Source organism: Elgaria multicarinata, chromosome 3 (assembly GCF_023053635.1).
Source record: "Elgaria multicarinata webbii isolate HBS135686 ecotype San Diego chromosome 3, rElgMul1.1.pri, whole genome shotgun sequence".
In the NCBI taxonomy this organism is placed as follows: domain Eukaryota; kingdom Metazoa; phylum Chordata; class Lepidosauria; order Squamata; family Anguidae; genus Elgaria; species Elgaria multicarinata.
In genome coordinates this window covers 65,061,394-65,349,751 of record NC_086173.1, presented here as the reverse complement: position 1 = coordinate 65,349,751, position 288,358 = coordinate 65,061,394, and the positions used below count along the sequence as shown (strand labels likewise).

The 288,358-nt window shown below is 41.1% G+C and overlaps 1 protein-coding gene across 8 annotated transcripts; it reads left to right on the top strand.

Moving 5' to 3' along the window:
• Positions 1 to 69,272: 69,272 nt before the first annotated feature.
• GABRB2 (gamma-aminobutyric acid type A receptor subunit beta2) lies at positions 69,273 to 203,042 on the top strand. Of its 8 annotated transcripts, none has more exons than XM_063120542.1 (12): positions 69,273 to 69,616; positions 70,580 to 70,793; positions 70,968 to 71,059; positions 72,023 to 72,090; positions 119,485 to 119,705; positions 141,273 to 141,355; positions 176,242 to 176,379; positions 178,023 to 178,175; positions 182,392 to 182,636; positions 190,701 to 190,811; positions 198,286 to 198,336; positions 202,362 to 203,042. In XM_063120542.1, exons 2-12 carry the CDS (start codon positions 70,717 to 70,719, stop codon positions 202,707 to 202,709), a joined length of 1,587 nt encoding a protein of 528 aa, XP_062976612.1. In that variant the 5' UTR covers positions 69,273 to 69,616; positions 70,580 to 70,716; the 3' UTR covers positions 202,710 to 203,042. The 8 variants fall into 8 exon arrangements, with proteins under 8 accessions (XP_062976612.1, XP_062976608.1, XP_062976614.1 ...); XM_063120538.1 differs by having other exon boundaries at positions 70,560 to 70,793; XM_063120540.1 differs by lacking the exon at positions 69,273 to 69,616 and adding an exon at positions 69,686 to 69,709 and having other exon boundaries at positions 70,560 to 70,793.
• The last annotated feature ends 85,316 nt before the right edge of the window (positions 203,043 to 288,358 follow it).

Here is a 288,358-nt window from a genome sequence, read left to right as displayed (position 1 = left end):
TCTAGCAAAAACAAACTAGATCCCGCAAGCCTGGAATATGCCCACTTTTGCTGCAATACACCTGAACTTCAGTGCAATGTTTTGGTAGAAAGGCTGAGTACAGATCAGATCAAAACAAAACAACCAAATCAAACTTTTGCCTTATATTTACAATTTTAAATGCAATTTAAATGCATCATTTTAAAAACTGCATTCATACTTTACACTATTAATATCACTATTTGAGATGTTGTTCTTTTTGTAAACATATTTCCAGTAATATATATATATATATATATATATATATATATATATTTCGTTCCAAGTCTCATCTCATCTATATGTGTATGTGTGTGTATGTGTGTGTGCGCGCGCGTTGTGATATGCAATCACATCCTGTCTTGCTGATGCCATTTCACCATCTGTGTATTTAAGAAGAATAAAATGGCCTTTTCCAAGCAAAAATGAAACCCCAGCATGGTTATAGAACACTGTCCATATCACCTACATTAAAGTCCTTCCAGTGTCACGTGAAGACTTATAATATCTCCCAGGTCTTTAAATCATATCCTAATATGTTTTAATATCATTTAACTTCAATTGAATATTGATATTACTATTTCAGCCTAGGCTTTGTATGATGGTTGGGATATATTTTAGCCCTTATAAGTTTGTTTTACTTCTCTTTGTGCTTAGGTCACAGGATTGTGGATGGTATGATGTTTACTCTCTGTTCTGGTCTGTGCTTTATTTGATGTTAGTGTTGTATTTGGTATTATAAGGATTTTATGGCTTCCATTATTTAATATCGTTTTGAATTGCTTGATTGTTCATTGTCCAGAAAACCTAGGTTCAGGGTTGGCTAACGCAATAAATAAATAAATATGGAATCATGATTTGTAAGGATCCTAAGATGGCCAAAGAAGTGGACATTAATTAATATACCAAGCAGCAGGTGCCCTATTTGTAATCATCCAGCAATTGCACTTTCACATCAGATATTTTTTCCCCCTGAGGAATAAGTAGCACATGCCTTCGTGCACAGCTTCCCAAACACTCATTAGTTCCCAGAATTGCCTGCACTTTGATCAGCATCACTGAAGGAAAATAAAAGTTTTCTTTTAATTACTTCAAACTTCATAATTTGGGTATTACTCAGCCCACTTCAAAATGAGGCTTACAAATCTTTGCCTCATACATTATAGGAAAAAATGGGTTGGCTTTAAGCAAATGAGAACAAGGAGCTACTGAGGGTGATAAAAAGGGTTACACCACTTAGAGTGTCATCACATAGAGAAAATCGCATTTACTTACCGTCGCTTCTCCACTCACACATTTGTCCCTCATTACTTCCTGTTTCGTGGATCATTCAGTGGGCTGTTTTGATCATGCTGCTTCTCCTGCACACAGCAGGAGATAGCAGCAACTTCTGTCTTTAAAAATAAGACAGACTTACTGGGGGGGGGGGTTTGTCTCGCAAAGAAGGATAGAAGGGGCAGGAGGCAGACAATGTCATGAGAGGGACCCGCAGAAATCCATGAGTGCCCACTAATAAGCGTGCAATAAAACACTCGTCTGATAGAGCTCTTTAGCGTGCCTCACAGTCCAGGCACTAGCAGATCAGAATGTCTTGGGCTTTCAATTCAGCATAGCCACAGCCACTATCATTGATCGTGCTGGGTTGAGACAGACAGTTTTCGGTGGTGAGTCTTACCAAGCTGTCTAACTTCATGTGTGTTATTATATATTTGAGCATCTTTGACATATGCCTGGAAAAAACCCCAATGGTGCTGTGTAGCAAAAAAAAAAAGGCGGGGGAGCTGCAGTTGGAATCCAAAGAACGGTGGAACTATTTCCTCTTCACCATGGGGATTACGGCTTGACTTCCTTGAACAGCATTTCCTCAGGGCACATAGCAAAGTACTTGACCACCACCCCCAAATAGCTTGTTTTATGGCATGGATTCTGCTGATCCAGGAAAATAAAGAGCAAAAAATCCCAGTGGGCATGGTGAAGCTCTTGGGCAAACCTAAAGTAACTCTTTGGATCCTAGCCTGCATACATTATTACAAATAAGATTCAAAAGTAAACCTGTCTCAAGGGACAAGATTTTATAGTTCATTCAAGGCAACTGGAAACTGCTTACCTCTACAGGTCACAAACAATGAATAAAAGTGACTGATGGACATTTGTTGCAGCTGTTTGATCTTTCTTGTTAGCCAACACTAGAACCAATGCATACTCTTTCTTTTAGCCCAAAGCCTAATCTTATTAAGTTAGCCAAGGTACATAAATCCAGCGTTATAACTGGGGAATAGAGCATGTTGTAATATTGCTCTTCCTGCAATTGCTAATTGTGGGTTGGTTCCAGATTTAGTCATATTTAGGATAATCCCATTAAAGCCAATGGGACTTAAGTTAGTCATGATTAAGAGACTGTGTCTGGGGGTCATAAGATAGTTTGGATTCCTGGATCCAAGGTTAGACGCAGTGCTCCAACATCAGATCCAGGAGTCTGAGCTTCCCACCCTCTCCATCTTGCAGCTGGTACAGAGAAAACCATGTCTGCAACCTCAGACAGGAAGGAAAGGGGGCATTTCTGTGGGTGAGGAGGGGACTGGTTACAAAGAATCCTCCAGCTTCCCCCCCCCCGCTTTGCAAAATCCCAGCTAGATGGGCAGAAAAGCCCATCTAGCAAAAATGCAGAGTGGGAGAAGTGTGAAAGCAAAGTTCACCTCTGAGCTCCTCCCACTCTGCATAGGATACCCATCAACCTCAAAAGCTGAAGGGCATCCCAATAGGATTGCACTCTAACTTAAGTTCCATTGATCTCAATGGCTAAATAAGTATGATTAAATCTGAAACCAACCCAACATTGTACATACCTCTTTGACTTCTTGCTCACATTCTTTGCTCCAGGGCTAACAAACCTTTTCTAGTAAAGTAGTTTATAGTACAATCCTATGCATGTTTACCTGGAAGTAATTCCCACTATTTTCAGTAGTGATTATTCTCTTTTAAGTGTATTTAGGATACTAACCATAGTAATCGTTTCCTGAATTGTAAAGGTAGAATTTGATCATTGAATTTGTGACAAATAGAAAACATAATTTTGTAAGTTCCAAATATACACTTCTTGCATTTCATTTTTGTGTGGCATTTTAGAATCCTATTGCTAAATCACAGCAATTGTTTAGATATTTTTTTAAAAAAATTATAGAACATTTCTAATGTGGATTTGACTATGCTGCAAAAGTTCATTTCAAGAGGAACCAATTTAGAATTAACAGTCTATTTAAATAAGTAAGCTTTTTTTCTGAAAGAGGATGTGTTAATTGCATGTTTTTACTTTATATTCCTTTTCTGAATAAATCAATAAAATGGGAGCCCGGCAGTGTTTGATTTCAGAAATGAAAAGTAATGGTTTCATGAATTATTAATATATTAACACATAACAGTAAGTTATGTTCAAATACACTGTGCATTTGAATTTTATGAAGTGAGCAACTTAGATAATTAGCATGATCATTTGGTTTAATAAAACAGAGTTATTTGAGTATTTATGTATTTATGTATTGAAGTAAAATGCATTGGAAATATGGGGCAGTGATTCTGTTCCAACACCTGGAGAGCTGCATTGATCAGGGTTGGCCCAAGACATCATGCTGCCTGAGGCAGACAAAATGGTGCCCGTCTCATTCCATGTGGAGATGCTGATCAGACTGGAAGTGGAACCTTACTTTGACACTGGTGAGCGTTTTCCACTGCTCCTGTGCAGGCTTTCTTAGAGGATGTAGGCCGGCCATGTGGCCCACATAGTTCTGTGCTTCAGTGTTCACCACCCCTCCTCGCCCTTAGAATCTGCTGCCTTATTAAAAGACAGGGCGAATTCCCACACATTTGCACAACATATTATACACAATCACTCAATGGGGAAAGCAGGTCAAAGGGACATTTGTAGGGAAAAGGCCTCCAGAAAGTAGAGCTGAACTGAAAGGTACCTTTCCAGACTGCTCAGAAGTGCCCCGTGTGGTGTGATGTCTGACCCTGAAGGGTTACTTGTCCCTCCTTGCTGAGCAAATTTCTCAAGGAAATGAGGTCAGAACCCCCATCATGTCAGCATGCAAGTGAGTGACCAGCCACCGTATGTCAGTATCTACCTCCTGCCTGCCTGCCCCCATCCTGTCTCCCAAATGGGGTGAGTGGGTTGCAGAGGGGAGGAAATAGTGGTGGGTACTAATAAAGGATGGGAGAGAAAGGAGGTGAAAATCTTTTCCAAAATGGTACCCAATTCATTGAAAGCAATGTTTAAATTGTTTGGAAGGTCTTCACTCAGTTAATTAGCCCAATAAGCAATTAAATGTTACAGCTCTAATTATTTATTTAAACCATTTCTATAGCGCTGCCTCACCATTTCTGGCATCGAGGCACTTTACAATAACATATAAAACAATTCCATTAAAACCCTCAACCCACATTAAGACAATTCCATTAAAACCCTCACCCTCAAACCATTAAAAGCCCTCAACCCAATTTAAACCACCCCCTCCCCAAACTCTTGTGAAAATAAAAACGCCTTACAAAGGCGTTTGAAGCAATTGAGAGGCAAAGCCTGTCTAATCTCCAGTGGCATATTATTCCATAACCGGGGGCCAGCCACTGAAAAAGCCCTGGCTCCCGCACATTCCAATTTGTAGCGGGGGACCAACAGGGCACCCTGCTCCTGAGAGCGAGTCTGCCAATGGTGAGACACAGGAGAAAGGCGGGTGCTCAGGTATCCAGGACCCAGGCAATGCAAGGCTTTGTACATGGCCAACAATAGCTTGTAGTGCACCCTAGCAGCCACCGGCAGAGTCAGTCCAATAAACCAGTGAGCTTTTCCGGGATGTATAATGTCAGTAAAATAGTCCAATAGGAAGTGGCACATGAGAAAAAGACACACGCAAATAATCCATAACACACTATGTAGAAATAATACCCTACAAACATTTTGATAAGTGTTTTAACAATTTAATCCCACACAGGACTATATCCTTTCCTAATTTAGAAGACGTATTTATATACTCATTTTGTCATTTGTTTTTTCAGCTGAATGAAATGGAACCTGGGAGAGTAAATCAAAAGTTAACATAAACATCTTAAAACATGTAGTGCAAGAATTGCATTAAAGAAAATCGATTGCACTTTGGTTTACAAAGTATAATTTTACAATGATTTGCCATCAGGATCATATTCCATGTTATTGCTTATCCTTTATGTCAAATTGCCACTTTCAATAGAAAAGGTCTGTGCCATTGCAATCTATATGTCTAGCTGGCCATTTAGTGGGGAAAGCATATTTCTCCGATGAGAAAATTTTGTTCAGTGTAATTTATTATAAAACACAGAAATTGTTAAAGTAATTGCTTTCCTGATATTTATAGATTTCAGTGGGAAGAACAAGCTGGCAAAAACTGCAAGAAGGGAGGAGAGGCAGAAGCAAACAATTATTTTCTTCAGAAAAAATTGCCAGATGCTATTTGGCAAATCCTGGGATGGTCATGTGGCCTACTTTACAGAGGACAGTCTGCTGTTCAAAAGCGTCCTCTGTTTGAGGGGTCGTCTAGTCCAAGTCCAGTGAATTGAAGATTAAAGGGCCCTTGATGTTCCTCATCAGCAGTTTGCACACGAACTGGTCATAGATTTCCCCACTATGGTGGGATGTGTTCTATTTCTACTTAAATTACGGTCATTATATCTACATTTGCATCTATACATATGAATAAGCTCATGCATATTTTATGCAATTGTGTGTCCCCCTTTTAGGTGCCCCTTCGTAATCTTTATTGCATGTAACCAAAGGCCTTTACAATGACCTAGCATTGTACAAAATATAATTCTATATAATCAATCAATTGTATACAATATAAATTTGGGGTGATGCATTTCTTCTTTTCTGGCATAAGCAACCACCCCAGCAAACCCTTATGTAAAACATAGCATGGAAAAACATTGGTGGGCACAATCCACCGGGAAGTGCTCCAACCCTAACAGAAATGAGTGGCAGTGTACAAAGGAGAACCATGCTCTTTTGGCCTCTGTCTCCAATATAAAATGTAATAACTTTCCAAAGTTACTGCAATATGCTTTATGTATAGTCACTTTGAGGTGACTACAACTCTACTTGATATTATTTATATACTACCATCAATGTGCACACTGGTTTACAAGTGCATAGTCCCTGCCCTGAGGCACTTACAACCTAATAATCCAATATATGAAAGACAGCAGAGGAAAGGAAAGGAAATGAGAGAAGGGGTGAAGAGGGAAATAATATGCATTTATTTCAATTACATGTATTAAGGCTTGGTTACAACTGGATATGGGAACTAGGGGAGAAAGCCAAAGACCTCTTGGAAAAGGTGGGTTTGGAAAAGGAATTTGAAGGCAGTGAGAGAGGTGGCATCATGCAGACATTCTGGAAAACAGGTCCAGGAATACAGGGAACCAAAGGAGAAAGCGTGTGTTTCAATTGGATTTTCACAGGACAAGGTAAGATTCACACTGATAGGAGAGGCTAGGGAACTTCTGCTTAAAGTTGTAAGATCCTGCATGAATATTTCAGGCACAGAAAAAAAAAAGTCCCTCACACCACTTGTTTGCATTTTTTAAATGTATGTTATTATATATGCACATCCTGAGGCACAGAGCAAATTTAGTCATCGTTATCATCATCAGGAAGTAAAGCAGTTTCAGGGACATGTGAAAAGAAGATCAGGCCAAAGCAATTCCCCTGCAAAATATAGCAGAGGAAGCTCAGAAAGAAAACTCTTATGGAAATGTGCTAAATGAGGTGAGCAGAAGGATTTCTCCTCTCTCACAGCCCACACACAATGGATCCAAGACAAATTGAAGATTTGATCTATACTCCAATGATCTTTTTATTGCTAGTTAGGGGGCGTTTATTCACGCTGGCTATCACTTTGGCTACAAACAGATCAAGCACCCCTTTGTTGGAATCCTGCCACAAGACATTTAGGATGACGGAAAGAGCTGGATGCTCATGGATGACATGCTACAGAGTCATAAGCTCAGCAGCCATTTTCCATAGGACTCTTGGCTTCTGTATTCACAATGAACTCAATGGAATCAATGAAGAGTCTAGCGGCACCTCAAAGATGAATAGATTTATTCAATCAATCAACCTCTATTTAGTCAACAGACCATTAGTACAATATATTAAATGTATACATAGTAGTACATATTAATAAAATAGAGATACAAAATCAATAAAGAACTTAACAGTAACTTTGAGCTCCATCAGATGAGCATTTTATTAGGGGTGTGATCTGCTTCGCTTAGGATCGGAGAAGCAACAGCGAATTGGGGTGATCCGCCTTCGCCTGAGGCGGAGGAGAAGCGAGTCGGGGGGCTGGAGAAGCATGGCGAAGAGAAGCGACCATAGGCGGAGCGCTCCTCTTTTCGCGGAGTGATCCGCCCGCCATTTTGGATTTTTTCGCCCATAGGATTGCATTGCAGAAAAGATTAGTGGATAACTTTTTTGTTTTTAAAGCTATCTATTTGAAACTTGGTGTGCTCGGAGAGTCGTGGGTGGGGTCATTTTGAGCCTATTTTCAGCACTGTGTGTAGTGCGGTTTGCTTGCTATAATTTTTTTAAAAATAGGGTAACCAACCCGGGAGAGGTACCTTTTTGAAGTACTGAGAGGCAGATTCAACTCCCAGTCATGATCACCTGATGAAGCATCCTCCAATCCCAAAGTTGGAGGGGGGATAGGCAAAATGGGATTCTTAGTAACTTGGGATACTGGGAAACTTTATTTATTTATTTATTTATTTATTTATTTATTTATTTATTACATTTATATACCGCCCCACAGCCGAAGCTCTCTGGGCGGTTTACAACAATTCAAAATAGTAAACATTAAAGTATACAAAAGTTTAAAAAACATAAAAACAGTATAAAAACAACAGTATCCATTTAAAAACAACAATTCTGGGGTCCATTAAAAACAAACTTAATGTTGTTAAATGCTGTTAAAATGCCTGGGAGAAGAGAAAAGTCTTGACCTGGCGCTGAAAAGATAACAACGTTGGCGCCAGCGAGCCTCATCGGGAAGATCATTCCACAGTCGGGGGGCAACCACTGAGAAGGCCCTCTCCCTTGTTGCCATCCTCTGAGCTTCGATCGGAGTAGGCACTCAGAGGAGGACCTTAGATGTTGAGCGCAGTGTACGGGTAGGTTCATGTCGGGAGAGGCGTTCCATCAGGTATTGCGGTCCCAAGCCATGTAGGGCTTTATAGGTTAAGACCAGCACCTTGAATTGGGCTCGGAAACATATAGGCAGCCAATGCAAGCGGGCCAGAATCGGTGTTATATGCTCAAACCTCCCTGTTCCAGCTATCAATCTGGCCGCCGCATTTTGCACAAGCTGCAGCTTCCGGACCGTCTTCAGAGGTTGTCCCATGTAGAGGGCATTGCAGTAATCTAATTTGGAAGTTACCAGAGTATGGACAACTGAAGCTAGGTTATCCCTGTCCAGATAGGGGCGTAGCTGGGCCACCAGCCGGAGTTGGTAGAAAGCACTCCGTGCCACCAAGGCCACCTTAGCCTCAAGTGACAAAGATGGTTCTAGGAGAACCCCCAAGCTACGAACCTGCTCCTTCAGGGGAAGTGCAACCCCATCCAGAACCGGTTGAACGCCCCCCATCCGATCAGAGGAACCACCCACCAGCAGCATATCAGTCTTGTCTGGATTGAGTTTCAGTTTATTAGCCCTCATCCAGTCCATTGTCGCAGCCAAGCACCGGTTCAGCACATCCACGGCCACACCTGATGAGGATGAAAAGGAGCAGTAGAGCTGCGTGTCGTCAGCGTACTGATGACAGCGCACTCCAAAACTCCGGATGACCGCACCCAACGGTTTCATGTACATGTTAAACAGCATGGGGGACAAGACCGACCCCTGCAGAACCCCATACTGGAGAGTCCACGGGGCCGAGCAATGTCGCCCAAGCACCACCTTCTGGAGCTGTCCTGCTAAGTAGGAGCGGAACCACTGCAATGCAGTGCCCCCCACTCCCAACTCAGCCAGACGTTCCAGAAGGATACCATGGTCGATGGTATCGAAAGCCGATGAGAGATCAAGGAGAATCAACAGAGTCACACTCCTCCTGTCTTTCTCCCGACATAGGTCATCATACAGGGCGACCAAGGCTGTTTCCGTGCCAAAGCCAGGCCTGAAACCCGACTGAAATGGATCCAGATAATCAGTCTCATCCAAGAGTGTCTGGAGCTGGCCCGCCACCACCCGCTCAAGGACCTTGCCCAGGAATGGAACATTTGCTACCGGCCTGTAGTTAAGATTTTCCGGGTCCAAGGAAGTTTTCTTCAGGAGTGGTCTCACTACCACCTCTTTCAGACGGTCTGGGAGAAGAAATTTCTCTTTCTTAGTCTCTGAACGGACTTTTCCCAGTGTTTTTTTAAACAGTAGCCCCACCAAATGCACAAACACCACCTGAAATCATATACTAAACAAATAAATAACAGATAGGAAACACAGCACTGCTACCCACCCTAACCTTGGTGAACAACTGAATAGAAGTGGTGCAAGGGGATTAGGTCCCCTAGGGCATGTGGACGTGCCCAGTGCACACACTCCTGCTCTTGGAGGGTCATCCGAACACTCCAAAGCTTAAACAATCTAGAACTTCAAGAAGCTAATGCCTGTCATGAGTTGAAGTGTCAGGTATATCCCCCTCCCGCTGGGCACGTCCACTTTCCTCTTACTGGTAAAAGACAGACACAGCCTTTTTAAAAAAATTCTTCTTGTTGTTTATTCAGCAACACTGCTGCCTTTAATTCCGCCCCTCCTTTGTTTATTTATTTATTTATTTATTACATTTTATATTTATACACCCCATAGCCCAAGCTCTCCTGGCTTTTCCTCTTCAGTGAAGTCAGGCAGGCTTTCATTGTTGTTCAACTCCTTATTGTTGTTGTTATTATTATTATTGCTATTAGTATTAATTAGTACTGCTATTATTAACGTTACTATTGTTGTTGTTGTTTTATAATGGCTGTGATTACAGTGCAGTCAATCAACTCTGAAGCAAGGATCGCAAAGCCTTACTCTTACCCTCCTAGCCTTCTCGTTATGGGATGCAAAAGAAAAGGCATCTCTCTGTGCTGCTCCCGCCTCACAGGGATGGTTTGCATTACTGACTTTGAAACAATCCTTGGCTCACTTCCTTGTGCCCTCAGAAATGTCTGCTCCATGCCTGCCTTCCCGCCTCCGCCTGGGTGCTGTTGTTTTGGGGTATCTGCTGGGACTGACTCCCCCATAGATCTACGGCATCTCTGCCTGCCTCTCTGTCCACCTGGTGCCTGGGAGCTGCACTACATGATGGGCTTTGTGGTTCGTGCCCACCAGCCTCCGGCATGCTTGCTCCCAGTCCTCCTCTTCTGTGCCCGCCTCGCAGGGATGGTTTGTGTGTGTCTTGCTTTGACTCAGGGGATAAGTCCTTCCTGCGCTCACTTAGACTTTTTGAAGTTCCAAATCAATTTTTCAAGTGTGGAAGAAGATCTACTCCCCAATTCATGGCATGTTGGGATTTCCTTTGAAATGACCCCATTGAGCTGTCTGCAGCTTTAAATCCCTGAGATACTGGGGTGTCCAATTTTCAAAAATTCCCCAAAAATCAGGGGAGGCTTGGATTGGCTTGAGTCTTGGCATGCTTGTGTATACATCCATGAGGTGTCATGGTGCCGAACTTGAGGTTTCTAACGTGAAAATTGACGTAGTTCTAGCATGGGACTTGATTTGGGGTGAGTTAAAAGGTTTAAGCCCCGCCAAAAATCAGGGGATGATGGGATTTGCTTGAAACTTGCCATGAATGTGGATTTAGATGGCATCTGTGAGGGTGCCTGCTTCCAAGTTTTTATGTGTCAAAATGTTGGAGAACAGTCCATGTCTGAAAATGGGGTGTCCGATTTTCAAAAATTCCCCCAAAATCAGGGGAGGCTTGGATTGGCTTGAGTCTTGGCATGCATGTGTATACATGAATAAGCTATCATGGTGCTGAGTTTGAGGTTTCTAACATGAAAACTGACGAAGATATTGAAAGGGGTGTGAATTGGGGTTACGGGTGATGCGTTAGAGGTTAAAGCCCCGCCAAAAATCAGGGGATGATGGGATGTGCTTGAAACTTGCCATGAATGTGGATCTAGGTGGCATCTGTGAGGGTGCCTGCTTCCAAGTTTTTATCTGTCAAAATGTCGGAGAACAGTCCATGTCTGAAAATGGGGTGTCCAATTTTCAAAAAATCCCCCCAAATCAGGGGAGGCTTGGATTGGATTGAGTCTTGGCATGCGTGTGTATACATGCATGAGGTGTCATGGTGCTGAATTTGGGGTTTCTAACTTTAACAGAAAAAAAGTTGTAGACTTTTTTGGATTTCAATGCAAGCCTATGGGGGGGAAAGCGGAGCTCCGATCCGGATCCGGAGCTTTGCATCGAAGCCGAGCGGACTATAGGTGAGGCGGAGCGGAGCGGACCCAATCCGGAAGTTGCGGATCTGGAAGAGAAGCGGATCGGGGGGTCCGTGCACACCCCTATCTCAAACACAATAACCCACACCAAACTTTCCTATTCAGAGCTTCATCCCACGTACCTGTTTCCCTTGAATTATCCCCTACAGCACTAAGCTGTCGCCATTGTTGTTGTTGCTACAACATACCAGGAAATGGGTTTAAGGGGGGAAATGTAAAAAAATCATTAAAAATCAACAGGTTACCCAATCCGATTCAAATTTGGTATGCTTAAAGCTCTCCTTAATATCTATTGCTGTGCCAATTTTGATGTCTTTATCTTTAATGCTTACGCAAATGTAAGCATTTGTTTAATTTTTCTTCAAATCCTGCTCCTGTGCCCCAGTGGCCGCTCGGAAAACAACAAATGATACGCTCGAAAACTAGTAGCAAAATATTACACTTCTTTTGGTTAAGAAGCTCAATTAAAGCAGGATGCATGGGAGTGCTTCACAATAAAAGCAGATTATAAGCTGGAAAACTTCGGAGTCCTTTGCACGCAATTCGCAGTGATTGCACAGTATAACGCTGGTGTGATAAAGATATCAGTATCTGCCTCTCACAGAATCTTATACTTCACTCTCTCACTTCTCTTCACAGAATCCAATAACATACTCATAGATCATACACTTCTCCCATATACTCATACCCCTTACTTAACTCCCTCTGTTCTCCTCACAGAATCATATATACATTCCTTAATCTCTCCTTCACTCTCTCTACCCTTTACTTCACAGAATCATAATCCACATCCACACACTGTTTTCCTGTCAGTTCAGACTACATATAGAGAGAACTACATTTCTCCCCCTTCCACACAGCCAAGCCAAGCACTCCCCCACCACCATCCAGTCTGCACTCTCAGGTATTCACACACACCCTTATGTACCCAAACTGTGAATACAAATCGTAAGTACATTGAGGCCTACTTACTTCCTGGAACTTTATGCATTAAATAAACCATAATTTGACAAATATTTATATTTAATGTAAAATAAGCAACACAGGTCCCTTACCCCAAACTTCTGTACACTTTCCCAGAATGCTTCATCGACAACCTCCACCAGGCTCCATCTTCAGCAGCTCCAGGTCAACTCATGCCGGCTGCCTTCCCAGCAATCCACAAGCCCCTAAAATACGTTAACTGCGGTAATGAAGTTTTCACCAATTAATTATTGGCCAAGATAACTACAAAAAAATGGACATATTTTTCCTCAGATGTTTTACTTGTTTTGTAATGCACCAAAAGGAGGGTCTGGCAAGAAAAAAAAGGTGGGGGAGGAGATATAACCAGACCTAATACAGTAATATTACTTACTTTTTGAGACCATTCATTTGTCTTGTCTCTTTAGATTTATAGTAGTGATAGAAAATGAAGTCTCTAGGCATTCCTGAGGAAAAAGAATTCCATCTAATTTAGCCTTCCTATTATAGACACCATTAACATGTCTGTGGAGGCTTTGTCCCTTAGCTTGTAGAACTGGAGGCTTTCTATTAAAGCCTTTTCTTACTCTATTAGTAAACAAGAAAGCTGGCTAAGCAAGTTTTCGTTCTTTCTTAAAGCACGGGGAAGCAATCCAAGGGTTCTTGTTCCCATTTCATTCACTGGAGAAAGCCTTTCTGAAAACCATATCCATTCTCAGGTTTATTAGTTGCCTTTTTCCACCTACTGAGAGATGTTGAAGCATTTCATTATATACTAAAGGTAATCTGTTCTAGCTGTAATGTAGTCAGCACTTAAGCTTATGTAAGTCTCACTGAAGTCAGTTGTGCTAGAACTCTAGCCTTTTAAAGGTTGAAAGAATAACCAGGGGTGAGCAACATGCCAGCCGCATGTGCTTCTCCCCTGCCCCCGGCTGGTGTTTTGTTTTTTTGCAACCCCTCCCTATGTTGCCGCCACTGAATTTGCCACTGTGGTGGCAGAAAAAGACACATTTTATTTTATTTTTTGCTTTAAAACAAGCAGACACAGATTCTGTTGGGAAGCAGAACTGTGCTCCCAGAAGCCTCCTGGGAGTGCCATTTTGGTACCGAAGAAGTCAGTGCTCCCCTGTTCTAAAGGAAAAAATTACAGAGTTTGATCGCAAAATTAGCAGCCCAGCAACAATTTTGACAGTAGGGAACTGTGCGGCCTTGCTTGGGTCTGAAGGGTGAGGGGATTGGCACCCAGACCTGCAGATGTTGTCCACCTCTGGTTGCTTACATTTGTACAATACTACTTATCACCTTTATCTCCATGCAAATAATATGCAGCACTAATCCAGTTTTTTCCACTAATATGAAGTCATCCTCCAAGTAAAGCATAACATATTGACACAGTTTGCCACACCAACTGCAAATATTCATTTCTTACAATAATAGTCTATGAGGGACAGACAGGATAAACACTGTTCAGTTGTTTTGCTGAAAAACAGAACCAATCATCCCATGAAAACAGACCCTGGGCTCAGCTTCACATGCAAAATTAAAAACCCTAGTTGTGTGAATATTGGGGTCTTAAAGTATTGTTACTATTTGTTTCTCACTTTCTTCAAATACTATTCATTCATTCATTCATTCAGAATTGCAGTTGTACATAGTTCTTTAAGCAAAAAAAGAGAAAGATCTCTCTCTCTCTCTCTCTCTCCATCACCAAATGCTTACAACATAATGTTTGACAATGGAAAGAAAAGCAGTTAATGGGACAGGCAAGTGTATCAAGGCTTTAATATGTGCAAATTTCATTACAAATAATTGGACCCTGCTGAGAACATTGCCTACTGGGACCTAAGCAAGGAAAAATTGGAATTTCAGGCAGGATTTAAAGGAAAAGGGAGGAGAAGCACCACATAGATGTTCCAGAGGGAGCTCAATTAAACAGTCCAGAACAGGTGATTTGAGATGTTTCTTGGTGTACAGTGATTGAATGTTTTGAAGTTTGTTTATTTATTTATTTATTTATTTATTTATTTATTACATTTCTATTCCTCCCAATAGCCGGAGCTCTCTGGGCGGTTCACAGAATGAAGTGGGGTTTTTCAAAATCCTCTTTTATGAAATGGCAAGCTGCGCAAATCCCCTCTTCTACCCAACATGAGCCTGTCCTCATTTGGATTTTGGCTACCATAATCTGTGCCACTCTAGAAGCACAAAATGTAGTCATTCTACTGCAGATAAGGCTCATTTTCTGAGAAGTTCCCTTGCGCATGCCTCACTGGAATTAACAGGAGCTGAACAAGAGCTCTTCTGCACCTCTCATTCATTTCAATGGAGTTTGTCCAGGGCATCTTTTGGGTGGATCCTTTGTGCCCATACTCAACAACGTCTTCCTCCCGCTCCTGAAGATCTCTTGAAAGAGACTCTTATTGGCACAAACCTGGACCTTATTCTTGCCATGAAGTGTATGTAACAAGATGACTTTGGTAGGTAGGGCTATGTATAGGCTCCACTGTGAGAGGCTCCATTACACACACGCCTGAACTGGTGAGATGTAAAAATGTATTGAAGGAGAACTAAGTAATGATGGAATTGAAATTGGGTCTGAAGTCAAAGAGCTGGAAAAAAATTCCCTGGCATGCTCTTGCCCAGTTCATATAGCTGGCAGGGTTCTGGCACAAAGAATCAGTGGGCGTTGGGGGAAGTTATGTACATAAACTCAACCAACAGATGGAAATTGCTCATGCATGCTGTGAGACAGGATTTGCAACACTCTATGTTATAAGACTAAGCAGCCAGGCACGCAGGCAAGCAAATCACGTATACATGCAGAAAGAAGGAGAGAAACTACCAAACACAAGATTCTACTGTATGTAAAATGTGTCTAAACAACTGAATATACTTAGATCCATCCATACTTTGAAAAGACACAAACCTACATTTCTTGAAAGCCTCTGTGTGTATGCGTGTGTGTGTGTGTGTGTGTGTGTGTGTGTGCGCACATGTAAATGTGTGTATGTGGGCGGGGGGAGAGTAACAACATTTGCTAAAATCTGGGCATACTAAATATCTTGGATTTTAAAGGAGAGCCCACTTTTCCCCAGTATCTGGTGTACAAATATTATTTCAAAGGGCTGACCATGTTAGTCTGTTTGTTCAAAGATGAGAGTCTTCTGTCATATTAAAGCAAGCCAGCGCAACTCGAGTCATTACCCATGAAACCAAACACAGCCCATGTGGCTCTCTACATTGCACTTTACCAAATGCTTGACAATCTCTCCTCTGCCCGCCCCCTTCCTACTGCCATCATTTTGTAGGAGATCCACAATCCAACACAGTACTATATGCAATAGAGGACCACTCAGCGATGGCTGGTATTTCTGGGCAGGCAGGGCACCATATACCAAACTGGCTGATTGTCCCCTCCCCTCTGCTTTGAACTCATGCTCTATTTGGCTCCACTTACTGCAACTCCTTGGCTCTGGCTGCATAAAGGTGCTCTGCCCAATGGGCACCAGCCACCACTGAGACCACTGAATGGGTTTATAGCAGGGATAAGGAACCTTCATCCAGCCTGCAGGACTTCAGCTGAAGCCCCTCCACCTGAAGGCTAGAACACAGGGAAGTCTTGCTGTTATTCCCATCTCTCATCAGAGATTGCAGAAGGAATTCCCCTTACTTGGTGCACTAAGCCTGTCCCGTGTTCTCCCCAAAAGGGGAAGGCATGGGGCAAGAGAAGCAGCCCCAAACAAAGTGCAGGGTGGAAGGACTCCACCCAACATCTTGTTGGTCAGGGAGGCTTCACTACACTTGGGCTTTTCCACACAATGGAACATCTGAGCAGACTGAAGCCAGGTCCTGGGCTCTGTATTGCACTTTGAAGCTGACACTTCACCTGGGGACTGAATGACATTATGGGTGTAGCCATGCCCTCAGTGTCATCTGGCTGGGTTGGTAGGGGTGTGCAAAGTGGGTCTTCTCTACTGTGAATTCAAGCCAGAGCTCTAAAGAGGTGATTCTTTGCCCCGATTTCTGGAGAGGGTCCTTCTCTCCACTCTGCCAGATCGTTCAATGAAATCCGCTCCATTTCGGGATAACCCATTCTCGTCAATTGGAATTAACAGAAATCCTCACAGATTCCTCTGTTTTAAAGATAAACACATGAAAATAGGTAACATGACAACTTTTAAAGAGGGCTTTAGGCAAGCCAACTGTGGATCAGATCCCTGCATACAGTGATTTATAGGGGATTTTTAAAGTCAAAACTCAAATGTCCTCTCAGACACCTCTCGGGATCTGCATGGCGAGGGAGAGGAGACAAAGCAGCAGGATAAGCACTTAGCACAATAATAATTAAGTAAATGTGTATTAATAAAATGTAACAACAGCAGCACACAGCTTGCCCATCCTCAGAGAGGACAGGAGGCTTGTCAGAGGAGGAGGAGGCATCCCTCCCCCACTGTCAGTCGGGCATTGGGGCAAGTTGAGTAAAGGCAAAACAGCTTCCTTGTAGGAAGCTACATACAGTTTGGAAGAGGGGAAGTAGGATAACTGGAAGCCCAGCCCGCCAATAGGAGTAATAGTTTAAATGAAAAACAGCCTGCCTGACTCAGGTGTAGAAGCTTACTCACTTAGCCCAGCAGCATTTTCACATTGTGGCCGACTTCTATGAGTCTGCGCAGAAACACACAACCAGATATCTCTCTCTTTCTCTAAGGCCATAGCTAGACCTAAGGTTTATCCCTGGATCGTCCAGGGGTCAAACCTGTTCATCTAGGTGACACACAAGGGATCCAGTGCTCAGGCAGGGGTGAACCCTGGATGATCCCAGGATAAACCTTAGGTCTAGCTGTGGCCTAAATCTCACTTTGCAAACAAACACCCCCTAATATCACTAACTGGCATTCCCTCCCCCAAACAGTGTGATTGGAGGAGAACAGAACAGGGAGGGAGAGCACTGTTGCAATTCCTAATTGGTTAGCCACAGATGTCAATATCAATTATAAAAACTACCTCACCCCATCACCCCATGTTCCTTACTGGGAGGTTTTCAATTAGACACACCACACACACACAAAATGGTAGGATAATTTTGGAGACATTAGGTGCTCCAGTAGGGCACATCTCCGCTCTGATATTATTTGATGGGTTTATTTATTTATTTAGAATATTTATATACCGCTCCCCATTGAAAAAGAAGCAGCCCATCTCCGCTCTGGAAGATCAAATGCTCTGCGGATGTTCATAGTTACCAGATAATTCTGGAGCAGAGAGCACACCCCTGTGGGTTTGGGTGATTCTGTCCCTCACCCCAATCCAAAAAGAAATCCAGCAGAAGCAACAAGGGCATACTCTCCAGGTCCAACAACGATTGCCTGTAAGCTGCCTTGGCAGATGCCATCATTTGTCATCGAAGAACAGCATTTAAACAAGCAATGAGGCCGTTTTCAACCACAGGGCTTCTCGGCTGCTATAATAATAAATATTTACAAACTAGGCCCTTTAAGCAAGGAAAAGCCCTTATAGTTAGAACATGCCAAAAGAAAACATACAGACACTGCTGTAATTTTATTACAATGGATAAATCAACTCTGTCGCCAGCATTGAAATGGCTGAGATGATGCATTTACTTCATGCCACCATGCTTCATCTGTGCAGTCCAATTCCCTTGCTTGCTAATGCCATTTCCAACTTGTTGAACACCAGGGTGACCATATGAAAAAGGAGGACAGGGCTCCTGTAGCTTTAACAGTTGTATTAAAAAGGCAATTTCAGCAGGTGTCACTTGTATATATGGGGAACCTGGTGAAACTTCCTCTTCATCACAACAGTTAAAGCTGTAGGTGCCCTGCCCTCTTTTAAATCTGGTGACTCTAGTATAGCTCCTGCAGCTTTAACTGTTGTGATGAAGAGGGGATTTCACCAGGTTTTCCATATATACAAATAACAACTGCTGAAATTGCCTTTTCTATCCAACTGTTAAAGGCACAGGAGCCCTGTCCTCTTTTTCATATGGTCACCCTATTGAACACTGATGTTCAAATTGTGTCCATCAATTGTGGCAGGATGCATAGATCCCATCATTGCTCATCACAGAATAGATAAATATGCCCAATGAGCTTTTTGGTTGAAAATGCTAGTCATTAAATTATTATATATGCATACATGCACACAAAAATGGTCACAATTGTTTGGATACTAGTAAGTTCTTATAATTGAGAGGAATGAGACATTTATACAAGGAGGGTGCTCTGTTCAGAGAGAGAGACTTTGCTCCCATCTATAGAATTCCTTGTTGTGTCCACAGACCCGGAACCCTTGGAAATAGGAATCTAGTTCCACATAGGACTTAGGTGGTAGTCATTTATTTTAGTGTTCCTTCTTTGCAGGCAGCCACAGGCAGACTGGCCTTTGCCTTGCTAATCTGGTACAAAACTTGGGATGGATTATCTGTACTACATGCAGGTCATTCAAAAATCCTGGCCTGGCTCAAGGAATGGACCTATCGCAAACACTACATCCCCGTCAGGAAACGGTGGGCCACCCATTTTTTAAAGTAGATGACAGCTTTTACTCCCACCCCAATGATGCCCCCAAGTCTATTCCCATAGAAGTGAATGGCAGCCATTCATTTATAAGAGAGACAGTAAAAGGGTGCACTCAGGAGTGGGTATTCTACTTGCTGCTGAGCTACTTTCTCCCAAATTCTGATTCAGGATCGCTAGAGTGTGACAAACTGTGAGGAACTGGCATTTACATTTCTTTATGGTAGGAAGAAAGTTACAAGACATGTAAAAAAACCAAACCTCCAAAAATTGAAATCTGTATGGAATACAAGCAAAAAGTTCAGGTTGATATATTACCTCAAAGCAGATATTAGTATGACTTTAAAATTAACGTTACTCTTGATTTTATATCATACCTTATTGATGCTGAAACCTGCATTCAAGGCAGCTAACAGTAAATATCAAAAACAAAAACACATTAAAACAATTAAACATAGCAGATAAAAAATGGAAACCATTTTGTCTACGCCCACTTTCTCTCATATGAGGTGGCTGTGAGTGTCGGGGCTGAGTCATAGGCAGCAATCTGAGATGAGTCAGGAACCAGGAGTTGTACCAAGGGATCAGAGTCAATGGAGAAAGCTAGAAGTCAGGACCGGACCACAAGTCAGGATCAAAGGACAAATCAGATGACAGTACTGAGGAACAACCAAAGGTTACAGGAACACACCACAAGTCAGGAAGACCATGTAAGGCAAGGCTTAACAGTAACAAGAACCCTCATATAGTCCTTCCTGTCCAAGAGGACCAATGGCCACCCTGAGTGAGCCAAGAATACATCACTGCCTAGGTCTTAGGTCTTTTCCAACCAGGTAACCTCCAGATGTTTTGGACTAAAACTACTAGCATTCCTGGGATTACAACTTCTGTAGTTTTGGACTACAGCCCCTAGCATTGGCCAGGCTGGCTGGGATTGATGGGAGTTGAAGTCCAAACACCTGGAAGGCACTAGGCTGGGGAATGTTGGTCTAAGAAGATGCTGCAACCTGTAATTCAGTGGCTCACTACACAGCCCATGCAACAGCACACAGTTCCAAAGACTTTAAGTTCAAGCCTCTGTAGCTTCTGTTAGTAAGGAACACTAAACTATCATTTCCATTGCTCATCATTGCCTGTTCCTTTTTGCATCCAAGATAGGAAATAGCTAAGGATCACTTTTGATGTACACTTCTCTTTGGGGTAAGGGGGAGGAGGGCCAAGTATTGGGAATGATCTTTATCTGCTAGAGCAACCTGTATTGAGTGACAGAAGAAGGGAGCACTCAACCAGTGGCAGTATTATTATTGCACACCTTCCCTCAGTAAGGGTGTAACAAGTAAACCATATCTCACATTACAATATTTGACTAGAAGCCCATGTTGGAGCAAAACAGGACAACAGTGGCAGCACCATGGGCAGCACCAAATGTCAAACTAGCTTCAGCAGTGTCTGGGATTGATGATGAAAGCCTTCTATGCCTCCAGGTCTAGAGCACTCCTCCTAGGCTCGGGTAGACGCTGGCTTGAGGTCCAACATTAGACAACAAAGAAGTTAGGGAAGAAGATTAAAAATAACGATTTTATAGATTGAATAGCAATGTTTGAAAATAATATATGCAAAGCATTCTATCACATGTGCAAAAATACAATCAATCCATCAGACAATTCAACAAAGAATGCTCAGTAAAGTTGTTTCCATTGGCCAGACGCGTTTCGATGCAAGGTCTTCCTCAATGGCCTGTGAGCAAAGCTGGTTGGAGCCAAGGGCTGTTTTTGTTGTGGTTATTGGGACTGACTTTACAGGCTTCAAATAGTAAAGGAAATAAACAAAACCAAGTGTCACTTCCCACTGTGTAGTTCCAATCATTTGCAGGAAGCCCATACAAAGTGTCACCAACAACCTCTGCTCAAACATGGTCCCAATAGCCACAACAAAAACAGCCCTTGGCTCCAACCAGCTTTGCTCACAGGCCATTGAGGAAGACCTTGCATCGAAACGCGTCTGGCCAATGGAAACAACTTTACTGAGCATTCTTTGTTGAATTGTCTGATGGATTGATTGTATTTTTGCACATGTGATAGAATGCTTTGCATATATTATTTTCAAACATTGCTATTCAATCTATAAAATCGTTATTTTTAATCTTCTTCCCTAACTTCTTTGTTGTCTATTGTATTCTGTTAGGTTAAGGGTAACACTTTTTTGTTACAATTGAGGCCCAACATTAACAGGCCTACATGGGGGCCCTGGGTTTTTTTTGCTGTTTTTTTCTCTCTCTCTACCTGCCACAGTCATAACAAAAATTGCCCCTCCAAAGTTGCCCATTTGCAATCCTGGGAAATGTCCATTGGTGACATCTGGTTGGCTCTTGCAGGACTCTTGTAATGATTATAGCTAGATAATGCATGTGAAGTTTTCAGCACTTGAAAACACTATGAAAATATTAAGTTGGTTCCAGGATCTGCCTTCCATGGACAGAAGGACACCACTCATAGAAGGTCTCTCTGCCCAGTTTTCAGGGATCCCCTTTTCCCAAACCACCATTCAACCCCATTCAGCAGGGTCCCCTGACCCTCTGTGTAGCTTTTTCAGTGGGCTGGAGGGATGCTGCGGGAAAGAGGGATGGGGAAGTCTGCTTCTGCCAGCCCAGTCAAGCCACCTTAAATCTGGATCCAGATTAAGATTCTCCTTAAAGGCAGCCTAAAACTAAGAAATAAAAAACAAAAGCCTGTTAAGTTTTATTATAATTATTACTACTAGCTCTTCTTACAAGCCAGTGCTGGGAATCAATAGAGCCATAGCGTGTAGGTGTTTTCTAAAGCCTATTTTCCATTTCCAAGAGCACTTCAAAGCTGTCTGTTTATGTGATCCTACTCCTTCCCATTTCTCTTAGCCACTTGCCTACTGGCCATATGTGCTTGTCATTGTTTTGGTTGAGCTACATTTTGGAAGGTAGACACTGTTTCATGCCCCCCTTTTCCACTGCAGCTCCTTGTACTCCTTGAAAAGCCCGTCTTGAATGGAGTACAAAGGGGTGGAGCGGCTATAGTCAGTGTGTGTGGAGTGAGCAGGACCAACCTTAGGGTGGGCACGCTGGGCAGTCACACAGGGTGCCAAGCTGGGGCACCAAGCTGAGCTCAATGCCTGTGTGTTTTTAATATACTGGCTGCAGTGAGGTAGGATGGCAAAAAGCAATGGTCTGTAACCTTTCTTTCAAGGTTCTACGGGTCGTTTGGGGACTAACTACAAAAATGATCTTTCTTCCATTAACTTGAGAGTATGTTTCTTTTTCAATGTCCACCTTGATGTCAAAATTAGTGGAACACAGCTTTAATTTGAGGTAATGGGACCAAGCACTTAACACTTCAAATACTGAAAACACCATAAGCATTATGAATAATAATAATAATAATAATAATAATAATAATAATAATAATAACCACAACAACAATAATAATAATTTCTAGGAGGCCAGCTGGATACATTTCTTATTTATAACTTTTCTTTATTATTTTTAAAGATAAAAAGAATGGATATTCTAAACTAAAGAATGCTTACCAAAAGATAGGAACTGTTACAAAACAAAAACTATTATAAATAAAACCTGTATTAGTTCTGCTGTGCTGCATAGTGCACTGCTGCTGCTTGGAATGTAGCTTTTCAAACTTTGGCTTGTGCAAACTGCAACACAGTGGCTGAAAGATCCAGGTTTTGAGCAATGTCATTCTCCATGGCCATCACATCTCCACCAGGCCCCATAAATCCTCTGGGTGGCCCTCAAAGCTAATTACTGGGGGAGGCACACCAAAGTCACTCCTCTCCCAGGGCACTATTTATCTTAGGAGTGAGGGTTGGGTCATCTCTTCCCTTGCACCTTCCCACTTGTGCATGGGACACTTGGAACCCAAAGCTGAATATAGAAGTTTCTTGTGTACTGGAATGAATTCAGATTCCAGGTAGGAATAACATTTTTTAATAGGCACCTTTGTTTCTGTACATCAGAACCTTCTGTCTGACAAATGAGAAGTGCAGAGATATAGCAGTGTGGGAGAAATGATAAAGTTACTTCCCTATATTCACCTTTCCTGACCATTTGCCAGTCATAAACAAAGAATCATTTTTTGGCAAATAAGATATACCATTCTTCATGAAACCTGGCTGCAAAGGTGAGCTTCAGCTTCAGTTACTTTTAAGTGCTTGACAGAATGCTCTTCAGCAACCTTCCCCAACCTGGTGCCCTCCAGATCTTTTGGACTACAACCTTTAGCATTCCTGATCATTGGCCATGTTGGCTGGGGTTGATGGGAGTTGAAGTCCAAAACATTCAGAGGTTGTCAGGTTGAGTAAAGCTGTTCTTTACAGTACATTTTTCTAGCAGCCATGTACTGGACAAATGGAACTAGTTCCTTTTTTGCAGTTCTAATAATGGTATTTCAATCATTACTTTATCCATTACTGCTCTTTTAAGTATTGTGATCTTGTTTAACTTGTTGTTTTATTGCTGTGTTATTACTTTGATTTTTTAGCATATTTTGTTGTGTTAATAGGTTGTTACCCACAAGCAGATAATCGATACCTTGAAAGATGGGCTAAAAATCTATTAAATAAGTAAATATTATTTATTTTATTTTCTCCTATTTAGAGAAGCTTATTATGATAAAACATGAGAATCTCTGTTTGCGTTGAATGATGGTTTCCAAAGATCTGTCAGAACCTTGTTGTGCCCTGATGCATGCTGTCATCATATCAGTCAGTAGTTTTCTCTCTTGCCTAAAATAATTCTGTTCTGGGCATCAACCCAAGATTAAGATTTTTGGATCAAACACAACTATTTCTTCAATGACCTTCACACTTGATTCCAACATTATTTTAGCCCACAGCATTTCCACAACATACTAATGGACATGCAGTGCCCTTTTTAAAATCCCAGCATGCAAGGGTGTATACAACACACCAATTTTTAGGATTGGTATGTTGGGTACCAATCCACACCAATAGAACCATTCATGTGTGCATAAGATCTGCTTTGGTGGATGAGATCATCTGCCATTCTAGATCAGCACTCTTGTCTTCTACAATGGCCACCCCTGAGAAGGAAATAAACATATGCAATATTTAGAAGTCCACTTCATGTTTTCCTATAATAGAATCTAGATGAGTTTCAATCGGAGTTTTATTTAAGGTTCAGTTTTCTCTTCTTTGTCCTCTACACAAGTCAGATGTGTTCAGAGAGCTATGATGATTATGGTAGGCCTCAAAATAATTACTTGCTTGATATGAAAGATGTTGTAATAAAATCATACTCTGCTTAGACCACCTCTCTGCATATTCTTGGGTCCCTGAAGAATCTTACATATGAAATAATGGAGAAAGCAATCTGGGTTGTATTTGTTCCTATCATCAAAGGTATTCCCACTCTGCACATTCCACTTAGCTAACAACACGAAGGGCCATTAATTGCACTGTACACCTTTTCTTTGTCTAATTCTGATTTAATGGCTATCATAACAAAGTATGAATAACTATGTGATGATGAAGCATTTGCTCTGTGTATATATCTCTTGAACCACATTCTTGTATTTTTAGAAAAATAATGTAATTTCTAGGGCTGGACCAAGCTTTCTAACTGTAGAAAGCTCAGCCTTAATTCAGGAGTGTAGTGGGGGGAACTTCCTCCCCTCTCTTAAATTTTCCTATGATGCCATGACTTTCATGGCGGTGGAACTCACCAGAGTTCCCTTACAGCTCTGATGAGCAGGTGGCTGCCATAGTCTTTTCCCCAGAATGTCCTGGTCTGTGGAACATGCTGGGGAAAAGAAAATGGTGGCCACTATTTCATCACAGCTGCAAGGGAGCTCCGTTCAGCCTGCTCCCTCAGCCACCATGAATCAGGCGGGAGAGAAATTGAATTTTTAAGCAGAGCCCTGGGCTTTTGACAACCTTCTCAGCTACTATTTTGCTTTCTCTTCTCCCACACCCAATTGCAACTTGGTACATTTAGGAAACTGTGGAGAAGAGGAGAAACTGACCAGTGACAATGAGCACCTCTACATTAAGGGTAAAAACACACTGCTTTATTGGGACTGCTCCTTTGCATGACTGTAATGGGCTCTATAACACACACAGACAGGGGTGACCACATGGCTTGAATTGCTGACGATGTGGTTTGTAACTGAAAACTTCCCTCTTTTTGGTGCTCATAGCCTTGAATGAGAGAGCACCCTCTAGTGGGTGATTTGTAGCACAACGTCAACTGTGCACAGTAGGAAATCCTGTGATATTTCAGAAGAATCAGGAGATCCAGGGTTGTTGTTTTTAGAATGGGATAACCAGGGGAAGGCTCAGGAGATGTGCAGGAGGTTCACAATGTCATCTAAAGGACCCGCAAACATCCATGAGTGGCCAATCACTGGTATAAAGACTCTGAATGATTTTGCCCAGACAGTCTGCTTAACTGACTTGTAGAGTCAGAGAGATAGGAGGCAAAAAGGAAACATAATTAAAGAAGGGGTAACAGAATGCAAATATTGCCTATTCTAGAGTGAAAGGGGTAGAAAAGGACTCTTCCTTGGTTGCCTGATGTAAATTGGACACAAGGGCCAGATTACATCAGGACACAAGGGCCAGATCTACACCAAGCAGGATATAACACTATGAAAGTGATTTTACAACAGTATATGGCATGTGCCAATGGGCCCCAACACTTGTCAGTGCACTTCAATAACACATTAAAGCAGTAGTGTAGACCCTGTCAGGGATTTCTTGGGTTGTTCCTTATGAATTTTTAAACATATAGATACGTTGGCTCTTGGATAACAAGGTGCTACTCATTGTTGAGAAAAATCCAGTGAAAATAGATTCATATGGGTGGATGAAGATGGGTTGAGCCCTTGTAGATCCCCTGGAGCAGCCTTCAACTTCCATGAGCCCCAGTCAGCATGGTCAATGATAAGAAATGCTAATAGTTGTAGTCCAAAACATCTGGACAGCACCAGGTGGGGAAGGTTGCACTAGAGCCCTCCGTATCATGGTTTAGATTTAGAACTTTAGAACCTTTCCTGGGTGAAGGCTATGAAGGGAGAACACAAGCACTGATTAACTTTGAGTACTCCTGGTGTCTTGGCCAAATTGAGCCAGTGTGGTGTGGGAGCTAAAGTGTTGAACTGGGAGTCAGGAGATCTGGGTTCTAGTCCCCACATGGCCATGGAAGCTCACTGGGTGACTTTGGGCCAGTCACAGCCTCTCAGCCCAACTACCTCACAGGGTTGTTATTGTGAGGATAAAAATTGAGAGAAAGAGTGTTGTGTACTCTGCCTTGGGTTGCATGGAGAAAAAAAGAAGGAATATAAATGCAATAAATAAATAAATAAAAATAATAAAAATGGAGGAGGGAAAGGGAATTAGGGAAGGAAAGGGGTCCAGGGAAGAAGCTAAGATCACAGGTAAAGACCAAACACATTTACTAGTTTGAGAAAACCTCTTAAAGACTCAGTTCTCCAAGGAGAGGTTTCACTGAAACAAAGGAAAGGCAAAGGGGAAAATCCTTTACACACTTACCAGGGAGTAAATCCCACAGAACTAAAAGGAGCTTACTTCTGAGTAGGCATGCATAAGATTGTCCAGTGAAAGTTCTTAGTTTTAGCTTGATTATTCCCACTATGCATATCCTATAGCTGGAGCATCCCCTCCTATATTAATAGCTATGTTTTTGAAGTAGAAAAATATTCATGTGAAAACAAAAGCAAGCCCAAAAAAATCTTCTTTGGTGTCATAAGGATTGAAGAATGCACTAAACCATACAAGTTAGCAGCCCCAAGCAATCTCAGCAGCCAATAAACACAGACATTTGCCTATATAACAGCTTCTATTAAGAGCAAGTCCCCAAATGCAGCACTGGAAAACCCTGTCTAGTAGCATTCTTCACTTTACTCACTAGTACTTCATCAGAGACTTTAATAAGCTACAGCAGTCCTCAAGGCACATTTTTGGCCCAAGTGCTATTTGTTACAAGGGACAGCCGGCATATTTTAGAGTAAATGATTGTCCTTAAATGTGCCAAAAAGATTTATGCAAGAAGATCAGGTGGCCAGAAAATCACACAAACACACACAGTTGCACTGAGACCGTAAGAACATAAGAAGAGCACTGATGCTGGATTAGAACAAGGGTCCATCTAGTCCAGCATTCTGTGGCCAAGTAGCTGTGGACAGGAAACCCACAAGCAGGAGATGAGTGCAACAGCACCCTCCTACCCATTTCCCCCTGAAACTGGTGTATATAGACTTACCACCTCTGCTGCTGGAGGTAGCACACAGCAATCAGGACTAGTAGCCCTTGATCACTGAGAGAAAGCACACCAAAGCCTCTTTCACAGCCCCGGCAACCCTGACCAGGACTACTGTCCTGGCACTGCTAATAGCAGCCTTTTCCTTCTCTGGGTTTGTGGGCTGCACAGAGAGTAGTGGCAGGCATGCAGCTCCAGCATACAACATCTCTGGTAGTTAGTCAGGAGTCTTGGATGCCATTACTAGCTGCGTCTTCCACACTGGGACAAGCTTGATTAGGGAAATTGTGGAAACTCCTTACTTGGTGGTTTTCAAATGGCTAGGAAGGTCTAGCTCCTTCCTATCTCTCCTCTCTCATCTCACACTATTGCCCCGCTCGTGCTCTTCGCTCCTCTGATGCCATGTTTCTCGCCTGCCCAAGGGCCTCTACTTCCCTTGCTCGGCTCCGTCCATTTTCTTCTGCTGCCCCTTACGCCTGGAATGCTCTTCCAGAACATTTGAGAACTACAAGTTCAATCGCAGCTTTTAAAGCTCAACTAAAAACTTTTCTTTTTCCTAAAGCTTTTAAAACTTGATGTTGTGCAGACTTTATACTGTTAGTTTTACCCTACCCTGTGCCTGCTTACCCTACCCTGTGCCTGTTTGCATTCTCTTCCCCTCCTTATTGTTTTACTATGATTTTATTAGATTGTAAGCCTATGCGGCAGAGTCTTGCTATTTACTGTTTTACTCTGTACAGCACCATGTACATTGATGGTGCTATATAAATAAATAATAAATAATAATAAATAATAATCCAGCATGAATATAGGATGTCACTTCCAATCTCGGAATTCTTCCTGCTTTTTAAATTCATTTTTTAAAATATGTTTTTTAAAAAGAGTCACTCAAAGCACCTTACAAAATATTTTTTTAAAAAACGATAAATTAAAACATATTAACAAGCTAAAGGCAGCGCCAAACAATGATCTATTATTTAAGCCTTACTAATCTTGTGTGGCGGATAACATTTACATGACGAACCATGGCATGGTGGGCTGGTATCACAACACAGTTAGAGAGTGGGCTGGTTCCCATGATCACCACAGCCCACCATGGCTTATTTAATATTTTCCTCCCTGGGATGGAAGGGGAAATCATGCATGCACTGACAAACAGCTTATCACAGGAGAATGGACACCTCCTTGAGTGATTTAAAGCCACTCCCGTGTACCAGGTGTATAATTCATAGGGCAGTTTTAGGGAGGCAGACAGGAACGAAGAGGCAGAGATCAAGGTTTCAGGTCCACCTGAATGCACCCACTTTCCTGATGAAGAAATCCTTCTTCCTGAAGCCAATTGAGATTACTTAGGTGAAGGAAAGGCACTCTGTGTGTTCTCAAAGGCACATTTTTCTTTAATACTTTTGTCTTCATCTTTCTGTATATTCTCAAAGGCATTTATGTCTCTATCTTTCAGGGGTGAAGTCCAGTCACTAAAACAGGTCCCATAGGATAACAATAATTTTATTTAATGATCTAAAGTAGTTATCAATCACTGGCATTTTGGAGGCTTACTGTGCCCTGTCCCATGGCCTCTAACCTGTCCCCATGCATAGACCACATTCCCCTCTCCCTTAGTTATGCACCTTGCTAATGCTTGATTATTCCCAACATGAGCAAAGATGCAGGAAAAAGATGTTATATCTTCTTTTCAAGTGTGAGCAGCAGCTGATGTTTTGGCAGGGGTCTCCCTTTGGGGCCAAGCAAGACATCTATGATCAGAGTGCCCAATGACTTTTCTTTGGTCAAAAGCAGCCGCAGTGGGGGAGAGGGCTGGGTTGGAGCTGCAATCATTCATTTGACTTATCCCAATCCCAAAGATGGTACTTGCCACAGGCTTTGTTCAGAAGACACCTTAAACCATGGCTTTAACCATGGTGAATAAGGCTTTTTCCCTTATTCACCATGGTTAAGCCATGGTTGAAGGTGTCTTTTGAACTAGGCCACTGAGTTTAGAAAAGATAGGTACCCAAATTGTACCTGTCTTTACCCATATTGTACCTGTCTTCCCTTCCCCCCACCCACCACGGCTCTGTGGCTAACATCAGCTTTTGAGGAGGACCTATATAGTCAGGGGAATTGGGGTTTTCCCCTCTATAGGCAGTATCAGCTCCAAGTTGTGGATTGCCTTGAGCAAGGCATTCCTCACTCCATCAGTCTACTCCCTCACTGCCGCTGTTGCCACTACTGTTGCTCTTCCTCACCTTTTCTGCTTGCTTGTCAAGCAGAAATTGAGGGAACAAGCAGGCAGTTTGGCAGCCACCACAATTCCTTTGCAGCATGGCTGTTGGCTTGTTGGTTTGTTCAGTCCCTCTAAGCCAGAGCAAAGGGTGGGTGAACAAGCAGGTTCCAAGGCTGAAAAGGAGGAGCAGGTTGACGGCGTTCTTGTCAGTGGGACCTTTTATCAAGTGTGGGTCCAACTGTGCTGACCATTCATGCCAGCCCTGTCTGCATCTAAGATCAGCCTGAAAAGTGTTGCAATTTAAACTGGGGAAATGGCACTGGGGGGGGGGAGTGTTATCTCCTTGCCCACCCCCAACACTGCAGCCCTAATCCAAATGCCCCCTTCTCCAGCTGACCACAGATATCCCATGTCACATTTTGTTTGGCACCATGACGATGCCAACCTTCCCCAACATGATGGGCTCTCTCACCCTAGAGGCATTCAAGATGTAGCTGGACAGCCATCTGTCACATATGCTTTAAGGAGTCCTGCATGGAACAGGGGATTAGGCTCAATGGCCTTATAGTCCCCTTCCAACTCTACTATTCTATGATTCTATGATGTCTCCCAGATGTTTTGGACATCAACTCCCATCAGCCCCAGCCAGCATGGCCAATGGTTAGGAATTCTAAGAGTTGTTATCCAAAACATCTGGAGGACACCAAGCTGTGGTAGGCTGACCTATACTTTATTTGCCTGTGACTTTCTTTGTACTGGGGTTGCCCAGATGCAACCTGGACAGCAGGCATTTAACTTTAAACATGCCACTAAAGTAGAGGTCAGGGCTGCTCCCATCCAGCCATCCTCTTTCTCCATCTCTCATACGGCATCCATGGAGTCTTTTTCAGTACTGACGGTGAGAAAGGAAGAGATGGGGAAAGGAACCTGTTCATTCCAAGGAGGAGCCATTCGAAAGCCTTTTGCCTGTATGACAATTCACACTGAGTGACTCACAGTAGGCAGAGCTCATTTTGCTGACTCTTCACCTCAGTTCAAACTACGGCCCTAGTTAAAAATTAGTTGCTGACCAAGGACGTTAAAGGCAATAACAGCCAGTCTTTGAAAAACACCTGAAGAGTACAGGTGGCTTTTGTGTCTATGTGTTTTGTTTTGCTTTTGTAAAATGTGGTGGTATGAACAAAGATCAAGAAATGGAGCCAGCAAACAATATACAAAGGATGGTTCAGCCACAACCGCAGCCTAATTGCCAGCCAACTTCAAATGCAATGATGGGCTCCCTGGACAGCTGCTGATATTTGAGAGTGATCGGATCCCAAATATTGGCAGAGCCTGTTCTGCTCAGGGCCTTATATACCAGGCGCAGTATATTAAATCCAGTCTCCTGTTCTGCAGGCATCCAGTGAAAAGAAATCATGGTAGGGCAGCTTTAAGATTTTATTTTATGATAGGTGTCATTCTAAGAAAACAAAAGAAAAATTAAACATAATCCCCCCTGTAACAATATCTTTCTTTAGTATGACTTGCTGCTGCACCCACACCGCATGGGTTGTGTTAAGTGGAAGAGGAGGGAAATGAATTTACAGCTGTGTAGCCTTAAGTGACTAGAGCAAATGTTTTGTACTACAATGCCCAACATTTCTGACCATTGACTATTCTGGCTGGGGTTGATAGGAGTTGAAGTCCAAACCATCTGGAAGACAGCAGAGAACTACACTTGACAAACCTTGTGGTGTAATGGTTAGAGTGCTGGACTGGGACTCAGGAGATCCAAGTTCTAATCCCCATCTGGCCATAAAGCTCACTCGGGGACCTTGGGCCAATGACTGACCTTCAGCCTAACCTACCTCACAAGGTTGTTGTTAGCATAAAATGGAAAGGAGGAAGACTATGTAAATTACCTTGGGTTCTTTGCAAGAGGGGAAAAGGTTGGTTATAAATGATATCATCATCATCATCACCATCCATTTTCCCAACCTTCCCCCAGCCTGGTGTCCTGTGTTGAACAGCTCCATCATCTCCCACCAGCATGGCCACAGACCATGCTGTCTGAGAATGATGGGAGCTGTAGTGCAATGCATCTGAAGGACACTGGGTGGAGGAAGGCTGCATTATGCAATCTCCAAAAGTCATCTTCTTGTAGCATTTGGGTGCTTCCAGATAGAAGATTTTTCAGGTAAAAGAATGCTCAATCAGTGCACCTGACACATGACATCATGGAACATGTGCTGGTTGTCCAAATGGATTAACAAGGGTAGCCCAACCCATATAGCACATTTCAGAGCTAAGTGAACACCCAGGGCAGATGGAAGGAGACCCCTTATTCCAGATTACCTCTTTTGATGATGAACAAGTCGCTAGTGGCTGCTGGCTGTTATTTTAATAACATATTATTTTTATATGTTTTAATCAGTTTTATGTATGTTATAATATTTTGTTTTCTATGTTGTTCCCTGCCTGCAGAGGGAGAAGTGGATGATGATGATGATGATGATGATGATTACTACTACTACTACTACTACTACTACTACTACTACTATCTGGATGACACCTTTTGCACTGTAGGGATTGGGGTTACTCATGAAAACCACTACTGCAGGGGTGAGAAACAGTTTCCCTTCAGATGTTGCTGGACTGCCAGCATAGCCAACGGTATGGATAATGGGAGTTGCAGTCTAACAATATTAGGGTAACCATATGGAAAGGAGGACAGGGCTCCTGTATCTTTAATAGTTTTATAGAAAAGGGAATTTCAGCAAGTGTCTTTTGTGTACATTTTATCCTGGTTGCGCTTTTTATACTGTATTTCGTAATTGTGTTTTAACCTGTTGGGTGTTTTACTGTGGTTTTAATTTTTGTGAACCACCCAGAGAGCTTCGGCTATTGGGCGGTATAAAAATGTAATAAATAAATAAATAAATAATAATAAATACATGCAGCACCTGATAAAATTCCCTCTTCATCACAACAGTTAAAGCTGCAGGAGCCCTGTCCTCATGACCAGAAGAAGGCAGGGCTCCTGCAGCTTTAACTGTTGTGATGAAGAGGGAATTTCACCAGGTGCTGCATGCATACAAATGACACCTGCTGAAATTCCCTTTTCTATATAACTGTTAAAGATACAGGAGCCCTGTCCTCCTTTCCATATGGTCACCCTATAAATATTTTTCCCATACTGTGGCACCATCTAAATTGAGGGCTGTGCAGCCATGTTTAGAAAAACAAATTTCCATTGGGAGTTCCAGTTTTGGTTCTCACACATAACCTCTAGCCAAGACATTGAGGACATGACCAAATAGAGAGGTCAAGAATGAAGATTTCACCTTTAGTCTCTAACAGTGAACAGCTGGTAACACAGCAGGTTTATTTAGCATGGTTCATACGGCTTCCAGGCAGGGCTCCTAATACAGGCCTGTAACATCTTTCCCCAAGGGAAGAGAGGACAGCGGAAATCTGGGCTGTACTTGAGAGGACACAGTTAATTTACTGTGCCTGAATTCAACATGGTTGATTGGGAAGGGATTGTTCCCATCATTAACAGTGTGGCTAGCTAAAAATCCAGATGAAGTACAACTGTTGGCCTCCTGTTGTTCTCTAAAAGAGATATCACATCTGAAAGCAGGGGTCCAGATGAATGAGAGTTTCAGCTTTTGAGAAAGTGGCTCAGAGGGAATATAGAAATTAAGTGTGACATTTAGTCAGTTGGTGACCTGTTACAACTGTCTGTGTGTGTTACAGTCTCCTGACACAACACATTTAGCTGGAGCAGTAACCAAAGCAGTGGTAGTGCTATAAAATGATAGGACATGCAAGCCCTATTTTTAAATGAAAAGCAAAGGTAGCCATATTACACATAAGAAAAATTGCAAAAACCATATTAGGGCAATGCCTTTTATTAGGCCAACTCATATATAAGCTTTTGAGATCAATAATAATAATTATTATTATTATTATTATTATTATTATTATTATTATTATTATTTATTACCTGCCTCTCCCTCTGGAGTGAGGCAAGGAACAACACTAAATAAAATATAATACATAAAATTAGTTAAAAGAGCATATAAAATAATACAATATTAAAAGAACAATCACAGCATCTTAACATTCTTAGGTTTTAAATTCATCTGGGTAGGCCTGCTGGAAGAGACTAGTCTTTATGGCTGTCTTAAACTCAGAAAGAGCATTAAGCTCTAGACCTCTGAGTTGGCCAAACCATGCCTTTACCCTAATATAAACTTTAGAGTAAGCACTGCAGACCCTAATCCAAGTTTAATAGTAATGTTTTGCTGTTATAATCACCAGTAATCCTAGATATATATGGGTTAGTTCCGCCATCCTGTGACACCATCATGTTTTCTGACATGTGTATTACATGATGGTGCATATCTCTTGATTAGAGGTGCATGAGAAATTTGTTTCAGTTCATTTTTAATTAGGATTTACCTAGTTCACACCTTCCAGACTGAACATGGACTCGGACGCAGTCTGTGGTCAAAGTCCAAAGTTGCAAAGCGATTCGTGAAGCAAAAAGAAAGAAAGAAAGAAAGTGTGTTTGACAGCATTTGTCCATTTGAAAGATATGCACAAATATTCAAAATGGCCACTGCTGAGACAACAGGGCCCATAAGGAAATTCACCTATGGTGGCTTCTAGTTATGTGTGAATCAGGCCAGGGTACCCTGTTGCCGTGGGGGGGGACAATCCAGGAGAGAGATGCCCTGTGTCTAAAAGATAGCTTGGAATGTCACCTCTTCCTGCCTGTGGGAAGGTAGGAAATTTTCAGATGGGCTTCGGTGTGGGGGAAAATAATGTATTCTTGGAAATCCAAAGAAGCCATATGAATTGGGCCAAAGGAAGAGAAAGCAGTTCTAGATTTTGGAATCTGGTTGGAAGAAAAAAGTCTTGGAAGTTAAGGGGTGCTACTCTTGCATTGGAATTGTTGGTCTTCTTTGTAACCAGCACTGGCTGCTTGTTCACTACCTATGCAACTTGTACGATTATAGCTATGCAATTGCAAATATTACAGCACAAAATGCCTTAAGCCTCTCTTCCAAAAGCTGCCATAGAACGTTCTCAGCTAAGCAAGGAATAGGAAACAATACATAATTTCTTATCATGAATCATACCTTCTATTCTTCTTCTCTATGTATCTTGAACATAACCTTTCTGTCAGTCCTCCTACAACTCTCTGCTTGAAACCCACTTTTGTGAAACCTTTTCATAGATCAACCCACCAACTTTCTAAATGCTTCCTGCTACCTCTTCCTTTCCCATGTACCATGCCTGGAATTTCTGTCTTTTCCTTTCACTTTGTCCCACCAATCTATTTTATCGCATTTGCATCTGCTCTTCATTCTGAGCTATCCTGAAGTCATTTTGCCCATATATGCTTCAAACATTTCTGTCTTGTGATTGACAGATCAGATACTCCTACATTCTTTATGCCGTGGGTGTTGAACCTCAGTCCAAATACAGCCTGCCTGGGATCCTAATCCAGACCCAAACCCATTCCCCCACCCCCTGATTGTTTGGTGGCTTGCCAAATTGTATGTGTATGTTTTCTCCATTCTAGTTACAGGCAGGAAGAATTTAAGCTGAGACATGCTGCTATTTTTCACCTTGCCCCTTTTAGCCACTGGAAAGCAGCCCCCAAAAGCTTCTCTCAGGCAGAAAGATATACCTGCTTGACGCTGTTGGCATATACCATTGCTATTAGTTGTATTTAATATACCATTGCTATTAGTTATATTTAATATCTGCATATTATTGTGTGCAACCCAGAGTTTCCATGGCTTATATTTAAATGGTGCTTATTGCACTCATGGCATTGTACTGGCTGGCAAATCCATGATTAATGTGGTATGATTTTGGAATATTCATTAGCTAATCAAAGTCCAAAATCTTGTCAGACATTCACCCTGGTCCTCCAATTGGTAGTGGTGCTCCCTTAGTACTGTTTGCACATGACACCATGATCATTAGGGTTGGTTCTGTCCTGTCCAACTTGGTTCAAGGCATCCAGAGATGCTAAAACCAGCAAGGCACATGCAGGCATGGACTTGACAATCCAGGTAAGGCAAGTCTAATCCAGTTTGGGTGCTGAATAGCAAGTTAGACCCAGCAGGGTCTTCCAGGACCCTGGCCAGCTCCAAGTTAGCTGAGACCCAAAGCTTCATCCCACGTACCTGCTTCCCTCGGATTATCCCCATAGTGCTAAGCTTTCGCGGTGGTTGTTGTTGTTGCTACTGGGCGACAGCGATCCTTTGCATACCAGGAAGTGAGTTTAAGGGGGGAATGTAAAAAATCATAAAAAATCAACGGATGTCCCAATTCAATTCAAATTTGGTAAGCTTAAAGCTCTCCCTAATATCTACTACTGTGCTAATTTTGGTGTCTTTATCTTTAAAGTTTACGCAGATGTAAGCATTTCTTCAAAATCCTGCTCCTGTGTCCCAGCGGCAGCTCGGAAGATACGCTCAAAAAGTAGGGGCTAAATAGGTGAATCTTTTTGCTTTATTGCACAATTAAGGCAGGATGCATGGGAGTACTTCACAATCAAAGCAGATTATAAGGTGGAAAACTTCAGAGTCCTTTGCATGCAATTCACAGTGGTTTATCACAGTATAACGCTGGTGTGATAAAGTTCTCAAACAAGGAAAGCTGTTGACTCAGCAACAAAGGCTTTCTGAAGCCTTACATAGCCACTGGCCCCTACAGGGTGGTGTGGTGAAGGCTGTAATGAGGTAGCATCCTCTGCAGCGGAGGAGTCAGGTAGAGGCACATCCTCTGGTATGGATGGCCCTGGCCTAGTGGAGGTTGGATTAATGTTGGGAGTCTCCTGTGCCTCTGAGTCCTCTTCAGAGGATTGGTCAAGGCTGGGGAACATGACAGGTTCAGTGCTATAGATGGAACCATTCACTCAATATTGGCAGTTCCACAACATTCATAAGTCACACGGCACATTATGTGATCATTCACCTGATGTGTTAACCTCAAGAATCCAGTCATTTCAAAGCATCAGTGCAGAAAGATATAACTGAAAATGAAAATGCTATTTTGGTCCCATAACAAGGCAAATCTCTTCTTCTTGCTGGACATCATAGCCCTTTTCTCCAATTGCCCCTTGGTCTGCTTGCCTGCATCATGTTTGATGTCTGATGTGAACGGAAAGCTGAACAGAAAAGGCCACCTGTCAGATCCTGAGCATAATGGCTAGATACCATTTGGAGGTAGGGAGACCACAGCAAAATTTCTCATTAAAAAGCAGCAGCTCTGGAACAAGACCTGGAAGAGTATGCTAACTGGCTCTTATCATGTCCAGTCAGAGGAAGCAGTGACTTTAATCAAGGAACTGAGCAACTCATGGCACATGCCTAGACTTGGATTAATGCTTGAGTCTGCTAGGTGTGGAAAATGAGGGGGAGATCAGAAAGCAGGCTTTGACTTATAATAGGCAACTAGGCAGCTTTGCCAAGGGCAGCAAGGCTCTATTTGGTACCTATTTGTTCCTTGGTACTTCTAACACTACTAGATATGAACTGGATACAGCAAGACAGATGGTTTGGGACAAGTGTCACACAGGTCTGAATTGTATATATGCAGTATGTTAAAAACGATGGTCTAGTCAGCAGTGGTGATGCAACCAAGAGCTGTTCCTGGGCTGAACATGAGAACTAGCATTGGTACAAGGACTATGAAGATGATTTAACAGTGGCAGGAAGGGAAACTGCAGCCAGTCGGCCCAGAAGGAATCGGATGAAACAGTACCATTTGGGGCCCTGTTGGCATACGGAAAACTCAGTTTGAGCATCTTATCTGCGAGAAAAGGTGCTAAGCAGAATGCCTCTGGCAGCTTGACAACCAGACCTCCATCCTGTCCTAGACCACATCATCTGCCTCTGGTGCTTTGGATCCTTGTTTGCCTGCTCTGGAACCTGTCCTGAGGTCTATTCGGACCACACTATTTGGATTTGCTCCTACTGGGCTCTGACAGTGGAGGGATGCTTTTTGATAAGGCAAAATATTCAATAATGTGACCCCACACACAGCCTTGCAGTCTAAAGTTGTGCAAATTAAGAAAACCCACTGCTGAAAGCTAGTTGGGAGCATTCTCCATATTAGTCAACTTCAAGTAATTGAACCAGAGCAGGTGTGCCAGCTTAGCTGTGGCCCCAGTCAGTGGAATATTTAGCATACCTTTTAATCTGGATTGCAACAAATGCAAACCTTAGAGACAAAACGGCAGGGATATGCTGCTGTGCATAGAGAGGGAGGCTCTATTATGCAGTGGAGTGCATGGGTTGCAGATGTATGTGGGGCTCATGTCTGTGTGGGAGGGGGGCAATGTGCAACTCCCTGCTTTGTACATTACACAAGAAGTATGAATCACTTGTGGTACTTCTGTCATCACCTACTGTCGTGTCTAAACAAACACAGACCCTGTGCTGTTGTTGACACTTGGCTTTGCGGTTATCTCACCCCCCACCTCAAGGAAATAAGGCAGGGCCCCTCCAGTTACAACAAGATGCTCAGACCTACAGGCCTAAAAGAGAGAATTGACTGTGTTAGTTATCACTCTGTTAACCACAATGATTAATTACTTGGAAGGCTGATCTAAAAATAGACTGTTTCTTTGGCCTGCTTGATGCAGGTAGAAATGAAACAGAGAAGGTTTAGAATACTAGTACTCACAGGCATTCGTGATTTTTGTGAGACCATTGTTCTGGGTCACGTGTAAAAGCACCAGAATTTGTAAGTGATCTTTATTTATTTCCTTGAGGAAAAGGTTTACCTTGAATTAACCTAGGCATATGTTCCAGAATATATATACAGGATCTGACATCTTCACAAAGCTCATGCTGATTGCATGCATGCAATGTGCTTCATTCTGGCTAATATAGTCTATTTTAGTAACTTACATTTGGGTCAATCTGTTCTCATACAAATTCTTTATAAATATGTCTCTTCTCCTCCACTACTCCCCCCTGCAGTCGGAATGGCTGACCTAAGTATTACAAAAAGAAGAGATACTAGAACTACCTTTTGAAAAGAGCTTTCTGTCCAAAATAATGTTTTATAGGTTTTCCATTTTTTTTAAAAAAAAAATCTATTAAAACCTTGTTTTAAAACTAGACAATCTCTAAGCAACAGTTTCATAGCAACACTGAATCCGATCCATGAACTGAAGCCAGGTACTTGAATGTAACCAATGTGCTCTCTCTTCAATATTACTGAATTATATTGATTTTTCAAATCCAAATATTCAGGCCCTGTTGCTTACTTGCTTTGTTTCTGTGAAAGGCTAAAATTACTGTCTCCTTCTGCAATGATATAAACTGGTAACCCGTCCTTCATTCACATAATCTGACTGTTCCTGGTGAGATTACTGGGATTCAAAACCTGAATTCTCAAACTTCCATAGGAACCCAGCTCCCCATTTTATTTAGAGATCTACTTGTTATATCACCAGCTATGGCCCCATCTGTAAGACAGAGCTGGCAACATTGTCAAATCTATTTTCTGATCATCTTGCCTGCTCTTCTGCCTGCCCCTAATGGGTGATGCCGTTGGCTCCTCTGCTCTGATGTGACAGTGTGGATCTGCACGCAAGCAACTCCATTTCCTTCTCCTTAGGCCCGCAACGCCTTTCCAAAACATCAGAAGGTAGCCAATGAAGGCTGTAAGAGTCACAGTCTCTGTGGCTGTCACTTGACCAGCTGTCACACAGAAGGGCTTGCAGTCTTGGGACAGAACGCTGGGTGCTATGGGGAAATGGCAAACCAATGTCTGTAGATATGGCATTCAGCAAAGGTGGCCCACCATCATCAGAAAGAGCAAGGGGCTGTCTATACATGTTCAAAGCCCCGCGGTGGCTACAAATCTGTGCTGCTTCAGTTATATGACGCAGCTGCAGATGTGCAGCCACCGCAGGGCTTTTCCGTGAAACTGCTCACTAAAAAGGTTGGGGACTTACCCCAACTTTTTCAGTGGGAATGAGGTCATTCCAGCTCTTCCACTCTCTGATCTTGCTCCGTGGCCAATCCAGGGGGGTGACCAGTGATTAGTCACCAGAAGACAGGAAGAGGACAGTGACTGTAATCCAGTACCTGGATGACTGCCGGAAACCCTGCGCTCCCTCCTCGGCATGGCAATTACCCAATGCCACCCTGGGTAAGCAAAACCATGGTGTGAGGGGGAGGGACACCGCACCAACTTGGTGCTGTGAAGACAGCCCCCAAGTCTCCTAGCTTCTCAAACCACTGTGCAAGGCTGACCAAGAGGTTTTAATAAGGGTCAGTGTGGAACTTTGTACATATTGGTATATGGAAACGTCATTGGCTACTGTCCCTATGGTTCTCTCCTTTGGCAAGAGATGTTTAGGCTGAAACATAGAAACAGAAATCCATCACAGTTACTGACAGAAAGTGACCAGGTGCAGGGTGGTGAGGTCCCACTTCTACTGCAGTATTTTAGAGTAGCATTTAATTGCTCGATAGCCAACCAGGGTTTTGCAGATACAAAACACAAAACAAGATAAATACAGAGTGTCAACATATAAAAAAATCAAACTAAATATAATAATTAGAAAATTAGTAACCTTTTCCATCAGGGCAACCTGATGTTTGCCCTATCCTGGACGAGGTTGCACTCTCCCTAAAGGATCGGGTCCGTAGTTTGGGGGTGCTCTTCGATCCAGAACTGTCACTTGAGGCACAGGTGAACTCAGTGGCAAAGAGCACCTTTTATCAGCTTAGGCTGATATACCAGCTGCGCCCTTATCTGGACAGAGATAGCCTAGCTACAGTTATCCATGTTCTGATAACCTCTCGTTTGGATTACTGCAATGCGTTATACGTGGGGCTGCCTTTGAAAACGGTCCGGAAGCTTCAGCTGGTACAAAACAGGGCAGCCCGTTTACTAACAGGGACTGGCCAGCGAGATCACATTATGCCAGTCCTTTTCCAGCTTCATTGGCTGCCAGTCCGGGCCCAATTCAAAGTGCTGGTATTGAAAGCCCTAAACGGTTTGGGGCCAGGTTATTTGAAGGAACGCCTTCTCCCATATGTACCTACCCAGACCTTAAGATCATCTACAGGGGCCCTTCTCCGTGAGCCCCTGCCAAAGGAAGTGAGGCAGGTGGCTACTAGGAGGAGGGCTTTCTCCGCTGTGGCACCCCGGTTGTGGAACGAGCTCCCCAGAGAGGTCCGCCTGGCGCCTACACTGTACTGCTTTCGTCGCCAGCTGAAGACCTTTTTATTCACTCAGTATTTTAACACTTAATTTTAACTTAAATTTTACTGTTTTAACTCTGTATTTTAACCTTATATCAATTTTGCTGCGTGGTTTTATCCTGGTTGTGCTTTTTATATTGTATTTTTTATTTGTGTTTTTTAACTTGTTGGTTGTTTTATGATGGTTTTAATTTTTGTGAACCGCCCAGAGAGCTTCGGCTATTGGGTGGTATAAAAATGTAATAAATAAATAAATAAATAAATTTTCACAAATTGTCAGCAACTGATTTGTATACTGAATTATTAAGGGAGCAATCCTGTGGTTTCCTGGAAGAGCATCCCAGGGGGCCCATGGGATATTTTGGAATTCCCCCTCCAAGCTGCTGCTGTGTCTCACCCGGGGCTTCATGTTCCCCCCACCCCACTTGGGGTTTGTTCCCCTGCCCCACCCGCCACCCATTGCAGCACTACAGAAAGCACCATTGCAGCTTCCTCACCCAAAGTCAGAGCCCCAATCTTGGGTGAGGATGCAAATGAGGGTGAAGGAGACCCGGCGGGGAGGCACCAAGGGTCTGCAACATCCCAAAGCCTCCCAGCTCCTGCCCCTGCGACTCCACTAGATGCACTCGAGAGTGTGTCTAGTTAGAAAAGCAACAGACAGGAGGACAGACATTGCCTTTGTCACTCCTTCTGCTCTGCTGGCAGAGCACTGGATATTTGGAAAACATTTTAATTAAAATAGCTCAATAACCTGTAATTGTCATCTATCACATTAAAAGTACTTCCTCTTCCCTAGAGTAAGCTTAACAATTTTAGCAGTGTGGTATGTCTCAAAATAATCTGTCCCAGCCAATAAACAGAAACTGTCATTAAAGAGGAGTTATTTCAAATACCAGTAGCAAGGGGATCAAGGTACCAAGTCCTCAAACCTAAATATCATGGGCATTCCAAAAGAAAGTGAACCAGAACCCAATTTCTTTTATAAAAGTACAACGTACTGAGCTAATTTGCAGGGCTGTTGTAAGCCAGTATTTCTCAGGCAAAGCCCCCCAACTCCCAGCAACCTGTGATATGGGGATAATAATTATGGACCATATTGGCATCACCTTTTTTCATTTTTTTTTAGAAGTAAAAATAAAAATAAATAAATCAGTTTGAGCCTGAATTCCGGTTTTTTACTTCTATGGCCTAATCTACATGAAGCAGGATATAGCTTTATGAAAGTGGTATGAAAGCAGTACATAAAAGGCAGGAGCCACACTACTGCTTTATAGTGGTATTGAAGTGCACTGACAACTGTTGGGGCCCATTGACACATGCCATATACCGCTTCCATACCACATTCATAGTGTTATATCCTGCTTCGTGTAGATTAGGCCTATGTTGGAGGAGTGATGGCAGAGACACACACTGCTGTCCAGTCACACTTAGGCCTTAGCTAGACCTAAGGTTTATCCTGGGATCGTCCTGGGATCATTCCTGCTTGCTCCCAGGATATCCTGTGTGTCATTTACATGAACAGGGATGACCCCGGGATGATCCCAGGATAAACCTAAGGCTTATGTGAAAGTTCTCAGCTTTCCATTGTTTCAGTGAGCAGTTTTCACTGTTGCCCTGCAGGGGAGGGGAGGGGAGGGGAGGGGAAGAGAAGGGAGGGGGCTGGGATGGTGTCAAACAGTAACGAGGAAGTCCCATCTCCCCACATTGGAACTACCAGTCAATTCTAGAATTTTTAAAAGTCTATCAGCTACATTTCCATTTGACATCCTTCAGATCATCAGTTCAAGACTCACTGTGGCCTCAAGTCTGGATGATGGGCAACTCTGACCTAAATTAAACCACATCGGCATGTATTGAAGCTACAAGTCATCAAGTGACATGTTCAAAGTGCACATCATTTGAATGGCCTTCAAGCATTTCACAAGAAACAAACAAGCTAAAATGAAAGCCATTGATTCCATTTGTGCCCAACATTTGTAGAATTTAAATGAAACAGTGGTGTATTTCCAAAAATACATTGCTGAAAGATTAGACTCAAATGGCATTTCATTAAACTTACAGTTAAATTGCCCACTTTTTTAACATTGCTGTATTGCTTTGGGTTACACACAAAGAGGACTAGCATTAAATATTCAGTAATTAAAGAATGTTAATACATTTTAAATATTGAACAGGCATCACGGCATGTGCATCTGAAGAGTGATTCAAGTTCACACATCCTGATTCCCAATGCACTGCCTTTTCTTGTTGATCTACATCAGGGGTGGGCAACTTGTGGCTCCCCAAATGATCTGCCCTAAAACTCCCATCAGCCCTAGCCTTCATAGCCAATGGTGAGGGTTGTTGGGAGTTATAAGCCGAAACGTCCGAAAGGCCACAAGCTGCCTCCCTGATTAAGAGTGAGCAGCCCCCAATGTCACTTCCTGTGAGCTTGCTGCTGTAACTTCTGTGCTCCCTAGTTCATGTGGTCCAAACCCTCTGCCCTGCAAAATGCTGGTTTGTGACGATTTCTGTATATTAGAATTTATCCCAGTCAGCCCCAGTGAAAGATCTCCCACCACCTGAGGCAAGAGAGCACATGTGCTGCCGTATCATGCCACTGCCAACTCCCTTCTCCTTCCTGCATTGCTACCCCCACTTTTTCATTACTGCCAATGTGTTGGACCCCTCCCCACTCCCTTCCCTTTACCATATCATGGCCTGTCCTTCTTCGCGCTGCCACATTGTGCCCTCCACACCTTCACCTTCCTGCATCATGTCTCCCACCCCTTCCCTTTACTGTGTCATGCACACACACACCAGTTCCCTTATATTTACCATATCTTTAAGGAAGATCTCCTTGGACACCCTTCCCACAATGCCTGGCTCTGAGGAAGGATCCCATCAGAGCCAGGGATGTGGGCCTTGCTGGCTTTCTGAAGAACATTGCCAGCTGCTTCCACAGCTGACACAGCTCTCCAAAGGACGGGTGCCCTGGAGAGACCTCCTGCCTGTTCTCTCACTGTAGCAAATGCCATGGAGGTAGAGCAGCTTGCAGGGCTTTCCACAGCACCCACTGGAGGTAGTGCAGATGTTGAACAGAACAGGGGACAAGATCCAACCTTGAAGGACATTAGAGGCCAAAGGCTGAGCAGAAGTCCCCCCACCCCACCAGCACCTTCTGGAAGGACTGGTGCCACCATAATATGCTACACTCAAGCCCATATCAGCAAGATTATCCTGAAAGACACTATGGGAAATCATACTGAAAGTCACTGAGAGATCTACAGGAACCAACAGGGTTTCACTTCCTCTGTCCAGCATAGGTCGTCCTCTAGGCCAGGGCGGATGTCTGTATTTCATGTAATGTTTTTATGTTATCTATGTTTGCGAAACAATAAAAAAAAATCATTAAAAAAAAAAGAACGTCTGAATTGATCTTCATTTGGGTATTCGGAAACATTGCATCAATGTGCTTTCAGAATAACAATTGGATGAAGATGCATGTCTATGGTGCAAAGGAAGAAACAGAATTAAATAGGCTATCCCTTTTGTTCTTTATGAGCAGCTCATGGACCTTCCTTCAGAATACCAGTGACATTTTAGACTTTGGTGCTAATAGAAGTGTACAATGCAATTCTCTAAAAACTGCATTGTAACATTAATAACCCACTCCAGATTTATTAGTTAACCACTAAGAGAACAAATGCTAATTTAACAGGAGACTTTTCAGGAACAGGGATGTGCAGCTTCTTTCACTGACATAATTTATGTGAGAAATATGCTCCTTCCATTTTTGAAAAAAAACAATAAATAGCTCATAAGTGAAAGGAGGAACTATAAAATAGTAACTAGGGGCAATAAATATTTATAGATGCATATGGCAGTTTACAGAGTAAAATAAACAACAGGAACCCAAAGAGCCTGCAACCCAAATTTTGACAAAAGGGAAGACAAGAGAGAGGGGGAAGATTAACAGGGAGAAACACTACATGCAGGTACACTTTTCTGTACTTTAGGTTATTTCTTTACAGATAAGAAATAAAAGATTAAGCCATAGACTTTGTCAAAAATGTATGTTTTGAGGAAGGATTTGAAGGAAGAGATGAAGGGGCACCATTCAAGTTTGTTTCATAGCCCTCTTTTCTTTCGTGTTTTCATCCATTTCTGTTTGTCAATACTACTTTAACCTTTTCAAACATACTATCAAAACAAATTGGGAGAAAAAATGGAAGCACTGCAAAGTTGGAGATATATATATATATATATATATATATATATATATATATATATTTCATTTCTTTTCACTCTGTGCAATCTATGTCAGTATCTTTACTGGTTACCTAGGAAACTACTGGCAGGTGGAATTTGATTGGTTGTATTCTCAGACTGATGACTAAAGTCGTGGGCATTTTTGAGTGGCAGGCATTTCATAGGTTGCACAAAGTAAGTTGTTTAAAATGATTCACATTATGAAATTCGGTTATTCTGAAATAAATGGCGTGGCATAATAAATCAATTTAGCCTTTTAAAAGTTGCTTTTTAAATCAGATAATAAAATGTGAATTCCCCCCCCCCTCATGTTTTTCTCTCTGTTTCCTGTACACATTTTTTAAAAAACTCTTTAGGCCACGCAGTTTTAATCTTATACCCTGTCGGGTTCACAGCAATGCAAGATATATATATATATATATATATATATATATATATATATATATATATATCATATCTCTGAGTCCTAATAGGAGAAAATTGTAGAATGAGAAGCATGAGGTTAAAGAATTGATGCTTCTAGAATTCTCTGCATTTAGATTTTTCCACAGATTTTGAATTCCTAAGTACTTGTCCCTTTTTTTCTGAACTGGAGCTGATGCATTAAGAATCCACCATTGTTCCATGTGTGTATTTTCTTTTCAGATTTTCTACAGAGTGCTGAACTGTGCGGTTCATTGCAGCCATCAGTTTCTTCACTTTAGATGTGTCTTCTCCTTCCCCTCTACGTGAACAGGTGCACACATGCAGATAAATGAAATGAAGACACTGGAAGCCATGGCCAACTGTGCAAACTCCAATTCCAGGATTAATTTTTGGAATTTTCCCAGGTAAACCAGAATTGAGGAAGAGTGAACACAAGGCAGAGCAAATAATCTACTAATCCCTTCTATTGGGGGCAGTGCTCACTAAGGACATTCTGCATGACTGCCATTGAATTACATCAAATTCTGGAGACAAACTAGACATTAAATGGCTAACAGAATACTGAGTAGAGAACAAGACATGTCATCAAGTAATGACATCAGAATATGGGGTGAGTACTACTACTATATATTAAAGAGGAGGAGGTAGGGGGAGCAGACTCAATAGGTGGTCACCCTTTTCAGGACCAGTATTATGCTTCTTGTAATGCTTAATCCCTCCTTAACTCTGGTGATAAATGAGAGTGGCCCTGTTCAAAATACACCTTAAACCACACCTTAAACCACAGCTATAACCATGGTGAATAAGGCAAAAAGCCTTATTCACTGTGGTTACAGCTATGGTTTAAGGTGTCTTCTGAACAGGGCTGATATCTTCAAATGAAGAATTGCTCAGCTGGCTGGCCTACTGCAAGCCACACATTGACAGTGCTGCCTCTAATGCTCATTCCCACCAGTCCTAACAGTAGCCTGAAACCAGCAGAATCCCAAATGATAGATTGTGGAAGAACGCTGTCAAACTGTGTTTCTTCTCTCTTTGTTGTAACATCACTTCCCACTCAATTGTACAATCAAGCAGCATGGGAAGGTGCTACCTAGAAGCAAGCTAACTTTACTTCTAGTTCATTCAAAAATTAGTTCCTCCCTTAATGCAATTACTCTAATGCAGAGTGAACAACTTCTGGCCCTCCAGGTGTTTTGGTCTATGACTTCCATTATCCCTCACCTATGCTGGCTAGGGATGATGGCAGTTTTAGACCAAAACAACGAGAGGACCACAAGTTATCCACCCCTGTTCTACATGAAGGATGTATCTTTCACTATGTACAAATATTATTATTCCATAACCCAGAACAGTTCACAGGAATAACCTGCTTCAGCACCTTCGAGGGCCCATAATTAAGGCATACATTATGTGCAACAATAACACCCAAGTAGAATGGCCAATTTCATTTATTATATTTCTATAACTCTTCATAGTGAAAACTCTCTAGGCAGTTCACAAAAACCTAAAAACCATTAAAATATATTATATAAAGTATAAATCCATTCACATAAGGACATAAAAGTGATAGCACACACAATGACATATATCTAAAACAATGTAAAAACCATCAGCCAGAGACAATCCAGGACCTGATCAAAAAGACTCCTTATATGCTGCTAAATGCCTGTGAAAATGTCTGTGAAAAGAGGGCAGTTTTAACCTGATGCCGAAAAGATGACAATGTTGGTGCCCAGTAGGCTCCACCAGGGAGTTCGTTCCATAAATGGTGAGCCACCACCAAGCACCATGGAGGGACATTTCCACAGCAGCTGTAGTTGCAAAGGAGTCTATATTACTGTGTGTTCAATTTATTATTTCTGTCACTTCAGGAAGCATCCAGCCCCTATTCCTTAAATGTTTTTTCCTATCTTCATTTTTACAATCAATAAATTTCCTTGTTAGTGAAAGTGTAGTGTCCATATGCATATGGCAGTTTCCACCAATACATCCAAAAATGTACGCCTGTCCTATCTAGAGAGCCATTTTTGCATCACAGAACTGTGCACCCTACAAGATTTTTAATCTGAGGAACAGAAGCAGATGCAACAACAAGGAATAATTGATGGATGGTATGAACAAGTCACCCAGAAAATGAGAACACAAGAAACACATAAGCTGAATACTGAGAGCCACAGTTAAGTCCAGAGGAAGGAGAAAACTGAGTGAAAGCCAAGAGACAGAAAGCATCCTTTGCTCCCAAAGTGAAATTTATTGGTGTCTGCTAGTCATGTATGGGGCTAGTGCTGTCGGAGAGATGTCTATGGCATATTCCAGAAGCTAGTTATGGATCACATCTTTATTATATACATTATGACCTTAGTCTAGAATATGGGTGGGTAACTCATGGAGGTAGCCCATCCAATTCATTCCACCCCATAACCCGGAGGCTACTAGGGGCTTTGGGAGGAGGTGGGAAGAACACCCTCGCTATCTCCAATTTGTGATTGGAGATAACAAGGAATCCCCTTGTGCACTGTCCCCTCCCAATGCAGAAGGAACAGGGCAGGGAATGTGGCTTTGCTCCACATGGACCTTCTCCCCGTGCATTGTAAAGCCAGTTCCGGATGGATGCGCCAGATGGAACATGCACCCTGCATGTCTGCCAGGAACCAAATGACATCAGGGGACATGGCCATGCCCCTTTAACATCATTCATCCATACAAAGCTGGGTGGGAGTCATTTTTAGTTGGCCCTAGTCTAGACTATTTGGAGTTGATGTTAATCTACTAGAAAACCCAACTTAAGATTTTTCCACACCTTACCTAAGCCTCCCAGTTTTGCAGTGGCATGTGAGGGTGTGGTGGAACTGATTCATGGTAAGTTCACCATTTTCAAGGGAAAAAAGCACTAACGGGAGAAATGTCTAAGTTGCAGCAATTGTATTGCTCAGAAATGAGCTTTTGTGCACTGAAACTGAAATAGTTTTTTTCTCTTTTCTTTCCTCTAAGAAAACTTGCATTCATTTTTCTTCCAATCGTCTCTTCCATTCCCTTGCTATCATGACTACTGTATTATGACAGCAAGTGTCATAAGCACCTATTGAATAGAGGTCGTGAAAGAGCTGGCGAGCAGCAGCACAGCTCGTCCCCCGCCTGTGTCACTTCGTGTATCCCCAAATGTTGTCTTTTGTGAACAAATGGGAGAGAAAGAAACAACTTTGGCAGGGGCTCCAGTGTTCTTGTTTAAAGCTCTAGGCAGGTGAAGAAATACACGAGAAAGACTGAGCCATTTCCTCCCTACACATTTTGTAAAATATAATGAGGATCCTTACTCTAGCTTACTATGCTTGATATTGCTTTCTTGACACTGATATTAGTACCTAATATATTGGACCAACAACAAATCCCACCTTAGCAAATTCCCTTTTCCCACTGTAGGTGGAGCCATGGAAGGATAAGCACACTCCACAGCCCCCATAAATAGTTTACTCCCAATTGCTGGACTCCTGCAGTTACTTAAAGAAAAAGTTCTTTCCCTCTTCTGTTTGGGCTCCTTGGCCTAATCTACACCAAGCAGGATATAGCACTATGGCAGCGGTATGAAAGCAGTATATAAAAGGCAGGAGCCACACCAAGCAGGATCTAGTGGTATGAAAGCAGTATGAAAGCGGTATATGGTATGTGTCAATGGACCCCAACAGTTGTCAGTGCACTTCAATACTGCTATAAAGCAGTGGTGTGGCTCCTGCCTTTCATATACTGCTTTCACACCGCTTTCATAGCACAATAACCTGCTTGGTGTAGATTAGGCCCTTGCCTCCTCTGTGCCCCTGCGTCCATTGCTTCCCACCACAGACAGCAGTATGTGATTTGGGGAACATTTCCTAAATATGTATACACATAGGGAATGAAGTCCTCCCATGCTGCCATTGTAGCCATCAAGAAAGCATCAGCCCACTAAATCTATTAAGATACGCTATTTCATTAGATTGGAATGCTTATCTACTCCGTGCCATGTAGAGAGCAATGTATTCTTGGAGTTTATACTTTGATGGAATGTATAAAATATTTGTTGTAGCTCATGACATGTGCATTAAAAATGCAAATATAGTCTTGTAAGCACAAATTTGTCTACAAAATTACTGCCACAGGAAACAGGGTGTGTGTTTTCTGCCCAGAATCCCTTTCATGGACTGTGTGATGCCTTAACTTTTCCTTTGGGGGGGAAAAGATTTACACTGAGCCTACTAAATACAAAAAGCTTCTTAAGGTGCCCAATTCCTACCTTTCCTTCATTGTCTGTGGTGGATTTTGATGGATTCTACTGAGTATAGTGGGAATTACTGTCATTTACCTAGTGCCAGCACACCAGCACTCTGTAGCTCACAAAGTGGGATTGGTTTGTTTATTTGCTGTTTGCTCCTTTCCTTTCCACAATTCAGCTGTCAGGAGCTGCTGGATCTGTGTGTCATAGATTGGGCTGCAGATGGCAGCCTTCTAAGGCCCTGGACTGACTCCGCCCACCCAGGATGCCCATTGGCCTTTTGGACAGGATGCAGCATTCCTGATCCTGCTTCATATTTGACAGAACTATCACAGTGACTCAGTTTGCACATAACTGCAGCCAGTGGTGGCTGCTATGTCTGTGTGGCAGCGAATGAGTCTCAGGCCGTTGCTAGACGAGGGTCTAGCCTGGGCTGATACCCGGGCTCACCCCTGTGCATGCAGATGACGCACAGGGGATCTCGGGATCAGCCCGGGCTAAACCCTCCCTTGACCCGGGATAACCGGATCCACTTGTGGCCCGGTTTTTCCACAGCCCCGGGCTGAGCCAGTTCCGTGTGGAAGGTCTAGCTGGTTCCGTGGCTTTTCCCGGCTACGTGGCTTACTCGCGAGTAGCCGGGAAAAGCCGTGCACTGAGCACAGCGGGCCGGGGGGGGGAAGAGCGGACCTGGCAGGAGAGATGGGGGGAAGAGCAGAGCCAGGGTGTGAGATCACAGCCAGGGGAGCGGAGGGAGCATTGGATATGGCGAGCAGGGGCCTGGGCGGAAGGGCAGACAGGGGGGCGAGCGGGCAAGCGAGCGGGGGGGTGGACATGGCGAGCAGGGGGGGCGGACATGGTGAGCAGGGGGCAGACGAGCGAGCAAGCGGGAGGGCTTCAGACATTGGGGGGAAATTGGGGGCAGGGGGGAGCGGGGAACCCTTTTTTAAAAAACCACCTTATCGTTGGTGCGCTCCTGCGCACATGGCCCCTTTAAGTGTTTTAAAAAATGGCCGGTGAGATGGGGCTTTCCCTTCCCGTCTCACATGTAGAAAGGGGCGATGGCCCGCGCTAGCTGCAGCACGGCCTCGCTCCTACTCCCCACTGGATTAACAGGTAGGTCTAGCAAGGCCCTCAGTCAGAACCCATCAGAACTGTAAAGGAGTCATCCAAGGTTTCCTGTATGTCACATGTTACCACTTGGGGCTTTGCCTTCCCCCACATCTTTTTTGTGCTTTTTTGTGTATTGGTACTGCCTAGGGTGACCATCTGGAAAGGAGGACAGGGCTCCTGTATCTTTTAATAGTTGTATAGAAAAGGGGATTTCAGCAGGAGACATTTGCTTGCATGCAGCACCTGGTGCAATTCACTCTTCTTCACAACAGTTAAAGCTGCAGGAGCCCTGCCTTCTTTTGTATCTGGTCACGGTAGCTCCTGCAGCTTTAACTGTTGTGATGAAGAAAGGAATTTCACCAGGTGCTGCATGTATACCAAAGGCACCTGGTGAAATACCCTTTTCAATACAACCGTATTGAAAGATACAGGAGCCCTGTCCTCCTTTCCAGATGGTCGCCGTACTGTTAGGTTACAATTCTATATACCCACTTACCTGGGAATAAGCCCCATTTAACTTAGCTGGACTTACTTTTGAATAGAAACATATAAGATTGTGCTGTTGAAAGAACCAGTGCTCATACAATCTGATTTACAAGCTACTAATTTTACTGAAAAAGCCATTAATTAGGAATTAAAATCTTTAATTCCAGATTTCTTTCTGTGTATAACCCATTTTTCTTGTGTGCTGTGAAACAGTAAAAAGAAGTTAAAGATATTTGTCACTTACGCTGCAATCTTATATGTGACTCCTCAAAAGTAAGACCCACTGAGTTCAGTGGGGCCTCTTACCTGGTATGTGAGTATAGATTGCAGCCTTAGACATTGTTGGAATTACTTAGGGTGACCATATGAAAAAGAGGACAGGGCTCCTGTATCTTTAACAGTTGCATAGAAAAGGGAATTTCATTAGGTGTCCTTTGTATATATGGAGAACCTGGTGAAATTCCCTCTTCACAACAGTTAAAGCTGCAGGAGCTATACTAGAGTGACCAGATTTAAAAGAGGGCAGGGCACCTGCAGCTTTAACTGTTGTGATGAAGAGTAAATTTCACCAGGTTCCCCATATATACAAATGATACCTGCTGAAATCCCCTTTTCAATACAACTGTTAAAGATACAAGAGCCCTGTCCTCCTTTTCATATGGTCACCCTAAATTACTCTGTAAGTAAGAATTTCAATTCTGACACACAGATGAGCTTCTCCAGCCTGTGCTTTGCTTGTCTAGCTTGAGAAGTGGGATGGGCTCTCTTTTCCGATTCTGATGCCTGTGGAGCAATTTGTGTGTTGAGATTTACTCCACTTTTAGTTTCCAAGGCACGTTGGTTCACCTTTTGTTCATCTTGGGCCGGATTTCCATTTGTAAATGGGGCATATTGGATAGTATGCCTGTGTAGTCACAGTTCATTTCCTTGCTGCTTTTATTTGCCTTGGCTGCTCAGTGTTTTATGTATTTTCTCTAATTGCATATTCAGATTGTGCCAGGTGGTTTAGGAGGACAGCCCCGCAAGCAGAGCACATACTTGGCAAGCATAAGTCACAGGTTCAGCCCTCGGCATCTCAAACAGCAGGCCTGAGAAAGACCTTTGTTTGAGGCTTTGGAGAACAGCTGCCAGTCAGAGTGGACTAGACAGAACAGTGTTTTGACTCATTGTAAGTCACTGTCATATGTTTATCAGGACAGGGATTGGATTTGGAAAGAGACTGCTATTCTTTATACTCTTCCAGCTATGCAGAGTTCTGCTTCTCTATACCATCTCCCCTTTGTGAGTTGGGTCCAAGATCGTTGTTCCACCAGAGGAACAGATACTGCTAGCAGGGTGGGACTTCTCCCATCCTCTCCTACCAACCCATATGCACCCTCTAAATCTGCCCAGGAGGGTTGGGAGACCCTCTGGGGCAGTTTTGGAGGGTATCTGGGGGCTTGCAGAAGGAAGGAGAGAGAGGTCCCATTCTGCCTGCAGTAACTGTTCCTCTAATGGAACAACGATCTTGGATCCAACCCTATATTTTCAATGCTGGTGATTCAGAAATGGTGGTGTCAACGTTAAGGGCAGGAGAACAACAAGTAGGGACCAAGACATATTTGAGCTCGGTGTGGGGTAACACAGCTCATGTAGAATCATAGAATAGTAGAGTTCGAAGGGGCCTATAAGGTCATTGAATCCAACCCCCTGCTCAATGAAGCAAGTATCCCAGTTCCCAAACCTGTTTTGGAGAGAGGCTTAAAGACTTGGATCTGACATTCAGATGGGCCTGACTGGGCATGATGTGGGTCTTATGCAAAAACATGTTGATAATCCTACTGGGTATTTTTAAACTACCTCCATGTTGCATTCTGTAGATTCTTATCCTATAGCCAGGGTCTTTTTGGTACAATAATCTGCCTCCCAAGAAAGAAAGAAGCAAACCTCTCGCTATTAAAGTTTAGTGTCAAACTCCTACCTCTAAGTATGATTGCACAGAAGATGTCAAATTTAATTATATTATGCCCAGTCTATTGTGTCTCAGCCACACTTCCTTTCTGAACCAATTCCTGTATGTTACTCTGGGCAAAGTCAAGAGTAGCCTTTCCTCTTCTGTGCTTCACAATGAATAGTTCCAAGGAGCTTTTGTTTACTGTACTCAAAATTGTCTCTCCAAATTATGTCCCTATATGACATTCAGGCTAGTCTAACTTTGCTACATTACCATACCAACAAATATTGTTGTCTCTTTAAACTGGTGGTTGACAAGTTCTTCAAAAGGCCACAAAGCATAACATAATCTTGGGAAATACTACTAATGTTACATATTTTAAATAGATACACCATCATTTTATATTCAAACTGCAGGCTTCTCAAAATGCAATTGATGTACAATAAAACTTAATCCAAGATCTTATTGAGATATCACATTTTGGGCTAATGGAGATATTGGTTCACACCAACAAAGGAAATAATTAGAAAAGTAACCATAAACCAGTTTAAGTACCTCTCACACCATTTTATTTGTGCAAACAAGGAGCAATTTAGATAGACAGATAGATAGATAGAGGTTTAGAATGCATAGATGACATGGCAATGGACTTACTCTTATTTTGCATTTCATTTTATTCTCAGAAATTCCTGGCATAATAGAAATGATGTATTAAAGTGCAGGATCTGGCCATATGTTTTACAGTTTACACAGGTATTCAGTCTTCATACTCAATGCTCCTGTTTGCTTCCCTATGTGTAATAAAGTTCAGGTCTGTGCCATCCATTTCCCCTTTCCCTATTACTCCTCAGTGGGCAGAGTGGTAACCTCACTAGCTAGTTACACAATTAATAGGCTTTCTAGGAATCAGATGTTGCTAGGCCACACAGTACTCACTGTAAGGGCAACATTTAAAATGTTTGTTGCTTTTGGTTAATTTATGGCTAAAACATCACATTTAATTCATCCTGGCACAACAACAATCTTGTGGTTTTGTGCCAACCACTTTTCTGCCATTCTCCCTGTAGGGCTCAACTTAGATGAGTTTGAACTAATTGAACAAATTGACTGATTGTACTATCATCATGATTGTACATATAATGCATATAATTGAACACTTCATGGCAGAATAATAGTGCGATAAGGGATGGTTGGTTGGGTTGTAAAAGCGTCATATTGCCTTCTGATTCACTTTTGTGGAGATGCTTTTCTATACAGTGGCTCCTGTCAAGTCTCTGCTAGTAAGTAAAAATGACACCTCATCTAACAGCTAATATAAAGACTAATCTGGTTTTACTGACACCTGTGACATATCCAATGTATCCCAAAACTAGAAATGAAGTTTTGGATGATGTAGCTTTTATCATTTTCTATCTGTTCCCTTGTGGTACTCCAATACCGGGAGGAAATTTTGTTACTTTACTTATTTAGGAAGGTTTACCCCAGACAGGAAGCTAGACAAGAACTTTATGATCTCTTTTGAACAAGAACAAAACAGCAACAGGAAACACCTTACTCTACCAAAATATAATAAAGTCCATTGCCACCTAGTGACTAAACTATATAATTACACAATCCACACTGGTTGGTCCCTCTGCCTTCTCTATGCGCATCTTACTTGGCCTTCTTCAGTGACATAGAGTTGATCTCTGGAGTGTATCTAAAGACAAATACTCAGAACCAAACTATATGTTACACTAATCATGTAGCGGGTAGCTTAGAGTGTATACAACTCCAAGCTTCTTGGAGTGCAAAGCATAATATGAAAGCAAATGTCTCTCTTTACATTCCAGAGGCCTTATCATTCCTAGCCCTTATGTGTTTTAAGAATATCTGTTATGTTAAGGTAAGGCTTCTAAGAAATCAAATACACAGCTGTCGCATAGGTTAGTGTCCCAAAACATTATTTTATTTATTTGCAACATAAATAACTCAAGCCAGTTTACTTATTATAATCCATGAATGAATACTGTAATCAATAAATTGCCGTAAAACCTCTATATTATACAGACTGAAGTAAATACTAGCCTAAATACAAGTACATATATTAAGCCTGCATAATCAGCCTAAGACACATCTCAGTAGTTAATTGGTTCCTTAAAGCTGGAGGCATCGCACAGAAGACACTGTGTCAAGTGTCAGCCAGACTCTTTTGCTTTGTCATAGAACTCTGAAAAAGGCCCACCCTACAATCTAGGAAATGGGTCTGGTCCAAGAGATTTAAAAAGTCTGTTCCTAATGAATTAATTTCCACAATAAAGGGCAGCATTACTTAAGGGGACTCTCTCTCTCTCTCTCTCTCTCTCTCTCTCTCTCTCTCTCTCTCTCTCTCTATATATATATATATATATATATCTCACCCCCCACCCCCATACACACACTTGCAATATCTTGCTACTTAAACATTTGCTTTGTGCTTTTTTTTTTTTTCTGTGTCAAAACAGGCCCCACCACACCAGATATGAAGTACCCAGTTGTGAAGTGGAGGAGGCACACAGGGGAGCACAGCTCCAGCACTTTTTCAGAGCAGGAGCAAAAATGTCACCTGCCAAAGCTCCACAATAATTGATGGATCCTCTTTGCTTTGGCAAGTGAATGAGGTAATAATAAGACTTTCAAGTTGTTGACAGATTAGCATAGAAGAAGTCAGAGAAGGAGAAAAATAACCAAGCAGAAACTGCTACTTTCCCCCTTTTCTTTGATGGAGTTCCTATTCGTTCTCGCAGTTGCACTGGCAACACTGCTTTGCAACGTCCTCTGCATTTCTTGTTAAAAGCTAAAACTTGCATTTCACTTAGGGGATGTCTTGACAGTGTGACAACGTTGCTTTGGCACTACTTTCTTCAAAGCCCATGGCAACACAACTATGGGGTCGGAGGAATAAATCCCCACTGCAGGAGGGAGTGTGGGCTTTCCAGGCCACGCCAGCAGCCATTCAGCTCATTAAGTCTGCCTCCTACCCTCTGCCTGGCCTTTCTGTGCATTCCCTCCTGACCATCCATGGCCCTTGATCAGCCCTCGGAAAGCTCCCAGTCTTGAAGCAAATTGAGGTCACTACAGAGTATACAGGGTGTATAGTCAGCCCCTGTTAAATGTCAATGTGTTTCACAAATTGAACATATGCTATCAGATATAAGCACCACTGAGTTCAGTGGAATTTACTCCCAGGTAACCCTGGATAAGTTGCAGTCATGCCCCATAAACATAAATGTGGGACTTTATTAATGGTCTGTTTGTTTGTTTGTTTGTTTGTTTGTTTGTTTGTTTTGGATATCAGTGTTTTTATGGTGTTTTAACCAGATCATTAGCTCCTTTGAGTATAAATAATATAAAAGTAGGAAATATATGGGAGACATAACTATGGATTATGTTTCAGGGCATGGCTCTATGGGCTATCATAAGAAACATCTGCACTTCAGAATTTACAATTATACCACTGGAAGCACCAACCAAGGTCAAGTATTCTATTGGGTGGGTTATATGTGAACAGAAGTGAAAAGATTTGTTGTGTAATTTGCTCTTCTTTAAAACAAAGTTGTTGTGTTTTAAAAACAACAACCCAGTATTATTTTTTAAAGACCAGAGGAAAGAAGAGATGATTGAAAAAGTGGATTGTGATGCCTCAGGGAACTTTTCCACATTCTTTTGTTCATACAAGTGTTTACTGCCCTGTGCCTTATTTCCCACAATACTGTTTAATAAAAAGGTTGGCATACTCGGATTGAACCGTTCTTTCATTAAAAAAAAAGTGGGGAGCAGAAATGTTCTTCAAAGTTACTGCATTGTCTTTTATGTTTAGTCTAAGCCCTTCATCTCCAAAATATTTCCTTCTTGTTTTCGCAGCATTGAAATCCTTTCACAAAGAACAGTACTGATGAAAATCCAATTAAATGCCTATGACTTAAATCAGTGATTACTAAGTTAAGTAAATAATCAAATCCATCACTTGATTATGGATTTCAGGTTTATTAATATAAAAACACAGGAAAAGCTGTGGACCAGACCAAAACCCTGTCTCTTCCAGCATTCTGTTCTGACAGTGGCCAATCAAATGCCCATGGGTAGCTAACAAACAGGATGGAGGGCAGTAACACATTCCCACAGGTGTTCCTCAGCAACTTGTATTGAGAATTAATGTACATCCATTAGGAGTAGTAAGCCATTGATAGCTTTATCCTCCATGAATTTGTCTAATCCCCATTTAAAGCCAACCCTAGATCTACACAACTGCTTTGTTGTACTGAAATGCACTGATAATTGTTGGGGCACAATCCATGTTCCATATACCGCTTTCATGGTCCCGCTTTTCATTCCACATTCGTAATGATTTGACACAAGGTGTAGATCTGGCCCAGGTTGGTGGTCATCAATACATCTTGTGGTAGAGAATAACATAGTTCAACTATGCATTGCGTGATGAAGTGTGTCCTTTTATCTGTCCTGAATCTCCTACCATTCAGCTTCATTGTAGGACCCCGGGTTCTAGTATTACAAGGATGTTTTCTGCTCTGTTCTTCTGACTGTTCTTTAACCAATTATTGATCCATAATATGACCTCTCAAATCATCCTATGACTGTGATGTTTGCTCAGGAGTCTTTGGTGAGAACTTTATCAAAAGTCTTTCGAAACTGCCAAGTAAACAATGTGTACTGGATCATCCTTATCCCCATGTTTATTGACATCTTCTAGATGGTTAGTGAGGCAGGAAATATCTTCGCAGAAACCATGTTGATTCTTTTCCAGCAGAATATAACCTGTTATATGTTTGAAATTTTTATCTTTAATTGTACTTTCCACCAAAATATTCCCATTTTTGTTTTTTGTTTTTGCAGTCCTTATCATCCGTTCGCATTTATTTTGTGCAAGTGTGTGTTCCATTGTCATCTCCTCATTTGGGTGAGATTTCCATTTTCTGAAGGAAGCCTTCTTTTCTCTAACAGCTTTCTTAACACTGTTGGTTAACCATGCTGGTGGCCTCTTGGCCTGCAATATACATTCTAGCTGAGCTTCTATTATTGTGGTTTTGAGTAACCCTCAAGCATCTTGGAGAGATGCAATACTCCTGATTTCTCCTTTCTTTTTTTGTTTTACCAATCCCCTCATTTCAGAGGCCTTTTCTCTTTGGAAGTGAAATGTGTCTGTGTTGGACTTTCTTGGCAATTTTCCAGTTACGTATAAATTATACATATACAAATTGAAAGCCCAGTTTGCCAAGCTCTTTATTAAAACTCACTGCTCCACTTGAGCAGCATCCATTCCACCACTTGAGAAGATTATGGATCACTTCGGATGTTAACAAACAGGGTAATAATCTTTCCTATATACAGTGGGATGTGAATCTCAGGATTCTGGAAGTTGTCTACTGCTGCATGTAGGAAGCTACATGACATTCAAGTATATACATAGGAGGTTCAGTAAGGTACCAAACCCTGTAAGTAACCAGGATGGCAGGGCTCACAGTAAGCAATAGACTAAGGCCACAGCTAGACCTAAGGTTTATCCTAGGATCATCCAGGGTTCGCCCCTGCCTGAGCACTGGATCCCCTGTGTGTCACCTAGATGAGCAGGTTTTAAACCCTGGACGATCCAGGGATAAACCTTAGGTCTAGCTATGGCCCTAGTAACACAGACCTGTGTGAAGAAAGTGTTCCTTGTAAAAACATCTAAAAAAAGAATAATAAGATATCTATAATGCTAAGTTATGATTACAGACTTCCACTGCTAAATCTCAGAGAACAGAGAAATCTTTTGGGGGGTGGGGGGTGAGGTTATAAAAGGATTATTCCAGAAGATACCTAGACAAGAGAAATAACAGGTCAGTCTCTTCTTTTAAAAATGAGAGTAGGGTGTGAGACCAAAATTATCACTCCTTAGATCTTTCACTAGCATCACATTTAGTTGTTATTAAATATGGCAAATGTGTGTATTCGAGAAACATACTCGTATTTGAAGTCTTTAAGCTCATTGACTTTACAAGGCATGCTTTGAATGGATTTTTGTGTGTTGCTAACACACTGAAATATATGCTACTTAGTTTTGACTGGTCAGTGGAGAGGCTGACACTATGGCCTTTGCTAGACCAGGCTATATTTTGCTAGACCAGGATGCACCCGGGATCGCCCCTGTGCATCCAGATGACGCACAGAGGATCCTTGGCTCAGGGAGGGATCAACCCTCCCTGGCCCCGGCATATAGCCTACCCCTTTAAGCCCGATTTTTCCCACAGTCTCGGGCTGAGCATAAGACTGCGAGTGTGTAGCCCGTTCTGCGCTTTTCCCGGCTCTGCGCAATTACTCATGCGTAACTGGGAGAAGCTGCGTATGGGGTGCAGCGCTCCCCAGGAGCACTGTGCCCATTGGGGGCAGGGTGGGGGGAGCAGGGAAACTGATTTTTTTTAAAAAAAAGCTTACCTGGGTGCATGAGCGTTCATGCACGTTGTCCCTTTAAACAATAAAAAATGGCGGGCGCGATGGCTCTCTTCGTGAGCTCATCACACCTGACGTATAGACTAGTGTGACAGCTCCCCTCCTCTGTCGCGCTTTTTAAGGTAGTTCTAGCAAAGGCCTATGTCTGTGCAGTGTGGCATATGTTACATAAGCATCAAATTAATTAACATACCAGCACCACAACAAAATAACACATTTAGGACACCTGCAAAAATTGCCAAACAAACCCCTTGAAAAAAATCATCATAGAAAATCTACTAAACGGCTGGTAATACTGCAAAACTTTAAGCTCTCTTCCTTCAAACCAGTAGGTTATGGAATCATTACCTAGGATTATACTATTGTAAATACCACCTTTGCATGATAAACCTGCCCAGTCACTGAGGTCTTCAGATGGGAAGTTCCTAGTGGTTCTGCATGACCCTATGGCCCTAGTGGAGTCCACCTGGAGTAGAGCCTTCAGTGTAGAGTAGAGCCCTTTTCGCGAAACTCCCAGATCAGGCTGGCACCAACATTGTATTGTTTTGGTCTTCTATTGTGCACCAGTCCGGAATCTGTTTAGACGTGGAGCAATGTATAAATGTTGTCAATAAATACATAATAAACAGCAGAGCACTCACATGACTGGGAAGCTTATTGGAGTGTTAGAATAAGATATAATTAGGGTAAGTTGAATCTGGGGAAGAAATTCACCAAATAATAATTCATCTGCTCAGTTAAATGTTGTAAAATTCTATGCTGTCTATTATCATAGAATCATAGAATAGTAGAGTTGGAAGGGGCCTATAAGGTCATCGAGTCCAACCTCCTGCTCAATCCACCTTAAAGCATCCCTGACAGATGGCTGTCCAGCTGCCTCTTGAAGGCCTCTCCACTGAAGATCTACAGCAGCTTTCCTCAACCTGGTACACTTCAGATGTTTTGGGCCACAACTCCCAGCATTCCTGACCTTTCACCATGCTGGCTGAGGCTGATGGGTGTTGAAGTCCAAATCATGTAGAGTGCACCAGGTTGGGGAAGGCTTATCTACAGGCATTCAAAGGTGCCACTTTGCATATAGGAACAGAGAGATGATTTTTAAAGAAGTATTGACAGCATGGCCTCTGCCATTCATCCATGCAAGTATATATGTGACTCTGACTTTGTTTTCCAAAAGAGAGCTTTCCAAATCTCACCACTTTGAGTTTCCATCCTTAAGGATTCCACCCTTAAAGCTAGCCTAGAAATAATGAGATAGATGATTGATAGATAGATAGATACCCTATATATCACTAGTCCCAAATCCTGTTGTTGTTGTTGTTGTTGTTGTTGTTGTTGTTGTTGAACCTACATACAAGTAACTGTGTCTGGGATTGCAGTGTAAGATTAGAAAACATAATCTGAATCCCATTAATAGTATCAATGCAACTAAGATCACTGAAATGCTTATCTACTATGGTGCAATTATCCAACCAAATTGTGATATTAAAAAAAAAAGATGCTATGAATGAATTTAAAGTCTTCTTCAAATTATGGCTGGCACTTAATCTGAGTGATCTGTTGTGTAAAAAAAGGTGTTCACTAGCAAGGCAAGCCCAGAACTGGAGATGAAATTGACAAGGACATTCATCTTTGCTAAAAAGTGTTTGATCTATCTATGTAACAGATATCTTTTAACACTTCAGTCCTGTGTCTTCTCAGAAGTCTTATTGAGTTCAATGAGGCTTACTCCCAGGTTAGTGGGTATAGGGCTACACCCAAGTCTTGAGAGTACTTCTGGTTGCTCATTGGCTCATGACTGAATGAGATTTAGTAAATGGCACAATTGTATCACACAGCGTCCATTGTCAGAGGGAATAATTATTTTAGAGATATATGCTAAATATGTTATTAATTTTGTAATTCATTACTTTTAAGCAACTGCACACAATGTTGATGGTTTGTGGGGTCCATTTTGAATGCAATGGGTCTTACGCAATTTGGAAATTAAAATAATATAAATGGGAATAATAATATAAATGGAATCAGTGGGAAAGGACTCCAGAAAGCTAGGACAAGAAGCTAAATTTGCTAGACAAAAAGGGGCCAATCATTACCAGAGATAAGTAATAAAGACAAAGCTCTAGATTCAAGAACATTTAACAAAGGGGATTTTGTAGTATATTGTTATAAAATGGTTCTGTAGTTGAGTAAGGATGGGGTTGGTAGAAAGAAAAGAAGAATAAGAAAAATACATCTGAAATTTACATTTCTGAATAAATTCTTTATTGATGTTGCTATGTTGTAGGGGGAATCATTATATTGAGGCTAGTAAGCCTACAATTTGCTTTCCATCTTTGGAAGAATCTGAACTGCAATCACTCTGAAAAAATAAGTACCTTAACAGTAGCTCATCCAAATTGTGCAGAACAATATAGATATGAGAAGAACTTCCCATCGTTCCTTCTCAAGCCTTAGGGAAGTAAGAGTAAAGAGGACAAAATCCCAACATGACTCTTGTAACTTTAAGAGTTGCATGTAACTGATAATTTTTTTGTGTGGCCTTCAAGGCAGGTTGAAGGTAGGACATGTTGATGGATGGTCAGGCATGATGGGAATTGTAGTCTAAAATATCTGGAGAGTACCAGGTTGGAAAAGGAATACTTCAAGCTACAGGATACCAGGAATCTGGACCTGGCAACTTTGGAGAGGGGAATAGTAGCGGTAACCATAAACAGATGGAATCATTGCTATGCAGTGGCTTTTATGTTCCGTAGCTATTCAGAAGCAGCAGAAAGACTACAGTTTATAGCAGCTGTCACCAACCTGGTGCCCTCCAGACGTTTGGTCTTTAACTCCCATCAGCCTAAACCAGCATGGCCAATGGTCATAAATGTTAGTCCAAAACATATGGAGGGTACCAGACAGGGAACAGCTGGTCTACAAAGTCCTTCTCTCCAGTATGAGGAAATGAGATGGGTATAGGACTCAGGGAGAAAATGATTTTCCCCAACCACCTAACCTTGTATCTGCATACAGTCCCCTACTGATATCATAGGCGTGCACAGCACATTTCATTAGGGTGTGCACCCTGGGAATTTTTATTTATTTATTTTTAAAATGTGAACATTTATTTAATACTCAATCATAAAGGACATTATTTTTATTCATAGATTTATTAATCACTGTAGACACTGATGCCCTACTTTACATTCAGCTTGCCTGACCATGGGAGGGCCATTGCAAGTGTTGGGGGGGGGGGAATTATGAGATGCTCCTCAAGCCCCAGTATTGGTGGGGCTTTGTGCTGACACTGGCTGGAGGAGGGGCTTACAAGGTGATATTACCCTTTGGGGGCCCTCCTCCTGGCCTCTTTGAAGTGTGGCAAAGCCCTGGGATTCCCCATATTCCAGGCTCCCCTCTCCCCTCCCCACCAGAACACTCCACTTTTCCCCGAGACACATCTGTGACCTTAGGAAGCAGCTGGCTGCAAGGCAGTGGGAAAGGGATTGGATTCCAGAATCCCCTTTCTGAGATCATAATGTACAACCTCAAGGGGGGGGGGCACTGAAGAATCCGATGGTCCCAGAGATGCTTTCTTGGGAACATAGGATTGCTCTCCCTGTAACCCAGTTTATATATGTCCACTTCATGCCATTTCATCCTCCAGGAAGGCTTCCAGTGCATCATCTGAAGGCCAGCCATATATCCTTGATCAGGCAGAAAAGACAGTGAGAATCCCACCATTTAATAGGGAAACCCCTTCAGGATTGAGCAAAAAGGTAGACACACGTCCTTGGGATATGAACAAATCCATAACTATAAAGACTATAGCCTAAATCCAATGCAGAGTTAAGCATGCTTAAGCCCACTGATTTCAGTGGGTTTAAGCATGCCTACCTCTGTGTTAGATTTAGGCCTATGTGCAGGACTTGTGAAAAGCCATTAGATGACATTTATTTATTTATTTATTTATTTAAGCATTTTTATGCCGCCATTCAGCCAAAAAAGGCTCTCATGGCGGCTTACAAAAGTATTTCTTGACAGTCCCTGCCCACAGGCTTACAATCTAAAAGACATGACACAAAAGGAAAGGGGATTGGGAGGGAGGAGGAGGAGGGGGAAAAGGAAAGCAAATTCAGGCACTACAATCTTAATTGCAAAGTTCAGCAGTTACAGTTGACAGTTGGCAGCAGGAGGGAGGGGGGCTCTCAGCTGGAGCTGGACCCAGGCCCGATGGAGAGGTGCCTGGCTGCTGCATCTTCCCTCACTGGTGGCCTCTGCAGAGACAGTTGGTAGCCATCTCTTCATTGCCCACATCATGCATCCAAGCTTGGTCAACTCATTCTGCCTGGTGACAAACTTACTAGTGCTTGAATCAGTAATTCAAGAACAGGTAGAATTCCTAAATAACAAAACCTCTTCCCTTGTTATCCCTGTTTCCTTGTGTATTGTGTCTTTTTAGATTACAAGACTGCAGGCAGGAGGTGTTGTTTTTACTGATCGTATGTAAGCTGCAGTTGAGCCTTTTCAGTTGAAGAGCAAGATAAAAATGCTTTAAATAATAATAATAAAAAAACAAATTCATTGCTCTAACTAGTCTTTCCAATTATTGCTAAGGTGATATTGTAATTCACATTTCCTTAAGATTGGCAGCTTATTGGCAGTCTCTTTAAATAAAGGCTGTGTTGTGTAAATTAGAAGCAAATCATAACAAGCTGGTCAAATCTTAGCTTTTTAATCGTGGCCAATACGGGCTCAGTTCATTAGAGCAACTAGTCAAGATTAATGCCAATTAGCTTGCAAAGGAGCTGAGCTGTATTGCAACTTGTTAGCACTGATTTGGCTAACTCAGTTCTTGAACAGCTTAATTGCTAATAACACTGTTGAGGAAACTTCCAGGAATATGAAATTGACAAGAATAAGGATAAAGGTCATCTCACATTGGGAAGGAGCTATCAGTTTTAAGGCTAAGTGGCTCCCACTTAATGCAAGGAAGTTGTCAGGTTTTGTATGCCACAGAAAATGAAAGGTGGGTTTGAAAAGAGAATAAAAGCAAGCCAAACTAAAAGAGTTATTAATGAATTATTGTTGTACTTTTTTTTAAAAAAAGAAAGAAACAAAGATAACAACTAAAGAAGCCAGAAAAAACTTAAAATTCAAACTCCAAGCAATTGCTGCTGAACAATTCCCACCCACTTTCTTTGCATTTCATGGAGGCTATACAAAAGTGAATGGAATTGTGTAGTAGGTAGCACTTGGCGGATGCCACTCAAGGTGGTCAGAACAAATTATGGATTTGTCAGACAGCCTGATCTTGTGGATCAACATCAATAGCATAAACAATTGCTGCTTGTATGTATCCTAGATGTATCACGAGATACATGGTTGTCCACACTTCCTAAATGAGCTGCAGGCAGGTGGGAGAAAGGGGAAAGGGGAACCAATGCTGATCTCTCAGCTGAGCATTAAGTTGAAGCCGGCGCTGATCCAAGTTGTTCTATGCTGGCTGCTCCTAAGCTGGGTACACAGCTGGGATGTATGTAAACACCCCAGCTGAGGGAAAGCTTCAAGCAGAGCCAAGGTGCTCCCCATTCTAAATGATGCTCAGTGGTAAACCTTGTGCTCCTCCCAGATGAATGTTGGCCTTCCAAAAGGCTGAGGGGAAATAGACAGCTTGGCCCCTGCCAACTTCTCCAACCCAGTGCTAAGCTGGGAGACATGCCTGCCTCTGAGCTGAGTGTCAGGCTTCTTCTGTAAGGCAGGGGGAAAGGCTGACTTTGCTCCCTAGCAGCCTCTTCTCTCCTTTTTTGGCACTTTTCATATAGACTTTGGGCAGATGACAGGGAGCCAAGGATCTTCTCACAGCCTACCCCAAGGCAGTCCAGCTGAATGTCAGATTTAGAGAGGTTTTGCAGGGGGGGAGGCTGGCCCAGGATTCTGCCATGTGAATAGCTCACACTTCACAGCAGTAAGCATTGAAGAAGTTATTTGGGAAGCATTTAAGAGGGGTGCTTAGCACATTTCCCCTCTCCTAATAGATATCATATCAGGACAGAAAAGGGCTGATTATGGGGTGTGTCTATAACAAAACAAACAAAGATATAGCTATAGTTGAATTTCTTTCATCTGGGATCCCCTGAGGACTGTTGTCTTCCTTGGCTGCTTTCCCAGAAGCCAGGTAATTCAGAACAGTGCCCTCAATTGCTGGTGTGATCACAGTTGTCCTCTGTTCCAGTATGCACACATTATTTTTCTTTCTCTTCCAGGTCAGAAGATGATGATTAGGATGCTGCTGCTTCCACAATCTTCATCTTGGCCTCTCCAGTTGTGTTTTACATAGCCAGACTTGCATGCTACTGGAAGCTCTTTCTGAGCTCCATCAGATGAGCATTTTATTGCACACTTGTTACTGGGCACTCATGGATTTCCATGGGCCCCTGTCATGACGTCATCTGCTTCCTGCATGCCTCCCACCCCTTCTAGCCTTCTTTGTGCAACAACAACAACAACAAACAAACAAAAAAAACCCAGTAAGTCTGAGTTATTTTTAAAGATGGAAGTTGTCACTATCTCCTGCTGTGTGCAGGAGAACAAGTGGAATCAAAACAGCCCACTGAATGGGCCACATGCATGTTGTTTACTTCCTCTTTCAAAAGAGGAATTAATGAGGGACAAACATGCGGGCAGAGAAGCAAAGGTAGGCAAACACAATTTCCCCCATGTGATAACACTTTCCACTGATGTGGAGCAAATCTTTGGCCTAGATCTCTGTTGGATGGGCTTGTGTGCTTGCCTAACTGGATCAGAGCTTCCTCGGTATGACATCTTTGTCCAGGTGTCTGTGCTGCAGTTCTTTCCTACTTGAAATGTCCAGCAGCTGTCAGAGGACCCCAAAGAGACTGCATATGCACTGACAGCTTGAATTCCTGGTACTGCTTGCAGCACCTGTTTCAAACATTATGGAACTCCTTCTGCACAAATCTCACTTTTCATTGTCTACCCAACCTTACCCCTGCTGCCCTTATCCTTTTGCTTCTGGAATTGCTCCTCCCTGATTCAGCCATGACCCCTGATCTTTTCCTTTCTTGGTCCTTCAAGGTCCCTCAAGCTATTTATCCTAACTGAAACCTAATGTACATTATCCTAATTTGGTCCCCCTCCTCCCCCAAGATGTGTTGGCCTGCAACTCCCATAATTCCTAGTCAATCACATTGCCGGCTGGGAAAGATGAGAGTTGCAGCCCAACACATTTGGAGAAGGCTGCTTTACACCTTACTGTAAACAAGCCAAAGTTGGGGTATATTGAAATAATCTCATATATAGGGCATTCGCCTCCTTCCTCTGTTGTTTCCCGGTGTCTGTTTAGGGTCCAATCCTATGCATGTTTAGAAAGAAAATAGTTCTACAACTCTCAGCATTCCCCAGCCAGGGGGAATGTGGGGAATTGTAGAACTTTTTTTCTGTCTAGACATGCATAGAATTGCACCCTTAGATTAAATCCCTCCAGGCAGGGACCCTTCATACCTGTCCTTTGTAAAGCACTATGCACATAAATGGTGCTATATTAACAGCAGCAGCAGCAGCAGTAGCAACAGCAGCAGTAGCAGCAGCAGCAGCAGCAAAAACACCCTTTTGCTTGTGTGGGCTCCTTCTTTCCTATCTATTACATTTATGTCACGCCTTTTTTCCTTCAAGGAACCCAAGGCGAAACACCCAATCTTCCTCCTCTCCATTTTATCTCCATAACAATAACACTGTGAGGTAGGTTGGGCTGACAATTTGTGACCCAGTGAGCTTCCATGGCTGTGTGGGAACAAGAACCCACATCTCCCAATTTCCAGTCCAATACTCTAACCACTACACCGCATTTTGGCCTGGCACCCTCTCCCTTTCCTTTCTGTCTCTCAAATTCAGCATTTTGCTCTCCAGCCCTTCAGAAGTTAATTCATCAAACAGGCAATTCTGCCACTTTTCAATATGTTCCTGGATCAGCTCCTACTTCCTTCCATTAGAAACCATTTCAAGCCACCCAGTGGAGGCTGGGGCTCCAATATCAGTGGGGTAGTAAAGGATAGCTCTAAAAGAGCTATTCAAGGTGCTGAACGTATCTTGGGGATACGTTTCAGCACCTCGGATAGCCCCTTCAGAGGGCCGACTGGTTCGATTCAGCATCTTGGAGACTTCCTCTAGAGAACGGACTGGTTCAATTCAGCACCTCGGATAGCCCCTTCAGAGGGCCGACTGGTTCATTTCAGCACCTTGGATAGCTGCTGTAGCGGTCTGATCAGTTCAGCACGTTCGATACCTCCTTTAGAGGGCCGACTGGTTCGGGTTAGGACCTTGGATAGCTCCCCTGACATCAGAGCCGCCAGCTCCCATTGAAGCCACCTCTCCCCCGGCCCCACACGACTCTCACTCCACTCCACAGCCCCAGATAGGAGGACCTGATGTAAGAATCTGCTCCCTCGACATAGCAGCTCTAGCTTCGTTTTTGTTCGGAGGCGGCTGCATTTGTCACCCTGTGTCCCCACCCGGTCATGTGTCCCCCTTCCCTGTAACGTTTCCAGGCAGTCTCAACCAGACCTCAGCCAGTGCCTGCCCGCGCCTGAGAACGGCGAAGAGCTGTCTCAGGCGTTTATTTTTCATTCCCTTGACCGAAGACGGGGCTGGGAGTGGGAGTGGTGTGCCACGAGGCCGCCCGACGGCCTGCCGCCGACCGCCTCAGCTCGAAACTCCTTGAGCGTCACAGGGAAACTGTCGAGCCGAGGGGGGGGGGGCGCTGCTGCCCTCCCCCTCCCCCCTCCCCCTGGCTCGCGCTGTGCTGCGCGCTGCAGTAGCGCGGCGTTGAACCGTCAGCTCTGGCCACCTCTGCAAGTGACAGATCCCGTGCAGTGCGACGTACGCGTGCTCCGAGAGACCGGCTGCCGTGGCTGCTCTTGCTATTTCTTCCCCATCCCTATTCGTTCACCCTTGGCTGGCTGGGTTTTGAAGCAGAGTCAGCCTCCCTCGGGGGAAGTGCTGCTTGCGTCCATCCAGGCGACCAGTCGGTTTATTATGGGTTGCTGAGAGGCGCCTATTATGTCTGAATTCTGCAACGGCCTTTCCCGCTAGCTTTTAGGGCGCGCGCGCGCGCGTGTGGTCGCGGTGCTGCTATCTGGGGCGGGCCGGCGGGCGAGCGAGGAGGGAGAAAAAGGCGGCTTGTCTGGCCGACTGCAGGTTCCCAGCCTCCCGAAAGCAAGCAAAGGCGGCCAGCAGCCCGGTGGGGGCTGGGGGACGCCTCTCATGGTCTCTGTGTGCGGAATGACTAAACGTTTATTGAGGCGCTCTTGGAGGCTTTCGGCGTCTCCTGCACAAGCACAGTTCACCGCTCTCGCGCTCTCTCTCTCTCTCACACACACACACGCACACACACCGCCACCTCCCGCGGCGTGTAACGCCCCCCCCCCCGCCGCCGCTCCTTCCTCTCCCCCACTTCCCGCCGCTCCTTCCCCTCTCCTGCAGCGAATTAAATATTTCGTGGCTTAATTGAAGAATCCAAGGGTTTCTGCCTAATCCCCCCCTCCCCGCCCTCTTTCCCGTGCCCATTCCCCGGCAAGGCGAGCACTTCAGCCCCGCTTCCCGCATCCGTTCAATGAAGCAGCACAGATCCACGGCGGCTCCAAGTGGGTTTTTGCAGGACGAGAAGCAGGAGGAGGAGGAGGAGGAGGAGGAGGAAGTGGTGGTGGCGGTGGTGGTGGTGGCGGCGGCGGCGGCAGAGGAAAGGAGCTGGCGGCAGCGGCAGCAGGCATATTTGCAAGGAAGCCTTTCAGGTCTCGCTCGGCTTCTGGGGATTTAAATGTCACTCAAAGCATCCCCAACTCAGCTCTCCGCTGTTCCGCTCCGCTTTCTTCGCAGGCATTGAGTCGATCCCCGAACATTGCAATTCTGCAGCTCACTACCCGGGAAGGTAAGGAGGCTGTGAGTGCAAAATGCACCGCGGCGGCAGCAGCAGCAGCAGCAGCAGCAGCATGGTCACTGACAGCCTAGACTCCTCGTCAGGGTAACTTCCCCTCGTTGCCCTCCCCCGCCCCCTCAGTCGTTCGTGTTACAGTGGTGCATTTAGGTATGATCTCCCTCCCGCTTTGCCCATCCTGGCCTCGTTAGATGAAACGAGAGAGATAGGAGAAGACGAAGAGAAAGATGTGGCCTTTGGAATCAGCCCCTTTGCATGATGGAAAGGCTGTTTAGATCTGACTTTCCCCCCTCCCTCGGTGTAAAGAATCCTGAGGATCGTAGAAGTGATAACGTCATTCAGCGCCCCCACCCCACCCCCAGCCCTTCATTTCTGTGCCCCTAAGACCACCTCTTTTTTCCGTTCTTGCTTCCTTTCCGGAAAAGCAGACAGCCACCTAGCCCCTTCCAAGGAACTCGTCATCATCTCACATTCCCCCTTCCCCCAAATGCTATAGGCTGAGCCCTTTCCAGCCACCCATTGCAAACTCGGGCCCCCTCCAACCCCCCCTCCCTCCGTGGCTTCACCCACCATTTGCTATTCCCAAGGAGCATAAAGTCTAGATGCCCCCCTCCCCCACATGCACGCCTTGCATTCCCATTTTAACCTCTTTTCCCCTCAGTCCCTAATCCAATTTTGCACATTTCTCCCTTTAAACTAGGTTGAAAAACTGCTGTAGCTTGCAACTCTTGAAACTTCCTCGGTTGCTGTAGTCCATGTTATATTACTCAAAGGGACAACAAAAATACACTTAATCCTCTTGCGGATTTTTTAAAATATTAATAATAATGCATTTCCTTCTTCCCCTTTAATTTCCCCTTTCCTTTCCTCCCCCCCCCCCTCTTCTTCTTCTTCTTCTTCTTCTTCTTCTTCTTCTTCTTCTTCTTTTTTGGGCAAGGAAATTTGCTCCATCTCCAGCAGCAACCACTGCTCCTTTTGATGTTGTGGTACGCCGTGCGCATGCGCTCCACATTAGAATTACTGCACTGGCTAGAATAAGTTGGATCTCTTCTTCTCTTCCACCGAAAACCTAAATCATATCAAAAGCTAAAGGGATGCTGAGAGTCCGGAAAAAAGGTTGCTTGGGGATTTGGTCGTTGCCCTTAATAATAACAGTGGTGTGTGCACAGAGGTAAGTGATCAAAGCATCTCTTCTTTTTAAACCCCCCCCCCCGCCTCCTTCACTTTGAATTGTACTGTATGCTTCTGTTAAATTGGGAGGTGCAGAATTCATCTTGAGAGAGAGTCAGGAAAAAAATGGGTTTATATTTATGTGCTGTTGTTTTTTTTAACCCCTCTTTTTTAGCGCTAATGATCCCAGCAATATGTCACTGGTAAAAGAGACCGTGGATAGACTACTGAAAGGCTACGACATTCGACTGAGGCCAGATTTTGGAGGTAATTCGATTGCTGTTGTGGGAAGAGCCTGCTCCACATAGCCAGGCTGCCCCCTTCTCCCGGGTGATACGTGTGTCTGCTTCAAACGTGCGGTGGGGTACTTCGGTTGCTGCATGTGCGTTGCCATTTTCCGAAGCTCGACCCAAAGTTAAGCCCATGGTTCCCCAATTCCCCTTCGCAGGGAACGGCCGTAACGTGTAGACATGTCCTCGGTCTCGTCGTAAGAACAAGCCCCGCGCGCGTGTATCCGTTATGAACCCGTCATTAAAGCCTAGCTTAATTGGCTTTATTGAGATGCAAATCTCCTAAGTTTACCCAGCGCCCGTTTCACCGAGCCTTGGGTGCCTGTGGTCACAGGGAATATTCCGGAGTACAAGATGTACTGCTTTGCCGAGACGAAAATGCTGTTTAACCCCTTGTGAGCTTTGCATTTGAAAAGAGATTTCCGATTCTTGCTCTGTGTGTGTGTGTGCGCGTGTGCGTGTGAACCCGCCGGGTCCTTCGAATGGAAGCCTGGAATATCGACGGCGCTCTGTTATCACTCGGGCGAGCACGCCACGTCTAGAGCCCAGCAAAGTCGTCCCGAACCCTGAGTCGCTTCCCTCTAGCTCAGTCTGGCATGTTGCTCGCCGGAGAGAGCCTGAGCAGCCGGCAGGAAAGGAGGCGCCTGGGTTTAAACTCACCCTTGGCTTCGGCGAGCTGGCTGGGGTGGATCTCTGGCCGGCCAGTTAAAGGCACTTTAACCTCATATAACATATTAACACGTGTGTGTGTGTGTGTGTGTTCGTTCGTTATATAAAACGCTGTCAGCCAACCTGGAAGGGGATACAGGTCAAACTGGGGGCTTAAAAGAGACCCGATCCTTAGACGCCCTTGCGCCCCACCCCTTCTTTAGACCGAGTAATCCTTACCCGAATGAGTTAAATTGTGAGAGATCACAGTGCAGACCATCTTGTGTTGCAGGTCCCCCTGTGGCTGTTGGCATGAACATAGATATTGCCAGTATAGACATGGTGTCAGAAGTCAATATGGTGAGTATTTTATTTCTTTCCCGCTCACTCACTCCTCACCCGCTTCCCATACAGTTTACTGGGGTCTGTGGAATAAATAACATCAGTGTGGGTGAGTGTGTATGCAGGTTCTGATTATTTTGCCTTATTCGTCACTTGCCATCAAGTGTTCTCCAGTTAATTAGGCCATCTTCTCACACACCCCACCCCAAAAAAGTGGTGCTTCTGTTTTCTCAACATGGATCTAAGAACAGGATAGACCAATTCCTCAAGGCATTAGCTTAGAGCAATCTGCGACTTCTGAATAATGAAAATACTAGGACTAAAACATTTTTTAAAAAACAAAAACACATTTTTAGTGAGTACATCTGATAAAAAAAAAAAAACAGGCTTGAATGAGTTTGAGAGGCCTCTGTAAGGCCATTGAAATAAAACCCTGTCTTTAAGTTTAATATGTACAAGTTAATACTGAAAGGCTTTTAAACATTATGACTTGCAGTGTGTTAAAAGCTATACTGATTTATTGACAATCTTACTATTTAGCAGATACCATTTCAAACATACAGTTAAGCACTATCGAGAGACTTAAGGGAACAATTCTGGCCTTCTTTTGCTTCATGCAGGAGCGCCCCCTGCTGACATCACTTTGCACTGCAGTTTAGAGACAATATTTCTTTTACATTTGGGACAATTTACTAGATTGTTTTAGTTACCGTTGGAGTGAGGGGGGGATTGAGATGAACAATGTATGTTGAAACAAAGTCGTGATTTTCTGACCTAGTTGTTTAAATGCATTTTTAGAGATTGCATTGATGTTTCCTGTAAGTACCTTTCCAGTTCTGAAGTGTACAGGTATACTGTTAAATACAAATATAGATGGAGAAGTGGGTGTGCACATTTAATTCAGATTGTGCTCAGTATAATGATACTTTAATTTATATATTTTGCATATTCCAGTTTTTCAAATAGTTGGAGAAGCCTTTTGAAAACACTGGAAAGTTTGTTTGTTAGGAAGAGCGGCCTCTTACAGGATGGTATAGCTGAGGCAAGGTATTTTGGGTTTTTTTTTTAAGAATCTTTTCTCATAGCAACTGAGTTAACTGCAAGATATGTCAGACTAGTTAATCTGGAGTTGCTAAAAAAAAGTTGAAAGAAAGTAGCCTGTTTGTATATCTGTTATTCAGCTCGCTAATGAAGTAAAGAAAGTAACAAAAAGCACTGGGATTAACAAATATTGCAAGCAATTTTTAACCTTAACTTCAGCTGTACATTTTAAAGAATCACAGATTGATAGGACATTATAAAATATGAAAATCTGTGCACTACTCCCATCTAAAGCAATTATAAGTTATATGAAATTATGTGTGTTGAGTTTCATTGGTGAATATACGAGTTTTAAAATAAAATGTTCTATTTACATTACAGATTTTTCTCAGCATACTTACATTTGTGATAGTTGCTTAGAATATTTAGCTCTGTGGCTGATTGACATGGCATGAATTAACACTTTTAGTAATTGCTGTACAATTTTGTCAAGAGTAGAAGAAGTTATATGACATTTCTTTTCTGTATAGAACTTATTAGAATGTTTTTCTCATACAGATAAAATGTTCTATGGTATGAAATAGTAATGCATTTATGAATATTTACGTTGTTTGTTTTTTGTTTCATGTTCAACGTGTTAGTCATATGTCTAAACCTGTTCTAGACAGCTAATTCCCTACTGGCTTCTGTTTTCTCCACTAAAGTCATCTTAAGTTCTATTATGTCTACAAAAAAGACTCAAAAACATCTTTGCTATTTTACACTAAACTTTGAATTTAGGTCTCCATTGCGTGAGCATATTCTAGTCTAGTATGCTTCTAGAGGTTTGTGTGAATAGGCCAGAAAATGTAGTTCTGTTTTTGAAACCAGCTTACTCCTGAGTAAAAAAAAAATAACTTGGCTAACACAGACCATGTCTTACCCTCTTTGGAAAATATCAGCATTTATTTTGTTTGAGAGCTTTGTATCTTATTAACTGGAACATTGATCTGCAAGATTGGTGTCACATGAAAAACTCTTCTGATATGAATGCTACCACCACTCTCTTCTCTCCACTGCACCCCCTTCCCCTTCCTGGATATGCTTTATTAAGAAGATACACTGCCTGTTAAATGGCCTCCAGAAGTTTGAAAGGTGAAACTTTAATAGCAGAAGCATCAGCTAATAGCAGCAGCCAAATAGTGAGCATTGACTGTGTGTTTGTTGGGGGGACGGGACACGTAGTATTCCTAGTCATACCTGGATGATATTCTTTGGTGTTCAACTTTGGATAAAATTAATTTGGCCTTGTTAAGGCTTATTTTAATCAGGTGCTTATCAAATAACAAAAATGGTCAGGGAACGTCTTATTTCATGAGAAATTTAGGTGTGAGTCTATGCTGTGGCCAAATCCTGAAATTTTATTATTTATTTATTTTGCATTTATATCCCGCTTTTTTTCCTCCAAGGAACCCAAGTCGGCATACATAATCCTCCTCCTCCTCCATTTTATCCTCACAACAACAACCCTGTGAGGTAGGTTGGGCTGAGAGTCTGTGACTGGCCCAAAGTCACCCAGTGGGTTTCCATGGCCAAGTGGGGACTAGAACCTGGATCTCCCGACTCCCAGTCCAGCACTTTAGCCACTACACCACACTGGTGTAGTGTTACCTAAAGGGCATTTACTTGATTTTTCAACAATAAAATTAGGTTCTGTTTCACTGAGAATTTCCAGATTGAGTGTCTGAAATTTGGTCATAGAAAATTCAATTATTCCTCTGTGGGTTTTACTTTCCATTCCATCACTTATTTGATTTAGTTGATAAATAATGACATAATGGTTCAGACTGATCTTGATCACTTACTCATGATTACAGGACTTTCAGGAGCAAGCTGTGGCATTATACATAACCTCTCCACAAGCACCTCTTCTCTCATGTTGAAATTTTCCACACTGGCCTGCACCATGGTTAAGAATCACATCGGCATCTATATGAGCCATGATTAATGCTGGTTGTGATTTGCTCATACTCAGGGGCAGGATCTACACTACTGCTTTAAAACGGTTTATAACAATAGTGGCCCAGGACACGTTGCAGTTTTCAAACCGTTTTCAAAGTGTCATATCCTGCTTGGTGTATTATTTATTTATTTATATAGCATCATCAGTGCTGTACAGAGTAAAACAATAAAATAGCAAAACCCTGCCACATAGGCTTACATTCTAATGTAATGGTGTAGATCTGGCCAGGGTTTAAAGCTAATTTAAAATCCTAGTTGAGGTCAAACCTTGGTTAATATTAACCATGGTTGCCATTGATGCCAGTGTAATCCTTAACAATGATTTAAGCTTGGTACAGAGGACTTGTGGAGGGGAAGAATTGGAGAAAAGAAGCATGCAGTCCCATGGACTACCCATGGTTAAGGCTTGCAATTTAAAGCACACTTCCTTTGGACTAAACCATATTAAATGAATGGAACTTGCTTCTTAGTAGACATGCATAGGAATGCATTGCATAAGGTGTTCTTAATGCTAGGCCTGCCCAATCAGAAGCATGCTTGATTTAGAGTTATATGTTGTTTGGAACTAGTGGTCTTCTTTTCCTCTGCGGTCCATAGTGAAATGTTGATAAGCTTCATAAGAAAGTATACATTTACTGTCCATATGTTAGTAGACATAGCTGAGCCTGGCCTGGATGGAAAAATAGGACTTCTACAGAGCAATCGTATGTATGTTTATTCAGATCTGAGTTCTACTGTATCCAGTAGGGCTTACTCCCTAATAAGTGTGTTGAGGACTATATCATCATCATCATCCATTTTGATCGAGGCGGGGAACAACAGTAAATATAAAATACATAAAACTGAATTAAGAACATAATATACATTGTTAAAACATCCTAAAAACATCCTAAAATCCCCCTGGATAGGCCTGCCAGAAGAGATCAGTCTTGATAGCTTTCTTGAATGCTACTAGACTGTCAAGTTGAGGAGTCTCCTCTGGCAGGCCATTCCACAATCTGGGAGCAGCAGAAGAGGAGGTCCTCTGGGTAATATGCACACTCTTACCTGTGTTAAGCCTCGTTTAACACAGTGGAACTCACTTCTGAGTTAACAGATATAGGATTGAGATGATGACTAGGAATGTAAGATTGTCTACAGTAATATCAGTATTAACTGAAATTTTTACTCATTCCCTTCCTCTTAGGCAGAAGGCTTTGCTTTGAAGTTCATAACTGTGCTTGACTCATATTTAGTTCACATAACATAGCAATCATATAAACAGTTTCTGATTCATTATAATTTAATGTTGGGCTTTAATTTGTTATTGCTTATATATACTGATTCATAGCCAGTGTGAGAAATTGTGAGGATTAGGGTATGTCCTTCATAGACATACCTTTCCCAATTATGTTGATAAAGAATGTACAAGTGTCTAAAAAATTCTTCATGCAGAAGGGAAAAGGCTGGAGATCCATTTGAAACAGCATACCAGTAATCACAGCATGATTGACCTATAGGAGCAAACAGACACTTTTCCTAAACAGTTGTGGTGAAATTTTAACCACTGTAATGTTAAATGCCAGCCAGAAGTACTTAATTATCAGGGTGTTTCTAGTTTATTTTTGTTGAGCAATAAATGTGTATTTCTTGCTCTATTTTTGCTGGCAATCCAGATGTTTTCCTTTAAAGAAATGTTACTCCTAGGGATAAATCACATTTTCCCAGCACTCAAAAACACAGTATTTCATTTTGGGGGAAATGTAATTTCCCCACAGAAATGGCACTATCTCTGATATGTATAGCTTGGATTGTGTAAGTTTTGCAAGCAGCTGTGGCATAACTCCTTCCTGCCCTTTGCCATTTTGTGACCTTATTTACAGATGCTGTGGCCCTTCTAGACTATTAAAGGGCAGGCTATACAAGTGTGTTAAACAGGGGTTACAAATAAATACAGAACACCAGGAAGAATACCCCATGGGATGCCTTGCCATCTCTTCATAGGAGAGGAGTGCTCCTATTCTGAGTTGCACATGAAAATCTTTGTTCAACTTAAAAAAAAAGCGTTCAGAGGCTGTCTCCTGCAATAACACTTCTCCCCTAGTCATTATGAGGTGATGCGATGTCATGCGTTATTATAGCACTAAGAAAATAATTCATTTTTTCTTGTCTAGAATAGCTCCGACATTGCTGAAGCAAGGGATTAAAGAGTGGTTCTTGACCAAAGAGGTTGTTGCAACTCCTTTCAACTCTCTCATACTCCCTAATTCTCATTTCAATTGTACATGCTTGAGTTTTGTTTACCAATGACCCCTTTCCACCTTGAGTGACAACAATATGCCAAACAAGCCTTGTTTGTTTGCATATATATTTAGATTGATCTCTAGCTGTTTTGTTTCTTCCCTTAAGCTTACATATCCTCACAAATAGCAATGCTATTGCAATCCAATTAGATGCAATTTCTCTCATTTTTAGGAAGAGTATGGCAACACATTTCCAGCCCCATCAGGGAATGTAATGACTGAACTACGAAACAGATATTCTTCTACATAACAAAAATGATGTGGCTATATTTTGGAATCCTGGACAGACATTGACTTTACATTTGTCTGTCCATATTTTATTGTATGTTTGCCTAGAAAGATATTAAGGATGCCATCCCATGCATGTTTATACAGGAAGGGGGAAAAGGCCTACATCTTCCAGCGTGGAGATTGTGCCTTAAGATTAGCATTTTGCTAGATGTACATAAGTGAGACCATCTTATGGCTTTGAGAAAACAGATTTGTATTTCAACTCATAATTGTTGTTCATCTTATATGGATGCATATTCAATGTGTAGTGTGCCTAATTGGTCTTAACTTACATCCTCTGTGATAACCAACATGTTTACACCTCCACCCTGCAAGGTAGGACAGGCTACAAGTCACCCATTTGTCTATATTTCTCAAAAGGTAGCACTACCACCACTCCTGAGTCTTTTTAATATCCTGCCTGGAGGAGAAGACAGGTTTATAGATTCTGTCTATGGACAGCTCTCCCTTTTTTCAGAGCTTCTTTTAAACTCTTTAATAACCTGGTTAGCGTGTTTGCCAAGTCGGCCAGCACATGAGTAAGGCCAACTCCAGGGTAGACAAGGCAGTCAAACCAACTCTAGTTTCCAATTGAATATATTTATTAAAGATACAAGCAGAGAGATGTTGAGAAATAGTCAGTTGGTTTGAAAAATGAAATGAAACATCAAGCTAGCTCACTAGACCTTACTTATCAAGATCCTAAGATTAACTCACCAAAGCAGCTTAAAGGTGGTGCAGGGGAGGAGGGAGAAGATTTTGTGGTAGTAGCACCTGAGATTTCCTGGTATAGCAAGGCTGATGTTGCTTCTGCTTTCCACACGACAAAGGAACTTGCCTTCACAAGCGCAATGATTCCTGGGGGAATAGGCAGGTCCCAGGGAGGAAATTCAAACTAGCCCATCAGTAGCCTGTGGAAGACCTGATCATGAATTCTCCGGGTGATTTCTACTGTAATTTTTATTTTACATAAGTTGAGTTGGGGGGAGGGGGGAGGGGAAGCTGGAATATATAAAGATGTAAATTTGGGGGTCTGTTGGCAGGCCTGACCTGTTCTTTGTTCAAAGATCTTTCCAGAAAGACGGTTTGGCAGCAAAGAAGGTTGAAGAGCTCATCTTTAAATTTATATTATTATTTATTATTATTATTTACATTTCTATACCACCCCATAGCCAAAGCTCTCTGGGCAGTTTACAAAAGATTAAAACATTAAAAATGGATAAACAAAATTTTAAAAACAGACAATATGCAAGGATAATATCCATTTAAAAACAACTTTGAGCTCTCAGCCAAAGACTTTTAAAACTCAACATATGCTGTTAAATGCCTGGGAGAAGAGAAAAGTCTTGACCTGGCGTGAAAAGGTAACAATGTTGGTGCCAGGTGGGTCCTATCAGGGAGATTATTCAGTATTTGGTGGGGGCACCACTGCTTGTTGCCATCCCCTGAGCTTCCCCCAGAGTAGGCACCCAGAGGAGGTGCCTACTCTATTCATTTATTTGACGTATACCCCACCTTTTAACTAAGGAAAGGGCATTTGAGGCAGCAGGTAACCTCAACCATTACCAAGAATCTTTGGATCTTTAGTTTTATTTATTTTTCTGGTTGAATAGATTGAGCCAGAAAGAATTAAAATATATTCTTCTGTTCCTGGCAGCAATGGAGTTCTCCCAAGCATGTTTGGACCCCACTAGTGTGTTACTGGTATCTTAAGGATGGCTTCTTTGCTATCCACAGCTACCTTTGCCTTCTCTCCCCTATATCTCCTATATTTGAGAAAGGGAGAAACTGGAGGGATGAGAGACTGGAGATGGTGATGGCTGGGCAAGTGGTTCCTTGGGCTCTACCTTTCTGAGCTTTCAGAGAACAGGTGTGTTCTGAATGGAAGGGAAGTTCAAACATCACTAGTATGATGCTTTTAAGGCAATGAGCCCCCCAGTGCTGTTTCCAGAAAGCCATTGGTTATGGGGCTGTCCATAGTTCTATTAGGCCTATACCACTTTATCTGTCACTCTCGCCCCTAACCTAACATACAAAAGGCTGCCTGAGCAATTAATAATGTTACAAGCCATTCTGTGGCAATTTATAGATTTAAAACAGATTTGTTTTAAATGAGTTCAGTCTCAACAACTTTCTTGATGCTACAATTGTAATGTGTACAATTGTAATGTGTGTGTGTGTGTGTTCTGGAAAGTTACTGTTGCTGGTGCAATAGAACTTATGCACAGATGTCAAAATTCTTATTCACAGTGTAACAGTATCATAGTGTGGGTGGACAAAAAAGGAATAATATAAATAGTTTGTCTTCTAATATATTTGCATTATCCTTTATCACTTAGTTAGAACACCAATACAGAAAACAAGCAATATAACCATGAGGGCTTTGGTAATCATTATTTAAGTATGGACACTCCGCAGGCATTAATTACCATTAGGAATTATTACTCTTCTGTGTTGTAATTGCATGAGTTGAGAGTTGGACATGACTTGGAAGGCCAAAGAACTTTATGTGGTTCCTGTGGTAAATGTATTTACATCGTCATTGTACTACATGGCCATTACTCATGGGCAAGTTCATCGCAAAACTTGCATTGGAGTTATTTAGCGGGGGAATCCTAATATTTAATAAAACAAGACTAAATTATGGGGGAAAATAGTTGTAAGAGGCTTAAATTGGTTCTCACTAGAAAGTTGATAGCCTACCACCTACAAACTTTTCTCTCCCACTTGGATAGGGCTATCACAGAATGTTGGAATGCTCAGAAATATTTTAACGGGTGAGAGAGAAAATGTCAGCAAGAGAAAAATGGAACTGATCTGGCTTCTGTGACCCAGTTCATGCACAGTAGAAGCATAATTGGTTGCAATTTCTTCTTTTTTAAAAATCCCTTACCCTGCCTTACTTTGTTGCATTTTTTCCATTGGTTTTGCTTGTTCGTGTGTTTCAATGGTTGGAGAGAAGACAAGACTGCCAAATGATAGCTGGCTCTCACAATGAAGGGCATTTAAGAGAGGCAGATGTGGTCTAGAGGTTGGTTTTATTTTGGAGAAATGAACTTTGGGACATTTGAGAAACTACAACCACATTCAGAAGATCATATTTTGGTTTAAAAAGCTGATATATTAACAAGGGTGTTGCCTACACATGTAACCGCTTTGCTTTTCCCTTTGTGCAAGCTACAATTAAACTAGTAAGTCTTTAACCATAGTTCCCCATTTCATCTGAACCAGGAAACAATGATCAGCAGTTTTGGAACAAGCCAGAATCTTAAACCACATTTTAAAGTTAACTTGGGACATGTCTGAGGCCAATATGATGTAGTCACATTGCTGAGATTAAACAGGTCTGGATCTGGTCAGTGCCTGGATGGGAGACCACCTGGGAACCTCGGGTAACCCACCTTACTTAAAAGTTAATAAATACCTCCAGTATAAATGGGCATACTTTGTTTAAACAGCTCCAATGTCCTTCCTATCTCTATCCATCTGCATTATGGCAAAGAGTCCTCCCAAGCCAAGCTGAATTGCTGAATGGTATTTCATTTAGCTGGGCTTAGGGAATTTCAGCAGGGAATTTCAGCATTTGTATGCATGCAGCATCTGGTGAAATTCCCTCTTCATCACAACATTTAAAACTGCAGGAGCCCTGTCCTCTTGACCAGTTGCAAAAGAAGACAGGGCTCCTGCAGCTTTAACTGTTTTGATGAAGAGGGTATTCCACCAGGTGCTGCATGCATACAAATAACAGCTGCCCTTTTCTATATAACTGTTAAAGATACAGGAGCCCTGTCCTCCTTTCCATATGGTCACCCTACTAGTATATGTTTAAAAAATCTGACTTGGAACATATGTGATTCTAGTCTTTGTTGGCACTTGAGTGAGTAGAAAGAAATGTTTGGTCATCAAAAAATGGATGTTTTCTGTTCAATAGGAGCTTCTAGCAACCTGATGTTTGCTCAGTCAGACCTGTTTCATTTCAAGAGTCAGAATTCGAAGTGCTAAGTGCTTTAGAAAAGCTGTTGGCTTCATTTTAAAGGGACAAACACAAATTTTAAGCTTGTTTGAAAACCTTGTAGCCATTATGGGGGCTGAGAAATTTTGAAAAAAAACTGGACCTTAAGTTATTAAATGTTTTATAGGAGCTTGAAACTGTGAATTATTTATTTGTGGCATAGGTCTATTCTAACCTATTTGTAAAAATTGGGGGTGTTTCATTTTATTTTAGCATTTCTATACCTTATTTTCTGTATTCTAAGCAGCAGCTAGAGTGATGTTCAATATGATAAAATATGAGCTACAACAGTAAAAGAAATGATATTAATATCATTAAGTAAAGGTATGCTTAGAACTTAAAAAGCATGCTGAAAACATCAGCAGAGAAAAAATTAAGTTTCACCATTTTCAGCCAGTGCCAAATGTCTTTCTAAAACCTCAGGTTTTAACCAGCTTCCAAAAGCCAACAAAGATATGATTAAGGCCTTAGCTAGACCTAAGGATTATCCCAGGCAAATGGAGGGGTCGTCCCTGCCCGCTCCCGGGATCCCCTGTGTGTCATTTGGATGCACAGAGATGATCCCCTGGACAATCCTGGGACATAGGCATGGCCTAGCCATGGCCTAGGATTGTCATTGTAGAGTCAGTTACCTGGAAGGAAGTCTCATAGAAATCAGTGGGACTTAATTCTACATATGCTTAGGAGCATGCTGTCAATCTGCTTACAATAAAACTATGGTCACTAGGGATATGACGGAAGTTTCATTACTCAAGCTCTGATAAGAATGTTTGAAGGCTTATAATCATAGGATCACAGAATAGTAGAGTTGGAAAGGACCTCTAAGGCCCTTGAGTGCAACCCCCTGCTTAATGCAGGAATCCACCTTAAAGCATCCCTGAGAGATGGCTGTCCAGCTGCCTCTTGAAGGCCTCTAGTGTGGGAGAGCCCACAACCTCCCTAGGGAATTGGTTCCATTGTCATACTGCTCTTACAATCAGGAAGTTTTTCCTGATGACCAGCTGGAATCTGGCTTCCTGTAACTTGAGCCCATTATTCCGTGTCTTGAACTCTGGGATGATCAAGAAGAGATCCTGGCCCTCCTCTGTGTGACAACCTTTCAAGTATTTGAAGAGTGCTATCATGTCTCTCCTCAATCTTCTCTTCTCCAGACTAAACATGCCCAGTTCTTTCAGTCTCTCCGCATAGGGCATATCAATTGAACGGTATAATTTGTTCAAAAAGAACAGAAAAAATAGAAAAGGAGATGGACTCGCACTATATGTTAAAAATATAGTCCTGGTGAGGTGCAACCCATCCCTTGCCAGCAGTCCATCTTCCAAGTAGTATAACCGATGTCCCAGAATCTGAATCTCTCACATCAGCACCACCTTCGTAGCCAGTCATTCACCCAGAGTATTTTTCTTTCCCTTTGCATTCCTCTTCCAAGAACTTGGAGGCTGGATGAGAAAACTATCTGGGCCCCAAAGTTCTTGAGTTTCCTTCCCAAGCTTCAAAGTCTGATGTGAGTTCTTCGTAGCTCTGCTTGGCAATATCATTTGTTCCCACATGGATGAGAAGAAAAGGATATGTGTCAGTGGGCTTTATGAGCATTGGCAGCCCTTCAGTCACATCTTGAATCTGTCCTCCAGGGAGACAGCATATCTGGCAAGTCCATGGGTCTTTGCGACACAGCAGGGAGTCTCCTACAACAACTCTTCTCTTCTTGTTGTTGTAGACCTTGGTATTGTTGCCTCTGCTAGACTGACCTTCTGCCTCTTGCTCACTGCTGCACGGGGTCCCCTGCAATTCTTCCTCTGCAGATTGTCCTCCAGTCTCATCTTCCAGGAGCTGAAAGCAGTTACATAGCTCTAGTGGTTCCACTGGTGCAGAGTGTCTTCTAGTTCTTCTGCTCCTGTCACCCTTTACCAGGGAGTTTCTTCTTCACTGACTTTCCTCACTTCAGCATTCCCCACTTCTGCTTCCACTTGCTGTTGCTCTTCCACTTCCTGTGCTTCTCTCTGCTGTTGAAATTCCACCGTTCTGTCTAAGAATTCTTCGTCTTCTCTTATTCCTTGGAGGGTGGACACTTGTAGCTCAAGTGCACTCACTTTTTCTTCCAATAGTGCAACCAGCTTGCCCTGGTTGCAGGTGTACACCATGTTGATCTCAGGCAGGAACACAAACCTTGCAGTTCACCACCACTGGAGAATCCTTTTCGTCCATAGTTCCTTTTTCTTTCTGCCCTTCTGACTGGACTAGAATAGCCTGTGCTTTGTCCTGTCCTTCCTGAAGTTTAACCACAGAGTCCTGTACTATATGGGTGTGACTTACAAGAACAACAACAAAAAATTGTTAGGGACCTGAATGGTCACTCTCTGGGAACTGGCTGCCTTGTGTAGCTTCTAGTCCAGCTGGGGCAGCTCCTGTTGTGAGAGTCAGCTGAGAGTCAGGAAACAGAATAGACTCACATTAGAGAAGAGTTAAGCTTTTTAAACAGCCTTCCCCAACCTGGTGCCCTTCACATGTTTTGGACTACAACCCCCAGAATTCCTGATGATTAGCTGTGCTGATGGGAGTTGAAGTTGAAGAGGGCCCCAGGTTGGAGAGGCTGTTTTAGACCCTCCAAAACCTTGTCCAGTTCAGATAAAAATTGTCCCTGGGAATTTGTTTTGGAGGCTGGGGCAAAACAATAATAAATTAAAAATCAACATCTGAGCCACAGAAGAATTCCATTCTTCTTCCTGTTCATCCTTGCTAGGCCTCATCATATCCTAAAGTCCTCTGTGATAAGGAGGGTAGTAGTAGCATGCTGGGATGCAAAGCCTTGAGGAACTATGAAAGAGGTAGTTGTCCCTAAAGAGGCAGTGTGGTTTAGTGGTTAGAATGCTGGACTGGGATGGAGGAGACCCAGGTTCAAGTCCCCACTTGGCCATGAAGCTCACCAGGATACTTTGGGCTAATCACTGACTCATGGATGCCATCTTGTGTTCCTTGGAGGAAAATGCCAAGTAGAAATATATACATACATACATACATAGGGCTACTGCAAAGGCATCTACCTATCCAAAGTCCTCTCCGGCTTTGCACCCTACCACACAGGTACTTAGGATGTCACACCAATGATGAAAGAAGAAGGAAAGGAGGAATTGTTCTGAGGGCTGTTTGAAAGAGCTTTTTAAAATGGCAAAGGCCAATGGGGATGGCTGGCTGGCATCATTTCAGAGTTTGCATAATTTATATAATTTCAGAGTTAATCCAAGGATAATTTTGTAGAGTTTTGTAGGCTCTGTGCCTTCACTGGTAAAACTGTGCCATGAAACAGTGTTTTCCCAGCAGATCGGCGGGGCAAGAGGGGTAACTAAAGTATGAAGGGCTGTAAATTAATCTGTCAGGTTCTATTCCGAATGCTGATACTGTTGCTTAGCAGTCCTAAATCTCAGGGGAGAAATCGAGGCTCAGTGAACATCTGAGTGTGGGTATCCATTAGTAGCACTGCATTATACTCAAAGGGATGCACATTCCCATCAACATCTAGAGTAGTGTATTCTGTGTAACTAAACAAAGCTGGAGCTGGATCAAGATATATATATATATATATATATATATATATATATATATATATATATAGGCAAAGCCCATAAGCAAGCATGACCTGCTTTGCAGGATTTTCCATGCACAAGTTTGCAAAACCAGTGTTGCTCTTCTCTTACTCAGATTGTGCATATGATCACATACCAAAGAAACATTACAAAATGGAATGAATATTGTGGTGGAACCACCAATATTATACGACCATTTACACATGTAAAACCACAACACACATTTGCTAGCCTACTGCTATAATGTCCATCAGTTTGCACAACTTCTTTTTCATGGGAGAAAAGATAAGAGCGTGATATATAGAGGAGTTGTTTGGAAAAGCAAGAATCTCCAAGGCACTCTGCAATCTTTCTGTGGATGTCCAAGAATGTGGGGAAGTAAATTGGAAACTCTACAGAAATAAACAATAGGTTTCACACATCTCTCCTTCAAATCTAATCGCAAGCACTTTGAAGTGGGCTTCAAGGTTTAAGAGCTTTCTTTAACTTGAGTTGCTGTGGCTAGATAGATATCAGTTGAGCAGATGAGACAACAGAAGGCCAAATGTTTGTTTGCTTATTTAGTTATAGTACTTTTATACCACTTAATATATTAAAATTGCTAAGTGGTTCACATTAAAATTCAAGGTAACAATATAAAAACCAGATAAAATAATAATTTATTTATTTTTAAAAACGTTATAATACCATTACAATAAAATAGAGTGGTAACATAGTCCTTCACAGATCAGAGAAAGCCTGTGTGAATAGGTGTGCTTGCTGTTTACCCATTTCTGCCTCTTGAATAACATGTGGGGGAGTGTTCCAAAGGGTGGGTGCCACCACTGAAAAGGCCTGCTTATGTAACGCTATCTGGTGACATTCCATTGGCTGCAGAATGACCAAGAAGGCCCTGTCAGAAGATTTCAGGGGTCAAAAAGGTATAGATAAAGGAAGACAAACAACTAGGTTGGAGTAGGCAAGTTAGGTTTGCCATATATGTGGAAAACCGTATACTAACATTCACGTAAGAGACGCGTGGCCATTAGAATGCTTTTTGATGAACTCATGTTTTAAAAACATTTCAAGCTACTATAAAGGAAATTTTCAGAAAATTAATTGTATGGTTTTTCAGGTGCGTCCATCCCTCCTCCCCTTGGTGTATGGTTTCTGAAACTTGCTTTGTCATGAAATGCTATAAACATTTAGACGACCTTATTCGGACCACTTGCTTGTAGGGCGCTTGCAGGGAAATCTTGGTATGTTGTGGTAATGATGCTCAGTGTCTAGAGCTGCCGCTCTGGCCATTGCTCAGCATGAATGCAGTCCAGAGTAAGGAAATGAATATTATTTTTCAAAACCCTTTTTCATTTGAAACAAAAATGTGTATGTGTTAGGTATGGCACGTCATAAATCATAAGAGGGCTAAAGTGCAGGATTTCATTTTGATTAACTTTTTAATTGGATTGACTTTTTGAGAACAGAATTGTTTATCAACACTTGATGTATCACTTGACATTTTGGTGATGAGGCATCTATTCTGTGATGTACAATGTCTAGATAACCGTGTCTTAGCTGTGCTTCTTTAAAAATAATAATCCAGAAATTATATGGAACAAGCTTAGGGTAACATTTCTGGACTTGTAACACAACCTTGCACATGGGAAGGGGGAGGCAAAACCTTTTATTTAAATAACAATGTTAAAAACTGTCACTGGAGGTTGTTTTGTGTGTGTGTGTGTGTTTTGTTTTTTTACATGTTAGCTCCGTTGCTTTAAGCCTCAGAGAAAGAGGGGTGGTGGAGAGAAGAGAGAAATGAAATGAAATTACTCCCTGAGTGCAGAAGACTTTGAGTGAACTTGCATAGGGTTGCACTACAAAATCAATCCTGAACAGATGTCAAGAGGCTACAGATTTTTCTAACAAGACATCAGACAGGGGGTGGATAGATTAAATCACTTTATCGCTCATATAAAACAAGATTAATAACAGGGGCACAGAATGGCCCGGTTCATATCATCATTCCAGACTGCGTAAACCATAGTTATTTGTTTATTTAATTACAATATTTCTAGGCTGCCTGTCAGGGCAGGAGCCTTCCCAAGGTAGCTTACAACAATAAAATTCATAGAGTAACAACTAGGGATGTGCTCCGCTTCTAATCGGACCGGCGAATTAGAAGCGGAGCGGGGGGGCTTCGCCTGCCCTTAAGGCAGAGGCGAAGAGGATTGGGGGGCCGGCGGAGCGTGGCGAAGAGGATCGAGGTGAAGGCGGATCCTTCGCCTCGATCCGGAGCTCCGCCGGAAAGGTAAGTGGGGTTTACCGGGGCCTGCCGCTGTCGCTGTCGCCCATGTGGCGACAGCGGCAGGGCCCGGTAACCCCCCCCCCCGCCCTCCTCCCCCTTACGTGCATCCGTCCGCGGTCCGTCGGCGTCTTCAATTGAGCCTGCGGTTCAACCAGGAAGTCTGGGCCGCAAGCGGCCCAGACTTCCTGGTTGAACCGCGGGCTCAATTGAAGACGCCGACGAACAGAGGCAGGTAAGGCCCCCCCCTCCCCCTTGGTCCCTTACCGGGCTCTGCCGCCATCGCCGCACGGGCGGCGATGGCGGCAGGACCCAGTAAACCTCCCGCCCTCTCCCGGCCTTACCTGGTGCCACTCCCCTCTACTGCGGAGCTCCGATTCGGAGCCGGAGCTCCGCGGCAAAGAGGAGCGGAGTATGGGTGGAGCGGAGTGGGCCGACCCAAAATTTTTGGATCGGCCCGCGGGGCGGAGCGGGGGTATCCGTGCACACCCCTAGTAACAACCAATGTACTGAAAACAGAAAGCATTCAATAACACCCACCACCATAAGACAAAATGTACAACCCAATTACAGCTAGAGGCAATTGCAGCTAGTCTGATGGTCAGGAGAAGGCCAGACTAAAAATAATCTTCAGAGCCCTCCTAAAAGCCTGCAATGATAGGGCCTAGTGGAACCCCAATGGATTCCAAGAGATGTGGGGCCACTGCTGAAAAGGCTCTCTCTCATGTATTTGCTCATCTAACTGCCCTCAAAGATGGACAGGTGAGAAGAGCCTCTCTTACTGAACTTAAGAGTGTGGGCAGGCTGATATGCATGAGGGCAGTCCTTCAAGTAATTTTCTCCCAAACCATTTAAGACTTTAAAGATCAAAACCAGTACTTTGAAGTGCGCTTGGAAATGCACTGGAAACCAGCATAGTTGGTATAATTCAGGCTTTTATAATCTGACTGCCTTGCCCTTGCCAACTTTCAGGTGGCTGCATTCTGCACCAACTGAAGTTTCCTGACCGTCTTCAAAGGCAGCCCTACATACAGCACATCACAGTAGACAAGCCTGGGTATCACATGCATGGCTAACCAAGGCAAGGTCTGTCCTCTGTAGATAGCTCTGTTAGATAGGTCCCCTCTCTTTCTACTGAGTCATGGCTTCATTTTAAAAGTAAAGGGAGGCTGGGGTAGTGGGTTGGGGAGAGAGAAGCCAGTCACTTGGCGACCTCATTTTAAAAAATACGGCAGTCATCCCATCGTCATCTCCCACTGCCCCGAAACAAACATCTGCCTCTTCATTCCCATCTTTGGGAGAAGTTCCACCTTTCCGAAAGACCCCACAAATGAATGCAAAAATGTCGGCATGGGAACATTTTGCCCAGTGCCAATTTGGATGCAAGGGGAAACTTCGGCTTAGAACAAGCCTGAAACAAACCGTCAAAATGGCAAGCAAAGGGAAGCAGGGCTGGGGCCCAATTCTGGTTCTCAGATTCGTAAACCATGATTTATGGAGCCTTCAAACACTGACCAGGTCAATGTGAAGTATCAGACTGATCAATATACATTTCCATGCTGCATATATTTATAAATTCACTTAGTAATAAGTATGTTTAGGTTGTAAGAGCAAGTGTTTAAGGAACCATGTTAGGTCAAGCATGTCTAGTATGGAGAAACTGATTCCATCTGGATTTTTATCTTCCGTGCAAAAAGTCAAGTTTGGGTATATTTTAAAGCAATTAAACAGGGAAGCATTAAACAGGTCTCTCACTTCATGGTGAATTTTTCTCAGTAAAACCCTCCAATTTATTGTGTGTTGGGTATTTAAATCCCCACACATCATGTTGCTTTTGTAATTTCTTTTTTTCTTTCTTTCTTTCTTTCTTTCTTTCTTTCTTTCTTTCTTTCTTTCTCAGGAGAAACAAACTAATTTTCATCGGTTGTTGCAAAGCAGGCTTTAAATCCAATATTCAGGCAGGAGATATCAATTTCACATTTTGTGCTTTGAGAAAAGAAGTGGGCAGTTATAAAGTGCATTTTGTAAAATGTTCTTGTTTTGCATCAGTGGGTCAAGGGACGCCAGCCCTTTGGTGATAATATGTTTTGGGAAACAAGGCGAGATAGTAAACTGTAACTTGCTAAGGGCTTGACAGCTCATGCTCATTACTCATATGCATGCTCTGTTTGTATGCTTATATAACTATCTACAAACAGGGTTCTCTCCATTTGTAAGCTATATTTATTTATTATTTATTTATTTAAAACATTTATATCCCGCCCTATATCAATAAGATCTCAGGGCGGCGTATAGATAAAGGCATACAGTATAATAAAACAGTAAATATACACAGCTAAAAACAAATTAAACCAGTAGTTCCCAAAGTGGGCAGTGGGATTGCATAGGGGGGTGTTAAGAGGCAAGGAGGCGCTCAAGGTGGTCTTTTCCGAGAAGCGCCTCTCCAGAAGGTCTTAAAACCCAGGGACACTTTTATGGGAGAAGGTAGTTTGGTCCCAAGCCATATAGGGGAAGAATCCACGCATGTATTAATACTGTTTAAGAAGAGTCCTTTTAATGGTGAATTGAAATGTTTCAAAAGCACCAAAACGCTAATGAAGAGACATACCCTGCTTGGTGTGCCTGCCACGCCAGCTGCAAAACAGAGGCATTCGCTCTCTTTTCCCTCCCTCCATCGGCAAGCCTGCGGCGGGTGCTTCGGATTTTGAATAAATATTCAATTAATTGTTACTCTTTTGAATTTTATTGTTATTATCTTCCTTAGTGGGTTGTTGAAAACCACTATTCTGAATAATGATTTTTATAGTGTAGGGTAGGGGGCACTGGGCATGAGTTTGTGGAACCAAGGGGGACCAAACCTGAAAAAGTTTGGGAACCAATGAATTAAACCATAAACCAAGTTTAAACAATGTATAATTTAAAAGCAGTAAAACTATTAAAGCAGTTAAAACAATGTGCCAACTTAGTGAATTCAACCATTAAAAGCTTTGAACTCTATTTGCATAAGTTTTGCATAAGTTCAGAGATCCTGATTGTTATAAACATCATTTGGCGTAATTTAAAACTGACATACACTACTTTTTTGAATTGCCTTCTTTTGTTTTCCTCAAGGTTGACCTGCTTGTCATCTGTTTTGAAGGCAGATTCACATCAAGAGGCTTCAAAATACCTTTTATGAATACATTCTAAAATTGAATTTGGCATATTTTCCAGTTCATTCTGAGTTCTGGCTAGGAAGGACTGGGAGGTTGGGAGTGATCCACAACTGGATCTCCTGAGGACGGTGCACGGTCTTGGAGGAAGAGTTCTACACCATCCAATGGTCCCTCAGTTGTGTAGGTGGCTTGTTAGCTTTCAGTTTGTCAATAAGAGCTAGAACCTCATCCCTTGTCTTCACTATATGCCTCAAACCCTCTTCCTCAAAATATCCGTTCAGGCACAGGTATCTGCCCTATGTCTTCTGCAGTGAAAATAACTGATTTTAGTGTTTCTGTTTTATTTCTGTTACTGTATTTTAAATCTTTTCACTGCTGCTAAGTTTGATTTGTTTTTTGTTTTTAATTTATACTCTAATTTTACACTTTTCAATGTTTATATTACTTTTTATTGTGTTGTATTTTATCATTTAAAATGGCTGTAAACTGCCCAGTGGCTACTGAGTGGTATAGAGATGTAATAAATAAATTCAACTTCTCTTCAATCTCCTTACCTTCTTTCAGTACTCCTTTAACTCCGTTGTCATCCAACAGTCCAACTGGCTTCCCGGCTAACTTAGATGGTATGCTAAATGCTGAGCCACAGAAATTTGGCTGCTTTTTCTAGAAAACCCAACTCAATCTCCAACTTTCTCTAAAAGTAGCAAAAGAAATGGGGCCATCCTATTTTGGACAGCCTGAACTTCTGGAGCAAACCTACGTAGCTTTTAAAGTGGCATGTGATGCATGGCATGTGATTAATTTGGGGCCACGCCCTCCAGATTGCTCCTCAGACACAATGGGCTGGTTTGCATAATCAAAACAAGTGGCATGCTAGACCTGCAGATATCGAGGGGATCGCCCCAGGATCATCCCTGTGCATGCACATGACGCACAGGGGATCCCAGGAGCAGGGAGGGATGATCCCTCCCTTTCCCCAGGATATTGGCATACCCTTTAATCCTGATTTTTCCCACAGTCTCGGGCTTGTCCCAAGACCGCGGGACGTGTGACCGGCCATCCTGGTTTCATCCCGGCTCTTCGAGAGTGACTGTGAGGAGCCAGAAACCGGGCATGGGGCTCTTCAGGAGCTCCATGCCCATGAGGAGTGGGGTGGGGGGAGCAGGAGTTTTTTTAAACAACAACAACCTTCATTGTTGGAGCGCTCCTGCTCTCATTTCCGATCAAAAAACCCAAACAAAATGGCGGGTGCGACGTCCTTTTCCTCCTGGGATGTTGCGCGCCGCGAGTAGACTGAGAAGGAGGATTTCGTGATCAGTATTATTGCGAGATCCTCCCCATTCCTCCCCCCTGCAATCTAGCCATGGCCAAGGTGGCCTGTTGTGTGCTGGATGAGTGTGTGCCAGACATCATTTGTATAATCAGCCTGCTACAGCCCATGGATTGTTTGAGGGTTGTTTAACTCTCCAGCAAGCCATACCACCTATGTTTGGAGGACACAATAAACTGCAGCTGGGCAGTGATTATGTAAATTGTGCATGGCATGCACTGTGGCTCACACCAATCTACCCGGGCTTATTTATTTAAGCATTGGTGGCTTGCTTGGATTGTGCAAACCAGGTCAGTTGTTGCTACATCAAGAGTCAAGCATATCTTTTTGTGCAGCAATGCTGTACCCTACAGCAGTTGTACCATGCAGCACTACCAGCTCACCAGTGGGCACAGCTTAGATTTAGGTTCCAAGGAAAGGCGAAGAGTTGTGCCACTATACTAGTTTTGGCCAGTGCCTTGCAGGGAACGCCCTTTCAAGAATATCTTAGGCTGAGGATCTCATTTGATCATAGGCTTCATGTTTTTAAATACTGCTATGAAAATTGGCCAAATTGGCTTTTAAAATACTAGATTATTAATTCAAAATTTAGCAGCTTACAAGGCAAGTACTGACCTGGATCATAAGTAACAGCATGTGGATGAAATGCCATTCTCAGTTTAAAAATTCGAGCCACGGTGGGGACATGCCACAGTTTGTCATTACATGTGAACCCATGGCCTGTTTTAGGATTGTTAGCCATCCCAGCAACCCTCCCTGGCTAGGTTCGCACATAATAACAAGCTGCGGTGCACCCCTGTCATTACTTGAATTTTCAGAATGGCAGCCGGCGTCGCAACAAGAAGCCCCATGGGGAAATTCACTCACAGTGGCTTCTTGTTACCTACGAACCAGCTCAATTGTCTTTTCATCTTCTTTCCTTGCTGTTCCTTACTCTGGGTATTTATTCAGAAAACGTTCTATATCAGGTTTAACAACAAAACACAGCATCTATTATTGCTCACAAAATGAGCTCACCTTTAGAATGTTGCTGTCGAAGAGTTTCGGTGAAGAGAAATACAGGGTGCAATCCTATGCACGTTTAGGCAGAACAAGTCCCAGAGTTGTAGAACTTTTTTTCTGTATAAACATGCATAGGATTGCGACCTTAGTCTTCGATCATGCTTAAAGGATTGGGAATAGGCTATCCATCCACCCTGCTTCCATCCACCCTGCTGACCACCAGTCATAACCATAGTTAAGTGTTATGCTGATACTGTTGTTGATCATATAGTTAATACTAACTAGATCTCCATCTAACTAGATCTCCATCTTTATCAGGAATAATCTGTGAACCCTGTGTGGTGCACGTCTACCATTCTAGGACATGTCTCTTTAAAACCACACTTTGAAAACGGGTTGAAAACTGTATATAAAGTGTGCCCAACAGTTGTCAAGACCGTTATAAACTGTTATAAAGCAGTAGTGTAGATCCTGCCCTAGTCTCACCTCCAAGTTCCAAAAAGTTGATAAGCACGTCTTCTTGCATATCTGCAAATATTTGATTGGTTGGGAATGTTAGCCTGTCACCCCTGGCCAAACATAACAACAAATATGGTTTTCCATTCCTTTGCCACCTGACTCGCCCATATGATGAAGCTGCATACTGAAACAATTTGGGTTAGCCCAACATGTTTGTGTATGCAGATTCTCTTCCAAGAGTTTAAGCATAGCTTAGACAGTTATATATATATATATATATATTTCATTTTATTTATTACATTTATATACCGCCCCATAGCCGAAGCTCTCTGGGCGGTTTACAAAAGTTATATGTTTCATTTTATTTATTTATTTTGTAACTTATTCTTAATAAAATACATTTTTTAAATTTGGAATTGAGATTTGGAGTGAATTTGTGAGAAGCCCAAGGGATTGTCCCCACCCTGCCCCCGCACCACCAGCCTGTAGCCTAAGGGGAGGTAAAAAGAGGCAAGTAAGCTGGCATTGCCACAGCGATGGGAGGCATCTGGCTGGCTACTACCTCTCCAAAGCAATCATAGTTTTGAAGCTCTGGACTTCCTCTCTGTCCAGAGTTAGAGAAGGGGGAGGTGATGGCAGAGACCTATTATTGAGATAGAAGCATGCTCAACTGGCCATCCTCACAAGACAGTTGTGGCACAGCTTTCCTATACCCTAGTCTCAAAGGATGATTTTTAAAATTTATAGAGATCGTTGTTACATAATTTGAAGATCTACACTTTCTTACAATAACCACATCTAAGCCACCGCACGAGTCACCAAGGCCTTAGCTAGACCTAAGGTTTATCCAGGGATCGTCCCGGATAAATGACACACAGTGCATCTAAATGACACACAGGGAATCCCGGGAACAGGCAGGGACAACCCCGGGACGACCCCAGGATAAACCTTAGGTCTAGCTAAGGCCCAAGTAGTGGGTAGATGCTGACCTATTATAGTTCAGAGCTGTTTTCCATGCTGCATTTTTCTAGGACCATCGACTCTGAAAGTGATATTCCTAAAATGTTTTGGCTGATGGTGCTCAATGATTTTGGCAAACAAATAATCTGTTATAAATATAGTCTTGACATGGCATTTAATCAAGAAGACACCTTCAACAAGGGAATGATCTGTTTTTATCAGTGCCTACTTTCTGACACCTTTAAGGTTGGAAGCTTCTTGCATCCTCTATTTAAATAACAGCTAACATATTGTTTTAAATCAAAAAATACTGTTGGTTCACTGCCAAAATTTGTAGTTGTCTTTATTCCTTTTACGGTATGAAGAGTTGCCATCTTAACTTAAAAGTAGTTAATTGGCAATAGAGCTACCATGCCCCTAGGACCATTTACATAAAAATAGTATGTGTGCAAAAATGAAGGCTTTACTTCCTGTGAAGCACAGATATGTACCTACATGGCACTCATTTCTGGGATCAGATTGATTGCTTGGAGCATCCAGTTCTTTCAGCCCCTCGGCCACACACTCGGTTCCTTTCCTACCTCTATAAGCAGCTGAAATTACTGAAAGCCAGGTGGCTTCACAGTGTTGGATACAGCTTGGCCCTACCAAACAGAGGATAAACCAGCTTCAGGCAACACCATAAGGGTGATGGAATAGACAAAGACAGGTGCACGTGTCTGAATGGCGCTGCAAGACTATTTAAAGTGTTGGCTGACCTGGATCAGGTGGGCATTTGGGCTCTATTTAATAGAGCAAAATGTTTTGGGTCAACACTGGTTGGGTGCATGTTTATTCATGGAGTTAGAAGTAATTGGGGGGGGCGACTTTGCAAGCTCTTGTAGTGGAACATACCTATCAGCTTTGGAAGTAATTATATTAATTGTGATAGTGTTTCAAAGCATGCATTGAACAAAAAAGATATGTTAGAACATCACTGAGATCTTTAATATTAGTCACTGGCCATTTCTTTTGCAAGAGGGAAGTCAACAATATGTAATAGCTCAAATTTTGATCTGTATGGTGGGAACATTCCTATGATTGCTATATCAGGATACTTGTCATCACCGAAAAGAGCACTTGGTATCTGAAAAATGTAATTTTTTCCATGTATTATTCCTCTATAGTCCAACTTGGACATGACCTGCAATCACATCTTTCTCTTCCTTGCTCATGTCCTTTTTGATGGGGAGTGATTTTAAGCAGAAAACAGCTATTCTTTTGTTTAAATTAGTTTTTTTTAAAGTATCCGCTTCTTTTTATTTTGATTTTTTTTAAAAAAAGTCATGTCACCTCTCATTTGGCCCTTAATTGAATTGTGCTTTGCTAATTCACAACCCGAGTCTTCAGGCTTTTCCATCTGTCTCATTCATATCATTTACATTTGTTCTTTCAGCACTTCAAGAACTACTTGCTAACAGAAGTTTGTAGCTCTTGGAATCTTCCAAACTGCTATTAAGAGCTTGTGCTGCAAACTCATATTGGTGCTTGATAATCAGCAGTATAGACAGGTAAATTACAACATTAGTAAGAGTTAAAAAGAGAGAACTTGATATTTCTTATTCTTCAAAAAGTTGATCTAATTTTTAAAATAGTAAGCTTGAGTACACTAGTTTCCAGCCCCAACCTGTGTATGATTACTCAGAAGTAAACCCTAGTCTATTCAGTGGCACATACTGCCAGGTAAGAATGTGTAAGATTGTAGCCTTCAGCAATCTTAATTTATGTATTTTTGGAATTTTAAATGTGATCATTACCTCTCTCCGATATGTTTCTAAATATGGTTTTATCTTGTTCTTAATTTGCTGTTTGATGTGATATTGCTTTAAAATTGTATGTCTCTTTGTGAGTTGATTTTTTAAAAATAAAATTTTAAAATATTTTTAAATGAATGAATTATGATCATTTAAGTTCTAAAATCATTAGCCATTTTTTTTTAGAAAATAAGCCCTTGGCTTGCTAAAGTTATACTATTTATGCAATGTCAAATGTGCAAACAGCTTGGTCTTTTTATTTTCACAGTTCGGCATTATTAAAATTGAATAACCTGTGCAATATATGCATCTGTGTGCAAGTGCTATGCTCATAAGCCCTTAAATTCCATTGATTTTATTGAGAATTAGGAAACTAAGGTAATGTCTGTTTTGGCCCTGTGTTTCTATGCTCTCACCGATGAACATGGGATAAATTATCACCTTAACTCCATTGTGCATCTCTTCAGATAAGTAGGCATTGCGACAAGTATACTTCTCTAGGTTGTAAAGCTGGCCTTCTCTTTTGTAAGCTATTTCAGAAAAATCTTGTTACAAATGAGTGTTTGTGGAGAATCATATTAGGCATTACCATGGTTTGCAAGCATTCATTTATTTTGTACTTCTGTTGTTGTTTTCAGTCACTGCAAATAAGGAAGTGACCCAAGAAAAAAAGAAATGAGCTAAGATGAATAAATGAAATTAAAATTAGCAGGAAGCTAAAGGCATGCATATTGCTTAGGGCATCATGCATCTGACACATAATGTGATGACAGGCAACAGATGAATTTCCATTCTGAGTCCCTATGTTTTGTTCACTAGACAAAATTAAAAGAAATTCTGCCCATTTAATGCACTTAGGAATTCTGAATAATATGGCCTGAAAGACTCTTATTCACCAACCAAAAAAACCCGCCTCCAATCTGGCAATGCTAGACACAAGATTTCCTTAAATTTGTATTAGCTGAAGCTGTCAGCTCCAAGGTTGTATCTTCCATTAAGGCTGCAATGTACCTAGGATTAAGAACCCTTGAACTCAGTGGAGTTTACTTCTGGGTATTCTGAGTAAGATTACACTGAAAAGGTGTTAAGTTGGTATAGTAATTGTGTTATTGGCAATTACTGCTGTTGTGAATAGTCACAGTTTAAATGATCATATTTTTTTTACATATCTTTTATGAATAATCTTACAAACTCTAGTCCATGAAAAAATATGCTAGAATAAAACTGAAAGGATTAAATCTAGATTTAAGCACATGAAAAATTCAGCCCCTTGAAAATGCGACATGAGGATTAGGAGACACTGCTGAATGGGGGTGAGCTGTGGTGTTGAGGGGAAGTGCTCCTCCCAAAATTAGGCAGAGGGACCTTCTGTGAGTAGAGCTCTTCTGACCACAGATCCTGGATCTTTAGAGTCTTAGGCAGGAGCCACACCAAGCAGAATATAGCAGTATGAAAGCAGTATATGGCCTGTGTCAATGGGCCCCAACAGTGGTCAGTGCACTTCAATACTGCAATAAAGCCGTAGTGCGGCTCCTGCTTCTGTCTTTAAGGTCCCATAGGATGTTTTTAAGGTTTACTATAATAGACTAACACAGCTGCCTCTCTGCAATAAGGTGGAACAGTTTCTTCTCTCCGTCATTCTCAATTCTATCTCCTGTGCTCATGAAAATGAGGACAGGCCGGGGAACCTGCAGCTTCCCAGATGTTGGTGAGCATCAACTCCTCTAAACTCTTGCCATTGGCTATATCGTCTGGGGGTAATGGGAGTTCGAGTTCAACAACATTTGTAGGGCCACAAGTTCTGCAACCTGGTAATAAGCAATAGCCAAGGGAACACATCTATATACAGGAGATGTTTCATGCTACCATAGAAGAACGGCACTTGTACATTGACATGGAAAAGGTGGCAGTAGCTGAACTGCATCTATTGCTATAGCTATTATTTTGAACATCAACTGTTGGGAGAGGCAGCCTTTTTGTTTTTCAGTAGTAAAAGTAAGCCCAACCTCTCCTCACAACCATCTGATTGGTCAGTAGGGAGGGAAGGGTTAGAGCAGGGCATGTGTTGCTGAGCAGCTTAAATGGGCCTTCAACAATGAGAAGAGCCGTTGGCTGTAATGTAGACAATGCTACTGCACATTTTGATCATCAGCCCTGGGCCCTACGATTGTGGCACTATGGGTCAGTTGTTAGCACACACTTGCCTATATGACCTGTTGCAATGCACAGCTAGTTTTTCCTAAGGCTGCTTGTGCCTGAATTCATTGGTGTCCATTTTATGTATGCTCCAGTTGACATTGCTTCTTATTTAGGAATCCAGTGTTTCTCAATAATGTTTTCCTGGTGAACTGGGTTTGTAGAACTCAGGGCTGCATAGCAATGGGGCCTAGAGGGCTGAGATAGAGGAAAAGAGGTAGCAGTTAGAACTGTAGCAATTTATCTGAGGAGCTTAGCTTTGGAAGTATTTGGGACTCTCATCAGCAGTGTAATTAAAAATCAGTGGAGTTTAAAAGAACTTTAATCCAGCATGGAATTAGTGGGATACTGAAGCATTCCACAACTTTGCTTGTTTAATAATTAGAACAGCTATAAAAAGAAATGCAGACTGGCTCCATAATGATCAGTGCATTTGAGCTGCATCTGTGTGAAATTGTTTCTTCTGTGATATTTAGAATTAGGGTATTCTTTTTCATAAGTTAATGCAACAAGAAATCTTTGGGATTTATCCACTACACTCCATTTCCCTAATACCTCAAAAGCAAACCTACTCCAGAAAGAGGAAGGAAAAAGTGAGATCCAAGAATTGCAAAATATTCCATGTGATATTTTTTTCAAATTAATCAGTGGAGTAAGTAAACTAAGCTGAATGAAACAAAATTTAAATGAGGCGCAATTACATTTTATTGTTTGTTTGTTTTGTACCCTGCCTTTCTACCAAGAAAAATGGCACTTAAGTAGGCTTACAATCATAAATAAAACTTGAGTAAAACAATAATATGACAATGCAGTAAAACACAATAAAAATGCAACAATAATGGAATAAAAGCAGCATCTACCAGGAGCTTTTATGCCAAAGGTTTGCTTTGACTTCCAGCAGAAGGACAGCAGAGAGGGAACAAAATTAGCCTCTCTCGACAGGGGGTTTCACAGGCTGGGAGTGGCCACCAAAAAGGCCTTCTCTTGTGTCACCACCAAACATGCCTCTGAAGATGGTAGTATTGAAAGAAGGGCCTCTTCCAAATATCTTACGGCCTGGGCAGCATTTTGAATTCTCCCCGGAGACAGACTGGTAGCCAGTGAAGCTGTTGTAATATGGCAGTCATGTGCTCCCTGTAAGTGGACCTGGTCAATAATCTGGTCACAGCATTCTGGACCAGCTGAAGTTTCTGAACAGTTTTCCAGTGCAGTCACGTGTAGAGCATGTACAGTAGTCCAAACGGAAGTTCATCAGAAAATATACTGATGGTGCTATTGGCAGATGTCCCCAAACAGAAAATATTCTCAGGTGCCTAAAAAAAATGTCTTATTATAGAACCAGCACATTTCAGAAAGGACTTTTTCCTTCTTCAGGGGCTGCTTATCGTTCTCCAAATGTGTTGCAAAAAAACCCTTAAAATGCCGTTTGTGTGTTAAAATGCTCAAGACAAATGGCAATGCATATATCCTTGCGCCTGTGAAGATTCATTTCTCATTGGAAATATCATTGCAATTGGGCTTGTTTTGAATTCCACACTATTAAGCATCATCATATTAAAGAAAACAATAACAGCAACAAATAGTATAAGATAAATTATATTCCATCGATTTGTTGTAAGGTTTGCTGTAAGTGCCAGTTGCAGAGTTTATATTAAGATTCTTTTTATAAATATTGTAAGTACTAGTAGAAGGCTTTTCATTGTTCTGAGCATACTATATTGGGTTACTAGATGGTTGACTACAACAATTATGTAACAGTTATCTGTCTCTCTTGGTTCCAGAACTTTGAATTTTTAGCCCCCAACTCTCAAATACAAGGGTGGGAAGTAGATCTGGATTTATTGGTAGATCTCTGGCTGATTTGCAGTTGATTTCTGACTCCCAGTTCTTTAACAACTGCAGGAACAGAATGACTCCCCTAATATTAGACTATTTATTTGTTACATTTATATCTTGCCTTTCATTCAAGGAAGTCAGAGCAGTGTATGTGATCTGTTTCCTTTCTGCATTTTATCCTCACAACAACCCTGCTGAGCAGGGCCAGATTAAGGCCAGCTGATGCCCTAAGCACAGCCTAATAATGGTGCCTCCTTGGCCCTTCCATTGCTTAGCCAGCAAGACATTATGACTCAATAAGTGCTGAAGGTTAAATAAGACATTAAAAACTCAGTTTTCTTCAAGGCCACCCCCCACACCAGAACACACAACTATATTAAATATAAACTGTTTTTTATTAACACTAAATAACAGAAAGCAATATAAGCCAATTACTTACTTATAACTAGGGCAACAGAAAAAATTACAAATTTTCATCACTGTTTTATGCATTTTTTAATAAAAGTGCTATAAGGAAAAATGCAAAAATGTAATTGAACTTAATTGAGCATGTTTCATCTTGGGGTCTGAAAAGTAAAGAAGCAAAAATTAAAAAAATGCAAAAGAATATGGATTATATATATTAATAATGCTTGTAAAAGCACTGAAATTCATGCAGAAAATATTGATAAGACAGTCAAACATACTGAACTCTAGGTATATATTGAGACAAAGGTTGTCAGAAAGTTATCTCAGATGTCAGATGACGTCGTGGGATAAATAGAGCCTAAAGCTGGTTGGTTGGGTGTAATAAAATAAAGCACAAATAATAAAAATTTGCCTGTCTTAGAATATGCTGCTAGGCCCTTTCTATGAATCTGGAACTCCTTAAAATTACAGCTATGATACAGGTATTCTGTGGTGCCCCCTTCCCTTGATGCCCTAAGCACGTGCTTCTATTGCTTCAAGGTTAATCCAGGGCTACTGCTGAAGTAGGTTGGGCTGAGAGTCGTTGTTTGGCCCAAAGTCACCCAATGAGCTTCATGGCCGAGTGGGGACTAGAACCAGGGTCACCAGAGTCCCAGTCCAACACTCTAAGCAGTACTGAAATGAAGAAAGCTTCAATTCTGGAGTGGATTTGTGTATGGAAAGACTGTGAGGTTCATTTAGTTCTGTAACACTAACTAAATCCTGGACGCAGAATTTGTCTTTTGCACCAGGCTCTGGTTGCGGATCTCAGAGTTCTAATAAAAATCAACTAACTTGATCCTGCAAGCCTGGAGTATTCTCACTCTTGCTATAATACACCTGAACTTGAGTGCATTTTTTTGGGTAGAAAGGCAAAAAATGGCACTCAAGGCAGCTTACAAAAATATTTTTAATAGATTAAAACAATAAAACACATTAAAATATAACAAAACACAATACAGAATAAAAATAGCATCCAAACCAACAGACCCACTTACAGGCCATAGGCCTTCTTGAATAAAGCAGTCTTTGCTTGCTAGCAGAAGCACAGCAAAGAGGGAACGAACTTAGCCTGTCTTGGGAGGGAATTCCAGGGCCTCGGTGCGGCCACTGAAAAGACCATCTCCCACAAAACAAGCTTCTTATGATAGTCCTTCCAGAAAAGGACTGGGCAGGCTTGTTTGGGAGAAGGCAGTTCTTCAGGTAGCCTGGTCCCAAGCAGTATAGGGCTTTATAGGTCATAACCAGCACTTTGAATTCTGTTCGGAAACAGACTAGTAACCAGTGAAGCTACTGCAACAAGGGAGTTGCATGCTCCGTGTAACCGGCCCAGTCAACAGTCTGGCCACAGCATTCTGGACCAGCTGAATTTTCTGAACAGTTTTCAAAGGCAGCCCTGTATAGAACATGTTACAGTAGTCCAAACAAGATGTAACCGAGGCAACGTGATCATGGCCAGTTTTCATGCAGGCTAAATCATTGCTTTTAAAAATGCTTCTGTTTTGCAACTATCTCAGAAATCAATATTCTCCTCTGGTATTTTTAGGAATATTGAGTTGCAGTAATTAAAATAACTATAAAACTCCAAATTTAAAAAAAAAGGAAGAATTCACAACAGGAATTGAAAGTAGTTTCTGATTCTATAGTCTCTCATGCACATCTCCTTCCTAGATCTTCTCACCGGTGTAATTGGTGAAATTGAAAACAAAAATGCTGTCTTGTCTCTGAAAAATGAAAACAGTGTGAAATAATTGAGGTGGGAGATTATTATTTTTAACTATATATATAAAAAAGGCCCACAGCATTTCTCCACCAAATGTCAAGCACAGGCCAATGCAACTGCTTGCTCACAGGGTAGAAATAGATTCAGAAAGACAGATGGCCTGTCAGGCCAAAGTTAGACCCATTAGCCTCAGAGGAATGGTTGGAATCGACAAGGTTGGACCTCCAGGGTGACTTCAACACCATTCTGAAAGGGTTGGTTTTTAAATCATTTTCTACATGCTTGATTCCTTAGTTCATTTCACAGCGCACTGGTTGTTATACCAATGAATAAGAAAAGAACTATATAGTAGGATACTGGATTCTTTTATGTCTTAAGAAGGAGAGTCCATAATTAGTTTTAGGAGAAAACATGCTGCTACATTATGAGAGGCTCATAGCTGCATCTCTATTGCTTTTAAAAAGAGCACTGTACATAGAAGTCTGATGCTTCCAAGGATAACACTCTGCTCATGCATCAACAGCTAGAAACATTCTGTGTGAGACCAGTAGGGTGTAGCAGTCCAACTCTGCTCCAGTTGCTTCCCATGACCTCTTCAAGCCCTTATTATATCTTTTTGCTGGATCAAAACAGAACCATCAATTCTTTAATCCTGGCAAAGCCGGAATATCAGACTCTGAAGATGTAGAAGGTGTTGTTACGTATTTTGAACAGCAAGCATTTTAATACACCTGGATTTGCGATGTCAGAGGATTCTAGCAAGATCATTGATATCATTGAGATAATGCTAAATGGTCGATGGAGAGAGTTGAGAATATCATTAACGTTTATGTGTAGAATGTGATGTGAATGGATGGACGGACAAACACACACACATGCAGAGAATCTGCCCTTATAGTATGGAGTATATGTACTGTGTTATATTATGTGGCATATATGTGTCAGGGCTTATATAGAAATAGCATTCTGACACAAACATAATTTGCTTTGAAATGGGGTGATGTGTGACAGTGGGCCAGTTTATTTATTTATTTATTTAAAATATTTATTTGTTGTTTATTCGTTCAGTCACTTCCAGGCGGCGTACAGATAAAAACATACAGTATAAAACAATAAATATACACAGTTAAAAACAAATTAAACCATAATCCAAGTTACAACAATATATAATTTAAAAGCAATAGATGCAGTTAAAACAGTTAAAACAATGTGCCAGTGAGTTTAACCATCAAAGGCTTTGTTAAAAAGCCATGTTTTTACTTGGCGTCGAAATGCAATCAATGTTGGCACCAATCGGGCCTCCAAGGGGAGGGCATTCCACAGTCGGGGAACAGAGAAAGCCCAGAGAAACACAGAGAAAGCCCAGAGAAAGTTCAGATATTTAACATGGCAGGAATAAGCAGCAAGCATTGAAAACAAATTGTTACTCATTTTAACTATGGTTGGCTTGTTGCAAACAAACCATAGTTAAGATTAACTGTTTTTTCTTGGGCTTGGACAAAATTACAAGCTGCAGATAACAAAAAATGAAAATGTAAGGTTAAGAAAACAAGAAGAGTTATGCTGGACCAGACCAAGGGTCCATCTAGTCCAGCACTCTGTTCACCCAATGGTCAAGTAAAAAATAGCCAAAGGCAAGGGTGGAACCAAGTAATCTTCAACAATAATATTAGCAAAAGTTTTATTAAAGTGCCAACGTGCCTACGCGTTTCGAACGCAGTTCCGTTATTCCTCAGGGCTTTATAGCATTCATGAAGTTGTCTGCAGAAGCTGCTAGACTTCACGAATGCTATAAAGCCCTGAGAAAGAACGCAACTGCGTTCGAAACGCGTAGGCACGTTGGCACTTTAATAAAACTTTTGCTAATATTTATGTTTGAAAATTACTTGGTTCCGCCCTTGCCTTTGGCTACTTTTTACTCCCCCACAGGGTTTTCCTTGCTTTCACACAATGGTCAACCAGCTGTCAACTGGGAACCCACAAGCAGGACATGGTGCAACAGCACCCTCCTATCCATATTCCCCAGCAGCTGGTGTATATAGGCTTACTGCCTCTGATACTGGAGGCAGCACGTAGCCATTGGGATTAGTAGCCATTGATAGCCTTCTCCTCCAGGAATTTGCCTAACCCTCTTTTAAAGCCATCGAAACTGGTGGCCATAACTACATCCTGTGGTAGCGAATTCCATAGTTTAACTATGCACTGTATGAAGAACTCCTTTTATTTGTCCTGACTCTCTCACCAAATGTGGCCACATGCCCAAAGGTTGCCTATCCCTGCTGTAAGGTATAACTGGGACTGTATTTCACCAAACCTTTTGCATGACTGAGCAGCGGATAGTTACTGAGGTGGGGGTGCTCTAATTACAGCATGCAGTCCCCCACCCAGGAAGTTCACCTACTTTGGGGTCATTTCAGTCTCAGGCAAAGACTTTTCAAGGCTTTCAGAAATGTTTAATCTGTTTTTATCTCCTCTGATGGTTTCATGCTGTCTTTTATATTGTTCCGGTTTTAATATTTTAAGTTGCTTGTTTTAGGGTGTAATCCTATGCCTGCTTAGATAGGGAAAAAAAGTCTTACATGCTGGCTTGGGAATGCTGGGAGTTGTAGGACTTTTTTTCTGTCTAAATTTACATAGGATTGCAGCTTAACTATATTTTGATTTGTTGTAAACCATCCTGGGAATTAGTTTGAAGGGCAGAGTAGACATCTCACAATAAATGTGAAAGCTCCAAATTATTTCATATTTTAAAATTAAATATTAAACAGCATATTATTTCCATGTAGAACACTTTAACTTATGCCTGTGTGCACATGCTGCATTCAAAATGTATTCTGAAAAGTCTGTTTGATACATTTAATTATAATTAGCATTAAGTGCTAATATCAAAGGATTTAATACATTTGCCCCCTTTTCACACAAGGATGTTTTAGTTCTTTCTTTCTTTCTTTTGAGTGTAAGGAAAATTTGCTCTGTTTTTCCTTTATTTCTGTGTCTGTGGTGCTAGTACTCTTCTTCTTCAGGGATAATCAGGCCATCATTTTGTAGAGCAGGCCGAGATTAGTGAGAATCTCTGTACAACATTTTGGAATCTCAGCTAGTTTGGTGTCGTGTGGGTGTGTGTGTGTGTATAGCAAGGAGACTTGCAATGGAGTTAATTAATTAATGGAGTTAATTGCAATGGAGGAGTCAAGTATGCAGGCCAAGAGTAAAGCAAACAAGGATTTTTGAGAGATAAGTCAGGAACGTAGCAAAGGTCAAGGGCAAAGAATAGCAGGTAAATATAATCAGAATCCAGAGGCAGCATCAGGCAGAAGTCCAAGGTTGAAAACACAGAAATCCAAATATGAACTAAGGTCAGGATACAAGAAGCTAGAGTGGAGAAGCGTTGTTGTTTTCAGCAAAGTCTGAACAGAAAATGCAGGCTTATATTTCCAGGCCTCCTGAGTCCTACCCACATCTCAGTTGCTTTAGGTTGCAACCCTTACTCCTGAGAAGTTTTTCCTTGGAATCAAGTACTTCGCCTTAAAGGAGACTTGCTGCTCTGCCTCTTAAAGCGACTGCATTCTCTGGGACTGGATGGATGGTCAGCCTCTCCCTTATAAACAGAATTCCCCTCTTCTGGCAGGGGCAGGTCCATGGTCCTCTTCTCTGAGGGCCCAGGCTTCTCCATGTCTCCTGACTTCATCTGTCTCAGAGATTTCTAGCTCCTCAGAAAAGAAGGAGGATCCCACCAGCAGGGGCATGACATCGGTGGAGGAACAGCTGTTATGTTTTTAAGGCGAGAGGACTGTCTTCCCAGATTTTATGAGATAAAGCTTGCATTGTCACCAGTTCTGAAATGACTAATGAAAGCCAGGAAAAGCAGTGTTGTATTCTGCTCTGCGATATTGTTCTGAATGGAGATGAGCCATGTAGCTTTAAACCTTTTTCAGGCCCAGGATACAACTTGAGCCACTTTTAATTTGTAAGTATATATGCCTGCCTTTTCCTTCTCTTGGGCTTGAAGTGAAACTTAATTGTTATGCTCACTTGTTCTATATCTTTATGGAACATATCTCTCCTTTGAGCTTTAAATAAAGCCTTTTTTATGATTACTTTTGATTTTAAACTCTATTTTTCCATGTTTGGTTCTCTCTCTGCTACTCCATCTTCTCATTTAAACATCTAAATTTATTTATTTATTTATTACATTTTTATACCACCCAATAGCCGAAGCTCTCTGGGCGGTTCACAAAAATAAAAGAAACAAAAATAAAAGAAAATGGTGGTGCAATGTGTCTTAGAGCATCACACATTTGTGGGTCTCTTGATCTACTAGATGAAGACAAATGCATTGGAAGATAGTAATTATCTATTATTTACATACATACACCCCTCCTCCTTGCCACAAGTATATACTCAAAACTCTATTTCTCTCTTCAGAGAAAATGGGTTTATGCTACAGTTCCTTTGCAAATAGGAGAACAGGTCAATTTAGTTGTATGCAGTGAACTCAGATTTGCAATGTTATGCTTGCTTGTTTTGTAACAGCGTTGCTTTGCTGACTTGTGCCAGCAGTCCCCCATTAACTTTTATTGGATTTGACTGAGTAACTAGAAAAGTAGCCCTCAGCATATAGCTTTTCCGTTATTAAGATTGGAGCTTCTGAGATGAACATCGCAGCTTCAGAAGTAACTCCGTGTGTGTACAGTGTTGTGCTTGCCAGCTTCCCACTGGTTCTGAGGCAGCTATGTTTAGGGTGACCATATGAAAAGGAGGACAGGGCTCCTGTATCTTTAACAGTTGCATAGAAAAGGGAATTTCAGCAGGTGTCATTTGTATATATGGAAAACTTGGTGAAATTCCCTCTTAATTACAACTGTTAAAGCTGCAGGAGCTATACTAGAGTGACCAGATTTAAAAAAGGGCAGGGCTCCTGCAGCTTTAACTGTTGTGATGAAGAGGAAATTTCACCAGGTTCTCCATATATACAAATGACACCAGCTGAAATTCCCTTTTCAATACAACTGTTAACGATACAGGAGCCCTGTCCTCCTTTTCATATGGTAACCCTAGCTATGTTTATTAGCTGGGCCATCAGAAGGAATGGGCTGTCACAATGTAGCCTGAATCCCTAGGAAAAGGAATACATATTTTTACAAATAAAAATATTTCATATTTGCTATTTCACATTTGGTGTAACTTACCATTCTGGAAGCGGCTTCAAAGGGGGGAAAACGGCCCTGATTGCTCTAGTCTAGAAATGGTTTCATAAACCATTTCTGAATGTAAGCCTATGCGGCAGGGTCTTGCTATTTACTGTTTTACTCTGTACAGCACCATGTACATTGATGGTGCTATATAAATAATAATAATAATAATAATAATAATAATAATGATGATGATGATGATGATGAAAGTAGTGGTATTTAAGAATTTACTCCAAATTTCAAAGCTCTAACAACATGAATAAAAGTTATAATAAAATATACAGAGTGAAATATATATATTAAAAAGGTAACAATCATTAAAATAGTAATAAAAGAAAAAGACAACAAAAGTAGCATTATTTTATAAAAAGATGAGCTTTTTGTCCCCCTCCCCCAAAAACCTCAATGGGAGCTAGAGGTGCTGACTGATGTAATGTATTGGAGCAGGGCCCATAAACCATGAAGCTCAATCCAGAGCTTTTTCTGACTTGGAAAAAGAATTCAATATCAGAATTGTAGCTTGAGAGAGCTATTGAATCCAGCTTTGTCTCTTGAGGCCAGCGGGTATCTGTTCCACAAGCACTTTTGACTAGCTGAGGTCCGTGTGCCGACTCCTCTCAGACAGAAATCGTCTGGCTGTGGTTAACCTACACTCTGGTAACATCTTGTTTAGATTAATGTTCTGCTGAATGTGTGGCTGCTTTTGAAAACAACATGGAAACTTCAGTTTGTTTGAAATAAAGCAGCTAGATTGCTGACTGTGACCAGTCGCACGGAACACATTTTGTCAATCTGACAACTGCACTTGGCTTCCAGTCCATTTCTGCACAAAATTCAGCATGCTATCTTTAACCCTTAAAATTCTAAATACCTTGTGGCTTGGGCATCTCTATGGACCCAAGTATTAAGATTATCCTCAGAGGGCCTTGCTTTGCTCCTCCCACCAATGAAGGTGGGGCGAGTGGTGACTAGGGATAGACAAGTCTATCAATTTTGATTTCACGCAGTTTTCCTTTCCCCCCAGTCTTTTGTTTCATCCCATTTCTGTATCCGTTTGCAAATTACCTTTTAAAACATCCACACAAAATTCATACACATGTTTGTGTGCACTTTTCCCTAACACACACATTTTTGTATGCATTTTTGTGATTAGAGAATCACAGCGTTTGGAAAAATGGGAGTATTGAAGTGGGAACTGTGTTTCGGTTCATATATTGGTTGGGGAAATACAAATTCAATAAGTTCGCATTAAAATGTGAACCAAACTGGTTTCTTGTCCCTCCCTAGGGAAGATATTGTCTGTTTTTGTTTGTATTTTATGCTTTTTATGGTTTTAAATTTTGTATATTTGTTTTTAATGTTCACTGTTTTTAACTTTTGTAAACTGCCCAGAGAGCTTCAACTATGGGGTGCTATATAAATGTAATTAATAATAATAATAATAATAATAATAATAATAATAATAATAATAATCTTTGCATCTGGGGAGCCCCATCCGTGAAAAATCCTCATCAAAGATGCTCAGTTAGCACTGAGCTGAATAACCTTTCAGCATCAGATGAAGATCATTCCATAGTTTTGTGATATAACAGAAAAAGGCCCTGCTCTTCCCAACATCTAAACTAACTTCTTGTATGAACAGGGCTCTGCGTAGGGCCTTCCTTATTGGCCTTGACAAGCATGGATGCTTCTCTGATAGGATGAGGATACTAAAATGATGTTGAAATTGTTTTTTCTTTGCTGCTAGTATTACCTCCCTTTTATTCTGTACTATTTTTGTTTTAATGTTTGTATTATATGTTTTTAATGTATTGTACACCATTCAGAGAATTTCAGTCATTCAGTTATTTTAAAACTACAGTAAATAAATTAATTCAATTAAAAATAGTAACAAAATTGAAATAAGCTTTATGAAGCAAAAGAAAAGTTTTGAGAAAGGAAGGCAATTATTATCATCTGCAAGCTTTGTACCATCCAGTTTCAAAATGTAACCCATTTAGTAGTTCTTCTTGCCATTTTACAGTGGTTATTGTTGTTGTTTTCTTTTCATAAATGCTAACATACCTGTTTGCAGTGTTCAGAGCACCGCCTTTTTGCAGTAGGATGGCTTCAGTAGGAGGAGGTGCAGCTGTGTGGCAAAACATATAATGTTTCTCCTCGTGGAATCAGCTCTTGATTGATGTTGATGTTTAGCTTTTGGCAGCATGTAATGATGAAGATAAATTTGTTCATGTTATGAGATTTAACTCCAGGAGGAAAAAATACTGTAGTGATTACAACACAGCCTGCTTTTAGTTCACCACTGTTATGCATTTGTGTTATACATATTTAACTCAACCAGTTCTTACCAACTTAATCATAAATCATTGCATAAAAATAGAACTGGAAGTACTATGCTGCTTATTTCTGTTTAATGTTTTTTCCCGTGACTTATTACCTGCAGTATATATTAATTTTCAAATTTGATGGTGGCTTATATTTAACTACATTTTTAAGAGTACAAGCTCATGCATGCCTCTTCAGAAGTAAATCACATTGAATTCAATGGAACTTACTCCTAGGTAAGTTTCATAGGATTGCGGGCTATGTGCCATTTGTCAATAAGTATGTTTTATTGGTAGAGACCAGAAATTGTGATAGTTAAACCTGTTCCCTTTTCAGATGGGAAAGCTTAACAGTGTAGTCCTCTTCAGGTCTACTCAGAAGTAAGCACCATTGAGTTCAGTGGTACTTACTCCCAGGTGAGTGTATAGGACTTCAACCTAATACTCTCAGATTTAAAGCATTAAGCATCCACCACTGAATTTTCTGACCAGAGGCCAACTATGCATGCTTTTTTAAAAATAATAAACATAAGTTTTTCATATCGTTTGAACTTTCAAAGTCTAAATGCTTTTTGTAGTGATGGTAGTGTGTGTGTGTGCTTGACGTATCCTGCTTCTTCCTAACCTTTTACAATGGTTATCCATTCAGTTGTATCTGGAATTTTTATCTTACTTTTTTTGCAAACAATGCATGATAATACAAACTCTGTGTAATTACAAGATTTCCAGTTCTGCACTTATGGCCATGAGTCTGTTAATCTATCTTTCCTCAGGTAACTAACTCAAGCTTGTAAATAGCCATTTGTCTTATAAGAACTACCTCCAAGCAATTAGACAGGGAAATTTTACAGAACTTGGTTCTTTATTTCTTTTAGGCTAGAAATAACTACTAAAGTTAGGTTAGCTAGTAAATATCTGTATGGGTGAGTAATATTTCTGGTCTTCATTTGTAAAGTGGAACTCATGTAATTCCATCTCTTGAGAATTTCGTTTAGCTGCAACAGCTCAAATAGTTAGTGCTGCTGCAGCTAAACTTGAGCAGCTAAGCAAAACTGCTTCTGTCATTGTTAAGTGGTGTGTGTAATGTGGTTGCAAGGGTGTTATGAACACATTGCATAAGGAATATGACAGGACTACCAATGAGGAAATGCATGCTGCGGAACGCATACCATTTTATAGTTTAGCCTTTGTTATGAATAATTTCTTTATTTATTTATTTTCATTTCTATACTGCCCAATAGCCAAAATAGCCAATAAACTGTCTTTTGCTGAACTGTAAATTCACAGTCTTGAGTTTTAAGATTTATTCTACAGGATAATGTTGCCATCCGGTATCTGGTCAGATTTCTTATGATTTGTTTATTGCAGTAAATCAGTTTACAAACACACATGCTGGGCCCAATGTGTGTGTAGTGGGGGGGGGCGGAACAGGGTTGCTCAATGAAAGTGATGATCTTGAGTTTATCGAATAAGAAATCATGACAATTTCTCAGGCCTCCTGGCAATTAGTGACATGCAGAAGCAGCAGCTATTAGATTCATGGAGCTGGTAGGGAAATGGATCAACCAAGTTGGAAGACAAACGTGAACCAGGTCAATGAAGATGCCAGGTGCACTTCCCTGGGAGTGGCATGCTGCAGATAGGGGGCCACTACAGAGAAGGCTCTTTACTTGATAGCCACCTGTCGCATCGTTGTGGGCAGTGGGACCCAGAGAAGAGCCTCCAAAGACTTATCTTAGCAATTGGGCAGGAATATATGGCAGAAGGTGGACTGGTCCTAAGCCAATTAGGGCTTTAAATGCTTTGAATTTGGCCCAGAAAGTGACCGGCAATCAGCCTTGCAGTAATGTGTTCAAAATGGCCAGTTCCACTAAGCAGCCTCTCCTGCTCTATTGTGCACTAACTGAAGTTTCCGGACCGTCTTCAGAACCACAGCCCTACATATAATGCATTGCAATCATCCAGGCAGCAGGTTAATTTCTTTTCTAAGGGTTACTGTTCTCGCTGAACGAACGTGAACAGCTTTGCAATGTGTGTATTGAAACATCTTGGCACAACATTATAGCTACTATATAGCAATTAGGTCAGCTTGCCTCCCTGCCTTGGCAAAACCGCATTTGAGAATAACATAGTGATCTATCATTCTTTTTAAACATCGGCTTTAAGCTGAGTTTTCTGAGGAGTCGGCAAAGTCACTTATGCAGTTCTCTCACATGGCAGAGCATACCTTCTCTAGTATACAATTTGGATGTTAATTTGTCTGTGACTTGTTACTGCCAAATTTATTTTTATGCGTTGTTGCTGTTTTGTTGTTTTTATTGTGAATATCAAGAAAACTGAACAGAAAATACATCATGAAAATGAGAGAGAGAAAAACCCATATATTACGTATATAAGATTATCATCGTTTTCATCATATGTACCATTCATTAAAAAAAAAGGGGGGAAGAGTTATACAAAGGTTTCAAGAAAAGCAGACCAGATATCTGTACATTTATCCACTTGCAAGTTGCATCTATATAACACCCATTCAGAAGCTGATAATGTTATTAGGTCCTCAATCCATTTCATCATAGGAGGTGTGGGTTTGTCCTTCAAATATGCTAGTGTAAGTCTTTTAGCTGTTATAAGGGCTCTGAAGTTCCATCTGTGCTGACCCATGTGCATTGTTGCGCCATGGCTTCAGCTGTCAACCATTTTAAAAATCACTGTTTTATGTTTCCAACTAGAACTTAATTTGCATTAAAACTTGCAACACATGCTAAGTAATAAAGAGTTTCTTTACACATTCAGATTTTGTCCTTATTCATGAGAGAATGGCTAACAAACCGCTCTTTGTAAAGTAGTAACAGTTATATTGGATACAGCATCCTTAACTGTTTTTCCCCTATAGCCATCATCCATGTAGGCCAGCCTTCCCCAGCCTGGTGCTCTACAGATGTGTTGGACTACAATTCCCATCGTTCCTAATCATTGGCTAGGCTGGCTGGGGAGTCTGGTAGTTACAGTCCAACAGAACTGGAGAGCTCCAGGTTGGGAAAGACTAATATAGACCATGCCATTAATGATATGCTGATTCAGAGGAAAAGAACTCTCAGTTGAGTAATTAACTCCTTTGTTGAGAGGAGGAAAAATGAGTATGTCTCAAAGAATAGATATAATGTTCGGAAGACACATCACCATCATTATGCTATAGTAGGGCTGAGCTGAAAATGGTGAGGTGCGGTGCAGAGGAGTTGAAAGTTGTGGGCAGTGGCAAAAAGCAACATCCCTTTTGGTAATGTTTTATGGTCCTTGCAAAACGGGACAACGAGGTTCATCAGATGAATGTTTTATTGCACACTCGCTTCTGCCCATTTATGTATGGGAGTGTGTCCTTTAGACAATGACGTCCGCCTCCCACTCTTTCCGCTCATTTTCCCATCACAAAATAGACCCCTTTTAATGCGACTTTTTTTTTAAAAAAAAGAATTTGCTGTGATCTCTTGCTGTGTGCAGGAAAAGCAGCATGATAAAAATGGCCCCTAAATGGGCCATATGGGGTCTTTTTTTACTTCCTCTTTCCCCCCTGGGCAGAAGAGGAAGTAATGAGGGACAAACACGGGTGCAGAGAAGCGACAGTAAGGAAACATGATTCCCCCGTGTGATGACGCTCAACGACTATTCATACCTTCAGAGTGGGGGGGAGCCTTGTTCCTGGAAGCATTTCCCTCACTCTGATCTGATTTTGTGACTTTGTCCCACATTCAAATTTGACTATAGGCATGTCTACTCCTAAGGGTGTAAAGGGAGGGAGGGGGAGGATCTTGCGATATGCTGATCGCGAGATCCTTCCCCTGGATTCGCATGCAGTGCTCAACATCCGGGGAGGAAGCAGGGATGTTGCAGCCACTGTTTTTTTTGGGGGGGGGAGCAGCGGGGCTGGTCACACAAGAGTGAGGCCCTACTCAAATGAAAAAGGGGGGAAATGTAGCCCCCCAAAATTGGACCCCAACCCCCCTCCCTGCCATTCCAAGGGTTTGCAAAATTGCTGCCACCCCTTCCCTGATGGGCACAAAGCACATGAGTAAGTGGTCACCAGGCGGGACAGGCACCCACACCTCCCGTGGTCTTGGGATACTCCCAGGACTGTGGGGAAAATCGAGATAACTGGGTTACTCCGTGAAAATGGAGGAGTCATCCCTGGTTGCCCCTGGGATGTCCTGTGCATCATGTGGATACACAGGGACGACCTAGGGATGAACCTGATATAAAAGTCTTGTGTTGACATGCCCTTAGTCATCATGTTTATTACTGATTGAAAAGGAATGAATCAGAACTTGTTTTTAAACCATTTTGTTAGAACTGGGCAGAGTACAATGGCAGGAAGGTTGATAGTTGTGAAATGAACATCCAAGGTCACCCACAATATTCAGTTTAACAACCTTACATCTTAGTAGGATTTTGGGCCATTTAGAGACAATTCAAATTTATTTCTTGCACTGTATTCTATGAATTCATCGCAGTATAGGCACAGATTTTCTTTGAAGGACATATCTGTATAGAAGACACAATGTTTGAAGCACTGCTAAGATTATATGCTCAGAGGGTGAATGTTTAGCAGATTGTGGCTTTTGCAGATCTAATTAGAAGAGAGAGAGGCTATTGAATTTATTAGTGTGCAATCCTATGCATGCTGTGTAAACGTGCATGGGATTGCTCCTTTAGTCATTCTTCTAGAAACTTCAAAAGGTGACACACATAGAAGTTCAAATTCAAGTTTGAATGAATATTTACGCAGCAGCAGTCCAACATAATAAAATATCTTGGTGAGTAACAAAAGGCAGACAATGATTAGATGAGGTCCCCAAAGATGTTCAGCCAGCATTATCAGTGACCACAATAACCCTCAGTAACTTATACAAAGGCAAACCTGTTTGCTATAAAAAAAAAAGAAGAAGAGTGTAAAGAAATGTCAAAGAAATATTTTCCAAATTTGTTTAGGAAAGCAAGATTTTTCCACTGCCAAATAGAATTTAAAAAGTGCAATATAGAGGCAGGGGTGTTTTTTGTTTTGCCTGTATAGCTTAATAGTGGTTCTGTGCTTTGGATCCAAGAAAGAAGAGACAGGAAGAAGATAGTTTCAGTACCCTGTGGGTCAGCAAGTATCAGTGGAACACTAAAATATTCAACACTTGCTGTCAGTTCTTTGTGTTCATTAGAGTTAGATGATTAATTTTGACCAAATGGAGCTGTCTGAAATTCACTCAAATGTATTGCATTTGTGGTTTCATTTTTTACACCTCTAAGAGTGTCCCAAAAATTTTCGAGCATTTAGTTCTGGAAGACAGTTTTGATTACATAAGCTAGTAAAATAAATAAATAAATTACTTCTGATATTTATCAACTAACTATTGAGCTGCAGCTGAGACAAAAATCTAATGATCTTTCTTGTCTTCTGGCAATTTTTAAAGATGCTAGTAGTATAACTTCTGCATCAAATATATAAAGAGAAGGAATTAACTTAGCCAGTTACTTTTTTTTCCTGAGAATCTTTCAACAAGACAGCAGTTCTTGCATTTATAAATCAGACATTATGCTGATTCATATTTGGTAGTGGTAGAATGTGGCCACGTAACATCTCAGGAGCGGGTGTTCTGAACAGTAACACCCACCCTCTGGAACACTTTCTCCCATGCTGTTTGGGAGACTGAAAATGTGATACGTTTTAAATGCCTCCTGAAAATGCAGTTGCTTCAGCAAGGTTTCTCTGACTTGTAATTAATCATAATTAATCATGACTTTGGTGTTCCATTTTGCTGTTTATGTATTGATTTTATTGTTATTGTAGTTGAAATTGTGAGATTTTAATATTGTTATATGTAAATTGATGAGAGATTTTATTATATAAACATATATAACTATTAATAATAAATAAATAATACTTCAGCATTTAGCTTCTGATAAATTCTTTTTTACTTTCCATATGCTGCAGTAGTATTGTATTGTCATCTTGTATTGGTTTCCCTTTTAACAGTTGAACCTTTTTTGTTTTGTTATCCCTATAAACTTTTATTAATTATCGACTGTTGATTTTTGGAAGCCGTTCCCGTTTTTGACCAGAGGGATATTCTATTATTACATGATGCATCATATAACATTGTATCCTGTTCTAAAAAATGCTTAGAATGCAGCGAAAAATTCTTATTTTATAATGATACCAAGAACTTTTGTTGCGAGTCCAAGAACTGTTCTTATAATGGCGACTGGTGGAGATGCGGGGAGGAGAAAGGTGACCAGCCCAAAGATAATGTAATACTATGGATTTTATTTTTCAGTTGACACCCTATCTTATGTTACTACAGTTTTACTGGCCTTATTTCTTGAAATTTCGTATTAAAAACTGCAGAAACCTTATTTAGTTGACCTAAGACGTTGTCTGATTCATAATTCCACATAGGTATAAAGGACAAGAATATTATATAGCTGACTATGTTGAGATAGAAAACATCAACATGTAAAGTACTTAGGAAAGGCTAAGGGTGCGATCCTATGCATGTTTAGACATGGTGGCTGGGGAATGCTGGGAACTGTAGGACTTTTTTCTGTCTAAACATGCATAGGATTGCACCATACATTTTGTTCCAACCATCTAGATGATCTTACTCGGTGTATGTGCATGCACACAAGTTATGTGTTTCTCATACAGACATATACCAAGTATATTTGTGTTCAATTTTGCATGCAGCTGAGAAGGATTTTGCTTGTGCCTTTTCTGCAAAAGGCCTACTCTTTTAAACAACTAATCAGGTGTATTTCTGTCCAGGATTCCCCGCATGATCTTTCAGTTTTGATGCAGTACTATCTCTGGTGGTACTACTTTCCACAGACCTCATCCACGGAGAGCTTGAGAATAATTCTTAATAGCTTATGATCTTTGTATAATCACACAGTAGGCAAAAGGTTTTCAGAATAATGCTTTGGATGCTTTGAAAAGTGATCAGTTAATAACAGCTGGAATCATATTGTACTATGAAGCCCTGGAAGGGAAGGGAGGTTAAAAACTTAATGACATTTAAATATTATAGAACTGTCTCATCACTGGCTGAACACCATTCATTTGTATCTAATGGGAAAAATGTATAAAGTTAGTGGATATAGTGTGTGTGGGTGCATCCGTATTTTACATCTTTTCTATTTCCTAAAGTAGGTTAGAGTACTCCGCTAATTTTTAGGTAGGAAATGAACACATTTTTTATTCTGCCTGGCTTTTAATAGCTTTTAATTTGAGATTGAAGGTTTTAACTCTGTTCTTGATTTTAATACTTAAACTGAAATATTTAAATATAATAACTTAATTAAATACTTAACAATTCTGACATAGTTCTAAATTGGTTTTGTGATACTTTATTTTGTAAACTGCCTTCAGGACACTTCTTAGGGCCAAAATGCAGTATGGGAGCCCAGCAGCCAGAATAGAAATTGCAGTAATTCATGGTAAAGAAGAACTGATAACTGTTACTGTTTTCAATATTCTAATGGCGCAGACTCAAATTTATTAACATTTATTCATTTAAAGCAGAATGTGCCTTTGAGTTGTATACAAGGAAACGGATGGGAATAGGAAGTTCAGAAGATGGGAGGAGGGCATGTTCAAATATTGAGTAGGGATGGACAAGAGTGTTAAGTTCCATTCTGCTTATTTTTCCTTCATTAAATTCATTCTATCCTATTTCTCATCAGTTCACGAATTTGTTTTTTTTAAGGTCTGCATGAAAATATATGTATTTTTCCTTGGGCATTTCTCAGAATGTATGCATTTTTCAAATTATACATATTTTTGCAGGTGATTTCCCCTAAGGTATGGTGTTCTTGCCCAGAATTCTATGTAATATATACTGTACAGTTTTTGTTCATATTTTTTAATGTGTGAGCTTTGATCACAAACTTCAGAAAATTGGCAGATAATTGGCATCATCCAGCTGTGTCATTCTGTTAGCACAAATGGCACTGCACTAGAAGAAACTAGGTTCTGAACTATGCTCAAGAGAACAATCCAACTAAAGTTACATTTGCCCTGGTGTAGTTGTGCATTACACTTGCGCAACCGTTGTGCAACTGGATGTGTTTTACATTTGCATAGCCCACTGTGCAACCTGTTGCATATGTATAATGTGCAACCACTTGGACAATGGAAAGCTTTGGTGGAGCTCTTGCAAGCACTGTTTGAGTTTCAGAAATGACACCACTGGATGCTACCCATTGACATTTAATTTAATTACACACTGGTTTGGGTTTGGGTTTGTGCCTGCGCAGATTTGGTAGGTTCACATAAAAATGTGAACTGAATGAAGCCCATCCCTAAGACTGAGGAATACTGATGTATGTGCACAATTGCTAAACCATTCAAATAGATAAAACAACAGCTCAGTCAAAAAGCTTAAGGGATCAATGTACATTAGTGTTTTTGCTGTTGCCCCTGCAAGGCAGAATAATTGGATTGTCTGGGTTTTGCAAACCTAAATGAATAAAATTCATTCAACTTCTTTGATAGGAGAATTTTTTAGGTTACAAAATTCCTTTTTTCTTGTTTTGTGGGTGGCACTGTGATATTTTCTCTGACCTTGAGGCTGCATGTTTAAGAAGTTAAAAAAAAGGAAATTGCAAATGCAAGAAGAGTTGATAAAATTCCTGAAGGGAATGTTCTCTGTATCACCCGTCATACAGGTCTTTGTGAACACTTCTTGCACACTATGAAGAATCCTTAGAAATATCTTCTTTATAGACATTCCCTTTCAACAGGAAGACACCTATTGTACTTGCTTTCTGTTAGTGATAATTTGCATGATCAGTGATAGACTGTTTCTTTGATCGTGTTGTGCATGATACTTTGTTAGGTCCAGATGAATGTGACAATTTGCTGAGTTAATTACATCCGATCAAAAGAATCTTGTTACTAGACAAATGGCAAATAGCAAACATAGTATGTTATAATTTATTAAAAATTAGGTAGCATTTTTGAGCATAAAATTTTGACTGTTGAGAAGATTGAAGTTTTTGTAAAATAATGAATAATTTCATCCCTGGTATTTCAGTTGTTTAGATAAATAAAGGAATTTTATTATTGGTATCTGGGAAAAGGAAATCATAATCACACTTCCAGAGCTAACATTTAACATTTTTATCAAGTAATGCAGATAATATTAAATATGGTATTCCTAAAGAACAAGAAATATTTATGGGGCAATTGCTGAACCGTTATGGTGCTTTTAATATTTCAAGGTTTTTATGCGTGTTGAAGGAGGGTTAAAAAAAAGAAGAAGAAGAAATGACTATAGCATGGTGCTCAAGTGGTGAGCCCTGTAGTTTGATTTTTATGCCCTCTATTTCATAGGACAGAATATGCTCCAAACATTTATGCTACAGGTATTGGCCATATAGATAGTTATATAGGGGAAACTCTGTTTTGCTTTACGTAACTCAAGTAACAGAAAGAATGGTAAAACCTATTTCAACCTATTTCTTCCCTCTCTCTTCTATCATTTCAGGACTATACCTTGACAATGTACTTTCAGCAAGCATGGAGGGATAAGAGGCTTTCGTATAATGTAATACCTTTAAATCTTACACTGGACAATAGAGTAGCAGATCAGCTTTGGGTTCCTGATACCTACTTCCTGAATGATAAGAAGTCATTTGTACATGGTGTCACTGTGAAGAACAGGATGATTCGTTTACATCCAGATGGTACAGTTCTCTATGGTCTCAGGTCAGCATCAAACATTTTAAATAGCATAATTCTATATCTCAACTTAAGACTGATTTTCCCCCTTTCTCTCCAGCTTTTCATAGCTTCAGTTGTGCTCTTTGCCCAGGTGGTTTTGGACTCAATCTTCTGTCTTATTTTCTTTGATACAAACAAAAGAGGAAGGGAAGGGATGTTTCTTGGGTACAACTTAGGTAGAATTGATATGTGATAGAGCAGGCAATGTTGTGCATGTTTATTTGGAAGTAAGTCTTGCTTAATTTAATGCAACTTATTCCTAGGTAAGTGAGTGTAGCTCTCGGTAAGGAAACACTGATTGTGAAAAGTGAAAAATCTACAGATGATATTTGCCTTTGTCAAAACATTGGACACGTTAATCACAGACAAAACAATTAATTTGGTTCAGGAAACATTCTTACAAACATGCATGATGGCACACAAATATCTGTGCTTAAGGTTTTGTGGGGGTGGGGGCATGGGGAGTGGGGAAGACCTGTTTTATAATTTTGTCTTTTCATCTGCACTGCAACAACATATTTCTGAAATAATACTTTTCCTGTGTTAGTATCTTGTTGATATTTAAAAGACAAGAGTAAATATCAGCATCCATGTAACTCCTGTGGTCCCAGCTTTCTGTCTTCTTAATTTTTTTGTCCTTGTCACATTACAATTGAGTTTGCCAAACAGCTTCTGTCAACTTCAAATTTAAATATAGTTGTAGTACCTGAGCTTTGGGGTGCTTCCAGATAAGGCTTTTATTATGCCATTGTCCTGTCTCATTTATCACATTTTATGGGGGCGGAGAGGTTCCAGGCAAAGGCTTCTTCCACTCATAGCCCTCACGTTTTCCCACCGCTTCCAGCATTTTTCTTATTGCAGATAATCCTTTAAGAAAAATACAGAATAGCTGCCTTCTGATTGGTAGCACTAGGATACCTCCTTGATCAGCAGTAAGAGTTCTTGAAACTAGCAGGGGCTTCAGAATTACAGTTGTGGCAGGATATTTCAGAAATGTTTCTGAACTCTAAGGGAACAGTAATGTACCTGCAGTGAATATAGTTTATGAATCCTAGTTGCTGCTTCTTTGTTGTGAAGTGGCAGATTAGTAGTACAGAAGTGCCAGAAAAGGAATGCTTGAGACTTTCCCTGCCTGCTGCTTTTTCCCTGCAGATCCCCCCCCCCATCTGTTTTTCATACCTTGACATGGAAAACTCACATCTGGGAACACCGTGAATCTTCACCATAGACCTTCACTAGTGACTTCACAGTGGAGAAACAGCTTCCTGGGTTACCACTCATGTTTGCCACGGAATGCTTACTTCAGCCATAAAATAATTGAATAATAAGTCCTCAAGCTCTAATCCCTACATACGCAAAATTGTCCCCTTGTACAGAAAAAAAAAGACTTGTTTCTGTGTGAGATGAACCATTGCAGAAGGACAAGGAGATACTTACTTCCATGATGTTGACATGTCCTAAAAGATGATTCAGTATTTGGCCTCCATGAACTTGGTTGGGGTTTCGGGAAGCTGAACTTGTGTGGGCAACCGTTGTGGTGTCTTACAGAGTTAGTGATAGAAGAAGAAAACCAGGTATCTCTTTTCTAAAAAAAACAAAACACCCACCCCTTTTTAAGGCAACAGGAGGCAAGTTTTATGATCAAGGAAGAGGAATATCTAACTGAAGTAAGAACTGTGATGTAGAGTATTGATTGCTGCTTTTTGTGACTATTATTTTCTCCTTAAACTCAACTTTAAAACCAGAGCACATCCTAGTATTGTCAATTCCATTTTTGAAGAAAAGTAATAATACTTAGACTGAGAACCCATTTCCTAAAGAGTAAGTCCCATTGAACATAGCAGGCCTGGTATCTAAGGCCATGGCTAGACCAGGCCTATATCCCGGGATTCTCCCGGGATCGTCCCTGTTCATCCAAATGACACGCAGGGGATCCCAAGAGCAGGCAGGGGTGACTCCTCCGTTTTCCTGGGATAATCCTTAGGTCTAGCTAAGGCCTAAGAAAGCAATCTCAGAATCATGTTTCTAGTATTTAGTACTTATAAAGCATTTATGGGTGCATGACAATGGCAAGATTTGAATTGGAAGATTAGTTTGTGTCCATAATTGCTGGCTATATCAGCTCTCTGTGTAAAGGAAGTCTAGAAAAGTCCCTTAGCAGGTTTCACCTTGGCAGTTAGTCCAGTTAAACACAAAGTCTAAAGATTCCCTTTATGGGTCAAACTGGCAAGGGACTCTTCCATACTTTGCTTTGAGATGGATGAATTAGACCTTTTCCAGACTGTGTTCTGGTGTTAATCACACATATGGCTCTGGGAGGAAGGAGGGTAGATAGTCACATAGCTACACAATTGCTTTTCTGTATAAGGTTTTCTTCTTTGATTTTCATTAAAGCAGAAAACCTTTTCCCCAGTATTTTGCAGCCCATGCATGCAAGCGTAGCATAATAGATTGGAATGTTGGGACACCAACTCCTTTGACTTTGCTGAAATATGCCATCTGTATGAACAGATGGGAAATATGTTACAGGGCCAGAGGGAGATGTCAGAAATCAAGCCACAAGGAAACGAACTACATGCAGACTTTTTCTTTTCTTTTTTAAGCATTAGAAGAGCATAGACCCTAGAAACTGAAATAACTTAAGTGATCTGACCCTGGCACTGGCTACTAGGAAACTGCTGTTTCGGAAGCAAATTATTTTCTAAGGGCTTGTAATAGACATGGCACCATGGGCCTTTAGCATTCAGGTTACAGCTTTTCTCTGTTTTGAGAGAATAAATAAACTGTACTTTTTCCAGATGAGCTGTGAAATCTGATTCATCCTTGATGAGAAAAGTAACAGCCTTTATATAGATTTTCATTTTCGTAATTCTCTACCTTTACTCCTCTCAGTATCTTAAGTTGAGAGGCAATAGCTTGCCTGAAACTACCCAGTCAGTTTGTGACTGGTCTGAGATTCAAATATAGAATTCCACATACCACGGCTCATGCTATGAATTAGAAGGATGCAGATATGATTTTTCCTTAAAATTTAGAATAGCAACTTTACGAATTTAATGCTATTTCTGAATTAATGCTATTTCCACAATTAGTTGTGAAAGAACAAATTATAACATCTATCCTCATTAAGCTGAAGCTTTGTTGTATGATTGGTAAAGAATGAGATAAACAATATTTTTGTATTAAAGAACATAGTTTCATCTGCTTAGTGCCTTAGACCATCAGATTATGATTCCTTTATAAAGTGATTTTTTAAAAACGCCAGATTTTTTTAAATTAACAATTGCACTGTAATTGTTAATTTTAAACATGCAAAATGTGAGCTTTTTTCTCCATGAAATTCCATGAAGCTTACTCCCAGGTAAAGATGTATAGGACTGCACCTTTACAGTGCAATTCTATACATGTCTACTTAGAAGTAAGTCCCATTGAATGCCATGGAATTATTCTCAATTAGGTGTTTACAGGATTGCAGCTTGTCTAAAAACTCATCATTTGACCAGTGAAAGTCTGATGAACTTTAAATAGGCTTTGTTTTCATATATGTTTAGACATTTTCTTCTTATTTCAAAGTGTGTTCATAGCAGAAAAAGAAAACAATGGGAGTTGTTTGAGAGTTGTGACCAATAAATATGACTTGAAATGTCTAAGGAAAAGAATCTTACCTTGGGGATCATTGCTTAGGAGTCCAGATGTCATCAGCTGCCAACTCTCTTGCTCTGATACAAACATTCCCCACCATCACAAAAATTACTGTAGCATAACTTACAGCTGTGGTGAAAAACCAAGAAAAATAACAGTTCCCGACAAGGAAGTGTGAAACATCTATATATGAACCTTCTTCTTGGTTGTGATGCAACTTCCCGCCTAGTACTCCTTAAATATTCTTTAGCTTAGATGGTTCTTTTCTAGCTTGACTATACTTTGCTGTGGTTATTTTTTTAGATGTATGCAAAGCATCTGTATATTAACAGATTCATTTAGTAAACTTCTTTTTTAAAAAAAAAACTTCACATGAAACAAAATTTAGAGGGCAATGGTATCTTGTGTGGCTCACTGGATTTTGTTATTTTTTAGAGAATTTGGACTAGTATCAGTTGATCACAGGAGAAGAATAAAGGAGAAATCCTTGTAACAAAAAAGGGAATTTGGCTTATTTTCAATCACTTGTTATCCAGTACTTTAGAAAATACTGTTCTTTGGGTAGAATGTAACAGAATGAGCCTGAGCAAAGCCAGGGTCATTTGGTGGAATATAACAGATTGTAGCCAAGAAAAACAAGTCACCATCCATCGGCTTGAACATTAAAAAGAATAACTGTCCTGGTAAGGAAAGTGAAGAAAGTACCAGGATTTCTGCCATGGTTGACTGATCTGTGCTTGAGCTGGACCAAACCCTGCACTTCCTTCTTGGTTTCCAAAGGGGAGAACCTGTCCTATGGGCAGCTGTCAAAGGGCAGTACTGAAGGGAGACGGCCAGGGTTGGCAAGCAACCTGGAGCAGTGGGAAAAGAACCTAACCTATCCAGTTCCTCTCCCCGTTTTTTTTTTCTAGCCATTGTCAGAAAGGTGGGTGAATCACCTTTGGATGCCAGCATCCTTACCCTTGTGACTCTCGACTATTGTGTTGCAACTATTGCATGAAGTCATTAAATTGATTCAAGAAATGTACAGGCATAAGGTGCCCAAACATGATGCACTTTATTACAGTTGTGGAAGTAAATATAAATAACTTGCAACTGTATGTGCATGAGATGTAGGTTTGGGAAGGATAGAAGTGTTGGCATTTCTCAGGCTTTGGTGTTCTCTATCACTAAAATGTGTAAATGTTTTCTGGATGCACAATATCTTGTACACGTCATGCTTTTTTGTTTTTAGAAATCTATCTACTCTTTATAATCAAGCAACTTTTCAAGGCAGCTTGCAGGCATAATCTAAGATTAGAAAAAAAATGAAAAGTACTATTTAAAATTAGGACTGTACTGAATTGACGAGAGCCATTTCCCTCAAAACTGACTATTTTGTTTTGGCTGTATTTGGGAGTGAAGCAAAAGAAAATTGGTAGGGTTGAAAAGTTTGTGAGTGGCTGTCATTTTGTTTCTCCCTCTCCTGAGATGCTTTTGGAATTTGGGACGATTCAAAATGGCTGCCTCCTTAGACATTCTCCAGAGGCTGCCATTATAATGACTGCAATTGAATAAACCATGTAAGTTTACAGACTGGACAGAAAGCTGTTCCAATAGTTTGTTCTTTCTTTCTTTCTTTCTTTCTTTCTTTCTTTCTTTCTTTCTGGCATTTATTTCATTTATAGGAACCCAAGGCAGCTTACATGATTGTCTTCTCTATTTTATCCTCACAATAACCCTGTGAAGTAGGTTATGCTGAGAATCAGTACCTGACCCAAAGTCACCCAGAGAGCCTCATGGCCAAGTGGGGACTAGAACCTGGATCTCCTGAGTCCCAGTCCACCATTCCAACCACTACATGACACTGGCTATTGTGTAATATAGTGGATAGAGGTTTAGAAGTTCCGTATCAAATGCTTCTCAAAGAAAGGGCAGTGATTGAAGCAGGCTTATTAAAAAAAACCCATTAAGTCATAGTATGCTGTTCCATGCAACCCGGTGTCAGTTTCATAAATTTTTAGTTGTGTTGCTGTTTCTCCCCCCACTATTTAAAATACAAATCTATAAAAGATTGAAACTATAAAAACAGGAACACTAAACTAATAAAGAAAACATGCAGCTACAGCTTATTGAGCCTTAAAAGCCCAGAAAATAAAAAGATCTGATATATTGCTTACAAAATTATTTATTTCAAGAGTAGGCAACTGTAGTGCTGATTCTTTGGCAGCATTTTTGGTGGCATAAACAGCTTTATACAGCAGTCTCTAAAGGACAGAGGAGAGTACTATCTTTTAGGCACGGAAGTTGTATATGTGACTTCCTCCCTCAGCTCAGCTACAGCATGACTTTTCCCCTCAATCTGTGTAGAAGCTCAGTGTCCAATTGCATCCAGGCACAATTGTCAATTGTCCAACTCCCCAAGGCTCAGATCTGGCAGACAGCTGAAAAACCACATGTTGACACCTGGGATGTGTGGAAAGGGATTTTTTTTTACTTATGTGTAACATAGCAACAGCCTCTCAATTTTACAGTATTGACATCAAAGAAGAGGATGATTCTTCGGAGTGTTGGTTGGCATTTAAATGCTGGATTCTTTCCTCATATGCATTTCAGATGAGACTGGTGAAATTGTTGAATTTTCCTATCTCTATAGAACCCACATTTATTACAAATTAAACATAACTTGCTTGGGGAAAGACTTTGACAGTTCAAAATGTAAAATGGGATTCTACACACATGAAAAATGTGCTTTGAGTTTACTCCCAAGCCCTGGACACTAGTCACAGCTTAGACAATACCAAGTAAGCACATCTAATGGCTGGGTTTGTTTATTTATGTGTTTGTTTATTTATTGGCTCTAGGGCAGCCCTCTGGACTGCTCTGCACTGGTTGGGGAAGGCTGCTCAAGGGAACTGGGGGCAGGCTCAGGGAAGGTCCCAAGTATTCATTCGGGGTGGAAAAGGGAATTGTACAGTCCCTGAGCTTCCCTGACAATCCAAAGGGAAGCTTCCATAATCCAAATGAGTTTATATACTCTCTGTTAAAAATATTTATAAAGGTATTTGCACTACTCATGGATCATTAGGTTTGAGTAGTTTCCTAGGTACTGTACAGCTCCTTTAATCCAGGTTTGCTCATAGGTCCCTGGACCCCTAAAAATTACCCTTTGAGGTTCTTCATACAGCTGCGTCTGAGTTGTGGTTTCTTATTTTGGGGGTTGGACTCCTCTTCATATGTGTGCAGTAATGTAGACCAGAATTAATATTATGCTAGAGAAAACACAGCCAAATTTCATGGGCAAGATCCCCATTTATTTTTCAGTCCAGGCCTTTTGCTTTTATCTCACACTCCATTGACTCCTTTACTCCTCCTCTGCCCTGAAGCTGCTTCCTAGATTTGCCTTGGGAAGAAGGAATTTCCTTGTCAATTACTGGATTCCAAAGTCTTGGGATGTAGGTTAGTTTTATGTGTACTGTTGTAGCAAATAATATGAAAGACCCATTTAAGACCCTGGAGAGCAGCTTGCAGTCACAGTAGACAGTACTTGTGAAATGGTCAGTCTTATCTGTTATGAGGCATTGTCCTCCTATGTAGTTATGAGCCTCTTGTAGTGTGGAGGTTGGTCATATTTCACCAAACAAAGAGAAACATATAGAAGACCATACCTCATGGTGACATGTGCTGCATATATGCTAACAATTTAATGGTTCTTTGCCAGGTTACAACTATAATTGGTGTTTTGCTCCAACGCAGTCTAGATTCTCTCTCTTGCTTTGAAGCATTATTGTTGACAGGGTGTATTTCCCATTGTTTTCATGCAAGTATGAGAGGAACATAAGAAGAGCCATGCTGGATCAGACAGAGGGTCCCCTAAGCTTCATCTAGCCCGGCACTCTGTTCACACAATGGCCAACCAGCTGTCAGCCAGGGAGCAACAATGCAGGACATGGTGCAGCAGCACACTCCCACTCACTTTCCCCAGCAACTGATGAACGTAGGCTTACTGCCTCTGATACTGGAGGTAGCACATAACCATCAGGGCTAGTAGCCATTGATAGCCTTCTCCTCCAGGAATTTCTCTAACCCCCTTTTAAAACCATCCATGTTGGTGGCCATCACCGCAACTTGTGGTAGTGAATTCCGTAGTTTAACTACGCGCTGTGTAAAGAAGTACTTTCTTTTATCTGTCCTGAACCTTGCACCCATCAGCTTCATGGGATGACCCTGGGTTCTAGTATTATGGGAGAAAGAGGAAAAACGTCTCTCTATACACATTCTCCACACCATGCATACTTAGCCCATAGCTAGACAGGGTGATATCCCGGGGATCATCCCTGTGCATCCACATGACACACAGGGGATCCTGGAAGGAGGGAGGAATGATCCCTCCTTTTCCCCGGGATATCACCCTACCTTTTTTCACAGTTTTTTCCGGAGTCTAGGGATGATCCTGAGACTATGGAAAGTGTGGCTCGCCATCACGGTTTGTCCCAGTTCCTCGCGAGTAACTGCGAGGAGCCGGGAGCTGGGCACGGGGCACAGTGCTTCTCAGGAGCTCTGCGCCCATTGGGGGTGGGGTGAGCTGGGAAATTATTGTTATTTTTTTAAAAAAACTTACTGTTTTGCAGACGAGCGCTCGTGTGCTCATTCTCTTTTAAAAACTAAAACAAAATGGTGGCCACGATATCGCATGCCACGTGTAAATGAGGGCGATGATCTTGCGATCATAAAATCGCGAGATCAGCACCCTTTCACCCTGTCTACCCTGGCCTTAGTGACTTGTTTGTTTCACTCAGTATAAAATGTTGGTCAGGAAGCTGCTGCATCCCCCATTCCATCATTCTTTCCTCTCCAACCAATAAGAAAAGAAATTCAGCTGAATCTGCTTTTATTTCTGGTGTGTCCTATTTTATGTGCCCTTCTAAAGATACAGTCTGACCCAATATGAACTGCATATTTCTTCCAGCATGCAGCAGGACTCAGGAAATTGTACTTCAGATTCTTAAAACATTAATTTTTCATAAATATTGCCATTCAAATCCCTATTCCTCCACCTTTCCTCTTCAGTTATTTTTGCTATGGATAAATACCATAAAAAGATTAAGTATACAGTCACGAAATAGTCAGGAAATTGAAATGTTGGGTATTTTCCCATTCTTGTGATATCAGGTTTTTTTCCAACTTCATATTTACTTCTCTAAATAAGAAAAGAAGGTTTTATTTATTTTTTAAAAGTCTTTGTTATGTAAAATAACGGTTTGCAATTCTTGTGTGTTAATTTGGTAAAAGAGAAAGAGAGAGATGTCATCTATCTCAAGTCTTTTTATCCCATTTGCCTGTTTCACCTCATTTAATTTCCCCTAAGCTTCATCTGTTCATCTGAGTTCAATACAATCTAAATCTGTGATCTACAAGATTGGTGGAACAATATTCAGTGTCTTGGCAGATAAAAAGATAGACTAGTGAATTGAGGTACTTTCCAGCTCAGTTGAAGGCATTATAAGTATTGTTTTTCCTACAGTGGGATGAGGATTCCACCCACAGTTTGCACTGGAATGCTAGTGATTGAACAGAGCACTGGGGAAAAGAAATGTACAGGAAAAAATCAGAACATTATTAAATTAATGGTGATTATGTATTAAGGACAAAAATGTACACCCTAATGGGATCTGAGCTGGCGGTGACCAAACAAGAAAGAGATTTTGGGGTTGTGGTGGAGAGCTTGGTGAAACTGTCAAGCCAGTGTGCGGCCGCTGCAAAGAAGGCAAACTCCATGTTAGGCATTATAAGAAAAGGAATTGAGAATAAAAGAGCCAGTATCATACTGCCCTTATACAAATCTATGGTGTAACCACACTTAGAATACTGTGTACAGTCCTGGTCACCACACCTAAAGTGGATATTATAGAGATAGGAAAAGTGCAGAAAAGGGCAACTAAAATGATTACGGGGCTGGAGCATCTCCCCTACGAGGGAAGGTTACATCAACTGGGATTGTTTAGCTTGGGAAAAAGGAGGCTAAGGGGAGACATGATAGAGGTGTACAAAATTATGCATGGTGTGGAGAATGTGGACAGGGAGACATTCTTCTCCCTCTCTCAAAATATTAGAATCCCGGGTCATCACATGAAGCTGATTGGTGGGACATCCAGGACAAATGAAAGGAAGTACTTCTTCACACAACGCATAGTTAAATTATGGAACTCACTACCACAAGATATAGTGATGGCCACCAATTTGGATGGCTTTAAAAGGGGGTTGAAGAACTAGAGAACCATTGCCAGTTAGTGTCAATAACCCTTGGTCTGATCCACCATAGCACTTCTAATGTTCGTATGTTCTTAATATTTAAAATAACTGATTTAATAAATACACTAGCCAAGTTGTATTGAAGAGTACAATTTAGTAGCACTGTGTAATATACCAGTAATCTAATTTGATAGCTTAATGAAGGTCCCTATCTAACTAGCCCTATCTTTGAGATTAGAGTTGATAATAGCTATATCTAAGAAAATGCAATCTAGCAGGAGGAAATACTAGTGGGTATAGAATGTTAAAAACACAGAAAGGCAAGAAAGAAATTATGCACAATGTCAAAGATAGTAATACGTATCATACCATTATTGGAGAGTTTGCAAGAGTGGGGGAGCTGCTTGATCTAGGAAGGGCAGAAAAGGGCAAATGAAATAATCAAGGGTCTAGAACAACTCCTGTGTGAGGGAAGGTTACAACAGCCAGGAAGACATAATACAAAATTATGTACACAATTACGTATGGTGTGGAGAAAGTGGATAGGGAGATATCTTTCTCCCTCTCGCATAATACTAGAACCCGGGGTCATCCCATGAAGCTGATTTGTGGGAGATTCAGGATGGATAAAATGAAATTCTTTTGCACATACCACATAATTTAACTATGGAATTCACTTCGCAAGGTGTGGTGACAGCCCCCAGTTTGCACGGCTTTAAAAGGGGATTAGACAGATTCATGGAGGAGAAGGGTACCAGTGGCTACTACTCCTGGTGGCTATATGTTACCTCCAGTATCAGAGGCAGTATTCCTTTGTATACTGCAACTGGTTCCTTTGTACCAGTTGCTGGGAACATGGGAAGGAGGTTGCTGTCGCATTCCTGTTCTTCTTGTGAGTTTCCCATTGGCAGCTGGTTGGCCACTGTGTGAACAGAGTGTTGGACTAGATGGACCCTCGGTCTGATCCAGCATGGCTCTTCTTATATTCTTATGTAACTGAGAAACTACTTGTGATTTTATTAATGATGATATAAAAGCCCCTTTCAGTCATCATAGGGCTATATGCATGTGTAGAGAAGGAGGCAATAGTATCATGTAATCAGTAGATTCATCTCCCAAAAAGCATATGTTCATTAAAAGGTATGAAGAGGCACCCCCCCTCATGCATACAAATGAATGCATATAGGTCAGAAGACAAGCAATATCACCCCCCTCCAGGCCTCATAGAAGCCTCACAATACATGAAAAGGACTGGTATTGCAGTGAAATTGAAGATGGCCAATACCACAATATTGGTTCAGCTTAAACACGTTTATTAATTTTGTATCAGTGAATGAAAATTCTATATGCAAGAGAACTTGAGCCAGCATATAGGGCAGTGATATGTTAGCAAATAGATTAACCATAGCTGTTGTTCTTTTTGTGCTGTAACTTTAAAGGAAAATGTATTATTTTGATAGTTTGCAAACTTCTTACCTACAGGGAATCTTTTTCTGCATTGCCTTGCCTATTGGAGAACAACTGTGAGTCTGCCCCAGAGGTTGGCTGTAGGACTGCTTTCCACAGCCTGCTTATGCCAAAGCCGTCCTGACTTAGCTTTAGGTTGCAGTCCTAAAGCTAATGTACTCCATTTACACATTTAGTGACTGGGCAGCATTCAGAAATCCTGTTTTATTATGACTTGGAAACTGGGACTTAATCCATTACAGAATTGAAGCATCAGCCTGCTAAAAACATAAGCCATTGCTTCCTCTTGTGGAATTAAAGCAGCAAGCTCTGTCATGAATCTTCCAATATGGCTTTCTGTAAAATCTGCCTAGAACGTGGAGACTGCATTTGCACTAGTCATTCATAACAAAGATTTTCAACCTCACCAAAATATGAAATGCTATTTGAATATCATTATTCAACTTCCATATAATTATGGCATTAATATTTGAAGAATAAAGAAAGTGATGGCAAAATGGTTTGCTTTCTTCCAAATCAATAACTCACTGGAGCTGTTCAGACAACACATTAATGCACACTCTGGGTTGAGTGTGGGTTGTTGTTGAACCATGGGTTGCTTTTTGAACTGTTAGTTAGCATGTTCATTTGAACGTCTGCAGGACAGCTTGTTAACCATGCAGTGTGGTTTATTTTCTCAAACAAACCATCTTAAGAACATATGGTTTGTTGTTGGGTTGTTCAGAGTGGTTAACAAGCCATACTGCATGATTAACAAGCCACCCTGTGGACATTCAGACAACACACTAATGCACAGTTCAACAAACAACACATGATTCAACAGCAACCCACACTCAACCCAGAGTGTGCATTAAAGTGTTGTCTGAATGGCCCCACTAAAACATGATGTCCAGGTTGAGTATTTTTAGGGACACTCAAGATGGATTATTGAGTCTGCTGAGAGGGCTGGCAACTATTCATGGCAATGTGAAATCCTTTTATTTGATTGCTATCACTTTAAAATAATCTGAAGATATGTCGATAAAGAATGCATTTAAACCAAATTTTATTTTATTTACAACAGCACCATGTACATTGATGGTGCGATATAAATAAATAATAATAATAATTGAGCTTTGTTAGGAAACAAAGTCTGGCTACAGTCATATAAGAATACCCCAAACAAACTAAATTCATTAGGCTTTCTTTTCTCAGGTTTTTTTTTTGGGGGGGGGGTATTTTTTACTAACTTTGAAAAGCAAGCACATATTCATCAAATGATTTCCACTTGCATACTGTAGGTGGGTCTCTATTTTCCCACATTGATACAATAATTATATTCTTTTTCTCCAACCGTCTGTGTTAATATATCCTGGAGAAAGTTTGCTGTAAATGAACTGTACAGGTCCCAATATTGAATAAACAAATATTTATTTTTGTTTTTGCTATTTTGATTTTGATTTTGATTTTTGATTTTGCTCTGACTTTATACTGTTAGTTTTACCCTACCCTGTGCCTGTTTGGTGCATTCTCTTCCCCTCCTTATTGTTTTATTATGATTTTATTAGAATGTAAGCCTATGCAGCAGGGTCTTGCTATTTACTGTTTTACTCTGTACAGCACCATGTACATTGATGGTGCTATATAAATAAATAAATAATAATAATAATAATAAATAATAATTTATTTTGGTATAGCTGGCTAGCGATGAAAACTTAAGATGCTGACATACCTGCACTTTAGTGATGCAGAAATCTTAGGACCCTACTTTTTAACAGAATATGAGATTTTGTTAAACCCTTTAGACAAAGGGCAGAATTAAAATGTTTTGAATAAATGTATAATTTTGGTTAAGAAAAGGGCTTGATGCAGTCAGAAGCTTTATTATTATTATTATTATTATTATTATTATTATTATTATTATTATTATTTATATAGCACCATCAATGTACATGGTGCTGTACTATCTTAAAACAGGATTTTTTTGAATGGTAGTGTTATTACTTATTCAGAATAGAGTACAGCAATACATTCTTCACTTCGTTAGAGTTAAATTACAGAAGCTTCTTCCATTCCAGCAATAATTGGGGTTAACGTTTTTAGAAACCTTTGTCCCTTGTTTTTGACCTTATCTGTATTTCACGCAGGTCTTTGATACCTGTGGTTGAAACTGTATCCTAGCATGCTTTGGATAAGCTCCGTTTTCACTAATCATCTTGCTGTTCATCTGTCCAGGTTTCAATTCACAATTGCTTGCTTGCATATAATGAGAGTGAACAAACCTGCCCCATAAACCTGGAGAGATTTGTCTTGCCCAACTTTGGATATCAGGTGCAGAAGCAGCTGTACTGGCTGTCTCTGTTCTTTTCAATGCTCTGTTTCTAGGCTCTGCTTTAGTCCATTTTCCTCGGGACTGTGGGGCTTCCAGACAACTGGCTTCTAGTCCTAGTAAGTCAAAAGACATTGTGCAGCTGTTTTGTCTTTCCACCATTAAGTGACTTTTTTTGTAGTAAAACAACAACAACAGAGAAGCAGTGGGAAAACATGAGGGAATTACAAATGGGAGATAATGACATCTGAACCCGTGCAGAATTCTGTGAATGAACAGTGATTGCACAATAATAATAAGCCCTGTCTGGACGCACCTTATGTATACAGAAACAAGCAGCACTGTAGTGACACCTAGTGACAGAGCACAAAGATTACAACAGCACTCTTTGCTCCACGCTCCTACCCACCCCAACCCTTCATACTTTAAAACACGCTTAAAGAGGAACACACATGTCAGCTTCCAAACCTATTGGTTCTGGAGACTCAGCCTAAGTATCTTTGGCAAAGGCACTTTGTATCTTTTGGTCCAATATAGCTTAATGACTACAGGTTATTTATGTACTAATACAGTTTTCCAAGGGTTCCTGTATGTGTTATTGTTTGGTTAGTTTCTTAGGAAGAATGAAATTAAGTAAATGTTACAAGATTGGCACAACTTTATGCATCATAAAATAGTACATTTTTAAAGTGCTGCTCCTGGTTGCTTTCACATAGTATTAGTATTAGTATTATTATTATTATTATTATTATTATTATTATTATTATTTTATATAGCACCAACAATGTACTTGGTGCTGTACAAAACAGACAAATAAAACCGCGATACCTTGCCTAGAGGCTTACAACCTAAAATCACATTAAAACATATGAAGGGGTTCACAAAACAGAAATAAGAGAATAATCATAGTAATAAGAACAGTAAATCAAGCTAAAATACCAAAAGCTATTGAAAACAAATGAGTTTTCAAATGCGTTTTAAAATATACAATGGAACTCGTGGTACATAGTTGCTCTGGAAGAGCATTCCAAGCAAACGGGGCAGCCAGAGAGAATGGGCGAAGCCGGGCAAGAGACTTACCTCTTGAGCGGGACAGCAACATAACGTTTGGTATAGCACTCCTTAATGAATAGTTTTACTTCTGTGTCAGAATACAGTAATTCAAGAGTCAAATCAATTTCCATACAAGAAACTATGTAATACTTTTTATTGTAGGATGATGAATGCTATTTTAAATAATGATCTCTCACTCCTTGTCTCATTCAACTCAGGCTTTAGCTAGACCTAAGGTTTATCCCAGGATCGTCCTGGGGTTGTCCCTGCCTGCTCCTGGGATATCCTGTGTGTCATTTACATGAACAGGGATGACCCCGGGATGATCCCGGGATAAACCTTAGGTCTAGCTAAGGCCCCTGTCACCCAGTGTCTCCTTTAATCTTAAAGCCTATCCTTGCTTTCATAGCTTAAGTCTTGCACTTCCTTGAGAATGTGTACTAGTGATGCCTTGTCACTCTGGTCTTCCTACTAGTGTTTCCTGTGAAGAGCTGAAAGGCTGCTTGTCATGGGATGTCTTATATTTCTACATGGATTCACCCCCTCCAAAATTCAGATTATTTTCCACAGCAGCTAGGAAAATGTAGTAGTAGAAGCATTGGCTACAAGTCCTCTTTTATGTTGTGACCCAGTTCCTGATTTCCAGCTCAGCATTTAGCATTATATTCAACATTGCCTCCTTATCTTTGTGCTGTGCCAGGACTTTGAAGAAAACTCTGCAATATAGTGGCAATTGCTTTTTCACTGAAGTGCAATTCATGCATAGGGAATTCCCTTTCTTTTTCCATAGAACAACAGCAGAAATTATCATGTCCTTTTCCAGATGGCTTGCAAGTAGATAGTCCCGTCCACCAGACAGTTTCTGATAGATTAAAAGGTGCTTTTTGCTGAGGATCAAAGAACGAAGTTAGTACTCAGCCTGTTCTAAGAAGTATCTCACTAATAATAGATCCATGAGTTGATCAAGATTGATTTATATAAGTGTATCCCACTAAAATCCATTTTATTTTTTTTAATGTAATATAAAGCCTTCATATAACACTTACCATGAGAGAAGCCAGTGGGGTGTAGTGGACAGAACTGAAGAGGTCTGGGTTCAGGTTTCAGCTTTACCATGAAATGTATTGACCAGCATTGGGCAAATGTCTGAGCTAGTTCATATGTAACAACCACCCATGGATTGTCAGGGCCGCAAACACACTGCCTCCTGCCACCCTCAGCTGCAGCTTTGCATCTGGTTTATAAAACAACCCAAGAATGGAACTCTGGGTTGTTGAGGATGAAACAACCCAGAGTTTTATCCCATGGTTTGTTGTTTGGTTAAAATTCTGGGATGTTTGCTTCTCAACAACCCAAAGCTTCAGGTTCGCATATAATGCAAAACAATCCAGGTATGGGGTGTTCCTGGGGTGTTTTCTAAGCCCATGGTTGGTTGGAGTGAGCAAGAATGCTGCCTTCCACCCACTTCCCGCTTCCAATTTGCTTCCAGATTAGAAAACAACCCAGGAAAGCCCTGTTTGAACTGGGTCACTATCTTTCAGCCTAACTGTATGCCCAAGTGCCAGCAAAATCCCTGTTTCCAGTATATTGAGAGGGGCAATCACCTGGAGCAGTTGGCAAGCAGCAGGTTGAGTTGTAGCCAGTTAGCTTCAGTTAAGAAGTGCATGGCCTACCTGGCTTAATAATAATTGCCCTGGTTCAGACAACACGCTAAACCCTGCTGCTTAACCACAAAATGGTTAAGGGAATGCATTAAGGTTAAAGCATTCCCTTAACCATTTTGTGGTTAAGCAGCATGGTTTAAGCATGTTGTCTGAACCAGGCCATTGTTTGGAATCCCAAAATCTGTAGAGAAATCCAGATGGGGAAGTTTTGTAGGCATCCCTATTTACCTGAATGTTGCTATAATTTAGAGTCTTTTAAATGCCTCCTTCATCTTAATGTGCAAGGAGAAGGGAGGGTCATTTCCCCCACTACAAGGGACATGGAAACAAAATTATCCTGAATTTTACCACAGGCAGCAAATTGGAAGAAAAGAGGAAAATACTGTTGCTGAAACCCATAACCATTTTTCTTCAAAGCTGATCTCTCCTTGCAGGAGAGAAATTCATCACAAGGCAGTTTTGTCCTCAGATTTCCATATATTATAACTGGGGCTGCTGCCAACCTTTCCAACTGTCACGAAACAGGCCTCCTTCCAAGGAGCAGAAGTGAACACTGGGCACAGCTACAAGTGCACAGCTTTGGTAACTATTTCAGACATGAGAGTCACCCGAGCTCAGTCAGTTTTGCATGGAAGAGTCCTGATAAGAGTTCTAATAAAAGCAAGCAATCAGCTGCAGAAAATAATTGTATATTGGAGAATCATTTGTAAGATTGCTAATTAGCAACTTGAGCATGCCATCTGATGTATATGTCTGTTTACTCCTAATCTAGGTGTGCTTGCAATATATGATCGGGTGGGGTGGGGTGGGGGAATTAGGAACTTCAGAAACTCTTCTTGCATTTCATATTTGCCTTATTTTCCCCAGAATGTTCTCTGTGTATATGTGACATATGATCTTTTGAATAAAAGGAAGGGGTTAGAATAATAACAGTCTTTGTATACTTTTTGAGGTGTAGGAAAGGAACTGCAGTCTTTGTAAAGAAAAATGACAATACTAGAATTCTCTATTAAAATTAAAACCTCAGGCCAATACTGCACCTGTTAAGCAAAACATGGAGACTAATTATGGCGTCTGTTTTAGATAAATGGTAAAACTCTGTAGCCTAATAGTTCTCTTTCTAGATTTTCTTGACAATGTTGCTTTAGTGCCAAGAGCACTCCACAACATCTAACTGGATTGAAAAGGAAGCTCCTTTGGATTTTCTTGCCCAAAGCCTAAAAAAACACAGAACTTAACAAAATGCTGTGAATATCCAACGGTCACAGGGAGCAGTGTAGCAACCCAGCAACCCTGCATGTGGGGAAGGTTTTCCTTTCAAAACAACACAGCAAAATATATTAAAGGTGCAATCCTATGCATATTTGGTCAGAGGGATGTCCTACAACTCCCAGCATGCCCCAGACAGCCATTAGGCAATATAGGACCAGGTCAATGTGGAGCATCTTTGCTGGTCCAAGCACTCCATCCTCCCAATCTGGATTTGGGATTGAAAGACCCAGGAAAAGTGTGGGTGCATGGGGGTAAATTCCAAGCAATCACAATTTGTGGCACTTCACAGCGTCATGACTGGTGACAGGGCACACCAGCTTCCAATTTTCTGGTTTTGTGGAGTTTGGACCAAGGTGAGATAGCCTTAGCTTCTGGTCTTTTAAACTGGCAAGGTTTTTTAAAATTATTCAATAGTTATTCACTTTCACTACCTCTCCCTTGCCTGACAGCAGGAATAGTGAGTACTAATCATTAAAAATACTGCAGGATGGATGAGACATCATGCTCCCCTGAGATGCTGTACAGAAAGCTCTAATTCAGGATGCATTCTCAGTCTTTGTTCCAGTATGTGAGAGGAACTGATTAGTAGGACTGATGAGTGGTTCACACAAGTGAGAGTTTTTTGAAGATGGCAGCCAGTCTTGGTGGTATGATGTGCTGGAATATCTTTATTTAGTAGAACATTCCCAGGACCTTCTCCCATAGCAAACCCCCCCACAACTTTGTGTTTTACTTTGCAGTGTGTGTGTGTGTGTGTGTGTGTGTGTGTGTGTGTGTGTTTTCTCAGTGAGCCTGTTCACACGTCCCATTAACCCATGGATGCTTAGGCCATAGCTAGATGGGGTGATATCCCGGTGATTGCCCCAGGATTGTCCCTGTACGTCCACATGATGGGATCCCAGGAGCAGGGAGGGATGATCCCTCCCTTTCCCCGGGATATCACCCTGCAGTTCTAGCCCACTTCTTCTGCAGTCTCGGGATGATCCCATGGGTGGGAAAAGAGCTCACAGATGACACACTAAGCCATCATGGGTGAAATGAACTGCAGTGGTTTAATTAACCCATTATGGGTCACAGATAATTTCACAGAGTTTTCCACATAAAATATGGGCTTTCACATACTAAATATACATCCTATGTTTCATGCAGGATAGAATGCTTTTGTTTTAAGGACACATTCTTAGATTCTTGAAGTTCTGCTAAAGAGCAATGTATATCTTTAATATAAAAATAGGTTCAAAATTCAAGAACTAGAAATTACTATGTATCGTTATAGGGCTTTAAGAATTTTACCTTTTCCCGTTTAGTTTTGATGATGATTTCGGCATTACAGGGCTTTAAGAATTAATTTTACCTTCTCTTCTAAAGATGTGAACAGAATGCAGTTAATAAAATCTTGCTACTGTACTTGTTTGCCTTGATAGAGCTTCAGGCAATTCCTTCCTCAAATCTAGCAGTAAATACATTTTGATGGTGCAGATGTTCCTACCAACATCTAAAAGGTTTGCTAATGCATGTTAAAAATAGCATATTTCATGGTGTTTGGAGTCACAAAATGTGTGCAATATATAGCGTGTAAATAGCCTGAAGAATATTTGTGAAGGGGAGATATGTCTCTGAAATGTGTCCTCATTTTGCAAAGCATTTTTCAACAGCAGAAAGTACAAATCTATTTGAATGTACTGTTTAACAGAATAAACTTTTTTTTTAATTCAGTATTAGGTTCATATATATCGATTTGTAACATTGTGTATCTATTTCGCTAAAGTACAGGCACTACCTCTGTAATATGAGAACTTCCACCTGAGTGGTGGCCAATTTGTAGACATTGTTAAGACAAGAAATGACTGTGTTGGGTCACAGAGATCTCAATCATATGTTTTCTGACATAGCAGATTTTTCCATTTGATTTCAATTTCATCACTCAGAAATGCATAGGCCTAGTTTTCACAAACAGCAAATGAGGTGGCAAACCTGCATTTGGGCTGTACCACTTCAGCCTGCAGATCCATTGCATATGCATACACACACACACACACACACACACACACACACACACACAATCATAGGGCTCATCTACACCAAGCAGGATATCCCACTATGAAAGTGGTGTGAAAGCGGTATATAAAAGGCAGGAGCCACACTACTGCTTTACAGCTGTATTGAAGTGCACTGACAACTGTAGGGGCCAATGCCACATGCCACATACCACTTTCACCCCACTTTCATAGTGTTATATCCTGCTTGCTGTAGATATGTCATGGACCCCAACAGTTGTCAGTGCACTTCAGTACCACTGTAAAGCAGTAGTGTAGATCCTGCAATGCATTTCAATACCTCTATAAAGCAGTAGTGTGGCTCCTGCCTTTTATATACTGCTTTCATAGTGGAATATCCTGCTTGGTGTAGATGAGCCCACTGACAACTAACATGTCAGGAAGAAAGTTGTGCTACAACTCTTCTCTGTGACGTCTAGTTTTCTGTATCGGGAAAACACAGAAGCATTCAATTATATGAGCCCCTGGCACCTGCAGACTGAAGTGATACAACCCAGATATAGGTTTATGAGAACAAGGCTCCCAATCTATGTTCATTTCACACGTTACGTTTGTCCTCATGAGAACATAACCAGAGATGGCTGGGATTGAGCTCTTTGACAAGAAAAGTATGAACTGAATAAAAAAAGTACAGTGCCCTGAATAAAAATAATAATAGCAGAAATCTTCATTTTTAGGACTTCCAAAAAGAAACACTTAGGAGGCCTCCTCATAAAATTACACACACACACACACACACCTCATACATATATTGTCCAAACATTCTCAACCCAAAGGGTTCCATCAACAACATAAAACTATTAAAGAAAATATGCTAAACGAAAGCAATATTTTAAATCCTACCATTTAAAAAACACACACAGAAAGTAGCAAGTTAAAACACTTTACACAAGCAGTGATTGGGGCCTTTTGTCAGCCGACTTGAGGGGCACACAAATATTTAGCTAGGACGATTTGTATTTTCAGCTGTATTTTCCCCAGCTTGTTAGTGATCTCTTCAGAAGAGGACAGGGCGAACTCCCTGGCCCAGACTTACCTTCAGGGAACACAGGCCCTTTCAGCGGCCCCTTGGATAGTGTGGGAGCACTGTCTCAGCTGGTCTCTTGCTGCTATTGGTCTCCTGGGAGCTCTTAGCAACATGGCTTTTTATTTATTTATTTATTTAGAATATTTATATACCGCTCCTCATTGAAAAAATTTCGGAGCGGTGTACAAGGTAAAATGAAAATAAAAACAGAATAAAACAGTTAAAACAAAATTTAAAAAGAAGCAAAAAAAAAAACAACAACACAGAAATCCAAGGCTGCATGTTAAAGAAAGGCTTCTTGGAATAAAGATGTTTTCAGGAGGCGCCGAAAAGCTTTTTAACAAAGCTTTTGATGGTTAAACTCACTGGCACATTGTTTTAACTGTTTTAACTGCTTTTACCGCTTTTAAATTATATATTGTTTTAACTTGGATCGTGGTTTAATTTGTTTTTTACTGTGCATATTTATTGTTTTATGCTGTATGTTTTTATCTATACGCCGCTCAGAGATCTTAATGATATAGGGTGGGATATAAATGTTTTAAATAAATAAATAAATAAATAGTTTGGGCTGATTCTTCTCTTGGTTTTCTCTTGATATTAGATTTTTAGTATCTAGAAAACATTAGATGAATGCTAAATAAAACTCTGATCCATTATCAAGCAATGAAAAAATGCATTCACATTGTCCTAAACTCAGTCAGAAATGGTGGACAGCTTTTCAAATATGCATGTCTTTTCTCTAACCATCCACTTTTTTGTCATTCAGCTGTATTTCAAACAGATTGAACAAAATCCGTAAAGTAGCCTTTGTATGTGCTTCTTTTCTAGAATTACAACAACAGCTGCATGTATGATGGACCTACGAAGATATCCCCTAGATGAACAAAACTGCACACTAGAGATAGAGAGCTGTGAGTATTTTTATTTTATTTTTGTAAATCCTTCTTACTGCATGCTCAAACTGATTCAGACGTTTAACTTTTTTCCCCCTACATGCTACTAACCTAGTTGTTCCCTCTGTCTGATGACATTTAGATCCTTGTAAACACACAAAACAAATTTAGCTCTCCAGATGGATTAGTAATTTGTGGCACAAGGATTAGGGGAACTTATTTTGTGAGTTTGATGGACAATTTTCAGCTTTAAAAGTCTCACTCAAATGTCTTTTGGAGTTTATGTGAGGAGTATGAGGATTACTATCAATTCTTTATCCTTCCCTGCTGCTGAACTGGATTGCTATTTGTTTCCGTTTTTTAAATGAAGGGTTTAGATTTGTCATTGGTGTCAGTGATGCGTGTCACACTGCAGTTAGGTTTCCTATGCAAATGTGATGTCAATATTATCTGTGCTTTTACTATTCTCTACCTCTCCGTACAGATTCATGGTGTTTGATCTTTTCAGTGTTTACCTTGTAAAATCTGCATCTTCTATATCAGCCTATAAAACATTTATTGTAGCTTGTATAAATATTGCATGCCGTGAGTTACCTGACACCTTCAGTTGTTTGGCTGAATTTATTGAAACACTTGTGCAGGAGGAAAGGGTGCTAGATGGTTTATTAGCGACTCAAATTTTAGTAAATTACTTCACATGGATATAACAGATATAACAGTATAGAGCAAGTAATGTCCACTCTAACACACAACACATTCATGGTTACAGCTACTGCTTCTCAACAGTGTCTGGTGGCATGCACTGAATGCCACAACATCATCTCTGGAAAGTGGCAGTTGTATTTCAGGATGCACTGCATCACGTTATGTCCTGCTTCCTTCCAGAAATAAATGTTTCTGCTCATTTCAGGTTGCCCTGGAAGCTCTAAATTGCTGTGGTGCAAGCAGTGGTGGAAGGTGCTTGTGCAACAGAATTGGTGGGCTGGAAGAGTAGCGGTGGGGCGGAAGCACCCTCTTGGATTCTGCCTACCAGATGTTTGCATTTAGTTTTAAACTTGAATACGTTTAGGTAATTCTTTTTAAAAGTAAACATCCATAAAGTATTTTTCCACAATCTATAGAGCATTAGAATTTGTAGGATGCTTAGGTTTTACAGTCGTCACATTTTACACCTTTTGAGTCCAGTACAGAATTTCAGGTACTTCTGTTTTCCCAGTGCCCATTAATCTGTATCTCTTCGAGTGGCTCAGAATTTTACTTCCATAAAATTGTGATTAATTTGAAAGATCCGTGTATTTTCCAGGAGTATGCAAAGTATGCCTTGTTGCCTGTATTTGTATCTGGCCTCTGCATGAGAGACATGATGTGGACAAAATGATGGGGGCATGACTTGAGATGGATTTGGTTGCAGAGCTGGAGGTGGGAATTCAGTGGGGGCCATTGTTTTAGGGGAGCATCAGCTTCAATGTCTGTACTTCTCTCCAGAGAAGTTGGTTCTAATTATTATGGAGATGTTAATGATGCTAAGGCAGAATCTAGTAAACAGCCCGTAAGAGTGCTCTTTATGGGTTGTATGTGTTCATGGTTCACGTTGGACACAACATTGCTTGTGGAAATAATTTTGTCTGTTCAACACAATACCCTGAATGTAACTGTTTATGAAGGACGACGATGTTACTTTGACCTGATTTGGAGCTTTAGACTTGTTTAAAATTTAAAACTGTTGATAAACTATATTCAGTTATCTTACATTCTTGATAAGCAAACCATTACATGCAGTTGTATGCCCCCTGGCATTCTTTTTTTCTGTTGCTATCAACTGCAGCCTTTTGTTAGTTGATTTAAAAACTAGTGACATTGTTTTCTGTAATCTACTTAGGTGCACTTTATGTTGAAAATGTGTATGAGGCAATAGAAAGATGTTGTGAAGAACTGCAAAGAGGGGCTACCACAATATGGTCTGTCTCTTACAGTTGATTCTGATTCCAGCTATCTCACGATCAAACTACAGATTACTTTGAAGCCATAACTAGTACCAATGCCTTTCCCCCACTAACTCCAAAGTAAGTACAGGGGACCCTATCTAATCCAGAATGGGATCCCCATGCCTGCAGTTTACATTGCCCAAACAGGATCCATTGAAAAAATGGAGGCAGTCCTTCCTCTTGTACTCACTCAGACTTCCAGTCTTATTTATTTAATTATGTGCTGCCCAGTTCTAAAAGACTTATAATGGTTTATCACATAGTACTATGTTTTCAATTATGGATACAATAAAATTCATTGCAATTGAATCAACAACATTAAAATTATAAGACTGAACTGAAAAGCCATATGTGAGAGAAATGAAATTGCTAAACCCAATTAAATGGCTTTGCCTTGCTTTTGGGACCCAAGATTTTTGAACAATGGCTTGGAGTCATCAATTCCACTATGGGCTTAATCCATATTGTGCCCATCATGATCTTAGATTTTAATGAGGCTTTAATAATGGTGGGGTGAACCACCTGGTTAGGCTTGTATCTGTGCAGAGCATCACTCCAGGGTATAGTGGAACATTAAAATGGCAGCTCAGCCAAGCTCCTTAGCATGCTGCTGCCGCCTACCACTGCTGCCACTAGGTAAGCCCACTAATACAGGAGGGACCCCACCAGGTACCACTTTGCTCAGGGCCCTCTCAAATGTGGAGCCAGTCCTGCAGTAATGTGTGCCTCATATTTGGGTGAACATTACAGCCCTTTTCAGGAGTTATTAAAATAGGTAACTCACCACACAAGTGGTAAGTAAGGTCATTTCAAGTGCACTCCCCATCAAGGTCTCACACACTACGTAGCCCTCTTCCTAATGTCAGCAGCGAGGGGTGGGGAGGGGTGTGTGAAAGGAACTCTGTTTGCTTTACAGTTTTGTAGCTTTGTTGACTCTCCATTTTATTGTTTACATGAAGGGTATTGCATTTTTGTTATATTGTATTTTTAAAAACAATTGTGCAGTGCCCTGGAATCCATTTTTATGACATTTTTTGCAATAAGTTAAAAATAAATGCATAACACTTCATTAAAGAGTGGCTTACATTGAGTAAAATCACAATAGCAACATAAAACTACCATGCCAGCTAAATAGAGTAGAGGCTGGCTGAGTAGATTGCAACAAAAGCTAGCTTCAGCTGAAACCCTTATGTGCAAAGCAGGGCAAGAGCCTTTACTATTTATTTATTTATTTATTTATTTATTATTTATTTAAAACATTTGTATCCCGCCCTATATCATTAAGATCTCAGGGCAGCATACAGATAAAAGCATACAGTATGAAACAATAAATATGCACAGTTAAAAACAAATTAAACCACGAACCAAGATATATATATATATATATATATATATATATATATATATATATACACACACATATATAAATATATATATAAAGCAGTAAAACAGTTGCCATCTTAGTGAATTTAACCATCAAAGGCTTTGTTAAAAAGCCATGTTTTTACTTGGCGTCAAAATGAAATCAATGTTGGCACCAGTCGGGCCTCCATTCCACAGTCTGGGGGCCACAACAGAGAAAGCCCTCTCCCTTGTCCCATCACAGCATATATGTTGCATTGGTGGGAAGCAGAGAAGGGCTCCTCCAACAGATCTTACGTCTTGGGCAGACATATATAAGGAGAGGCGTTCCCTCAAGTATCGAGATCCAAAGCCGTTTAGGGCTTTAAACGTCATTACCAACACCGTGAATTCTGACCAGAAGCATATAGGCAGCCAGTACAGTTCCTTTAAGGCCGGTGTTATGTGGTCTCTGTAAGATGTACCCGCCAGCAGTTGGAAGAAGTTGGTTAAAGAGGAGGGGCATTCAAGCAGGGCAAGAGCCTTTTCACCAAATTCTTGGCAGCAGTCAGACTTCGCAGCATTACCAACATTTTCAGTAAATAGTGCTGTTTTGGTCCTCTGAAGGTCCCTGATGCAAAGTTTTGAATGGCTAGGACTCTGTTAAAACTGTGTCATTTTTCATGTTTAACCTACCTAATGTGTATTCTGCACTCTTCACATTTGTATTATTTAAGTGTAAATAACAGTGGATGCCATTGATCACTGAATGTGTGTGTATGATTGACTGTGTGTAGAATGCAATGAGCAAGAGAGAAAAATACAAGCTATGGAATTACATCAGTGGAGACTGTGACCTGGATTACATGATATTCCATGGTTGATTCTAATGCAGCAATAATGACATAGAATTAATAGCAGCAACCAGAAATATTAGGGGAAAAGGCAATTTTCTTTCCACTTACATCTGCCTGAGAAAAGCACTAGGACAATCTATAAGATATATTGCCAGCGTTGTGGGTTTTTTTATATAGTATCAGCAGGATGGAATGCCTTACATTTCATTTAGTTTGGTGCTAAGTATCTGTGTGTAAAGGGAATGCAATATTTTTCTAAGTTGGCGAATTAGGTCATAAACCAGCTCTAAAAATGCCTTCTGCAATGCACATTTTGGAATATATAAATAACAACTGAAACAATCCTTGAAGGGGCAAAAGTTGCCTTAGTTTTAATTCTTAGTCATGCAGAAAAAAGGGAACAAAGAAAACTCTACAAGAAGTTGGAAAGTACAGACTGTGATTGTTCCCATTGTGTATGTCCAGCATGACACCTGCACATTGATGTTTGTTAGAGTTCCATAAAGGTAGTGTGTGGGCAGATTGTGGATAGGTTGGGTAAGGGCACAATGAATAACATATTTCAGATCTCCTAAACAACCTTGCTGGTACCATTCACCCATAGGCGTATTGGGAAAAACAAACACGGGATCTGGGAGAATTTTTGTTTTAACCGTTCTAAATGCATACCGCATGAAAGCATTTAAAACTTTAGGATGAAACAAGAACACATATATGTGCCTATGTGTGTGTCTTTTCTTGCTTTGAAATTCTTCAGATTATGGATTTAGTGCAAACTAATACATGTCTACTCAGAAATAAACCCTGTTGAATTCAGTGAGGCTGACTTCCATGTAACTGTGTTTAGAATCATAGAATAGTAGAGTTGGAAGGGGCCTGCAAGGTCACTGAGTCCAACCCCTGCTCGATGCAGGAATCCACCCTAAAGCATACCCGACAGATGGTTGTCCAGCTGCCTCTTGAATGCCTCTAGTGTGGGAGAGCCCACAACCTCCCTAAGTAATTGGTTCCATTGTCATATTGCTATAACAGTCAGGAAGTTTTCCTGACTGTTAAAGCGGTACAACAATGGAACTGCATGCTAAGACATAGAAATGAAAATAACATGTTTCACAGTTGAATCTGAAGTGGGGTTGGTGGGGATGGGGTGGGAGCAATAGGTCTACTGCCTCATCCAAAAGTCTGTCAGTTGCGGGGGGAGATAAAAACTTAATGGATCTTTCCAGTTCAGCTTTGTGGATTTTGTTCCCCACCACCACCACCGTCGCCCCCCCCATTGCTATTGAATAAATCTGAAATCAGCGAGCCAATATGTAGATTCCAGGGGTTGTTTGCTTTTTAAAATGGCGTCAATTTGCTCAATTTGGGGGAGGGATCTTGAAATTTGTTCATTTTAAAATAATAATAATAATAATAATAATAATAATAATAATAATAATAATAATGGCAATCGGGATAAAAGATGAGCATGAGTGAATGTTTCTTGTACCTGGGCTATGTCTATGAAAGCCTCTTCTCACAAATCACAGCCTCCTCCATCTGTGCTTCCTTCAAGCTCTTGCATCTCAACCCAGTACTGCTTTGAGGGGTGCTCACTTCTCCTTGCCCTTGCCCATGCTTCCTAGGACCTCTAATTTCCCTATCTTCCCAGCATCCGTGCCTATGTCTTTCCTGCTTTCTCTTCTATAGCCAGGGCCGGTGCCAAACTATTTTGCACCCTAGGCAAGGCAAGCTACTTGCACACACCCCTCCAAATTGCCAACTTCAATTTTTAAGAACAGATGTTTTGTAGAAAAAATAAAAAGCACAAAACTTGAAACTGCTAAATTTATTTTAAATTGCAAGAATAAGTAATCAATTTTTTTTATCCTTTGCAAATCCAATGTGGGGGGGCACCCACCATCTCGCGTGGAGACTGAAGGCGCCCATAGGGGTGCAAATGGGGTGCAGAAGCACCGCTTACTTAGCCCCTTCCCTGCCTGCACATGGACATATCGGAGGAGGCAACAAGGGTGGAATTTCCCCCCCTCCTTTCAGTGGCAGTGGTAGCTATTGCTGCCATCGCCGCTGCTGCAGTTTTCCTGGTCCGAAGCAGGAGCTGCATGCAGCCCACGAAGCTGCTCATGCACAGCAGCAGCTCAGAGCCGCTGCCGCCACCACCTTTCCCAGCGCCGAGGCGCGCTGAGAAGAGAAGTGTGTGGGATGGACAGACAAAAGCTTCAAGGGACAGACGCAGAAAGCCATCAAAGCCATCAGGTGCTCTGCTCTCTCAACTCCCTTTCTCTCCCGTTCTCTCTCTCATCCCGCCAAGAGGCAAGAAGAAGGCACCGCCAGCCAGCAGCCAAGCTAGGAAGGCGGGGAAGGGAGCACACTGCTGGGCCCTGCCCGCACGATCCCCCCCTCCCTGGCCCCCACTGCAGGCAGGAGTCGGGGCCAGAAATTGCGCCCCCAGAGGAGTGTGGGGCCTGCACCCCCTGGAGGAAGGGGAGGGGGCATGGCAGCGGCCTCCCATAGTGGAGCGGGGTGCAGGGCCTGTGGCAGCTTTGGGCGGTGGCGGCAGCAGCAGAGCCGGGGAAGGCAGCCCGGATGGACAGGGTATGCCTCCGTCCTGGTTCCCCTTCGCTCTGCCTGTGAACAGGAGCATGTGTGCGCCCCCTCAGGGTCGGCGCTCTAGGTGAATGGCTGACTTGCCTACTCCTAATGCCGGCCCTGTCTATAGCATTTAACTACATCCAGACTCACAGAGTTTTTGACATTTTTCAGCCAGCAAAGATTTTTACATTTTAGTGCAAGCACAGGCCTCATCTAGGGATAGGTGAATGAGTGATGTTCATGATCACCGATTTTTATTTATTTAATTTATTTATTGTATTTGTATACCGCCCCATAGCCAAAGCTCCCTGGGTGGTTCACATAAGATTCGCCACTCATCTCACAGCTGAGTCCCGTTCACATTTGCGATTGCTATTTTGCGCGAACAAGAAAATTGATCAACACAAAATGTGATCAAGCGTGAAACTTGTGCAAAAAATCCCAAAGTTGCTCGAATTTCCTGATTTGTAGTGGGGGGGGGAACCTGACTAAGCAGGGTTGATTTAGTTTATGGAGAAATTTGCACAGGTTGAATGGGGAACTTTGCACAAATTGAAAGTGAGCACATGTTTGGCAATTTGTGAACATTATCAGCGGACACATGTTCGCGCTCACAATCAGGGTTGTGAATAGGGCAGACTCACATGTTTTGTGAGCAAAAATGAAATTCTCAGACAATACTAGTCTCATTCTCCATATTGTGTCAAATGGACAACATCTGTTTCGCTGTGATCCCTCCATGCCAAATCTTTTATCTCCTCTTCATTTTATTTCTATATTCCAATATTAGCTATGTGTTAACAAATGAGCCTCTATGCCAGGGGCGAACATATGTTTTTTCTGCAGTTCACAGAACACCGGTTCATCTCATTAAATCTATAAATAAATAAAAACAAAAATTTGCTGCACATCTGCTAGGTACTGGCACCATCTATATATAAAAGCTATGGTGCATGAGCTGCAAATTCCACCAGAAAATAATTTAGGCTTATTTTGGAAATGTTCAGCGAATCTTGTTCCAGTTAATCCCTTGATTTTAATGATCTGATCATAGTTGAAAAGATTAGTTAATTTCTCCCCACCCCCATTCATCAGAATTCACTGTGATAGATGAAATGGATCAGTATATCAAGTCTTTTGCCACTTCTACTTGTTACAGCACCTCATTAAACTTTTGGGACAATTTTCATGTTCCTTTCTGTTCGAGGCTCATACAACATTTACAAGAGCCCCTCATGCACCTCTGTGTTTGGGTTTTGTTTTTTCTTGTAAGACCACCACCATTCTGTGGAATAGTTTTGAATTTTCAAATTGCGGTATTTGACTTGAATTCCTTTTTGAGTGAGTTTTGGCAGTAGCAGTATTCAGAATTTCCACAAAATTTTACATTACAAGCAAAGCTAGGTAGAAACAATCTTTTCCCTTATATGTTTTGATCTCTTATGTCAAGAAATACCAGCTGTGATAACTGAAGATTTCTTTTCATGCTTCTCAACATTTAAATGCCAGAGTTGCTTACCATGAAGAAAATTGTCCAGATATTGTTTGCATTTTTCAGTATCCTTTAATCTCTCTGCACCGAAGAGATGGTATAGAGGCAGCAGGGTATATTTTTAAAGCAAATTGATGAAACTAGTCAGCAGGGACTATCACATTAGTCCAAACAGATATGTCACCTTACACAGACACATGGAATGGCAAGCCGCTGTGAACTCCACCTTTGAAAGGGAAGGTGGGATCTACATTTCAGATGTGTTTTACCCATTTTGTAAGGACTAACTTTGAAGCTCATTTACATGCCTTCATGTCTCAACCCAACACCACTGGTCACCACCCAGCACTTCTATCTGCATTACATACTTGCTCAAACCTGAGTTGTAAAATGCTAGCATTTTCTCTTTCTCCCTCTCTCTCTTTTTTAAATATATTGTATTTTCAGACCATCAGAAACCATGAAAAAAATAACACTTCTGTATTGGATGCCATGCAGTTCTCTCACAGTAGTCAGCTTGTCAGTTTCCTAGGCTCCTTTGTGAGGTGTTATAACACAGCTCTATAGCTCACAAAGTTTCCCACTTCATAAAGTGCCTTAGCAAGATATAAAGGTGTGTATGTTTGTGTTTGTGTGTGTGTGTTTTAATTAGATCATTCTCAGAAGGTGTGATGCTGTATTTTTAACAACAACTGATACAAGTATTAAAGCATCAGTTTTGAAGCATCTGCACCTTCTGGAAACAAGAAGCCAGGTCATTTTTGCTTTCTACTATATATGACATGTTTATAGAAAATGGACTCAAAACAATCTTAAAATCTATTTATACATTGTGAGCAGGTTTTGTGGCAAAAGCACATCAAAAGCTCCTTGGTCCATTGCCTCTATCAGAAACACAGCAGGTAGAAAAGTAGACTTTAACTCAAAAGTTTAATAAAAGAGGCTCTCCAAGTTACAACACTGGTAGCCTTCAAACAGAACAAGAAAACATTGTGGAATAGCTCATTCATTAGGAGAATTTTCTCCTCTTTCTCCTAGGGCAAGAACTGATGCCAGGCAGTTAAGTAACAGTTTGTCTCTTCCAACTGCCCCAGAAGAAACAGTGCACACAGCTGCCAAATCTTTCTCCATTCTTCCCTCCTGGTACCTTTCCAAGGGACACCGGCTCCTCCAGTCTTCTGCAGTAAAACTTGTTGAGGCCTCTATGGAGCTTGTTCTTAAAGGGACAATGTGTCTCTTCTCTCCCCATTAAGTCAACTGGCTCCTGACAGGCATACAGAGGAACAGAGGTCAGCGTTTCAACTGTAAAAAGCCGCTCTTCTCTCCTGTCTTGCCTCTCTCGCTCCTGCAGACTTATCCTCTGTTCAATCTCTCCTACTCTTCTCCTCCTAACAATGTTTTTCACCCCCTTCCTCCTCCAAGTGATTCTCATCAAAGTGATTAGCACAATCCTGCAGACTTTGCTGGCCGGAGCTGCTATTCAGTTATGCCGCTGTTACTCACAGCCAAACTCAATGAGCTTATTGTATGGAAGGGCACAGGGCACCCTGGCAATGCATTGATAGGGCTGATGGGTGCTGTGTAAGAGTCAGTAAGCCCACCAATCTCCCCTCTCTCTCTCTCTCTCTCTCTCTCTCTCTCACACACACACACACACACACACACACTGGTACTTCTCTCTGTGTAGAATGTATTAAAATGCTAGCAGTATGAGGCTGATTTCTACCTAGGAGTCTTAGTCCATTTGTTGTGTCATCCAATGGCACGTTACAGATGGCTTAAAGGTTCTGCAAAATAACAGCTGTCCTGGGTTTTGTTGTTACTCTTGCCTAGCACAGTAGGTACTGAGTATGTGTCTGGGATACATATATGCTCCCTCAGCAAATATAAACAGATAATCATCATGTATTTTAATTATTTGTTTTTTGCCTTATAATCAATTTCAAACTCAATATTTTGACATTCCAGATCTCTTCATGCATTCCACCAATTTGTATGGTATTTTGCAGGAAAATACACACACACACACCCCAAGAGGTGAGATATGTTCATAGTTTTGGGGAGCCGGGCAGAGATTAACAGCAAGTCAGGCTCTCTCCCTAGGAAGGTATCTGTGGCTTCTGGAAAGGGTTATAGAGGAAGGAAGGCTATGGGAAGCCAGTGCCAGTTTTTCAAAAGGGTAATCGAAAGTCACAATCAAAGAAGAACCAAAGGTAAAATGCCAAGGTTTCAAGCTACACTGAGTACAAGAAGCCAGAACATAAGGAGAGACCAGAAAGGCTAGAAGAAAGGAACATACTTGGATAGAACAAGAAGATGAACATGAAAAGTTGAAACTAGATAAGAAACAGGAAGCATGGAGTCAGAGAGGCTTGAGCACAGAACAGACAGGTAGTAAGAGTGACTAGATAAAGGTGACCTAGGTAAATAATCCAAGATCAGCAGATGATATCTAACAATAACAAAAAATCTTGGGATCATAATGGGAACTCATTGTATCCAATGTTAGACAAGCAGAAAAAGTACAAGAAATCCGTGTTTCACTAGCAGTTGAGCTAACATTAGCTAAACAACTAGCATAATTAATGGAAGCAACATCTAGCCCTATAAAGTTGTAATGAGTTGTGCAATGTCTTTGAAAAAAAACTTGTGAAAGGGCTTATGGAATAGCAAGAAGCAAGTATCCTATATCTGCTGTCCTTCTGCTTGTAGAAAACTAAGGCTACAGCCCAATATGCTTGCTTACTTGAAAGTAAGTCCCATTGAATTCAGTGGGGGTTACTTCTGAGCATAGTATTGCTCTGTAAATTTCATAACTACCCACAAAGTACATTTAATATTCTAACTAAGCTATAAATAATGGATTTCAAACAGTTTAGGCTTGATAAGAATGTAAATATTTCATATATTTTAATTTCCCCCAACATTTTCATTTTCTTCCAAGAAAAATGATTTGGGGGAGGGGAGGAGATACATTTTCCCCACAACATTTCCAGAAATTGCACCAGTTTACTCGTGATCATCCATGTGGAGCACGGAGAAAGGCTAAAGACTTGGGGTGGGAGAGCTTTGGAAGAAGATAACTAAGAGAATATGATAAACACTTATCAAATTAACAACACTGTTACCAAGTTACCAAAACTTATCAAATTATCAATAGTGAATAAAAATCTTACCCCTGCAAACCCCTATACCTGGAGTTCATTGGTAGTAGGTTCAGGACAAGCAAAAAAATATCCACAGATTTACAGGTACACAAAATGCAGCGATGGATTTTTTAACAGGATTAGACAAATCCGTGGAGGGTCATCTGTTGATAGCTAAAAGTACTACTTTGATATTGAGATGCTATATGCTTCTGATTATCAAAAACAACTTCAAACCATACTCTAGTGTCCTGACTTGTTCTGCAGCTAGTAATCATAGACCATGGCTAGACCAGGCCTATATCCCGGGATTGTCCTGGGATCATCCCTGTGCATCCAAATGACACACAGGGGATCCCAGGAGCAGGCAGGGACGACCCCTCCATTTGCCTGAGATAATCCTTAGGTCTAGCTTAGGCCATAGTTTCCCAGTATGGAGAACACAGGAAGCTATGGTTAATTACAAGTTTCCTGGGCCAGATCTGCACCAAGCAGGATATAACACTTTGAAAACTGTTTGAAAACTGTATACGGAGTGTGTCCGGGGGCCCAATAGTTGTCAATACTGTTATAAACTGTTTTAAAGCAGTAGTGTAGATTCTGCCCTGATTCGCTCGTGCCATGAATACAGCAACAGTTTGGTTGTGTGTATGAGCAAAAGGCTCATTCATGTCTTGGCTTATATGTGTGTTAAATAGTTTTTATTGAATATACTTAAAGAAAAATTGAATTTGGGAATGGTTAAGAAAGAATTTAGAGACACAAATAGTGCCGATTTACATGAATACCCTTTCTGAACAGCAGTTGCCCCAGGAGTGTGCCTTTTCCTCCATCAATTGAACATGAAAGAGATTTTTGAATCAAAAGCTAAGACCTTTTTCCTCCTTACGCTACGCATAAGATTACATGCAATCTTATCTCATTTAAAGGTTTTCTTGACACATCTCTTCTCTCTACAGCTTTCTGCAGACTCAAGGGGACTAGAGAAAAATGTTCTTTTAAATGCTTTTTTTGTGTTTGAGGGCTGAAGAATACCTCCTGTTCTGCTAGAAATAGATATCTTTGTTCCATAAAAGCAGCCCCATGGCTGTATTTTCCAAGGTACTGAGCAAGCTTAAATTAGAGCTGTGCTGTTGTAGTTCTGTCATAAGAGTCTGCCACCTCAGAGTACATGTAGGAGGACCCCATCTTTGCTGGTGATGTAGAAACACACCACATTGAGAAGGTCTGCGAAGTAGCGGCATTTCCTTTCCCTTTCTTGAAACTCTTAATGTTTTGTTTGACTTAAAACAAAAGCAGTTTGCACAGTTTAGGCTGCAATCTTGTACACATATACCTGGGAGTGAACACCAGTGAAGCTGAGGTGGCGGGGGGAGGTTACCTCTGAGTAAACATGCATTTGGATTGCATAGTTAACCTAAAATTTAGCTATCATAGCATGACTACAGATATGTGGCAGTGTTAGATAATTTTAGCGCTAAGCATTTTGACTTTACTTCGCATGCAGCACACACACACACACACACACTACTTCAGATGTATTGTTATCTCTTCATAACTAATTATTGATTGCTGGTTGATATTTGTAATTTCAGATTTTCTGTGCAATACTCTTGAATATCAACATTTTTACAATGCTTAATCAAATTGCATTAGATTACCCCTTACCCTGCATTGGTTGCACCCATCAAAATTTTGGTCTAGAAGTTGGACACCCTCCAGAACAGATTTTTGGAGGGTGCCAGAAGCTGCAGGGGGAAGGGGGTATTGCCAAAGGACATCTCCCTCTCCATTTCACCAGTGGGATCCCTCCACTAGAACAAATGCCTTCCATTGACAGCAGGAGCCCTTCTGTTTGCAGGATGCAAAGTCCTGATCCATCCCTTGGATAATTTGTTAGCTTGGGTCTTGCTATTTACTGTGTTATCTGTACAGCACCATGTACATTGATGGTGCTATATAAATGAATAATAATAATAATAATAATAATAATAATAATAATAATAAAATCTTTACTTGCATTTTGAAGGCAAGGAGCACGATGAGTGAATTCATTTTTCACTGTATGAGACCCGGGAGAGTGAATTGTAGCCTTTGTTTCATTTGTCAAATAATTGCTCACCAAAGGCACCAGTGTCTGAACACATCCATGAGATCAAAGATTTATGAGACTTCCAGACAGCGACTCTTGGCATGGTGTACATTCACAGCTGTTTATTATATGTTCTTAAAATCTAGTGAATAGCTACTCTGTGCCATTAAGAAAAAGTGAAAAAGTATCATTAGTGCTGCTTGGATAGAATAACAAACAAACTCTACACATCTTGCGGAGTGGCATTATTCTTCATCAGCATGGGTGACTTTTGCTGAAACTCTGAGATGATTCCAAATGACTGATTCACTGTAATAGCTGAAGGCTGAGTGAGGAATAGTTTTTGTGGTTGCTGTTGTGGTTGCTGTTGTCGTTGCTTCGCTTAACTTCCAGGCACTCAGCAGGCAGCAACCCTGGAAAGCCTCAAAAGAGGAAGTCCTGAGCAGGCTTTTCTGAAAGCAGATGGAGGGGCTGCAAGGATGGAATGGGATAAAAATGATAAAATAAAGAGTGCACACACACACACCTGCCTCCTTACAGTCAGGTAAGCACTAAAGCCTGGCATCCTGAAGAGTTTAATCTGAAATTCTCAAAATCCCTGTGAAAGAGGCAGAAAAACAACTACTTCTTTTGCAGAGAAACAAAGAGGTTGCGAAAGGCCAGGTGGGGGTTTGACACAGCACTAGTTGAAATTCCTCTCCTAGGGCTTAGTAAATGGCAGAAAGAGCTTTAAACTGAAATATGCTGATATTTCTGGTATTTGGGGCCCAGCTCCTTTGCCTTCAGCCATGCCCACCACTCTCAAATTGAATTTGGCCCTCAGGCTGAAATACCCCCTGCCCCACTGCAAGCACTCTATAAGGACAAAATTAGACATGACATTGTAGTCTGCATCAGAGAAACATGACTAAAGGCCATAAGCCTATATACAACAATTATTTTTTTATTTATTTATTAACGTTATATACCGCCCCATAGCCGGAGCTCTCTGGGCAGTTTACAAAAGGTAATTATACATTGGCTGAGTTCGGATGACACACCAATCAGGTGTGTGTGTGTGTGTGTGTGTGTGTGTGTGTGTGTGTAATAGGAACAAACAACCGTTGATTAGTGTGATGTCCGAACTCAGCCATTGTGTGAAGTAATTCAACTGGCCCATACTGCAACAGCCAATTAAATTAATCAGAGCAGTGACCATATTTTAAACACTGTAAGCTCACGGCCACTCTCCAGAGGCAAGAACAGCCACAAGACTCCATGCTTAAGGGTGGGAGCAAACAGTATACCTGCATGCAGCATTAGGTAGACATACACACATGCTCAACTTGCTTCAGTGTGAAAAGCAAGTAAGTCTGGGCAACAAATTGTTGGGGAATATGGGCAGGAGGGTGAGTTCCTGGATGACAACTAGTTGGCCACTGTAGAGTGCTGGACTAGATGGACCCTTGGTCTGATCCAGCAGGGCTCTTCTTATGTTCTTATGACTAGGTGAAAAGAGATAAAGAGATTGACAATGAGGAAAGAAGATGGGAGAGTCCAAAGTCAATGAAAGTTAGTAACAGAAGACTAGGGAGAGGTTTAGGGAGAAGTTCTGGGCATGTGCCAGGCCACTACTGGGCTCACAGCCAGGCTTGTGCAGTGGTAGTATTTTGTAGGAATTGGTGCCTCTACATGGAGTTGTGCATGCATCTCGCACACGGAGTTGTGCCTGAGCCTTGTACAATGTGTGAGCTGGCATCACAGAAATCATTGCAGGTGCTCGGAGAGCTCCTGTGTGGAAGCACATACGTGTGAGCACCTCCCAATTGTAGCCTCATGTCCTGCCGATGGTGAATATATGAGGCGTTCCAGGGGCATGAACCGTCCCAAAGCAATGGATCTTTAAGAGACCTTGAAGGGGAAAGGCAATAGTTTGTTTGAGGGAAGATGATAAAAATAATGTTATCTAGTGAAAGATCAACTGACCTGCAATCTTATTTTTTTTTAGATTAGAATGACATCTCCATAGAATGAGCACATTGTGCAGAACAAAGATATTTGAGTCCTTCTCAATCAGTGTATCTTTTGTACTGGAAAGGCAGCATGTATAGGTCACAAAAATGTAGCTCCCTTCTGCCGCTGGAAAGTTTTCCATTTTCCATGCCTTAGATATATGCAATCTGGAGTGATGAGTTAGTTTATTTCTGACAACAGCAGTAGTTCATTTAAGATAACTGAGCCATGGCTTCATCTAACTTTTAGCAAGGCTAGGTGATGCAGTTGTCATTTCCGATCAGCCGAAACTATTGAAATTGATGTGAGAAAAAGTCATTGCAAGTTTGCTGGAGCGCATTGGCATGCAAGTTGCAACATGAATACTTCACTCAGAAACTTCACAAGCTTTCAGAAATTACAAAATGCATATGGTGCAGTATCATGGGAATATAAACTTGGCACAGACATGCTTTTCAAATTGTTATAGCAAAGGCTGTTGACTTTATGTATTAACAGCTCAGTTTCTTCTAGTGCTTTAGATTAAAAAAGACTGGGCTGTCTCAAAATGGGTGTTTATCCTGAATCCTTATAGGGCCAATGATCACAGAGTAATTGCAAAACAGTCTTTGGTACAGATCCAGATACACAGACTCAAACCTACATAAGAACATAAGCAGAGCCCTGCTGGATCAGTCCATGGCTCCATCTATCTAGTCCAGCACTCTGTTCACACTGTGGCCAACCTGCTGTTGACCACAGCAGGACATGGGTGCAACAGCGCCTTCCCATTCATGTTCCCCAGCAGCTGGTGTACATAGCATTATGGCCTCTGATACTGGAGATAGCACATAGCCATCAGGACTAGTAGCCTTCCCCTCCAGGAAATTATCTAACTCCCCTTTAAAGGAACTACAAGTTCCTGAAAAGGCCACGTAGTTAAGGCAAGGAAGAGAATGTCCCTCTTAATGTCATATGAATTTTCATAGTAAAGAGACACAGGCTTTGTTGATTTCTCCCTTGTATTGTCTGGAAAAGAGTCGTGCAGAGTAATTGTGCTTGTTACTACACCACCAATTTTTAAGAATTTTATCCTTCTTTTCCAACATAGTTAACTTTGCCATTTCTATATTCAAATGGCAATTTCCCTCTCAGGACAAATAATTTAGGAGAGACAATTTTCACTGGGTGGTGGGTGGGAGGAGAGCTAACTTTCCTTCCTGCCCCCACGGACCCAGTTCTGATTCCCTTGACAGCTGTTATTTTTAAAGTAAAAAGCAAGTCTTGTGACATATATACATGCATTTAACATGTCATATCCCTTAATGTTAATCTGGAATATTGTATAAAATTTATACTGTAGTCAGTGGCAAACTGAAGCCTTCTTCAGAATGGGTCTGCTTCATTTCTGCTTTCAAAACCTCTTCATAACCCCTTTGACTCTAAGCTGTTGATACTGATAGTATGGTAGAATATAATGTAATGCCTCATTTGTTACCATTGATGTAGCTCCTCCAAAGAGTCTCTTTCCTGCACCTCATCAACACAGATTGCCAGATTTATAAATACAATGTGGCAAGCAATATGTTCTTCATAAGTTACATTATTAATGTCGACAATCATGCATTCAAGCAAATACTTAGGTATTGAAACCCAGTATCTGCAAATGCTGAGATATGAGGTAGAATCACTTTTGCATTAATAAAGTTCCAGCCAAGAAACCCACTGTGTGCATTAGAAAGCTTGATAAATTCTGCCTTATCTCTGCTTACAAAATGTACACTCGTGAACAGTTGTGAACATTGTATCCAAATGATACCATTTTAATAATGGTAACTGTACTTTCACGATATAAAAGTGTACACTGTTCTGGGGAACATGGGTGGGAGGTTGTACTGCACTGTGTCCTGCTTGTGGGTCCCTGGTCAACATCTGGTTGGCCACTGTGTGAACAGAATGCTGGACTCAATGGATCCTTGGTCTGTTCTATCAGGGCTCTTATGTGCTAGGGCCTATATTGGTACCTCCCATGTGTCTCCAACATGAGAGCATTTAGCTGAGTGCCATATTTCTTTAGTGGAAACCGTACTAAGGAAATAGTTAATGTTGTCTACTTTTGCATGGCGCGTAAGAATTGATGGGAAGACATGGAAGACAAGGAAATTGACTAGCCATTTCATGTGTGGGTATTACTATGAGGTTGGATAGGCAGTGGTACCGTTACCACTGACAGGGCTAAAGCCTGAGGCCCTGCAACCTTGGGCAGGGGAAGCAAACAACAATGAAGAGGTAGCACTCCGGCAGCAGTTTTGGCAAACCACAACCCCTGCTAGGACGGGAATCACTGTGCCACACCAGTTGCAGCCATATATTGTTTTAATATACATCATTTCCCCCAGAGCTAGAGTGGCAGATAGTTCAGCCCATCTGATGTCACATTTGGGGTTATGTGGCCAATGAGGGAACTGGAACAACATTGGAGTTGGCCAAGCCTCCTCTTCCTGCTTATTCACTGCTCCCATGCCCACATCCAAAAGGTGGTGTCTAATTGGGTGAGCATGCTGCCACTCTCATCCTTGGGAAAATGATTTAAATTAAAATGGTGTGCAGCTGCAGCCTCATACTTGGCCAGTGCGTTGCTTTCAGCACACGCAGGCAAGCAGCTGCCTTGCACCCACTTAACCAGCCAGCCACCTCTACCACTGCTGGTTAAAAAATGTGAGGCAGTGGCAGAAGAGCCCCACTGCTGGCAGCAGGCAGGGAGCAGATGAGAAAAGCAGCCCTGCCACCTAGGTCTCAGGGCATGGACAGGGTACTGGGGCGGGGGAGGCTAAGCCTGGCAGCACCTCTGTGGCCAGGGCGTGGCTACAGATATGGATAAACTTTACACCCCAGTCTGTATTCCATTAAACTGAGTCCAAAGACATGGCAATTTAGAAGTGATTTGAACACACTTTCATTGTCCTGAAAACAAGTGCCTCAGAATGCAGAGGATGTGTGTTGAATTGGAAGCCACTCCCAAACACACATTTCTGAATGTCTGTCTTCGCCCTTAGATTCAGCACTGCTGAGTCCCATGAGCTACAGTGGAACTGAGTTGGCTTAGCTCCTAGTACTTTGGTTTAAATGGATTTATTTATTTTTACAGCAGGCTATTAAATGGCCAGTAGCTGGAGGTTGAATGATGACATGGATTACTTTACTCTTCCTTTTTAGAGTCCAGTATTGACCATTCTCAAAATGGACCCAAGGCTTATGGTTCATAGATTCTTAAGAATGCATTTCTTTAAATTTTGTAAGTATAGGGACACAGGGCAGCTGCTGATGTTTAAATCCTTTTATTTTCCTCCAGAGATTTGTCTGACTTTTAGGAAGCCTTTTAGCCAGGAGGCATAGTAACGCTCAGTAGAGAGATCCCAGCTGGGTCTGAAAAATCCAGCACAGTTTGTTCCCCGTGAACATAATTTAATAATATATTTTAAAAGATCTAAATCTGTGAAAGTGCTGATTATACTTTGTGTCGTGTTTCTCCTCTAACCCAATTAAATCAAGATGAGCCACATGCCACATCTCCTGGCTATCACACAGCCTTTGTTAGCCAGCTGGACCTGCAATTCCAAAGTGAACTATGGAGAATTGAAGAACCAGGGATTGCCAGTATCATGCTTTCTTCCTTGGTGGCTAATGTTTTAAGGCCACTGTGGAAGTAAAGCAGTAGTATACCTATTGTATTCCCTAAGTGGGGGCTCTCAGTTCCAGGATTGGATCCTCCAGTCCTGGAACTGAGAAGTCCCTATTGAAAACGTTGACGCAAGGACAAAAATCAAACAAATGACAGGGCATTTGGATGGTTCATAGTGGAATATCTGCTTGGTGTAGATGATCCCTTTTAATATTTTTGGCCACCTGTCTTAGATGTGATCATATAGAACACTGGGCATTGAACACAGTGTGAGGACCAAGCTAGATGTGGCATTAAATGCATTCTTGCATGTTTTCCTCCTTCCTTTTTATTGTGTATTCTTGCATTTATGTAACATGCATGTATTGAAAAACTGCAAATAACAGCCAAAATGTGCCTGGGGATTATAATTTTGCAGTTGCAGTAGGTGTTTAGCCCTTTCCTCTCTTCCTTTGAAGCTGCTTTTTGCATTAGGAGGAGATTCTCCATTGGCATATTCTGATGCTGGTAGTTGCAGTAACCAGTATTCAATTAAAAAAATAATGTAAAAAATAATAATGTAAAAACCAACAACAGTCAGGTGTGCAAACTCATTGCAACCCCCTATGCACCCCATCCCTTCTTCCCACATAATCTCCACTATGTTACGTTTAAAAGTCATGCTTCATGTATATCACCAGTAGCTGAGGCATAAAAGGCTATTTAAATGCATGATGCCTATTAATAATAGCTGTAGTTTACAGGACATTGTTAGTGTTATGCAGCGGGTGGTAAGAACAGCACAGTGCAAAGGGATCAAAAAAATCTAAGTGATTTCTGAAAGAAATCAGAAAACTGAACAATGCTTTCTTAATACAGGCTATAATTATTCAATCGGTGAACCCATCAGTTACCGACACACAGCATTTTCAGAGGCATTTCGATGTGTTTCTGGCTAAGAGACCTAAATCTGCAAGGCATCATTTACTATTTTGAAGCATATGCTGATGTTTGGTAAAAGGAGAGTCAGAAAGGATGTCAACTGCCAATGCTTAGAGTATTAAAGTTTTAACAAAATGTCAGAGGAAATTATTGGGTGGGGGTGAGGAGGGGAAACTGGTTAATCCATAGAAATCTGTCATAAAGATTGCATTGTAAAGTTGCTTCAGCATGAATTCTGGTGGCATATGGGAGCTTAAAATATAATCTAATGATATATCTTCATGGAAGATGTTTATATAACATGATTTCCATGGAACTGCCATTTCTTGTTAATTTGTTAGGATAATAAAAGATACTGTATTTGGTACAAATGGGAAGAAAGATGAAACCAAATGCTGATGGCACCTGAGCAGCAGCATATATATTTTTCTCTGCATATTTGTGAAAACAAAAATAGAAATCTCTTGTATGTTCTGTGCCAGGACTGGGAGTTCTCTGAATAGAGCCCTGAAGAGCTGTTAAATACTTATGGCTTTGGGCACTGAAAGATAGGAGACCAGAAATTTTGGGTGGAGAGGTGGAGTAAGGCAGTATAGAATTGTGGCACTGAGTGGCTGTACTCAAATAGAAGAACTAACATTGGACTGGGGGAGAAAAGGCTCAGAAAAAAACATTTATTGGAACAAGTGAAGAGTAGAAATTACATCCGCAAAATGCTCTAGTATGAAATTCAAATGCAGCAATTTGATATTGACTTTAAATTCGAGAAACTGGAACCTAGAACAGGGCATTAAAAGCAAGTTGTGTGTGTTCTATGGGGTTGGATCCAACACAGTCATTCCACCGATGGAAGCAGTTCTGTCAGTGTAAGTTTCTGGTCCTCCATGTGCTTACCCTTAAAATCTGCTCCAGAGGGCTGGGAAACCCTCTGGAGCAGATTTTTGAGTGGTGCAGAGGGCTGCATTGGGGTGGAGAAAGGGAGAAAAAAACCCATTGCGCTTGTAGAATCTCAGAGCTAACCTCTGGTCTCCAAGATAGGGAACTGGTAAGGAGTTTGCTGATTTCATCATGGTTTCTTTACATTAAAATGGAACACACTCCATAGAGTTATTTCATCATCTGGCATCTTTTGCCTAAACTTTTTTAGATTTCAACCAAAGTCCACCCATTATTATTTTTTACATGCAGTCATAAAATTCAAGTAGATCACCAGTCATGTGTTTATGGACCTCAATCAGTTGAAAATGCAGTTTTACATTACATCATATATCTTTTCCCAGAAATACAATTATTGAGAATTTACAAAGCAGAGTGCAAAATCTTGTTCTACTCTTCTGTCAAATCAAGAGAAATATGTCACCATCACCAAACATGCAGTGCCTTTTCAGAAACTTAGAAAGTAGCTTGTCAAAGTTAACATGCCTGTAGCATGCATATAGAATGAATATCTATGGATATTTTAATTCTATTGCCTTGCTGAAAGTATTTTTAAAGCTATTTTAGGGTATGTCCTAGAAAATGTATGTTATTATGTTTTGTATTACACCATAAATGCTGTTCTCAGTAAGAAGCATGTAAGTTTCATTCTTTGAAAGTCAGTGTGAGCTGTTTCACGCCATATATTTACCTTAAAAAACAACAACACCCAGATACCCTGTCTTATCTTTTAAAGCAACCCCAGCTGGCTAGCAGCATATCATTATTATAAAACAGCATCAACCAGAACAAAAAAATTAAAAACGTAGAAGAAAACCCCCAGCACATTAACAATGATGACTTCTTAATAATCCACAGCAGTCAGCCCAAATAAAAACCAACTTGGGTATAAAAATCTCAAATGCAATCTAGTCCAGAGGCTCAAAAAAGGGCAAGATTTAACCTGCCAAAGAGTTTCTGAGCCTGGCAGACCTCCTTGGTGAGGATATTCCATAGAGTTGGTATCACAGTTGTGTCACATACCTACTAAGGATCTCTGTTAGTACCGTATTTCTTCGATTGTAAGACGCCATTGATTGTAAGACGCACACTAATTTCAGTACCACCAACAGAAAAAAAAAACACCTAAGATACACCCGCGATTCTAAGATGCATCCCATTTTTAGAGATGTTTATATGGGGGGAAAAGTGCATCTTAGAATCGAAGAAATAGGGTAAGTGAAAGTACAGGTAAAATAGGAAGTAAGATCATAAGGAGCACCATGTTGGATCAGACTGAGGTCCATCGGTCCAGCACTCAATTCACATAGTGGCCAGCCAGCTGTTGACCAGGAACCCACAAGCAGAACACAAGTGCAACAGCACCCTCCCAACCATGTTCACCAGCAACTAGTGCATAGAGGGGCTTATAAATATCAAAACATGAATATCAATAATATTTAATTATAATCACAATACGATATTTTGATCTGAAGCTGGAAAAGCATTTCAAGTTCCTGAGAGCATCAAGTATTTAAGTGCCAGTTCCAAGTATGAATAGTCTGTATGGAAATTAGAACTAATCAAATACTTTGACTGCTGCATCACATTTTGGGCATCATCAGAGAAGCATTTTATTGCTTGCTCATTACTGAGTACTCAAGGATTTTCACCGGTGCCATTCACAGCAATGTCTGCATCCTGCACGTCTCCCGCCCCTTCTAGCCTTCTTTGTGCAACAAAAAATAACCCCAGTAAATCCAAATTATTTTTGACATGGAAGTTGCCACTATCTCCTGCTGTGTGCAGGAGAAGCAGCACAATCAAAACAGCCCACTGAATGGGCCACTTGCACTTTGTTTACTTCCTCTTTCGAAAGAGGAAGTAATGAGCGACAAAAGTGCTGGTGGAGAAGTGACAGTAAGGAAACACGATTTCCCTCCATGACACACTTTGATGTGAAGGCTGAGTTGACTGCTCACCAGTCCTAGGATTGTGCGTGTAAGTGTGTGTGTGTGTTTTGTGGAGGGTAGTGTATAAATTCCTTATATAAATAAATACACTTTAGGAACCTCATTGCGCAGTCAGCTGGACTTTTCCCAGTACTGCTTTGATCTGTCCTGCCACTCATATTAGGCATGCTGCTTGAAGCATAGAGGACTACCTAGAAGTGTCAATAAAGGCCACTGACCCTGGCTGGACTTTCTTAAGTCTACCTGGCTTTCAGCTTGAAATAACTGAATATATATGCAATGTTCTTATGCACTGCTAGCAGCATTACTTTCCGCTTCCACACCTGGAAAGTAAGGGGAAACAGAAAAACTGCCAGCACTGTGAATAATGAAATGAATATTTTTACAGAAGCAGGTATGTTACTGATGACAAATGACAAGCAAGGGAGTTTTATTATTCCATTATCCAAGAGCTTGGGGATTCTTGGGAGTGGATAATTAATTTAATTTGCTGAGTGAGAGTTCAACTAGAGTGTCCAAATGCTCTAGGTATGCACTGAGCTGGAAGGAAAATGCCTTCAACGTATAGACAGGTGGCATTTTCACAGCACAAATTATGCCCCAAAGGCTCTCTCGTTAGTTCAAAACTGCTGTTCAAACATTTCTTCTGAGAATACAGTTTAGAAAAAAAGCATTGATAAGCTCAAAATGATGACTGCCTAAGAAAGCCATTTGCAAGGCCCTGGTTGACTTTTAGCCCCACATCCTTCCTCACATGACTTCAAGTATGTGTATCTGTTTGTTCACCCTTTTCTGAATGAACGAGCTCACTTCTGCTGGAGCATTAGACAAGGACAGGATCTACACTACTGCTTTAAAACAGTTTATAACAGTAGTGACAACTGTTGTGGCCCAATACTCCATATACAGTTTTCAAGCCATTTTCAAAGTGTCATGTCCTGCTTGGTGTAGATCTGGCCAAGATCTGTTCCAAGCAATAGTCAAGCAATGATAGGAGAAGTATTTAAAAACATCGTTAGAAAACCTCTTGGAGAAGATGCCTTCTGTACTCAGAAAGCAAACAGGAAATCTGTTAGGCAAAGCAAGTGTCATAGGAAAGGGTTTGTGGAGAAAGATTGGCCAACGTGGGGTGGGAGGTGGCCTAGGAACTATGGGGAAATGGGGGGGCAACAGAAAAGGGGAGAAGGTTGTGGAGGGCAAGGAGGTACCGTGAAAAACAGAGGGAGGGACTAAACAAACATAGGATCTAACAGAAGAGAAAGTGGGAACTTAGAGAAAGAAATGTTGTTGGTAATCTAGCCAAAAGAACAGGGAGGGGAACACATGTTCTTATACATTGCCATGATTTGGTAGTTCTATATACTGCGAAAACATGGAATTGACTGGGTATGTTTTTATAACTAGATGAGTCTCTGCTCATATAAATAAAGTTAATATCCTCATTTTATTTATTTATTTATTTATTTGTGACCTTGGTGGAGGTTTTGATCAGTCTCAGAGTTCTGAGCTTCAAGGGGTTGGAGTAGGGGGAAATCCTGATGTGGAATCTTTAATGGTCCTTTACTGTTATTTTTTTAAGTATTTATATTCTTTTTATATGTTTAAGTATTTATATTCTTTTAAGTATTTCCTTTAAATATTTATATGTAAGTATTATTTCTTTAAAGTATTTAAGTATCTTTTAAGTATACGCATGGAGAAAATAAACGAGCCTTTCCCCCACTCCAAAATAAGATGGAAAAGTGGAGGGGAAGAGGCAAGTTGAGTGCAGGACAGTGACGACGTCATGTGAGTACCACATTACAAAACCACAAATCAGGCATAAGGAGAGTGCGATAAAATGCTGGTGCGATGGAGCTGTCAGTCTCAGGAGCCTCCTGCCTATGTGATAGCTGGCCATGCTACCAAAAGTATGAAAGCCCTAATCAAGTAGTTTTACTTAAGCCTGGTTGGTTGATCCTTTTGTTCCCACTCTCATTCCCCCTCCATGACCCCAGGGATAAAATGAAACCCCTTTGGCCCAGGATTTTGTCTTCCATTGAACCATTGGGAGGACCCTTACATTTGCAAGTAAGTTTGCTAGTTCTCTGCGGATTTCATCCAGATCTAGTTATACTTAGAGCTAGACCCACTGAAAACAATGGAACTTGAGATAGTCATGACTAAAGTCCCATTGGTTTCAATAGGTCTTCTCTAGGCATGACTAAATCTGGATCCAATCCTGTAAATTTGCCTAGTGTAAGTTTATTTACCTAGAGAGATTTTATTTATTTATTTATTTATTTATTTATTTATTTATTTATTTATTTTCAGTGCTACCTGCGTGATTCTTCTCCTTAATGAAGTTTCTAATTGGAACCTGATGTTGGACTGTAAAGTTTGATTACTTTACAGTAATCAAGGAATAATCCCCTACATGCCACATTGTTTGATTTAAACTACATGTTTTGATCCAGGAGAGCAAAGGAGAAAGAAAGACCTCGACCTTGTACACTAGATTTCCTCATGGATATGGATAATCCCCAGACTATACTCAGCTAAAAACACTTACTCAACTACGCACTCACCCAGACACTCTTGTCCTGAGCTTAAGCAGTACATGATCATGTTTCTACTGGTCTCAGGAATCTTTAGATCAGGACCTATTATTCCACAAGTAGTGGCGTAATCAAGAGCCATGGTGGTATAGTGGTTTGAGCATTGGATTGGGACTAGGGAGATCCAGGTTCAAGTCCCTACTCAGCCATGAAGCTCTAAGGGTGACTTTTGGCCAGTCACTGACTTTCAGCCTAACCTACCTCACAGGATTGTTTTGAGGACAAAATGAAGAGGAGGAAGAGGAGGATCATGTAAGCTGTATTAGGTTCCTTGCAAGTGAGAAAAGAACGCAGGCTATAAATGTAATAATACAATAAAGAAAGGAATAAATGAATGAATGAATCTGAAGACCTCCCATATTCTTTATTTTACTGTTCTATTATGACTACATTTTTTCCATTGATAAGATGCTCATATGCTGTGGAATAAATGAGCTATTGGTGTTCTTTGCATAAAAATGTAGTCTGTCATCTTTTGCTTTGAGCCAGCTTCCTTTTATTTATGTAAAGATATTAAGATATTATTACTGGCTTATTTGCATGTAGATATCCTCCATTTCTAGCCCAGGAGGCAAGATTATACAACACTTAATTTGCATATTGACATAATTAAGATGCTACAACTGAGAGAACTTGGATAAGCAGTTGACCTAAGGGGGTTAAGAATCTGCTTGCAAAATGCAGGTCATTAATGGTTGGTGTCACACAGGCTCTAGAGTAGATGTTGCCACATTATCTGTTGTCATGCTGAGACTTTGAGGAGCTGTGAAAGAGCAGGAATATATGTATTGAAAACTACTTTGTCTACACAAGGGAGGAAATCCTTGTGCCCTTTCCATCATGTAACTAGAGAAACCGTACAACAGGTGGTTCGTCTGCTCTGCTAAGTGATGTTAAACCTGTCTGGAAGCGGTTGCACTCCCCTAAAGGATCAGGTTCATAGTTTTGGAGTGTTCTTGGATCCAGAATTGTCACTAGAGGCACCGGTGGACTCAGTGGCATGGAGCACCTCTTATCAGCCTAGGCTGATATACCAACTATGTCCTTATCTGGCTAAAATTATCCATGCTCTGATAACCTCTCACCTGGATTACTGCAATGCATTATACCAGGAAAGGCAAGCCAAAATGGAATGTCAGAAGCAAGGAAAGAATTGTGAGAAGATTAGTGTGTAAATTTGCATAAACTTTAAACACAGTATACACAACTTGGATAGTAATTAAGGCTGCATACTTGGAAGTGCTTATAAGTGTATTATCCTCCTTGATGTCAGTGGAGTTTGGAAATGTAGCTGGGGAACATAGCGAAGACTGCTGTTACACTCCTGTCCTGCTTGTGGGTTTCCCATGGGCATTTGGTGGGCCACTGCATGAACAGAACACTGGACTACTTATTTATTCATTTATTTATTTATTTATTTATTTATTTATTTATTTATTTATTGCATTTATATACCACCCCATAGCCAAGGCTGTCTGGGTGGTTTACAAAGATTAAAAAACTGGACATTAAAAATCAATATACAAAATTTAAAACCATAAAAACATAAAAACAGCTAGCATGTAAAATAGTTCTTAAACTCTCAGCCAGGCCAAAGACAGTTAACAACTTTGCTGTTAAATGCCTGGGAGCAAAGAAAAATGGATGGAACTTTGGTCTGATCCAGCATGGCTCTTCTTATGTTCTTATGATGCGAGGACCAGCTTTTAAAGCATCCTAGTTGGGAACGTGTGGAACCGTACCAAGCTCAAAGGTATAACAATTCATTGCTTGGTGAACAGAGTGACAAATTCCTGTAAGCACACAGTGCATTTCCCTTTCAACAAAGGAAGGGTGAAGTAGGGTGACCATATGAAAAGGAGGACAGGGCTCCTGTATCTTTAACAGTTGTATTGAAGAAGGAATTTCAGCAGGTGTCATTTGTATATATGGAGAACCTGGTGAAATTTCCTCTTCATCACAACAGTTAAAGCTGCAGGTGCCCTGCCCTCTTTTAAATCTGGTCACAGTATAGCTGCAGTATAACTCCTGCAGCTTTAACTGTTGTGATGAAGAGGAAATTTCACCTGGTGTGACATGCATACAAATGACACCAGCTGAAATTCCCTTTTCTATGCAACTGTTAAAGATACAGGAGCCCTGTCCTCCTTTTCATATGGTCACCCTAAACCCCTCCGTTTGAGCATGACTCTGGACTGTGGTCATTATGCTTCCCTCCTTGCAGCTCGTATATCTATGGAATAATTAAGCATAGTGGAAAACAAATGCTATTTCACTGCCAGCATTATTAGTGTTGCCAGATGTTATTCACTTGTTCTGTTCATTGTTCTAATTCACCGCAACATTAGCCTGCTGAGCAGTTGAAAGCAGTGAGGGCATTGATATTACATATTGGTGTGCTTGTGCACAAATTGAGTTATAGGTATTGTTGAGCCTCATTTCATTGGTTACGTTTCATTAATCGGTTTATGCTGCACTGAAAACTAGAATGATAGTTTAGGGTTTTCTGTTACATCCAGGAACATGGATTATTTATTTATGTATTTATTTTGCTCTTTGCTATGTCTTTTCTGTGCCAAGAGTTAGCATTGGACTGTTTATAACTACCTTGCTTTATAAATTAAGCCTTTTTTTCTCTGCCAGAAAGAGGTTTTGTTTTGTTTGAGGGGCAGCTGGATTTCAATTTTCTTCAGAACAAAAGTCATTTAAAAGGGGGGGGGCTGCAGAGACTATAAGCCTTTTACATATGGAAGGAGTCCAAGTTCTACTGAGTAAAATAGCACTTGATGAAATTTCATAAGGAAAACTAAGTGCCTTTGCTTGGCCATTTCTGTGTTCACAATGTCTTCTATCATCTGATTTGGAGTAGGGATTGGAAAACAGAGTAGCAGTTAATTTTGGGGTAAACCTTTTAGTCAAATATGTAATGTACAAGCATCAAATCTTTTTGTTCCAGAGCACTAGATAATCCAAGGAGCAATGCTTGCCAGCATCCTTTTCAATATGTTTAACCCTTTTATAATTATCCAGTTTTTACCTGTATTTGAAAAAAAACCTCATTCTTGTTTATCTTCATATGGGGTCTCAAGTCATCTGTGTTAATTCTGCCTGACATAATTTAGAGTTGTACATGGTATTCAACTTCCCATACAAAGAAATTCATTCAATTGTACAGAAATTGCTACACTCCTAAACTGTATTGCATTTGCCATCGAAAAAGTAAATGAGGAAGACCCTTTGGAGGATATGATGAATGATAAGACTTAACTTTTATACAGTTCAAAGCACTTCAACTACGTTAACTCAGAAGTTCTTCATGACATATGAAGGAAGCCAGGATTATTGTCTCCATATTGAGATGAGATGAAGAGGCTGAAGTGATAGATTAGTGGTTTGCCTAAAACCACCATTATGGGTAGGCATTTGGACAAGGGACTACACATTTTAGTCACTGTGCTATGCCAAGAGATGGTGTACTGATAATGATGAAATGGGGATTTGAAAATGGTATTTTGTGGAGTGCTGTACAGCTCTCAAATTCTCCTGGGTCAACCCAGGTCGTGGAGATTATGCATATTTTCTTTGAGACTTCTGACACAGCATGTGTTACCTTGGATAGTGATTAGTATTGTGCAGAAGAATGAATTATTGTGTCCAGATGTGCAAGTGGGGGGAAATTATAAACCCACACAGAATAGCTTCGTCAGCCAACTTGCAGGTATAATGACCAATTACAATAGAAGCAAATAAGAATGTGTTGAATCCTTGACTGCAATAAATTGCATTCTCTTCAGTTTTTACTGAGAAGGCTACAGTGGCATGATGCTGATTTTTTTCTATTTTTAAACTATGCTACATGAACTCATAGTGTGTATAAAATGCCACAAGCATCTTCTGGATATAAAAATTAAACATTTTCTGTGTATGTATGTATAATATGGAATCTACACTTCTCGTGTTTTGACCATTTTTTATTTATTTTTTTGGTTACAAGTGTTTGTAAATTTTCTTTCCTCCTTTAACAGTGAACTAGACGAATGACATTTTCCCAAAATAATTAAACACTGCTATAGTAAGTCATGTACACCAGTGTCCATGACAGTCCCTGCCATGTGTTCTTGCATGGAATAGAGATCTTCCTATGGCAAACTCTCCAGGGACCAGGATTGTACCCTTAGTTCCATATCCTTGTGACCGTAGGTGCTGCCATGAGAGACAAATCTTTCAGCAAGATCATTCTTGATAATGCTTTGTAGATGCTTTTCAGAAGATATATTAGAGCTTGGGATCCCCACACTTCTCAGAATGAGGAAATGGGAAGAATCAGAGGTCTGATGAAGAAATCGTACAAGATAACTGGGATTTGGTAATGCTGGATTAGCAAGGTCCTTCTTACAGATTGGTCACACTAGAGATGGCAGATACCCACAAATGATCTGTAGCTTGATGCCATTTAGTAATTGGCATCAACTGTTGATGGTGTCTGCTTACTTCTCTCAGCAACTACATTGAGTCAGCATATATTGGTATATTAGCAGGAATACAGAAAAATCAGGGTATGGATCTTAAAATGCAACAGAGTTGACTTTCTACTGCACGTGTTAGATTATCCAATCCTTTAAGAAGCAAGTAAACAGAACGTGACATAAATCCCGTGGAAATGTTACAGTCAAGCAGAACACATGTCCACCAGTTTAAGGAAGGATTAAATATAATGATCCAGTTAATCCTTAAGAAATGAATGATTCATTCACTGAATTTTGTTCTGATGGAAATTTTGGGAATGGTGTGTCAAGTAATCATTCATATCCAGAACTCTGTGGGTTCTCCCAGTGCTTTATAGAGAGCAAAGAATTGGTGCATTAAGAAAACTGCTGTGACTGTGTGCATGTATGGCACAGTAAAGGGCATTGAAGTCTGAATTTCCAACTCAATTTTAAAAATTCATCCAGAAAGTTCTTCAGATTAAAGCAGCTTTCAGCAGTGTCAGTGGAGCTAGCTTCCGTTTAAATATACATAGGATTGCAGACCTGAGGGTTGTTTTTGTATACGCACTGATGCCTTTACAAAGTCAAAATGCTCATGTAATTGTGTAAAACATGAGTGTTTTTTTAAAAGAGAAACCTAGAAATATTAGAGATGCTAGCTATGCTCACCTTTGATGGGAATAAAATGAAAGGATCAGGACATAAGCAGTGCTTCTAGCTCCCCTTTAGGAATAATCATATGGTTAACTCTGTAGGAAACAATGTGTTTGGTGACTGTTTTTGCCAGCAAGAACAAAGAATGTATGTTGAACGCAACAGGGGGGAAAGGTGGAAGTTCAGGGACATCATCATTTGTCCCTCTGAATTAAGCTCTTTATTGCATGCTTTGGGGGTGGGGGGTTTAAATCAGTATGTGAGGAGGAAATTTAAAAAATGTTTCTAGAGAGCATAACAGCTGCTCAAGAAAGAGGAAGCATACATTGATGAAGTATGGAATCTTTCTCAAGCTTCAGTGTAGAATTAAGTCAGTAGTAGCAATGAGGGGAGAATTAAAAGCCATTAAATGGCTCAGAACAGCTGCTAAATAGCTATTCAAACAGAAAGTAAAGAGGAGGCTCTGTTTTTAGCCACTTTGTTTACTTGCTTAATGTAGATCTGAAGAGCCATGTCTTGTACTGAGAAATCAATGTGCCTGTGATTATTTCCTAAGTGTGTTTGTTGAATTGTGCGGGAACATAAATTGCATTTGAGTGTAAATAATTTAAATTCTATATTTTTATCTAAATAGCATCCCATTGGGTGTGAATACTATAGAATTCATGTATCAGATAAGAGGGATCTAAATCTATCTATCAAGGGATATAGCTGATATTCTTGCAAAGCCTTTGAGATTTTCTCAATTGTCACCTGCCATTTCCTACATTTTATTTCACTATTTTTGGTGGTATAATGACCAAGCTATATCCATTTTCCATTCAGGCACTTTTACTCTGCAGGACAATGGAATTTAGTAATGGTGACAGGCAGTTCAGGTTGTTTTTTGAGCTTGAGCTGTATTCCTAGTAATCACATATCCAGCAATGGTGAGGCCTAAAGAAAGGTTTGTTTGGCACACATACTATTTTTTGGAAAGAGTGGATTGAAAAGCAAGCACAGCCTTATGTTGTCAGAGAAACGAGAGGAGATGTCTCATTTACAGCCCAACAGACCTGTCATAAATCTTTCGCACTTTCTATGATTGCTCCATGACATTCCTCCAAAGCATTTGATGGGAAAATAACATTTGTTTGAAAAAGTAGTTTTAGCTCTAAGTCTTTTCATCATAGCTGACTTAAGAGTTCCATCAGATGTGCATTTTATTGCACAGGAATAAACAGGAAACCTATATGTAACTAAGGGCTCATCTACACCAAGCAGGATATTCTACTATGAAAGCAGTATATAAAAGGCAGGAGCCACACCAAGCAGCATATAGCAGTATGAAAGCAGTATATAGTGTGTATCAATGGGTCCCAACAGTTGTCAGTGCACTTCAATACCGCTATAAAGCCGTAGTGTGGCTCCTGCCTTTTATATACCGCTTCCATAGTGGAATATCCTGCTTGGTGTAGATGGGCCCTAAGTTTCATCTTAGGCCAGATCTACAACAAGCAGGATATTCCACTATGAAAGTGTTATGAAAGTGGTATATAAAAGGCAGGAGCCATACTACTGCTTTATAGTGGTATTGAAGTGCATTGACAACTGTTGGGGCCCATTGACACATACCTTGTACCGCTTTCATACTGCTTTCATAGCGCTATATCCTGCTTGGTGTGGCTCCTGCCTCTTATATACCACTTTCTTAGTGCTCTATCCTGCTTGATGTAGTTCTGGCCTTAGTTTCCGGCTGATTTACAGCAAGACATGGAAACTCTGCAATTCTGCCAAAGACTTTCTGGGAAAGGTGAACTTTGAGGAGCGATTTGAATGAAGCAAGGGATGCAGGCATTTTGGAAGGGTATTTCAAGCATTTAGGGAAGCAAGGGAGAACAACTGGAATCTTTGGTGGAACCAGGAGGCCTTTGGATGGTGGAGTGTGATAGAGTTGAAGGAGCAAAGGCCACAGGCAGAGATGTATTGAGATATAAGAGCAGATGGATAACGGGGAAGAGGAGGCAAGACCACAGAGGGCTTTGAAGATAAGGGAGACGAGTTATTAGATCCAGAAGTGGAGAGTGAAGAGATTTAAGGTGTCATGTGATCAGAGTGAAGAGAAAGATGAATGGTGGAGTGCTAGAGAGACTTAACGGGATCAACATGAGGCAATGGGAAACCAAATAGTAGACGAATAGTCTAGGCAAGAGATGAGTATGACATGGACCAGTGTTTTAGCTGAGGGGACATAGAGGTAGGGATGGGAGAATCAGTGAAACTGATTTACAGTGAAATCCTATTCACTTTGAAGCAGAGGCATAAATCGCTTGCATGAAATAAGTCCTGAGTTAAAAAGAAAACAAAATTCTGTCTTTTGTTTTTGGATGGACATACTAATGCCCAATCAAGAGCTACACTAAAATTCTGGGCAACAGCAATCACTTTTCCACACTGGAAGACACACAGGAAGTTATTTCTCAAAACATTGGGTGTGTCACTTTAGCCTCTCTCTTTTGGCCTATGAGCTTCACTCATTTCCTAAAATTACTGGACCTGTTTTTTCATGAAACTATTGGGCAAAATAGTGCCTTGCATACTTTGCCTCATATCTCTGCTTGTACAAGGGCTAGAGACTTGCTGTTAAAAATAAAATGAATAAATAAATAAATGCTTGCAATCCTAGCCAGCCAATGGTATGGCCTAGCCAGGTGGTATGGTTAGAATCTGGGTGAAATACAGCCAACTGAGCAATATGGCAACTTTAGCCTACTTTCCGAAATGGAACTTGCTAACAAGACTTGCTCTTCCTGCACTTGTCAAGATAAGGATGGCAGTAGATTTTTCTTCTTTATCCCTGAGTCCTCAAACATTGTCTTTAATTTCATAGTCTGGATGTATGAGGAGCACAAATATTAAATAAACATTTTCAAATAGAATTCTGTATTTCATCTATGTTAAGTATGTCTTATGCAGTGCTTCTTGACTCATCTAATAAGTAAAAATATCCAAAAACTGAATCTGTGAACATTTAACTTAGGTGATCAGTATAGGCTGTAAACTAGCAAATATTATCTTTGCTTAATCTACCCTTTCACCCCTAGATAGACTATTAAATGCAGTTATGTTGATATGTTTAATAAAATAAATAAATATAACAATTAAAAACACCACAAAAGAGACAGCAGTCAATTAAAATCTCTATACCAGGTAGAGAAAGAAAATCAAACAGAGGGTAGGCCAAATGCAGGGCAAAATAGAAATGTCTTCAAAATAGGGTGGTCACGAACACATTACCCAAAAGAAAGAATGCATCACCAAAGATGAGAGCAAAAGATTTGCATACCCACGCTAATTATACATTCACACATACACAAACTGATAATTGTTGATGGGCAACCCCCATGCACCTGCTGTCCCTTCTTATGTTTCTTTATCCTTAAACCATACTGGAGATGCTTCCAGACTGAGTGCTTCTAGTGCTAACAACCAAATGGCAATGTGGAGGTATTCCATCTTTCTCTCCTTAACAGGTTTTTTTTTTTTCTGGTGAGAAAAAAGATTGAAGAAGCACTGGGAAAACAACATGGGAGGGTTACAAATGGAAAACAGTGGCAGCTGGACCTCTGTAAAATTGCATGAGTAAAGCAAGGTGATGGCACAATGGAAGCCTCATTGAAGTACCATTTTACTGGACAGCTCTGGAAACAGAAGACAGTTTCAAATAGAGGACTGTCTTCAGAGAGGCCTTCAAGTCGAGGACTGTCCTCTGTAAAGTAAGACACTTGGCCACCCTACTTCAAGGAGGAACAGAAGACTTAACAATGGCCTGGTTCAGACACATGTTAAACCATGCTGCTTAACCACAGCATGGTTAAGGGAACGCATTCCCTTAACCATTTTGTGGTTAAGCAGCATAGTTTAACATGTTGTCTGAACCAGGCCAGTGAGGGACTAGACCACTCTCCCAGGGCAGGGATTTCTACATCTTTGGTTCTGCACTTTCCCTTGTTCTCACAAACCTGGTTCAGATTCATATGCCTTCTATTTGACATTTGCCCCAGACTAAACCAAGTCTATTTGAAGTGCACAGGGGAGAAGAAATGCTCTGTAAACTAGATTCATTTTTATTTAATGTAAAATGACTGGATTGCTTTTGCAACCGATGTGATTCTATAAGTGTACCATGTCCTAAAGTTTTGCTCCTTTTTTTTTAACAGATGGCTACACAACAGATGATATTGAATTTTACTGGCGTGGGGATGATAATGCAGTTACAGGAGTGACAAAGATTGAACTGCCACAATTCTCCATTGTAGATTACAAACTTATCACCAAGAAAGTTGTTTTCTCAACAGGTTTGTGAAGGGGTGCTACAAAGGGGAGCACTTCAGTCTGTCTACTGAAAAGCTTCCTGTAAACCATTTGGGATATTACATGGTTAAAATTGTATTAGCATAAGTATACAGTGGTAAGTATACTAAGGCTGCAATCCTATGTGCATTTATTTAAGAATTAGCCCCACTGAGCACAGTGGGACTTACTTCTGAATAAACATGCATAGGATGTGTTGCATAAATAGTAAACCTCTTTGTATCTGACTGATGCAGCACCATTTAAAATGGTAACAATAGCTCATGGGTAGTCACCCTAAGCTAGTAAACTATGTTCTGCCCTCTGCAGTAACTGCACTCTCAAAGCTAAGCAGAAAAGCAATCAACTTTATACACCCACTTACATTATTGAAACATACACAGTTCCATTTGATACTGCCTAATGGTACCCTGTGGGATGATAATTAGCTGCCCCTCTTCTGCTACACACACTTCTAATCCTAGTTCAATGGGGCTGTTTATTTTTCTTTGCTTTCAACAAACAAGCAATCCTTAACATTACAAGAGATTACTTCATCTAACCGACAGTGGGGAAACAGCCTTCCAGACTGCCAATCACGTCTGGCCACAATTATTATTTTTATGTGTCACAAATTTGTGCGGCTGTCCCAGTTGGCTTTTTCTCAGGTAGCAGTGGCCAGTGCCTTTCAAGTAGAATGATTAGAACTAGACACCTTGCATTGGAGAATTGAGTGGGACTCAGAATCAAAAAAGTTTTAAATATTCCACAGTTTCTGTGTTTTTACTTCTCATCCTTTTTCATTTTTTTTTTACCCACCCTGGTCTTCTCCCTTCTTTCTTTCATATGATTCCACATGGGCTATTGGTACTCTCATGCACCCTAGGGTGATTGTCAGGGCCATCATGATGAAAGTACACAATCTTCTCGTAAATACCCCAAATGAGGGCTTGTTATAATCAACCAATCAGATGGCAGGTACAGCGTAACTATGACTCTTCTTACCCAAAGTGATTAGAATTCTGTAGCTATCAGAGTGTGAACCAGGTTCCAGGCCCACCCTGTTTGTTTGTTTGTTTGTTTGTTTGTTTATTTATTACATTTATATACCGCCCCACAGCCGAAGCTCTCTGGGCGGTTTACAACAATTAAAAATAATAAACATTAAAAGTATACACAAATTTAAAAAACATAAAAACAGTATAAAAACAACAGTATTTTGAAACCTGTTGGTTTCAAAAGGGCTTTAGTCTGGTCAGACTTGCAAAGATCATGATCTTGGAAGCTGTATTTAATTGTATTAGTTGTATTTATGTATGAATGTGTGTTAGCAAAATTGCCAATTGGCCTTTGAAATTTTGTTTCGGCACAGATAAGAGATACTGGTGATTTGGGGTTTTGTTTTGTTTAAGAAGGGATTTTACATTTTATTTGTTTATTTATTTACAATATTTATATACCACTCCCTATCCAAAGATTTCAGAGCAGTGAACAAAAACACGATTAAAAATTACATTTTTAAAAGAACAAGGTTCATTTTTGTCTCATGTATATTGAATTCAAACAGAAGTCTCCATATTGTACATTGTTTGCAGACCTACAGAATTCAATCATGGCCTTTGATGAAATTTTCATTTTTTTGTTCTAGGTTCCTACCCAAGGCTGTCTCTCAGTTTTAAACTTAAGAGAAACATTGGCTACTTCATTCTGCAAACTTATATGCCTTCCATTCTGATCACTATCCTTTCCTGGGTTTCATTCTGGATTAATTATGATGCTTCAGCTGCAAGAGTGGCTTTAGGTAGGCATTTTGCTCCACTTATATTGAATGTGTAACCTGCACACATTTTTGATCGCTGCTACCATATTTTGAAACAATGGAAAACTTTCTGTTAGTAAATTTGTTTCAAGTTATTTAAAGTAACTAAGGCTGCAGTCCTCTACACAGTGGCCTTAGCTAGACCTACCGGTCTAGCGTGACAGAGGGGTGAAGATCTCACAATATTTTTATCGCAAGATCTCCCCCTCTGTTTACACGTGGTGCGCGACGACCTCAGAGGGAGAGGACGTCGCACCCGCCTTTTTGTTTTTAAAGAGGAAGTAGCACATGAGCATTCATGTGCAAAAGGTAACTGTTTTTTTTTAAAAAAAAAAAAATCCCGCTCCCCCCACCCCACCACCGATGGGTGCAGAGCTCCTGAGGAGCTCTGCGCCCCATGCGCGAGTCGCAGCTCCTTGTGAGTAACCGTGAGGAGCCAGGACAAACCGTGATGGTGGGCCACACTTTCTGTGGTCTCAGGATTATCCCAAGACCATGGAAAAAGCGGGCCTAAAGTGTAGGACCATATCCAAAGATATCATCCCTCCCTGATCCCAGGATCCCCTGTGCATCATGTGAACATACAGAGATGATCCGGGTATCACCCTGGGATAAAGCCCCATCTAGCTATGGCCAGCAAGTCCCATTGAGCTCCATGGGACTTACATATGAGGAGAGGCATAGAGGATTGCACTGTAAATCTACGTAAATGCAAGTGCTTCAGCTCAACTGAGCTAAGTGTGAGGCTTTGTGCTGGGATTTGGCATTGTTGCCAACTACTCATTAAAGTTGCATTTATGATTGAGCATTTGAATAATTATAACTCAGTTAAAAATTAAGCAATTACAACTCTGAATTAGCTAACTGTATAACCATTGCAATTTATATTAGCCCTGACCACTTAAGTGGCATTTATTGCCTTATAGTTGGCCTAAACATTAGAATACATTTATTTGCCTTGTTGGTAATGCAATTTCCTTGACTAAACTACAGGGAGGGGCTATGACTCAGTGGTGGAGCACATGCTTCTTGCATGCAAGATGTCCTAGATTCAAACCCCAGCTTCTCCTGTGGCTGACTGAACACTGGAGAACCGCTACCAGTCAGTATAGACAATTCTGAGCTTGATGGATCAACAGTCTGATTCATTATAAGGAGCCACCTATGTTCCTAACCCATGATGATCTAATGGCCTTTGTCCTCAGGTAAAAATGATTGATATGAACTAATTGTCTTTGTCCACAGGTAAATATTAGGTAAAGTTGAAATAGGACTCTCTACTTATCAGGAGTCAGGCATCTTCTGCTTAATTAAGAACATAGGAGGAGCCATGCTTCTATTTTGCCAGTGGGCTTGTTTACACCTCCAGGATTCAGATATTGTTACCTCAGATAATGTTACCTGCTATATTGCTGTCTCAGGGTTGTTACCTTGGAGTAACAAGTTCTAGCATCTTCAGCTACATTCCGTTGCTTGACTGACTTGAAACTTTCAGGGCTCGCCAGGGGTGACAGCAACAGCCCCAAATCCAGAGCTGCAGTATGCTGTCTAGCTCATGGTCCCTGGGATCAGTGGCCTGAGCTAGAAATGCAGCAAACACAATTTACATTTGTTGACCAGCAAAAAGCAGAATCCTAGCATTTATACTAGGCTTCATGTTGCACCCTGATGTTCCCTGCCCAAAGATAGTTCTAAAGCCTGAGAACATATACCATCTACAGCAGCCTTCCCCAACCTGCTGCCCTGCGACATGTTGGACTACAACTCCCAGCATCCCCAGCAACTCCCACTGGTTAGGGGATGCTGAGTGTAGTAGTCCAACACATCTGCAGGTTGGGGAAGGTGGATCTAAGTTAGTTGCCAGAGCTAGATTCCCAAGGTTCCTAGATTAAACACTGTTATCCCTGACAGAAACGTTCACAAGCTACTGTGCTTCTGTATGGTACTTTGAATGCCACTTACCAGAAATTATAACTCCGTTGTTATTTACATCCCAGGACTGAATAGGGGCAGAACAGGAGAGTCTTGTCTTGTTAAGGTTTGTGGATATGCTTTCATGTGCTTCACCCTTAGCACAAGTGTACAAAACAGGGGGTGAAGTGAGTTCTCCTGTTGCCATTCAAACAAAACTGAGGGTGTAGACAGACCCTTTTCAATCTCCTGGCACAATATGTCAGCTATTAAGGAAATACAACAATGTTTGTTGATTTGTTGCTACAAACTAATACAGCTGTTCTTCTGAGGTGAGTTTACATTAGTGAGCCATCAAATTCCTGTTTGTGTTTGCTTTTGCCCTGCATCTTGCATTCCAACTAAAGATACAAATCCATGGAAATCAAAGATAAGCCTGCTTAAGTTTTATTTATTTATTTATTTATTTATTTAGAGTATTTTTATCCCGCACCTCAGCCAAAAGGCTCTTGGAGCGGCTTACAATGTATCAATAAAGAAGACAGTCCCTACCCTCAGGCTTACATTCTAAAAAAAAAGACATGACACACAAGGAAAAGTGTATGGAGGGAAGAGGGAGAAAATAAAAAGAAATTAAGGAGACTGCTTAGGCTGGTGGGAAGGCCCTGCTCCGTCCTCTCATCTACCAATGGAGGGGCAAACCAACAGCTCCTTCTTCCCCACAAGGTGAAGATGTTAGCCCTGTGGGGGGGGGTCCAACTGAAGCAGGCTCCGATGGTGCCTGCCTGCTCCAGTCTCCCTCGCATCTTCTTCCCCACAGGATGAAGATGGCAGTAAGCCCTGGGGTGGGGGGAAACATTAAGTTTTCACAGGTCTTAAGAAGAAACATTGCCATGAAACAGGTTGAATGTATTATCTGTATTATCAATTCAAGGTCCCAAGGTCTCAAAGCAAGAATTTCCCAAGAATTCAATCCAGAAGACAAGACATAAGAGAATCTTGAGTATCTCATCAGCACAAAAGAAGAAAAGGTGCAGCCTTGATCCTGCCTGTTAGGAGTTAGAACAGTTACACTAAGAGCTCCATCCGACGAGTGTTTTATTGTACGCTCGTTACTGGGCACTCACAGAGTTTGCTCAGGTCCCACATTATGTTGTCTGCCACCTGCACACCTTCTACCCCTTCTTGCCTTCCTTGCGCAACAAAAAACTCTCCACAAAGTCCAATGTATTTTTAAACATGGAATTGCTGCTCTCTCCTGCTATGTGCAGGAGAAGCAGCACCATTAGAACAGTGGACTCAATGGACCTCGTTCTCATTGTGTACATCCTCTTTTGAAAGAGGAAGTAACTGAAGAACGAAAAGACGGGCGGAGAAGCGACTGAAGGGAGCTTGTTTCCCCCTGGTGTGATGGAGCTCTAAGTAGAAAGACTTCCATGATGTTTGCATTCATAATTAGTAAACCCAAAATCACAAAGGAAAGGCACTGAAAGCAACAAATGACCAGAGGAGAAACGTTTCTCAGAAGTGCCAGAGGAGGGTGCACTCCTATGGGCCCTAGACAGCATGATAGGATTTTTCAGATTCCTGGATCCAAGGTTGGAGCCAGTGCTCTGACCTTGGACCCAGGAATCCAAGCTCCCTGCCCTTCTCCCTCGCAGCCGGCATGGAAAGAACTGTGCCAGCTGCCTCTCTGAGTGACTTCAGGTAGTAGGGAAAGAAGGCAATTCTGTGGGAAGGGAGGGGACTACAGAGGCCAGCTTACAAAGAATCCTTCGGCCGCCCCACACAGCAAGAGGAGTGTGGAGGCAAAGTTGCCTCTGCAGTCCTCCAACTCTGGATAGGATGCCCATCAGCCTCCATATTTGGAGGCTGGGAGGCATCCTGATAGGATTGTGCCCTAATTTGATGAAGGTATGGTGCATTTCAAAATTTCATAATGAGAGAGCGAAAGAGTCTGTTTTTGCATGAGAAAAATGCAAAATGCCCATGAGAAAAGAAATTCCTTAATAAATTTAAGGACTTCTGAGAATTGCTTTCTCCTGTGTTTTTGTTTTGTTTTGTTTTGTTTTGCATCATTAGTAATATTTACAAAAAATTCTCACCCCTACCCTAACCAAGAAATGCAAAGATGGTAAGGAAATTCATTGACAATACTTCTTTTCGCTTCTCTCTCCTCTTTCTCAGTAAATACATTATTAAACTCCAAATACTTTACTGACATATAGTGATCCTTATTTAAAATGTATACGCTAAATTGGAATTTGTGGTGCTTTTTCCCCTCCAGGGATCACAACGGTGCTCACAATGACAACCATCAACACCCATCTCCGAGAAACACTACCGAAAATTCCCTATGTGAAAGCTATTGACATGTATCTGATGGGATGCTTTGTCTTCGTGTTCATGGCTCTCCTGGAGTATGCATTGGTCAACTACATATTCTTTGGCAGGGGACCACAGCGTCAGAAGAAAGCAGCAGAAAGAGCCGCCAGTGCTAACAATGAGAAATTACGAATGGATGTCAATAAGGTAAATTGAAATAGAATATACATATAGCAGCTTACAGTTGCAGCATTGGTTAATTCCTTCCTTCCAAACAGAGTTTTATCATGGAAATTCTTTGCTGCACAAATGTAGTACTATGGGTCCATCTTTTGTAAACCACCCAGAGAGCTTCAGCTATGGGGTGGTATATAAATTTAAGAAAGAAAGAAAGAAAGAAAGAAAGAAAGAAAGAAAGAAAGAAAGAAAGGGTTTACTTTTAACAAGCTGCAGTTTGTAATCATCTGGAAAGGCCCTGTTTTGAAAGCCAAGCATGAATTTTTATTTTCCAATGTAATATGACTATCCTCCCCTTCCAACATCTTATTTTTAAATCTGTTCACTCTAGTATAGCTCCTGTACTTTAACTGTTGTGATGAAGAGGGAATTTCATCAGGTTTTCCATATATACAAATGACACTTGCTGAAATTCCCTTTTCTATGCAACTGGAGCCCTGTCCTCCGTTTCATATGGTCCGTTTCATATGGTCACCCTAGCCAAGATGTGCATATTCTCTATTGGTTTTACTGTCATCTGTCAGGCTGGAGGTTTGTAGACAGGTCTTTCAACTGTTCCTCAAAAGGAAAATCCAAAATGATGGCTAAAATCTGAAGTGCTAGAGAGATGGATGAAGCTCTGCACCAGAACCAAAAGGGGCTATATAAACTAAACTGAGTATAAAATAGGATAAACTAATATACTGTTAATATGTTAATTTTAACATTTATATTCAGGATAGCCCAAATCTAACCTTGTTTATTCAGAAGAGTAAATCCCATTGAGTTCAGTGTGGTTTACTGACATGTAAGCTTGCTTAGGGTTGCAGTCTTAAACTCAGTTTAATTCTGTTGAAATTCATAGGAGAAAAGCCAGTCCTAACACTAGTGCTTCGGTTTAACTGAGTTATGGATTCTGCTGTATGTGTGTGTGTGTGTGTGTGTGTGTGTGTGTGTGTATATATATATATATATATATATATATATATATGGAGTCTGATGTGCAGCATAAATATTTTTTTCAGTAAAAGCCCCAAAGTTAGTTAATTAGTTTTAAAGATCTTTTTTCAATAATACACAGTGCAATCCTATGAATATATACTCAGAAGTAAATCCAGTGGTGTAATGGAGCCAGGGCCCACAGGGATGCAGCACCAGCACTTTTTTTATTAGCAGGGAAACTGACATCATCTGCCACCCTAGCCAGCATTTCCTGTTCCCTGTAATCCTCTCAGGAGCTTGGGGGAAATGAATTTTCCAGTAACAATATATTGTTCCTAAGAATGTAAAGTACTTTGGGTGGCCTGGTCTCAAATGGGTAATTAAGACCCATCAGCTTTCGCAAAGACCTGCTCCTGGTGGAATTGAAAACTGCAAGAACTTGTTTGAATCAATGTAGATGCCTGCATTTTGAGACTCTCCTTGGGGTCATGGCTATGGAGACTGTCACGCTGAGTACCTGCACTTCAGAATTTACCACTACACCACTGAGGCAGGATCTATACTATTGCTTTAAAACAGTTTATATCAGTAGTATTAGGGCCCAGGACACACTCCATTTACAGTTTTCAAACCTTTTTCAAAGGGTCATATCCTGTTTGGCGTCAATCTGGCCTGAGTAAGCCCCATCAATCCAGTGGGACTGACTCCGAAGTAAACATACATAGGATTATAGCCTTAGTTAAGCTTTACATCTGACATTTCATTTCTGTAATGTCAACAATGATAGAGAGTTCAGAACTGCATATATTCTAGCAGACACTATGGCGTATTTTTTCTGACTTGTTATCTTTAAATTATATGAATATATAATATACTTGTGTTGTAACCAGGAACCAGAATAAGTTATAACTACCCTCATTACAAAATACATTGAGTTTCATCTTTTCCAATCTCAAAAAATGTTGCTAGCATTCAGCACTGTAGCCTTCCTGTCTTCAGCCACTCTCTAGCAAACTCTTTCTGTGCCCTCCAGCTAAAAACTACCCAGAACGGATGCTATCAACCATCATTTTGTTAGTGAGGTGAGAACCTGAACTCTTGCCTCCCTGTGAATCCCTGTGATCTTCAAGACTCCCAGTAAGACTGCCCTTCTCCTGACAAGGTGGCTAGACTGAATAGCAAGGGGAGAAAGTGCTAGAGGCACAATAGTAGCCTGTCCTAATTAATGTCCTGAAATTGTGCAATGTCCAAGTATCATTTTTGGCAGAAAGAAACTCTAGAGGAAAGTAGGTTTGGCTTGACTTGGCTTGAGAAGGTAAACAAGAGTGTACTTTCTGCATTATACTGCATAGGGAGAAAAATGCAGTGTCCCAGTGGGCTACTGAATGATTCAATTTCTCTTTGGAAAGGGCACCCTCTAGAGGCACTGCTTTCCAGCTGTTAAATGGATGGGTCCTTATAACAGTTCTTCCTTTTCCTTAGTTATTGTGATGTGAATAATTTTCCGGGGAATCATGGGACCTTGCTCTCTTTTCTTAACCAATGAGTAAGCAGAGAAGAGGCTGTTGCTGCCTTTGCTTTTTTATGTCAGATGCTTTCAACAGATGTATGTATCCGCATCCCAGACAGTGGGGTAAGGCAGTGAAATGGAAACAAACTAAATAATTAGAATGTTTTCCTAAACACTTCATTTCAGTTAATTTCATTTATTATATTTCTATGCTGCCTCTTTGCCGAAGCTCTCTGGGCAGTTCACAAAAAATAAAAATCATTAAAATACATTATGTAATGTATAAAACTATTCATGTAAGGACATAAAATAGATAGTACACACAACAACACAACAACATATATCTAAAACAATTAAAATCATCCAGAGACAGTCCAGGACCTGATAAAAAAAATGGTTATTGCTTTGTAGGCAAAAACTAATGATTGAAGTGGCTATGTGATGCATGGGTGCCAGCTACCATGGAAGCCTACTTTTTGTAGAGGACTTCCTGCATAGGCATTTATTTTATTTATTTATTTATTTATTTATTACATTTTTATACCGCCCAATAGCCGAAGCTCTCTGGGCGGTTTCCTGTGCAGATGTCCACCTCACCCTCGATGCATGGCAATCAGGAGATAGGGGGAGTAAGCTGTAAAACTCCAGCAGCCGGTGGCAAAATACCAATTTTCCTTTGACCACTTGGCTTATGCCTACAACTCCCAGCATGCCTTGGATGGGAGGCTAGACTTACTGGCCTTTGGCGACCATTATGATTCTTAAAGTCAGTCAACCCAATTCCATATTAAAGGAAACAACTCACATAAATGGGCTGCATCCATTTGCTGTGCCTCCTCCCACCTGCCATGTGTGGTTTTAAAATCATAACAGAGTGTCTTTGAGAGGCCGAAATCTGGAGAAGCTCAAAGGCAGCCCATCCTGATATCTCTGTTTTCTCAGAAACTGAGGGAAGCACACACACAGCCTTCACCCTTAAGAGGGAGGGAAGGAGGAAAGGGAAGCAATCTGCACATGCCCAGAAACAGGCTTGAAGAAGGGGGCAAGTGCCCAGCTCAGTCCCAGCCCTTCAGTACAGGCTCCTGATGGAGCACTTCATGGGTGAGAAATGTGGGCTGAGGCAGTTCCAGCAGGACTTGGCTGGAGTTGTGCACGTCCACTGACAGATGCTTACCTCCCTCCTTGGCGATGCTACTCCTCGATGCTGTGTCAGGGAGCAGCATCAGCCCCCACTAACTGACTTTTCCCAACTGCCACTAACTCCGCCCACCATTCCATTCTAGCCTAAGCTGTCAGTCATTCCTCCATTCACTCTTCTGTTTCAATAGTAAAGTCAGGCTTTTACATAAAAATCATATTTATACAGTAATTCTTGCATCTCTCTAGGAATGTTGTGTGGTTTAGTTGTAACAGGGAGGGGGAATCTCATCAAGTTAAAAGGCCTTGGGGATTTTTTTTTTAAAAAAATCACTTGGCATTTAAAAGCCATTAATGCAGTCACTAGGAAAGCCTTCTTGGGAAAAAGAAATCCATAAGCAGATTACCACAACTAAGATGACCTGCTCTCCAGTTGTCTTCTACCACACCTCAGACAGTTCAAAGATAACACATTATTCAGGACCTAGGCTTATGCCGACAACACCCAGCATGCCTTGGGTGGGAGGGAAGATTTATTAGACTTTGGGAACCATCATCTGGAAGTTGCTTGCTTGCCAACCTGGGCCTGAAGAGAGAGCACCTGGGTTGACTGCCTCATTGGGAGCAGAAGGGAAGGAGGTCACAGCTCTGGGTAAAAGGCATGCTGGGAGTTGTAGGTTTTGTTTTCTGTGGGGACAAGGAAAATCATGATGACAGCTTCAAGGTGGCCCTGGCCAGGCATTGAGGGAGACAGAGAGAGAGAAGAAGAAACTAATTTAATTTGTTTTAAAGTTACCAGTGTTGTGATGAAGGTAAGAGATTGGGGGGGGGGGATGATTTTAATTTGTTTAGAGGTTAACTCACAGGCCTAGCACCAGCCTGCTACTTTAACATGATTACCTCACAGACATATATATCTTAAGGGACCCGAGCAAAGCTGGATAGAAACTTGAAATTTGGCATGCTGATAGGTCTGGCTGTACAATGTACCAGAAAAAATCTAAAAACATTAAATTTTGGATTTAAAATATTTTTAAAGAGTTTAATAAAAAACCGAGGCTCATGTCTACAACTCCCTGCTCCAGCCAAGGCATGATGGGAGGTGTAGGCTTTTCAGGTACAACAAAAAATGTGATTTATCACAAAGCTCTAATTTAAAATACAGTTCTTATTAACACAATTTTCCATTTATTCTAACAAAACTATTTACTAACTCAACCAAACTAAAAAAACCAACCAACCTAAAGATGAATAAGTTGCATAGAAATTTATTATGTATCAAATAAATGTTATAAACATTATTCACGGACACAAGCAACGCCAGGCATATCAGCTAGTAATAAAATAAAGTAAAAAGGACCATACAAGCAGGAATTTTCACTGCTGCAGCTCCCACAACCTGTGGGAATGGTTGCTTTCAAAACTGAGTAGTGGTCTTCCCTATTACTTCTAGGAGCAACAACAGTGAGAACTCCACCTGCACACTTCGTTCCCTTTTCCCTGCATAAATGTCTCCTTTGTATTGTGGCTAATCTAAATTATTTATTTAAAATATTTATACCCCGCCTTTTGCAAAATAGCTTTAAAGGAATTCAAATACAACAAACATATAATACAATAAATATATAAAAATAGATTCTTAAATAAATATAAACAGGAGATGTAAACAATGATGACCAAAAAAGAAGGTAGGGCTGCAAAGGGAACAGGATAGACGTCACCTGGCACCTAAAAGGGAACATGGAGTGTGCCAAGCAAATGGGGCAATAATTGCACACTTTCAGTGCCATCGCATAAAAGGTGCTCTTTTCAGAAGCTACCTGCCTAAGAGCAGAAGGCAGTGGTACTCAGAGGAGAGCCTCTGAGGAAGATCTGAACTGCTGAACCTGAGAAGATGGACCTATAGATAGCCAAGTACCAGGCGTTCAGGTTTTCAATGGCCAAGAATCAGCATGTTGAATTGAGCCTAGAAACTCACTGAAAGCCAGTGAAGATCTTTCTCGTTGGTGTTATATGGTGACTGCTTGCATACATAGTAAATGTGAGAACCTATGCACTGCACAATCAAATTTCATTAGCAAATGTTACTAAATTTGGGGGTTGAGGAAAGGCTTTAGAAATTGATCTCCAGCACTGAACCAAAATTTTAGGTACAACCACATATCCCTCTGCTGTATCACATGGCAAAAGAAGATTATTATAGTGTTTTTATCCAAGTCTAAACATGTGTGGTGATGTTTGATAAAAGGAATTTGTAACATGTAAAACACACTGTGCAAAAATAGTTTTGATAGACAAGCAGAACAACACAGGAAAAGGGTGGTAGGGAATGGAAGGTATTTTTAGAGGTGTGTGGGGGTGAGGTTGGCCATATATTCTTTATAGAAAAGGAAGTCATCAAATAATATATTTTCCCCTGGTGAATAGGGAAAGATTGTCCAATACTGGAGCGATGGCTGAGGATAGGTATTGAAGAGGTGCAGATGTTGTTCCCTATTATATAATGAACTACGGGACACTTGATTATCCATTTCAGATACGACAATTCCCCAAACCAAATAGGTTCTGAGATAGCCTTGTGCAAATAGTACATCTAATAATCTGGATTATAAATTTTAAATGCTACCCTACAAGTTGTATTATTGTTAAAGCCTTAACCAAGAGAATCTACAATTGTTGGAAACTTTTAGAATGTAGTACCACTTGCTTCATTCTGTCATAACTCTGTAATTAATATTATATTTCTTGTTAAAGTTAAGGTCTCAGTGTTCCTCAAGTTCCTAGATGTTCCAAGTTCCACCCTTCTCATTTCTTCAGAAACTCTATGCCTAGTCATATTAAAAAAAACTGGTTTCCTTTGTCCTTTCAAAATCGTCTCTATGTGAAAGAAAATGGTGACGTGCAGATGAAACTTTTCTTGCTCTCTTACCTTCTCCCCTCTCTGGCTTGAATTCCCCCATGACTTCCCTTTTCAACACAAACTATGCTTGGCACTATGTTTGCATTAAATCAAGTGCTAGCCCGAGTTTGAAACTTCTATGCATCGTTTCAAATTCTGGTTTAAAATGAACTATGATCAAGATGCATAGACAAAAGGGGAGGGAAGAGCAGTTCAAATAGGGGAGGGGAGGAAAGAGAGGTAGGATTGTGTAACTTTAAGGGATGTTCCTGAGCTCTTAAAAATGGGAGTTACCGGGTTTTGTCTTGATAGCATTTTGCAAAATCTTATCTAAATTGGTGCCCAGATTCCTGACAACAATTTCTTGCAAGCTATTTTCATTCTTCAATATTTGTGACCAACTTTAGTCCCTAAAGGTTCTGACAAGAGGGAGTAAGCATTCAATCCTACATGATTACCAAGCTTAGAAGCAGAATCTACTGGATTCTGCCCTATTGCTCCTGCCTTAGTAATTGACTGTCATCAGTCATGACTTACTTAGTGACAACACCATTCTACATTTTGGCTTTTGACGTGAACGCTTGATGCTGACCAAGATGCTGTTCCCAGATTCTTAGTATCCCTGGATGGAGGATGGAATAATAAGGTTTGAACATGGATCTAGTATGCTATAAAATCTGTGCTCTGTTTCACATTCACATCCTATTCTTACCAAGTAACTCCTGCTTTATGGGTATTCATACTAAATGTACTTGAGCTTTGTATTTATTTGAGTCTGCATCCAAGTTCTTCACTTAATACAGTTCTGATACCATATGGAAATTTCATTTACCTAAATTTCATTTAGCCATTTACCTAGAAAACACACAATCATAGATCAGTTAAGTCCAGTGGTATCTTGCACGTAAAATTTTGATCCAAGTTTCTTCAGATGGAAAACCTCCTTCTCCATTGATTTTTCATGAATTCCCCTTCTGTTGTGTTCTAAATGTGTAGTTATTCAGTGCTGACATTGCACACTTAGCTGGAAAGATAGTGTCAAGACTATTATATTGATTATTCTGTCTGATCAATTTTTTTTATGTATAGAAATGTCATATCTCTATTTCAATGCACTTCTCTACCCTGGCTTTAATGGAACTTATTCCTCTACCTTTGGCTTTGAATCTCCTGGAGTTGACTGTCATGTTGTTCCTTGTACTCTTTATTTTCCCCAAGTTTTCTATGCACTTAGAACATGTAGTCTACCTTCATGTAAGATGTTGTTTCCTCTTCTGCCTTTCCATGTGACAATGCTTTTGGCTTTTTAAAAGATTCTTATGCAGGAGAACACAGACATGACTATCAAAGCCCCCTTCTGTTTTCTTCTGTTCAGCATCCTGTGTTCTGTTATCCTCTTCTGTCTCTCTGTTAATTTAGAAATAATGGTCTGTAAAACCTAGCATCTAATTTCAGAGACATTTAGAGTTATTTTACAACTACCATTTTAGAACTAGCTCTGCTCACCGTTCCCTTATTAGTAGAAGCTAAAATACTTATTTAGCGTATTCTCTACTTTGTCTTCCAGATCTTTTATAAAGATATAAAACAAAATGGGACCGAATTGCGATCCCTGGATCCCACTGGAAATCTCTCCCCAACTAGATGGACTGCCAGTTACGATTACTCTCTTAATACGGTTAGATAGCCAGTTTTTGATCCATTTGATTGTACTAACTGTCCAAGACATCTTATGTTGGCTTCTAACCATAAGATATTGTGTAGTATTGTATGAAATGCTTTACTAAAACCCAGAAAAAATATCCACTGCATTTTCATCATCCATTATATTGTAAGTCACTTTGAATTCTTTTAGTAGAAAAGCAACTATATATATATATATATATATATATATATATATATATATATATAATTTATATGTTGCAATGTCAAATTTATTAATTGATTCAGTAGATTTAGTTTGAACCCATGTTGATTTAGCCCTTTGTGCTATTTTTCTCTGAACAGATATATCCACCTTGTTTTATTGTTATGGAGGAGTTAACTGCTAATATTCTAGAATGGAGTCACAATCACATCTTATTTCTAACTTCTAGTAGGAGGAAACAATTGCTCCATCTAGTCTCTTTTAGTCTTTATTAGATTATCGCAGATTTATGAGGAGTGCCTGATGGTTGAAAAGTTGCTTTTTAGACGCATTTCTGTTTGTCTTATATTTGTGTTTGTCCAAATGTGTATGTGAGTACGTGTGTGTCTATTAATGTAATTGCTTGTATAGTGTATCTCCCATTGTTCTTCCATTCCTGTCTTACCAGTTATTGTTAAAAATTAATACATATTCATACTTTAAGTCATCTTGAACTCTTATTCCATATACCTTCTCACACTGCTTGGTCACCATGCCATCTTGGATTTGCTTTAGTCCTGATTATATGCAACATATGTTTTCTTCAGTGAGGAATATTTTTCTCTTCGTTTTACATGTAGGGTATATAATGCATTTTTTTCTGGATAGCTTCTTTGGGGCTGATGCCAAACTAAAACTTAATATTATGAGCTCCTCTTATTTTATTTTTTCTTTTGGGATCTTCAACATCTCTTCTCTTTTGCTATTGCTCTAACCTGCTTGACGCACTCTGCATGTTCTTGTTATCTTACATGAAGATGCTAGTATGATGTTGTTGATGATGATGATAATCAAACATATAACAGCATAGCAAACAACAATATTTATGTGTAGTGAAGGAGATTTGCTAAGTATTGGTTTGTAGATTAAAAAAAATACCTAGAATTCTTTGCTAGGAAACTCAGCCTTTATTGGACATCATTATGCAGATTTGCAAACTTCTGATAGTTTACTGCTGGAAATATTTTTGTATTTCAAGTGCATTCTCTTGCAAATTGTATTTTGTATTTGTCCAAACTGTTATCCCACCCAATGGTTTACAAATAAGGTCTGCCATTTTGTGGATACATTTATATAGCAATACTTCTTTGGGAAATTGAAAAGTTTTTTTCAAGATATGTTATAAAACTGTTCATATTGGTTCTATGCGCCAAACCTGTCTATAGAAAGTAGTCTGATGTGTTATGGCTGCTAACATCTATGCATTTAGATAAAGTATATTATGTGACCTGTTGGCTATGGTTTAAGAGTCCTCTGCATAGCAGAGAATAAGGCTCTGCTCAGTAGTCTGTGTTATGTAAGGGATCCACAGCTAGCATATCCGAAAAGCTGAAGTATGTTTCTTACCCAATGCCAAGCAACAGCCAAATGAGATCATCAAACTAATGATGGCTATTTACCTGTCAGAAACTAAGATAGGAGAAAGCTATTTTGGAACGTGCATAACTCTTAATCTAATGTTGGGATTTAGCTGCATCCTTAAAGATTTGAAACTCACTCGAAATTGTAGGCCATTAAAACGATTGCACTGAAATATTTAATCAGGATCCTAGCTTGATATACTGCAATCTCATTAACTTTGCTCACCCCATGTTAGGTTGAAAATAGTCGCAATAAGTTGTTTGGGGAAAATGCTTGTAGAGCATTCTCAGCACCGCAAATCATCTTCACAACTAAACCAAGGCTAGAGATAGATGTAATATAAGAAAAGGACTCATAACAGTGTATTCATAACTGTGTGAGCTACCCTGACCACTAACCTGGGACAGAGAGGCATATGACTGAATTGAACAGACTGCCTTGTCAGGTAGTGGATTCCCTTTCTTTAGAGCTTTTTAAGCAGAGACTGGATAACCACATATTGGGTGTGCTGTTGTACTGGAGTTCTTGCATTGGCAGGTGGGTGGAATAGATGACCTTTGACGAACCTGTGCTTCTGTAAATGCTGGCTGAAGCCCTTCAGCCTTCCACCACCCCACTTGCCTCCTTCTCTGGCTGAAGATAGTTGACAAAGTGCTTCTGTCTCAGCCACTGGCTGCAGGGCACTTTGTTAATTTTCCCTATCTAGAAGAGGTGGCAAAAGATAGTGAATAGGGAGAGGGAAAGCTGAGGAGCTTCTACCAGCATTCTGAAGATGGTCTCCCAGCAGAGCTGAAGTGGATGGTGCTATCACTTGTTTTGTGTAGCAGTGGTCTCCAGTCTCAGTGGTCTCAACACCTTTGGTAGCTGAGGCAGTGGAGAGAGAATTGCAGTGGGAAGACCACCAAAGGGAGAGTAGGGGAGCAGGGGAAGAGGATGGAGGACAAAAGTATGAGGCTCTGCATTTGCCAACTCAGTTGTGCTGATGGAGAGAACCAGCTGTGCCATTTCCCTTAAACCCTGCTCAGTACTAAATCTCCAGCTGCCTATTCATTCATGCTACGTTTGCATCCATTTTGCAATCCCCAAACAGCATAAAATAATAATCCACAGACCCTTGGAATAATGGGAGCTAAGAGTTTATCCACTCATTACAGTTGCCTCAAGGTAGCCACTTACACATCCCTACACAAGGTAACTACTTACACACTGCTAAAGAAGAGAAAATGTGTCATCAAAAGAGGACACTGATTTGTATAACACTTGCATATGCAGATATACAAGTAATTATTTCTGTCTGTGTAATATATATATATACATACATACATACACACACACACACACACACACACTTAAAAATAATTACTATAATTTAAATAGAAATACAGTACATCTTACCATAGTGGTAAGGACTATACCCAGTGACTTGTGTGTTTGTTCGGTCTGCAGTCCTCCTTAAACTGGATAGACTTTCAAATAGAGGACTGTCCCTGGTAAAATAGGACACATGGCCACTCTACACAGGGATGCCAATAACTGAATGGAACAAGGGCAAATATACTCTTTTGATGATGCTGTGTTATGTTGTAAATTGAAAATTTACATTAAAAACATTATGGTAGAGAGGGAAGAACTCATTAAAGAGATACCATTTTCTCTGGAATTTCGGTGGCAACTGTTTCTTCTAATTATAAGAGGGTCCTAAAGAATGGAAATGAGTATTTATTTTATTTTATTTCTATACCTCTCAATAGCTGAAGCTCTCTGGGCAGTCCACAAGAATTAAAACCACAGAATATAGCATAAAATACAATATAAAATATAATGGCTAAAAAAATGTAGTATAAAAGTGCAACCAGAGTAAAACCGAGCAGCAGTGTAGAGATTTAAAATTCAACAGCAGATTTAAAACAGCAGAGTTAAAAAGCTAAAAATGCTGGGGGAAATAAACAGGCCTTCTGCTGGCGCCGGAAAAAGCACAAAATAGTAAAGTAACTTTACATGAAGAAGGGGAGACTGAGTTGATGAAAGGCTACCAATTATCACAGGACCAGTTATTCCTTTATTTGCCCTTTGCGTGATATCTCTTAAGCAGCTGCTTCTGTTGAAATTAGTGGTGAGGCAAGATGTGTAATTTTAAGGCTGCAAAGGGAGTGAAGGATGGTTAAGACTAGAGAACAAACTTGAAGCCCCTCCGACCTCAGCAGGGGAGGTCTGACTGTGGATCAGCCCACCCTCAAGCTCTGCGGTGGCTCCCGAGGTTGATCCTCAAACATCAGGAATGGGAAGAAGAGGGAGGGAGTGTGGTGTGCTGATAGATGGGGAGGGAAGAAGCCATTGATTTCCTGGATACAACAGCCTCTCTGAGCCCATCTAAAAGCAAAAATAGAGAGGCAAACCTAACCTCTGCTCTTTCTTCTGCCCTGCCAGCAAGGGCCCAGCAAGGCGTTGGATACTCAGACCACTCCAACATGGGAGGACTCCCTCATTTGGGCTTCTGTCCTATAGGATTGCTCCCTTAAAGAAGGAAGGCAGAGGGTGAGAAAGGCTTAGTAAAATGATCTCCTTCAGCCTCAGGACATGACCACACATAATTTCTTCCAAATGGATTTTTTTTCTTATGCAGAACAATTTCTACTATTTAGGATATACTGCAACTCCGATGCATGACTTTCCACCACATAAGAAAGAGTCCTGAGCTATGTTAAGAATACTGCCAGACTTTATACTCCAGACCTTGCAGCTTAAGAGTGCTGTCAAAACTAAAAGCCCTCCCCAAGAAATTACTCCTTTTGTCCATATTTTCCACGTTGAACTTGCATTCATATGTTGCTCTAAAAAGCATTTTTTAAAAGCTTATAAAAGCCGTTGTTGATAACTGTACACATTGCTGCCATATAAGGATGGATTTACTATGAGCCAGCAGTATACGAGCCATTGTTTGCTCTTTCTCCACTAGCATTATGAAAGTATTTGTTATGAATGTAATGTAAGATGGTGGTGGTAGTGGTGGTGGTGGCGGTAGCAGACTTAGCCTGTGGCCTGATGCAGAAAAAGTCACAAGGTAACTTCTCTGTACAGTCTGTATCACTATTCCTGGTGACATCATAAAAAAGGGCAAGTCACCTTTGTAGGACTCTGTCCATTGCAATAATTTCAGAATGCCACATTTAGGCAATGCAGCAATGTACCACTACATAAAGTTTCATGGAAGTAATGTATGCAAAACCTAGCTGGGCCCAAATTATATGGCACCTGTTGTATCAGTGGCTTTTTGATTCCCTTTGCACTTGTCCACTTCATCGTTCAGCAAGCACTCCATCTTATCTCACTATATATGGCAGCACACATTTCATAGACTGTGGCATGGGGTAATGAAAGAGAGGCCTCGGCCACCCATTGACCACACTATGCCGTTATGCAACATCATAGGATCCATTCTGTGCTGTGCTGGTGCTTACTTCCCAGTTCCTTCATGGTACCCCTGTACCATGCAAGGACCACTGAACAATTGGGTTGTAGCTCCCTTGTATGATACCTTATGGGGCCTTTCTTACCCGTTTTGGATGCTGGTGCAAATCGAATCAAAAATAACATAAAAACAAGGGGAAATTCATAGGTGGCATGGTGGCCTAAGCGGTTAGTTCTGCACTGTTACATCTGCATGCTGCTCTGATTACATTCCTCCTAATAGTTGTTACTGAAATAGAGTGATAGTTATTTCAGATAGTTATAAATTACATGAAAGAGTTATGGCTGTCTGTGGTGTCTACTCACATCCCACTATTCCATCTGGTAAGCCATTTTTACATGTTTTGTAGTGATTCAAAAGCTGGCAAACCTGAGCAATAGGGACTGCTCATTAAAAAAGAGAGAGAAAAGAAATAAAAAATGAGTGCACAGCACGGATACTATGCTTCTTACATACCACTTTCAATACTCTTAAAAATCATCTTGGACTCCAGCTACGCAGAAGGAGTTCCAACACCGCTCAAGTCAACCTTTCAAAGAGAAAGAAAGAGATGACCTACAAAACAGGGGCATTTTTTCTGCCTAATTAACCGAAGATTAATATTTTAGTTGTGTTTGTACAAATACTGGCTGACAGATTGATTGGCAAATGAATTTGTGCAAATTTGTAAAATCAACACTAATTTCAGTGACTTTTAAAATTTTATTTCACATTTTGTTAAAATTATATAGTACCTTGATGAGACATTTTATTCAAACTGGAGATTGCACAGCGATGGGGCTGTCTGAGAAGCCCGATCATCTATAATGTAATACACTGAGGGATTTTGTGATAATGATGGTAAAATATCTGAGAAGATTGGCTTTCAGGTATTGCACACAGGAAGTCTTCTGCTGTCATTGGCTGAACTGCTTTCATCCTAAGGGTCTGTGATTGCCTTTGGATCCTACAGGAACCAATCCTCTCCTACAGAAGTGTAGCACAGAAAAAATGAGGCTTAGAATAGGACCACAGCAAAGGAAAAGACAGAGAACTGAAAAGGCAGCAGGGAAAAAGAAGCAGAGAGTCTAGGGAAAGTGGGTGAAAGAAAGAACAACCCAAAGGAACAGGGGAATGATAAGGACAGAGTCAGAGAAATAAAAGAACAGGCAAAGGGAAGAGGTGCTCATGACCAAGAGTTTTGGTAAGGAAGGCTGACGTTCACATATTGAATTGAAATTACCAGTTGCATCTAGGCCTCTACTAGGGGTGAAATATTAAACTGATAAGACAAAGTGTCTTACTTTGATCTCTTTGGCTGAGGACAGCACAGCCAATTCTAAAAATGTCATGTAACTCACACACATTATTTTCCTTGTTCCATTTGATTTTCTTTTGATTTTTAAAGTCAGATAAAATGTTATGATTGTATATGATTGTAGATACAGCTTTGATCTTGAGTCTAGGTTTTAAAGGCAAGTTGCTTTCAAGCTATGGAACTGTACAAATGTTTTACAATGATTTACAATGTCAGTATGATGATGCATGTTAGATAGTAAATGATAAGTACATATGCATAAAGCTCCAGTAAAGCAAGAAATAGAGCTGCATGAAGCTACTTGATGCAACTCCCAAATAGAAATGATCACTTTCTTTTATTATCAATAAACTTATTTTCAAATGTTAAATTCTGTACTGGAGGTATTAAAGTATTATACACAGTTCCTTTAGATAGCCATCATTTTGGAGTTTCTCGATACTGGTTGGAAACACTTCTCCTGTAACTGTATCTTCTATTTAAGCTGGGCTGGTCAGCAGCGTCTCATGCTTTCTGGTGAAGATTCTATGGGTTGGTTTAGGACCATCAGTGAATTCTATTTTTGTCATTCATCATGTTATCATTTAAAGGAATCATACAACACCATCATGATTACCATGTTTTCATGACTTTTCCCTCTTTGCATATTCACCCTTCCTACTTTCCTGCCCTGTGCAATTTCTCTATCTTCTACCTAAAGTCTGTCTTGCACCATCAAAAATCCTCTTCTGTGACTGAATAACCCTTCAGCACCTAGAGAGTTTATTTTTAACTCCCTTCCACCACCTTTTAAACCTACTTGTTGTTTCACTTTGTCTAGAATAATTTCTACATGTCATAATTGCTTTCTTGGTCAAAAAATGGCCAGTTTGGAAAAATAAATAAATCTATATACATTTCCATCACAAATCCATGTTGTCTATAATGTCAGGGCCAAGACAACAACAGCATGTCTAAGCCAAGGATATACTTCTGCTGATTGTTGGCTCAGATTGCCCTGTGCTTTTAATTAAAGTGCTGCATAGTTTATCATAATAGCCTATAGTGCGTTATTTTTAATGAAAGCTAACAGCTGCCTTTTCTCTAAGGAAACTGGTTTTGATTTTATTAACTTACAGGACAGAAGAATAATTGGCACATATCATTGTCCAGAAATGTATTCAACAAAGGTATATTTTATTGTTTTCTAATGATTTTATTCTAAGGGAGCAATCCTATACATACTCAGAGAGAAAAAAGTCCTAGAACCCTCAGCATCCCCCAGCCAGCCATTGCAATGGCTGGCTAAGGAATGCTGGGAGTTGCAGGACTTTTTTCTGCCTAAACATGCATAGGACTACGCCCTTAGAGACTGAAAACTGAGGTCTTGGACCATTAGTGGTCATTAAAGATCCCATGGCACTTTTTAGAAGAGCTGGCATCTTAATGCCACGATCCTGTCCATATTTTGGTTGTATTATGAATTGTCTTCTACCTTCTGAACCATCCCCACCACTCACCCACCCACCCACTGCATAGTTTTAATTGGCTACAGCATTCTTCATTTCCTATACTAAAATATAGTGTGTTGTTTGGCAATGTTAGATAGCCACGACATTTCGCCTGAGAGGTGACTGCACTTGTTGGTGAAGTGATGTCGCTTTCTAAAGTCTGTAAAGCGCTTTGGGATCCTTCTGGATGAAAGGCGCCCTGCAGAATTAATGTGTCTCACTGTTGTATTGTAAGCTTTTCTTTAGTTATAAGCATACATTTTTATTAGGGATGAGTGAACCTATTCTATTGCAATGAAGCTGCAAGTCATCTTCCTAACCTAAGACCCAAATCTTTACTTTGGGTCCAAAAATCAGGTCAATTTTGGTTTTTATCAATTTACTTTACCTTAACCTGACGCACTTCCTATTTTGGAAGTGAGGTGCAGGGCTAAATCCATGCAAGGAAGCCTGGCTTTTTATGAATAAGCATATAATTTCTTCCGACACACATTACAATAAGACAATAGAAGGTTCATCCATTACTAATTTACTGCTATCAAGTAATTTCCAATATCTCTTTTGAAAAGGTGTAGAGACCTCCAGCCTTCTCAAACTGTGGTTTTATCAAAGAAGTGTCTGATCACAGCAGAAAACCTCATATAAGAATCTATATATCGAGAAGTACTATATGGCATCTGTGCTGAAAACTATTTTCTTTTCCTACTAAATTATTTGAGTGTGTGGCAGCTTGTTGAGTTATTCCCATTGTGGCAACTGTAATGGAATCTCTGCAGCAGCCATAGACGACTCCAAAGCTAGCCATAATAGAACTTGATCTATTTGATTATTCGGCTTTTTGGTTCTGTTTCAAACATTCAGACTCAATACTTTCTAAAGATCATCTTGTGAGAGTATAGATACTTTTTAAACATTCAAACAAATTTATCTGTGGTCAGGCTGCACAGTTCCCTTTGCAATGGAGTATATAGAAGGCTGAAGACTGTTTTAACTTCTGAAGTCTGGGCTTTGACTGGAAATGGAAAATGAATCTTTCAAAAAGCTTTGCTCCCCTGCTTGTGTGATTCACCCCATCCAACCTACCCACCCTCCCCCAGGATTAACCAATGTTCATGTTTTGTAACCTCAGTTGTAATTGAAAATCTCTTTGTTTCACAGTTGTGTCACAAGGCTATCTTCCTTCCTTTTATACTGCTTTAAAAATATTTGAACTTTAAAGAATTTGCCAATGGGTAAATTCTTTAATGCTTAGTGCCATGAAATACATGTTAGAATATGCTATTGTGGGGGGAATCCCCCCTGCCTGTTTAACCCTGTTAGGGTTTGGCTGGTTGATTTCAGAATTCATGGATGCAGTGGTAGTGTCTTGAAAAAGAAATGGCTATGTTTATACATATGTAAATGTTTGTTATGGGACTGCAGAAAGAGTATGCTTGGGTATTGATCTGTTTGTTTCATGGGAAGTGGTAGAGGACCTGCTCCAGGCATTCTGATCAGAATTATGTTAATTCTGTTTTGGACTAGACCTAAAGGTCTTCTGACCCAAATACATCCTATGTAACAGGAATTTGGTATTTGTGTGCATGAACATGGAACAGATTTTAAATTACCATTTCATTCCATGTATTTAGAAAAAGATTATATAGGGATTTCAGACAATTCCTAACTCAGAAGATACACATGGTTTGATCTGAACACAGAATTTAGATAACTTTAACTAAATTTAACCTTGTTAAACATAAAGGTTCTATAATTAAAGGGTGAAGCACAAGCTTCAAAAGTACTTAGTTAACTCAAAATCCTTGCTTTAAAAATTATGTGGCATCTTGTAGATTTCTGTAGTATTAAATATAGTATCATGTGAACAATGAACAAATATATCTGCAAAATTAAATCTAATAATTGAAAACCTAACATTCTCCTACATCAATAATAATTTATAACACCCCCCTCTAACAGAGCAATCTTCTACATAACTACTCAGAAGTAACTCTCAATGTTTTGAGTGAAGTTTACTCCCAGGTAAATGAGCATAGGAATGCAGCCTAGATGTGTAAAACTCTTGGTATTAGGTATTAGATTCAAAACACTCACTACTAATGCTTGTTTGAATATTTCTAAGTTACTTCTATGAGGCTCACTGTGACTTGTGGACTCTTATCTGCAATGATTATACCACAGTTATCAAGGCACAAAGAACCATTGCTATGGCACACAAATATTTCCTCTTTCAGAAGCCCACACTTGAGTCTTTAAAGCTCAAGTTGCACTTTTAAAAAGTGTGTCCATATGACTGAGATGCCAGTGATATAGGGTCCTGAGATCCTATCGATATAGGGTGGTGGTGGTGAGTTTGGCAGAGATAATCCTGTGTATGCATCTGAGATCCCATACATGCAAGGAGTCGTTGGAATGGAAAGCAATTTATTCTGAGCTTGTATACAAATGCTCATGTAGTAGAAGCGGACATTATATACCATTAGGAGTCTGTCTAATAAAAGATGCCACTTTATTCAGATTTACTAAGAAAACCTGCAAAGATTATAAAACATTGCTAAGGTTCAAATTACTTTCTAAGAAAATATATAAAGAAATTACTGAATTAATAGTGTGTCAACACAGTATTTCCTATCAGTTTGAATGTTAAATTTACTTTTCTAATCAGATCACTGTAAAGAAAATGAAAAAATATGGGTTTCATTTTAATAACTATTAAAATAAAAGATTTGCACTTATTCCTGTCCATCAAAATGGCTGTCCCAAATAGCCAATGGCTACTTTTCTGAGGAGAAAATTACAGATAAGGAATGGATATCCTTCATTTTTCTCCAAATAACCCAATATGACTCCAATCATTTGCCTTTTCTTCACTTAAGGCCAAAAATTTAACATGGTATTATTATTATTATTATTATCATTATTATTATTTTAAAAAAACTTATTACCTTCTTGCACTTTAAAAAAGGAAAACCAAAATTAATAATACTCCAAAACCAGTGTTGACATTTAATGTGATTATACTCTGAAATGAATGCCTGGTTTGTCTTGCCTCTGAAGTACAGCCAAATGCTGTGGCCAGTCTTCTGTTCTGATGGGATGTTCCAGGATGAATTGTTTCTGACGTGAGCACTGTTATTCTCAGCACTTGCAACTTGAAGGAAGTCCCAGCATAGATGTAAAAGAGTTGGCCAGCTTTCTCACTGATAGCAGAAAGTTTCTAATCTTTTCATCAAAATATGAATTACTGTGAAATTAGAGTTTCAAAGTTGTTTTTAGTGGAGTTAGCACTGCATCCAAACAATAGGACTGTGCTCAATACAGGTATCTTGAGAAAAGCAGGACAGTGTCCAGAAGTCATACCTGGTATGTATCCTAATTGTGCAGCTTTTTGAGCTCACTCTTATTGCCAATGATGATAAGTCTTGTCAGAACAGAATTGTTAGGCCTGCAACGTGCAGCACTTCATGCAAGTACGTAGTGGCAGTGCCGCAAATTTCCAAGACATCTGCCAGACAAACATGTGGCTACTCACAGTGCCATATAATGCATTTGCCTGTGCTTTCAAAATACAGGATCTACAAGTAAATCTATGTATGCCAACTCTCGGTAGATCGACATTGAGTTAGATGTCTTAGGTCTGGCTTAACACTTGATTTGGTTTGATTTTTTATTATGCAGCTAAGCCAGTCTCTTGTGTTTTCCAGATGGATCCACATGAAAACATTCTGTTGAGCACACTTGAAATTAAAAATGAGATGGCTGCCTCTGAAGCTGTTATAGGCCTTGGTGACCCTAGAAGCACTATGCTGGCCTACGATACCTCAAGTATCCAGTACCGGAAGGCTGGCTTACCAAGACACAGCTTTGGCCGTAATGCCCTGGAACGGCACGTGGCACAAAAGAAAAGCCGACTACGGAGACGTGCTTCTCAGTTGAAAATTACCATCCCTGACTTGACTGATGTAAATGCCATAGATCGATGGTCACGCATATTCTTCCCTGTTGTTTTTTCCTTCTTCAATATTGTCTATTGGCTTTACTATGTGAACTAAAACAAAACAAAGCCACACAGATATCAAGAACTGGATTTCTCTTCAAAATCAGTTGTACAGCCAAATGTGGGACTTAGGGAGAACAAAAACCTATTCAGGACAAAAGTTATTTTAAAACACCTTAGTTGCTGGCCCACTCTATAATCTGTTTTGTAATGTTTTGGTTTCTTTGCAAAACTGTGAAACATATAAGTTACAGTACAATTGTATACAACGCGACCTTTGAAGATATAATTGTGTTTGATGTTTGGAGGCAGAATTTTAAACTTGGTCATTTCACTTTTTTCACACATCATCTTAGCACTAATACATTTAGACACAGAAAAAGGTAGTTAGAAAACAGGTTTGGGTCCTAAGATTATCATACCTTTTTCTGCATCTGGAACATACACAGCATTACCTGAATAGAGAGAGGGCATTCACGTTGTCATGCTTACAATCCAAACCATATTCCTATATTACCTTTTAAATACATTAACTTGAAAATAAGTAGTGCCTACCATCATACCATGAGGACAGGTTTTAGAGGTTTCCCAAGGAGATCATGTTACTGATTGAGAGAAGGGAGGTTTTGAGTGTGTGAGGAGTTCGCACAAAATTTGGAAGGTGTTTTATTTGAAAAAGAAATTGTAAGGAATTAATACAGCATAATGGCTGTGGATAAAAGTGATCCATAGAGTTGTCTGAGAGATACCCAAGTATGTGCTGCAGTGTGCCATTAAACATAATGTCTGGGAGCATTCTATGTGTAAAGTGCCAAATGTCAGTGGACCAGCAGTGACTTCATAGGTGGCTTTCTCTGGGTGCTCTGTTCTTCCTTATGGAAGAGAGAAAACAGTGGCAAATGTTCTCAAAAGAAAGGGTCAGGTGAAGGCTGCAAATACTGTATAAATAAATGATATCAGTTTGTCTGTTAGTCTAAGCATTTCCTGTGGGTTATTAATTACAGTTTTGATTTGTCTTTTATTCCCACATCAAAGAGGTTAAGTAGAATCATGTTTTTTCTATTGGGCCACTGTATTTAAAAAGAAAAGACTAAACTTCTAGTCCAGAGTTGGGTTGTGTTCTTCACCCAATTCCATTGCATTTAAACATAGTCATGTTCCTTTTTAATACGAGGACTTTGGGAAGTATTCTAAATAACAAGATTTTTTTTTTTAAAGGAACAATTGCTGGCTTCTACAATATCTTCTAATGGAAAGGATTGAATTGTTTTATCTACATCCTGAGTTTTCGAAATGGCCTTTCTTTTTCTTTACTATTATATGGTCCCCATTCCTGAAATGGTGGGACAAAATAAGGTTTTCAGTCCACTTTTGTTTATGTATATCTTCCAGTCAGTTCAGTGGAGTATGCATGGGGCTCAAAATAGTTTTTGCTTCTAGTATAGAAGAGCTACTTATTCTAGGAAATAAGAGAGATGTTTCTGTTTAAAGAGAAGAACATCCTCTAAAACAATAAATATTCCCAATTATTTTTATTTGTGTGTGTGTGTGTGTATGTGTTCATGTGCTCTTTACACCTGACTTGGTTTCAGTAGCACAAAAGAGAGTTTGAGTGTTTCTTTATAAAGTACTTTAACATTGGGGTTACTGAGCACCCAATGTACATACATGGTTGGTGGGAATTTTTGACATCCCAATGTATTTGTGAAAAGCCTGATCACGTGACTCATGGTTTCCCATGTGCAGTTGGGCTGAGTATGTTTCACAAATCACAGCACCATTCTTTTTGTGATGTTCTCCACAAGCAGACTAGCATTGTTTTAAAAGACCCATTGCTTAGGCCATCTTTTGTAATAATTGAGATTGGTTACACTATATTCGTGGTTTCTTTTATTTCTTCCTCTGCACAAAGGAACTGCCTTGAATTAACTGCCCATTCATTTTATAAAACAGCTTTAGAAGTATGGGAAAATACCAACATTTTAATTAACGCTTGGGAGTCATCGACCTTAAAAGATAGTACTTTTCTTTTCTCACATTGGTCCAACAGGTCAGCTATAACAAAAACTACAAAATCAGCTCCTAGTACTGCACTTTAAGATATCTGGAAGTTTATAGTACAAGCCATAATATTTTCTGACCTTGCCAATGAGAGATTTAATTTACCCAGCAGGATAACAAAGAAAGTACACAATTGCCTCCATGAGGTCATTTTTGTTGTTAAGAGGAAGATGCTTGCAGAAGTAGATGGGATGCTATGGTTGGGATACCAGCTAATTAATTCAAAGTACTTTGAGGTGTACAGATTGGAACAAGGTTTTAAGGAGAAATGGAGAACCATGATACAAAAGACTTTGTTTTTCTTCTCTGTAATGCCAGCATGTGGTAGGGACAGATAAAAGTATTACAAGATTTGCTTCATAAAGGGTATTTAAATAAGCTGTTACCTTTGAATTGAACTGAAATATATGCTTGCTCATCTTTGTTAGTTCCACATTTCACACAATAATTATTCCATTTTTTCAGGTTTCAGGATGCATACTAGCCAGCAATTAAGGTGTTTTCTCTTCATCTTTGTGAAACTCATGGCAAAATTACAAGTATATAATACGGCACAGTTTTAACAATATCTTTGCGATCAATGCTCTGTAAATATGTTCTGTATATGACTGCTAGGAAGTCTAATATGCATTTTCCAAACTAAAAATTCATGCAGCATATTTGTGTTTGCCTAAAGAATGTTACGTTTCTATACTATTGCAGTTTTAATAACTGGGAAGAAAGAACCAAGCAATGTCATTCTGATCATTTTCAGTTATCATCCCCAGGGGGAAGTAAAGTCTGGAATAATAGCACTGAAGGAGACACCTGAGAATTTTTATATTCTAATAGTAAAAAAAAATCCTTAGAATCTGCCAGACAAAAGCACAATGCATAGAGGACATAAGAGCAAGTGCATAGATAGATATATAGATAGCTAGATAAATAGATATATCTAGGAAACAAATCTCATTTAAGTTTAAGTAAAATGTACATTAAAAGTGCTACTGAAATATTTTTTTTAGAAAAATCTAAAGCTATGTTCCAATTTCATAGTTAGTGAAGATAATGTAATTGAAGAGAAAAAAACACTAACCATTATCCAAGTATATAATGAGTATATAGACATATATGTCAATATGTGTATATATATTCCTCTGTGTGCATGTACCTGATGTACATGTGCACACAGGCCTCCTAATCCAGTGAGAGCAATCCACAGATGGAAATGGGTTTCTTTCTGCCCACAGATCCACTATACTGGGATGTAGCCAGGTGGCTGAATGAGATAGGGGAGGGCGCCTGCAACCCCAATACGGTGGGGCCACAGTCTCTGTACCTTCTGTTATATCAGATCCGCACTGTGAGGGGTGTCAAGCAAACAACTTGATGTACTTTAGGTGAGGAGGAATCACTGGTAACGTGGGCTTCATCCAGATGACCCTGCCCCTACATTAAAAGATGATCGGTATGGAAGGTGGGGGGGAGGGTTTTGTGGTGCCGGCCTGATATGAGAAGGGAAAAGAGGGCACATGCAGACGCCATCTAAGGCAAGCGCCCTCTATCCCTGCTGCCCTCCTGAGAGAGAATGAGGGCTGAGACTCAGGCGGTGCTGCTGTGTCCACTCCGGCTTCTTCTTTGGTATTGCAGGCATGCATCCCTCTGTGGTGCTTGCAGCTGTCTGGATTTGTGGCTAGAATCTTACATTTGGTGTTTTAAAAGGAATAAGCTAATAACAGTTTTGTTTCTATAATCAACTGATATGTGAATATTTTTTTGAGGACGCAAATTATTAATGTATTTAAAATCTTACTATACAGGGTAACTGGGCATTTCTATATCAGCAGATCAATGCATATAATTCCTACAAAGCATTTCACAGTTGACATGATGATAGTACTGTACCTCTTAGCATCTCAGAATAGACTAACTCTCTCACATTGCTTGCCTATTTCTTCTCTTTTTTAAAAAAATAAAATAAAAACATTGTCCACTAGAAACTTTTTAAAAAGTCCTAATACCTGGGGGGTGGGGGTGGGAGAAGCAAAAATATGAGATATTTCTAGGGGGGGAGGGGAGACAGGAAGGCCAGGGTACAATCCTTTAAAAGTAGTGGGTCATAACATTTTGCTATCTGTACATAGAACATATAATGTGAGCAAACATAATTAAAAACGAACGTGTGTAAATATTATCAGATTTCTTAACATTTTTAACTTCTAATTTGTACTTTAATGTAAGGCAAAAAGCTGATTCTATTTATGGTTTAGGTTAGTGTCCTAAAATCATGTAAATATTTAAATAAGCTGTAAATGAGCAGTCATTAGAAACAGTAATTGTTCAGTGATTTTAAAAAATGTTTTTTTTTTTGGCGGGGGGTTGTTTTTAAACTAAGTACAATAATTGCAGTTCTCTAGCAGAATAATTTAAACACCCTTTTGCATAAGACTTGGATTCCAGGGAAGAATTTTAATATACAAATCCATGGAAAGTACAGCATTATAATACTCAGTATGCAACAGTATGAGTTTAGCCAGTTCATTTGCACAGTGTGTATGTGTGTGGGGGGGAAATAAGCTACTAAAGATGTGTTAATTAGCACTGCCCCTGTCCCTCCATCCAGTAGATCTGGTGCTCATGGAGGCTCAGATGCATGTATGCTAGTCAGCAAGCATGCATATCTACTCTATTTGCATTACCAGCTCTGAACTCTCTGCACATGCAGATGTCTACATATTCTAGGCTTTTTGTGACACTACAGTGATGGGAGCAAACACTGCTTGTTCAGAGCCCCTTGTGTGTATGGGAGCCCCATAGCGATTGAGATCTATAATCTAGGATTCTGTAGACACAGCATCAGAAAGACATTCTTTTCTTTTTTAAAATGTTTATTTGCACTAAGGCTGTGATCCTGAAAGCACTGGTCCAGTACAATTCCACTTCAATGAGCAGAGGTGAATTCACCATTGGGCTAGTTAGCATGATCTAAAATGCAGCCCTAGGCAACCTGGGGTGGTGGGTGGGTGTGTCATGATATAGCGTAGTTAACTGAGCATACCTCTGGGTAGAGAATAGACCTACCCTGTGTACCCTAATGGTCTTGCTTAAAATTCTCTATAGTTTAGAACTTAATGGCTATTCTTCATCATGACACAGAAGCAAAGTTCTTATTTCCAGTTACAGGGAGATTTAAAAGCTGAGTAGTCTGCACAATGTGCCAAGCAGAATGAGAGTCCATGAAATGGGCTTAGTGGGACCAGAGAACCATACCTGTATAATTGCCCTCTATTAAATGGATTCATAATGGGCCTGGTGTCTCCAGGCCCATTATGGTGCCACACACCGAAGCAGGGCCATGGGCATTTAAAGTTGCATGTGCATATCAGAACCCTCACAGGCCTTTGGATTATGCCCTGCTAAGCCTCTTTAAAAGCGGTATTGTGAAGGTGAATGACAATATGTCAAAAAGGCATGTCTGCCAGTGTATAGAAGTCTATTCCTTTCCACCCCACCCCATCCCCAATGCCAAAGAATCTTTACTTTAGAAATTTATTAAAAGGGAACACTATCAAGACACTGCTTAACACCAAAGGTAAAGTTTAACAAAATGCACTAGGAAATATTTGTCAGCATTTTTGAAGAATAAATGGAATGTTAATGAATCACTACCATATTCTAGCTTATACATATAGTATCTCTATCCATTTTAATTAATTAATGGTAAATTGGAATGGATTATCTTTGTAGGTTATATGCAACACATTTCTTATGTGTCAAATTATTTAAGTGCTTTGATAATAAATACACTATTATGTATTTATTTTGGAATGGTGGAAATCTTAGTTGCAATTTGATATTAGTTTGGGGAGTTAGTTTTCATTTCTTTTCCTTACTGTTTTGCTCATTGCTAAAGTTCTCTAATTCAAGTTGATTAGCATTTTATATGTTTTACATTGTTAATGCCATTTTAGGAAATTTCACCAGTAAACATATTTAAAATCCATTGTATAGTTTGAGTTAGTTAACATGGGCATTTAAAACATCCCAAAATTCTATCAAGTTGACTATGTTTTGAGTTTTCACATTTTAATTTGCATGGGTGTTTAAATGGTTCTGTTAGTACTGTCTTTGCACTGTTCTTCTTTATCTCTTTATCTCTTTTTTTTACTTAGTACTATTTACTTCATAATGTAGTAATCATCAGCCTTACTAATGACCTTGTAGCCTTTCTAATATGCACATAATGCACATTTTCCAATGGCTAGAAAATGCAAAATATTAGTGGATATCATTGCATCAGATTTTCATGTTTTTCTCAAAAGGACTGCTAACCTCTGGGATAATGGAGGTAGTAAAATGATGATTGTAAATTGAGTAGCACATAAGAGATATTTTCTTGAATCTAAACTTATTACAGCCAGTTTCAGCATGTAAATATATAATAATGTTGGCTAGTGTGTAATTCTTAAACTAAAAAAAGTATAAATAAAGAAAATGTAAAAGAATCGATTTTTCTATTCATTTATGCCCCAATTTTCAAGATAAAAACCTTTCCACAGCCGTTTACAATATGTGTAATCTACCCTGATGTAACAAAATGATTTGTTATACCATGTTAGATAAAATGCTAAACTGTATACACTTACTTTACTACATTCTCTCCGAATACACTGTGATATAATGCAATGCAGCCTTCCTGGAGATTTTGCCATAAAGAAGAATGCAACCATTATTGAGCACACTGGGCAGCAGCCTGCCCCAGTCTGGAGGCATCAGATTGAAGAAGACTGAAGTAAAGGACGAGTAAAGGCATGATTTCAAGCCTTCGTCGATAGACCACTGTCTGCGGAAACTAAGATATATTTTTGGCTGCATGTTCGCCTGCAGAAAAGGGTGTATCAGCAGTTCGTTTGCTCTGGAAACCTTCTTTGCACCAATGTAGGTACAAGCTGGAGTTAGAAGACGCCAGTTCCAGTTCATTAATCTCTCTTTTATTAGGTGTCTTAGAGCTAAGACATGAGGAATTTTAATTTGTTCAGATTGAAACTGGCATGGGCAGTGTTAGTCCCCAGAACACTGCATCCCAGAAGTAAATCTCTGGGATTTCAAATCCTTTAGCAATACAAGAAAACTGACATAGTTTCTGCGAAGCAGCCATTTTCTGTCTACTGAGCATGCATGCACAAACCTTTTCATATAGCATAGAAATAATGGCAGCTACAGGGCAGAGTAGTCATCGAACAGCAGGAATTGCTGTGCTGGACACAGAGGCCGCATCATCATCATCATCATTATTATATTTCTAATCCATCCAATAACTAATGTTCTCTGGGTGGATTACAAACTACTACAAAAGTAAAATGCCATAGAACAGTTAAAAATACAATACAAATAATTAAAAGAATATGATACAATGTAATGCAAAATAATAAACAGGCAGCACATCATTATTATTCATTAGTAATACGCCTCTCATACCAAAAGGCAGGTCAGAAAAAGAAGCTTGAGCAAGCTGTTGCACAAGTCCTTGGAAAGTGGAAAAACATTTATTCTAGTTTAACTTTCCTAGTGGAATGGCTCCTGCACAAGATATAAAATAGCTCTTCTGTTACAGGACATCATCTGCTGCAACTGCACTGGTAATATACTGGCTATTTCTTTTAACCTTTATTTACACCTTGCTCTCAGTATTACCAGTTTACTTGTACAATTTCAGCTACTCCAACGATTTCACTGTTTTGATAATGGAACTGAAAACTACACAGCCTGTAACATCCTCTTCATGTTGCTATATATTTGGCATCTTGTGACCTAAAGAAACATATACCAATCCTTGCCTATTTGACCCCCAAATAGTTCACTTCTCCTGAACATTTGGTGTACAAAACAGCAGTCTTAACTAATGCCAACCCAGCCTATGAGAGCTGTAAGGACATGCAAATCAATGGGCAGGAATCCTACGCTTTTAACAACTGACATAACCATCTGGTGGGCTGTAAAGTCAACCACCATCACATTTTGTAATTAAGCCAGCTTCCTGCTGAACTGCAAACAACAGAACATGAAAGAAGAGTCTTGACTCTTAGATAATGGTGCATGGAGACTTGGAAGAATTACAACAACAAACAAGGATGAAAACATTGGGATTTAAGTAGTAGAGAAACCAGTCTAAAACCTGCCTTTTGAAAAAGAAAATTTGGTGATGAACTTGCATGTGAGACTTCATGCTAAGATCTATTTTGGAAGAGATACTCGATAATCTTTTTCATGAAGTGTTCATTCCAAACGAGAGCTTTGGATACAGTCAGACATCCGTGTGTTCATCACATTATACTGAGCTTATATGTTTGAAGCAGCAAACATAGAAAGTTGGATCCTGGCTGAGAAATCATTGAAATTGCTGAGACATATTAGTAGGGTGACCATTTGAAAAGGAGGACAGGGCTCCTATATCTTTAACAGTTGTATTGGAAAGGAAATTTCAGCAGGTGTCATTTGTATATATGGAGAACCTGGTGAAATTTCCTCTTCATCACAATAGTTAAACCTGCAGGTGCCCTGCCTGCTTTTAAATCTGGTCACTCTAGTATAGCTCCTGCAACTTTAACTGTTGTGATGAAGAGGAAATTTCCCCAGGTTCTCCATATATACAAATGACACCTGCTGAAATTCCCTTTTCTCTGCAACTGTTAAAGATACAGGAGCCCTGTCCTCCTTTTCATATGGTCACCCTACGTATTAGAGCCAAACTACATGTTGGACTAAACCTGTGCTGACACATTCCTTTTCTTTAGTGTAAGCACATGTGGCCCCAATTCGGATTGGGATCAGTGCACTAGGAAGGGAAGAGTAAACTGTCCCCCTCAAACTGTTTCCCCCCACACACACAAAATCCCCCATTGGCTTTTTTTTTTTTTAAAAAAGAACAAAGTCTCCATTGGGTGGGGTGATTTGGCGGAACTTAATCCACCCCTCCTGGTGCACGGTGTTCCTGATCTAAATCAGGGCTGCATGTGCTTACACTAGAGTAAAAAAAAAAAGAAGGTTAACACTTCAGGTGTGTTTCCTGTTATTCTTTTCAGGATGGAACTAAATGTTGTGTGAAACCCACTACTGGCAACAGGACAGCAACTCCAAGTCTCCTCCTCCAGTATTTCCCAGTAATTCTAGTAATTACAAACTTGTGAAAAGTTGCAGTCAATGAAGTTCAGTAACGGTGGGAAAATGTGCAATACAGTGATGTCATGTTGCCAAAGGAAGGGAGAGGCAGAGCCGAAGGCGGTGCACACCTCTTTCCTAAGGACACCACTTAGAACAAAGTGCTGGTTTTGCAATGGCAATAGGATATTTGTGAAGCATCAGAAAGGCTGGCTGTTATTTATTCGCCTTCACGGAAGAGAATCTTGAGATCGGTTGCATCCATCAACTCTTTAATTATATTTATTATTATTTTTACATACAAGCAGGGAAGAGCGCTCATTCATGCATTTGAAAAACAACAACACCACGTCTTGCGTCTGTCCAGTTTCAGATCCAGTTAACTATGCTTATCCACTTAAGTATGTGTCTTTATGAGTACGATATACCAACATGTCTTATTCAATTGAGAATTGTTTATATTCTGAATACTACGTTTTCATATATTACAGCTGGCCCCTGATAAATTACACAACATCTCCAAGGACCTGTTCTGAACTTAAAATAACACTCAAATGCTGCTGTCGCACATAATGCCAAGGAAAGCTGCTAAATTTACATGCACTAAAAATTTGTTACACAGTAGAGTGACCCAGTTTAACTTTGATACATGAATGAATTTTTAAAAACAAGTTCTGTCTTTTTTCGCAAGCTCTTTTCTTTGGCCCTTTAAGCAGACGACAGAATGATCCATGCGTTTTGCTTGGTGCATTTGTGTGATTGTCATTGTTTTATAAGAACCAGACATACTTTCATTTTTTTTTCCTCTGGAGATAAAGAATGCAAAGAACAATTTTCTGTGTCAGCCCATGTAAAGTATCTAGGAATATACAAACAGACAACAGCAGATTGGCTCCTAGAGGTTATAACTACTTCAACACTTTAGCAATTTCAACAACGGTTGATAAAAACAGACAGTAAAACGAAGTCATTCGGACACAATGTTAGGGCAATTCAGGTCTCTAATTCCATTCACTATGATATTTTTTCAAAGCAATGAGTTTTTTAGGCTCTGCTCGGAAAAATAAGGGGATCTGATCCCTCTGCAGGCCCACTGTAGCTAAATAGACTTGCCTCTAAATTGGTTAGCTCTGTCAAAGTCCTCCTGCCTTTTCATTGCCTTTCCAATATCACTGGGTATTTGCCTGAGTAGACGAAAAAAGTACAGGTGTTTTATATTCATGCTTAAAGATCCACTCATCTCAGCTTTGGAAGCCACAAGCCCTTTCAAGTGATTAGATACTCAAAAACAAGCAGCCCACGAAGACGTTAAAGTATTATTGCTTGAAGGTGGATAAAGCTCCATGTAAAATAATTAGGAATGATTAGAAGAAAATATCGTTAGACTGACACTTAACTTACATTTCAGAGTATCCTTTGCCCCTGAATGATTCCATACTGAATGATTCAATAATGGATTTCATCTGCCAGTTGTCCTCCACCCACCCATCTTCATGCACTCTCTTTGTGGCGCTTTGCAGTTGTTTATGGATTTAACCATTGCATATTCTCTGCTATCCGCAAACCTGTCTATATTACTCTCTAGGAGTCGCTGATTCAAAGATACCTACAATTATAAGTCAGTTTGCTTGCTTAGATTTTCCTTTCTGTTGGTTTGAATGTCTAGGACACTGAAGCAGTGGTATGGGGAGTCATCTTCTTTTCTACATTACTTCTTTTCTACATTACATTGTTAAGCAGCAATGGTGAGTAATTCTCAATTTTTGGAATGAGGTGAAATCCTCATCAGTCCCAGCTACCTATTCAGTACACATGTACACATGTATCCTAGACAACAATGCACAGAAACCCACTTGTGCACAGCTACTCCCTTAGATACTACAAGCAACTTCTTTCTACACACACGGTTGCCTATAGTAGCCAAAATCCAGCATAGAGTTAAGTACACATGACCACTGAAATCAATGGCCCTCAGTGTTATGCCATTGGTCTACCATAACATACCGAGCTATATACAAGGTTAAGTTGTTATCCTATAAAACCCTAAACATCTTAGGACCAGCATACCTAGCAGACCGCCTCCCCTTATATTTTATTTATTTATTTATTTATTTATTTATTACATTTTTATACCACCCAATAGCTGAAGCTCTCTTGGCGGTTCCCAGACAACAGTTAACATCTTCAGAGGAAGCCATGCTGGCCATTCTGAAACGCACGAAATTTCACCACAAAGAACAGCAGCGGCGGCAAGCCTTCTCTGTAGCAGCACCCACACTCTGGAAAACCCTCCCTCATGTGGTTTGGGAGGCAGAAAACATAATAGCTTTTAAACACCTCCTAAAAATGTATCTTTTCACACAGGCTTTCCATGAACTGTAATTTATCTGATTTTATATTGCACTTTTACCTTTAACTTTTAACTTATTGTATACTTATTGTATTTTTATGGGTTTTGTGCAGTGCCCAGAGATCCTCAGCTATCAGGCAGTTCAGAAATGTATAGGCATTTTTCTTTCCTCCCTGGTTTCTTGGCTCTCAGAACATGGATCGTGGAACAACCCCAGACAGTTCTATAGGTCAAAGAGAAGTGAACAGCACCAGCGAGTGAGGCAGGTGACTAGGGAGGAAACCTTGGTTGGCACAGAGCAGCTTTCTTTGGTGCTGAGAGGTAGTTGTGGAGGCCTGGGCTGTAGCAGTCAGAACAGCACACATGTCCATAGCTGCCAAGTAAATGGTTGTCTTGGCAACAGCAGTAGCAGAAGGCTGGACTCGATGGCCTTATAGGCCCCTTCCAAATCTACTATTCTATGATTCTATGATTGGGCCAACTGTCCATGTGCTTGCATGGCGCTGGCACCCAATGCCTCCATCACTACTTCTGGCACTAAAAGTAATGCCAGAAAGGCCGCTCCCCCCTCTCTTGCCGTATCATGACACCCAGCAGCTTCCACCTAGTGAACCAACTCACTAGCCACCGCTGGAATTTATGTATGTATTTAATTAAAACAATTCTTGGCCACCTTTCAGGTCAGAAGCCCTCCCCAGGCACTTTACAGCAATAAAATACATACAAACCGATTTTTATGATTAGTGATTAGAAGGCCCTCATTTAGCTGGTCTGCTGAGGGTGCAACAGTTCCTTCACCTATCACTGTGGCAGAGGCAAAGTAGGCCTTCAGGACACTGCCACCATTATTTTATTTATTTATTAAGTGTATATCCTGTCTTTCCACCAAAAATGGGGCTCAAGGCGGCTAAAAATAATAAAGATTAAAACAAAAACCCTAACTGAAACGTAACATAAAAATGAAACAATTTAAAACAGAATGAGAAAACAACAATAAAAGAAATGAACAGCAAACAGTGGTCAAAGGCACCCCAATGTAGAGTGTCTTAACAGCAGTCCATGTGGGATGTAGAAACATAGAATAGCAGGGTTGGAAGGGGCCTATAAGGCTATCGAGTCTAACTCCCTGCTCAATGCAGAAATCCACCTCAAAGCACACCTGACAGATGGCTGTCCATCCTCTTGAATACCTCTAGTGTGGAAGAGTTCACGATATCCCTCGGTTCCATTGTCTTATTGCTCTAACAGTCAGGAAGTTTTTCCTGATGTCCAGCGAGAATCTGGCTTCTTGAAACTTGAGCCCATTAGTTCATGTCCTGCACTCTGGGATGATCGAGAAGAGATCCTGGCTCTCCTCTGTGTGACTAATAATAATAATAATAATAATAATAATAATAATAATAATAATAACAACAACTCTCTGATCGAGGCAGGGAACAACAGCAAGCATAAAATACTGATTAAAAACATAGTATACACTGTTAAAAAACTTCCTAAAAAATCCTAAAAGCATACAACCTTTCAAGTATTTGAAAAGTGCTATCATGTCTCCCCTCAGTCTACTCTTCTCCAGGCTAAACATGGCCAGTTCTTTCAGTCTCTCTTCATAGGGCTTTGTTTCCAGATACCTGATCATCCTCATTGCCCTCCTCTGAACCCCCTCCAGCTTGTCTGCATCCTTCTTGAAGTGTGGTGCCCAGAATTGGACGCAGTATTCAAGATGAGGCCTAACCAGTGCCAAAAAGAAGGGGAACCAGTACCTCATGCAATTTGGAAGCTATACTTCTATTAATGCAGCCCAAAATAGTATGTGCTTTTTTTGCAGCCACATTGCACTGTTAACTCATATTTAGCTTGTGATCCACAACAATTTCAAGATCTTTCTCACTTGTACTATTGCTGAGTAAAGTATCCCTCATCTTGTTACTGTGCATTTGATTTCTTTTTCCTAGGTGTAGAACTTGGATGTCATGGGGCACTTTGTCAAAAGCTTTGCTGAAGTCAATATATATTATGTCCACAGCATTCCCACAGTCCACAAGGGAGGTTACCCAATCAAAAAATGAAATCAGATTAGTCTGGTAGGATTTGTTCTTGACAAATCCATGCTGGTTTCTAGTAATCACTGCATTGTTTTCATGGTGCTTACAGATTGACTTCTTTAGAATCTGCTCCAAATATTTCCCAGGGATTGATGTCAGACTAACTGGATACTGTTGTTTTTATACTGTTTTTATGTGTGTGTGTGTTTTTTAAATTGTATACTTTTAATGTTTACTATTTTTAAATGTTGTAAACCACCCAGAGAGCTTCGGCTGTGGGGCGGTATATAAATGTAATTAAATAAATAAATAAATAAATAAATAAATAAGTGATCTGTAGTTCCAAGTTCCTCCTTTTTGCCCTTTTTGAAGATAGGGACAACATTAGCCCTCCTCCAGTCATCCAGCACTTCACCCATCTTCCATGATTTCGCAAAGATAAGAGGCAGTGGTTCTGAGAGTTCTTCTGCCAGCTCCTTTATTACTCTAGGATGCAGTTCATCGGGCCCTGGAGATTTGAACTCATTCAAAGAAATTAGGTGTTCCTTTGTAGCCAAAGCATGTGTCACTGTGGCTAAATACAACTAAATAAAACTTCTCCAGGAATGGGTGCAATTGGTGCACTAACCTCAGCTGAGCAAATGTACTCCTGTCCACTGCTGAAGTCACGAAGAGTCGGAAGTCACGAAGTTCACTGCTGAAGTCACGAAGAGTCGGCTGAAGTTACGAAGTGTCGGAAGCGACTGAACGAATAAACAACAACAACCACTGACTTCCGGGGGGAAATGACATTGGAGGCTGCAGTGCTGTGTGAGTCTCCATGACTCATATAATTTATTTTAGAAGTTTTACTGTTTTATTGACCTATTTTAAGAAGTGTTATTGTTTTATTGTTTTACTCTTTCACTTGTTTTTATTGCTCTTACTGCCCTCTGCATTTCCAGCTTGCAGTTTTGTAGCTCTTCGATGTGCTACCTCCTTCTTTGAACTGCAAACTGCAGTGTGCTTTCTATCAAGTGTTTAATTAACACCCGGCAGCTCTCGAGTATTAGTTGCCACTCCCTGAAAGGGGTTTTAAACTTTTTAGTAGTGTGGACTTTTTTTAGTTTGTTTACTTCTAGGTCATTTGGCTGACTATGAGAAGGAAAAGATTTTTATCACCTCCACAAACTGCGAGTAATGCACCCCGCGCCAAACAGTGCAGGCTCGACAGTTTTATTGTTCGGCAGCCTCCTCATGCCGTCTCTGCTGCTTTTCCGACAAATGAAATCACATTGTCTAATAGATATGCTCCTCTGGCCGAGGGAGGCGAAGTTACTGGTGAGTCTATCTTAGGAGGCGCTGGCGTTTCTCAAACAAACGGTCCAATTGGCAAATCCATGGAAAACTCCCAAAGTGAAGCTTTTTCCCTTGAATTACTGGCTGACCAATGTTTCCTAACAGCGAGGACACTCCAATTGATTAGTTCTAACTTAGAAATTGTGCTTAGCTCTTTAAATAAACTGTTGACATGGCTCCCAGAAAAGCTTCTCAGCCAAGGCATCCAGGCTCAACCTCCACCATGCCTTCCCCGTTTAGACCCAGTAATCGAACCTCACTGCAATAATGGAGGTCGTTTATCTACAGCCCCCAATAGTGGTCCAGATATTGGAATAATAGAGCGAAATAATGGTGGTCTGGTTCTTCAGCTTTGCTCGATGGTTATTGATTTGATGTACATCCCCATGGCGGCCAACACCCATTCTGGGGATCGGTTCAAAGTGCTAACTTAAACCTCAAACGGCTGCTAAATATTCAGCCATCATATTTGTTGGCTGTGGAACTACTTTTCTCTTCCCCTGTTTATAAGAGGTACCTATTGAAGTTTACTAAACCTACCATCCCAAATTTACTAATGAAGGAAAAACTTTTCCTGCATACTGTGGGGATCTACCCGTCACAGCTTTTTAAAGATCTCCAGGTTAAACCATTAACATCCATCAAAAGCCGTTCTAATGCCCCTAAACTGAGTAGCAGCAAATCCATGGCTTTTTCAACTGTGGTGACTGAAGAAGCAGATCTACCACACAAGAGCTTTATACCTTCTTCCTGCCCACTGTGTGAAGACCAGCCTCAAAGCATCCAGCAATCTCTGAGCAGAGCCTCCGACTCCTTCATGTTGGAACAGGTATTGTCTCCCGATTCACTTCATTCGGGGGTGGAGAATAAGGGTAAAATGGTCTGATAAATTAAGCAGTCTTCTAGAGGAAAGATTAAACTCTGATTCGATAATTCGATTAAGATCAGCAATTTTGTGGAAGGAATCGGCTTCATCGTCTATAAAAGCGTATGATGATCTAATCGACTTTCCAAGATGCTTTAACTCATGCAGGCAGGTCAGGGCCAAATAATACTGCCCCTACGATCTATAAGGGCCCCATTTGGTTTGACAGAGAATGTTACCTGAAGAAAAATGAGATAAGGGAGTCTTATATAACCTACAGAAAATCGGGCTACAATTATCTCCCTTCGACCTATTTTCAGCTAAAAAAGCAATACAAGTCCCTCACAGCCCAAAAAAGACGCCAAGATGAACGAAACTCCTGGTCCCTGCTGTTAAATGCCTCCTTGAATAATGATTCAAAAATGTTTTGGCAGATTGTGTCGGGCGCCTTACAATCCAACTGCCAAGCACCTAGTTGCACAATTCCAGCTCAGGTCTGGAAGGATCATTTCAGAGCCATTTTTACCGACCCAGACACTATACAATCAGCTCAGGCTGATATGCAGAATGTCACTTTCTCCTCCCTCCCCCACCTGGAATTTAGTCTCTAAGGAGGAAGTGATCGAATTAATCCAACAACTTAACGGGGGTAAGGCACCCGGCATAGATTTTATCCCTGCTGAATTTATTAAAATCAATAAGGATTGGTGGGCCCCTTTGTTAGCCGCCCTTTTTACCATTATAAATCAATCTGGCAAAATCCCTGACAGTTGGAGACACGCAATTGTGGTTCCGATATACAAAAAGGGACATCCAAAGGACCCTGGGAATTTTAGACCTATTAGCCTGCTCTCAATAATAGGCAAGCTCTATGCTCGATTTCTATCTAATAGACTAACTGACATCCTCGAGGCCAATAATGTTGTCACGGAGGCCCAAGCTGCCTTTAGAAAGAATCACTCCACCTCTGATCATGGTCTGATTCTTTTTCACTTAGCGGAGAAACATCTTAAATTTCTACGTAGCAAACTGTTTGTCGCCTTCATGGATCTGAAGTCTGCTTTCGACTCCATCCCTAGAACTAAACTATGGGAGAAATTAGATAAGATCCTGGTGGACAAAAGACTTCTTAATCTTATAATGGTTCTATACAGCGACAGCAGGATGCAAGTTAGATGTGGCACACAGGGACAGCTTTCAGATGAAATTCTTATGTCTAGAGGAGTAAGATAGGGCTGTATCCTCGCACCTACGCTATTTAACTTATACATAAACGATATTGAGGAGGCACTGTCTGACCACGAAGGACACTTGCCCAAACTTGGCGCAAGGAAAATTCCTATTTTACTTTACGCAGACAATGCTGTTATTCTCTCCTGCTCTAGACCTGGTTTGAAACATCTTTTAATGAAATTCTCCAAATTTTGTTTGACCAACAATCTGAAAATTAATTTTGAGAAATCTAAAGTCATGGTCTTTGAAAATAGATTTTCTCAACGTCGGTGGTCCCTTGATGGGCATATCCTGGAACAGGTGAAAAAATTCTCTTACCTGGAGCTGTTATTCCATCATACCCTGTCCTGGAGTGCCCATAGATCAGCCACTCTTAATAAAGCTTCAGTCAGTTCAGCCGCAATAACACGCTTTTTCTTTACTAAAGGGGGAATGTTTATACCGTCTGCCATCAAAGTGTTTAATGCCAAGTCTGCAGCCCAGCTTTTATATGTCTCCAATATCTGGATAGGGGGATTAACATCTGAGATAGATAGGTTATAGACAAGGTTTTTGAGGACCCTTCTTCAACTCCCAAAGTGTGTCCCTAATTCTGTACTTTTGTTGGAAACCGGGGAAAGCTCTCTTTCGCTTCGGGCTTGGTGGTCTGCCTTAAAATTTTGGATGGAAGTTAGTCTTTTTGGGAGGGGCTCAGGTCTGCTTCCGTGTCTGGCTCAGGACAACTATGTGAACAGCTGGTCCAAGCTTCTTGCCAGGAAGGCAGCTTCAGTAGGTCTCTCCTCTTCCCTCCTCCTTAATCTGGGCTTGAATTTTGCTTTTAAAGCCGTTAAACAAAGACTGTGGGATATAGCCTTCTGCGACTTACGCACTCGCTCTCATGTTTCTTGCTCTCCCAGTGCATTGCACGTTCATTACATTGGGCCTTTTGAAGAGGCCCAACGTAATGAACATGCAATGCACTGGGAGAGCAAGAAACATGAGAGCGAGTGTGTAAGTCGCAGAAGTAATTCAATAGAATAAACATTGCATCTGGCCTTGGAGAAAGCAATACGATATTTAGCGACCGACAGGTTCTTTAGATAAACCTGTCGGTCGCTAAATATCGTATTGCTTTCTCCAAGGCCAGATGCAATGTTTATTCTATTGAATTACTTCAGGGCAGATATGCTGGTGTCCCTTATCAGGAACGACAGTGCCCTGTAGGAATATGGAAGTGGAGACGATGGAGCATATCCTTCTGTCCTGTAGCTTTTATAATCAGGCCCGTCATCTTATGATCACCCCATTGTTGAGCAAACTGTCCAGAAGTTCAGACAAATTTTATGTTAAGTTTCTGTTGGAAGATAAGTCCTCAAGAGTAACTTTGGCTGTTGCTAAATTTCTTACAGTGGCGGCCAGGATTAGAGCTCTCTGTGTATTAGACTAAAGTTGATAATAGCTCTAACTTTATGATTTCATGTTTGATTCTTGTTTTTTCATGGATCTATGGGTCACAATAAAGAAGTATGGTATGGTAACAACCACTGCTGAAACACATGAATCCAAAAGTTCGCCCAAACTTCAAACCTGAGTCTTCAAGGCGAGTGTAAACTCATCCAAAAAAGGTTGAGTTCCTATTCCCTGATTTGCCTTTCAACTGACCAGGAGTACCTCTATCTTGTCTAGATTAAGGTTTCAGTAGAACTCGAACTCTAATGACACTTTCTCACTTTTCTATCCTGTTTTTTCCCCTACTGCACTGTCAAGAATAGTATAAAACTCAGAACACTGAACCAATTGCATTCTCCGAATCTTCTGCTGCCCCCAGACTGTAGAATGGCTTGCCGGAAGAGTTTCATCAACTTAATACTCTCTCTGAGTTTAAGCAAGCCATAAAGACTAGTCTCTTCCAGCAGGCCTATCCAGATGAATTTTAAATCTAAGAATTTTAAGATGTCGTGATGGTTAATATTGTATCGGTATAATATGCTCTTTTAGTCAGTTTTACATATTTGGGTTATATTGTATTTAATGTTGTTCCCTGCCCCGATCCAGAGGGAGAGGCGGGTAAGAAATATATTATTATTATTATTATTATTATTATTATTATTATTACAAACAGTCTTAATTAAATGAAAATTTCCATGAAGCCCACATGCTACCACTTAAGAAAGTCATGCTCAAGACAGAATGTTCAAGTTAGAATGTTAAATGAATTCTCCTTAACTTCTTCCCCATCTATTTCTGTATATAAGCATTATCAAATTGCATGGCCTAAGAATGAGGACTAAGAAAGAGTGACCAAATGTGACCAAGACATACAATGTAAATAATACCATTGTGCCTGACATTAGGAGTCTGCCAGGAGAGGAGGTGATAGACTTTTAAATATATTTTTCCCTAATAAAGTTTGAACCTTCACTCTGCCTTGCAGCTAAGAAGAAGCAAGGAAGTTTTAACATGACAACAACCAAAAATCTCCTCAAAGATCCATTGAACATCAGGAAAGTTCATGCATGACCTGAAGGTTCATAAATAATGAATGGTTTCCTGAAGCTGACTTTTTGTGAAGATCTTGAGATTTTATAGGTTAGGCTTGGAACATGAAAAGGTTAGAGGACTTTATAAACACTATTGCATCTGGTGAGATGTTCGGGAAATTGTTATGCAATTCAATAAACCTTTCCCTGAATTTAATTTGGTAGGACATTATATATTCTAATGCAGAAAAAGTTTACCCTCAGTAAGTTCAGCTGTCTAGCTCTTTGTTTAATTTAATTTGTAAATAATAATAATAATAATAATAATACAGCCCCTGAGCTTTTTTAGGGTTGTGTACAATAAAACATAATTATAATAATAAGAATATGGTAAATAAAATCTATAATATCAATTTACAACATATTAAAATGCTTTAGTAAACAAATATGCTTTTACCTGGTGACAAAAGAATTATTATTTATTAACTAAAAAGAAATTACAATGTTGGCGCCTTTCAATGGAGGATGATCCATAGCCAGAGTGCCACTACTGAAAATAATAATAATAATAATAATAATAATAATAATAATAATAATAATAATAATAATTCTTGGCTGCATTTCAAGACTGCAGTCTTCCCAAGGTGGTTTACAATATACAATATAATCTTTTGTTATATCAACTTAACAGATTGATAAAATCATAAATTAATTTAAAAACCAATTTGAAATGAGACCATAACAAACAAACCCATATATAATAAAATCATTTAATTAAAAGCCAAAAACAACACCTAAATAGCATTTTGAATACTGTAGCTTGCCCTTGCAGGAAGGCTGCAGTGGAAGATCTCATTTCACAGGTGGATTGATTGATATAGGAAGAGGCACGCCTTCAGGTATTTGGGCCCCAAAGCATTTTGGTCTTAAAAAAATAAGTACCAGCACATGACTGGTCCTGGAAGTAAACATGCAACCAGTAGAGTTCTTCCAAAACTAACTTTCTATGCGTCAGTTGGTACGTGGCAGTCAACCTTCTAGCCAACACAGCCAGTGCCAGACAAAGCTTCCATATTGTCTTCAAGGCCAGCCTCATGTACAACTCATTGCAGTAATCCAACCTGGAGGTACTTAACCCTTTAAGCCTATGCGGCAGAGTCTTGCTATTTACTGTTTTACTCTGTACAGCACCATGTACACTGATGGTGCTATATAAATAAATAAATAAATAAATAAATAATAATAATAATAATAATAATAATAATAATAATAATAAATAACAGAGGCAGAACTTTATAGACAGTTCATACAGCTGACGCTTCCAATTAGTCTTCAAGAATAGTCTCACACTGCAGTAATCCAACCTGGCTAGAGGTGGTTGACCCAGAGGCTGAACATTATATAGAAAGTTGATATATAACGAGTGGTTAATAAGGACCATAGAGCACATGCTTGACATGCAAAAGTTCCCAGTTGTTATCCCTAGCTTCTCCAGGCAGCACTATCTGAAACCCTGGGAGCCACTGCCAGAATAGAGAATATTAGAAGATGGACCAATGATCTGGCTTGATATATTTCCTACTTACCTCAAGAGACTTAAAAGGGATGTCTAGCAGACATCATTTTTACTTTAGAGTAGACTTAGGGAACAGGGGGAGCTTTTAAAATCCAAACTGCAGTAGTCCAAACAGGTTATCCCTGTCCAGGTAGGGTTGTTGATGACATGACCTTTTAGCGCTCCAGGCCAAAGAGGCCACGTCCCTCCAGTGTCAATGACTCATTTTCCCTCAGATTACAAAAAGGATCCTTTAGGAGAGTGCAATCCCTCTAGAACAGGTTGAACATCACTTAGCTGGGTAGATGAACCAGTCCTAATCGTGACTACTACCATGCCTAGGCACTGATTTAGTACTCCCACCACCTCAATTGTATTATATGAAAATGAGAGTTCCTGTTGGATGTCATTTGCGCATTGGTGTCACTTTAATCCAGATCTCTGGATGACCTCATTCAACATTTTCATGTTGATGTTAAAATAACGACGGATAAAGTAGAACCCTGCATGACCTGAATCTTAAATGCCAAGGAATCAAGCAGAAATCCCCCAGCACCACTTCCTGGAATCAGCCATCCAGAAAGGAACAGAACCATCAAACAGTGGTTCCTTTATCACCAAGTAAGATGGCCTCTACAGAAGAATACTCTAATCGATCCTGTCAAAAGCCATTAAGAGGTGCAGCAGAATCAATGCAGTCACATTCCCTATGCCTCTGTCCTGCCACAGGAGACTAGGACAGTTGCCATGCCCAAACTAGACCTTTAAGCCTTATAGCAATAGATCCTGAAATAATAATAATAATAATAATAATAATAATAATAATAATAATAATAATAATATTTCTACCCCTAAAACCGTGGACTTGGTGGCCTCTTGAAGAAACAATTATTTATCTAGCGTTATTTCTGATGATCTGGTAGCTTGTCACCTTTCTAGGACTCCAGGTTTTTCCTTTTCTTTTTTGAAGCTGCCTGGGAAGGAAGCTGTGATATCTCCTGGGAGAGAATTATTTTACACTCCTTTTCCCTGTAATTCTTAGCAAATGAGTTGTGTGCTCATTGCTGTATTGGCAGGTGAGAAGAACTATTTCCTAAGGCAAAGCTGAAAATAAATTTCCAGTATTTGCCTGGCTGGAAACAACAGGTGAACATTTCATTGCCATAATATTATTTTGTGATGTTAATCCACTGATACTCTTCCCAAGAAATCTTGGAATTTTTTAAAATTTTGTTGGTTCTTGAAATTTTGATGTCTTTATACTCAGGTGTGTGTTTTTAAGTTACTAGCTGCTGTAGGGTGAAAAACCTGCTTTCTTAATTTTAAATTAAGATTTCATCATCTATTGTGGGTGAGGAATTTGTTGCAGGATTCACTCCAGATCAGATGGGTTTCTTGGTGACTGCATAATGAAGGCTGGTGGCTCCAATTTCGGTAGGGCAGTAAATCCACTCTAGGTTTCAGTCAGAACCAGCCAGAACTCTAAAGGAGCTTTCCAAAGTGCTGAAAGTGTTTGGGGCATAGGGTTCAGCACCTGGATACTCCTTTAGAATTCTGGCTGGTTCTGCCTGAAACCCAGAATGCATAGCCCCACCAAATTCAGAGCCACCTGTCTCCACTGGACTGCACCATGCTGCATAATTTGCTAGTTTGAGTAATTTCTAGAAAGTTAAGACCTTTTCTCTAGTTCCTTCCCTGTCTTTAGTCCACCCATGGGGGGAGGGGGCATATGCAGAATTGTACCCCACTGATCCTGTACCTTTCCTCTAGCCATGACTGCCAAGGCGTTCTCTCTCTCTCTTTCTCTAAAAAAAAATATATTTTTTCTTAAAGTACATTAAAATGACCCCCATCTGATATTTGAAAAGGTCTACCATTGAATTGATGGTGCTTAAGGATGCCTAACCTTCTCTGTATTTAGATCATCCTATAAAAATATCAATTAACAACAACAACAAAAACCTTCAGTGTTAAAGGCTTTCCATGACCACTGGGAAATTACACTTGTTAAGGTCAACACCCAAACTTTAAATGCTCTTAAGTATTTATTTATTTATTATTTATTTATTTCATTTCTATACCGCCCAATAGCCGAAGCTCTCTGGGCGGTTCACAAAAATTACAACCATGATTTAGGTTTAAAAGGGCAATTGCTTACCCTTTTAAACCTAAAAATCAGTGTGGACCATCCTCAGTCTCACCTCTCCTACGCTGTCTGGTTAGAGATCAGTTTATTGAGGCATTTCTCAGTAAAAGCAATGGGACCTATTCCCCGAGCCCCAATTTCTGGTTATAATGGTGGAATGTAATTCAGCCAACTCATCCTTTACATAGTGGTCATAAAACCACAAAGCCTTCAAATCCATACACCAACAGATGAGCCACAACAATAAACATTGTCCACTCATCAGCCATCACCGCAACAGCTTAATGCTTTCCTTAAAATAAATTTGGAGTGCTTTGTTTTGCTTTGCTTTGTCATCTCTTAATGTCAAGAGGGAATCAGCCTGGAAAATCTCACTTTGCAAGGGGTATTGCAGTGAGGATGCCACCAATTAGGAGGCCCTAGAGCTGGAAGCTTTTCACCAACCATAAGAAGGCAAGCGTACCCTTAGCAGTAGGTGGGCAAGATTGCAGTCTCTTGACACAAACACGTTTTTCCTCATTTTATTACCCTTAGTATTTGAATGTTTGTCCATCCTGTACAACAGGTCTTTTTATTTCAGCACATGAGATGAACTGATATGTAGACTTGTTGAGAATGCATTATAGTTACCAAGGAGGCAGTTGTCTAAGCAACAGTTATTACATAAGATTAGACCAAATGTCTGCCTTCCTAATATTTGACAATGTGAATGCTATGCATGGCTTTATTAAACCTTTCTTATTAAAGGGAGCATGGGGGTAGCATTGTCTTACTGTTACAAGAGTTAACTTTACATCGCTCTCTTTTCCTCTCCCTATCCAAAAGCCCAACTTCGAACTAACAAACAAGTGCACAAGCATCAACAAACAGGTCAATGCTATGACAGTTCAATGCTGCAGAGGAGGGTTTGTGCTGCTGGCAACTTTCTCAATTTTATACATAATGTGATGATATTGAAAGGTCATAAAAAGGGTCTCCATAGCCTGGTTACTGCAAAAGGTTTGGCTGCAGGTGAACACTGGATGGAAGAAAGAATGGAGATTTATGTGGGGCTACTCTTGAAGATGGTCTAGAGCTGGGTGGGGTCTCCAATGTAGTGTCCATGGCCCCATAGAGGTCGTCTCTCTCAGTGCCCAACAAGCTCCCTGCCTCTCTTGATTTTTATTTTATTTTATTTATATATCTAGGAGGCTGATATGTTGCAATGTGAAGCACAGGACTTCAGCATTGTAGTTTTTATGAAGAATACCTCTGAGCCCCAGTAGCATTCTTGACCACTACTTGTCTCTGAGCCTCAATTTGTGTACACACACAAAAATGAGTTAAAAATATGGTTTTGTATTTGGGAACTCAGACTCCACTGATGCCTTGTACTTGTTCTTGGGTAAGTTACTTTTCTTTTAGCCCCACAATTTGCTTTCTAGGAAATAGGTGTTTTGTTATTGGCCATGCACACAATGGCAGCCATTTTGTGAATGTCCAACTGCCATTGCAGCCATTTGTGAGAACACCCATAACACTCTCAAATTTCTAGATGTGCCCACTGATCCAAAAGGGTTGGGGATTCCTAACCTCGAGGATGCAGGTAATCCTGGATGCTGTGGGTATGAAGTGTATTAAACATCCTTTGGATTGTCTGCATGGCTTTGTAAGATTCCAGACCATGGTCAATATTTTGACCTTTTCAAACCATATACAATCCATGCTGTTTTGGAGAGGCCCCAGCCTTCTGGAGCAGATTTTTCTGGAGGTCCAGGTTGTTGCAGGGTGAAGTGGGGGGGGGGGGAATCTCTCTTTTTTCACTAGTGGTTGTACTTGCTGATCCAAACCTGTGAAACCATTGAATTCCATCCTATAAGAAAAAATACTTCTTCTTCTTCTTCTTCTTCTTCTTCTTCTTCTTCTTCTTCTTCTTCTTCTTCTTCTTCTTCTTCTTCTTCTTCTTCAGGTCTTGATGTGACCTAAGGAGAGAGCCAACAGGATAAATTAATTTTAGTCTATATTGCCCGCCCCTCACCCCAATACGGCTTATAGAGCATCACATATTTTACAGGTATGCTGACAGTTTCTGGCATTTCAGACAACCTGCCTCCTCGCAAAGCTCATTACCATAACTATAGAAACAACTTCAAGTGTGTCACCCTGGGGTGAAGTGATACAAATCTGAACACTGCGTTACTGCTCCAAGAACGACAGGTTTGTGTAAATATTGTTTTTATTAGATTTTGCTTCCCTTTGCTTTTCAGGAGCCCACCTCACCCCAATTGTCTTCAGATATGACCTGTGCCTGGACTGTTTGATGAGCAATTTAGAATTTATTACTGGGCCTCACCATTATGGATTAATTACTGATCTTTGCATCTTGGCTTCATCCTGATGCATTATCAGGGAATTGACTGTGGGTTTTTTTCTAAATGAAGTAAGAAAAATGACAGGATGGACAGTCCGAAAAGCATTGGCAATAATACGGCAATGAACTATTAACATTCATATAGATTCAAATTATTGCCCTCTGATTCTTCTATTGTACAATATGGTATGTGCAATAAAAATGTTGGAAGCCTGAAAAGGAGATGCTGTCTGAAGGGCTCTGCAGATAGGGGAGGAACTGTAACATCAAGGGCAGAGTATCATAGAATCATAGAATCATAGAATAGCAGAGTTGGAAGGGGCCTACAAGGCCATCGAGTCCAACCCCCTGCTCAATGCAGGAATCCACCCTAAAGCATCCCTGACAGATGCTTGTCCAGCTGCCTCTTGAATGCCTCTAGTGTGGGAGAGCCCACAACCTCCCTAGGTAGCTGATTCCACCGTTGCACTGCTCTAACAGTCAGGAAGTTTTTCCTGATGTCCAGCCGGAATCTGGCTTCCTTTAACTTGAGCCCGTTATTCCGTGTCCTGCACTCTGGGAGGATCGAGAAGAGATCCTGGCCCTCCTCTGTGTGACAACCTTTTAAGTATTTGAAGAGTGCTATCATGTCTCCCCTCCATCTTCTCTTTTCCAGGCTAAACATGCCCAGTTCTTTCAGTCTCTCTTCATAGGGCTTTGTTTCTAGACCTCTGATCATCCTGGTTGCCCTCTTCTGAACACGCTCCAGCTTGTCTGCGTCCTTCTTGAATTGTGGAGCCCAGAACTAGACACAATACTCTAGATGAGGCCTAACCAGGGCCGAATAGAGAGGAACCAGTACCTTATGTGATTTGGAAGCTATACTTCTATTAATGCAGCCCCAAATAGCATTTGCCTTTCTTGCAGCCATATCACACTGTTGGCTCATATTCAGCTTGTGATCTACAACAATTCCAAGATCTTTCTTGTTTGTAGTATTGCTGAGCCAAGTATCCCCCATCTTGTAACTGTGCGTTTGGTTTCTATTCCCTAAATGTAGAACTTGGCATTTATCCCTATTAAATTTCATTCTGTTGTTTTCAGCCCAGCACTCCAGCCTATCAAGATCACTTTGAAGTTTGTTTCTGTCTTCCAGGGTATTAGCTATCCCACCCAATTTTGTGTCATCTGCAAATTTGATCAGCGTTCCCTGCACCTCCTCGTCCAAATCATTAATAAAAATGTTGAAGAGCACTGGGCCCAGGACTGAGCCCTGCGGCACCCCACTCGTTGCCTCTCCCCAGTTTGAGAAGGTTCCATTGATAAGTACTCTTTGAGTCCGATTCTGTAGCCAACTGTGGATCCACCTAATAGTTGTTCCATCTAGCCCACTTTTAGCTAGTTTGTTAATCAGAATGTCATGTGGTACTTTGTCAAAAGTTTTGCTGAAGTCAAGATATATGACATCCACAGCATTCCCACAGTCCACAAGGGAGGTTATCCTATCAAAAAATGAGATCAAATTAGTCTGACAGGATTTCAGCTATTTCAGCTATTTTGTCCCAGCCCCTCACTTTGAAAACCTGGAAAGACTGGGAAATGGCCAATATAAAGCCAATTTTAAATAAGGATCCAAGAAGGTATTCAAGAAATTACAGGGCAGTTAGCTTAACATCTGTTCCAGCTAAATTGGTGGAAATTATTATCAAAGACAGATATATCAAGGATATAGAAGGAGAAGCCTTGCTGAAAATGAATCAACATGACTTCTGCAAAGGTAAATCCAGTCTTACTAATGTTTTAGACAGACAGATCCTAACTTCACATATAATCTGACAGGGTCTGAGCTGGTGGTGACTCACCAGTAATAGGACTTTGGGACTGTGGTTGATAGCTTGATAAAAACACAAATCACAACATGTGGCTGGTGTGAAGAAGAAAAAGACAAATTTCATGTTATGGAAAGGAATAAAAAATGAAACGGATTGGCATACGCTTTGTTGAACTACAGTCAACTTCTTTAACCAAGCATTATAGATCAAGATTTCCGATTTTAGCATTCAGTTTATAGCTTTGGATGTAACACTGAGTGTTGCTCATTACTTCCCACTTATGGATGATTGCAGGTCCTTTTGATGGCGGCAACCACCTCCCATGCATCTCCTGCTCCTTCTTGATTTCTTTCCATCACAAAATAACCCCTTTAAATCCATTTTTTTTTAAAATGGAATGTGCCACCATTTCCTGCTGTGTGCTGGAAAAGCAGTGTGATAAAAATGGCCACCATGTGGGCATTGTTTACTTCCTCTTTCTTCCCCTGTGCAAAGAAAGCAGAAGTATCATAGAACAGAAGCAAGGAGGAAAGTGACAGTAAGGAAACATGTTTCCCACCCCACCCCGGTCTGATGACGCTCAGTATCTACTGGTGTGGCAGCTACAGGAACTGCTCTAGGTGCCCCCAGAAAGGATCTGAAAGTTCTTCTACCAAAGACATTTGGAAGTGATCAGGAAAATATCCATAGATTTTTGAGCTAATGGAGGCTCTTGCTATGTCCACGCACCTGTCACATGGTGGTATTTTTTTGTTATTTTGAAAGAGCTAATTGAAAGTTGGAGTCTTTATACCATGTAATTAAGGAAACCTTTGTCTCTTAAATTTTTGCTAATGTTGCCACTAACTCTCTGTAGCTGCAGCTTGAAAAATCAGGTGTTCACAGTAGTAACTCTTGGCAACTGAACTTAGGTTGGCATTGTGGGTTCAGAGATTGTAATATTGAGGCATGGATTCCTTGCAATTATGCCTGAATTTTGATTCTTTTAATTTGAATTTTGGGGCTTTAAAAAAATGATTCAATCAAATGGATTTATTTATGAAACAACCATATGTATTGCCGATCCTGGATGGAAGTAGGCAGCTTGGAGTACAAGGTCAAACAAAAAGAAAAGTCCTTTTGGTATGGATGGCTGGGTGTGAATAGGATTTAGTTCCATCAAAACAAATAAAATTCATGGCTGTTTTTAGCTACGTTCTAATCAGGCTCAACATCTAATTATGCTGACATCAGATTATTTAGGGTGTTCTAAACTAAGCAAGGATGAAACGGGGGAGGGAGGACAAACTAACAAAGATTTATGAGAGACAATTAAATGTGCATACATCTTCAGGTACCACTAAATGTCCTGTGGTTGGTCATGGTTCTTAGAAATGTGATGTGTAGAAATTTAGGAGATGTACTGCACCAGTTTATAGGTGGGCTTTGAAATGCTGCAATATTTATTGGTAATATATGGTTACTCTGACCTCACTTTTCTGAGTGCTTACCCAGGTTTAATTTCCTTTGGAAGGGAGTCATTGAAGGCTTAATGGCATTTTGTCGTATTTGACTTTATTTACAAATATTGAGGATGAGTATAAACGAACCCACAGCATAAACGCTTCATCAGACAGCCAGACCTACAGCTCACAGATCTCCAGAGAAAAGCAGCCAGCACCCCAAAACATGATTAGCCTACAAAGCCCAACCTTTGTATCCCTCTGTCTCTGTGTGCCTTTTATTCTCTGTTGGTCTGCCTCGGGGCTATGAGATGGCTACAGGTACAGAGACCTTTTCAGTAAAATCAAGGCTGGGAAGGAAGGATTAAAACAATGTAGGTGGTCCAAATATAAAGCAGGACCCCTAAACCAGGGGTGGGAAATCCAGGTGCCATTTTCATCCTGTCCTCATCCCCACAGCCTGAAGTCTTCTGGGTGTTGTCCACACGGGTACTCCTTCGTGCTCTGAAAGCCATTTTTTGTCATTTTTTACTTTGGTGGGGTGCAGAGGCACTGAGGGTTGGTGAGCTGCAAATGAAAGGAGGAAAGGACATAACTACTAGAAACATCTTTAACATAACATGTAGCTGAGCACTGCAAAGCTGAAGTCTATTCCTTTTATTCCCAGCTAGGTGGTCTCTTCCTCCTGACTAGAAAACAGACTCAGCATGAGTGATCTTCTCCAGCCATCTCCTAGCATCTTGGGCCATTAACTCGAGTTTCCCCCAACTCCTTGCAACTTTGCCATGGGCCATCAAAGAACATTTGCAACCATTCTGGCCCCATTAATTCTAGCTGCCTTAAGTGCCATTTGTCTCAGTAGAAAGGCAGAGTACAAATCAAATAAATTGATCTTCTCCTGTCCAAACCCCCTAATCTAACCACAATATGAACACACACACACCCAAAATATGTAAAACGTTAGTAAAAATAAAATAAAAAAATAACTGTGCAATTCATTTCCCATTGAAATATGGATAGTTGGTCTGATAGTCTTTGCAGTTGCAGTAAGGCAAACTAATGACTTCTGGTGTCAACCTGGATGATAGCTTTAAAGGAACTCTATGGGCTCCATCATACTAGTATTTTATCCTTGTCCTGCCTTGTTTACCATTTTGCCCTGCAACCCTCACACAACATTGTCCCTGTCCTGCAGTCATCTCGCCTCTTCCCCTCCATTTTCTGTATTTTTCTAGGGTGGGGAAAGTGCAGCATTTATTCAACCATTCTGCATTAGTTGATGAGGAGCATTCAGTTTCATGGGCCTCAAGCCGGTGTGAGAAGGCTTATTTATGTTGTGTTCCATGAATTTCAGAGATTTTGAGCTGTTCATGGAAGTATTTATTTATTTATTATTTATTTATTACATTTCTATACCGCCCAATAGCCGGAGCTCTCTGGGCGGTTCACCAAAAAAAAGTAGTAGTTACTACTTTAAGTAGTTACTAGTACTTTATTCACAGGGTATTTTTCAACACCAGGTTTCATTTTGTTGTTGCTGTTGTTGTTGTTACCATAACTAGCAGCAGTATCATAAAAAACAATAGTTTGCTGTTATTTATTCACTTTCAAATAGTTCTGCTTTGTATGAAATCTACTTCCAAAATAAATAAATAAAATATGGGAAGTATTTAGTTAGGATTGATACACACACACACACACACACACACACACACACACTTTTCATTTTTGATCAGTCTCACAAATTGATAAATCAACAAGCAACAATGCTTCCTTAATAGAAAGCCTTTTTATTTTTGACAGATTATGGAATGCACAAAATGTTCTGCACTCACAAAAATCATCTCCCTTGTGTTTGGCAGTTATGTAAGGACTCTCCCCTCCCCATGCAGTACCGTACTTATTCTTTGAATTTAACGTGTTCCAGAGCTATTCCCTTATCGACATAATACCCTCTGTGATTGTATTGCTTGTAATAAATTACTTCTGCTTTTTATTTTATTTTGTTTTAGCACAAGGTTATCCTAATCTCCCAAGAACATTTAAGTGGCTCTAAGACAGAAAAGATGCCCAGAATAAGCACTAGAGGCTGTCTTCACAGTGCCGAGTTGGTGCCACTCCGTCGCCAAACCCCGTGATATCTCTGGTGCAGGGTGGAGGCATGGATGGATGGATGGCGACCCCAGATTGGTGGCCATCCACCCAGGCAGAGGGCAGGGGTGGACCCAGTGATGAGTACTCTACATGAAAGGAGACCATAAGGATCACTGGGCCCACCTCTGCCCTCTGCCTGGTTGGACAGCTACCAATCTGGGGTCACCATACAGCCGGCCATGCCTCCGCCACGACTCCAGAGCAAGGATAGATGGTGGATGCGGCATACTCACCTCAGTCTAGAGAAAAAAGTCAGGGAAAGTCCCCAACTTTTTTTCTCTGCAGCTTCACCGGAAAGCCCCAGGGTGACTGTGCAGCGACTGCTGCATCATATAATTGATGCAGCGCCGACACGCACCCACCCCAGGGCTTTCCATGCATTTAGACAGCCTCCCAGATGTTGACACGCCAAACAGGTTGCCATTCGGAGGAGCAATGATTGGTGGGATTCTTGTCATGCCCTTATGCTATCTGAATTAGGGATCAAGATGCCCCTGTTTTCACCACTGAGCTTGGATCATCTCAGTTCCCATTCCTGAATGTGAGCTATTTTATATTTTATTTTTTTGAAGTGAAAAAGTGTAAATTCCAATGCATATTTTTTAAAGTGCTACCCCAAAATCCTCTCCCCCACACACACACATAGAATGCAATGGCAAGCTCGGGAACTTGCAGGCTTTCCTGCATTCATCAGGAACAGAATGCTTCACCCGTTGAAAAAGCTTGCTAGTTGCTGGCGCAGTTAGGGCCCGCCCAGGGCTTCCCTTGCAGATCTTAATAAATGTGGCTCTAATCTGAAATCATATATACTTGTCTCATATCTTTATTCTCTCTCCTTTTCGCCTACAATGCATTCTCGTTTGTGTTCTGGGAGCTTTGCTAGACCTGCCGGCTTACGCCGGCAGGGAGGCAGGGCCAAGGTGCGCTAACATTAGCACGCCTCCCCCAGGCTTCCACACGCACGACGCGCAGGGACGTCGAGTCCCTGCGGCGTCCGCCATTTTTTGTTGTTGTTGTTGTTAAAGGGGCCGGGTGCAGCCTGAAGACGGCGGACTGGTAAGTCCGTTTTTTGGGGGTTATTTTTAGGGGGGGAAGGATGGCAGGGTGGGTGGCACGGGGGCAGGGCGGGTGCGATCGCGCCGCGTGCCGCCCGAGCAACCAGGCGAGCGGCGCTTGCCCGGGCAATGCCTGGCATGGGGCGGCATTGCCCAGGCAAGCGCCGCTCGCCTGCTTGCTCAGGCGGCGCGCGGCGCGATCGCACCCGCCCTGCCCCGTGCCACCCACCCTGCCATCCTTCGCCCTCCCCTCTCTTCCCCCCCCCGGGCCGATGGGCACAGCGCTCGTATGAGCGCTGTGCCAGGCAGGTCCACGGCTTTTCACGGCTACTCGTGAGTAAGCGAGTAGCCGCAAAAAGCCGCAGAAGTCCCTAGACGTTCCCCAGCTCCGGCCTGAGGCAGGAGCTGGGGAAAAGGCGCGCCATAAGTGAATTGGCTTATGGCGCGTTGGAGGAGGCCTCAGCGCAGCCTGCCTCCAGATTCCCCTGTGCGTCATCTGGACGCACAGCAGGGAAACCGGGTCGGAAGGCGCGCTAAGGCCTCATCTTGCAAGGCCCTGGGTTGCAAGCAGGACAAATCTGAAGTAAAACCAAACCCAAACAAAATTCTCACACATCCTTAATCTGAGAAATTATCATTCTTATTTCAGTCTCCTGGTTTGTGCTAGGAATTTTAGCTACGATAATAGACAAGGTACTTATTTATCTACCCTTTCTTGTAAAAACTCTGGGCACTCCGATCAGCAGTAGTTGCTGGGGAAACTAATCTACCAACCCCTTTTCTTGTAAAAGTTCCTGTTGCCACTGCTGCTGCTTTATGGAAAGAGAGGTAGTTTGCCCTCTTCCCTCCATCCCACCAAGAACTTTGTGTGCAGCACCAATGCCGGAACAAAACATTTCACGCAGTACACCTTGTGAGGCTTAAAAAGGACCAGAGCACAATAGACAAATTGAGCTCTACTACTGGTGGGTGGGTAGAACCGTTACTCATCAAAAGTGATTAATTTGTGAAATGGACAAAGAGGCGGGCAGGAAATTAGTAGAGGTAGAGTAACCCACCATTCTCTCCCAGGCAGAATTATACATTATATCAGCACCTACACCTCCAAACCACACAAACATTTAGATTCAACACTGACTGGTAGCTACTCTCTGGAGTTTCAGACAGGAATCCTTCCCAGTCCTACTGGGGAGGGAGGCTGGAAGTGTTTGCATGCAAAGGAAGTGCTCTACCACAGAATTATATTTCTTCCCTATTTGTACTATATCACTTCAGCCCTGAAAGTCCTGTCCTACGACTGTGGTGAAAGCTCCATAAATTGCTACAAACAAGCAATTTTAAAAAATAAATGGGATAGGGTGCAGCAAATTATCCTCAGGGGTAGGCAGGGCCAGAGCCAAAAGTGGGCAGGGCCTTTTCTCTCTCTCTCTCTCTGCCATTTCTTTTTCTCTCAGTCACTTTCTTCCAGCCTTGCCCGACTCATTTTTCTGCCACCCCTTCTGTCTGACTGACTGACTGTCTGACAGCCAGCCCATCTCTCTCTCTCTCTCTCCCCTACTCCCTATCCACCAGGCTTCCAAGGGAGGCACAGATTGTTCTGAGGTCTTTTGAAATTAAACTGAGAGCCCCATAAAATTAGGCCATGGGCACAAGTTGCCCACCCCTGAGGTATATAATCTTTGTCAGACACCAGAGGAGTCTTCCTGTTTCTTCCTTATGAAATTATTAATTTATGACATGTGTAGTCCAATTTCTCCTCCAAATAGCTCAGCGTGGCTTACATGCAGCTCGACCCCCTCCAGGAGGATTACACGCTAGCCCTGCTTAGCTTCAGCTGAGCCACTGCATCGTATGACTTCAGCTCTGTATCTTGTCACCTTACTGCCCAAACGGAGACCTTACGCAAGAAAATGAACGTTAATAATGTGTGCCTCGGGCAGTATAATTAAAAACTTTGGAACATTTTTAAAGTATGCAAACTGTCAAGTGCTACATTGTAAGCAGCTCTGCTGTTGACATTTTAGCATCTGGAATATATTCAAAGGGGAAAGGTCCCAAAGGGGATTTACTTTTTTCTCTGTAAGCATAATTCATGACAAGATTAAAATAAAGAAAGTCATGCAGTGAGCTAAAATAAATATGGCACTTGTAAGTACAAGTGAATTTCACTTCCTAATATTTGGTCAGTAATTAATGCATGTTCTCTCCCAACAAGGGCTTTTTAAATATATAAATAATGACGCCTTATATAAAAATGCATGTGCTGCAGACAGTAGCTGTGCATCTGCCTTGCCTACTAATGAGGCTAAAGACACTAGCGTGAAACGCGTTGCCAAGGAAGATGCTGCTGTGCAGAGATTTCAGGGTCTACGAGAGCTCCTGGGGAAGGGGAGAGGCGGGGGGGCGAGAGAAAAGGAGAGCAATCCGAGTGCGTTTGCAAAATAGCAAGCCAGGATTCCCGAGGCTGGTTTGATGTGGAATGGTCACGTGGCCCATTTCAAGAAAATTACTCTTCCATCAGAGAGTGAAATAGACTCCCAGTTCAGGTCAAGGGAGAGTGCATAATGGCGTTTCAAGTGACTTGTTGATGTCTGAAAACCGCCGCTATGAACTGACACAGAGAACTTGATTCCATTTCATTGATTCCCTGTAATTGTCACATTTTCAGTTTCTGCTAATAATTCTGAAATATTGCCAAGAATGGGAGGTGGGGAAGAATGGCTGTCTGCCCAATGTGAAAAGTATATCAGTCTGAAGTCTTTGGGAGTTATGTTGATTCAGCCCCCTTGAGGCCAGGATTCCATCTCCGATTCAAGTTGGGAGGAGACAAGGTGATTTACATGGGGATGGGGGAGCAAAATACACAGAAAAGCTATAGCCTGGGCTTTGATATATTCAAGATTAACAGTACAGTCCTGTGGTGCAGTTACTGGAGTGGCCACATCATCCTGATTGTCCCCTGTGCTGGTGGATCTTGAAGATATGCCAACACTGGGAGCTGTACACTAGCATATTGCTGGGGATACACCATTATGCCAGCATAACTCTTCCCCCAGCAGTGGGGCCAAAAATGGGCAACATCAGTGGTGGGAATGTTCAACAGAGTGGAAGAATTGGAACACAGTTTGGAACACTAGACCAGGGGTGGTCAGAATATAGATCTCCCAATGTTTTGAACTTTACTTCCCAGAAGCCCCTGCAAACTTGGCCAATCAATGGTCAGGAATGCTCAGAGTTGAAGTCCGATACATCTGCACATCTACTTGCTGCCTACTTCTGCATTAGAGCATGGGTAATTCCTAAATCTATGCTTCCTGATGACTTCTTAATGACTAATGACTTCTTAAGCAATTGCAAAGTTGTCTATAGCATACAAGTAGAACTCTCAAAAGCAGCAATCTAAAGAGTGCACTGATAAAATTTGGGAGACTAGGGTCATGTACAAACTTGCTCAGCAGAAGCAGCAAGCAGAAAATTCTAATTTTAAAAAAGTTATTATAGCATCATGGTTTCTGTTTATTTCCTGTGTGGAATCCTTGCAAACTCTAATTTCTAGAGGGAAAAGTCATGTTACTGTGTTGCAGCAAAACCAACAAAATGTCTCAGGGCCCTTTAAAAACTAACAAATGTATTCTTCCATAAATTTTGTGGCCTATAATCCATTTCATCAGAAGCATGAAGTGTCATTGAGGGTTTCAGGTTATATACAAGACACACATGGTTGGGGAAAGTATTGTGCCTAGCAGGGTGTCCTACATGTGTAGTGATGCAGTGTCAGTAGTAGGGCTGTGCACAGACCCCCTGATTCGCTTCGAATCCTGATTCAGACCTTTTGAATTGAGCCTGATTCACTTTGGATAGATTCATACCCATTCCGCCTCGCCTCAGATCTGAATCCAAATCAAGATTCGGATGTCCGAATTATTTGGATTTTTCAATTCCCCATAGAATTGCACTGGAAAAAATAAATGCCTATAACTTTTTTACTTTTCAAGATAGAAACATGAAAGTTGGTGACCTTACAGATGCCATGAAGGTGCTCATGTGCCAAATTTCAGACACACCTCTGCAATAGTTTTCCTGTAATCCACTGCTAAAAATATGTTTTTTCAAGGAAACAAAGCAGCCACTCAAAGCAAAGAGTGATATGAAAAGGTGTGTATTCATTCAAGCTCATAATATGCCTTCAAGTGCGAATCTCCCTATTTTTCTTTTGTTTGTTCTGAAGCTAACATATCTTCAGGCTCTTTCCATTCAGACAGAAACAGGGAAAGTAGGCTGCCTGCAATGCACACATTACCTAACTGGGAGCAATGTGCCTCAGAAATTGAATCAAAGCAAAGCCAGAAACACAAACAACCCTGCAAGGTGGGACCAGACAGATCATATTGGAGAAGTGCTCAGGTGCTCAGGCAGGCAGGCAGCAGGCAGCTGAGCCGGCACGAGTAATGAACCAAGGATTGTCTTGATTCAAAGCCAGAAACACAAACTGGCCCTGCAAAGCAGGACCGGACAGATCATATTGGAGAAATGTGCAGGTGCTCAGACAGGCAGGCAGAGAGGCAAGGAGGCAGCTATGCAAGTGGGCACAGAGAGGCCGGCAGAAAGCAAACAAACCGGCCCTGCAAGGCAGGCACAGAGGAGACGAGGCAGCAGGCAGCTATGGCCACAAAGCACTGGGAGCAAGTATGCCATAGGCTTGTGGGGTTGACCCACCCAGCCCATCTACATCTCCCAGGCACCAGGAGGGCACAGAGGCAGGCTGGCCCAGAAAGGCTGACAGAAAGCAAACAAACTGGCTCTGCGAGGTGGGCACAGTGGTTCAAAACATAGACAGTGAGAGATGGGTTGACATCCCCTTAATAGGAGGCTAGGAGGAGGATTGTTTCAGGACCCTTCTCATTGCACTGTAAGCAGCACAGCCAATAATCATCATCATCATCTCTATAGGTTTTGTGTTGCTTAGTCTCTCAGGGTCTTATACTTTGTGTGTGTGTCTCTGGTATGTGTTGTACACAAGCAGTACACGATAATAAAGCACACATTTATACAATTCCATCAAAAAAAACAAGGGCTGATCTGCTTTAAACTTGGCAGGGCTGAAGCCCTACTGAAGCCCTACCATGGTGCTAATTTTCATGTCTTTATCTGTAATTTCATCCCCTCCCCCACGAAACTTGTTTACTTCTCAGGGTGCTAGAACCCAATGAGGAGGTTTGAGTTTGAACTTTAACCCCCCCCCCAAAAAAACAAGGGATGAACAGATGTGCTTCAAACTTGGCATGCCTAAAGCCTTATTTAGGAGCTATCATGGTGCTAAGTTTCATCTCTTTATCTTTAAAAATGACAGCATATTTTTTAAAAATAATAATTTTAAAACCTCAAACTTAAAAAAAATCCTAAAAATCAGGGGATAAACCAATGTGCTTCAAACTTTGCAGGGCTGAAGCCCTACTGATTCTCTATCATGGTGCTAATTTTCATGTCTATCTGTGCTTGAAAAAGGTCCAAATCAATCCAAATCAATTCGGATACTGCTGATTCGCTTTGGACTGATTCGGACCTGTTTCAATTTGATTCAGATCTGTTTCAAAGCCCTCCAAATCAACATGATTGACCTCAGATTCAGGATTCAGATGCAAAGCAATGCACAGCCCTAGTCATTAGGACATCTCTGCATTGTCATTCAAGCATTGGCTTCTTCCATGCCTGGCTGATGTGGGCAGGGGTAGGGATCATTGGCATGCCACTCTGTTGTGTATCAGTGGCATTGCCATACATGAGGGGTGGGGTGGGCATTGTCTGTCAGTGCCATTATCTGTTGTTTGCAGTTCTGTGGATTTCTTCTCACCTTTGCTGCTGGGAGTTCATAGCCCTTAACCATGTTCCACCAGTGTTAAAGGACTGCTGGTATAGCCGGTCCACTGGCTTACTTTGACTGCAATCCAAAACACACTTACTATGCAATAAAGCCCTACTGAACACAGTCAGTCTTACTTCTCAGTAAGCATATCCAGCCTTGGGTGAGTATATTGCCGGTGGAGGAGGAGGAGGAGGAGGAGAAAAAGAAGAAGAAGAAGAAGAAGAAGAAGAAGAAGAAGAAGAAGAAGAAGAAGAAGAAGAAGAGCACTTGAGAGTGCATTTGTTGTGATTGTGTTTGTGTATCTCCAAAGAACACCCCCCTCAAAAAAAAGATGCTCCTCAGGAATAGTCACATGTGGACTGAAGTATAGGAAGAGGAAGTCTCCTCCCTGGCCTTTCCTAAATGGCTACTCCTGAATTGCAGTTAGGGTGACAAAATGAACTTAACTCCAAGTGCTGATCCTCACAGTATTGAGGACAAAGCTACCTGTCTCATTGCTCAGGATTTTTGTTTTGTATGCATGAGATGGTGTTTGAAATATGGTGTCCAGGAAAGGGAGAGCGGGGGCACCAAAAGAAGTAGGCCCAGCTCACTAGGGGGTAGTTTTTGTGCCTGATGATACAAGGCTGTGGTCCAAGGCTAGAAAAAGATATGCAAGGATTCCTCAGAGGAAGTTGGCACATATTGAGACCTTACTGGCACTTAGCTATGTGAGGCTTAGGATAAACGTGCCTCTGAATGCTGCCAATCTCCAAACACATATAGATTGAGTTGTTTTATTCTGCATATCAGACTAGAACAGCAACAGCACTTTGAAGTTCTTAATACTCTCTTTCTCCTCCTTCCTATTTTTCAAAGGATGTTGTCGTTTTCTTTAATAAAGCTGTCCCCAGGTACCCAGGCTTACTTTCCAAAGGGGAGACCTGTGCCAATAGTCTTCTTGATTTCTTGCCAGCAAAGTAATGTACAAGTCTGTTTCTTATATTTTGGGTGGTGGCACCCTCCTTGTGGAATTCCATCCTTTTAGCCTATAGAGAGCCATCAGGCTTTTCCTCTTTCAGCCTTTCAAAAGATGACAAAGAGCCAAAATGGACATGATGTGGGAAATCCATTGCTGGATCTCTGAGCTTTAAAAACAAACAAACAGACTTTAAAGCAACTGTGGCAATACTCAATTTTGATTGGAACAGGAGTATGGGGAAAATGTGGGTAGATCCCTTTCCTTCCCCACCATTTCTATACTTTAATCACACAGACTGAGAAGCCGCTATTACCTTGTCGTGGTGCTGGAGCTTGAGCACCTCAAGGATGCCATGAGCTAAACCGTGAAGGGACACCCCAGACGGGAAGATCATGGTAGAGAGGTCAGACTAAATACGATCCCTGGGGAAGGTAATGGCAACCCACCCCAGTATTCTTGCCGTGAAAACTAAATGGAACAGTACAACCAAAGATATGTCGGTATACCATTGGAAGATGGGACCCCCAGGTCGGAAGATGGTCAAAATGCTACTGGGGAGGAACAGAGGATAAGCTCAACTAGCCCCAGATGTGATGACGCAGCTAGCTCAAAGCCGAAAGGACGGCTAGCGGCCGATGGTGCTGGTGGTGAACGACGAATCCGATGTTCTAAAGATCAACACACCATAGGAACCTGGAATGTAAGATCTATGAGCCAGGGCAAATTGGATGTGGTTATTGGTGAGATGTCAAGATTAAATATAGATATATTGGGTGTCAGTGAACTGAAATGGACTGGAATGGGCCACTTCACATCAGATCACCACCAGATCTACTACTGTGGAGAAGAGGATCACAGAAGAAATGGAGTAGCCTTCATAATTAATAATAAAGTGGCTAAAGCAGTGCTTGGATACAATCCAAAAAATGATAGAATGATCTCAATTTGAATTCAGGGTAAGCCATTTAACATTACGGTGATCCAAATATATGCCCCAACCACAGATGCTGAAGAAGTAGAAGTAGATCAGTTCTATGAGGCTCTGCAGCACCTACTGGATAATACACCAAAAAGAGATGTTATTTTCGTTACAGGAGACTGGAACGCCAAAGTGGGTAGTCAAATAACATAGGTAAGCATGGTCTAGGAGAACAAAATGAAGCGGGACACAGGCTGATAGAATTCTGCCAGGACAACTCACTGTGCATAACAAACACTCTCTTCCAACAACCTAAAAGACGGCTTTATACATGGACTTCACCAGATGGCCGACATCGAAATCAGATTGACTACATCCTTTGCAGCCAAAGGTGGCGGACATCTATACAGACAGTAAAAACAAGACCTGGAGCTGACTGTAGTTCAGATCACGAACTTCTTATTGCACAATTTAGAATCAAACTAAAGAGAATAGGGAAGACCCACAGATCCGTTAGATATGAGCTCACTAATATTCCTAATGAATATGCAGTGGAAGTGAAGAATAGATTTAAGGGACTAGATTTAGTAGATAGGGTCCCGGAAGAACTATGGACAGAAGTTCGCAACATTGTCCAAGAGGTGGCAACAAAAAACGTCCCAAAGAAAAAGAAAACCAAGAAGGCAAGATGGCTGTCTGCTGAGACACTGGAAGTAGCCCAAGAAAGAAGGAAAGCAAAAGGCAACAGTGATAGGGGGAGATATGCCCAATTAAATGCAAAATTCCAGAGGTTAGCCAGAAGAGATAAGGAATTATTTTTAAACAAGCAATGCGTGGAAGTGGAAGAAGACAATAGAATAGGAAGGACAAGAGACCTCTTCCAGAAAATTAGAAACATCGGAGGTAAATTCCAGGCAAAAATGGGTATGATCAAAAAGAAAGATGGCAAGGACCTAACAGAAACAGAAGAGATCAAGAAAAGGTGGCAAGGACATACGGATGATCTGTATAGGAAGGATAATAATATTGGGGATAGCTCAGACGGTGTGGTCAGTGAGTTAGAGCCAGACATCCTGAAGAGTGAGGTTGAATGGGCCTTAAGAAGCATTGCTAATAACAAGGCAGCAGGAGATGACGGTATCCCAGCTGAACTGTTTAAAATATTGCAAGATGATGCTGTCAAGGTGATGCATGCCATATGCCAGCAAATTTGGAAAACACAAGAATGGCCATCAGACTGGAAAAAAATCCACTTATATCCCCATACCAAAAAAGGGAAACACTAAAGAATGTTCAAACTATCGGACAGTGGCACTTATTTCACATGCCAGCAAGGTAATGCTCAAGATCCTGCTAGGTAGACTCCAGCAATTCATGGAGCGAGAATTGCCAGATGTACAAGCTGGGTTTAGAAAAGGCAGAGGAACTAGAGACCAAATTGCCAATATCCGCTGGATAATGGAGAAAGCCAGGGAGTTCCAGAAAAACATCTATTTCTGTTTTATTGACTATTCTAAAGCCTTTGACTGTGTGGATCATAACAAACTGTGGCAAGTTCTTGGTGGTATGGGGATACCAAGTCATCTTGTCTGCCTCCTGAGGAATCTGTATAACGAACAAGTAGCAACGGTAAGAACAGACCACGGAACAACGGCCTGGTTTAAGATTGGGAAAGGAGTACGGCAGGGTTGTATACTCTCACCTTACCTATTCAACTTGTATGCAGAACACATCATGCGACGTGCTGGGCTTGACGAATCCAAGGCTGGAGTTAAAATCGCAGGAAGAAACATTAACAATCTCAGATATGCAGATGACACCACATTGATGGCTGAAAGCGAGGAGGAGCTGAGGAGCCTTATGACGAAGGTGAAAGAAGAAAGTGCAAAAGCCGGGTTGCAGTTAAACCTCAAAAAAACCAAGATTATGGCAACCAGCTTGATTGATAACTGGCAAATAGAGGGAGAAAACATGGAGGCAGTGACAGACTTTGTATTTCTGGGTGCAAAGATTACTGCAGATGCTGACTGCAGCCAGGAAATCAGAAGACGTTTACTTCTTGGGAGGAGAGCAATGACAAATCTTGATAAAATAGTTAAGAGCAGAGACACCACACTGGCAACAAAGGTCCGCATAGTTAAAGCAATGGTATTCCCCGTAGTAACCTATGGCTGCGAGAGCTGGACCATAAGGAAGGCTGAGCGAAGGAAGATAGATGCTTTTGAACTGTGGTGTTGGAGGAAAATTCTGAGAGTGCCGTGGACTGCAAGAAGATCAAACCAGTCCATACTCCAGGAAATAAAGCCAGACTGCTCACTTGAGGGAATGGTATTAAAGGCAAAACTGAAGTACTTTGGCCACATAATGAGAAGACAGGATACCCTGGAGAAGAGGCTGATGCTAGGGAAAGTGGAAGGCAAAAGGAAGAGGGGCCGACCAAGGGCAAGATGGATGGATGATATTCTGGAGGTGACAGACTTGACCTTGGGGGAGCTAGGGGTGGCAACGGCCGACAGAAAGCTCTGGCGTGGGCTGGTCCATGAAGTCACGAAGAGTCGGAAACGACTGAACGAATAAACAACAACAAACCTTTACTATGCCAGATTATCCTCTACACAACACACACACATTCATTTATTAATATTTATTTAAAATATTTATAAGCCATCTTTGGGGGGAAGGAGCCCTCCCAAGGAGAAGTACAACGTTAAAAAATATTTAATAAAATTCATAATAATAAAAAATCTGGTACAATAATAAAAGCAGCAAAACTTCCACAAAACAACAAACACCAGCATAATACAACACAAGTGCAGCTGTAATCCAGGCAAGTTCTACACCAAGCAGGATATAATCCTTTGAAAGTGGTTAGAAAATGGTATGTGGAATGTGTCATGGGCCCCGATAGCTGTCAATACCGTTGTAAACCATTATAAAGCAGTATTATTATTATTATTATTATTTATTATTATTATTTATTTATATAGCACCATCAATGTACATGGCGCTGTACAGAGTAAAACAGTAAATAGCAAGACCCTGCCGCATAGGCTTACATTCCAATAATGTATCTGCAGTAGTGCAGATCCTGCCCCACTTCTATAGTGCATGTCATCAGACAAGCATTTTATTTCACACTTGTTACTCCCATTTAAACGACATCCACCTCCCATGTGTCTCCCACTCCTTTCCTTCTTTCCATCACAAAATAAAGTAAGTCCAATTTATTTTTAGAAGCGAAAGTAGCCACGATCTCCTGCTGTGTGCATGAAAAGCAGTACAGTAAAAATGGCCACTGAATGGGCCACGTGGTCATTGTTTACTTCCTCTTTCTTCTCCTATGTGAAGAAAGAGGAAGTACCATGGGACAGAAGTGGAGGGGGGGAAGCAACAGTACGGAAACATGATTTCCCCCCATCTGCTGATGCTTACAGATAAAACATAATAAGGGGAAGTCTCCAGTGCCTTCTTATAAGCCTGCAGTGATGGGGCGTAACAGACCCCTGATGGCACCCTAATTATTTTTTATTTTGCAAGGCCAGGAGAATCTCTCTTTGGGAAAAAAACTTTCTCCTGCCCTGTTGTATTTTTAGTGTCCATTCATCCAGACTGGCTAGAAATAGAAAATAATTAAAATATGTTTAGGATGCTTCCAGATGGAGGATCCTTAGAGCTACCTATGAAAAAGCATTATGTAAGTATTCTGTCTTTTTTCTCCTTAACAGTTTTTTTGTTTTTGTTTTGTTTTGTTGTAATTAACAAGGTAGAAGAAGCAGTGGAAAAACATGGGAGGGTTACAAAAGGAAGTTGTCAATGTCTCAACACACCAAAAAGCTCTGTGAATGAAGCAGGGTTAGAGCATAAGAAAAGCTTTAGGTTGGATCCAACTTTGCCATTCCGCTAGTAGAATGGGACTTCCTCATCCGATCCTGCTGCCCCCTATGAGCCTTTGAAATCTGCTCATCTCCTAACCCTCCAGAGCTGATCTGGGCCCCCCACAATGGGCTGCAGTGTGGGGAGAGGATGGGGAAGTTGCATTCTTCCTGCAGCATCCATTCTGCCAGCAGAATGACAAAGTGGGACCCAGCCCCTCATCCGAAAACACCCAGAGTAATTCTTTAGCACTATATTCAATATGATGTCCCAACATTTTGAATGAGGGAGAGAGAATCATGAGTTCCAAAAGCAATGATAATCGTAATATAATATATTGCATGTTTACTTAAAAATATATGTGATGTTTTGTATATCCTAAGCCCAGAGGTTCATGATCTAATCACAAATGTCATTATTGTATTGTTCAGGAATTCTACAATCAGGCTGTGCTCGTTTTTCCACCAGAAACCAATAAGTGGATGCATAGAACATATTACATTCCTTTCTCTACTTCTGGCAGGAGACCCATAGAGCTGAAATAGCCTCATTAAATGCAGGTTAAGAGAGACTTTTTGATAATTCCAGAGCCATTCCATTCATCTAATGGCAGCACTATTGGCTGGCCAATGACATTACTTTACAATGAAGCTGAATAGAATTACTCATAACTTTAAAAGCTGTTGAGAATCACACTTACATTCTACTAAACAGAAGTATTTCCAGCTGGTGTGGCAGCTTGGAGGGCTTGTTTGGCAGCTGTATCCTGTAATCTTCCAAGAGACACAAAAAGGGAAGAGTTGCTTACAATTTGGTTTATGGGTTTTGCTCCATCGCTGATCAATGCAATTGCTCAAAGAGGTTAGCACAGTTCAGCTGGTATCGCTACCAGATTTAATACCCCAAAAATAAATAAATCCCCAATTATATTTAGAAGCTGGCAGGAGAAGATGACATGTCAAACAGAATGTTCCACTTTGTACAGATTCTCCCATAAATGAGGACCTCTCGCCAGTAAAGCCTATTACTAGGGGATGGGGGAAAAGGTCTTCTGAAGAGCTTCCAATACAGTTCTGACAATACAGAATAATATGATGACATGCACAGGGTCATTTCCTTGCACCTGCACATTAACTAACCTTCAATATTTACCACCCCTTGTTTCTACACTCATGGATTATAAACCAAACCAAACCAAACCTAAGCATGGATAGAAATTATGGGAAATAAGGAATTAAGAACATAAGAAGAGCCCTGCTGGATCAGACCAACGGTCCATCTAGTCCAGCACTCTGTTCACACAATGGCCAACCAGCCATTGGCCAGGGATGAACAAGCAGGACATGGTGCAACAGCACCCTCCCGCACATGTTCCCCAGCAACTGCTGCACACAGGCTTACTTTACCATCCCTTAGCCATCTTGATAATAAATGGAACCAGATTGCTTAAACGCTATTAAAAGGTAACTAATGTGCATAACTAGTCCTCAGCCAAAAGACAGGGGGCATCCACACACCATTACAGCATAAATGAAATGTGATTTTACATAAGAACAATTATTCCAATTGTGCTTCAGATCATGAAATTAGTACAGTTGTGTGGTCTAAGCAAAAGAATAAATAGACAAGTCACACATCAGTAATGGCAATATTCAAAAACCAGTGAGGGAATATTTCGGCCTCCTAGGATGCTCTGTAACTGACCTTAAAATAGCCACAATAAAACATAATAAGGGGATTGCAGTTAATCAGCATGTTCAGTTCTACATCTGTGGCTTAAATCAGGCTATCTTGCTATATGTGTTAATGCCAGAACGTCTGTGCCATCATCCACAACTGTTTTGTGAATGGCCACATTTCTAATTTCATTTTCCTCTGGCTCCCCCACTCCCATGGGCATGTACCTGCCAGCTAAGGAGGCCACGTCGTCAATATACATCAGATGAAATGGATATTAGACATGAAAGCTTATACAATAACAAATTTGTTGTTAGGACTACTTCAATCCCCTCCCCCAGTCAATTCATTGTGCCTCTGATATTCTTCATTCTGCTTCTCTCATTATTAATTTTTCACATTTTGAGTAATTGGAATGGTGATCAAGCTGGATAACATGGAAGGAGGCAGGAGATCCAGTATCCTCTGCAGGCAGGCAGAAGCGTCCTCGCTTTTCAGATGTGCTCAAAGCTCATTTTCAATCATAAGATTTGCAGTCAAAATGGGTCAGTTGGTATGATTGAGATATAATAAGGTTCTATTACCCATACCTGAAGCTTTCAGCTCTGCGCAGAGCCGTAGGTCCCCTTTCTTCGACTTCCACTGCATAAATCATTTACGTTATCCAGGTATAATGAATATTAAATGGCCTATGGAGGAAATCATATTAACAGACTTCTTTTATTATTAGAACGACTGCTGGGAATTATGGTCAGTCACTTTAGTGAAAGATCTGTAAGATAAAATAATAAAATATGGAGATTGGTAATAAATCATTTTGACCAGGTATGAAAGTAATAAACATACAGAAATGAAAAAGCTACCAGTTTGACTAATGGAGCCATCAGTTTCCTGTTCCCAGAGGGATTCATCCTTCCTTCCACAAGAGTGCGTGAGATTGCAAAAGCTAGTGAGTTCTAACAGAAGCCTTTCTGCATTGTAGAATAAATGTACTTGCTGTCTGTACTGGGATTATTCACCTAGACTGTTAGCAGACTGTCAAATTAACATTCTTGTGAATGACCCCTTTCCTGTAAATGAGGGTTTTCCTTCAGGCACCTACCTGGCAGGCTGGGATGGAGAGATCCCTTGATGTTGCTTACTTACGGATACATGAGATATTGCTTTCAGATGCATCTTCTCAATGCATCAGGCACATCTTCACCCCTACATGCCTGTTTGATTCTTTTCCAGTGTTGGAAATTCCAGGCAGCAGTCTGAAGCTTGTGGTTTTAACCCTAACCACCACTAATATACATTTTGCTCTGAGCTACGTGGCAATTGATGCCTGATCCATGCACTTGTCTATACAAGGAAATGGTGTGTGTGTGTGTGTGTGTGTGTGTTGGGTGTGTGTGTGGAATTCCATTCTGTCTCTCCCACAGAGCAGTTACTATCTCCCCTCCACCTCTCTACCCTCCAGCTTATAATGGCTGTAGTGCACCAGTGACCCAAAGAAGGTGCAACAGTTCAGTTCCACTCTTTCAAATGCTGTCTCATGACCCTGCCCTGAAAAGCAACTGTGAATCCACCTAATAGTTGTTCCATCTAGCCCACTTTTAGCTAGTTTGTTAATCAGAATGTCATGTGGTACTTTGTCAAAAGCTTTGCTGAAGTCAAGATATATGACGTTCACAGCATTCCCACAGTCCACAAGGGAGGTTACCTTATCAAAAAATGAGATCAAATTAGTCTGACAGGACTTGTTCTTGACAAATCCATGTTGGCTTCTAGTGATCACCGCATTGATTTCCAGGTGTTTACAGATTGACTTCTTTATAATCTGCACCAGAATTTTCCCAGGGATGGATGTCAGACTGACTGGTCTGTAGTTCCCAGGTTCCTCCTTTTTGCCCTTTTTGAAGATAGGGACAACGTTAGCCCTCCTCCAGTCGTCTGGCACCTCACCCGTCTTCCATGATTTTGCAAAGATAATAGACAAAGGTTCTGAGAGTTCTTCCGCTAGCTCCTTCATTACTCTAGGATGCAGTTCAAGGGCAGCCCCACATAGACTGAGGTCTTAGCTAGACCTAAGGTTTATCCCTGTTCATGTAAATGACACACAGGATATCTCGGGAGCAGACAGGGACGACCCCGGGATGATCCCGGTATAAACTTTCGGTCTAGCAAAGGCCTGTGTTGCTATAATGTTCCATGGGAGAGGCAACAAGGAAATCCTTCAGAACACTCTTTGGTGGTACATTTGGCTTAATCTGTTTTAAAATTTAAGCTAAGCTGCAAAAGATCAGAACAAAGTCCCCCATAAAAAAAAGTCTATTCTAATGTGAACCACATGGAAATGGGGCAGAAATGTCCATGAAAACGTGCTGAGATATGGTGTTGACAGGTTCGTTCATCTCACTGAGATAGTAATGGCAATGCTATATCAAGTGATGTTAACCTATCTGTCATATTTTTAAATTTATTTCATTTATCATGGGTTAAAAAAAAGACAAAATCGTGGCATTGCACATTTTACTGTGAATGATGTTTCCATTTAATACTGTGACTGGGTAACATATAGAAGAGCTCTCCATTTATGAAGTTGTAGGGTGCATCTATTGAAACCAACAGGGATTTTTGCCAAGGGCTTTGCCAACCAAGGGGCATAAAATAGGCCTTTGGGGATATTTTGGTCATTTTCTCAGATACTCCCGAGAAGGTAGGTGACAGCTTTTGTTTTTGCATCAACCCAAACAGAGACTTTACAAACCTCTTTCCCAAGCTGTAATAGTAGACATTTCTAGCATTCTAAATGTAGTGGAACCATTTGTCATGTTTTAGGTTTTCTGGGACAGAAAGGCCTGGTGAATTGATCTGTGTGTGTACAGTACATACCAGGCCTACAAAAACTGTGCCTCACCAAACCAAACACAATCATATATAGGGGTCTGCTAGGGTAGGCGGAAAAACTGGTTCTTAAATAGTCCACCATGTATGCCTGGTGGGCTGTAGGCTGCATTCAGCTTAGTTAATTATAGGACTGCAGGCCTAGCATATAAACCCGTATTCCATGTCCTCAGCTGGAATGGAACTTTCCTGTCTATGTTTGCACCTATTGACAAATTAAGGTCAATAGCTCAATTGTTGCTTGAAAAGAGTTCAAACTCTCTACCCATAAAAACTAAAAGAACACGGGATTGGCCTTTTTTCATCAGACACTGCCATCTCATGGGCTTCCAAATCAGCCAAGGCTGCAAATTTGTGTAGCTGTTCAATTCCAACATCCAAAAATTTGAGCAGAGAAGTTTTTCCTCTTGGAGATCTCTTAGTACTGTCCCTGGCAGGTGAAGTTATTACATATTTGTTTCTCTTTTAGCCCCATATTTGAAGAAACTAAAACTTTCCCAACTACTAAGATGGTCAAAAGAAAACAACACATTCCTTAAAGCACCATAACACAGACCAGGAAGTTGCCTTCAGGGCACCACTTTGCTGCCGCTTTGGAGAAAGCCCCGTGGTTTCGCTGCTGTGGGGTGGGAGCAGGAAATCTCTATGGCAGAGGGGAGTGTGGGCTTTCCAGGCAGTGCTGGTGGCCACTGAGCTCATGGGGCTGGCCCCCTGCCCGGCCCTCCTGCGTGTCCCCTCAATCTACCATGAGGCATGATCCACCCCGGAATGCCCCCAGCTTCAAGGAAACCACCAACGGACAGCACGAAGAAAGTGGTGACCTCACATTAAAAACAAAAGTTGCAGTAAGCCGGGGTGCGTGGGCTTCTACACACTGCTGCCAGAAAACCTTGTGGTCGCTGTGAGTCAGCAGCTGTGTCATATAAAAAACACAGCACCACTTTGCATATTTACAGGGCATATAGACAGCAGTGGCTCCACCGAGTCTACCATACATCGTTCCTGCTCCACAAAACAGGAAGCCCCAGCCCACATTCCTTTAAATGCTCTTCATTCAAATGGTGAGAAGCGGGTCTTCCTTAGGGTGACCAAACGTCCGGATTTGCCCGGACATGGCCGGAAATCCCGCCCCCAAGCGGGATCGGGGGGAGATTTCAAAATCCCCCAAATGTCCGGGAAAATTGGGGCCCTGGCCGAGGCCTGCATCCCCCAGGGATGCTCTCCCCTTCTCCTTTATGGTGGCGCAAGCATGCCAGCACAGAGGGGAAGCCCTGCGTTGCTGCGGGGGTAGGAGCTGGGAGACCCGTTTTCCGGGAACGGGCTTCCCAGCCCCCGCCCCCCAGGGACGCTCTCCCCTTCTCCTCTATGGTGGCGCAAGTGTGCCAGCACAGAGGAGAAGGCCTGCGAGACAGCAAGCCCGGCCCGTGAGGGGGAAAGAAGGGACGGGCAAGCCGAGGAGGCCTGGGTCGGCGCCGCTTCCCTTCCAGGGCGGAGGAGGAAGTGTGGGCGAGACGGGGGACGGAGCCCATAGCTAGGCCGCGAGGGAGCCAGCCGGCTGACTGACTGACTCGCGGGTTGGTCAGTGCCGTCGGCGACAGGCCCCGAGCTGCACCCACCTTCCCTGCCACTCCCGATGGTGCCTAGCGACCGAGGCAGCCGGCCCCAAGTGCTCTCCCTTCAGGCCCAGGATGGCGGCAGCGGCCACGGCCGGGGGAGCCGAGCAAGAGAAGCTGTTGGCACCAGCCCTGCTCAGCTTCTTCATCTACAACCTGCGGCTGGGGCCCAAGGATGGGGAGATAAAGGTCGCGTAGGCAGGGCTCGGCCGGACGGCCGGGATTTGGGTCAGGGGGCTGAGGGGAAGACTTGAGGAGGGGGCGTGTTGGCATCTGAAGGGAAGGCAGGTTGGCCTTGACACCTTGTATTTCATGGGCTTAAGCAGAGTTCTGGGGCAGGTGGGCGACTGACAGGACGCCACTTCCATTACATGCATAGAAAAGACCGTGTGTGTGTGTGTGTGTGTGTGTGATGGGAGGGAGTTGTGTTTTTTTTAGTTTATTTAGGGCGCAGTCCTGTGCATGTTTATTCAAGAGAAGAGTTATAAGGCTTTCCCCCCTGTCTAAACATGCATAGGATTGCGCCCTAAAATGCCTTCTGTCCTGCCTTTTGCTCTCTCTCTCTCTCTCTCCAACCCCACCTGCTTTTAGTTACATCTTACCTGAACATTTTTGTGAACTTTCTACTGCTGGCCTAATAAAGGTATTGCCCTACAACAGAACTTAATAAAACACACATTTTTAAAGTTTCAGTAAATAAGGCAATTATGAAGTGCACAGGCAATTGCTTGTACAAAAACACAGATCACTCACAGGGTTTTCCTGGTAGTGGTCCTAGTTTTTGGAACACTTTGCCCACGCGGGGCAGCCTGAGCTCAAGTCCGAGGAATTTCTGTGTCAAATTAGATGTGAAGTTACACCAGTGTGTACAATGAAGAGATTCCCACTCACTCACCCACCCAAAAAACAAATATTAGCTTCAGAAGAAGGATTTTCTTCAGGCCCACATAAGGGAGGAACGGGCTAAATAACCCCACCACACCAGGTCTGATACTGATAATTACCAGCCTCCTCCCTCCATCTGGTGTTATTTCCATTTTAAAAAATTTCACTTTAAATGCAAAGCCACATTTAGTCACGTCTGGTTTGGCCCATAAAAGAAAATGCAAGGTGAGATTGTTTCTGGAAGCACTTAGGGCTCTTTTGTTCTGTTTGATTTCTATATAGCTCCTTCAATACAAAGATTACCAGGGTGTTTACAATAAAACATACATTATATTAATAATATTGATATTATTATTACTAATATTATTATTGGCCATCTTTCAGGGCAGAAGCCCAATAAAACAACAACATAAAACAACAAATTAGTCAGCTGAGTAAAAGCAGTAATAAAACTAGATAATAAAACACCTCAGACAGTAAAAGTTCAGAAAAATAAGATCTTTACCTGGTGCTGGAAAGATATTAATGTAGGTGTCAGGCAATTGTCTTGGGGAGGGTGTGGATTTTTTTCCATGCTGGGTGAGTGTGTAGGGATGTGTGGATTTAAATTTTTATTACCTTTGATGAGCATATGTGAGCTGTGTATTGCTGTTGTTATTTTACCTTGAGTGTTTGTGTGAATGAATTTTTATTTTTGACTTAAGACTCATCTACACCAAGCAGGATATTCCACTATGAAAGCAGTATATAACATGCAGGATGTACACTACTGCTTTATAGTGGTATTGAAGTGCACTGACAACTGTTGGGGCCCATTGACATGTACCATATACTGCTTTCATAACCGCTTTTATTATGTAATATCCTGCTTGGTGTAGATGAGTCATGGGCCCCAACAGTTGTCAGTGCACTTCAGTACCATTATAAAGCAGTAGTGTGGCTCCTGCCTTTTATACACCACTTCCATACCACTTTCATAGTGTTATATCCTGCTTGGTGTAGATGAGCCCTATGTCGTTGAGATTATGGTTATTTTACAGTATGGCTTTCTTTTTATTTTACTAGATTTTTCTGCTTCATTTGTTAATATGAATTTTCTGCTTCATTTGTTAATAATCTTCTCTTGCTGGTGATGGTGATAATGGATGCTGATTCTAATAATAATGCTCCTCCTTCAGTTGCTGGTGATAATGATAATGGATACTGATTCTAATATTAATAATGCTCCTTCTCTTGCTGGTGATGATTGCTGGTTGTAGTTGTTTATTATGTTATAAAAATAAAGAATTAGTTTTATATAAGTGTTAATTCTTTTTTTAGTATTTAGTATATTATTATAGTAGTTGTGTGCCTTTGGCACTCATTGGTTGCTATCATTTACTTTTTGTGAACCACACAGAGAGCTTCGGCTATTGGGCAGTATAAAAATGTAATAAATAAATAAACGTGACCGAGGCCACGCCCCCTTGGGGGCCGGACATGTTGAGTTGGCTCCGCCTTGGGGTGGGCATGTTGGGGTGGCCATGCCTCCTGAGGGCGGCCATTTTGTCCTCCTTTTTGGTTTCCAAAATACAGTCACCCTAGTCTTCTTGTCAATGGGCAACTTTTGCTATTGATAAAGCAGGTTCAACTAGGGGTAGGAAACCTTGTGCCCTCCAGATGTTTTGGACTAGAACTCCCATGGCCAGGGACCAGGGGATTATGGGAATTGTAGTTCAAAACATCTGCAGGTTGCCTACCCCTGGGTTAGCCAGTCAACCATGGTGCCAAATCATAATAAAAAGCAACTACGCTCTCTATTAGTCACCTTATTACTTCTCAACCATCCAAGGGTGCTGTGTGTTGATGGTGTCCTGTACAGTATATGTTGTGAGTATCTTCCTTGAAGTGCTGAACATAGGTTAGCAAATTTTGTCCTACTTGATTTATTTTCAAAGAACCTGCCTGCTTACCCCTGTTCCCTTGTTACATTCCTTAATAAATACTTATCTTTCAATGAGGATCTGAGATTTTCCAGTCAGATTCTGACAAATCACAATGGAAAGTTCTCCTCCCATCTTCCTAAACCGCTAGAAGTCACTTTAAGATCACCAAGAGATGCCCTTCTCACTTGCCCACCTGTGAGGACAGTTAGGTGGGCAAGTATAGGAGACAGGCCTTTTCCACAGCGGCCCCACACCTCTGGAATAAGTTGCCATCAGGAGTCCACCAGGCTCCATGTAGGTTTTTAAGAAGGCCCTAACGAGTTACTTATTTACTCTGTCCTTCTGCTGATATTAGACTGGGTTGTAGCTGCAATTGTGTTGTAAGTTCTGACTTATGCTGGTGTTGGTTGCTTCTTGGGACATTTGCTGTTTTTATTACTCCATTGGTGTGGTTGTATGATGATGATGATGGTGGTGGTGGTGGTGGTGGTGGTGGTGATGATGATGATGATGATGATGATGATGATGATGTATGCGGTCTTGGGAGGGCTCCTACCCTGAAAGGTGGCCTAGAAATATTTAAAATAAATAATTACTAATTACTGGAAAAATAAAAGAAGATGGACAGAGGCCGTTGCTAGACGAGGCATTAGCACGGTGTGAGGCCCGGTGCATGATGCACAGGGGATTCCGGGGTCAGGCCGGGCTAAGACCTCCCTTAACTCAGGATAAGCGGATTCACTTATGGACCGGCTTTTCCACAGCCCCGGCCTGAGGCCAGGGCTGTGGAAAGTCTAGCTACTTCCATGGCTTTTCCCAGCTGCTCACTTACTCGCAAGTAGCCGGGAGAAGCCACGGACTGGGCAGAGTGCTCCATAAGAGCGCTGTGCCCATCGGGCCGGGGGGGAATCACAGTGGGGAGATGGGGGCCGGGGGAAAGACCGACCTGGCAGGAGAGGGGGGGAGAAGAACAGGCATGGGCATGGGCATCGGGGGCGGGGGAAGAAGAATGGGCATGGGCATGGGCATCGGAGATGGGGCGGGGGAAGAAGAACAGGAATGGGCACAGGGACGGGGGACGGGGAAAGAAGAACGGGCACAGGCATCGGGGACGGGGGAAGAAGAATGGGCACGGGGACAGCCATGGCGGATGGGGAGAAGAAGGATGGAGACACGCCTGGTGGACGGGGGGAGGATGAGCGAGCGAGCAGGCGGGCAAGGGGGGCATCAGACATTGTGTGGGGGAAAGCAGGGGCAGGGGGAGCAGGAAAAGGTAGGTTTTATTTTTTAAAAAAACCTACCTTTTCCGGCGGTACGCTCCTGCACACATGGCCCTTTAAGGGTCGAAAATCCGGAGCACGCGACAGGGCTTTCCCTTGCCCCATCGCGTGTTTACATCTGGAAAAGGGCGACAGCGAGCACTAGCTGTAGCATGCCATCGCCCCTCCTCCCAGACAGATTTTCTGGTAGGTCTAGCAAGGCCCTGAATCTTGAGCAGCTGGGAGCTTGGGAGGGTGTCTTCCTTACATCCGTGTAAGGTTGCCTTACAATGGGAGAGATACACTCTGGCCAGCCAAAAATCGTGTGTGGTAGGTAAAGAAAAAAGTGGAGGACGTGATGTCAGTGTTCTGCCTTTCAGCATTGGTGTTGGAGCAGGTGTTGCTCCATGATCGCAAGCACTTGTCATGTGTAAAAAATGATCAAGAGACCTTTTTTAAAACAAACAGGAGGGAGATGGCAAGGAGTTTAGTTCTCCAATTGGTAAAACCTCCTCTGGCAAGCAGGCATCTGTCCAAATGCCAGTTCCTCTGTCCAGTATGCATCAACACAAATTGAAGGGTCTATTTGTTACTCTTGTTGAACACACATATTATTAGCATTCCATAAAAGCTTATGAGCCTCCAATAAATTCTACAACAAACATTGACTTCCAAAAATTCATTGTTTCTTCTGGTCGGACTTGTATCATTGACCTCCAAAAATCTTAAGTACTATCAGCATTAACTGTGTTTTGGACATTTTCCATATTGGCATTTGTCAATTCACAGATGTGGGTGGAAGGAAAACAATCACGTTAAAATGATTGTACCGTTATGGAACATTTACATTTCATTACAACTGAAACTTGGAAATTATTCTTGAAGATTATTTTGAAGGTCATTTGTTAATATTAGAATGTAAGCCTATGTGGTGGGGTGTTCCTGTTTTATTCTTTTACCATGTACAGCACCATGTACATTGATGGTGCTAAATAATAACAATAACAATAACAATAACAATAACAATAACAATAACAATAACAATAATAATAATAATAATAATAATAATATAAATAGGGGACAATAATATTTTGTATCCAAGAGCCTGTTGCCAAACTTCAATTTTATGATTGTAAAGATTTCCATAATCTTCAACAACCTGGTTCCCTCCAAATATTTGAAACTATAATTCTCGTTATCCTTGACCGTTAGCCATGTTAGCAGGGCTGATGAAAGGTCTAGAGAGCATTAGATTGAAGAAGGCTGAATTGCAATATCAGAAAGACTCAGTGCTTTCTCAACTCACTTTAAATTCTGTTTAAGTAAAGGTTTTACACTTCTTCCTCAGTCTGTGGCCTCAGTCTCTTCCAGCCAGAGGAAGTGGATGTTACTCTTAACTACTTCCTGATTCCTCACAGGAAACACAACATAACCAGAATTCCGTTTGTGGCGCCTTCATGTTTGACTGCACTGTCTAGAAAGTTCCAAATTGAATAGCTACATTCATTAACATTCAGCTGTAGACCACAAATGCAAAGTAAGATGGCAAATCAGAGGAACAGTGAAAGAAGCAGAAGATATAAGATGCTGGCAACAACAGAAGGTAAAAAGTGTACAGATGAACACTTCATAGCTAGAAATTCACAAATTACTTTTGAGCTTGCACAAAGCAGGAGTAATTGAGGGACCCAGCAATATTTGCAATATTCCTCAAATTACAAGAAAAAGACTGTTCTTTAAAGGACGATGGCCAAGAAAAGCAAAGAAAAAAGCAAAGTGAATAAAATAGACTTTCACAGTCTTGGCTGTGTTTTGGATAGAATTCCACAAAACTTTCCAGGATTAAACAGGTGGAAGGTGCATAAAAAGTCAACCACAAAGTTAATCAGTGGAGGTCATTAATGAAAACTCTTAATTTTTTATTCTCATCTCAGGGGAATATAGAAAATGAGTGGAGAGAGCCTTATTTTGAGAACACGTCATGCCTGTGTCCTTCTGAAGCAAATGTCCTACTAGATTTCTCTGTGTAATGGGATGGATTCCAAAATAGCAGCTAAACAAAAACTGCCCATGTGCACACTCCACAGGGCTACAATGCCCTCACACAGGCCAGATGGTTACGCTGTGATGTAAACATATCTATTGTAGTGCTGCCAGCTTATCAACATTTTCTTCTAGAAACACTCTGGTCCTAAACATATTGACTGGAAGTGAGCTCTGTTTATTTCAGAAGAACTTGCATCTAATTAATCTGGGGGGGGGGGGAGTGGAATCCAGACTTAGTCATGCTTAAAGTAAGCCAGTTGAAGTGAATAAAAGCTAATTTAGTCATGACTAGTTTAAGTCCTATTAGGGTGCAACCCTATGCACATTTAGACAGAAAAGGGTCCTACAACTCCCAGCATGTCCAAGCCAGCTATGCTGGCTGGGAAATGCTGGGAACTATAGAACTTTTTTGTCTAAACGTACTTAGGACTGTGTCTTGAATTTCAACAGGTCTACTCTAAGCATGGCCTAAGTCCAGATGCCATCCATAGTTACATATAGCACTATGAAATAGGAAGAACATGCTAACTTTAGGAGATGTATTGGAGTAGAAGCATATGAAATTGGATTCAGTTACTAACATGCAGGATCATTTTAACAATTTTATTTATCAGATATACCCATTTCATAGTATTTTGGGAATCTGTGTAGTATTTTGAATGTCTAACAGAGATCCTCAAAAGACCGAGGGTTCCACCTAACACCACACAAGAGGACTTCAACTCATGCAATGGGATTTAGCCTTCTGGAAAGTCCCCAAATTCCCCAGGACAGATTTGGATGGCATGCAAGTGGGTGCAGAAGGGAGGGGGAATCCATTCCATCAGTGGTCCATTACAGTGGTGGATGGAGACCATTGGATACAACTCTGATTCCCCCAGTATTAGGGTGACCATATGAAAAGGAGGACAGGGCTCCTGTATCTTTAACAGTTGTAGAGAAAAGGGAATTTCAGCAGGTGTCATTTGTATGCATACAGCACCTTATGAAATTCCCTCTTCATCACAACAGTTAAAGCTGTAAGAGCCCTGCCCTCTTTTGTACTTTTTCAATACAACTGTTAAAGATACAAGAGGCCTGTCCTCCTTTTCATATGGTCACCCTAAGTAAGTCACACCAGACTTTTTTTTTACTTGTGTTTTTTGCCTGAAGTAGTCATGATTGGCTGCACAAGGAGAATTCTGGGTATGTCTCCTCCCTAAAACACTGATAACAAAGCGAGGAGAAGTGCCATCCATTTTGTCTAGACAGATTGTGGCTGCTCCTGTCTGAAGAAGTGGAACGAGAGGAGGATGAGCAGATGGCTGAACATGACACAGGGAGGAATTGGAGGGGGAAAGGCCACAAACCTCTTTAAACAATGTTGGTGGTGTGACTGTGATTTGGGTTACTGTTGCCTGATGTGAGAAAGAGGAATATATTCACCGAGGGTCATGACAGGTGTATTCTGCCAAGGCAGTTTCTTGAGGTGAAGTAGTTGAGAAGTGGATAGTGCAGCTAGGAGAGAAAAACAATGGGATGGAAATGGCAACTAAAATTGTAGTCTGTCTACCCTATATGAGAGTGCTGATAACCTGATAAACTGCTGACCTTGAGCTGGATGGTCTAGATTTGGGTACAGCTGGCCAGCCGTGATAACTCTCATCACACTGCTGGCATTAGATACATCTTCAACTGTTATTGTCGGCAGTAAAATTATGGAAGCTACACAAGTGGAGGAGACAGCCAAGGAGAGCACTTTTGGCTTATGATCTTATATATGCTATTATTTCGGTCTACTAGAAAAGATGAAATATTTCACAAACTGTAATATTCCTTTTTTCCCTAGGATCATTTTGTACTTTTCATCTCTGTCTGTAGCATACTGTGCACATGATTTTGGGAGGAGGGAGGATCCAAGATAACTAACAAGGCTTAATTTATCTGCCACCATATTCTTGTCAATTTAATAAATACACAAACTGTCCTGATACAGATATGCAAATACTGTGTTGCTGGGAAAAAAATTAGATTTTTCAGGTTTGTTTTGTACTTCTAATCTCTATCCCTGCAGGAGGACTACTAATAATAGCTTGCTCTTTGGAGCTTAATTAAGGGGAGAAAAGTTTAAGATTTCCTTATTGGCATTCATACAATTGTCTGTATTTAGTAAAACTCCATATGTGTGCTGAACAGAAATGTTCAATGCTGGCAATCCAATCTAAACTAATATAGTGGTTGAATACAGATTAATTTCTCATCAGGGTACGGTAGTATTGTGAAGGAATTAGCTATCAGTCGTTTGTTTTGTCTTAAACTATTTCAATTAAAAGTGTTTGGTATGGGTTGGCATTTAAATAATGAATCCTATTCATGCTAATGGAGGTTACTAAACAAAGTAGTAATCTTGACTAAAAGAGTCATCACATGGGGGGGAATCACGTTTCCTTACCGTCGGTTCTCCGCACTTTCTCATTCTTCTCGGAGGGGAAAGAGGAAGTAAGCAAAGACCACGTGGCCCATTCAGAAGCTGCTTTTTATTGCATCGCTTCTCCTGCACACAGCAGGAGATCGCAGCACATTCCATTTTTTTTTAAAAAAAAAAGTCGGATTAAAAGGGGTCTATTTTGCTATGGAAAAATGAGCGGAAGGAGCAGGAGTGGGGAGGCAGACAACATCATCTAAAGGACGCGTGCACATATGTAAGTGGGCAATAGCGAGCATGCAATAAAATGCTCAGCTGATGAACCTCCAAGACCACCTATGGCCCATTCAGATTGGTGCCTTTCATGTTGCTTGTTGGTCTTTGCTTTCTCAATTTAACATCCTGATCCTTTTCTATTCTCAGTACTCTACCTGATTTTGTCCTACAGTTATTCCTAAAAGAAGATGCCCAGTGAATTCACACAACCTGTTCTAGTTTTGCTGACAAAGGAAAAAGACACAAATAAAAAATGAAGATTAACTTTTGATGAGTACTAATGGCTTCCAGAAAGTACTTGTGCGGGTGCTCCACACAGGAGGCATCACATTTAAAAGGGTTTTAGACTGTACCAGTGCATATGCTTGCAGTGTTTACACAACGGCGTGGCTGACACCTAAGCCAAGCTGCCATGCAACTGCTGCCAATGTGGATGGGCCACTGTACTGCTTTAGAAACATTTAACATCAGCTTCATAGAGCCTTTACCATAGATAAATAGTATTTCGTAAGCTTCATGTGCCTGGGTCTTCCTTTTAAATCAGCGTTTAGCTGAGGCTACAGCTGACATGAATGTGTTCTCAAAAATTATCCTTTGTAAATTTCAATGGTAAATATTGTCCAAATCAGGTACAGGGTTCTGAGAATATTTTCCAAATATTTGATAGCTATATTTAACTGCAAATAGTATTTCATGTCAATGTTTTATACCTAACAGTCAGCATCTTATAGTATTTGATAGGAGACATGCAATGGTACTTAGTAACAGCATTCAATGGATAGCATGCAATATAGTCATAGTATTTGTCCAGTCACAGCTCATGAGATTCAATATACTCGAAGCCTGCAAAATTCTAGAAAAACAAGAGATGCCAACAAGTTCAAACGATCGGGATTAAAAGATTGAGTTAAGAAAAGATCACACAATCACACAAAATTGAATTTTGCTCTGAAATTGCTCATTTTAAAAATGGAATGGTAACACTGGAAAACGCACTAAATTCTGAATGTTTGTGAGCATTTCTGTTTTAGCTCCAGATCAGGCATGCTTTCTTTAAAAAAAATAAAAATAAAAATGGAGACATGCCAAAAGGCTTACTTTCAGAGTGTGCAAGAGTAAAAATTACTTGCCCTCAGAGAAGCTCCTGTTTATCTGCAAAAGTCACTGCTCCAAGCATGCTTCCTCTAACAGCAGGTAGTTCTGCTTCATTGCTGCCTTGGGAGCAAGGGAATGATTCAATCACATCTGCTGTGGATTTGCAAAGAGGAGCAGAAATGCCCAACCCAGGCACAGACAGAAAGGAAGCGAGCAAGCTAGGCCAGTGCAGGGAATGAACTAGAAGCACAGCACGGTGCCCCTTCAGTATGTGGCTTCTTTGAATTCACAAGAGCCTTTAACGGCTGATTCTTCATGGCACAGTATTTGAGAATTACTACCCTGCCACACAACCCTAAGCAAGTTTATTTGGAAGTAAACGTCACTGAGTTCTAAAGGGCTTGAACCCAAGTAAGCTTGAATAGGATTGCAGCCTACAAATCTCAGTGAGAAAAAATGTGGTGTTTCACCAAATAGAGAACTGAAGTCCCTAGAGAAAAATAACATATCTTAGGGACATGTACGTTAACTGAAAGCTGTGGGATCTGGGGATTCTTTTCAGCAAAGCTCTGTTGGTGAAATCTCTCAAAAAGAAACCTTTATCCAGGGATTGTATGTGATTTTTGATGCAGCTCACTTGATAAACATAAACATCAGACCAAAGAACAAAGGCTTTGCTCCAGGTATTTCCACCCTCTGTGGTTTTATGGTTGGCAACCGAGAAGAGAGCCTTTTCACTGGTGGCCCCCATCTTTGCCGTGCCCTCCTCAGGTTTGCCTATCCCCATACACTGATATCATTTCGGCAACAAGCAAAGAACTTTTAATTTTTTTCCAGGCCAACCTGGAATTGGGAGCAGTGTCATTATCTCGTGGTATCCTTTGAGTATTTTTTCTGCTGGATATTGCTGCTTTTCCCTTAGAAACCTTGACCACCACTTCACCTGTAAGCCACATTCCTGAATTATACATCCTTTGACTCCAGCTTTGGGTTTATCATGAAGTCTCTTTGTTCAGTGGCTTTCTGAAACTCAGCCAGATATATACCTTGTGTCAAATCATTATGAATGTAGAATAAAAAGCAGGAAATAACACTATGAACGTGGTATATGGAATGTGGATAGTGCCCCAACAGTTACCAGCACATTTCAACACCACTATAAAGCAGTAGTGTAAATCTAGCCAATGTCATTTGTTGCAATATTATTGTTAATGTGGAATAAAAAACAGGAAATAATGTTATGAAAGTGGTATATGGAATGTGTAATGTGCCCCAACATTTATCAGTGCAGTTCAATACTGCTATAAAGGAGTAGACTAGGTTCAGCCTCAGCTTTACATGCACACACCTTGTTTTTCCTCAAACTTTTGGTATTTACTGCATGTTTCTTCTGGTAACATCCCTTCATTTTACATGACACAGAATTTCCTTCATGACTCAAAATTCGTGATCCAAAGTATGATGACTCAGCAAAGGTTTTAGGAAATTTCACTCATATTGGCACAGGTTGAGATATTTTGCTGGACAGAATTTTCATCAGTAGAACTCCAATGGAAATACCTTAATGGGAGACTTGCTAGGAAGATACTGTGGCATGCATATTTACTCAGAATTAAGTCCCATAGAGTTCAATGAATATAGGTGGGACTTACTTCTGAGTAAACATAAACAGGACAATACTGTTAAACATTTGATTCAACAGGACATAAAAATGCTTAATTTCAGCAGTATTGTGCCTGCAGTATAATGGGAAGTAAAAGTTTAAAAATTCTTCTACACTTCCAATTAGGAACTAAAGGTTGTTAGCTACCTTGGAGCTCTATTAGTTGCAAATCCTAACCCCCAAACATAATAATAATAATAATAATAATAATAATAATAATAATAATAATAATGTGTTTCCCGGCCAGCCCTGTCCTTAATCAGGCATTCAAAGAATGTGCTAAAGTTCTTGGAAGCAGCACAAATATGGAAAAGTTCACTGGCATGGCCTTATCCAAGGAATAACCCCCTGGAACCTCAGGCCCAATACCCTGAAGTCCCTGAGGTGTATTAGAAGTATCTAGAAAGAGGATTGAATGTTGTGCTTTGCCTTAAGTCTGTTGATGACACAGGCCTTCACCGGCTGCACTACCATGTAAAAAGCAGGATCACACATGGAACACAACACAAGGTCAATGACATTATTCACTGAAGACCTTTTTGGATAGAAAAGATTATGTATGAATTTAAATTCCCCTGGTGCTTTCATGAGTACTGACTCATGAGTACTGACTCATGCACAGGTTAGGGCACACTTAAGTTTATAACAGAGGCAACTAGGTCATATTATGCATACTAACCTTGTTGCAAATGCAGAAGTCTTTCAGCAGCAACGTGTCCCCAATACCTCTCTTTAAGAGGAGATGGTTCAATAATCAAATCTTAAGGAGTGGTCAGCCAGCCAACAGAGCTCAAGAACTTGAATTAAGCTTGTAGCTCAACATCGTCCCCCAGAGGCTAGGCTTGGAGCAGGGAAACGAGTATATAAGGGCATATCACACACTTGAGAACAGGCCAGAAAGACATCTTTATCTTCCAGTGATGAGAAAGTTTGCACAACATTACTAAGACAAGAAAGATTATTTCTGTGCATGGGAGAAAAAAGGGAAAACAGTATGCTTTCCTTTGCAAGAGACAAAGTAATACTTAGGCAAGAATCCTTCAGCAAACATGGACCTGAGTTAGGACTTGTAACAGAACCTGCCTCAAATAGCAATGCCACTCTCTCACTGTCCCTGCTGCCTTGCCTCACTAGTCGCTGCTACTGTCACCTTCTTGCCTCGTGCTGCCGACTCGCCTGCGCTGCTGCTGCTGCCACTACCTTGCCCCACATTGCTTCTGTCGTGGCAGCAGCAGGAGCCGCTGGCCAATATTCTCTTTGCGCATGTGTGTGCCCTGCCTCCAGAAGCCATTGCAATGACCCAGAAGAAGCCTGGATGGGCGATGGGAGGGACTGGGGAGGCCTGTTTCCAGAAACATAGAAACAGGCCACCCCAGCCCCTTCCACGTGGCGATCTGGGTTTCTTCTGACTTGTGCTCAGATCGGCTATGTCATTAGCGTAGCTGGGAAGATACCTGCGTGCGCAGATGTCCTCCCACCTATGCTAATGGCGTGGCCGATCTGCACACTACGGAGGCCTGGAAGACCCCATTTTCCTGGACATTATAATAATAAAAGAAATTCCCCAGACCCCAGTTTGGCCCCCCGTTTTCTGGACCTGTCCCGGCAGAACCGGACAGTTGGTCACACGACAATCTGCCTCTCACTCTGCCCCACATAATGGTGGTGGTGAAAAGGAGGAGCAGTAGATGCCACTGTCTACTTGCTCATTGGTTCTCTGCAAGCAAGTGGTAGCAATGATGAGAAAGAAGATGAGGAGTGATAGTAGCTGCTGGCAATGGCAGTGAAAAACTGGACTCATTGAAGCTGGGGGTTACTGAGGGTGTCTTGCCTAAGGATCCTCAGAAACCTAGAGCCAGCATTGCAAGAACCCCCATCCCTCTCAAATATTGCTATAGTTTTCTTGCTATTGAGTTGTTATTTAAAAAAAAAAAAATTTGAAACATTGCCACATTAATGCATCCTGCTGTTGCCCTTTAATGCTAAAAATGCTCATTTTCCCACTTGCATTTCATGCAAATCCCTTTTTCTCAGGAGACATCATCAAGGTGGTGGGTGGGGGGAGGAGAGAAGCAATGCTTTGCAATCATCCATCTTCCCTGTTTATCCCCTGAGTCTGCAGAATCATCTCAAAGAACAAGTGGAACAATATGCTAATATCACATTAGCTTCTTCATTATGCAGTTTGCTTGATTCTCTTTGATTAATAGGAGTATTGTTAGAAACTGGGGGGAAACACACCACTATGTGCTCCGGCAATGAAAACAGAACTTCTCAAGGAGCAGACATCACATATTAATCTTATTTATAGTTGCTAGAATCCCTAAAGATACTGTGCATAATAGATATGACCAAGTGAAATCTAAAAACTGCCTGCTCTGCCTTTTGATCAGAAGCTGGAAAGACAATAAAGCCAAGAGAAAAATAATAGGCAGGAATCTCTCTTCCAACTGTCATGTTAGGTTTGGCAATCCAGCAGTAAGCTATCAATTTGTAAATAGTGAACATCTGTTTCCTTTTCATTGCTGTCTTTTATTTATATGTCTTGATGCAGAAGAAGCACAAGTTAATTCCTGTTTAGCAGCCTTCTCCAACTTGGTGTCCTCTAGCTGTATTGGACTAGCAGCTCCCACTATCCACAGTTAGCTGGGGCTGATGGAGTTGTAGTACAAGTTGGAGACAGCTCCTAAACAGGATTCAAGGGCTGTCATTTCTGTAAACAAGGCTAAAAAATTAATGGATACAAATCTATTATTTCATCTGTTATCTAATTATACATTAATAGCACAATCCTATGCATGTCTACTTGGAAGTATGTCCTACTGAGTTCAATGTGAATGATTCCCAAGTAAGTGTGTTTAGGATTACAGTCTAGGGTTTGTTTATTTTAAACATAAAATATTACCACTAAGATTGAGTTGCAAGAAGCACATTAGATTGAAGATCTTATGTCCCTGAAGAAAATCAAGCTTGCCCTGAAGAATAAAATCTGTTCTCAAACTCAGAGAAAAATATTGATGTATGTCATTACATGCTATCCATGTACATGTTAAATAATTTTCATTGTTACTCGCATGCATTGTCCCCAAAAGACCACAGTGAAATGCTAAATATGGCGAAATATGGCAAAATATGGCGAATGTAAATTAGTAAAGAATTAATTAAGAAAAAACATTCTAAATTGGTTTCAGATTAGCTTAAAGTGAGTTGTATATGAGGTGAGATGTCACTTAAATGCCCCAACAGAATGCTGATTGAATTACAGGGGAAAGGCAAATATAAACCATTTCTTGTTTTCTGAACAGTCTGATTCTTGAGACAGTCGCATCAGATGTGGATAATTAAATCTGCTCTAGAACAGCCACATCTCCTGCATTTAATCTTGGCTTTAAAATATTTTATACAATTTCTGAGGATTTTAAATACCAAAAATATGATCTCTTGCCTTCCTTTAAATCAATGCATGGAGAAGCAGCCGGACTTCTTTTACAAGTCTTAAACCAGATAATATCTGGTTTCAAATGTTCTATAGTGTAGCCTTCCTCAACCTGGTACACTCCAGATGTTTTCGGCTTCAATTTCTATCAGCCTCAGCCAGCATGGCAATGGTGAGAAGTGCTGGGAGTCATAATCAAAACCATCTGGAGGGCATCTTTTATTAAAGATAAAATTAGTAAGCATACAGAAGCATAAGACCTGCTGGGGGGAAATCAACACTGTTTCCTCAAAGTTTTTTCCCCTTTTATTGTTTTGAGTTTTTTAATAGCTATCCATAGTAATGATGAATGCATTCACAAGGATGCCAAGGTTGATGGTATCGAAAGCTGGGAAGTGTTTGAGCAGAATTATTTGAAGGTCATCCATGAGGGCAACCAGGGCTCATTAAGTCACATATGACAGGCTGAAACCAAGCTTGAAATGGTCTAGATAATCCATATCTTCCAAGAATGCTTGACGACACCACATAACCATGACACTATCCCAGTCTGACATGCTTTCCCACTTCAGAGGTCTTACTATAGAGTAAGCAGAGGCCCCAAAAACGCCTCTGGACCCTACCTGGGGTTGGGGTGGGTAGGAGTAGAGGACCTTTAACCCTGGTAGAATGACAGTTCTAGATACAGCCTTCCATATTTAATAGAATGTTTCATTTTTCTTTCTATGTTTTACAGAGTGATTGTGTCCTCTGCCTATATTATTTCTGATAATATCCTGAAGCAAAGTCTATGTTTCAGCTTCAAGACCAGTATAAAAGTGAGTTCAGTTTGTATTTAAAGAAACTCCAAATCCCTTTTCTGAAATGCAAACTCGTGGCAACGCAATCTACATGCTGCTCAGAAGGGGCAACTTCCAGAACTGACATTAAATAACACAGAGTCCACTCTAGGGTCACCGTGATTCTATTTATTTATTTATTTATTTATTACATTTTATACCTCCCAATAGCTGAAGCTCTCTGGGCGGTTTTATGACAACTAGGCAGTATTTAAAGTGAAGTTACATTGCAACAATTCATGTAACAATATATTTGTGAAAAATAAATTATCTTTTTTTATTTTAGGAAACTTTAAACACAATGTTTTTGGGGAAACAGGGAAACCAAATTTAATGTTTTCATTGTAGCATTCATACAGTGCTCTCTGGTGAAGCAGTAAAAAAAATGTATTAATTATATTTTTAATCTAGCCAATAACAAAAGTTATCTTGGCAGATTTCAAACAATTAAACATTTAAAATCCTATACAGACAGTTAAAAATATAATATATAAAGCAAATATTTAACAGAATAAAATGCAATTGTAAATTGAACATTCAACTTTATGAACCACTTAAAACCATACAGTATGAGAAACTAGATTTCTGCAAGGTTTTCTTTTTAAAAAACCCTTTCTTTAACAAAATGCAATTACTTGAAAAGAGATGCTTATAATTACATCCCCATACAAAATCCGCTTGAGTCTCTGTTTTAGAATTGTGGTATATTTAGTAATGTACAATTAAGAAATAACAACTTGACAGTAGAGGGAAGTAGTGGTTATTAATTTAACCTTTGCTCAGTATAAAACTGTCACAATGTTTTCATTTGTTTTTATCTCCTTCCAAATAAAGATCCTACAGGATTCCATAGAGATGTGATATTAAAGGCACAATCCTATGCATATTTAGAGAGAAAGAAGTCCTAGATTTCCTAAACATGCATAGGATTATGGCCTAAGGCGTTTAGCAGGATCACCCAGCTTTGCTTCAGATTTCAGTGACATTGCATACTTTGTATATTTGCAAAACAATGAGCTTTGGGCCCACAAAAGGTCACATGTCTCCTGTTTTTCCTACCATGCAATCTTGATATGAGCATGTATATTAGGGCAATGCGCTCCACTCCGAAAATCTGAAGCTTCAAATTTTTGGAGTGGAGAGGGGATGGTTTAAAAAACGTCAAATACCCGGAGCCCCATCAAAGCTCCACTCTGCAAAATGAACAATTTTGATGAGCTGAGGGCTGATGCATACAGAAAGATGAACATGTCTCATGCTGATCTGTCACCGAAGTCCAGCAGCAACCCAGAATACATCCAAAGAGCATTCCTTGCTCTTAGGATGTCACCCACCCTCTTGGATCATGACGATACAATGCTGAATCCACTGGACTGCAGATGAGAGGGAGTGGATGGTGTTTTACAGCCATCTAAGCATCTCATACCTTTACCAGATGAATTGATGACCACATGTAGATGCACCCCACAAGAATGCACAAATGCAAGAGTATGATTTTTTGTATTTTATTGTAGTGTGAAGAGCTATGTCACAGTGCATCTTAAAAAACCATGCTTCGGAAAATTTGCTTGCATCTATCAGTCAAAAATACATGCTGTTGTTTGAATGGTGTTTCTGAACTCAGTGGTTATTAAATAAATATTTATTTACTTTATTTGTATCACAACTTTCCACCAAGAAACATGGTGGCATGGTCCAAATAATAGATAAACCTACCTGTGCAGGACATTAGGCATATTTGTGGAATGCCCTCTCTAAACTGGCTCACCTGGCATCTACAAAATTATCTTTTCAGCAGGAGGCAAAGCCCTTTCTTTTCTCCCAGGCATTTTAGAGACTGAGAGCTTCTCTATATTTAAAAAAAGAAATCACACTGCCTTACCAGGGCTTTCTGCATCCAGTTCCTTTATGGGATTATGATCAGCACCATTACACAGGTAGCAACAGGCAGCCAGGTGGTTTGAAATTGAATACTTCCTCTCTCTGCAAGCTTTATTCACGTTAATGAAACATTACAATCTAGTGGCATAATTATAGCACAACAGCTAGTTTACACATTGGGAGATGGAGTGATTTCCCAGATATTCCCACTATCTTTCTTTTTTAAAAAAACCTGTGATTTCCAGGGGATAGTGCAAGAGTGGCCCTGGATGTTGACAACATCATGTAATGGATCCACTAAGTTCTGTGAGTGGCCAATCACGAGCGTGTTATAAATCGCTCATTTAGAGAAGCTCTATTTATTTATTTTTACATTTTATGGTTGTTTTATATGCCATGTACTATTTGTAATGTTTTATTGTATTGAATTGAATTCTTTTAACTGTTTATATTGGATTTTGTTATTTTAATCTGCCCAGGGAATTGTTGTTACTGGGCAGATTAAAAATTGAATGAATGAATGAATGATACAAGGTATAATGAATGGGAGAGGCAGGAGGGAGGGATAAAAAGAAAAATCTGATCAATTTGTTCTTTCAGTCCTGTTACCGCTTATGTTACTTTTTCATCTATCTACCATTCTTTCCTTAACTGCTGAACATCTGCAACTGAACATCTTCAATAGCAGCCTTCCCCATCCTGCCTCCCTACCGATGTATCGGACTACAGCTAACATCATCCCCAGGTTGGGAATTATGGGGGTTGTAATCCAACGCATCTAAAGGGTGCCAGACTGTGCAAAACTGTTCTATAGATACTTCTGTTCCCCACACCAACTTCACAGAGGGATATATTGAAAGGTATTTTACTGGCATGTTGAGCTGCTTGGTGTGGGTGCATTTTTATTCTCACAGCACACATGCCACAGCACAGTCACATAAGGTGATCCTTGACATTTTGTATCTCTCTGTTTGCATAATGAGTATGCGGTGTTACATTCTATTTTGCTTTGATTTCGGTGCATTGCGGAATTCATACTTCCCTCCCTGCGTGTGCTTCTTCTGCCAGTGTGGGCTGATATCTAGCTATAATATCTGCATACCTTCTAGTCTTTATCCATCTACCTAACAGGGAACTGTATGGTCTTCTGTAGAAGGGCTGCTTGGGGATGAATGGAGCCCATTCATGACAGCAAAGAAACAAGCAAAGTTGTTGTTGTTGTTGTTGTTGTTGTTGTTGTTGTTGTTGTTGTTGTTATTTCAAAAGCTAAGGAGAGGAAACTTACTTGAGTATTAGCATGTAAGAAGGATACTATTGTCCAAAAGCAACAGTCGAATTGAAAGACGATCCGGATGTAGTAGAAGTCCTAGGACATCAAGGGTGCAATCCTATACATAGAGCATGCTAGGAGTTGTAAGACATCTTTTCTATCTAAACATGCATAGGATTGTGCTCTCAAAGAGGCTTTTCTGTACTCCAGAAACCCGACCAAAGTCACCACTGCAGTCACATTGCTTTTATTATTCCAACAAGTGGATGTTTGAGTTTATATCAAAACAATCCTTGCTGGATTCCAAAAGCAAGGCATCAAGAACAGAGCATTACAACAGTTAATGCTTGCAGTTATATAAACTAAGGACCAATCCTATACATGTTTAGGCAGCATGGCTGGCTGGGAGTCTAAAAATGCATAGGATTGTGCTTTAAAAGGATAGACCTACCACAGAGTATATGTTAAAGGGGCATATACATCATACTATAGGATTATGTACATTTTCCTGCATTTACACATAACCAGACTACTTCAACCCTGATAGTTTGCATATGTCAGATAAGAAGCCCAGTATATTGATGGAGAAGACAGCTTTATGTTTGTTGGGGGGAAATGTAATATTTTATTGTAACTATTTTAACCTCTTGTTGCTACCCACCTTGCACATGTTAAATGAAAAGCAGGATATAAATGTCTTTAAATAAACAAACAAAATACTGGAAAGGAACTACCTGGATTATTAAAGAAGCTTTAAGCTGAAGCATATGCATAACCTTTCCAGAGCATGAATCTATATGACTAGTGGGACAGGACAATGCAAGATGTGCTTGAAGTTAAAACAGGGAATAGGAAAGCTTAGAGTTTCTGGAACAACACATGAAGCTGATTGGTGGGAGATTCAGGACAGCTAAAAGGAAGTACTTCAAGCAGCACATGGTTAAACTATGGAATTCGCTACCAAAAGTTGTAATGATGGCCATCAATTTGGATGGCTTTAAAGGGGGGTAGACAAATTCATGGAGGAGAAGGCCATCCATGGTTACTCGTTCTGTTGACTACATGCTACCTCCATGATGCTGTTACTGTCCTGCTTATGGGTTTCCTGGTCAACAACCCGTCAGCCACTGTGTGAACAGAGTGTTGGACTAGATGGAACTTTGTTCTGATCCACCATGGCTCTTTTCATGTTCTTAACCCTAGCAGCACTTAACCTCCCCTTCCAAACAAGCATTCAGGATGTGATCACATATCCCTGTCTTCACTCCTGATGCCCTTCACACACCACATCCACTAGTACAACACTTTTGTGCTGTGGTTAGTTAACTGCTGTAACTCACTATTGAAAAGTCATGGGAATTTGTTTATCATTATTATTATTATTATTATTATTATTATTATTATTATTATTGGAGTGCCACAAACATTTTGATGTAGTTAGACAACTGCACACTTTATCCCCCCACCCACCCAATTTAGATAGTATTTCTGTGTAATAATAATAGCACATTATCTAGGATCTGGAGGGATACATTACCATGTTGCCAGCAGCATCCCCTGAACGTGTTCATTTTTCAGCAGGCTGACAGTTTGATAAATGCCTCCGCATGATGTTGCTCCTCATGTTTCTGACTAGTGATAATGAGGCTCTGTGTAGGCCTTCACACTTATCACTGGATGTTTTGAAAATTCTGCTGTATAAATATGACTTCAGAAAGGGCTCCTCCTTTCAAATCCTTAAATGAGATTATGATTATAAAAGACTCACATAGGCCAGTGTCCCCAAACCACTTTAAACCACTGGGATTCAAGCCATTTTGGTTCCAGTGGAGGAGCTGAGAATAAATCACTTTTCAGAAATGACATATTTTAGCTGGACTGCTTAAAATACACTTGCTGAGCCCAGGCCTATGCACCAGCTGAGTTACAATAGTTCTGTCAGAGCCAGGCTTGAACATAGGCCGTCAGCCTTACAGATAGCCATATTTGAAGAGTTGCCATGCTCAAGCTGAGAGTTGACCAGGCATAGGCAGAAGCAGAAGCATAGGCATAGGCATATTTTATATGAGGGAAAGCCAGTCCAGAGATTTCATTTTGCCAGGCAATCTCAGGGACTGATGCCGCACACCTCTATTCTTTTTTGTGCCTATGGCCTGTGCACGGCCAGGCCAGCCCAGCAGTTCACTAGCCTATAGGGTGGCCACATATCACCAAAAAAGAGGACAGAGATTTACATAAAATCTCCATTGGCTAATTTATAGGCACAAATTTGGAAATATTATAGTAATTTAAATATAGAAACATCTCACCCTAGCAGGGAAGATTGTGACCGGGTAACCTGTATGCCTGCTCAGTCTTCTGTCCAGGTGTAAACTGTTGATGAGCAACTTTAAGGCCCTGGATTTGTCCTTTGGTCCTAAGGCTCCTCATCCCTGGATTAGAGTAACTGTGCACAGCCCCAATTCAGATCAGGACCAGCGTGCACAGGGAGAGGTGGATTGAGCCTTGCAAAATTTGGTTCCTCAAATTAGAAGAAAAGGTCTCTTGAATCAGAAAGTCTACTTCTGTCTACATGTGGCAGCACTTCACAAATGAACTAAGCCAGCTCCTTTTTTAAAATTGGAGGTAACAAGGATAACATTTATTTTTTCTCATGGCAAAGCTCTTCAAATAGCAATCTAACATTTCAGTGCAGTATGTATTTATTTAAATAAATAGATAAATAAATAACAATCTTTTGAAAATGGTCTGGCCTTTGAAAATGGTCCGACTTTTGAAAACAGTCCAGAAACTTCAGCTGGTCCAAAATAGGGCAGCAAGACTGTTAACAGGGATTGGCCAACGTGACCATATTATGCCAGTACTTTTCCAGCTGCACTGAGTGCTAGTCCATATCTGGGCCTGATTCAAAGTGCTGGTATTAACATTTGAAGCCCTCAGTGGCTTGGGGCCAGGATATCTGAAGGATTGTCTCCTCCAATATAATCTGCCTGGACCCTAAGATAATATTTAGCTGTCCTTCTCTGGGAACCCCTACCAAATGAAATGAGGCGGGTGGCTATAAAAAGATTGCCTTTTCTGCTGTGGCACCCCGGCAGTGGAAAGAGCTCCCTGGAGAGATTCGCCTGGCACCTACATTGTACTCTTTCCAGAACCAGATGAAGACCTTTTTATTAACTATGATATCCACATACACGTAGGGACTACGAGGTTTTGCGCATAACTAGCTGTTGTGCTGCTAAAGCTGAATTGGGCCTAAAAAGTAACTGTGGAATTGGTCAGAGTGATCACCTGTGAGCCATTGACAAACAGCCATATTTATCTACCAAGATTAACCTTGCTTGTGAAGTTTTTCTTTCTTTCAGAATAACCAAGTCCTATGCAACAAGAAGAGGCATAGGACCTTTAAAAGTTGGCTGCATTTCCAGTGGCTGAATTGTTCTGAGCGTCTGCCTCAAGAACAATCCCCAGAGTGCTCTAATTACTAAGAAATGTGTTGCTTGTTGTCTTATTGCTTAAGAATGTGGTTTGCCTTGCTCTTTCATAGCTCATTAGGACTCAGAAACACACATTTAACACCACAATTATCACTCGTCGTTCACAAAGCATTTAATGGCTCTCAGTGCAGCCTCTGTGCTCTGATTAAAGGGGAGCTTTGGTGCACCTTAGTGCAGTCTGTGTGGGCTATTAGGCAGCTGTGCTTCTTAAGCAAACCTCGGATGCCAGGAGCTGGATGGTCTTGTTCACAGTTTTGGATGGCCCTGACATAAATTGCCCAACTCTTTGGAAAGGAGTGGACAAAAGCCTCAGCCACAGCTTAGAGTTCAAGTTGGCCACAACCCCATTTTTGAGAAAGATGAATAATGTAGCTTAACGAAACGATGCTGCATTGTAGAAGGGGACACAGTCAACTAAGTGGGAAGGGAGAACTCTCAGCTAGGAATGGGGACAGGGTTAATGCACCCACTGTCCTCCTCTCTCCCCACCCACTCCTCCTCACACTGCCCTCTTAATGCACCACTAAAGAGCTCCAGGACCTATCCTCCCTGGCATGTACCTAGATGGCATTTTAAACAGGTTCTGGCAGGCTTGACAGTCTCCCATACTTCCTCCTGAACTTTTTGGTCTTCTGGCAAGGGAGGGAGTGTCTCTATCACTTGGTCAATTGGGCCATACTTGCATTCTATATCTTCTTCTTCTTCTTGCTCCAGCCCAACATTGATCTTGTCACATCATCAAGAGGATTGCCACATCGGATGATGGCACATCCATCCTAACTCCTGTGGGGCTGAAGGGTGGCCCTCGAGACTGCTCACCATTAGCGGTCGGAGGATTGTTGGTTGGCCAGTGACACTCATCTAATTTAGGCTGTTTCTACAGCAGTTCGAAAATCCGAGCTGGTAACAGCTGAGTCCCTGTGCGACCAAATGATATCTACATTGCTCAAACGTCAGCATAAAAGTAAAATGAGCAAAATCAGTCTGGCAGTTCTCAAGTAATGAGCTGTACACTACCGCGTGTCTATGTGTGTTCTCCTTTTCTGTCCAAGACATGTTGCTGCCAAAAATGGAGACCAATAGGCTTTGAATTTCAGGTGGGTAGCCATGTTCATCTATTGCAGCAAAATTAATTGTTGCACCATAAAATCTAAAAAGGTGCCATAAGCTAGAGCCCACTTTAGCAAGATGCATGAAATCGCCTCATAATATACTTCTTGATCTAAAGCATCATCATGTTAGAATAACAACAACAACAACAACAACAACAACAACGTCCTGAAGGAAATTAAGGGAACTGAATGTCCTTTATTATGTGGCAGGGACAGGCAACATGCGGCCACCTGGCCTTTTATGGGACTCCTCATTGCCTCACTATTGCTGTCCCTCTACCAAAACTCAGTGACATGGCAGCGGGGGGGGGATTTAATCCCATTTTAAAAGCAAAATGTGGCAATTTGCCACCGAAATTTAGCACTTGTAAAAGGGGGGGCTATAGTATAAGGGCTTATTCTCATGAATCTTGGAGCCAAACTAAAGGTCAGCTTGGGCTGCTGAGAAACTGAAGCTGCCATGGACTCAAAATTGAGATCCTGTGGAGAAAGAGATTCTTGTTTTTTGCAGGAGATAGTTCAAAACAACCTTTACAGCTCCATTTCCTTTGGGAACAAGGAACTGATGATGTCATTTGGGGAGTAATTGCAGAGCAGCTAAGAAACTGGCTTTCCAGCTGAAAGGTTTTGTTGTCCTGATGTAAGCACGCTAAGATGAATAGCATCCTCACTTAGGTAATTAATTAATAAATATGGATCTTTACTTTGTGGTAGTCTAAGCATGATCTCCTCTCTCACAGACAAATTTAGAGTTCAAACCTAATGCTCCAAGGTTGATAGCTGAAAGGGATTAGGATGGCACATTAGTGCCTCTCCACTGGCGTCCACCAGCCACTGCTGTGGAAGCCCCCACTGTCCCCAGGCAGGTGAAAAGCTGCCAGTGGCAGCTCTCCCACTGGCAGTACTAGTAAGAGCATCCTGAAATGGGACATTTGGGGATGAGGATGGGGTGGCTTTGGGTCCACTGTATCCAAAGCAGATCCATACCCCAGATGGCATCAATCCAGGCCAATCACTTATGTCAGCCATGGACATAAGTCAGCCAATCACCCATTGCTGTCGATGGTGGGGGGGCTGTTAATTCAGGGATCCAGCCCCCTTCTTTCATACACACACATTCTGCCCTGGCCAAAATGAGCCAGAAGGACTGGAGATGAGGTAGAAAATCTGCCTCTTTGTTTTCTCTCAGCCACACTCAAGATTCCCTCATCTTAACTAGGTGCATGGGGAAAAAATAGTTTCTGTTCATTTTTTATCAGGATTCAACCATTTCACACTTTCTGGATGGAACACGGTTTCAGACGCAATCTGCGACTGAAGTCCATACATTTGCGAGCTTGCAGTGTGATTCGGGGATCCTCCCCAAAATGTGTTCAACAGCATGTGTACATTTGGGGGGGAAATGTGCATAGAAAAAACACATACTTTTGACAAATGCACACAAACGTGCTTCAATCAATGGAAGAAGAATGCGTACATGTCAAAGATGCATATAACTGGTGTGTACATCTGGAATAAATGTGCGCAAAAATATGCATGGATTTTCATTCAAACCCACCCACTCTCAACCCCTAAAGCTTGCAATCGGATATGGACTCAAGTAAGAACGAATTTCAAGATGGAATTCAGAGAAGTTTTGTGGGTTCACACATCCCAGGGTTTATTATTGTTTAAATGTAAAAAGCTTAAAGTAACTGCCATCTACATATTAGACATTACATGCAACTAGATCCTGGGACATTTACATTGGTTCCAGCCTAATAATCATGCATTTAGACCAGGAATGGGAATGTGTGAACTTCCAGATGTTGCAACTCCCATTATACTTCACCATTAGCTGTGCTGGCTAGGGCTGGTTGTCCTTGCCATCTAACAACATCTGGAGGGCCAAAATGCTCCCCACCACTGTTTTAGACCCTTCAGCACAACATTAATCAGATCTGCCCTACAAAGACTTGCTTTCCTTTTTACATTTGTATTCTTATCAGCTTTTACTAAATCATGCTTGGGGGTAATGAACTAGCTCGCTTTGCTCCATCGAACAAACCATTCAAACAGCCAACAACTTCTAACTGCTGAGTTCCAGTACACTCAATAGCGCATCACAGCTTGGTTTCCATGTTCCCCGGGATTTTGTGAGAAGTAGAATTCTTCAGCTGAGCAAATCTGCTCTGGAAGTCAACGTCATGGACAGATGCAGGATGCCATGCAGCCTGCTGCCTTTCTGACTCTGCTTTTAAAAAAGCTTTTATGATATATTTATTTATTTATTTATTTATTTATTTAAGTATTTTTATGCCTCCATTCAGCCAAAAAAGGCTCTCATGGCGGCTTACAAAAGTATTTCTTGACAGTCCCTGCCCACAGGCTTACAATCTAAAAGACATGACACAAAAGGAAAGGGGATTGGGAGGGAGGAGGAGGAGGAGGGGGAAAAGGAAAGCAAATTCAGGCACTACAATCTTAGTTGGAAAGTTCAGCAGTTACAGGAGACAGCAGGAGGGAGGGGGCTCTCAGCTGGAGCTGGACTCAGGCACGGTGGAGAGATGCCTGGCTGCTGCTTCCTCCCTCTCTGGTGGCCTCTGCAGAGACAGTTGGTAGCAGGAGGGAGGGGGCTCTCAGCTGGAGCTGGGCCCAGGCACGGTGGAGAGATGCCTGACTGCTGCTTCCTCCCTCACTGGTGGCCTCTGCAGTGACAGTTGGTAGCAGGAGGGAGGGGGCTCTCAGCTGGAGCTGGACCCAGGCACGGTGGAGAGATGCCTGGCTGCTGCTTCCTCCCTCACTGGTGGCCTCTGCAGTGACAGTTGGTAGCAGGAGGGAGGGGGCTCTCAGCTGGAGCTGGACCCAGGCACGGTGGAGAGATGCCTGGCTGCTGCTTCCTCCCTCACTGGTGGCCTCTGCAGAGACAGTTGGTAGCAGGAGGGAGGGGGCTCTCAGCTGGAGCTGGGCCCAGGCACGGTGGAGAGATGCCTGACTGCTGCTTCCTCCCTCACTGGTGGCCTCTGCAGTGACAGTTGGTAGCAGGAGGGAGGGGGCTCTCAGCTGGAGCTGGACCCAGGCACGGTGGAGAGATGCCTGGCTGCTGCTTCCTCCCTCACTGGTGGCCTCTGCAGTGACAGTTGGTAGCAGGAGGGAGGGGGCTCTCAGCTGGAGCTGGACCCAGGCACGGTGGAGAGATGCCTGGCTGCTGCTTCCTCTCTCACTGGTGGCCTCTGCAGAGACAGTTGGTAGCAGGAGGGAGGGGGCTCTCAGCTGGAGCTGGGCCCAGGCACGGTGGAGAGATGCCTGGCTGCTGCTTCCTCCCTCACTGGTGGCCTCTGCAGTGACAGTTGGTAGCAGGAGGGAGGGGGCTCTCAGCTGGAGCTGGACCCAGGCACGGTGGAGAGATGCCTGGCTGCTGCTTCCTCTCTCACTGGTGGCCTCTGCAGAGACAGTTGGTAGCAGGAGGGAGGGGGCTCTCAGCTGGAGCTGGGCCCAGGCACGGTGGAGAGATGCCTGGCTGCTGCTTCCTCCCTCACTGGTGGCCTCTGCAGTGACAGTTGGTAGCAGGAGGGAGGGGGCTCTCAGCTGGAGCTGGACCCAGGCACGGTGGAGAGATGCCTGGCTGCTGCTTCCTCTCTCACTGGTGGCCTCTGCAGAGACAGTTGGTAGCAGGAGGGAGGGGGCTCTCAGCTGGAGCTGGGCCCAGGCACGGTGGAGAGATGCCTGGCTGCTGCTTCCTCCCTCACTGGTGGCCTCTGCAGAGACAGTTGGTAGCAGGAGGGAGGGGGCTCTCAGCTGGAGCTGGGCCCAGGCACGGTGGAGAGATGCCTGGCTGCTGCTTCCTCCCTCACTGGTGGCCTCTGCAGTGACATAATGCTGTGTGTCTGGAACATGAAGAAAATGTCATCTGCATGTGTAACAGTGACCAAGTAATTTTTGCAAAAAGGGGAGATGCTTTGTTTGGTCCTGGTTATTATGAATACAATAGCACTTTTCACTGAGCCAAATGGCATTCTCATCTCAAACTCCATCCATTTGCATCAGAACAGCTCTGTGATTACGTGCCTAAACCTGATGCTCTCTAAGATGTCTTAAACTTGGATCCAGAGTTAAACTGGATCAATTATACTGGTGATAATGGACTTCTGTGCGCCTTCCTTCCCAGGGTAGCCCCCTCTGTATAAAACCATTTGTGGCTTCTTCTTGTTAGACGTACCTGTGTGGTATATAATTATTTTGGGTTTGTTTTTAATTATTGTTTTTGTTTTAATGTTTTGGGTAACCTTTTATCTTATATATTGATCTGCTCTATATGTGTTTTAGGTTGTTTTCTAAAACTATAAAATGTGGAAAGAAAAAGTTTAATTTGAATGATTATTTAATTTATTTTGCCATTCTGCCAAAGAATGGTGCTCAAGGTGCTCAATTACAGGTATGATCGTCACATTCTCTCTCTCTCTCTCTCTCTCTCTCTCTCTCTCTCTCACACACACACACACACACACACACACACACTTTTTTTCCTCCTGCAAGAAACCCAAGGTTTTGTCATCCTCTAATATTAACATAAAGGCCCTTTGTTTTCATTTGTCTGAGCACTAATTGTACCTTCTATATTGCCTCCTAACCACCTTGAGAAGAACAGATGCATTTGTATGCCAGTGGTGGGTTTTTCTTACCCTTACACCTCATATTAGCCTGTTGCTCATGCTTCATCTTTCTTGATTGATAGTTAGAAGGCCTGCTAAAATAAGAATCATCTGTATGAACAGCAGTACACATGCAACAAGATGAACGCTCAGGAGGAATGGCTTGAAGGGCATGCCGATTATTTCTTCTCCTGATATCTTTGCTGGTCACTAAACTCTCTGAATGTTATTATGGTGATATATTGGCATGGAGGTGGGGACAGGGAAGTCCTATCAGCTTCAGATAAATTTCTTTGTTTTCTTATGGTTACTGTTTGACAGACAGAAAAGGCACGCATGCTGTTAAAAGTCTGATGCTATCATGATTTATTTTATTGATTGTAAGCTTGGTATCCAGCCCTTTGAAATTCTACTCACCTCCTTCACATTCCTCTTAAGACTGAAAGAAAGGGTGAAGGACCTTTTTCTGTCAAGGTACACATTCTCTAGGCAGTAATCCATCAGGTCCACAGTTGGTGGGGTCAGAGACAGCAGCAGGAAGGGCCACCACCTTTACTCTCTCTGTCTCTCTCTCCCTTTCTTCCACTACCTTCTCTCTCTCTCTCTCTCTCTCTCTCTCTCTCTCTCTCTCTCTCTGGCACAGCTATTCTTGCTTCCAGGAGAGGTGACACCTTCCAGTCCCCAACCCTAAGGTTTAAATAATGCTCTGAAGTATTTGTTGCACATCCCTTTCTGTCTGTGAATCAGTGTGATATGACTTTAGATACTGAACACTTAGGTTCCATTCTATTTGGCAATGAAGCCAAATGGGCAACTATAATCAAGTCAACAGTAAGCCTAAACTGTATAAGGCTGAAGTAAGGCTATATTGTGGTCCTATGGTGCAGATATAAAGCCTATATACAGTCTTTAAAAATTATGTTTTAAAACAAACATGCAACTGATGGTACATGCAGCCTATGATTCCCAACTGACACTGGTTTCCTGCAGCATTGAGCTGTGACAGAAGATTCAGGGTTTCCGTAGATAGGCCTGACTGAATAGCCAGAATCTCCCCTGGTACTTGGACGGAAGGAATGCAACTTTTCTTTAAGACAACTCTAAAGGTTTCTTTTCTTTTTACCCTTTACCCCTGTAGTCTCTGCTTTTGTAAAACAATTTAATCCACACAGATAAGTGCATCCTCCTTTTTTTTTTTTTTAAGGACAATTCTGTAACCTGAGATTAATAAAAATATCTTTTGCTTTCTGATGCTTTTTAGAGATCTTGCTTTGTTTTGCTTGTTGTTCAAGTGGTTTTTGTGACATTTGTAAAGTTAGCCTTTGAACTTTTGTTCGCCACTGTGAGCAAACAAATCCAGGGGAGAGAATTGCAGATATACTTGGTCATGTATAAATCACCTGTCATTTATGCATTTCCTGAATTATCTAACTGGGTTTCTTGTGCACCAGGAACATTTATTCAAACATTGGTTTATGTGATTATAAAATTCAGTATATCTCCCTGGGAGTCTAACAGCATTATGTCTATGGGGGTGTCCCGATGAGTTTCACAGCTTTCTTTTTATGGTGAATGTATGTCCAGTATAAAAGGCTGTGTATGGTAGTCTTTGCAGAATTATATCCTTTTATTCCCAGCCATCGCAATCTCTGGCAACATTCAAAGGGTAAGTTTCTTTTGGAAGACAGAGCACCAGAATCTTAGGGGAAGGGGTGTCAGAGAAATCTGTGATGGATTCGAATGAGTTCGAATTTCTACGAATCCAACATACGGATTGCTAAGTGGAGTGGCTTTTTCCAAGTTGAATGAACTTGTGGACCTGTTTTTACTTTTGGGGGAATGTATGCAAATTTGCACTTGCATTTGTGCTAATGAACACTTGCCCAAATGGAATGGAATTTTCATACATCTCTAAAATAATCCAAGTTCTGTCAATAAACAAATGACAGAACAAACAATACCAGACAATCCATGAAACACAGAAGGAATGTAATTTGATGAAGTCTGTATATCCCTAGCTTAGGGTGGCTCTATAAAAATATAAAGGTATTTCGGGGGTACAGAAGCAAAGTACTATATTTATACATGGTAATATCCAAGATAGTTGCCCCAAATCCAAATATGTCTTAGGTGAGTGTACTAAGTGTACTTAGGTGTACTTAGGAGAGCACTAATGACCAATGCTCTAGGTTCACATTTTAATGGGAATTCACCTAATTTTGCATATTTGAAGCAATACGCATACTAAACCAATATACAAATCTTCAAATTTGCCTGTCTCTAAATTTTGTACTCTCTTCGTCCAGCAAAAACAATGCAAACAGAAATGCATGTTTAAGGGAAAGTAATGTTAAAAAATGCATTATATTAGGCAATTTGCTTTCAAAAATGTGTATATTATACAAAACTGCATTAAAATGCATATATTAGGAGAAATATGCACAAACATGTACATATTTTCATGCATTTTTAAAATTACTATTATTATTATATTTATATCCCACCTTTTTTCAAGTACTGGGACTAAAGGTGGTTTAAAAACATATAAATATAAATTTACAAAAGTTAAAATAGAATTATTCCCACAGTAAAATTAAAAACTTTTAAAAGCTTTTTAAAAAGCAGTAACAATGGAGCGGGGGAATCCAATACATTAACACAGGTCCAGAAGCCTACTGGAACAAAAAAAAATTGCCTGCCTCTGAAAATATAACACAGAGAGAGCTAGCCTAGCCTCCCTGGGAAGGGAGTTCCAGAGCCTTGGAGCAGCCACTGAGAAGGCCCTCTCCCACATCCCCATCAGGTGTGCCTCGGAGGTTGGTGGGACTGCGAGAAAGGCCTCCCCAGAAGCTCTCAGAGCACAGACAAGCTCACATGGGAGAATACTATCTTTCAGATTTCCTGGACCCAAGTCATTTAGGGCTTTATAGGTGATAACCAGCACTTTGCATTGTTCCCGGAAACAGACTGGAAGCCAGTGGAGCTGTTGTAACAGTGGAGTTGTACACTCCCTGTAACCAGCTCCAGTCAACAATCTGACTGCAACTCGTTGAACCAGCTGAAGTTTCCGAACACTCTTCAAAGGCAGCTCCATGTAGAGAGTGTTACAGTAATCCAAACAGGATGTAACTAAACCATGTGTCACCATGTCCAGGTCAGATATCTTTAATTCCCACAGTTCAGGACAAAGTGAATGTAAGATTGGGAAAATTCTCAAAGTTCAGGATGAATTGAATTTAAGAATGGAAAAATGTGAAACCACAATTCACAGATCCTTCATTCCCCACTGCCTGCCTACTCTGCTTCTTCTTTTGAACTCGCTTGGCATTGTCAGCTCTCATGCAGATGGATGTGATTTTTAAGATACATTCCATATGCTTGATATAAAGATACCTATTGCCTGCCGATATCTGTTGTCCCTTTTCCATGGTTATCCTTTCTCTTTGCATAATGGGACAGCATGGCTCACACCATTGTGTTTGTCACATCAAGCAATGCAGATTTAGAACTGGATGTATCACATGCTGTACAGACACAATAGGCCTGTTCAGATGACACGCGAAGCCATGGTTAGGCCACTAACCCTTTTGCAGCAAATGATTAGTGAGCATGTCTAAACCATGGTTATGTAGCCACCATGGTTAGAAATGATTCACACAACATGCTAAGTCATGGCTGACACAACATGCTAAGTCATAATCTTTAGCTCAAAATGGCTTTGCATGTTGTCTGAACAGGGTCAAGGTCACAGCATGTGTCAATTTACTGGCAATGCAAGTATGCTAAAGAACAGTGTTCCAGATCGATCCTTGGTGTAGGATTGCAGCAGCAATAAAGAACTCCAAATCAATGCTGGTTGTTGTTGTTTTCTTCTGCAGTCTTTTATATCAATCTAAAACATATTTGCTTGGAAATAACTTCCATGGGAATTTAGGCATGCAGATCTAGGTAGGTCTAGTACTTTTAATTGAAAGTAAATTCAATTACAATCAATGTAACTTTCAAAGCAAATGTGCTTAGTATCCAGGCATTAGGATAAGAGAAAGTTACCCATGATTTTGTGCTTCTTAATTAAAAAAAAATTGAATATTCTACTTTTGAGTCTTCTCCAAATAAAAAGGCCCCTTTTTCTCGTGGATATTTGCACTTAGACTAAAATGAAGCATGATTCCCTCACTGACTTCATTTGCCATGGAAACCAATTCCTTTTCTGTTCCACTGCAGTAGGAGCCTTCTAACCTCTATCTGTCATAGCAGCCCTAAAAATGTATCTGTTATAAATTCATAGTACACCGTGTGCGTGTGTGTGTGTGTGTGTTAAAAAATTCAAAAACCTTTCTCTCACAGATTCATTGAAAATGCTAAACTACTGTCAAAGGATCCACCAGTTCACACAAGATAGCTGATGGCAAACTGAAGAATTATTATCTATGCCCTGATAACTCTTATATCCAGGCTACCCTAATAGCTGGGCCACATTCCCAGGGCCATATGTGCTACTCAAAGTCAGGGTAAGGACTCTATTGAATCAGGAGCAGTGTGCCTCAGCTTAGACTAGGGGTCGAGGACCTCTTTCAACCAGAGAGCCAAATTCCGGTGATGGAGGCTGCATTCCGGTGGTGAGAAGGGCAAAGGCCAAAAGCAGTGGGAACAAAAATACCAGCATATTTTAATTTAAAGCTCTTGCCGACAGTAACTAAACTTTAGGAGAGGCATTTCAACGTTTTAAAACTGAGAGGAAAGGGAGCAGTGCAAAACCCAGGAAATCACCGAACTATTGGCAGACAATCAGAGAGGAAAGGAGACGGGGCCAAAGCAAGGGGTGGGACCATCTGGTAGCTATAGTATAGACAGCCATGGAAAAGCAGCCTGCCAAATGCCCTGGAAATTGTTTAGAGCTTCGAGGAGGAAATTCCAGTGTTCGAAAGCCCTTGAGGAGGGCTCCTTTGAGGATGGAAAAGACTCAACGGGCCTATTCTCCTTCCCAGTACTCAACACTACCACTCCCATTGGCCAAAAAAATAGGGACGGTGTAAAAGCCGGAACGGAACGGAACAGGCCGGAACAGCCCCATTATATTAAAAAACCATACCAAAAACAGTGGCATGTGTTAGCAACACTTGAGAACAATATTTTAGGACTAAAACCATTGCAATATTATATCACTATTAACCCCAAAACTCCCAAAACGACGTCCGGAACAGAATGGGATGGCCGGAACGGCCACTACTGAACAAGCGATATCAACCAAACTCACCAGTCATACATAACTAAATGGCAGGGATGCAATAAGCCACAAAAGTTGCCCCGAAACCACGTTCAGATACCCGTTCCGGGCAAAAACGCATATTGCGCAAAACGGGCCGTAACGGCAGCTTCCCAATGAGGAAAGTCAACCAAACTCAACAGATGCACATAACTAGGTGGGACAAATATAGAAAGCTCCAAAAGTTGCCCCGAAACCACGTTCAGATAACCGTTCCGGGCAAAAACGCGTATTGCGCAAAAAGGGCCGTAACGGCAGCTTCCCAATGAAGTAAGTGAACCAAACTCACCAGATGCACTTGACAAGGTGGGACAAATATAGAAAGCTCCAAAAGTTGCCCCGAAACCACGTTCAGATACCCGTTCCAGGCAAAAACGCGTATTGCGCAAAAACGGCCGTAACGGCAGCTTCCCAATGAAGTAAGTGAACCAAACTCACCAGATTCACATGACAAGGTGGGGCAAATATAGAAAGCTCCAAAAGTTGCCCCGAAACCACGTTCAGATACCCGTTCCGGGCAAAAACGTGTATTGCGCAAAACGGGCGTAACGGCAGCTTCCCAATGAGATAAGTGAGCCAAACTCACCAGATGCACATGACAAGGTGGGACAAATATAGAAAGCTCCAAAAGTTGCCTCAAAACCACGTTCAGATACCCGTTCCGGGCAAAAACGCGTATTGCGCAAAAACGGCCGTAACGGCAGCTTCCCAATGAGGTAAGTGAACCAAACTCACCAGATGCACTTGACAAGGTGGGGCAAATATAGAAAGCTCCAAAAGTTGCCCCCAAACAACGTTCAGATACCCGTTCCGGGCAAAAAAGTGTATTGCGCAAAATGGGCCGTAATGGCAGCTTCCCAATGAGGTAAGTCAACCAAACTCACCAGATGCACATGACAAGGTGGGACAAATATAGAAAGCTCCAAAAGTTGCCCCAAAACCACGTTCAGATACCCGTTCCGGGCAAAAACGCGTATTGCGCAAAATGGGCCGTAACGGCAGCTTCCCAATGAAGTAAGTGAACCAAACTCACCAGATTCACATAACTAGGTGGGGCAAATATAGAAAGCTCCAAAAGTTGCCCCAAAACCACGTTCAGATACCCGTTCCGGGCAAAAACGCGTATTGCGCAAAACGGGCTGTAACGGCAGCTTCCCAATGAGGTAAGTGACCCAAACTCACCAGATGCACATGACAAGGTGAGACAAATATAGAAAACTCCAAAAGTTGCCCCGAAACCACGTTCAGATACCCGTTCCGGGCAAAAAAGCGTATTGCGCAAAAACGGCCGTAACGGCAGCTTCCCAATGAGGTAAGTCAACCAAACTCACCAGATGCACTTGACAAGGTGGGACAAATATAGAAAGCTCCAAAAGTTGCCCCGAAACCACGTTCAGATACCCGTTCCGGGCAAAAACGCGTATTGCGCAAAAACGGCCGTAACGGCAGCTTCCCAATGAAGTAAGTGAACCAAACTCACCAGATTCACATAACTAGGTGGGGCAAATATAGAAAGCTCCAAAAGTTGCCCCAAAACCACGTTCAGATACCCGTTCCGGGCAAAAACGCGTATTGCGCAAAACGGGCTGTAACGGCAGCTTCCCAATGAGGTAAGTGACCCAAACTCACCAGATGCACATGACAAGGTGAGACAAATATAGAAAACTCCAAAAGTTGCCCCGAAACCACGTTCAGATACCCGTTCCGGGCAAAAAAGCGTATTGCGCAAAAACGGCCGTAACGGCAGCTTCCCAATGAGGTAAGTCAACCAAACTCACCAGATGCACATGACAAGGTGGGACAAATATAGAAAGCTCCAAAAGTTGCCTCAAAACCACGTTCAGATACCCGTTCCGGGCAAAAACGTGTATTGCGCAAAAAGGGCCGTAACGTCAGCTTCCCAATGAGGTAAGTGAACCAAACTCACCAGATGCACATGACAAGGTGGGACAAATATAGAAAGCTCCAAAAGTTGCCCCGAAACCACGTTCAGATACCCGTTCCGGGCAAAAACGCGTATTGCGCAAAACGGCCGTAACGGCAGCTTCCCAATGAGATAAGTGAACCAAACTCACCAGATGCACATGACAAGGTGGGACAAATATAGAAAGCTCCAAAAGTTGCCCCGAAACCACGTTCAGATACCCGTTCTGGGCAAAAACGCATATTGCGCAAAACGGGCCATAACGGCAGCTTCCCAATGAGGTAAGTCAACCAAACTCACCAGATGCACATGACTAGGTGGGACAAATATAGAAAGCTCCAAAAGTAGCCCCGAAACCACGTTCAGATACCCGTTCCGGGCAAAAACGCGTATTGCGCAAAAACGGCCGTAACGGCAGCTTCCCAATGAGATAAGTGAACCAAACTCACCAGATGCACATGACAAGGTGGGACAAATATAGAAAGCTCCAAAAGTTGCCCCG

Excerpts from the sequence above, each read along its gene's own strand:
- GABRB2 (XM_063120542.1), top strand. The coding sequence starts at position 70,717 with ATGCTGAGAGTCCGGAAAAAAGGTTGCTTGGGGATTTGGTCGTTGCCC. Across the intron at positions 70,794-70,967 it reads ACAGTGGTGTGTGCACAGAG|CGCTAATGATCCCAGCAATA; the intron begins GTAAGTGATCAA and ends CCTCTTTTTTAG. Across the intron at positions 176,380-178,022 it reads GAAAGTTGTTTTCTCAACAG|GTTCCTACCCAAGGCTGTCT; the intron begins GTTTGTGAAGGG and ends TTTTTGTTCTAG.